Source organism: Gavia stellata, chromosome 2, assembly GCF_030936135.1.
Source record: "Gavia stellata isolate bGavSte3 chromosome 2, bGavSte3.hap2, whole genome shotgun sequence".
NCBI classification, from domain to species: domain Eukaryota; kingdom Metazoa; phylum Chordata; class Aves; order Gaviiformes; family Gaviidae; genus Gavia; species Gavia stellata.
The window spans coordinates 23,520,094-23,808,451 of record NC_082595.1 but is presented as its reverse complement, the minus strand read 5'-3'; the positions used below and the strand labels follow the sequence as shown (position 1 = coordinate 23,808,451).

The 288,358-nt window shown below is 39.7% G+C and overlaps 7 protein-coding genes and 1 long non-coding RNA gene across 15 annotated transcripts; 5 read left to right on the top strand and 3 right to left on the bottom strand.

Moving 5' to 3' along the window:
• Positions 1-3,054: 3,054 nt before the first annotated feature.
• On the top strand, positions 3,055-39,074 carry SPAST (spastin). Of its 4 annotated transcripts, none has more exons than XM_059832630.1 (17): positions 3,055-3,460; positions 7,581-7,664; positions 8,939-9,022; positions 14,653-14,748; positions 21,932-22,119; positions 23,130-23,263; positions 23,570-23,663; positions 26,369-26,443; positions 27,665-27,736; positions 28,282-28,357; positions 28,886-28,977; positions 30,764-30,843; positions 31,668-31,710; positions 32,357-32,436; positions 34,190-34,260; positions 36,193-36,233; positions 37,912-39,074. In XM_059832630.1, the coding sequence occupies exons 1-17, from the start codon at positions 3,055-3,057 to the stop codon at positions 38,032-38,034; spliced, it is 1,839 nt and encodes a 612-aa protein (XP_059688613.1). In that variant the 3' UTR covers positions 38,035-39,074. The 4 variants fall into 4 exon arrangements, with proteins under 4 accessions (XP_059688613.1, XP_059688605.1, XP_059688628.1 ...); XM_059832622.1 differs by having other exon boundaries at positions 7,578-7,664; XM_059832645.1 differs by lacking the exon at positions 14,653-14,748.
• Positions 39,075-47,185: 8,111 nt separating this feature from the next.
• Positions 47,186-63,211, top strand: SLC30A6 (solute carrier family 30 member 6). The gene is made up of 14 exons (XM_059832606.1): positions 47,186-47,210; positions 49,838-49,924; positions 50,468-50,552; positions 51,525-51,567; positions 54,141-54,206; positions 54,631-54,711; positions 55,973-56,008; positions 56,831-56,925; positions 57,654-57,702; positions 59,617-59,736; positions 60,032-60,134; positions 60,471-60,518; positions 61,126-61,194; positions 62,693-63,211. Exons 1-14 carry the CDS (start codon positions 47,208-47,210, stop codon positions 63,188-63,190), a joined length of 1,383 nt encoding a protein of 460 aa, XP_059688589.1. The 5' UTR covers positions 47,186-47,207; the 3' UTR covers positions 63,191-63,211.
• A 5,593-nt stretch (positions 63,212-68,804) lies between these two features.
• Positions 68,805-82,901, bottom strand: QPCT (glutaminyl-peptide cyclotransferase). Its single transcript, XM_059827777.1, has 7 exons — positions 82,779-82,901; positions 78,448-78,594; positions 75,792-76,073; positions 73,042-73,218; positions 72,105-72,204; positions 71,511-71,627; positions 68,805-69,448 (listed from the first exon to the last, which is right to left on the bottom strand). Exons 1-7 carry the CDS (start codon positions 82,899-82,901, stop codon positions 69,303-69,305), a joined length of 1,092 nt encoding a protein of 363 aa, XP_059683760.1. The 3' UTR covers positions 68,805-69,302.
• A 9,623-nt stretch (positions 82,902-92,524) lies between these two features.
• On the top strand, positions 92,525-136,816 carry PRKD3 (protein kinase D3). Of its 2 annotated transcripts, none has more exons than XM_059830787.1 (18): positions 92,525-93,380; positions 105,304-105,442; positions 107,161-107,292; positions 108,019-108,176; positions 109,859-110,048; positions 112,790-112,867; positions 114,831-115,014; positions 116,560-116,683; positions 119,521-119,598; positions 121,213-121,489; positions 124,384-124,436; positions 124,765-124,837; positions 128,533-128,639; positions 129,235-129,396; positions 129,858-129,956; positions 131,475-131,742; positions 132,657-132,742; positions 133,627-136,816. In XM_059830787.1, the coding sequence occupies exons 1-18, from the start codon at positions 93,090-93,092 to the stop codon at positions 133,798-133,800; spliced, it is 2,673 nt and encodes an 890-aa protein (XP_059686770.1). In that variant the 5' UTR covers positions 92,525-93,089; the 3' UTR covers positions 133,801-136,816. The 2 variants fall into 2 exon arrangements, with proteins under 2 accessions (XP_059686770.1, XP_009812221.2); XM_009813919.2 differs by having other exon boundaries at positions 108,019-108,185.
• A 564-nt stretch (positions 136,817-137,380) lies between these two features.
• Positions 137,381-143,651, bottom strand: NDUFAF7 (NADH:ubiquinone oxidoreductase complex assembly factor 7). Of its 2 annotated transcripts, XM_059835247.1 has the most exons (10): positions 143,570-143,651; positions 143,325-143,488; positions 143,068-143,148; positions 142,300-142,410; positions 141,063-141,273; positions 140,526-140,584; positions 139,675-139,788; positions 138,711-138,854; positions 138,200-138,373; positions 137,381-137,817 (listed from the first exon to the last, which is right to left on the bottom strand). In XM_059835247.1, the coding sequence occupies exons 1-10, from the start codon at positions 143,649-143,651 to the stop codon at positions 137,605-137,607; spliced, it is 1,353 nt and encodes a 450-aa protein (XP_059691230.1). In that variant the 3' UTR covers positions 137,381-137,604. The 2 variants fall into 2 exon arrangements, with proteins under 2 accessions (XP_059691230.1, XP_059691231.1); XM_059835248.1 differs by lacking the exon at positions 143,570-143,651 and having other exon boundaries at positions 143,080-143,148; positions 143,325-143,384.
• Positions 143,652-143,949: 298 nt separating this feature from the next.
• On the top strand, positions 143,950-161,342 carry CEBPZ (CCAAT enhancer binding protein zeta). Of its 2 annotated transcripts, none has more exons than XM_059830866.1 (16): positions 143,950-144,093; positions 144,252-145,768; positions 146,810-147,041; positions 147,603-147,774; positions 148,416-148,504; positions 149,587-149,640; positions 150,337-150,439; positions 151,604-151,672; positions 154,082-154,148; positions 155,604-155,704; positions 157,127-157,187; positions 158,294-158,502; positions 159,552-159,632; positions 160,095-160,180; positions 160,267-160,348; positions 161,133-161,342. In XM_059830866.1, exons 1-16 carry the CDS (start codon positions 143,950-143,952, stop codon positions 161,270-161,272), a joined length of 3,207 nt encoding a protein of 1,068 aa, XP_059686849.1. In that variant the 3' UTR covers positions 161,273-161,342. The 2 variants fall into 2 exon arrangements, with proteins under 2 accessions (XP_059686849.1, XP_059686855.1); XM_059830872.1 differs by having other exon boundaries at positions 159,552-159,635; positions 160,119-160,180.
• LOC132319633 (uncharacterized) lies at positions 161,195-163,488 on the bottom strand. 2 transcript variants are annotated; one of them, XR_009484521.1, is made up of 4 exons: positions 163,387-163,488; positions 161,699-161,743; positions 161,350-161,433; positions 161,195-161,233 (listed from the first exon to the last, which is right to left on the bottom strand). It is a non-coding gene; the product is annotated as an uncharacterized LOC132319633 (long non-coding RNA). The 2 variants fall into 2 exon arrangements; XR_009484520.1 differs by lacking the exon at positions 163,387-163,488 and having other exon boundaries at positions 161,699-161,860.
• A 1,234-nt stretch (positions 163,489-164,722) lies between these two features.
• SULT6B1 (sulfotransferase family 6B member 1) lies at positions 164,723-171,287 on the top strand. The gene is made up of 7 exons (XM_009821780.2): positions 164,723-164,930; positions 167,574-167,686; positions 167,935-168,024; positions 168,927-169,053; positions 169,713-169,807; positions 170,097-170,253; positions 171,157-171,287. Exons 1-7 carry the CDS (start codon positions 164,729-164,731, stop codon positions 171,285-171,287), a joined length of 915 nt encoding a protein of 304 aa, XP_009820082.1. The 5' UTR covers positions 164,723-164,728.
• The last annotated feature ends 117,071 nt before the right edge of the window (positions 171,288-288,358 follow it).

Here is a 288,358-nt window from a genome sequence, read left to right as displayed (position 1 = left end):
GAATTTTCGTCATGTTCTAGCAATGACACTTTAGAGAATTACATTTAGAATACCTGAATTTGTTGTAGCAATGGCTACCAAGGAAAAAAAAAAATTCTTTTACCCCTAGACCCCTTTACACATTCTCTAATATTCAGGTTTTGCAATGATGTTGTGTTGGGAGTGATAAAAGGTTTCCTAACTGGACCTTTTGTGCAACGGTAAGTTGTACCATCAGGGTAGTTGCACCTTTCTAATTCCTATGATTGCGGTGCTTGTCTGCTCTGATTCCAAAACCTTTCACTGAGATACCACATTCTACCTCCTGTATTTTACGAATCCTCAATCTTCAGGACAAAGTCAAGTCTGGTGGATGAGCTGATCTAACAGTTGCCCACTCCACAAAACATGAGGTTCCCCCACTCTTTTCTGGTGTTCATCAGAACCCTTGCTGAGCCGGGACATCTCACTAAGACAGCAGAAAGCCATCCATTGCTCTGATTTGGTTTTTTAAGGCTTTTTTTAAAACTACATTAATTTTATGCCAGATTATTCATTAGAATAGTTCACAGACAGGTCCCAATGAATGCTAGAGCCAGCTTAATATAGGAGAGTAGGGTGATTCAACTTGCAGATCACTAAGATATTTAATAGCCACAATACTGAACTAATTCTGTAGGTTGTCACTAAAAGCATTATCATTTGCTCACAATTTCTGACTGATGCCTACTTCTGAAGCTGTGTTTTGGCTTAACTAGTTGTTATTCCCCTAGCAGGTGCATTGTTTACCACTGCATCAGTCTATATTTTATTGCCATGATATAGTCACATGACTGACAAAGGTGTTATTCTAATTTGTTCTTTTTAAAGTAAAAATAACTGAATGGATTGAGTAATCGGGTTTGTTTGAGGTGCATTGTCTTTCTCTTGTCATTCAATCTGTCCTTTAATTTATTAATAACTTATTCCTTCACCAGCTTTTCTACTGTTTTGCTCAGGAATGGAATGATACTTGAGATAGCAGGTGGATAATAGAGACAGTAGATCAGGAATCTGTTGTCATGTGGCTTATTTCACTTGACATATTTGAATGCTACATAGTATTAACACTGCTTGAAGTTTCTGGAATTTCTTTGGTATTCCAAAATGTGTTAATTTTTTATATAGGGAAATGAGATTTTTTTTTTTTAAGGACAGTTAGGTATATTGGGGAAAAAAAAAATTAGGTACTGAACTTTTTCCAGTCATGAGTGGACTGGAAAATACTTCATGACATTTTCACAGTAGAAGTACATTATCCTTCTTACAAAATACAGAAGAAAAATACTTAATGAACGTTGCTGCATTTTTTTGCACTGATAGGTTTACTGTCTCTGTTTAATAATGGTTCTAGGTCATGAATAGCTATTTCATGTTATATGTTTGTATATTATTTTGTATGTTAGTAAAATTCTGTATTTTATACAGTGAGAAAACTAATACTCAGTTCTGCTGTTAAAAGAAAAACACTCTCCTCAGTAATTTAAGAAAAACAATACACATTATCAGGGGGAACTTTCTGTACTAGAACTAACTATATGTGGCATATGTAAACAAGAAAAAAAACTTGCAGTTTTATAGTAATTTAGGAAAAGACAATAAAACATCGGTGACAGTAGTGATTTCACTTTGGCATATCCTTTCAATTAACACACCCCACTACCCCCAATTTCTTGCTGGGGGAACTGGGGAAGCTGGCTGGTGCACTGACTTAATTCATAGTCTCTTTCTGTACTTTTGGGACAGTCTAGGCTACTGTATGCAGTTCTGGGGTGTAGGAGAGAGATGATCTGTCATAATGTTACAACAATAGCTCTCGGTATTTTATTGGTAGAACAGTGAGTGTGTGAGAAAGCCAAACAAACAAACAAACAAAACAACCAAAAATAAAAGGGGGGGAAGATTGAAGCACAGAGGAAGGGGGTTGCTATAGCGTTGAATACAGCAGTAGCAAAACCAGGATCGGAATGTGGGAATGGTGATGTGTGGATGCCTCCCCTTGTTTGGTGGATCAAGTGTACCAAAGCATTTTAAGGTTTGAAATAAGCACAGGAGTAGGGAGCTGGAAGATCTGTTTCATCAGGGAAGACTTAAATAAATATTTTAGTTGGGCAAATAACTGAGAACAGTGGCTGGGACAACTGGGTGTTCATATTTGTAATGAGGCTGGAAAAAGGGTTAAGACTTTTTTCCAAAATGATGTTATCTATAATGTATATTCGATTATGTTAGTTTCCTCCATGTGAGGAGACAGTCTGTCACTTCAATTACAGGAATGTGGAGCAGAGAAAGCACTAGAGAATATTCTCTTGGGGGCAATTCTACAGTGGCGGGAGGGAGGCCACAATAAATCACTGGCTGTTACACATCTCTGAGTGAGAGGCTTTGGAAAAGAGGAAAGTCCCCTGAGCCCTCCTCATCTGCCTCTAGAAATGACTGCACGCCGGGAACGATGCGAGGTACCTGCACTGCGTTTTGCCCGCAGGGCGGTTCACAACTCCAGTCAGAATAATTCTTTTTGTTAAATTATTCATCGTCTTGCCACTCGGTGTGTCTCACCGGGTTCTAACGGTCTCGGTCAGGGCCGGAGCAGGCTGATGCTTTCCGGGCACAGCGCTGACAGGACGCGGAGCTCCCCGCTGGCCGCCCGCGGCGCCCTCCCTCCTGCCGGGGTCCCCGCCGGAGACCAGGCCGCGGGCCCCAGCGGCCGGGCGGTGGGGCCGCCGCGCACCGCCCCGGGACTACGCTTCCCAGCGTGCGCCCCTCGGGCCGCGCGAAACGCGGCGCTGCCGCCGCCGCCCCGGGGCACGCCGGGAGCTGTAGGCGCCCCGCGGCGCCATCCCCGCCTCCCATTGTCGCTGTCGCTGCGGCGCGCCGACAATAGCGGCGCTGGGGGCGGCAGCGGCGCCGCCCCGCATTCGGCGAGGGCCGCTGCGCACTCCTCCCCCTGGGGCCGCGCGAAAGGGGCGTCGCCGCCGCCGCCGCCATGGCCGGTTGTTGTCAGTCCGTGGCAGCGGGTTATGGCGACGGCGGTGAATGAATTCTCCGGGCGGCAGAGGGAAAAAGAAGGGCTCAGCCGGCTCCAGCTCCGCGCCCCCGGCCGCCGGGGCCTCACCCTCCTCGCCGCCCGGGCCGGCCCCCCCCGTGCCGCCGGCGGGGGCGGCGGCAGCGGCGTCCCCCCACAAGCGGAACCTGTACTACTTCTCGTACCCGCTCTTCGCCGCCTTCGCCCTGCTCCGCTTCGTCGCCTTCCAGCTCGGGCTGCTCTTCGCCTGGCTCTGCGAGCGCCTCTCCCGCGGCGCCCTTATGGCCGCCAAGGGCAGCAGGGCCGGGGCCGGCGACGCGCCCGAGCCCGGCGGGGCGCCCGAGACGGTGCGGGCTTGTCACAAGCGGGCCTTCGAGTGCATCTCCATGGCGCTGCGCATCGACGAGGACGAGCGAGGTAGGGGAGCGCCGGCGGCCGCCCCGGGCTGCGGGGGGAGGCTGGGCAGGCCGGCGTCGGGAGGGCCGGCAGGGCCTCTCGGCCGCGCGCCGGCGGACCGGGGCTGCCGCTTTGAGTTTAAAAAAAAAAACCACCAAACCAAAATCCGCTTATGCCAGAAATAGGGGTTGCGCAGGATCTGTGCGGGAGGGTGACCTGCGCGCCGGTGTCTGCATGCGGTTACGGGGCTTCGCTCCCCCGCCGCCGCCAGCCGGGCCCGGCCCGGCCCGGCCCTGGCCGCAGGCGCGGGTTGGATAAAAAAGCTGCGGCTCCGACTTACTTCCCACGCAAAGCAAGTCTCTGCAATTCGCTGTAATAACTTTAAATTAAAGTTTTTGGTGCGTAGGTCTGGGTGAGGCGATTAAAAATCGGGGGGTGTGACTGTAACTAGCTCTCCGTTTAACCAGGCCACCCCGACAACAAAAGCACCAGGGACAATAATAGGGGTGCATCCTTTAATGTACTGCCTGACAAATGATGGAAGTGCTGAAGTGAGTCTTCAGGAAACTTGGCCCCCAAACTGCCCATTTGGAGTCGTTGGGCTTTTAAGGAAAGATACACTTATTCGTATTTTGGCAGTTGCTTTTTAAAAATGCTTTTCTTAAACTGTTTGGCATGCTTACTCTTAAAAAAAAACCAAAACAACTTACCACTGTGACTAGCAGGTCTTAAGGAGGATTAAATAAAACACAGGAGCGAGGAATTACTTTTTGTGTCTAGAGGATAAAAAAAAAGAAGCAATTGCTAGTGCATTTGATTTAGCCATTTAGTCTAAATGCAGCAGCACACTCTGTCAGCATCCAAAAGGTAGTCCTTAGGGGCATGCAGGGCTGGGTTTTAAAATTCTCTGGAAACATCAGAACGCCTTATTATGCCCTTTCAGTTGAGCTTTAGTGAAACTGCTATCCTAGAGGAGGAGGTTGAAAATATTGGAATAGGCCTTCAATAGAAGCTACATGCTAAGAGCACCATAAAAGAGAGGGATGGGTCTTGCTTTGCATTGACAATTTGGGAGTCGCAGTGGTAAACTCCGGGAGAAAAAAACCCACCATGTGTAGCAGGGTTAGTTCAGAACAAATGTACAGTACAAGAGTACTGAGGGTCATAGGAGCAAAGCATGAAAGAAGGTGAGGAAGCTTAAAACTTCAGTGTTGTTGATGATTGCTCTGTGAAAAGTAGCTAAGTAAATTATCAGGTGCCTGTTCCACTGTTGTGGCTTACAGCTGTTGGAGGTTTCAAAGGTAAGCCTTCAAATACCAATTTTAATCATGGACTTGCTTTATAGATATTTTTAGAGTTGTCATATATGAATTAGCTGCACAGGTCGTACATTTAGTAAGAAAAAAATCTTTGCTGCTAACACAAGCAGTTGCAAAGCTGTTACAACCCTGCAAATGCAGTATTAATTTCACTGAGAAAGAACTCACTTTGCTTTAATGCATAGCTTTGTTACTTGCTTATCTGTTTTTACTAGAATACATGCATACCTCTGAATTTATTTGCTATGTAAACAAGTTTTTTTTATAACTTCCAACAGAAAACAATTTGTTAGGCGTAGTATGTGAAATGGTTGGGATTTTTGGATTGTCTAATAACCTGTTAATTATGTGGCTTTTTTGCTGTTCTGGAAGCAATGCGCACTTCAGTAATTATGATAGCACTTCTGGTAATTATTATGCTTCTGAATTATTGGGGAAATTAATATTCTTGGTTTGGTATTTTCAAAATCAAGCTCAACGTCTTTTCCTGGGACTGAGAAGGCACTTGTGGTGGGTTGATCCCAGTCAGCAGCTAAGCACCCACAGCACTGTTTGTTTACTCCCCTCAGGGGGACAGGGGAGAGAATAGGAAGACCAAAAAGTGAGAAAACTTATGGTTCAGCATAAAGACATGTTATAAGTGAAGGAAAATATAGTAAGTGAAGGAAAGAAGTGGGGGGAAGACAAGTGATGCAAAGGCAACTGCTTACCAATGACCAAACAGTTTCTGAGCAATGGCTGCCTTGGAAGACAGTCCCCACCCTGTTCTTCCTCTACCCAAGTTGTTATCACTGAGCATGATATTATATTATATGGAATATCCCTTTGGCCAACTTAGGTCAGTCATCCTGCTGGTGTCCCCTCCCAACTTCTTGTGCACCATCAGCCTACTCGCTGGGGATCTGGAGTGGGAAAAAGAAAACCTTGAGGCTGTGCAAGCTGTTCAGCGATAGCCAAAACATAGGTGTGTTATCAACACTGTTTTAGTCACGAATCCAAAACACAACATCATAGGTGCTGCTGTGAAGAAAATTAACTCTGTCCCAGCCAGACCCAGTACAGCAAATCAGTGACTTCTAAGGAATGTGATTTTTTTAATTGTGCTTTTAATGTCTTAATCACTGAGAACTAGTAAACCATTCTATGTGGATTCAGAGCACTACCTTTGCAAACAGCTCAGTTTGGTATAGTGCTTTTAAAACTTCTCCAGTTAAAAGATGGAAGTGAGATTTTAATGATGACCTTGTCATGTTCTTAGCTGTTCTTCTGAATAAAGCAATTCAGGCAATAGCAGAGGTGGCTGGAATCACCTCAAATTTGATTTCTCATAGCCATAATCAGCATTACATTTACACTGCAGTTGAAACTATTTCTGTAGATGATGGGGAGAAGCTCAAAGGAAAAAAGGCTACAGTGAGGATCGAAATCACTGAGTTTCGATGATTTAATTGATCTAGCTTTGTCCTTAACAGTCAGGATATATGAGACTGGTGGAGAAAGGTCAATAATAAAATGATTCCCAAGGTGTGTGATGTACATGACTGTAGGAATGTGCTGCTCCTGTGGTTTGTGTCGGTAAGAGCAAAGTGTGGAATTACCCGCACAGGGTAACTTGCTAAATGTTACTAAAAGAATTTGCATCTGGAGAGGAGCAAGAAAAAACACTAACAGGATTCTAGTAGTGTATTGAAATATTTTTACTGGCACTAAAATTTGCTAGAAAATAGGTTTGGGACTGAAGTTATCAAAAGATTTGAGTGCAGAAGCAACGCCATCACTGGTAACTGGCACTTAGGAATAGTTTTGTGAAACGTTATCTCTTCTGAAACTAGGGTGATGATATCTGAAGGTTTCATTCTAGGTGGTTTTGCTTTTTTCTAGCACTAGCAGCTTGCTAATGCTAATCAGGTTTAAATTGTAATACCTAATGTGCTGTATTCCTGTGTGGAAAGGCATGCTTAGTGTGACATAGCTAACTTGCAAAAGTATGTTTCCATATGCAGGCAAGAAAATCTTTTTAATGCAGACTATTTGTAGAAGGGGAGCAATATAAAGTAGATACTTGTATTTTTTTAATGGGTTATTTGCTGTCATGGTGTCAGATAGTACAGGTTAGGCATAGGCACATTCATGTTTGTATTTGCTGTAATATCCATTTACGACGTTGTTGGTACAGAGGTGTACTGTAATTCTACATATATTGTACTTCATGTGAAAGTTGACATACACCTGCAATTCAGCAGTTTCATGGTAGGATGAACAAAGAAATACCCCCATGACAAATGATCTGCTCTGTACAAAAGTTAACCAGAAGAAAAGTGTCTCTTGTCTCACTTGTGCAGTATCTTTGACTTGTTGCTTTTCTTCTTGGGTTTCTGTGCTTCTACTGTTGCTTTGGTATTGGCTATCGCTGGAAGATTAGGAGGCATGTCTCGATTTAATGTTCCAGAAAGAAAAACTGTTAATTTCACCATTTCTGTTGTGAATGAGTATGTGTAGGCTAGCTTTTTTATCTTTTGGGTTTTGTGGGTGTTTTGTTTTTTTTTTTAGGGCACTGATCTCTTTAAGGCAGATGGAGAAGTATTCCTAAAACAGGCAAAAGTGATTTGAGGCTGGTGTAGTACCTGTTTTTAATAGAAAAGGTTATCTGAAACGAGGTAGATACAAAGTTGACAGTGTCCCTTTAAGTGTTTCTTTAAATCATAGAATTTTGTTCAAATATCTCTTCCTTCCTGTTACTTGTTTTATGCAGCATTATATAGAACCATTCCTAAGCTTTAATTAATTACAGAAAATAATGGGTTCACTTCCTTTTTAAGCAGGACAAAAGGAACAAGCTGTTGAATGGTATAAGAAAGGAATTGAAGAACTGGAAAAAGGAATAGCTGTCTTAGTAATTGGTCAAGGTAAGCCAGTTTTGAGTTTTGTGGAAAAGATTTTGGTTTATGGCTTCTTCAAAGTGAGGAATCAATATGGCTAAATATGGTAGGTCCTAGGAATGGCCTGCTGTATGAATTGATTCATAGGTGTGTTTCTTATTCCTTTTTTTGCTGTAGGTAAGCACTGGTCCATTTCGCTGTTCTACCTTAATGTTCTGGTCTGTAACACATGCAGATCTTGCTCCAAATATTTTCAGACTATCCAAAATCATAAAAACCCATGAAAATTCTAAAGTAAACCACTGGATTTATTATATAATGGGAATGCCAAAATACTGAGTTCTGATTTGATTTGCCGAAGTTGACATTTCATGTTCTCACTTATGCAGAATTTTATATTCCCTTCAGTATAATTAAAAAAGAAACACCCCAATTTGGAATGGTCTAGCATTGTGTTTCTGAATAGCTTACGCCAAAATGGGTGAACATTTCCAACAAAGGAGGAAAGCCATCTGTGTATATGGAAACATTTTAAGCTGTAGTGTAGAATCAGGTATTTACCATAGAGAAATAGTTGTAGTGAAGGACTTACTAAGAATTTCTGTCCTTAAAATAATATAATAATAATAACCCGACCCCCCCAAAAAAACCGCAAACCTGTAACTCCTTTTGCAGACTGCTGTTTTGTTCCTCAGCTATGTTTAGAAATGTTTGTGAACAGTATATAGTGACATGTTACTTACACAGCAACACCAGTAGCATTTGATACAACCCATCTAAATTGCAGGTTGGGGAAAAAAAAAAAGAGCTTGAGCAGACATTATTTTTTAGGAAGTGGTGATATTAATGTCTGTAATTCTGTGTGTTTTGAAATGCAAAGGGACACAGTCAACTGAATTTAAATCTCTTAATTTTGCCAAAGTTAGTTATTTCAAGTTGTACTTGCCTCTCAGTCACTTTTCAAGCTTTTAAAAAAATCTTTATTTGACTTCGGTTTAGAAAATGCAGTGACAAAGAACATATGTTAGGTCAGCTTGAGATGTTAGAGAATATGCAAAGCAATGCTTGGGTTCCCACTGCTCTACGAGCAATATTGTAAAGCAGATACTGTCAACTAACTTTAAATTCTTCATTAAATAGAAAGCTTTAGGATTTTTTCATTAGTTTTGCAACAATGTTCCTTAGTGGAGGGGGTAAATAAGGGGTGGGAGGAAGAGGAGGGAAGGGTGGGTGTCAGTATTTTAGTACTTTAAAAAGTTAATTTGCCGAATTGTGTTTTAACATTCATTTTTCTTTGTAAGGTGATCAGTGTGAACGGGCTCGACGTCTGCAATCTAAAATGATGACAAATTTGGCAATGGCCAAGGATCGCTTGCAGCTTTTAGGTACCAGTTCCAATTCATGACGTTGGAAAGTTTGTCATTATTTGCACAACTTAATATAATGCATTCTTCTAAAATATTACTTTGGTTTTTAAAGTGAAGGATTCATTATCTGTGTAGGGTCTCTTAAGTTTGGTTTTTAGTTGAGAGTAAGTAATATTTGTTCAATGCTGTTGGTGGATTTTGAAATTGGAATCTCATGACCCACTTTGCTATGCCTTAAGAAATAGGTGTAAAAGTAACTGAGACTACTTTTTACTATAGCATGCTTGACTCATAAACTGAGGAAGTCTTGACTAACTCTTGTTGGAATTAGTTTAGGATTTCTGTGTTAGAACTGTAGTAAAACTTATGATACATTGCTGATAATGAGTGCTAAGTGTGCCTTCTCTAAGTGTAACTGCTTCATATTCTGTTAATTCTGCTGTCGCTTATGTAACAATTTTCCTGATCATTGGTATGTATTGTAATAATAATTCTTTAGCAGTATGTAGACTATAAGGTTGTGAAATCCTAATTCTCTTAATTTTTATCTAGTAGTGTTCTATTTTAAGACAGGCAGGTAAGATCAGTTCTTTTTGGAAGCATAGTGTTGTATAGTTTTAGCTTCATCAAAGTTAAGTGTTCTATATAAGCTCTTAGTGGACAGAGTAAAACAGGCAGAACTGGAAATAGCATCTTACTGTGCATGATAAACAGATAAAGATCCCCTCCATCAAGCAACAAACCCACAGCTTTGTGTAGTGCATCCTTTAAATTGAGAACTTCAGAAATGCTTTCAGTTCAGGCAGTAAAATGAAAATAAAGATTATTTTTTTTAAATTCCTTTTTACGGGAGAACTAACAAATGTACTTGAGTTTAACTTTCGTATCTGCAGCTTTGATCTTGCACTGTGTTGTTTTGAGTTCTACTAACTCCCCCTCCTAGGAGCATATAGAGCAGACAGGAAAACACATGTTCTTTTCTCCTCTTACACTTTGTGATTCTGTGGTCCTCACTGGTGATTGACAGGGAAGTTTTGACAACCACAAGAAAGTGAATCCCTTTTGTTTCCCTTGAGTTCCTGGTATCCTTAGTTCTTTTTGAAAAAAAAGCGAAGGGAACATGGGGTGAAAGAGGCTTCCTGGCTTCTGTGCTTTATTATGGGTGTTTGTCGGTAGAACCTTAGCATATGCAGAGAAGATATTTTCTACTCATTGGAATTAAAGGCTGACTCCTAGAGGTAATATAAACTAGGGAACAAAAGAGTGAAAGTGATTACATGCCAACAATCTTTGATAAGGTATGGCTTGTTGCTGACATCCTAATTAATTTCTTTAAAACATTTGCTGTTCTTTGAACCCTGGAGTAGCAATGTCTGTATTTTGTTGGTAGTGCTTCATCCTTGCTTGTGTTATTGTAGTAGCACTTGCAGTGTTGATAAGTGGCTTGCTTGCTGTGGTCTGATTTAAAAGATAAAAAGGGTAAACGTTGCAAAAAACCTAAAGTTGAAGTCAGGCTGGTACATTCATCTTGAATACCAGAATGGGTGATCCCATGCTATTTGTATTCTTCATTCAGAGTGCAGATTGAAAGGCAAACAGATAGAATAGTGTTTATTGCATAAGTTGATATCAAATACAATTTTATTTCATTTTAACTTTGAAATTATCAGAAGTTTAGTACTTTGTTCTACTTAGGTTCTTGTTCAGTTTGCACTAAGGATCTGCCTCAAACAATGTACCTGAGCAAAATTTGGATAGAAGGGAGCAAGTGAAGTCATCTGCCCTTTAGGAAAAAAAATATGTTGTTTGGAGAGATATTCCAATGGATTTAAATCCCTGCAAGCTTGATCATTATGGATCTATTTGAGTAATATTTGTTATACCATCTAACTAATTTTCAAGTATTGACAGCATCTGTTTTCATTACTTTGTATGTCATTTTACATGGGTTTTGTGGAAATTTAAGATAATCTAGAGTTGAATTGCATGTGCAATTCTAAACATAGCTTTTAGCTTGTTACTTAAAAACTTCCAAATATCTGTTTCTATAAGTGGTGTAGAGATGCTTTTGTAGTTGAACTAAACCTGAGGCTCTTGAAGCTCTTAAGGTTCAATAAAGTGATTTTTCCTATGAATCCAACTCTTAAGATCAAAGAGTAAGTGTTTTCCTCTAGCCCTGTGGAATTTCTCTATTTCTTAAGGGAGAATAGGCAAGTCCTTTATTGCATTAGCTGGCAGGATAAAACAGACTTTAAGTAGACAATGATATCAAATATTTCATCATGCTTGCTAGACAGAGATACCATTGCAGACTGCCTAGCTGAAATGCCATTCAGTCAAGCAAGTTACATTGGTAATACATAGAAGGTGAAAATTAAATCGTATGGATTATAACTGTCTCTTTAAAAGTTCTCAGTGCTTTGATATTTTTTTTTTTGAAGTGTGTTGGATCATCAACATTAAGCTGCCTGACACCACTGATGGGAATGTGATGTCTGATCACACTCATGTGTTATGACCATGTGTCATCACACCACTGATGCCTTTTAATGTTAGACCAAGAGGATGTAGATACTTACCTTGGATGATGGCTTTACTATTTTTACATCCTGTTTTCATCTTGAGTCTGAATTACTGTATCATGTTTTGTTTAAAGCTGTACTATGACACAGCCTGAAAGCTGAAGTTACTCCAGGTATGTTTCAGAGCACCTCAAGGTGACTCGATCACTTCGGCAGTCCAGTGACAATATAGAGTTGTGCTAGCTGTCAGGGGACTTTCAAGTTCTACCATTTGAATTGGTGGCGGCCCCTGTTTTTGACACAGTTTAGGGTGTGGTAGCTGTGCCATTATTTAGATGAATGGATAAATTTTGCTCTGATGGTCTTCATAGACCTGATCTCTCCTGGATGACTGATCACCCATATTAGAATCATTATATTTGCTATATTTAGAATCGCAGGAGGATACATAACACTCAGCAGTTTGCTGTTCCTAAAGATAGATAACCACCGTGTCCAGTGCAACACTAGTAAATTCTGACGCTATACATGTGTTGCACCAACCTATGTTCTTCCATTTCAGAGAGACTTTCTGTAGGGGGACAGATTTCTATCAGCACAAGTTGCTTTCTATGTACTATGTGTAGCTTCAGTATTTTGGTTGAAGGATGCACATGGCACATAATTCACGTATCTTTCATCAGTATTCTCTTTGGTAATAATTCTGCCCATGTAGAGATATGGGCTTCAATGGACACCTTTTCAGATTCTTCCACAGTCTTGGAGGTGATGGTGGTTTTGCTTCATGCTTGTGTTATAGGGTAATGGGGTTTTTATTAAAAATCAGTTACTTTGAACTCAAGGTCTAGTGTTGCCTAAGACAATGGCTGCAGTGGTGTTTATTTGGTAGATTTATGTCAACGTTGTATCATCAAGGAGAAATAATGAATGAGATTTACAGAAACGTTTTTTTCCCAATGTCTGGAGACATAGGGAGAAAGCATTTAAATGGAAGGTGATAGGGTGTCTTGTTAATTCCCTGGAGTAATATTTAATAGCTCTATTTTCATTACTCCAGAGGGCTCTACAGCTACACTGTCTCAAGAAAAGTGATATATTTGCTTTATGTAATTTTATATGCAATATTAAAATTATATGTTAATATGTAATGTGATGGGAAGACAGTGTGTGAATTGAAACTGGACAACAGTTGGATTATGTTTTTTTGTTGCAATTTTGGAGTTCCTGAATATGTGGAACTTGCCAAGCCATTGATAATTGTGGTAAAACCCCAGTCTCAAACTGTAGTGTTGAAGCAAATAGCATTTCCTGAATTCTTGCCCAAGCCAATTTATTTGATTATGGTCAGTCACTAGAAAGATTTTTTGTAAAGTTCAGAAATGTTCTCCAAAATGTAACTGATTTTCCAATATCTTACCAAGTCTATTAATGCTAATTTTGTTTCCTAAGCTTCTCTATGTACTTCCCATTCAGATTGCATTCACTGGGCAGGGAGTAGACCATTTTGCTCTCTCCTTCAGTAGTGCTACGCCCGCTAAAATAGTACACTGTGTTTGTGGTCAGTCATACTAAAAGGACTTTTCTTGGACTTCTTTAGAGGGAGGTTTCTTAGGGTAACTTCTTGCAAGTTACAAAGCTTGTGGTTGTTTGTAGGCTGTTCTTGTGTGACTAACATTTTTTTGGTTTACTGTATCTGACTCTTCAATGCTTTCAATTTAAAGCAAAGTAAACCCTGGGTGCACATACTAATCTTAGACATTAGCTTTTCATATTTGCCTATGGCTGCTAAGTTTTCACTCTAAACCGCATCTTGTTCAGTCTGGATATTATTATTAAACCATCACTTAAACTATTGGGTGTAAAGGTACTTTTCAGGGAAGCTAAGCAGTGACTGGTCAGGAGCAGGCAGACTAAGAGAGGAATGAAGCAGAAAGACTGGAAAAATATCTGCAATAGACAAAGAAGCAGAAGCAAGGAAGTGTTTATGCTTGTTGGTTGTACGATCTGCAAGCTCTGAATGGCAGTTCTTCCTCCAGTCAGGGTATTTATGATCTTTGCTGTGCACATTTTCAGTAGACTTCAGCTTCTTTTGCAGTATATGCTTTCATGTTGCCAGAGGACATTGCTCCTCTACTTGGCCATCTGTTTTCCTGCAGCTTCTTGGTACTGTTATCGCTTGGGGGAGACCAAAAAAAAGGGGGGGAGCGAGAGTGTGACAATGTATGCCTTGCATCCTTACAAACTGTGTTTTGTTTATACAAAAAAGGGGTGTGTATGTGAAATAAAGGTGAGAGAGGCTGTAAAGTGCCCCAAAAGTAAGGCGTAGAGGTTTAACTGCAGTGGAAAAAGCAGGAATGGCAGGTGAGCTGTGGAGAACAAATAGTCCTAAGACTTAATTATTGTTTTGTGTCATTTGCAGCCTTACACCTTTTTGAAATATGCTTTGGCTAGTTTATCATGACTTCTTAGAGTTAATTTCTTTCTCCTTAATCTTTAACTTTATAAAACTTGTATTCGGATGTTTCTGAAGTTAATCCTCTTAAAGAACGCAGCTTGCATGACAATTTTATTGACTTAATTTCAAGGCAATTATATTTCTAAATAGAGATCTAGAAAGACATCATCGTGATGTATATATGGTGTTTTGCTTGAACAGTTGAGGTTTCTGTAAAGTGTTGATTGGCTATTACTACTTGAGTGAAACATTTAATATGCAGGAAAGTGATGACTCCTTGCAGTTGGTCAAAAGTAACACCTTGGGGAGGACTTTCAGAAATGGGTTATCAACACAAATACTTTAGTAAATGAAGTTGAATGAATCCTGACCATTGCTTTTGGGAAGTAACTATAATCACTAGACTGGAAAGATTGTGGTAATTAACTTGGCCCTAAATGGCTAGTTTTAAAGCTGTTTTCAGTCATGCTCATACTGACAGAATTTTCTTACAAATTTGCTAAACATGTAGAATAGATAGAAATACTCCTTTTATCTTTGAAACCCTGTATTAAGTATAACAAAGCCAAACTTGACATTTGTGTGTTCAACATACATAAATTTTCTTGGTTCATTTTTATTTTTTGTTTATTTTGTCCTTTTTCCTCCCTCCCGCTCTGTCTACTATGTAGAGAAGCTGCAGGCAGTTTTGCAAATTTCCAAGCCGCAAATGGAGGTCTATAATGACAGTACTAACCTGGCATGCCGCAATGGACATCTCCAGTCAGGTGGGTTTGGTTTTACCAGCGCCTATTGAGGGGATGTCTCTCAGTTTCTGGTGTATTACAGGGAAAAGTATGCAATACTATGTTATGGCCCCACCAACTTTTAAAAAAATTGTTTTATATTTCTGTTTTTAAAGGCTTTCTATAAAATACATTTCATCCTTTCTATGGCTTTGACAACACTGTTTTATTTTGTAGTATTCAGTTCTCTCTTACAATGACTGTCCTAGAATCCAAAACTATTTACTAAGACAACGTTTTAGAAAATATTTCTCATGTTATATTCTTAAAGGAATTAATTTAAACCTGGTTTAGTGTCAAAGTCAATGTAGGATATGTAGGTTATATATTGTGCCTACATAAGCAGTTCTTCCTTTATGATACTGTGAGAGTGAATGTGCATTTGCATTAAGCTGTTTTAAATTTCAGGGTTTTTTACTCTGAGAAAGTGATACCAGATTAAAACAAGGGGGGGAAAAAACCCAGCTCTTGCTTTTTGTCAAAGAAGGTTGTTTTTATCCTTTCCCAGAAGACCGCACTAGGGATACTAAAATACCAGAAGTAAACTTGTTTGTCCATACACAAAGAGTAGTTACTGTGAGGTTTGTGAATTTTGTCTTAGGGGAATGTTTTAAGTCAGTAGTAAGCTGCTGTCCCAACTGTGATCTCAGCTGATAGTTTGTCCGGTAGACAATAATGAGGTTGAATAAAACAGAGAGCTAACATGCAATGGAATTCATAAAGCTTGTCTACTGAGTCAAGAGCACAATTCAGTTTTTCAGGTAACTAAACTTGAAACTTGGTGTAAACCACATGCTTTTGGGTTTTTGTTTGGGTTTTTTTTTTTGTTTAGCTCCATTTCTAGTCTGAAGTCATCTTACTGTTTGGTTTTATTTTTTCTAATGTATGAGAAGTTAAAGTAGTGGAACTATGTCATATTAGGCACCTTTAGATTACTGTATGTGTGGTATTTTTAACTGCATTTGTCAAAAAGATGTAGGTAAAATGTCTCTTCAGTATAAGTTCCTATGTAGATTGAGCTTGAGAACTCTTTACCTTAAATGATCCATTACACTCTTGACTTTTTACCTGGTTGGCTAGAGATTGAATGAACAAATATGTACATATACACACAAAAGTTGATAACATGCTCCATCTGATTCGATAGGAACAGCTTTTTCTTTAAACTCTTTATATGTTTTTGTACCTTTTTCTCAACATATCTCAGAATTGGATGCTGCAGGAGAAGGTTAGACTGAACTTTAACTCTTAAAACTGTTCATTTAGTTACTTAAATCTGTTGGTAACAAAGTATAGAATATCCATTGGCATCTACTGGAAATGAAGAAACATTTTGCCGGTTCTGTGGTAGGTGTTTTTATTTACAGAAATTCCTGTAGCAGAAGGTGGTCACTGTTGGTAAACTTGTGGAAATCGGTGTTGGTCAATTTACCCATTTGCAGTCATATTCCTGGTGATTTACAGAAGATGGATGACTGAACCACTTCTGCAGAACTGTGGAGGAAAGGGTAGCGAAAGAGCTGCAAAGGGCGGTGGTCTTCTGGGGATGCTTTTTTCTGAGAAAGTGCCTTCTGACTTTCTGAAAAGGAATGTGGGCTTTCATTTACCAGGCTCAGTGGGATCTGAGAAGAGACAGGAGGACTAAAGAGCAGGTCATAAAAAAAGAGTTAGGTACCAGGCATCTACTGATTACTTTGAACAAGACTTCAAGAGGCTTGTTCCATTTCCGTTTGCATTTACATTGCTGAAGGTAAACTTTAGATTAATTTACATTGTCGAAGGTAAACTTTAGATTCATGACTTCTGGAAGTTAGAGGTTTACCCAATGTACTGAACTTCTCCTGCAGCTGTAGGGTCCCTGATAGTACCAGGGAAGTCAGCCTATTAATTGATGTCTGAATTTCTTAATTGGCTGGTGCCTATGCTTGCATGCTCGCTCTTTCTCACACTCTGTCTCTGCTTTGGGGGTGTGGGGGGAGGGAGTCTTGTTTGTAAGAACATGTCGGTGCTACACTTCTTTCTTAAAAGTTCTTCCTTTATACATGTTGGAATAAAGATGGTATTTTCACATGGACAACTGCAGTCATTTAAAAACACAAAGTAGATGACAAATTCTTAGAAAACTGTACAAAATCAGCTTGCAGGCTACTTGAGGTAAGAGGACTGCTGTTACTGAGAAAGTAGAGGTACTGAGCCACAGGGCTCTGGCATAAGCTTCCTTTTTCTATGTACATAAAATATTACCTGTGCTGTTGCCTAATCAGGCTGGTCTTTTTAAAAGTCTAGGATTTTATGAAGTGCGAAACATGGTCATTCATAGTTTTAACACTAAGAAAGTGCCTTTTTGTTTGTTCTTTGGTCAAAAAGTGCTTTGCTTTCTTTCATTTGCCTTTAAAGGTCAAAGTCTTTAAAGATATTTTTGCTTCTTAATTGTCTGATATTCTATTCTCACAGCTATACTGCACATTTTTGTATTTCCAAAATGTTACTGATCTGAGATTCTTCCTTCTTTCAAGATACTATGTGTCAGCCTTTCAGACCAATTTACTTGATTCTAGCAGAAATGGCTACCTATCCCTGTCTTCCTCATTCATAGATCCCTAACTTACCTGAATAGCTAGAGATTTTTCTTGAAAATTTGTGATAGATTTTATGATGAGGTTTTAGAAGACAGCATTACTCACCTGCCCTTCAGTTGCAGAAGGCTACGCAGTAACTTGTCTTAAGAGTAATAACAAGTAGCCTTGACCCAAAACTTTATTTTGAAATACATATTTATGGTTTAATATCAATCACTCTTGTTCTCATAGCAGTCTTAAATTGGATGTAAAACAATGTAGCTGTATTTTTTTTTTCTCAGACATGCGTGTTTTCCTTTGCATTGTGGGTTGTTGTTTTTTGTTTTTGAACTAGCTTGGGAAGGAGATGATGCCAGTCTTGCCAAAGGCAGTGTTTGAGTTTTATGAACTTATTTACTGAGCATACAATACGGATAGTATTACAGTAATTCCAGTGTACCATTTTACATTTAACGTGTAAATCTCAGCATGATGCACGATCAGAGAAAGCATTAAATTTCTCTTTCTTACCACAACATTAGCACTGTGCAGGTAGCTAGTATTTTATCTCAGTTTTCACTTGGATGGATTTGCTGTGGCATGCCTTTAATATTAGGCATATATTGGCAATGTTTTTCAAGTTGCAAAAATTCTGCTCTTGTTACTAAGTTTTTTAAGGCATCTCCTAAGTAGAACAAGTAGCAATAAGATCATTTTTAACACCATAATTTGGCAACAGTAGATCTTTGACTGACAAGGCTCTGTCAATTCAGAAAGGAGAACAAACTGTGTCCCTGATCTGTGTAGCTGTGCTACCTACCATTCGAAACATGGAACAGGTCCTTGTTAGTTGCTGAAGTTTTCAATTAGGTAGTTTTTATTACTTGAATGTACCTACTTGAAAAATGTGAATATAATTTTTGAAGGAATTACTATTTTGGGGGCTATTGTGAATGCTGATCCTGAATAACTATCAGTCTTGCAATTGCTGCGTGCATTTTGCTATGCAATATATGCAGAAAATGTATAGCTAAGCAGTTTTTTGTTTTGGTTTGTTTTTTTAATAAAACTACATACATAAAGTTACAGACAATTCTAGACTGGTGAATTTTTTTTCCAGCCTGGGGTCCACAGACCACATATAATAACTTCTCTTAATCACTTTATATCAGTTATCCATAGGTATACATAAGGAATTTCTGAGGAATGTTCTCTGATTTTTAAGGTTTCACAACTAAAGGCTGGAAACTGTTCTGCAATACTGGAACTGCTGCTGCTAATTTTAGTTTAAACTTCTTTTTTTGGTTGCTTAAGAAGTTATGAAACAGCAGAAACTTGTTTATTAAGATGTGCCTTAATCTGGTTTAGATGTACAAAAGAAAATATAATTGGTTTGCTTTTTAGAAATACAAAGCACGCTGTTATCTTTATTAAATAAATAAGCTAGAGCTGCATGTTTCCCAGATTGTTTCTGTTTCCAGGTGTGTAGTATAATCAAGCTTCTCTTAAAGTTGTTCAAACATATCCTTACTTCACTTTACCTTTAAAAACAGTTAAACATAATAAATGCATTTTAACATTTATTTCTGTAAGGGAGTCTGAAATTGGGCACCTGTGTCTGCAGCTTATCACAATTTCACCAATAGAAAACCTCAGACAAAATTTTGCTCCTTGCTTGTTCATAATTTGTTTGCTGTGTATATATTTGGATGACGGATTAAAATTGCAGGGATGCTTTCAGGACCAGATAGTTATTATTTTTGTATGATCTAGTGGCATTAGCTTGGAGCTTTGAAGTAAATTATTCTGTCCAGTCAAGAATTAGAGAGTAAAATCAAAATGATCAAGCCCCTATTACTATCCTAGAAGTATAGATGAAGTAGACAATCAAATTGTTCAGTGTTTCAAATACAGCTGAAAAAACACCATGGTTCTGTCTTTGTGATTAGAACATATTTTGGGCACTTCCTTACTGTTTTATAGAGAACAGTGAAACATTTGGCAAAAGGCTGCTGGAGATACTACAAAGGTTTTAAGGTCACTTGCAGCATATTTTCCATCTTTCAGCAGATGACAAATACAAATGGGTAAGAAATGTGTTTCGGCATTTTGCATTTGTTACAGCAAAGTACGTATTTTACATAATGAAATAATAGGGGCTGTCAGTCTGACAAGAGACATACATGTGCTCTTTATCCTTCAGAAATAGGTAGATTTTAGATAAACTGTAATTCTGAAAAATTTGATCACATTTTTATTTGCCTCTTCAATGAAAACTTGTATATAAAACTAAGTTTCCCTCTGGAGTTGACAGTGAACAACTGTGTTCAAGACTAGTTCATCAGTGCTTCTTTCTGTGCTACTCATCAGGACTGACCATAGAACATATGTAAACTTAGTGGTCTTGATTCCTGGAAGTACAGCTAGAGTAAATCATAATTTGTATGTAAACCTCTTTTCCCTTCCCTGCCCCCATATTTCCAGCTTCCTGAAATACTCCTTACCTGTGTAATTTTATGATACTCAAAATTGCAGTGTGTGTGCATTGTTCTCAATAGATGGGAGTAGTTCTGGGAAAATGTGATGATTGAGCACCATGTTAGGGTGAAGGAGGTGGAGAAAAACTGCTTGAGCTTTTTGAAGCCTTCTCATGTTGACTTCAAGCCAGCTGTGCAAATGAGGCTGAAGGAAAAAAAACAACAAACAACCAAACTATGTGCCACCTTTTGATTAAGTTGGACCAGTCAAAGTGTTGAGTAGCTAGGTTTTTTAATAGATTCATATACTGCTTTTTGAACTTGAAAGTTACTAAGTATGCCTAATTTTGAAGAGTTTTTAACTTAGAAATTCCTGTGCAGGAATGACTAAGCTCTGGATCTGTATGTGATTTAATCAGTGGCCAGTTTTGTTTTAGTTTGGGGTTTTTTTTGTTGTTGTTTTTCGGTTTTGTTTTTTTAATAGAAATATCTTACAGTTAAATGTAGTTAATTATATTCTTCAAGTTCCCTTGTTTTTTGCATGTTGATACATCTGCATTGTTTATGATGGCTCGTGCAGAGTTTCTGTAACTCTTAAACTTAAACTTAAAATTTGTGACTGAAGAAAGGCTTTAGAAGCTTCTTAGCCAAGTAGCTCAACACATGGATAACTGCAGGCTGTGTAAAGATTTGCTCCTGGTAGCATGCAAGACTTTTGTGTCTAAAGAGGTTGAGAACACGGTAGTAATTAATTGATCCTTCCATGACACTGTTTCACTGAAGTGTTCTTATCTGAATTCTTTAAGCACAACATTCAAAATTGTGAGGCTTTCTACTTAAAGTATTTTTCACTGAACTGCAATACTGTAAATTAAAAATTCTTCATAGAGTCATTAACTACCAAAAAAATCAGTTTCTTGGCCTATTGCTTAAGACTAATGAGTCAAACTGAGTTGCAGATTTCTAAAATGTTAGATTTCAGCTGCGAGTTTCTTCACTGTCTTGAGCTTCTTTACCTCTGACGCCATATTTCTCTTATCTAATCAAAAGGCTCCTTAATTCTTTTAAAAGGATACAAAATAAGGCAGTATTTACAGTTTCCATCACAGACAACAGTACTGTACTAGACAGCTCCCAGTACTGTATTCCCACCACAACCCCCCCCGCATCTGATGCTGTGCTCTAATCATTAACCAGCCTGACCAACCTGCATGCTTGCTGTAGCACGTTCTTACCTCTTAGTCTCTGTATTGATGTTTTACACTTGCCGTTTCTGTGCCAAGGAACCTTATTTTATTGTGTATCCCATACAGAGAATGTAGAAATCAAGTGCTATTTCACTTACTCTGGACCAAAATGGTCTTCTGTAGTTTAACCACCTGTGGCCAAGATGTTAAGTTTTATCTGTCCCCTAATTTGAGATCTTCCTGCTCTGTCATGGAGGTGAGTTAGAGTAAGTGTGAACGGAATCTGTGGTGGTGTTTGAATTCAGTGGTATAGTATTTTAAGACTTAATTTTAAACGTAGGAAGGTAAGCTGCTTCAGAGATGTCCATTCAGAATTTACTTAGACACCTTGAGATTCCTGAAGTGAAACAAAGTTGTAAGAAAAAGCTTGCAGGTATAACTGTTTTGGTTTTCCCAAATTAAAGTGCCTTGGTGAAGCTTCTGTGTGGAAGGTGCTAGATAGTGTTAGCTAGCATTCAAAGTAACTAGCTTGCTAACATCACTTAAGGAATGTATGCTCTGAATCTAATGGCTTGAAATTTGGGGATTATTATAATGATTATTTTTAGGAGTTCTTGGGGAGGAAAATCTTCTGGCTGGTGTTCTGTCTTCTTCTGTCTTAAGGAATAGATGGTGTTCTTCCCTTGTTACAGGATTTAGCAATCTCCAGCTTTTCTAAGATGGCTAACTAGTGTTGGTTTTGAGAGCTCCTAAAAATTAAAAACTTAACTTTAGGAGAAAGCTACAGTTAATATCCCCTTAAAAGTACTAAACCTCTTTAAAGCCTTGTATTATTCTGCTGTAATACTGTATTATGTATGTCAACAATACTATCTTCAAGTTAGAATTGATGGTAAAAGTATGACTGCTGAAAATGTTCTCATGGCATTGGTTTTCTTTATAGAAAGTGGAGCAGTTCCAAAAAAGAAGGATCCCTTAACACACACGAGTAATTCCCTTCCTCGTTCAAAAACTGTTGCAAAAAGTGGATCCACAGGCCTCTCAGGTCACCATAGAACACCTAGCTACAGTGGGATATCAACTTCTTCTGTGTCTAGACCAGGACCTAATCCTGCAGCTTCAACTCATAAGGTATGGTAAGGATAAATATAGCAGTATACACTTGGAAAGTCAGTGTAAATTCCAGAACAAACTTTGGATTTACTGCTTTTATTGCAGTGTGGTAGTAGCAGAAAGTTTTTGGGGAAAAAACCCTAAACCCCTAAATTTTTTGGGCAAGCCTCTTGAGCTAGGCTGCAGAGTGGATTTTAGAAATCGGGAGGCATTGGGCAAATGGATTTTAATTATGATTGCAGTAATAAATGATAATACTTTTTTGAAAATTGCATGGGAAACTGAGGGAAGCTTACCTAGGAGAAAAAGAAATGCTACTCCCAGTATGTAAAAGATGGAGGAAAAAACCCCTGTTACTTCAGAACTCCAGATTTTTCCCCCCACATGTTCCTTCTCTTCCAAAGCATGCATGCACAGGTTGTATTGCAATCACATTGTAAAGCAAATTATGATTAGATTGTGACTGAAATACAAAAGTAAGTCCTATACTAATAAGACACAATAATGCTGCATTTCTTTTGACTCATCTCTTTCCCTTCCATCTTTATCTTCCCCCTGCAACTCTCACAGTAAAGTAGAATAAAGAGCAGAATGGACAGAACATAAATGTAGCTAAGCATTATTGCTGCTATAATAAAAAAGCTTTTAAGTGGCCTGTTAGCGAAGTATGACAGCAGTAGAAATTCTTGCCTATAGGTATTGAGAATCTGAAGCAGTTTGTGATGCTCTGCTTCTAGACTATGCTGGTGGAAAATACTGTAGTTAAATATAATGAATGATCTTAAAAAAAAAAAAAAAAATCCCCAAACCAAAGTCAAACCAAAAAAACCCTCCACTGGAGCCTAATATGTTCTACCTGTGACTGAATATGATAGTATGATTTGTAGCAAAATACAGCATCAGAATATCTGGTTTGTGTTAAAGTATCAGGTTTTACTGGAGCATATGAAGTGTAAAAGTAATTTTGTTCATAGTATGCTTTAAAAGTACCAAGTTGGGGTTTTTTTTTGTTCCCCTCATCCCTCCAGGCTGCTCCTAAAAATAGCAGAACAAATAAGCCTTCTACTCCTACCACTGCTCCTCGAAAAAAGAAGGACTTGAAGATATTTAGAAATGTGGACAGTAATCTTGCTAATCTTATCCTGAATGAAATTGTTGATAGGTAAGTCTGAAGAAAAGTAGGCTTTTCAATGCAGAAACCAGGTTTTTGTTCAGTACGGTCTTGGTCCACTTTGAATGAAAATTAGTGCTTTTTGTTTGTTTTGGGTTTTTTTTGTTTTGTTGTTACTTTGGCAAAAGGATGAAAAGTCAAATCAGAAATGCTTATCTTTTTAAATGCTTAGCAGTATAAGTTATAGATTTCCTCAAAAGGGTTCTGTATAAATAGTCAAATGCATTAAATTAGTCAGCTGCAGCTGAAAAAGAGTATCTCATTGTTAGACTAATTAGTATTCCATTTCTCTGTTAGTGGGCCAGCTGTCAAATTTGATGATATCGCAGGGCAGGAACTGGCTAAACAAGCTTTGCAAGAAATTGTTATCCTTCCTTCTCTTAGACCTGAGGTAAGCAACTGGGTTTTGTTATCACCCTGTCACAGAACCAAAGAAATGTATTGTGCTTCACACATGAAGTGGTGATTCTTGAATCCTGTCTTTACTGATTATGATTGCTATCGATAGCTGTGTGGTGATAGCTGTCTTGGAAAAGGAGAATGAAGAATTTGTGTTAAAATACTACCATGAAGTTCCTCGTCTTCTGGTTAGCCAATGTTGGAGAAAGTGACTGAGGCAGTAGCTTAGAAAAGGCCCCCAAAACAAAACCAAAAAAAACCCCCAGAAAACCACAAACCCCTAAAAAACCAAAACAAAAAACCCCCCCAAAAATCCTGAAAATTAATGAGGCTGTCTGTTCCAGATAGCTATAGCTGTGTGTCCAGCCCTATATAGACATGTAAAGGACAAAGCCCATAACTGGAAGAGTGAAACAAATGAAGTTTGTATAGGTAAATTAAGTCATGACACTATCTGATTTGAAAAATGTTAAATTGGTATTGTGGTCATATTCTCTGTGTGGATGTTGGTTAGACATGCTGAATAGTCTATGCACAGCAGGAGAGGGTGCAAAGAAGTAGTAGTAGTGAGCAAGCAAGTACACTGAGTTGTGTGACATTTGAGGGCAGATTTCCTCTTTACTTGGCTGGAAATTGGTCATTTAGGCTTTTATTTTATTTATCATAGGTGGTACCTCAAGTACTGTGACTGCTTAGATTCAGGTCTGGGCTATATACTACTGGAATTTTCTGAGCCACTTTTTAAAAAAATTAAATTGGTCATTTTCTAAAGCTGGACTTGCTAAAAGTTGCTGGATTCTTGCAGAAGTTGCATGCAATGATTTACTACAGTGCTGATTATTCAAGCAAAATTGCTCTTTGTGTTTGCTTGTGAGTCTCTTGTCACATTGATGGGTGACCGGAGTTGCTCTGTGGTCTTCCTCTGTCCTTTAATGCAGTTTCTGGTTTTGAAGTGTCACGGGGAAGAAACCCTAAACCTGGCATAGCATCATAGGAATACTAGCCCTGAGGAGAACAAAGCTTTGTCATCAAATTTGCATGCTCTGGTGTTCTTATGCAGAAGGAAAATGTCATTGTACTGTCTCTGTTATTACAGTGCTTTAGTATGTCAAGTTTGTTGTTCAGTAGCACTAATACAATGAGCTGAGTGGGAAGGACTTTGAGATGTGAGACTTGAAATAGTTATGACTCTTTTCCAATAACAGGTGATATTTTCAATAAGGTTGTCTTTGTATTGCTGTATCTAGCAATGGGCCTGACCTTGGTGTAGGTTGAGATATAACAAGGACAGAGAATCCTGTGAATTTTTAAATGTCCCTTGGAAGAAAAGAGGTTGGTTTTATTTCTTGTAAATTAACATGGTAGCTGTGGCAACTATAGGGTAATATTCAGTAAATTAAATACTACTTCAGTTTTAACCCTAATGAGTTTTGAACTCAAATTCATATTTAAACAAGCCAATTAATGGTATTTTTGTAGGAGAGCAAGAGTTGAGGTGAATAAACAGAAAACACTGCCTGCAACCATTTTAGCAGTAAGGTGCTAATAAAATGGTAGCAATTCGTTCAGACCATGTTTAGTATGATTAGCCTGTTAACAAAAACTTTAAAAGCTTAGTGTGTCTCAGTGCTAAAAGGAAGTTGCAGCTGAACTGTGTAGGTGATGATCAAGGTGAGGGAGAGTTGTAGATTTGGTCTGGACTATCTGAAAATGGTGGAACTCCCAAAGAATGATTCCAAACAGAAGTCAGGCAAGAGATGCACATAGTGGTGTGCAGCATGGAAAGCAGAAACACTCAAGGAATGTAATTATCCAGGTTAAAACGCTGCAATAAGTTTGTAACATAGGTACTATGGATACTGTGGAAAGGAGTGCCTGCCAACAGTGGTGTTTAGACGTGGTGTGTGTATATATAAGAGACTCCCTACTATCCCTTTTGGTTGTTTGTTGGAATTATTGGAAGCTGGAATGGAGGCGTGAGTGTGAAACCAAAAAAAGGCACTCTTTAAACTCTTGAGGAAAGTGGTAAAGACAGTGCTGGGGAAAACAGGCTACAGGAATAACAAAAAGAGATGTACTTTATGAGAATTTGTAGATTTGCTTGCTGTGATGCTGCATATGATGGGTGCAATTTTATAGTGTAGGAAAGATTAATCCAATGCAAAGGGAGAGAGAGGAGATTATTATCAGTAGCATTTAGAGAGAGTAGGTGGTTGTTGAATAATGTTTTAAATAGTTTCGGTCAAAGCTTGTCTTCTCAAGTTTTGTTTAATTAAAAAAAAAAAAGAGAAAGATGAAGGGGTTCTTCCACATGGAGTTAGTAGGAACATTGCTTTAACTTTCCTACTACCCACCTACATTCTGCCCTTTTTAAATGGAATTAATGCTTTAAACTTGTTAGGCTGGTCTGCCTGGAGGAAAGCGTTACTGCCTTTTATACTGCTTTCACAGTGTGTCTATGCAGAGAACGATCATAATGTAACTTAACTGTTGTGTGGGAAACAATAGTGACATGCATTAGGTCAAGTTACTAATGGAATGTAGTTCTCTTAAAAACCTGTACTGTTGTAGCACTGCTGCTATTGGTACCACTGCTAGCCAGTGAGCCATTCCTCAATCTTAAACCATTTTCTTGTGGAGGTAGATCAACATTTTCTTTGAGTCTTTGAAGGTAACTTACGATGATGTACTTCTCAGTTATTTACAGGACTTAGAGCTCCTGCACGTGGATTATTGCTGTTCGGCCCACCAGGAAATGGGAAGACAATGTTGGTGAGAAAATTACTTCATGCATGAATTAGTGGGCTTAAAATGTAACCATGAGGGGTGGCTTTCAGTTTGGGTGTTGTAGTAATAAACTGTATATTCTTCCTGGATATAATTTAATACAAAAATGCTAAATTGTTCTTAACTATGGATTTTGTGGCGGAGGGAGTTGCTAAACTGTTCTCTATTTAATTCTCTTCAATATCACAAGTAATATTGTAAAACTTAAACTAGCAAGTCCAAGTTTCATTTTCAAAGAGATTAAAGGTAACATGGTTAATTGTATACAGCAGTGATTAATCACAAATGGTCTGCTCTCCACTAAAATACACTAGAAGTGCATTTTGGAAATGGGGAAGGAGCACAGTAGCAAGGAAAGGGTTTGTCTGACTTCCACGCTGTTATGCAAGGAGCATAAGTGCTGTGGAACTATCTGGCTGCTGCTTGTTTTCTCAGCCTGGTGTGCTGGGTTCAGGGAACTGGAGGGAAATGGCTGTGCATCAGGGAGCGTTGCATGTCCTCGTGCAGCTGAGCCAGCCACATAGTCCTGCATCACATGGCATGGCTGCAGTTGCACACACCCTTTGATACTGAAGCTGGATCAGCTCTGAAGTGCAGGAGTGTGAATGCTGAGCAGCTCACTTTGCCTTACTGTTATGTTTTACATACAGGAACATAATTACTAATCACTAAAATTAAACTGTATAACCAGGGAATCATCATTTCTTGAATATGATGAAACTGTTAAAGAAGAGGGTACTCTGTGTGAGCATTCTGGCTGAACTAATTCTTTTTCCTAGCTTTCCTCTGAAAACAGTTTTTGTATAGATAGGATATGGAGGAAAAAAACAACATAATTTTTAATGTGATTTGGTGCAACTGCTACCCTATGTTACCACCCTAAATTAGTTAAAACTGTTTCAGATGTCTACTCAGGATACATTGAAAGGAGCTGGAGACTTGTATTCTTCAGCAAGCAAGTTGTAGTTGGCTATGGAGATGATATGATTAGAGAAGTCTAAGGGAGTCTGGAAATGTCTCTAGTTGTTCAACCACTTATCCGGTCCTATTTGTAAGTGGCCTGTACAGAAGTTTTCTGTATAAGGTGTTCCCTTTGAAGGAATAGGGGTTTTCAAAATCATCAATCAGTACATGAATGCTAGCTACAGAAGCAGAGAGGTATCTTCAATGTGATGTTTTAAAAAGAACTTTTTTCCCCTCTCCTAGGCCAAAGCAGTTGCTGCAGAATCAAATGCTACTTTCTTCAATATAAGTGCAGCAAGCCTAACTTCAAAATACGTAAGTAGCAGCTGTAAATGATATTGATCTGAAAACACACATGCTGTAATTGGGGCTTAAGAAGTCCAGAGACTTCTGATGAGTCCTTGCTGAACTGTTAGCCTATAGTGAACATAAAGTTGTAAAAAAGTGACTAGTGAAATAAAAAAATCTGGTTTTGTGTTTGTGATAACTCAATGTCAAAGGCTTTTGCAGTTCAGGATGACCCTGGCTGTCATATAGATCACAGAATCACTACATTTGGATGAGTGGTTGTGGGTTTATTCTTTAAAAAGTAAATGAAGTGGGTCCCATCTCCCTTGCACTTCAATAATGTAGGCACCAAAATCTCTTGACAACTCAACTGTGATCATAAGTGAAGTTGTAATCTTTCTTTTAAGACATAAACAATACTGTCATATGTAATAATGAACTAGTGATAATCTGTGTATGAATGGACTGAGCGTGGTTGGTTATCGGCAAGATTTTCTGTATGTCCTTATTTGAGCTCTCTTGTAATAAACACTTTCTAAGCCCCCTCCAAAAACAGTTTGTTGTTGTTTTAGGTGGGTGAAGGGGAGAAACTGGTGCGTGCTCTATTTGCAGTAGCCAGAGAACTTCAGCCTTCTATAATTTTTATTGGTAAGACCTTAAATGTTGTTGACTTTTGTGTATTTTCTTAAATATTTTGACTTATTAAATTGGAGTCATTGGGTAAACTTCATTGGGTAGTTCTGCAGTGTAGAGCAAGTGTCTCAGATATGACCTGCTTGGCTAATCAGTAGTTCCATACAGAGGTTGTTAGATTACTGCTATGTTATTTAATTGGTGTTAATAGTGGGAAGAAATGCCCTCAAAAATAAAAATGCTGTACTACCTTTACAGAGTATGACCATTTATGTATTAAACTTCAAACATGAAAATGGGTTTTGCTTGTCCTGAGTTGCAGTTTATTATCAGCAGGATTTTTTCTCTCATCTGTGGTTGATGTTACATATTCAAAGGATAACACGTTATACAAGCTTTTAAACTTTACTAAGATCTGCCTGTTTCCTAAGGAGTAAAGATCTGATCTTTCTTGTTGGACCCCTATATTAGCACAAGAGCTTAGGCAAATATGAAGACTTCAATGTTGTATGCTTAATTAAGATGTATTTCTTTGCTTTTTAGATGAAGTTGATAGCCTTTTGTGTGAAAGACGAGAAGGTGAACATGATGCTAGTAGGCGTCTAAAAACAGAATTTTTAATAGAATTTGATGGTGTAAGTATTTAGTCTTGGGTATTGTTTGATTTAGCTGAATTGGCGAATGTAGTGGGTGCCAGTACAAGCTACAGATGAAGCACAAATAGGATTTGGCTGCTGGGGCTTAGCCCTGTCCCCCTCCCCCCCAACCTTGGTCGACAAACAGCTTTTTTCTATTGCTGTTAATTTTTCACTTGCTTACTGTAGTATTCTGTAAAATTCAGTCTGGGGTGAAAGGTAGTAATCTGGAGATGAGCTGAAATAATGGGTTGAAAGACTATGGACAGAAGAAAGGGTAACATGGCAATAATAAAGAGGCTGTGAGAACAAATGTTCTTACAGGGCAAGAGGGACACTTGAGGGTTAGGCAGAGTTGAATCCTTGTTTGCAATTCCATGTTTTGGTGAAGCACATCTCTTCATTCTGGCAAAGTAAAAGAAGATTAAATGGCTTTTAAGTAGTGTCTCTTTGGTTTTTAAGGGATATGCGTCACAAAAGCATGCACTCACTGTCAAGGGGTAAGGTGAGACTTGAGGGATGAGGATTTCAAACAGGCCAGTTCAGATCATGGGTATACACAGCTCTGACACATGAGAAGGATTAATTTCTGTTAGTACACTTTTTATTGAGCTATAAATTTTTTCTTGGCATCATGACTTAGAGGTGGCAGGATACAGTAAGAATAAATTTAATAGCATGTATGTACCCAGGAAAAGGTACTGGGTTTCATAGTTTAGGGGGGAACCAAATGAATATCAGAACGTTTTTTTTGTCATACAGCACTGTTTTTTGTATTGAACAATCTTAGTTTATATTCCACTAGCACAGTGGAATATTGCTACAGTAGTGAAGCAATAGTAATGAGGTACTGGAGGAGAAGATAACTGTACAGAGAGACAGCGATATCAGGAAGAACTTCTCCAAAGCGAGATGAATCAGGACAAATAATGCAATGTGACACCAATATGCAGAAATTATTACACACAGAGTTTTCTTTTAAAATGAAAAGGGGAAAATTAAACATAATTAGTAAGTTAGCAAATTTCAGATCAAGATGTAACTATATCATACAATATTCTTGTGGAACTTTTTGGACTCAGGCAGTAGTGAACTTAAGTATATGAAGGATTGGACACTAGGTGAGTAATAACATGTCTCTGATACTCAAATGTTTTCTCTGAGTCTGGAAACTCTAAGTCTCCCTATTCTTGGGTGAAAAATCAAGTCTTGCAATTGAGTTGGAGGGAAAATTACTGTGTCTGTGTACAATTGAACAGCTTCTCGTTTTGATTACTGGCGTCTTGTGAGACCCGTATTAGATGAATCTCTGATCTTATTTAGTGGTTCTGGCTGTATCTTAGTCTAAAGTTTTGATTCTGTCTTTCTCTGTAGGCTTCAGAACAATGTTTGGTGTTAAAACCCACAACAGCAGAAAGTCTCTAGCTTTTTAAACATAATTATCTCTAGATGACTAAACTTCTGAGTGCTTTTGTAGTCTCAGTTGTCTCCAGCATTGTAACATGCAATTCCACAGCAAAGTTTGTGCTCTTGCAAGACTCTTTTCAAGCAACATAACTTTGGGCATAGTGTCCTGTGTTTACATTCCTTCTTTTCCTTTTTACTTTTTCGTAGTTTGACTTCACATTTATCTAAAGAATGTTTTAAAGCTAACTGCATGGGGAAAAAAAAGCATATACAGTAAGATCCCATCAGTGTGCTGAATGCACGGCAAGTCTCTAACTGGTTTAGTTGTACTACTACTTGAGATAAACTGAAAGCTGTCTTGTCTTCCTACATTATATAGGTGCAGTCTTCTGGAGAGGACAGAATACTTGTGATGGGAGCAACAAACAGGCCACAGGAGCTTGATGATGCTGTTCTCAGGTATCAAAATGTCTCTTCCTTTGTTTGAATACAATAATATGATGTTCATTAGGAAGAGCAGGTTTTGCTACTTAGTGTCTTGGCTGTTTTAAGTTTTGGAATAAGTAGCAAAAGCTGTTTGGCAAGGTTAAATTATTTAACCTCTCAAAGAGGTGCCTATCTCTTCTCTTTTGGGATACATCTGCACAAGCATGATGGCCTTGGAATTGTCTAAAACAGCAATACCTGTTGAGACCAAGTCAGCATTTTATAACCCTCTTGCATCTTATATACTGCTTTTTTATTATTTGGATCTTAACGGGAGAACAAAGGAAGAAATTTGAACAGTGAAATCCAGTATTTCTTCTCCCTGAATATTGGACTTCTCATGTCCCATGCAATTACAGATCTTGCTGTAGATTTGCCTTAGGACTCTCTTGCTACAAGTTCTCGTACTTGCTTCTCTTTTTGTTCTTGACTGAGAAAAATAGGCATGTCAGCACTGTGAACAAATAAAATACATTTTTAATGATTCCAAAGACTTCTTGTGCACAGTGAATAGATGCTTCATTTTGTTGCTGGTAGTCAATGATATTTATACCTTTTGAGTATTTATTCTCTGGGGGGAGCTTCGTAACTTCAGTAAGAGTAAGGTGACACCAGTGGCTCATGCATGTTGTTTGTTTTTTGCCTTTTTAAATCTGTAGTTCTACTCCCTAGAATTTGATGAAGTAAGTGAAATTTTGACCTTTATCAAACCAAATGTTAGATCTGTATGTGTACGTGCTAAAAAGTTACAAAAATGTGTGTGTATATGTATACATGTTTTGGGGTTTTTTTTCTAGACGATTCACCAAACGGGTATATGTGTCTTTACCAAATGAGGAAGTAAGTATTGGTTTCCATGCATTTTCTTCATTTTAAGATCAATTTTATTAAAACAGAGAATAAAAAAATATTTCATAGATTACTCTTAACTTGCCCTGGTGGATAATTACAATTCTGTGAATTAACTTCTGGCCCAGCTTGGACATATACACTGCGCTTTAATTCTGGCAACTATCTTAAATTGTTGCATTTTTCTTTTTATGTGCTAGTAGCAAATCTGGTGCTAGCTACTCAGTATTTCTTGGCTAGTGAGGTGTTGCTTACATATTGGCAGGCATGGACAAGTCTGAAGTAGGGCTTGCAGGAGCACATTTTGGTTGGCTGGAGAAGAGTGTTTATTGCAAAAAATGAAAGTAGCTTTCTTAAAGTAATGTTTTTCTGCTCAACAGCAGATGGGGGTTTTGATGAGGATTCTACTGTGTTATTCTTGACTCAGTTTGACCCTTGATCTCATTATTACCAAAGCCCTATCTCTTCCCCTGAAGAGATTATAGTGTAGAGTCTCATCACAAAAGTACTATAGGCAAGTTTAAACTAGTGGAGCACAAAAGCTAACCTGACAAACATGTCATTTTGTTGTTGCAACAGAATTTTAAGTGTACTGTGAAAAAGAGTTTTACATCTGATAAATATATATTCTTTTCAGACAAGATTGATTTTGCTAAAAAATCTTCTAAGCAAGCAAGGAAGTCCATTGACCCAAAAAGAGTTGGCACAACTAGCTAGGTAAGTATTTTGTAACTATACTAAATAAATATACTCATCTACTGCATTCATTCAGATGTAACTAATGTAAATCATCAGCTAGTGACAGCACTTGCTAAGAATGAATTGCATGCATTTTGGGAAAATGGTCTCCTGTCAGGCTGTATGAAGGTAGAGATATCTATATCTGTGCTTGTTTTTTCCCTACACCACCTAGCTGGGTTTCTGTTGTTGAAACATGCTCATCAGCGCTTTTCTTTCTGAGGAGGAGGGAGGGGGATGCTTCTCTCCACCTGTCCCCCAGGGAGTCCAGCCCTCCTCTCTGATGCAAAAAGGCAGTACCTTTCACACTTGGCATGCATTTCAAATCAAAAGCAATTTTTCTTTGCTTGTCCATTGCTAGGTTTGTTGAAGGTATTACCAACATAGCAGAGCAAGCACTGGATAATTTTAGATTCTTATCAATTTCATATTTGATTTGGAACATGTGGGTTAAGTGCCATTCCTGTTATGAAGTTGTTTCATGTTTTTCATCATGAAGATTGACACAGTACTGCTGTTTGTCACCCTCAGAAATCAAATGTAATAGGTGTGAAGGAAGTTAGACTCAAAAATAGGTAAAGCACCTAGGGCGGGAAGGAGTGAAAACTGAGTGCGAGATATCAAAAATACACAAGTGGATATAAATACTTCAATCTCTGTTTCTGTTTGTGGTAGTACACAGGAGCTGAGTACACTCCTGGATGTAGCATTTTTCAGCATTTTAGCATTAGTAACATTACAGAAATTGTGATGTATAATCCAACTGAATAAATTCTCTCTGCACTTTCAGGATGCTTGCTCAGGCCATATTTAGGCTGCAGTAATAGCTAACTGGAGGAAAAAGATAGTGTCTTGGATTCTAACTGCAAATTTATGAACCAAATTACAAATGCATCTTAAGTACACTTTTTTAAAATGGTTTAGCCAAAATATAAAAGCTGAGGGTCCTGTTGGCTTCATCTGCCATCTTTCTTTGTTTTGAAAGAGATATAGGTATTTAACCTCCTTCATGATTTTGTGTTCCTTTGCTCCTCTGCAACTTTTTCTATAAACTATAACAAAATTCATTATCTCCAAAAGACTGAGCTGTGAAGCTCTTGTTACAGCCAGCCACTGCTCTACAAGCTGGGTGGATTTTTTTCTTTTGTTTTAAGTTTTTTCACTAGGCAGCCCTTACTACTTCTTTTCACTTATGTTTGGAATATGTATTGGTGGCTTCCTGGTTCAGTGGAGGCCTTTAATCTGCAAAGTATTTAATTGGTTAACTTGGAAGTCTAATTCTGGAAAAGCTCCCATAGAGATTGGGTCCTTGGGTTTGATTCCCACCCCTCCTTGTGCTTCTAAGGATTTGGATGACAGTTGAGGTTTTGGTTTTATATTTATCTATGACAAATGATGACAAACTAGTGGTAGGGCATTCCTGTAAGAGAAATAGTAAACGTGCTTGAGATTAGTTTTCATCTACAAATCCTAGTTGGTTGGTATCTTTGCTTTTTGTCGCATGTTATTTGGGACTTGAACATCTGTACTTATTCTGGAAAAAACTTATGTTGATCATTTATGTTGAGTGCACTTCTGATTTATTAAACTTGCAAAACAACATCAAAATAGTACTTCTGATTAAGAAACACTTTAATGTGCAATTAAAATCAGATGGTTTGAAGCAAGTTTTGGTTTTTTGTTTTTTGTTTTTTTTTTCTTCCTTCTTCCCCCACTTTTTCCTTCGATAAAGAATGACAGATGGATACTCTGGAAGTGATTTAACTGCATTAGCAAAGGATGCAGCGCTGGGCCCTATTCGAGGTAAGATGCATAGCTTTTTATTTCGGTTTTGAAAAAACTCAGTGCCCTTGATATTAGAGATATTATTATGTTTTGCTACATCTTTATAACTCTTAAACCTCTGAAATTAAACTTTTTAGATTGGATTTTGGTCTTTTCCTCATAATAGCATCTTTGTAAGATTTATCTTAGAAAAAACCCTTCAATAGCTCACCATGTGAAACAGACAATTTTTGTGTCTTAAGAGGAAAGTGGGGTGAAGTGTTTTTCACAGATTTGTGGCATTTTTAACTAGTGTATCTTTCCTAGGCTGGTATCAGTTCTGTTGCATTTAAATTACTACTTGAATAGCAGTCTCTGACTGCATTACTTGTCTTACAAAGTGGGCAGATCTCTTTCAAGTCTAAAGGAAGGCAATGCCGAAACAGAAGCAATTTTGTGTTTTGAGTGTATTTTTAGATACGATTTAAATGGCATAGCTTTTTTAATTTTTAAATCTTCTTAATGTTGAATTGTGATCCAGATTACAATTGTGACTCAAGTAGAGTTTTACCTGTATTTGCTCTTCCTCTGACATTTCCAACTTTGAAAAAATACATTTTTAATGCAAAGTGAATACTTTTTCAAAAAAAAAAAACAAACCAAAAAACCCAACCCTAACACCCCCCCCACCTTTGTTCTGTTTTACTAGCTAGCTATTATGTGTTCAGTAGCCATATCTGCAGGGGATGATCTTGTTTAGTGGAGATCAGTAGTGGGAATTTGGGAAGAAAAGATTGTGAAGATTTGATGTTGGTTTTCTGTTTGCCAATATATCATCCTACCTGACAGAAAGGTACTAAACACAGCCAGAGCGGAAGTGTTCTGTAATATCAGCCTATTATGTGTAAATAAAAGTTGTTGCAACTCTCTTAAATGATTTATAGGGAGGAGAGGTCTGTGCATTTTTTGTGGGTGTGTTTGTTTTATTAATTTTTCTAATTGAGTCACAAATCCTATAGCATGTAGTTTTGCTAGTGCACTATCTCTCTGAAAGCAGCTGCTGGAAAGTAATGGCTTTTCACCCACTTACTTTCAGCTGTTGAGATTGTAAGTCACATCTTCCAAAATCTTGCGTAGTAACTGGGAAAACAGCACTGCATTAAATAGCTCTCGCAAGAGACATCATGTTTCTTAAGACTTTGAGTATATTTATTTAAAGTGGTTGAATTAATAATGTATGCAGGCTTTACTTTGCTGATAAATCATTTCACATGCAAGTCCGTTTTGAGAAGACACCATGAAATGTTGTGCAACCTATTGCTTCCACCTGCTCCTGGTTTCCATATAAAACAATTTCTTTTTCAATTTTTTTTTTAATGTCAGCCCTGTCAATTCTGCCTAGATTCTTTTTCTTGCACCCTCAGAGCAAAAAGTTTGATGTAGTATGTTGATATCATAACAGTATTGCAAGTAATAAAAAAGTAAAATGGCGAAGGATACAGGAGTGATTAGATCCCACCAGTACTGCAAGGGCAAGAAGCACTCCTGTGTGCCCTGCCTGATTCTTATTCTGTATTCTTGGCTGAGGGTACTTTTCTGTTTACTGAAAATTGTGCATGTTTGAGGGGTAGGGGGGTTGTAGGTACCAGGAATAATATCGGGGAAGGCAGCTCTGTTACGCTTGTATACTGTTCCCCGTACTTTAGAAAGAAGGAAGTAGTTCTGCTACCACTTTGTACTGTATCTGCAGTGATTGAGTGTGGGAGCAGCCTGGCTGAGGAGCTGATAAATGGGGAATAAGGAGGTGAAAACACCATGCGCTTTTCTGTACAGGAGATTACATTGAGGCAGAGAGGTATCATTTTCAGCTGTGAGGTTTTTTCAGAATAAAAGTGCTTTTAACATGCTTTAGTTATCATAAGTGATTAAAGTTTTCTTATGAAACTCACTGATCTTCTTTTATTTTTACAGAATTAAAACCGGAACAGGTGAAGAACATGTCTGCCAGTGAGGTATGCTGTTCCAGCACTTGTATTTTCCCCTTTGAAGAGAATGCATGCTCACCGGAAACTTTTAAGGTCCCTTTATTTACACAAAGTATCATACAAAATACCTAGCATAATTTAGGGGGGATATTACCCTTATTGATTACTTCTTCACTGAAGAAAAGTCTTTACAAATAGTGATCGAGAAGAAAATCTGTCCTCAGATGTCTGAGGTTCTTTGTGTAGTTTGTTGGTTATCAGGCTTAAAAGCACCTCTTTTTCCAATAGTAAGTTTCTGCTGTTCTTAGTTTCAGCTGACTGTCCTATCTTTTCCTTCGCACTGAACTGCAACTTGATCTGTTACCTATCAGATGATGTCAGAGGCCTGGCTTTTATTTTCTCACAGTGTTACTCGCCCAAAACGTTCCCAGAAGTATTATATCAAATGATTTATTTTATTTCCATGGCCCCCCCCCGCCAATCTTTACGTAAAGGAAGTCATCTTAGGGAGAACCTCTGAGGGATTTTAAAACAGATTTGTTTGTATATATGTGTAATACTTACATTCATTCACATGGACCATCATAAAGGAAAAAAAAAAATTAGATTAAGTAAGTTCCTCACCGCAAACTGCATCTGTAAACATCAAAAGAAAAGGAATAGGTTGGTCCTGCGTGTAAAAGTTTCTGTTCAAATGTGTGTGCATGTCACCATTATGTAGGGGAAAATGAAGCAAAACTTAATTCCCCTGTTGCTTTCTGTGTTTAGCCTGAGATCATGGCTAAGGCTATGGTAAGCTGAAAGCATTTGTTGTAGGAAGATGAGAACATCTGTGATAATTTGCTGTGAATGCAAGTGTACCTCCAGTAGTCTATAAACACTAGTCCCAAAGAAACATGGAGAATCTTCTCCAGTTGTAATGTTAACTTCTCCTTTAATAATGAGACTGCTTATTCCACACACTTTGGTTATCTCCCATCATGTCTGGGCATTTCTCTATATGGGAAATGTCTCCTTATAATCATGTCCTCAGCAAACAACTGAAAGGCATGTGTTGTATCAGAGAGGTTAGTTAATTGGGATTACTTGGCTGACAGCATACTATGCTCTGAATACAGCTGTGGTAAGGGTGGGAACTTTCAGTGCCTTACTCTCCTGGTATGCAGAGGTATGCCGTTAATGTGTTAACAAATCCCATGTCTTACTCTTTACTCAATTCTGTGCCCTCTTACGCACCAGCTTGCACCACCTAGTGAAATAGCCCATGAGATTGTTATTACTTCCTATTAAATAACAAGGCAGACATTATGATTACCAAATGTTAGTTTATTAAAAATTGTAAATACTGACAGTCTTAAATTACAAGACTCTTGCATCAGGTCATAGAATCATAGAACAGCCCAGGTTGGAAGGGACCTTGAAAGATCATCTGGCCCAACCTTTTGTGGGAAAGGGAGCCTAAATGAGATGATCTAGCACCCTGCCCAGTCGCATCTTGAAAACCTCCAGCGATGGGGACTCTACCACGTCCCTGGGGAGGTTGGTCCAGTGACTGACTGTTCTCACTTTAAAAAATTTCTTTCTTATATCAAGATGAAGCACTCGCAGAATATGTTTCGTTAAAAGTGAATACTGAAGTACTTCTTGAATAAACTGAAGTACATAAACCACTTTGTGATCCTGATGTCTTTCACTTTTTGTTTAGATGAGAAATATCAAACTCTCAGATTTCACTGAGTCTTTGAAGAAGATAAAGCGCAGTTTGAGCCCTCAGACCCTGGAAGCGTATATTCGCTGGAACAAGGACTTTGGAGATACCACAGTGTGAAACACTACTCGAAGTGAAGTGGTGCTTAAGGAACAATTGGTACAGACTACTGGAAAGCAGCCAGAGTTTACAGGACTTTACAGATAACTTTAAGTATCTGCATTAAAACTTGAGATTAAGAAAAAATTATACAATGTGAAATGTGTTCATCAAAGCCTCCTTGCCATTTAGTGAGGATTTACACACTGTAAGTAAGAGCACAATAGGACTTCAGATAAGATTCCTAGCAATCCAATTATGGTTTGAACAATAATAGATGTATTTTGTTTCAGCTAGAAGGCTCTGATGATATTGATCATTGGAAAACCTTTTCCCTATGTTGTTTGTGTGGTTTTTTGTTTGTAATTTTGCCATGGCATTGATGTCTGGCTTTCTTCCTTGTAACTACTAACTTATAATTGGAGGTTTGTAAACTTTGATTCAGTTTTTGACTTTTTTATCCTTAATGTGCCAAAAAAACCCAATTTCCCTATGCAGAGAGGAAGTACAGCATTGGGGAATTATGATTATCAAAATGTAAAAAACAGCTGGTCTGTTATTATTTGTCTTTTTGTTTAGTTGTAATGTGACTTTTTCACAGAACAGTTTTAAAAAGACCTTTGATAGCAGAACAGCAAAAAAACCCAACCCTATAAAACCAATTCAAACTGTCTTTTAAAAAAAAAATACAAATTACTAAATAAAAAATAGACTAAGACATTCATTTACTGGCAGTATTTTCTCTTAACGCATTTTGTAACGCTTCCATTGGTAGAATGTGAGCTTACGCTTATGATGTACAACTTGAAGCCCAGCTGATGTTTGAGAGAGTAAGTGATGCTAATTGTCAAGTTTCATAAATGACCTGTTTCTACTCCGTATTTTGGTCTGTTTATGATAATTGAAAGTAAAATTTCCATTGTGATAATTTTTTTAATCTACACATGTAAGCATTAAAATACGAGGCTACATGTTTAATACATGGCACACATTAATGTTTTTATAGCTTTCATATGTTTTGGTTTATACATTAAAGTATGAAACAGTCAACTGATCTGCTTTTTTAAAAAGAAACTGCATCTTTGTACAAATACTTTTTTTATTATATAAATTACAAGCTATTAAAAAAACACTTAAGTGATAGCCTTTAAATACTGTAATAAAGGAAAACATCTTTGCCTTTACTTCTAAAGGCCTGACATCTTGTTTCCAAATTCTACATGGATTAAACACAGATGTTTGGAAGGCAGAACACTAGTTCCTTGTTAGAGCAGGTTTTGGGGGGGGGGGGTGGGTGGGTGGTTTTTTGTTGTTGTTTGGGTTTTTTTGTTTTTTTTAAAAGACAACTCTCCCAACTTAGCAATATTACAAAAATGCATATTGTTTACAGTTGTTTAAACGAAATTGAGTTATAAGCTTTGTTTGCTTTTGGTCTTAACAGAAAATTTTGTTCTTAATTTTTCATTTAACTTATTTTTTATTGGTAGGAGTAAGTCAAATACTTCTGTGACTACTCACTTGAAAGTTGACTATAAGTAATATATTTTATATATATGTATATATATATGAAAAAAAAACCCTAGCTGGTAGATGCAGTGTAAGTATAGCAATCCCCAGAGAGGACTCTGTGCTCACTGTGTAGTATTGGGTACTAAATAGCAAAAACTGTGTCAAACTTTTGAGACGCACAGATGCAATATGTTCGGGATTCTGGTTTTTTTGAACCAGAGATGATTTTAATTGATCTTAAGATTAAAAACATTTAAATAAGAAAAGATTGTTACACTAGTATGCCTTTTGAGATAGTTTAACCAAACCACTTCTAGCCTTCTAAGGGTATGACTCTCTCAAATGTATGTCTGATGTAAATGAAACATGTGACTCCTGTTCCCCTGATTCACTTTCCTGGAGAAGTGAGAAATGCTAAAGATTTCAGTTTCTTAAATCTCATGTATTGCTTGCTTTGCCTTAGTTCTGCCTTCAGTAGACCATCTCTGTTGTTGGAGATTCCTGGCTGACTTGATCCATATTTGCCGTAGACTTCATAGTGCTAAGCATGACTATTACTGTTTTATTAGCATCTGCCAGATAGCTAAACAGCTAAGAAAGGCCCTTGGTCTTTCTATTCATAAAGCTTGTAAACTTCCCTTGAGATCCTTTGGAAGTGAGAACTTTGACGGTAACACTTCTGGTTTTGAGTGTTCCTAAATATTTGTTATAAAAATCTTTTTCCTCCACTTAATTTTGAGGGATATACTGGTATTTATTTCAAATACATACCTGTTGGCATGTGATAGGTACCTGAAATGTAGAGGCAGAAGTTCCCATCTGCTAAAACACCACCAGTATGCATCACAAAGGGTCAGAAATCTGAGCTGCTGCTTCAGAAAGAAAAGGGACTAATCCTTTCACTTGTTTGTACAGCCTGTTCAGGTCAAGAGAATCTGTGTGACTGGTACCAGTGCTTTTTGGTTATCTATTCTGCCCTAACTGTTTTCTGCTGTTTTCTACAGCTCTATAAATTACTTCTAGAACACAGTAATAAGAACTTAATTTTGTTCTGCAACATCAGTTTGCCCCACAGCTGCTGGGTTTTTAGCCCATGACCAAGCACCATTTGGTTCATAAATCGCCTTTAAATGACTTTCTCTCATGCTATTTTCTGAATAGTGTCTTTTAAGAATAATTCTGTTCCCCTTAAGGCATTGTCTTGCATCTTCTGGTTTCTTGTTTTACATGTACTAGGTAAGTCCCAGCTCAGTGATTTTCATCTATGTGTTGGATTAACGGTGTATAAAAGCAGATCTGGGGGAAAAAAAAACCCCAAAACCAAAAAAATAACACACACCCCACCACCAGCCCCCCCAAAAAACCCCAACAGGTATTTCACAAATCTGTGGTATTTTATATAGACCTTTGCAACTGTATTTACCATAAAATCAGATTATGTTCTAATACAGTATCTTGAATTAGGATAGGATAAACAGGACAGCAGCTTGGATGCTTTTAACCTTTGCAAAGATTGGCATTACATTAGCTCTGTAAACTGCCTTTTTTTTTCTGAATCTGCCCACTGCTAATGAATGACTGACTAGACACACTTTTTTGAGATGATTAGGAAGCAGCTTGTCTGGCCCTCTGCAAGTGTGTTTTATGGACTTGAAGTGTAGCAGTTACTGGAGGGAGGGGAAAAAAAAGAACAAACATGCCCCCTGTGCTTTTAACAACCTTCTTCATACATCTTTGCTTCTTTTTATTACGTAGGAAACGCACCTTTTGTCTTTCTACGTGTTGAAAGAACAATGTCTCCTCAAGCAGTGGGTTGCTGCTTTTTTGGTGACATAACAGGAGGGAAAAACTAAAGCACTCTGTGCTGCTTTTCCTCCTTAAAATGAGAATTTGTCTTGTGTTACAATGTTCCATTTACTATTGTTGACTTTTCTGTTGAGTACACCAAACCTGTACAGGTTGTCTCCTTGTGGCTAAGACAAAACCAACACTGAATATTAACGATAAGCCTTAAACTAGGATATTTATGCACATGTAAGTCTCTCTGTTCTGTTAGTTTCTTAGGCTTTACAGAGTTCAGTGTATTAGAAATAGGCGTTCTGCCCCTGAGACGTCTTAACTGACTCTACTTCAGAAAGTCAGTTGCTAGAACAGTTTTGTTCAATATGGCCCCGCAACTTACTTTATGTAGATAATAAATGTGATAGTAACACTTTAAAATGGAGAAGAATGGGATCTCTGAACTGAGAAGGAATTTGTTGTCACTGCATGAATTAGAGGCCATTGCTGATTTCACTGTTAGAATCTCGCAAATGTTTTCAATGTCAGGTTTTATATGTATAACTTACTCAGACAATTAACCTTACCTTCTGGTGTAGAATACATAGTATTTTTTTTATTCTAAACAAGCAGCTTTTAGCACTGATTGGCACTGCTGCCAAGTCCGTCTTGTGAAATTTAAGTACTTTCTACTGGGAATACTGAAGTCAGATATGCTGGCAAATTTAACTGACATGTCTGTTCTGTAACCAGTATCGAAAGCAGCATTCTACTTAGGGCTTCCTTAACCACCTATGGTGAAACTTTGTGCCCTAGATTCTTATAGTGCTTTCCTACCCAAGACATGGATAATGCACAGTTGTGCCCAAGACATGGTTACCTAGCTGCTCCAGTGCTTCAGTGATGCTTCTGCATGTGGCAGCTTTGGGAGGTGGCAAGTGCTATTGTAGGTTACAGATCTTCATTCATTGTCTGTGGTGGTCTCAAGCTGGTTGTGATGTATTTAGTATTGGGGACTTCTACCAGATACCAAAAATGGAATGAAAAGTAGCAAGCAGGTAGTGAAAGCAACTAGTTATCTTGGTCATTGTGCTAATTAGAGACAGTTGCTGATTTCATTGTTAGGTTCTCCTGAGCTGCTATATTGTTGAAGGACGCTGTTTTACTTACCTACATGAATTTTCATGCTTAGGATCATCTGCTGGTCATCCTAAGAGATGACCAATGGATCAGTTATTTTCTTCTAGAATTTTTTCATTAAATACCCTTTTCGATATTTTTTTCTTTTAAATGTTGTACTTCCACAGGATGAGGAAGTTAAACTGTCACTTCCTGCAAATACAAAATCATCTTCTGAAGTATGGGGAAATGTGTATTGTGTTTTTCCTGCTTCTCATGTAAATCGTTAACTGTCTTAGAGTGGAAACTGTTTACTTTGTCAATAACTACCTCCTCAGTTTGGCAATAATTGGCAAGGTATACACACTCCTCCAGTGGATTAAATATATTGGCTAAAAACTATGGGTTCTTCAGAGTTTGATCTTTTGATTTGCAAATTTTTGACATGGTGTCTGGAACCTATGGTGATCGACCTTGTTTTGCTGTAACTTTCCTTGCTTTCATAAGATGCACTTCTTAAAATCCTGTTTCAGAGAAGTGGCTTTGAGGAAAAAGGTCAACGTTCTCTGTAGTTGGTTAATATAGGTGTATTCTTCTAAGATGCTGGGGGTGTAGCCTCTCTGTTCTGTGGGGTTTTTTTACCATTAGAAGTGGGGAAGAAAGTACTTTATCTAATACTCACACATCTAGCAAAGGGACTGGACCTATAGAAACTGTTTTTGTCACATGATTCAAATTTTTATTCATGTGAAGGGCTAGTCAGTATTTTTCAGAAATCTGGATTAAAGAGACAAAAACCAAAGGTGGAGACAAAACAGTGTACCCCACCCCCATTAAATATATTGGATTACTCTGGTCTGGGATGGGGTTAATTCTTGTATTTGGTTGTTTTGAAGCATTTTGTTTTGTTGTTCTTTTAAGAATGTTTTCTGAAATTGTTTAACACCGTTTTATTAATAAGCAATGTAGAAAAGCATGATGAGCAGTCACATAGCTTTAGCTTCACAATAAAATGTTGCATTTGTCCTGTTCTTACTGTTTTCTTGTCTGTTTATCAGATAAAATGTCCAAAACCAAGAGCCTTTATATTAAACCTGAAGCTGTTTTCATTGCTGCTGGTTTTAAAAAAAAAAAAAATAAAAAATAAAAAAAAAAAATCAGGTGTTGTATACCAGATAATGGAACAATAAATATGTAAATATCTCAGTTTTTAAAGGACATAACTCAAGTTCTTAAAACTAATGTAAACAGAAGTGCTACTTCCTAAATAAATGTGCTGAAACTGAAAGTGTGTGCCTATCCTCCTATCCTGGTCTTGCTGGATCACAGTGAAAACCAGGAGGTTTCACATAACTAACTCTGGTAGTCATGGTGAAGTCCTGAAAATAGCTATTTGGAGCCAATTTACTTGGTATCAAAATGGCACCTTTTCTTTTGGGGAGGGGGGAGAGTGCTGCTATTATTTTTGAAGTAATAATCTAAATCCTTCACTTATCCCCATCTCCTTACTGTTTATAATTCTTTCTAGCCATTGTCTTGAGGCTGCATCTGGACTGCTAACGCCTGCTGGAGCTTTCTGTTCTTACAGTTACATCCTGAATATAAGATTTAAAAAAAAAAAAAAAAAAAAAGTTGGATTAGAGTAATTGTAATATTACATATCTGGCAGCATTAGGAGTGTCTCAAAAAGCAGCCATGACCACTGCCTTCAACACATTATCCTATCAATCACTTTTAATGCAAGCAAACTAAATAAAAATCAGTACAGCAATCAGGAAAAAAACCCCAATGTTTTGGACTGAAGCATAAGAGCTGTTACTGCTTCTGTCAGGCATTAATTCCTTGGGATAGAAAGACACCATTGTTCTATATCCGAGATAATTATGCAGTATCTCTCTTTGGCTGAAATGCTACTGCTTGGAGGTAGATTCTGAACCACTGAAATTATTTCAATTAGCAATTTGGTGTATAGGTTACAGATATTCAAATAGACTTTTATTCTTGTAGAGGAGATGCTCAGATAAATTTAAGGAAGAAGTAAGAGCCTGAAAACAATATCCCAGCACTTCGTATACTGAAATATACAGAGATTATGGACTTGGCAGCATAGCCTGCTCTGAAGTACGTTAGCCTCATTAAAAGATAAAATCTTTTCCTATTTCAGCCGAGATGGTGTGAGACAAGGCTGCATGCCTAGTGTCAGATACAGGCATATTTCAGATGAAATATGTTTATTTCTCTATTTTAATGTTTTAAGTTTGCCAGAAAAAGTGAGAAAAATTAGTTTAAAGTTTTTTGGGTTGTTTTTTCACTCAAACCATCTCTGCAAATTTCCAAATACTTTGCGAACTTGTGAAATCCAGCTTGTTTCCTACAAGGGTGCATGTGGCTCTGGAACAGACAAAGAGTCATTTTTTATTCTGCGTGTAATGATAATACAGAAAATACTATGTAGTGGTGAAGGCAGAAAGATATAATTTAACTAAAATCCATCTCTCAACACGTGAGTGATTTATTCCAGGTGCTGTGGTATAGCTAGGAAAAAAAAAAAAAGGTGGGAATTTCAGAAGCCTACAAAAAACCTAATGAGCAAAGTGTGCTGTTTTTACCAAATGCTTTTGAAGATTCCGTTTTTTTTGCAAATATATATTGTAAGCACAGTATGTTCTTTCTAATATTGTAACTTCTATTATTTTCAAATATTTTAGTAACTTCTAAAAGACCTCAAACTTGCCTCAGTTGTAAGACATCCTTGAAGACTGTTAGTTTTGTTATATGCAGAATGCTAGTATCAGCTGTGCTATTACTTCAGTATTTATCTTCTGTGAATTGTAGAAGTGCAGTTTCTTAAAACTGACTGCTTCTTCTGGGAAGAAATATCCTAAGACATTAAATAATCAAAAAGCCTGATAATGTGTCGATAATGAAGTAACCAGACAACTTTGTATTTGTGGAGCGTTTCACACAGATAAAATGTTCCCCCTGTGGTTCACCTCACTTCTGATTTCCTGGTTAAATTTGAGTGGAGGCAGCAGCTGCAGTTTGAATTCCCTTACCTGTCATGCAAATTTTACAGAGTGCAAATGGATTTTTTTAAATTGTTCCCAAAACTACTTCTGTTCACTGGAAAAAATTTCTTCATTACAGTCAACAGCTTAGAATCAGGTCTAAAACATTACATAGGTGTCTCATGGAATACAATTACCTGTCCAGTCTGTTAGTTCTTAATTAATCATACTGTGTCCTATAATGAACAGATACACTCAAAATCTGGAAAATAAAACAGATTTTTTTTGTCAATAATGAAATCGCATGCTCTGCAAATGCACAGGAACTGGAGACAGTACACACCTACAATTTATCCAGAGTGGCTGGGAAGCAGATTAATTTTGAAGTCCGTGGCTTGTTTATGCTTTCAATTGAGGTACAGGCCTCTCTCCCAACCACAGTCAGGTAAGTCTTCTGGTATGTTTCACAGGACAGATTAGATGCAAATAACGTTTAATCACTTTAACTATGGTCACTGGACAACTGAATAGACCATTAAAAGACCAAAGACAGGACAGTGTTATAGAAAGTTGTTTCAAGTATCTTCCTAGGCACAATAATCTGTCTTAATATCTAGCTTCAATTTTTATTCCTACCTCTTTTCCACTTATTTCCCAAACGCAGTAATAAAATTATTGCAAAAATAAATCTTTTTATACATTAAATCCCATGCATGTGTTTTGTAACGTAACTTTCTTTAATAGAGCTATCCTAACTTCCACGACGACTTCAGTTCTGTATTTCATTCCTAATAAGCACTGGTTCCATGTAAAGTGATCTTACCGTCCATGTTCCTTCTGACAGAAACTATGGGCAGAGTTTAGTGGTCTGCTAGCCAGGCCACACAAGAGGATTGTTGTCACCTTGCAGCCCTCATGTCCCCATGTTACAAAGCCACAGTAGCAGTAGTCACAGCAGTATTTTAAATACGGCTTTGTGTTTTTCCTACCTCAGTCTGCTTTGCACAACAGACTTTGGGATAGGGTTAGACTGACTGTAGATCACTCCTCTGAACTGTAATGCTTCTAACGTTTTAACATATTCAGAGCAATGGGAACGGTTCTCAGAACTTCAGCACACAACAGCGTTCCTGTAGTTTGGATAGCTACCGTCCTTTCGGGGTTCTGCTGGGAAAAAAATTACTCTGAAAGATGTGTGCTTACTGCCATTAATGCAGAATAGAGCAGCAGAGAGAGGGCCGGCTATAGTGAAGCTAACATGATTTTAGGCGTATTTCTATATGGAGGATTAACAATACTAGCAGGGGGTGAAGCAAAACCGTCCTTGAGGAGTTGTCACAGTAGAGTACCATGACGACCACGACGGAGTCCTTTCCTTGAATTCTCAGAGGTAACGGGCAGATGAAAGGCAGGGGGGCTCGTACAAAATCCAAGTGTCACAAGGGAGGGCTGTCGGGCTAAGGTAGCTGAGGTGGGCAGGGCCTCCGCCGCCACCTCGCTGCCTGCCTTCGCCTCGCAGCGCTGGCTGAGGGGATGATGCTGGCTGAGAACGAACCGAGGCCGCGCTTCGGCGCGCTGCCCCCGGGGAAGGAGGGGCGAGCTCCTCTGCCGGGTGAAGGCGCCTCCACGCCGGTGGCCCAGGGCGGGCGCCGTTTCCGTTACCGGTCACATCCGCTCCCGCGCGTGGCCTTACGGGACCGTTCGTTGCCGTAGCGACGGAAGCCTTCTCCGCCTCTTCCGGCTTCGCATGGCGCCGTCTCTTCCGGTGCGGGGGATAATATGGTGAGTGGCCCCCGCTGAGGGGAGGAGGCGGGAGGGAAGTCGTGTGTGGGAGCGGGGCGAGGAGGCGATCGGGCTGCCGCTCCCGGGCGGGGGGCCCTGCTGCTGCGGCGGTGGGGCTGGTCAGGGCAGAGCGCCCCGGGCCCGGTGCCGGCCCGGCCTGCAGCGCGCCGCGCCGCCGTCCCCCGCCCCGCTCCTGGCGTGAGCCCCGCCGGGCCGGCGGTGACGTGGCTGCGCGCGGGGGCCTGCCCCGCCCGGCCAGGCCTCTGCCGCGTTCCGCCGCAGGCGGTGTAACCCGGGGCCGTTAGCCAAGCGCCGCCGCTAGCCGGCCGCCGGCGGGGCGGCGAGCTGGGGGAAGTGCCCCTTCGCCAAGGCGGCGGCACCCCGGGGCACCTGCGGCGGGGCGCGCGGGGCGGCCGGGCCTGGCGCGGCCGTTAACGGCTCCGGGGCCCGGGAGGAGCGCGCGGTGTGGCTTTCCGTGTAGTACTTCCGCTTCGTATTCCTTCCTCCCTCCCCCCGTTCGAGGATTCCCCGGTCACCGGCGGCTCTCCAGGGCCGCGGTGGGCGCGGAGCCCCTGGCCGCCGGGCAGCGGCCGGGGGGTACCGCGGGCAGGTGCGGAGCTGCCGGGGGTGGGGTGGGGTGGGTGCTGGGTGTCGCGGAGGGCTGCTCCGCTGGAGGTGTGTCTGGAGCGAGTGATAGGTGCTCAGCCTTGTAGCTGGGCTGTGGTTTGGGTCTCGGTCTCAGCCTCAAAGTTTTCATTCAACGCCAAATCAGTCAGGGAACTGAAATTTGCATCAGGACAAACGGGCGGTATCTCTCCTGCTCCTACGTGTCAGTGGAAGCACAGGACTGTACTCCTGGTATGTACGGCTCGCTTCCCAAAGAAGAAAAGTCATTCTTCTGGGGATGACCACTGTGCATGGTTGTTCAGCTGGGTGTCTAAACTTCCCCTTTCTATGCTGAGCGCAAATGAATTTACATCAGTATCAGTAACAGGTGCTGTCACCCGTTGACATTGTTGGAGCAGATGCTCACACTCCTCGAAATACTTCTTGTATAGGTGCCCTGGCACCACATGGGGACCTTCAGTGGCTGAGGTATGGGGTAGCTGCTCTCCTGCTCAGCACAGCAGTGTTTCTCTCCATTGCGTTGCCAGAAGTTTAGGAGCTGGGGTACCTTCAATGCCAAAGCGCAACATCTGCTGAATTAGAGCTTGCTTCCAGGGCTGAGCTATGGCTAGCGTGGGTTTGCATGAGGTTTTCCTCTGTGGTACAGAAAACACAGCTTTAATGCATGGTGTCCTCCAGTAAGCAGGGAGGTGTGGCACAGTGCAGTTTGGCAATGGACATAGTGCTAATAGCATGGGAAAGCAATGGCTGCTAAGGCGGCAGAGCAGCCTTCGTAAGCAGGCAGTCCACTGCCTGTTAGAAACGCTTTCTGAAGTGTTCTGGCATCCTGTATATCTCTGTTGAGAAAAAAAGTCATCATGTAATGATTTGCTAATAAAGAAAATAGTAAGTGCTAGCCTTTTGCCCCAGGTGAGCTAAACCTGGGATCTGTAGCACTGCTTTTGTAATTAATTGCACCAAGGCATATGTGTATTTCTACAGGTAATATGCAATACAGCTGTGTTGACAAACGTGTCTGTAAGTTAATTGAGTCTGTTTCGGTGACCAGCCTGTTAGTATGTTTTGTTGTCTTCTGCTGGCAGTTACAGATGTGATAGCTTACAATCAAACCTTATTTCCTCCAGCCCAAAATTAATGCATATGGTAGACCATCCATTACAAGTCCACAAATTTCTACTGCAAATCAGAAGGGCTTTTCACGTGAAAAGCTTCTTTATGGCGAGAGTAGAATGGAGGACAATGAACTAGAAGCTTGGGACTTCTGAGGAAGGGGAGCAAGTGGCATCGTTGATGAATTTTTCTGGTAGTCTGCTTCCTGTCAGACTTTCAGGAGAGCCACGTAGCACCCCCTCACTCCCATCTCCTACATGCACATGTGTCCTCTCCACCCCAGGAAAACCCTTATCTGCATGTAACTAGGAGTTAGGAGAGGGAGCACCTACAGTAACCACATCTACTGTGCGCATTTAGGTTAAGCCATGACTGAGATTGTATGTCTCATCATGCTGCTGGCCTTGTGTCCACCATGTTACAGATGATACCAGCACTGTTTTTATTTCTCTGATGGGTTCTCATTTATAGATGTATAAACAATATTTTCCTGTGTAATAAACCAGTTGGCTTTGGGTGGGAAGTGTGCTTTGATAAAGAAAAATATTTGTGTTTTCAGAACATCTGTAGTAGTTTTACTTAAATAAAAGTTAAAAACCACTCTTTAAATGGTGTTTTGGTAAGCTTTCCAGTAAACTTGAATTCTGGATTATATCTAAATGAAGCTTAATTCTAAGTAAATAGTTATTTTTCTAATATAATAACCATGTAAAATGGTTATGAAAAAATTTTTCTGAATTTAATGTTTACGGGCTATCTATAGTTAGCAAAAAAATATTTCTGATTCTTTGATATAATTATAAAAATAGTTAATAAATGAAGATTTCCTTTTTGCTAATTTAAATTATGGTTTAAGTAAAATTTTAATTAAGCTTTTAATTTTTTTTAAGGGGACAATACACCTGTTCCGCAAATCACAGAGATCATTGGTTGGAAAGTTAACACATGAATTTAGGCTGGTTGCAGCAGATAGGAGGGTAAGTGTTTCTTTTAAAAAATGAATAATAATAAAAAAGACATTAGCTGTGATAAGTTAAAATACATTATTAACTTGAGAATATTTTGAGAATATTTCTTTGAAATTTTCTAGCTATGCTTAAAAAGAAAAATCCAGCTGTGAAGCTGGATTCCTTCCTGTGCATTGTCCCTGTCAATTAGTGTTCTTCATCTAAGTTCCAGCACAGAGAAAGGAACCCACTAATATAAAATTGTATAAGTCTGTCTTCAAAAGTCAGATGGTGTGTGCTGTATTATACAGGGGTGATTTTTTTAGACCAAAAAAGTATTTCAATCATGGTGCACAAACGCTGTTTATAATTAAGTTTTGAGACAATCTGTAAAGTTAAAAATAGAATATGGGCTGCTTGTTCTGAAATGAGTTGTAAGTTTTTGTGAGGGAGGAGAAGCCAGTGCTCCTTGCATGGTGAAGCACTGCAATATTGTTTTTTAAAACCAGGTAGATGTATTTTTGTCTTGTAAATTTTGGAAGATGTAAAATACGTATTCATTCTCATCAACAGTCCTGGAAGATCTTGCTGTTTGGTGCTATAAATTTAATATGTATTGGCTTCCTGCTAATGTGGTGCAGCTCTACAAACAGTATAGGTAGGTGGCTCCTTTGTATTGAAACTACAACCAAGTACCATGTGTTTCTTAGCTTGTGAAGTTCCAATATACTAAAAAAAAAATAAAATCTAAGTTAGCACGTAATGGAGTTAGGTGGCTGAACAGCCAGGTTTGGAAAGTGCTTCCTTTTGATTTGCCACAGTCAGTTTAGAGCCATCTCCCACAAGCACGTGTGGATGGGTGAAAGTCCTTCAAAGTTTGCAAGGTTTTCCAGACCTGCTGGTCATTTTCTTCCTGCAGTACCCTCTTTATCTTTAAGATTGCAAAAAAGTAGACTTTTAAGCTAGTCCTCAAACCTGTTCCTTATATAAATAGTACCAGTGACATATAGAGACCCTCACTTGCAGTTGAATGAAGATGTTTGTAGTGTGGCAAAAGGCTTCTCTGATTCCAGGAATGCCCCTTTTCAATATTTTGTATATCTTCTACTTTTGTATAGGGGCTTCAAGATGCTTCCTGTCATCTGTATTGAAAGTAGAATACCTTACATTTTTAATTTGTGACAGGTTTTCTTGCATTTTCAAAATGGGTCGGAGACGCAAAACAAGTAAAAAGTTCTGTTGAATCTACTTTGCACTGCAATAATGCACGTAAAAGACCTCTTGCTTTGGCGGATGATGTGTTACTAGAAGATGTCCTGACTTTTCCGTATTTATATTCTTGGTTACAACTTAGTCACAAGCTTAATACCTTTTGTATCTGGGCATTATCATGTGCTTTATTAGAATTAGGATTGCCATAATCAACCTGTTTATGAAGTTAAATATATTGGTGTGTTTAGGACATTCATGTTATATACACATACAAAAGACAGAGAGACTTTTTCTATCAGCAGAGACAATTTATGTAGATAGAAGATGGAAGAGAACTGCACAAGAGGGACTTAGAAGAGTACAAGTGATTTCTGCATTGAAAAATTATGTTAAGTTTTATTATTTGCTTCTTTTACAGCTTTAACTGCTTACACGTATTTGACAATCTTTGACCTTTTCAGGTGAGTTTTTTCCCATTTAGTCTTACTGTTTATTTGTGCCTGTCTTTGTATATTTCTATACATATAAAATTTATTTACAGATACAAACACAGGTTATTTAGAGTCATCAGTCAGTATAGAAACACTAACTGGTTTAAATATAGCTTAAATGAGTATAAAATTGTATATCACAATAAATAGATGATGAGAAACACCATAGCTGTATTGAGAATGACTAGTAACAAATCAGTTCAGTCATGGATTTCTCTGTCCAGATGTGTAACAACAAAAACCAGAATCTAGCATCCAACTGTTATCTGGTGGTACACACGGAACATTTCCCTAATGCCACAGTCATTGGTTCTGAAGTATCCCTCAGTTTTAGCATCAGGAAACAAGGAGTATGTAATCATATTTCAAAATATTTCAAGAGCTAGATCCCAGGCACTCTTCCAATAAGATCATTAGATATTTTTAGTATTTTTCCTGTTTTCTAACAAAATGATATTAAAACTACTTTAAGTATTAAAGTTCTGAACACTTTTGATAATATTGATAATACAGACATGAAATATATTAAATTCTTACCTGAGATGCAGAATGGTAGCAGTGGTTGGGAAATAAACTGCATAAAATGCATGTATTTTTTTTAATTATTAACCTTCATTATCTTCCTTGCTAGCTTACTAGCTTATAAAAAGTATGGATCAGCTATCTGCAGTCAGTTTTGCCCACTAGATACTATAGCTTATCTGACTGATAGTAAAACATTTATAAATAACAGCAGCAAACATGCAGAAAGGAAAATGAATGGTTGATATAGGCACAAAAAATACTTAACTTGATCTGTGACTGCATTAGAATTGTGATATAACTTCAATGAATCTCATATTTCCCTTAGAATTTTGTATCTGCTGAGTTTTGTTATCTTGACTCAAAATGCCTTTTTCACTTTGGAGAAAGTTTTGACAGTGTATTTCGTATTTGTATAGAATTTTTTTTTTTTTTTTTTTTTTTTAGTTTTAGGAGAAGATGGAATATTCCTGGCACTGGCATGTCAGGTTAATTAGGGAACGGACTAGAAGATTATTCTAACTTGCAGTGATCTCTTTCAAGAGTTTTGATTTGCTGTAAGAGAGAACAATGCTCAGTAATCCTGCTGCAAAAATCAATTTCTGGTTCTTTTGTTTTTGTCATCTTCCTGGTCATTTATAATAGTCTTACTGAGTATATGAATTGACTATTTTGTATATGAGCAGTATTACTTCCTCTGCTTTTGCTTTTACTCCACACAGCTGTGGATCAGGTTGTGAGGAAGTTATTGTTCAGCAGCTGTGGAGATGAGTTCTTTATCCAGTCTAATGTAACATTGTCATTAATTAAGAAAGGGCTGCATAAAGGTGCAGATGGCACTGAATCTGGGTGGGTTCCAATAAAAAAAATTGTCCAAAGGGGTCAATAGAGGGAAAAATAGGCAGAGGAAATGAGACTCATCCTAGAAAAATTGAGGCTAGTACCATGGGGATAAAATAATTGGAATTTCAGATGTTCAATACCAGAGGAAAAACTTGGAAAGAAAATAGCGAGAGAGACCTGTGGCTGTCAGTGAATGGCCAGTTAGATTAGAGCTTGTGTAGATGAATGAAGCCAAAAAAATTAAATCTGTTTTGGCCATATATGTAGACAAATTACACTGTGGAAAAGAAAGGCAATACTTGGCATAGCCTGAGACTTATTCTAGTGTGCTAAATCTAATTCATGGTATACCGCTAAAAGAAGAGTTTAATGGAGAGCTTTCTTCACTTTTTCACTGGGATACAAAGGAAGTGACACCAATGTGACAGTCCTGTTGTCTTGCTTATCATGTTCCTTCTCATTTAAATGGCATTTCTCAGGTTACAGTATTTCTACGCAAGTTCATAAAGCACATGCAAGAAGAGCATTTACTGGGTGTCTAGTTTGATATTTTCATAGGCTTTTGCTTTGTACTTTTCGTTACTATGTGGGACATTACTGTGTGTGATACCAGACAGTATTAAAAGGGTTTTCTCAAACCACCTTTGCCTGTTGGTCAGATTCTGGGGTACCTGGTCTCACATGCTCCAGGTCCCTTTCAGAAAAATTTATGGAGTGCATGCAGATTAAACGCTGGTTATTCTGTTTTGTGTCAGGACCTCAGTGTAAAAATGCATTGCATTTGGAGTTATGGTAAACTTGATTTAGGCTGAGTGATGCTCTATATTGAAGAAGGTTGGTGGTAGCCTTTGTAAGCACAGCATGCCATAAGTACAGCATTAGGCTGTCTCCTGGTGTAAGGAATTAGGTTGACTACCATTCTGCTAAAATTATTTGCTGCCCTTTTTATGGGAACAGCTGAGACATCATTGTGCAATCTCAGTTTTATTCCCAAACACAACCTTTTCTGGATTCACTGGAACCCTCATTGTGACAGTGATGGAGGTGTTGAGTTTTCATGGTAAGACATGGTTATATTCATTTGTTCAGTTCTGATGGCTCAAGTGTGTATTTGTAGATTATCCAGTTTGTAAAGGCTGCAGTTATTTATCATAGTCTAATTCTCTTCCTTTTTTCAGTTTGGTAACATGTCTAATAAGCTACTGGGTAATGATGAAGAAACCCAGCCCAGTCTATTCATTTGGGTAAGTACTAATAACAAGATCTAGTGTTTGATAATACAACATTTGATACGTTGCTGACTATCATTGCCTGTATCCCCTAACAGCCATGACTAACAATCTGTGTGTAAAAGAGCCTAAAAATAAGGAGACCCAAGACTGATGCTGTAAAGAACAGTTACAGAATAGGGGAGGAGAGGAAAGGGGAGGGATAGGAAAAAGAATTAAGAAGTGCTTAATTTTAAGCTGGTTTGTGGTAAATGGAGTGTTGGCTTAAAAGAAATTGAAAATAATGCCTCTTTCATAAAACTTCCAGTTTCTTCCCATCTGTCTGCTCTTGAAAGAATTGGAAATAGTAGGTTTATCCTGCTGGTTCTTGCACAGACCAGAATACATTTGATGCATTGTTCAGTGCTAGGTGTTTCTAAATTTAATTCTCAAATTTCAGGTTTGAAAGGTTTGAAGTTCTAGCCGTATTTGCATCTACAGTTCTGGCACAGCTTGGCGCACTTTTTATACTAAAAGAAAGGTAGGGATATGTACCATTTTCTTCCATTTTTTGTTACATACAAAGATATTCCAGATTCAGCAAAAGCATATGCATTCTACAAATGCTATCTGTAGGGAGCTACTGTAGAAAAAAATTCTGACTTTTTTTTTTTTTAAAATATTGCTAAAGTTTACAGCTCACTTATATTGATTACACTACATGTAGGCTTTAGATGAAATGACAGGAATTGATAAATGTAATTAAACAGCTTTCAAGGAAAAGACTCAGTATTCTTAAGAATCATATTTTCCAAAAAGTTAGGTATTTCATTTAATGCATTTCCCTATGCATCTTGACTTTTTAAGTTCATTAATAAATAAAACTTTTTTTTTTACTTCAGTTACTTCATGAAGTAAAGCAACTTCATAATATATTAAGGATCTGAATGTTTAAACTATCAATTTTATCAGTCCCTCAAAATTTTCTGAAGTATTGATTTGACATACCATCTACGCTTGGAAGCATTTGTATTTCAGGAGGTTAGCCTAAAAAAATTAATTTAGTCTTTAAAAATTAAGAGGCTTTTGTTAACATCTGGAATTTAAAACTGGGGCAGCATACCTTCCATTTTTCAATTCAAGGGCTCTATTTTCTCTATAAAGGGCTATGTTAACAATTTATCAATTTTATACTATAGGTTGATCTGTTGTACTGACAATATACTGGAATGAATTCTAAAAATGATGCACTGTCAAATCCTCCAAGTTTTCAAACATCAATTTTATGAAATCCCCAAAACTTAGCATAGGTTTTTCTGTTACAGCTGAAGCTCATTTCTTATTTTATGTGTGGGTAAAAAAAGATTTGTATCTCCACCACAGTATCCAACATCTACTTTATTTGGCTTTGCTTAGTAAGAGGCTGTTAAGTCAGGGATTTCAGACTTAGTTTATTGTGGTTACCAACACTGGTGGTGGCAGTAGCAGTATTTTTTGGCGTGTTCATTTACAACCATCTTTTTATTGCGTAGGCAGCATTCATGGTACTTAGCACCTATGTGTCACAGTTTGGAAATAGTTGGAAAACTGAAATTACACCCTGCTGCTTCTCAGTGTTAAATGCTTTCATCGCTTGTAAAAATCGCTGCGCTTCTTTAAGCAATTCATTTTTTTTCAGTACTGTATTTGTCAGTTTTTGTTTATGAATGGCAGCTAATTCTTCAGAACTTCAGAAAAAATATGCTTCAGGCGTCAAGGATTTATTGTATGAATATAACTTAAATTTTCAATTATTCTTGTAGTGCAGAGCGGTTTCTGGAACAACCTGAGATACACACGTAAGAAATTATTTTGACATGTAAAATTATAGGTTTTTTCAGTGTCCCTTTGTGTTTCTAATTCTTAATCTAGCATGTATTAATTACGCAAGTACATTCAACACCAAATTGGTTTTGGTACCTTGGCATTTGTTTCAAACTACATGTAAGCTATATTGCAAACAGTTTTTTTCAAGGTACAATTGAAATGTAATGCACATGCTCTCTTAATGATTTTACTATATATTGCTGGTTTTGCTAGTTTAGCTACTCTCATTTGTCATGGAGGCCTCTTGGGGGTGCGGTATGTGGGGGGGAAGGATGCTGTGATCATTAGGGAACTAGAGGTGTTGCAAAATGATGAAGACTGTAAAGAACATGGGGAAACGAAAAGGTGTTATGGGGCAAAAGACTGGGACGTGGGATGTATGGTGAAGTTTTAGTTCTCCTAGGAAAGGGTAGGGGCATAGGGCATAATTCCACAGGAAACTAAGCTTTTTTAGCTCTGCTGCTGAGGGGACAATGTGTTTATATTCTCAAAGGACAAACGTATATGTGTGTGCACATATGCAATTAGTTAAGAACTGTTACTCAACATAATGAACATTATGTACAGACTAATGTTATAACACTAACGTACGAAGTTCAGTGATCTCATATGACCCTTAAAATGATAATACACTGCCAGTTATTAAGCATTACACTAGTTTATCTTATTCTTGTTTTCAGTCTCAGTGAAAGATACCAAGCAAGGTATTTTGATACTGTTACTAGTAATCGCAGCTTGATTTCATGTTTTGTGATGATGTGAAATGAAAAATACTTTTTTTTTCCCCTCCCTAGGGGGCGACTGCTGGTTGGTACTTTCGTGGCTCTCTTTTTCAACTTATTTACAATGCTTTCCATTAGGAATAAGCCTTTTGCTTATGTGTCTGAAGGTATGTGATAAATTAAGCTATAACAAGAATTGGGAAAATATTTTAATGTTCCTATTTTTATCAAGGTATAACTTGTCTGGTAACTTTATTAACTAGCGGGTATATATTACTATGACCTCCATTAATATAATTCCATGCAGTTTAAAATTGCCATCTGAATTTCAATTCTAGTTTGCTTATAGGGCTCTCTGAGTAGTATACAGTCATTAATATGATAAACTGAGCATCATTTTAATGCTCAAGTACCCTTTATTTTCAATTTTTTGGATTCGACCAGTGAAGATCGTCTGACAGGTATCAGAACTTTGAAGACATTTTATGGATATATTAATGGATTAAAAATAAATTAATGTCATAATTCTTCTTAATAGCTTTTTTACCTGGGACTTTTTCACTGTGAAGTAGACTTGCAATCATTCCCACTAACTGTAAAATGTTTCTAGTTATAATTATATATTATACTTTGTATTATATCAAATAAAATTATGATGGTTATAATCTGCAATTATATTTCTATTTAATCAGTTCAGATTATTATGAGACACGGGCATTTTACTTACTGCCTGGAAAAGTCAGACTTCGTTTTTTTTCCAAGTGACAGTGAATCTGTTGAGATACATTCGTTCACTCACAGTGTATTGCGTTCTTCCCTTAAAATAAAACTTTAAGTGTACTTTAAAATGGATACCTTCACTCATAGTAATTTTATTACCTTCTTTCTTTTGCAGCTGCCAGCACAAGTTGGCTTCAGGAGCATGTTGCAGATCTTAGTAGAAGGTAAAGTTTTTTATAATGTTTTTCAAAATTGTTAGCTTCTGGAAGGCAGTGTTGGTTTTTTGTGTATAATAACAATTTGGATGGATATGGAAGCATAAACTGTTGTGTATTAGAGCTTTTAAAATAGCTTTACCTACTGTAGGTGTAGTGTATGAACTCTAGAGCAAACATTGTTCTCATATTTCCCAGATGCATCAATCTAATAGAAATACATCTTTCTGCTTAACTTTCCCTTTGAATGTGTTCAGTACCTTGTATGTAATTCTCCTTGGATGAGGTGAGGTAAACTAGCTTTGTCCTCTAGAGACTTGAACTACATTTCTCAACAATCGTTACCTGAGCGATATATTTTGTAGTAATTCGTGTTTATTTACTCTATGGGGTGGGCAAGTGACTACGATGGTTGCAGTTTAAATGTGATAGATGAAACAGGTTACTCACTGAAACATAGCTATGGAAACTCCTCATTTGTCCAGCAGGAAACTGGAAAGTCTGTGTCTTCCAGGGGCTGAAGCAGTGTTGCTCATTCATCTTGTCTGCTAACTCTATTGCTTGCATTGGATATCTGAATGCAAGATAACATTGTTTGCAAATAATTTTGTCAGATGTCAGAAATGTTTATTTTGAGCCATATGTGTTCTTCCAAGTACTTATGCTGTCACCATCAAAATAAGAATGTTAAACCATGTTGTATGACATGTTAAGTATGCTGCAAAGCCCATCTGTTTCTGCATGTTGTGATTTTTTTTGTGTACAGTTGAGGAAAGCAGAGAATGCTGGCTTGTTAAACAGAAGAATTTATTTTGTATGGGTATAAGATATTATATCATCAGACCCAAATTCAGCAAAACAGTTTTGGAAGACTAACAATAGGGTTGCCCAAGTACCTAGAGTTTCAGTGTAATTAAGAACATGATGTGGTAACATAGGGAAGGACACAGGCGCATAACTTGAAGGGCTCCCACATCAAGAGTCTAGAATTACTACTGGGTTTTGAGATAAAATTGTTGGCATAATTGTCTACAGGTTTTTAAAGTTATTAAATTTGGTTAGTATGTATACAGCTATTTCAGATGTGTTTTGTGAAGCAGTGCTGATTATGAAATATTTGCACCTGTATATAATTATGTTGATTAAAATTTTTATGGAGTGGACCAGCACACGATGTCTAATCGTAGGTTGGTTCTACATAGAGCAACAAAACATTTTATGTTGTCTTTTCCAGTACCTGACATGCACTTACATTCACTGGGAAGTACAGAAACCTTTTTCTCTCTTCAGGCTCCCATTGATAGGAGATAACTTTTCCCAGTGTTCCCTCATGGGTTTTCTGGTCTCCTCTTATTCAGCTAGCTGGGCTCCTCCCTCTTTTCAGACTCCATGAATTAGTTAGCTTTGGCTTTAGAACACTTTTGCACAGCAAGGTGGCAGATGGATTGAAGACCAGAGATATGCAAACCTTCCCAAGGCTTACATATATGTAATAGCAATATCTGACCCTGTAAAGTACTTGTGTTGTGTACAACAGACACAGCTAGCTATGTTAACAGCAAATAGAAAGTAGCACAAGATATGTATTTTAACATGTAGAAAAACTGTATAAAGATTAGTGTAGTATAATGTTTTGTAGATAGGAAGATAGACTTAAAGCAAATTTAAGATGCAAGAAGTATTAGTTTCAGATATGAGAGATAATGTGACATGGATCTAAACTTGATTAATTTTTGTTGACATCAGACTATTATGGAAATTTGAACAGAAATAGACGGGCATTTTTCAGTCCTCAGAGACATCATTTGTTGTGACTGCAATGTGTATTTGAAGTCAAATGCTGAAATAGCGGGTGTAATTCTTCTGCGTTTTGAAGTAATGATGAACAGCTAGCTGACAACTGCTTTTTCTGTTTTGTTACAGTATTTGTGGAATCATCCCAGGATTGAGTAGCATCTTTCTGCCACGAATGAACCCTTTTGTCTTGATTGATATTGCTGGAGCTCTAGCTCTTTGCATTACCTACATGCTCATTGAAATCAAGTACGTACAGTTGTTGTTTAAAAAAAGTAACTCTCTTTGTATCCAGTCTATGGGAAATTGCATTTTTTACATGAAAGGAATGATCTCATCAAAGCTGTATTTTGTATGAATGGGATTGCAGCTCCATGAATATATTTGTCTTTTTTCAAAGATATATAGTTCAGATGAGATTAGTATGTGTAATATTCTGTAAGTGTATATAATTTAAAAAAATGAAAAAGAATAAAAAGAAAATTCCTATGCCTTTCAAAAATATAGATATCTGTTTTTCTTCAAAATTGCTCTTTTTTTCTAGCAATTATTTCGCTGTAGACACAGCCTCTGCTATAGCAATTGCTTTGATGACATTCGGTACCATGTATCCCATGAGTGTCTACAGTGGGAAAGTACTACTCCAGGTAAGGCAATGTCACAAAACAAGGGTTTTTTTGTGGTTTCGGTGTTGTTAAATGTCCATATTTTTAAAAAAAAAAAACACAAACAAAAAAACAACACTAAAACAGAAAATCTGTTTTAAGCATTTGAATAGGAAATGTTCCAAGCAGAATTTGTGATGTGCTAGAAGAATTTTAAGGGCAGTAGAAATATGCATCATGAAGTCGTAAGAATTTATTGTGTAATGCCATTGGTCTCTTGTGTATTTAGACCAGACTTAAAGGCTCTTTGCTTAAACAGGGCCAGTTAATTTTTATTGTAACTTTTTCCTTCTTCTTTTTTCTTTTTTCTTCTTAAAGACAACCCCACCTCATGTGATTGGCCAGTTAGATAAACTTCTCAGAGAGGTAAGCCAGTGCATAATACATGACACAGTGTGCACAGCTAACATTAAATAAGCATTCAGAAACATGAAGAGGTTTTGTGAGTACTCCAAGACAACTGCTAAAGAATTAATTTTTTAATATTATTTTTTAGCTGCATGTAGGAAATAAGGATCTTGTGATCTAAGATGAATAGTGTCATTCAGGTATCTGGAACAAATCTGTTCAAGTAGTGCAGGCTGTTGTTTTTATTAACTAAATTCGAGCTACCGTTGAAGAGGTTTACAAATGTGGGGGGGGGGGGGGGGGGAATGGGAAGGGGTACAGGCGGCTGTTGACTTACAGCGTATCAAGTTGAGAAAATACTGCAATTTGGCAGCAAGAGTTACTTGAAATGAGTTATTTAACTCCAGTTTTTTGACGGATTTGGATGTTTAAGGGTAGTAAAAGTACAGTAGATAAGCATTAGTGGCATCATTAACCAACATCGTCCATTCTGTAGTATGGAAGCTTTTATTTCGCTACTGAAAATGCTGTATTATTCAGCTATATGTAAAAGTACATTTCTAAAAGGATTTGAAACATTATTTCTAATTTATTTTCATATTTCTGGATGTTTGTGTAAAATTAGGTTTCAACGTTGGATGGTGTCTTGGAAGTTCGAAATGAGCATTTCTGGACATTAGGTTTTGGCACTTTGGTAAGTTATGTCTTTTTTTTAAAGGCTAAAAAGACAACAGAGTTGTCAGTTACTACTTTAAATTTTTTATTTAAATAAAGTAAGATCTTTCTTCTGAAATCTTAAATACAGAAAAATTTGATGGAGTCAGTACTCAGTCCTTGTGATTCATTGCAAAACTTCTCTTCCCCTGTCCTTTATATTTTTTAAAGCTTTTTTATTGGTTAATATTATTTATGTATATTGCAGCTCTGGATTAAAGTATGCATTTTGCAACTGTAGAATTTCTTTTGTATTTTGGCAGTGAAGAAAACCCCAAACAATAGTAAAGACGTTTTTCAAATGGTATGTTATTGTAAATTGTCTCAGAGGGGAGAAAAAGAAAACTGTAAACCTTCAGGTACCAAAGGTCTACAGTAGAATTGTATGTTTTCAGCATTTCTGGGGGAGGGGGGTGGAAAAAACTACAGTTGTGTACTCATATTCTGTAAGCTGAAAGAAATGAAGGGGTTTTTTGTGATACAGGATGATCATGCAGAACTCTTATTCCTAAATTAATGCAGGTGTGTTGTGACAGCTGATAAATTAAGACTCTTAAAATTTTTCTCTACTTCTGAATTCTTCCAGTATGCTACCCTTCTTAAAAAAAAGGCAGCAGCTGTGACTTGCTGATGTGAAAATAACTTTCAGTTTACTATTCTGCCACCCAAAATACTGGGTCCCAGCATTGTTGGATTGATCACAGATATTTACAAAACCTTTGTTTCCACGTTTACCCATTGGCATCTTCCAGATTGTAGTAGAAACTTCCTGAGACTGTATATGTTTTCAGCTGCACCATCTGATGTAGAAATGGCTTATATAGGACAAACTGTGAACCACGTTCTTTATTAAATATGAACTTAAAAAGCATGTGAGGGGTTCTGTTTTGTGTCTTGTTCTCTTCTGCAGCAGTAGTTCAAGGTAAATAATATAGTATTACTGAGAGGTAGGCAGGGGCAGCTTGCAGTTACATGCACATCTGGGAGAAACCCTTATTCGGAGTTCCGCAAGGTGCATTGCCTCTGTTCTTGCTAATGTACCGATTTGAGCGTGTCTACCATATGTGTTGTCTTCTTGTCTGCTCCAAGAGCACAGTGATGACACTTTTTCCTAAATTTGGAATATGGAGTTTTTCTGCACTTTGTTCTTCTTTTGGGCCACTTTTTTTCCCCTGGCTGTTGCCTTGGCTTTCCTGCCATCACATGTTGTATTTTTATAGTTTGGTTTTAAGACTCACTTTTCCTGAATTATGATCTTGATGTGTTTGTAAGAGATCAACACATTAGGGAAGATCAAAATGTATCCTAATTATGGAATTATTAATATTATTAATAAGTTTCTCAATTTAATCCGTAGTCTCCACTGTGAAAAGTCTTTGCATAATTCTCTGCAGGATAAATTACCTCTTCTTGAATGCATATGGAGAATCTTTATTGAAGTAACAGTTAACAGCCAACTTATTTTTATCACTTTCTAGGCTGGATCAGTACATGTCCGAATTCGGAGAGATGCAAATGAACAAATGGTACTTGCCCATGTCACTAACAGATTATACACATTGGTCTCTACCTTGACTGTTCAGATTTTCAAAGATGACTGGATCAGACCTACCTTATCATCTGTGCCTATTGCAAACAATATTCTGAACCTTTCGGATCATCATATTATTCCAATGCCATCTTTGAAAGCTGCTGATAATTTGAACCCTGTTACATCCACTCCAGCTAAGCCCAGCAGCCCACCGCCAGAATTTTCCTTTAATACACCAGGCAAAAATGTGAGTCCAGTCATCCTTTTAAACACTCAGACAAGGCCCTATGGATTGGGCTTTAACCATGGATCTGCACCCTACAGCAGTGTACTCAATCAAGGATTTGGAATACCGGGAATGGGAGCAGCTCAAGGATTCAGAACTGGTTTTACAAATGTCCCAAGCAGATATGGAACAAACACTCGTGGGCAACCCCGAACATAATAAACACCATTATTTATTGTACTTAAGGGTATTGACTTAATTCTTTTATTACCCAATTTTTATAAACGTTTGGAATGTCAGATCATTCTAAATGGCTGGGAACAAGTGCATTGTTCATCTTCGTGAAATGATTAAATTGCAATTTTTTTATTTGCATCAGCAGTAGCCTGTGTATTGCCACAAATATTTTCAAGACTTACAATACTTTACAGGTAGTTTTTTATAGAGTGTCTATTTCTATTCAGCTTTTTATTCACTTTTCTTTATTTTCCCAAGAATGTATTGAGATATAGCACAACTCCATAAGAGAGTAAAATTGTGACCAGGTAGCATTTTTTTTTCCTAATAAGAATTGCTTACTGAATGCTGAGTAGCTGAGAGAATAAGAAATTGCAGAAATACAAGTCCCAGTTTTTAGAGATGTTTTGATTGCGGTATTAAACCATCTTTTGGCAAAGTCACAATTAGTTTTTGGTTGCAAAAATCTATCAATATTCATATTGTGGCCATTGTGAAGACAATCTGGCATTTCAGATTCTAACTAATTTTGTGTTTTTACATTTTTATTCATGCTTTTATAGAAATTCAGATGGTTCAGCAACCATTTTCTAGTTGTAAGTATTCCATATTCATCTCTGGTATTTCTTCCTTTTTGGTTTAACTGCAAAATTATTTAGCATTATACTGGGAAATAAAATATCTCAAACTTAAGATTTTACAAGCACCTCTTTTTTATGATTAACCCTATTTAAGACACAGAGCAGATGGCTATATTGTTTCTGAAGCCAGTATTTCATTTTTGACTATGGAAAGTGTTCTGATTCGATTGTGACTTTGTATTTTTCCTCTTTGTATTTTTTCTATAGTTTCAGAGGAAAAAATATCTATATACCTGGTTTATATCCAGAGTACAGGTCAGTGATCACTGACAGTTCTTAAAGTCATTGCTAGAGTGCTTAACCTCTAGGGCACACTTGAAACAAGACTGCCTAACTTGTCTCTGCTTTTGCATTATCGTTCTACTGTACATCTAGAAGGCTGTATTTCTTTAGAGCCTTTCTCAGACAGCTCTTCCCTCTGATTGCTGTCGTCTTCTTCATTGCTCTGATAACAGGGAAAGGCCTTTTAGAAATACTTCAATATTTTTCTGTTCTCCTGTGCAGTATGTATCTCTTAATTCCATAGCCAATACCTCCTCTGCACTTTCTTCTGCATCTCTTGGCTGTTGAGGAATGGGTTGCCCATTCCTATTGTTTCACTTGCAACTCAGGGTGCTATATATTGGCTTCCACCTTGTTAATCTGTATACTAAGTAAGCCTCTCCATTTCTCCAAGGTGGTTGTATGGAGCTATAGTATCTCAGGGACTCCGAAGATATTAATGTTACCTGCAGATAATGGGTACGATAGAGAAATCTTTCTCTTGTAGAACTGAGTTGAGAAAAAAAAACAGCCTTTATTTGAATTTTCAAGATTTGCGGCCTCTTCACACTGGCTGAGGATTTCGTTTTCTGCATAAGGACACTGCTTTCCTCTTTTTTTCTCTCCACTACCTGTGTTTCTTGCTCTGATGTGTGGAGGAGGGCATCACTTTTGCAAACGAAGCAAGGTGACATTCTGCATGATGGTATCTTGCTGGGATGTTTTAGGCTGAGGGTAGTGTCCAGACTGCCACTGGTATACAGTCCATGTAAGCTACAAGTAGGGAATCTAGTTCTGTACTTCATTTGCAGCAAGAGTAACGGTTTCATTGCTGTGTTAGAAAATGTCATGACATGGAGAACTTGCATTTAAAGATTACAGTGAACTTGTAACGATGGGCTACGTTTCTGTGAGGTCAGCATTAGCTCAGTAATCACCCTTGTTTCATTACTCTGTCTTTATGTGTAGTCTATTACATGTGCCATTGCTGCATGGAAATTCACTGAAGTACAGAACACCCGAACAGATTCTCTGTACCTCTTGGGTGCTGAACTAGACTGCACTCTCTACAGCATCTGCAACACCTTAGAGCCAGCAGAATGTTTACAATACACTACTCTTGTGTGGCCTATTTGAAAATTGTTCCTTACTCCAGTTTCATAACCAAACACTTGCCCTTTTTCTGACATTTTAAATACATTGTATTATATTGATTGCATGCCTACTTGTTTTTAGTAGAAAATTAAAGCTCCATTTTATTAAAGAATGAAGCTGATCTTTGATTGAAAATGAGGAGGGAGAATGAGAATCCCAGAATTCTGAGTGCAATATAATCACTTTAACAAAATTATTTTTTGGAGTGATTGTTTACAATATATATCATATATGCAGATGATAAAGATTCTTTTAGATATTAAAACAGCTTTTTAGCTGCTTTATTGTTATGAATATATTATTTGTTAAATCAGCACAAAGTAAAATGTCTCCTTTTATACGAGGAAAATAAAATCAGTGTCATCCTTAAATGACAAGGAAAAAGTGGTAATTTGTGTGCAAGAATTTATAGTTATCTTTTTTATATATATTGATTGTTTAAGCGATGCTCTTGGGTGATACTTCAATCTCAGTGAGCAGATGTGTGGAACTTTGGAACTGTTTTGCTGGGTCTGCTACAAATGTAGACTGGATCTTTGTAATAATTCTACAGAAAGCATTTTTACTGCATTTTGTCTTTTCTAATTGTATTTTACTGTTAGGTGGTCACAGTCTAAATGTGTATTTGAAATGTGGTGAATAAGAATTGCTAATTTATACAGTCTTCATTCCTGGTGATAGGAATGCTGCCCCAGCTAGAGGAAAAAGAGGATGGGTACTTGCTGTCATTTCTGTCTGCCAGAGGATTTGGCATTGTTACTCCCTTAACCTGTTCCAACTGTGATTGCATAGGATCATTTCACTTGTATGTAAATGCATCAAGCTTTAGAGAATTTGAGGGGCATGTACCATTACTTAAGCTTAAGATTCTTGTGAAAAACTGCATTGTCCTGATATAAAAGGAGCTAGAGCACCTATTACAATACAAATAACAAATGTAATATGGGGGTTTTTTTGCAGCTTTACCTATGGAGTAATGGCTCTTGAGTTCATTCTGTTCTGTGTTCCCTTCACCCAGGTAATAACCGCAGACACCTTTGGGAGGACTCTGACAAGCCAGTGACAGCCTCTTGGGGTGGTAGATTGATTTTTATTCCCCCCGCCCCCCTTGACTGAGATGTGACAAATCCTATTCAAGGAGAGAATCTGTGCAGCAATTCTGCTGACTTGTGCAATTACCAAATTAGTTGAAGTCCCTCAGTTGTTTTCTGTCCCCTGTTGCCACCATCGAACAGGGACAGAGAAACTATCCAGGGACAGGTTCTTCAACATAATCATTTCAGAATTCAGAGACAGGCTTTATCTGTACTGTGCATATCCAGATCCGGCAGATCGGGATACTTAGTGATATTCAACGTTGAAACTGAGAGTGGCAGAGATACCAGTCCTGGCGTTTTCACTTGTATTTTTTGTTTTCTAGGTATTTTATCAAGTGGCTAGACTTTCTCCTACCTGCTTGTTCTCCTCTGCCTTACTAGCAGTGAAAACCCCCCTCGCACCATGTCTTTGCTTTACTGACTACTTCAGGTTCTTGTGCTTTTGGGAGCTTAGATTCTTGGATTTATGTGGTTACTGGGCTGATGTAAGTTTTCCTTCCAGCAGTTATTTTTTAAATAAATGATGGATCATATAAATTGCTAAGATGATGACCCTCTCTTCTTTAAGTAAACCCTTTCCAGGGCTCACATCCAGTTAAGAGATAGCCCTCTTTTCTTGTACCAAAGAAACCCCAAACCCACCCACAAAAAAACCAAGGGAGAAAAATAAAGGAAAGCCTCTTCATGTTTTCTTCATATTTTGAGAGCCATTGAATCATACTACACCAACCTGTATCTCATTTCTTTGAACTGAGTAAACATAAGTCCAGAGAACTGCATGCTCAGGCAGTGAGAAGTTGGTGACAAAATTGACATGCCAGAGATTGGGTGTAAACTACATGGTTAAATTATGGTTTCTACAAACCCTAACAGAGATCTAAAAAAAATTAGGCTTTTCCCAGTTATAACAACCCTCTGATCCCACACTTCATAATGAAGCCTATTCTAATTTACTCTCAAATTCTTGAAGAAGCAGAGTGGCACACTGCAAATGCATAAAGCATTTTTCAGAGGCCCTGCAAAGTATGAAGTACCGTAAGAGTTCACCTGTAAAAAAAATGATATTAGCCATACAAACTCATGTTTAATATTTCTGTATATAGCCATTTTGTAACCTTTTTTCACCACTTAGGAGGGTGGAGTACATGCCTTATACTGCTCAGAGTATTCAAACTTCAGAAGATTTAATTTAGTAGTTGAGAATGTTTTCTCATGGGCTGAAGTAGAGGAAAATATGGTAGCGAAGAGTTCAAATAGCTTTGATGTAGTTACACAGATGTACAGCAATATCTGAAAACCAACAAAAATTTTTAGAATTTTCATTGTATTCTATTTCAGAAGTGGCATGCAAAATAGAAACATTTCTCACAAATGCTAAAGTGATGGGAAAACATAAAATGCTTCTCTTTCATCTTGAGCAACAAAACTAGACCGAATTTCATCTTCAGGCTATCCTGTAATAGTAAAATTTTACAAATTTTCATTGCTGTAAATACCTATTTCTATTGCAGCTTTAAAATATGTATGTAAATATTGTCTTAGGTTCAGAAATGTTTGCTTTAGGAAAATGGTAAAATACAGGCCAAATCTGACATGCCTACAGCTCCATAGCTTACTTCCTTTTTAAATCTCTTTCCCCAGGATAGAACTTTCTAATGGAAGAAGTTTGGAGCAGTAAAATACTGACTTGTTTTTTCTCAGTTCGTCCTCTGCCAGCTTGATTTTATTTTTTTTCTTCAAATGCTGTCATCTTTTTCTCACCAGTGGAAACCATAATTCTGTAGGTGGCTTTTGAATACTGTTCTTCTGGCTTCTCCTATTGATTTCATTCCAGGCTAGATTTTTGCTAGAGTGTTATATTAAATTTATTGAGTAATTCCAGTAAGGAATGTAAAAGCACAAGGTTCTTAAACTGGTGAGTGTCTTTTTCTGATATAGGCTATGGCTTGTCCTTACTTTTTCGTGCTTAAAGTGTCTTCTTGCTTCTGACTCTCATTTTACTTTTGATAGATAGTACTTTGCCTTTTAAAATTATGTTTATATAAACCTATGTTTTCTAAAGTGATCACTTTCCTAGGATGATTACTTCTGATGTAATCTGTATTAAAAACAGGAGGCTTTTTTTTTTATTTTGGGTCAAATTGTGACTGATTCTCACATGAATTAATGGTGTGTGCTGGGGTGTTGCTCCCACACACCACCAGCTCTTCTGTTTCTCTCTCCTGCGTTGCATTCAAAACATGATGGAACCCCCCACATACCTTCCTCTTAGCATCACACCCCACCATCTTTCTCCATCAAAAAGTATCCAACAAATGACAGGGAGAAAATTGAATTTGGGTTATTTCTCTGTTTCCTGGTGGCCTTCTGTCTGAGGAAAAGAACCCTTGCAGCTCTCCTTGTAGGGGAAGGAGGAGAGGAAGCAGAGAGGGTTAAAAATCCCTTCTGTGTGTCAGGAGTTCTAGCAACTCATTTCAGGATGAGGTGCTTTAGTTCAACCCATAGCAGAAGTTTGATTCAGTGTGATTTTTGTCTTTTCTGATAATGTGGTCTAAATTTCCATTGCTGAACGCTGCACAAGTTGGTCACAGCTTGTCAAAACTGTAGGTAACGCTGAAGTCAGGAGGCGTTCCCTCCTGGGATCTTAATATGTGACATAAAACAGTGGTAACAATGTGGCAAAATTCTGGGGGGTTTTATTCAGAGGTAAGATATGGAAAGATCAAATTCTCTCCAGGCCAAAAACTAATTCTTATTTAATACTATCTTATTTGGCTACATGGAATGTTGGGCCAGGAACAGCTGAATCAATAATCTGTCTAGCAAGAGCTATCATTGTATTTTGCTTTGCTGTAGTGCTCTCTAATCCAATTAAATAACAAGTGTGAAGGTGGGCAAACAGTATTTAGAATGGAGTACAATTTGTTGCCATTTTGTCTATCACAGGTTTAGATATTCCAGTACAAACACTTGCAGGATTTTGCTGAGATTGTCGACAGTGGTTTTGTCAAGGTTTTCCTCTGTGTCCTCCATGGTATGCCATACTGCAGGAAAGGGGGATGGAATCAGATGTAGGACTGGAACCCCTATAAGGAGGAAAGTGAAATTTGGAGAAGAAATATTGGAGAAGTTCTGTTAAGCCAATTGATACGTCACCATTTAGCAACAGTCAGGTGTACTACTCAATAAGCTTACTTTCTAGAGGAGCGTGTGTCACTGCAGCTTCCTTTTATAGTCTCTTTTTTGAAGCCTGTGACCACAGCCCATCCATTTAATTGTGTGTTTCCTAAAATGGGCACCTTCCTTTCCTTTGAGTACTTTCACCCTTTTTCTTGGTTTATTTTTTTTAAGGCATCTGTAGCTAGTAGTTTTACTGTGATACTTGCTTTTTTTTAAGATTCTTTGCATTGTAGTTGTTGATACCATGTTTAGGAGTTACAGAAGGGCAGAGAAACCACCGAAGCTCCTCAAACTGAAAAGTGATTACCGTGTTCTTGTGACAGTGTTAAGATTGAGCACTTTTTGAAGCATTTTTTTAGTCCTCTCCGTAAATGGTAAAATAGGGTGTCTGTATTTTTACTCTGTAAAATAGAACCACTGTTATCCTCAGCTAAAAGAATTTCCACTTGAAAGGATCGCTTTTATTGCATATATATATATCAAACCACCTATACATACTGCAACATTTAGGTAAAAGAGGGGTTAAATCAGTTTTCTGCTTCCTGATCACTTTTTTGGGGGGAGCATTGTTTCTCTCCAGCCTCTTTCCTGTTTTACTGCTTTTCCTCTCTCATTTTTCAGCTCCATACCACTAAGGAATCTGTTTTCTTCACTAGATGTTAATCGTGTTACTAGAAAAGGTTTTGAGGTGTAGTCGTTGTTATCCCCTATCAGCTTCTCCCATGTAGGATTTTTGATATCCCTGGACATGCATATGATGGCTGTGTTGGTTTCGTTGGACCTGGGCCCTGCCTTGGTGTGAAAAATGAAAGATTCATGGAGTTGAAAAGCCACTGAGCAGCAGACAGTAACCATAGCTCAGTGAAGAGAGCACTTGCTTAGAAGTGGAGAGGTGTAGCCGCTCTTGTGCCTGCATTCAGAGCTGTGTGTGCATTTTACATTACTTAGTAGTTAACAAAGCATAAGCAATGGTAAAATTAGGAGCTGGGTATGAAGATACCTCTTCCCTTTCCTAGGTAGATACCCTCTTCATTGAACTAGTGTTACATTCCTTTTGGTTAACCCTTCTCTAGCAATATGGCTCTTGAAGTTTTTCACTGTACAGCAAGAAGTACTATCAGAATAGTTTACTATATCTACTACTCTTCTTTGTCCCACCTTAGTTTTGAAGATGCTCTGCTGACTGCTTGAACTGAGAAGGACATCAAATCCACATCTGGAACTTGGACAAGTGCTTTAATCACTGACCTGTAGCTTGACAAGGTGGCAGCAGTAGTACAACTGCCTTCCCTTTCTTTGATTGCATCCCAAAGGCAAAGAATGAATGCAGAGTCAGAGGTGTCTGCCAGGAGAAATGCTTAGGTAGGGATTCCCAGTTTCAGGTATGTGCCTAATGCCAGGAGGGATTTCAGGCATATTGTGTCTTTTGCTATTTCTGCTGGCTACTCTATGCACCTTTCCCACCCCTCAAGCTGACAGCTGTGAAATTTCCATTCTTTCTAGGGAATGAGCATGTCTAATTTGAATATGTGAGTTTTTGCAGGAATCAGTGCCTTCAAATTTAAACAGGTAATAGTGAGCATTACTGTAACTTTGACAACAGATCTTTAGAGATTTTTGTAGTCTTTGAAGATATGACCTCTGAGTGTTTCACTGCTCCTAGAAATAGTAACTGGCTGGCTAGCGTGGTATGTAGTGATATCCCACTGGATCAGAGTTGCTTATCTTTGTAGGACATTACTGGTGACAGAAATTTCCATTATCTCTGTGCCATCGGAGCTGTGCTTATGCAAAATGATGATGGGTATGTTTTTCGAAGCTGTGACTCTTGGCCTGCGTAAAGTTGGATTTGGAAGCCTCAAGCTGGGGCAAATAAGCTTGAAAAACAGGATCATATGCACTTGCTCATTCACTAAATGTTGCATTTGTTACCGAACTTATACCTTAAAATATAAGAGCTTCTGGTACCTCTTAATAAAAATGGAACGTGGTCATCTTCAACCAAGCCTCGATGTGAAGTAGTCTGGAAATACTGCCTTTCAACAAGGTGATTCTTCAACAGATTCATGTTGTGTAGCTCTTGCTCTGTAATTCACAATGAAAGTCATTATTACAACTTTTGGTCAGTATAAGGCATGTTAGCACATTTGAATTATTTTTCCTCTCACATGGAAGCTTTTTCCATGTGAAAGAAGAAAAAGGAGTTGGTGACTGTCTTTTGCATTTGTTTAGTATTTAGAAGGCCTCAAGATTGGTGCTCTTACCATCATTTTACAGTAGTGAGAACTAAAACACAGAAGTGAAGCAGTTCCCAAGAGTCGCAGAGTGACAATCAGTAATAGTCTGTTTCATGGCTTCCAAGTGTCTGGGAATCCTCCTCAATTATTTTATTAATTAAATATTAAAATCTTCATATAGGTTTAAGATGCACCAAATTTAACATTTACATTATTAAATATTATAACTGTAAAACAAAAGTAATCTAAAAATCTGATTTACAGCACTTAATACATTCAGAAACTAAATTCCAACTTCATCAACAGCCCATACCCTTCTCCTTACCAATTGCCTGAAGCCTCTGAAACCATCGAACAGTGTTTGGAAAATAATTGGGAAAGACTGGGTTTGGTGCACCAATTAAATCCAGTAGCACAAGCAGGTCCTACAGAAGAAAGAATCTTTAATACAGAATTCTTTACATTACTACAACACCATTAACAGCAGCAATGAAACCTCTTGGTTCCTGTATAGGTCATGACTAGGTCTTTGATAGCTCTGGCCAGAGATCTGGTTTTTCTACCATGGTGCTCAAGAAGAACTCATTAGCAGAACCCAATTCCAATCTGATGCATTTTGCTGTCTCTCTGAGAAGGAAAAAGGTAGGTTTCTCTGTTCCTCGAGCTGAAGACGACTGCATCACTTTTTTTACAGTTTGTGTGTTTTATCCCTTTAAAAGAAAAACTGTGGTAGGTGGGGAGAAAGAAGAGGAAATTGCATCTTCCCTGGAGAGCAACAAAGTCTGTCAAGGGAAAGACATTTTATGAGTCACAAGATACAGTGACAGAAGAAAAGTGTCTCAACAGTGAGTAGGGAAACTAGATGGCAGCAGGGAGAAGGAGAGCAAACAACCAGAATGTTAGCAGGAATCAAAGGGAAACAGAGAGCCTGCTGTAGCTTAGTGCTGAGCTAGGGGAGATTTGTTCATAGACCAATACTATGTCTGTGCTCTTTCCTAATCACTTTGAATTACCTCTCTTGAAGGTGGGTATCCCAGTTTATATTCTAATAAATTTGTGTATTTTGATTTTTCTGTGACTCCTCCTCATACTTGCATGGAGAAGGTCTAAGCAGATTCACCTGAAAAGCTCTTGCCACCTCTATTTTATCACACCTCATAAAACTTCCACAAGCCTGCTTCTTCATGTAACTTTGGTGGGCTTCATGGTTTCTTGGGAATTTGGCCAATTACTGCAATTTACTATTACTCAAAGCCACTTACTATGCCCTGCAGCTGATTTGTGGTTGTTGAACCAGGTGGATGTGGAGTAGATACCATTTTTTGAGCTAAGTGTTGAGATCCATAGAGGGAATCAGAAGGGGACCACTGGACAAAGGCTTCTTCACCATCAAAAAAAATGAGCTGAAGTGAGAGGTCTGGTCTTGACGTTGAGCTGGTCTGTTGGAGGAAGTTAAAAGTAACATAAGTGATTCTGGACAGAACATTAAATGAAGGACAAATACTGTAGTCATATAAGTAACATCAGTAGGTGTATATTTTCAAGGTACCCTATGCAAACCTTCCTATGGCTGTTAAACACACGTTACGGTATAATAGTGGTAGTGATCAGTCATTATTATTTGTCTAGCACAGTGACACATTCTCCAGTCTGGTATAATTTTGGTTCTGGTTAAAAGTATAATTTCTGACTTTAGTGGACGTGAGCAGAGTATGCAAAACCAGGTAGCAGAAACATCATCTCAAATAATGATAAGACACGTCAGCAACAACACCTGATGTGAGTGCTAACATAGTTACTTGGTAGTGCCACAAAGAAGTAATACCTCTGCTACAGTTGTGCATCAGTGGAGGTGAATTATGTCTTTGTAAAGTTGATGGTTCTTTGAGGGACAAAGAACAGTCAGTCATAAGAAGAATGACCATTTCTTTTCCTTCAGGGGGACTCACAACCACCCAGGCGACTTTACCCTAAAACTAAAGCACAGAGAGTAGAGTAGATACGCCCTACCCTTTCAACAACCAAAAATATCACAGCAGTAAAAACTGAGAATGTATATGATTAATGTATTTAAGGTCACAAAGGAGACATCTGTGTGAAATTTCTTCCCCATGTAGAAGGAGCCTTTTTCCTCTCTCTGTTTACTAACTGAAGCCCTGTTTGCACTGGCAGTGTTTTCTAATAACCTATCACATGGCTAAACCCAGTTTGGTTCTGCTATATGAACAGTTTTGGGACCTTGGCAGTTGCCATAAATATTTTAAGCCCTCTATGAATTAATGTTACTTCAAGTGAAATTGCATGATGTGGTTAAAAAGGTGGAGTCACTGGCAACAGTCATGTCCTGTATGGGCTACAACTCCCAACTAGCTGGAGCTGATCCAATATAAACAGTAGTGGAAAACTTCTATAAAATGTTGCTCACATAGGCAAGATGATATTGATTATGCTCACAGTGATATATGGATTTCTCTAATGGCAATGCTTTGCTGCCCTTTGTCCTTTGTCCAGGACAGAGTTCTTTTGATAGCAGTCATTTTGCATTACATTCTGGAGGAAACTGTATTAATGCCATTTGAATTTTAGAAAGTAGTATTTGTAATTATTATTACTGATTAACACATTCCCAGGTCTGAATAATGTAGAAAGACATCTTTGCCCTTTAATTTTAAACTTACTCTATATAACTGGAGAAACATCAAGATAAAAATCACAGCTTCAAGTCAAAGTATAAATAGATTTGGCTGAAAACATAATGAAGTCTGTTATGCTACTACGAGCAGAACAAAAAGGTCATAGCTAATGTATTAAGCAGATGGATCCCCAAGTATATTTTGTTAACGGACTGTACAAGTGATAGCCTGTGCAAAGTAATTAGATTGCCTTTTTTGTCAAATGCTGTCATCTTAAATGATAAAACAATTTAATCAAAAAATGATGTATTGCGAAAAATTCCAGTCTTTAAGTTGGTGTGCAGGTTGTTCCATAAATAACCATCAGGCAAATTTATTCTAAATTAAGCTTCTAAATAAAACCATATGTATTACAGGAGTGCTTTTTTTTGTGATTAAAAACATTGGCATATGCTCATTCTTCTAATTCTTAAATATTCTAATGTCAGAAGGCACCAAATCAGTTTCTGGAAAAAACTGCCGACAAGTAATCTTAACTCCTGAGCTGAGTGTATTCCTGACGTATTGTAAAGGATTTGAGAGACCTCTTCCTGTGATAACACTGTTAGTGTATGAGAAGTATTCTTCTGTAAATAGTAAATACTGAACCAGCAGATGGCACTCGTGAATCTGTAATCCTACAGGTTTGTAATCCTACAAGCGCTTGTAGGATCAACAGATGTTTCCAGCAATGGCAGCACTTTGAAGCGGATTTTCATAGCATAGGTAACACAGCCTGATAATATTATACTATTACTTGACTGTTTTGCTGTACTCAGCCATCACTCATTTCATAAATAAACTATTCAAATTGATAAAGGAAAACAAAAAGAAAAGCTTGAAATCGTTATGGGATGGAGGGACATGAGTGTAACTCTCCTGCACAGCAATTAGTTCATCCATCTCCCAAAACAGAATACAACTGAGAGATTTTAAAAATGCAGGATTCAGAAAGCAACAAAACTTTACCAATGACTCTAGATGTTACTGGATACGATAGGAGCATCTAAGTAAGGTTCTCTGCCTTTTAGATAGAAAGTAGGATTGTATCTCAGAGAGTCTATGAAACATGTATTATTCATGTATAAATTGTTAATATTATATACTATACATTTATTAGATAATTTTTAGATAGCCACCCTTTGCATAAGCAGTTTTAATGTGATAATGTACTCTAAAGTAGTAGATACAAATCTCTGTTCGTCTTGAAGTCAATGGGAGTTTTACTACAAGGCACAGCAATCGGAGAATGAGGCACGCAGGCTAAGGGAGAGAACATGGAAGTGCGCTAAGGCCTATTGCTATTGCAAAAACAAATGAAAATGAAACCAGCAAACTACCTTGATTAATTGAAGCTTGTTATCCAGGGCACGTGCCAACTCCAGTATCATAGCACAAGGCACGGCTGAATCAGTTGCTCCTACAAACACCCTCTCCTGCCATTGTTGTCCAAAGAATTTTGAGTCATAGTGGCAAGCAAGTATTAGATGGCGTTTTGCAGAGGGGTCGAGAGTGCTGATAATATTTGAAAATGTTTGATACCCATATGGTGTGTATCTCTGAAATGTGTCTTCTTCAATTTCCCAACCAGCCTGTAATCTTTGAAGACGGTGCTTGATATGCTGCAATTAAAAAAAAAAAAAAAAAAAAATCAGATTAATATTCTTTGCTTCAGAAAGATGTTGCAGGCAAATTGTCATTAGCTAATTAATAGTGGCACTTAAGCTTATTTCTGTAAATTCATGGTATTTTTAAAACATAAATTTTATAGCAAAATTGTAACGTCACTATGTAAAATAAGCAAAACTTTGCTACCTTAGCCTTTGACTGGCTCACTTGCTTTTCATTTCTCCCTTTTGCCTCTTGTCTTTGGAGTCTGAAGGTGCTTTGAATGATTGCCCATTAATATGACACATTAAGATCTTGATCTCTGAAGTTTCCAGGCCAGTGTTTTTTCAGGTGTAACCAGGACAGATTTAATGTTTACCTCGTCAAATCTAAACTCAGTTGTGCCCTTAAATTAAATGTCAGAACTGGCTGCAGAGTACTTGGTGTGGCTATTTTGACATTACCACACATAGATGCCACAGTGGTATTAAAAAAAATGCTGGGTTTTTTTTTGTTTGTTATGTTGTTTTGGGGTGGGTTTTTTTGTTTTTTAGCTTCTATAAGAAACCTGCCTTTCAAGTGACTTAACTTGTTTACAAGGCTATTAAGAGACAGTCTGATTTCTGTAAATTAAAGAATTAAACATTTCAGAACAATGTTTTAAAAATTATATCCTGTAAGTGTAGCCCATGTAAAGATAAAAATTAAGACAGTGAATCTATAAAGGAGATCATTCATTTTAGGTATCTTCCTACCTAAAGAGAATACCTCTAACAATCCCAGTTATACTTAGTACAAAGTTCTGGCTAACTCTTATTAGAGGGCCATCTCTGTTAAGCAACATATTTTCATGTGTCCCTCGAGTGCTTCTTCAAGGCAGATTCCTCTCTCTTTAAATAAACATTAGGAAAAGCCTCTAAGGGGAAAAAACAGACTTGTCCTGCTCTTAGTGAAGTCAGTGGGAATATTGCCATAAATTTTAGTGCTAGAACAAACTTCCATTTTGTTTGTGGTCACCCTCTGAAAGCTTTTATGGTGTTGTATGCTCTATCCGCTATCTGTAGGCAGAGCAAAGGATGGCTGTTATGGATTAAGGGGAATATATAAGCCTGGATGGAGTTCCCTGTGTGCAGTAGCTATGACTGGCACTAGCCTTCTCCCTTCAAGGAGTCTAATGCTTTTTCTGTGTCTTAACAAAGAAACTTCATCCATTTCAAACTCCATTGTGCTTTCACAATGGAGGACTCTTCTTTTTTTTTCCTTTGGTGGGGGTCTACTTTAGTACATGCTATAACCTTGAGACAGGATGATCCTATTTTGAACATGATTTGTGGCTTTCTAGCCTAGGCTCAGCTGTTTTTTTTTGTTTTTCTTGCTTTTTCCCCTTTCGTTTGGCTGCCTTCCAGGATATCACTAAAGGAACCACAAAACTAAATCTATAGAGACATGGGCACGCAGACACACACACAAATGATAAAAAAGCTGCATTTTTCCAGTCTGCCAATTGCAGAATGGCAAATAAACTTACTGTAGTTAGGGCTATCTTGGAGCTGTTGAGTCACTGCCTAAAGGATAGACGAAGGCTAGTGAGGTCTTGTGAATGTCTCCTAGTAAACTCAGCTGTACCACTGTTTTAATCTCCAGCTTGGCTAACGTAATCTAGAGCCGGCATGGCACACAGTTCTGAAGATGCCCACGCCGTGAGTGCAGAGGAGAGGGCAGCAACCCAGTCATGTGGTAACTCCTTGTGGCTCAGATACAATCTGCTGGAGCTTATACTGGCTCGGGGCCAGGTGCAATCTGGATATGTTAGCCCAGCATTAACACACTGTTGTGCTTGGGCCAGCGAAACTAGCGTGGTACTTGGACCAGTGCTGCACTTCATCATGTTGACCATTTCATCTGCCTGCCTGTTTGGGCCCCTCTGATCCCTTTTCACGTTGATACATCCATCTGAGGGAACACTACAGGGGAGTGTAACAGCACAGGACCTCTCCGGAAAAAGGGCAGGGGGGTGTCATTTATTTCATCCTTGCGTAGGGGTCCCAGGGGGGTTTGAACCAGTGACCAAAAGGGAAAGGGCAATTGTTGTGTTGTACTTTGGGTACCAAACCTGAGGTGAGCTTTTTAATTTAAAACACAAATTTAAAAATAATTCTTTTTAACTTCAATTTTTTTTTTTTTCATCGTGCTATGCAGCCCTGGGAAATAGTGTCAGCTAAAGTGCAAGCTGTGTCATGTAGGGTCTATGCAATCTAGACTTGAACAATGATAGAGTTCATCCTACAGAATTAAAGGAATGTGTCCGTCCCTTTAGTGGTCACTAAAGGCACTACCAGAATTTATATAATAGATGTTCTTAGAGGTTTTCAGGAAAGTTTGTCTTACCTGTCGTACAATATAATTTCCTCGTGATCCTGAGTATCTTTCTATCAGAATAGGGCGCAAATCATTCTCCCACATTTCAGAAACATCTGTGTTTGCTGCAACTTTTTGAATAGCATCAGAATGTAAAATTCTTGGTTGGTGAGAATACTGTAGAAAGAAGAAAAAGGGAAAGATTACCATAGCTGTTAGTATTACTAGACCTTTTTAACCATAGTTTTCTTCAGAATTACGGTAAATGTGATATATTGTGCTATTTTGATTTACTGACAACAAAAATAATCTTAAGAAAAGCTTTTTCTCTCAAAAATTATTGACATTTTTAAGTTCTGTGGCTTCTGTATCTTTGATTTCCATGCAAAATATACTAGTATTAAAAACATGGGAGAAATTTTTACCTACCAGCTGTAAAAACTCAACCCATGATTGGGTTCTCTCTTTTCTAATATCTTAATTCTACATACAAACAGTCATGTTTGCAACTATACCACCTTCAGATGAGGTTTCCATTGAGACAAATGCCAGAAGCTTTGGTTTTGGTAGTAATAATATTTAGCTTTATGCTGTGTCTACATTATGAGGTGCAGTACTGCAAAGAAATGCATAAGCTGGCTCAGTCCCAGAAAGAGTGAAGCCGTGTCATTGTGGCCTCTGCCCACAGTGGTGGTATTGGTGTGACTACACAGCATAGTGCAGCTCATTTGGGGCTAGGTGGGGTATACATCAGCGTTGTGACACATGAGTTAACCTCAGAATTGGCAGCTTGTCTCCTGTGACAACAGCTAGTAGTGCTAGCTACTTCCCAAGTGGCTTTTCAGTTGCCTAAGCACAGACCTTTAGAGCTATTTCAGGTAACCTAGAATACTTGAGACATCCTTATGGGGATGGCAAATGCATGCCAAAGATGTGCAAGAGCCTTGTGCTATTCTGGAGTGGTAGCTGAATGCTGGGTGGGATCCCCAAGGACATCTCAAATGCCCCATTGGGCACCTGATTTGAACCTACCCAGTTTTTAGCAACTGTATTCTCAGAACTTTCTGAGCCACTCCTGTTTTTAGAGATCCCTATTTTAGGCATTATCATAGGATGCTCCTATCATATCCATTCCTTACTTCTATCATAGAGGCTTCCCTCTACTCCTCTTTTTCTCCCACTGAAAAATCCTGGTCTGTTTATTTGTTCTTTGATCAGAACTGCCTTACATGATTGATCAGACTTGCTGTCCTTCAGTGTATCCTATCTACCTCATTCTTTTTGAGATGAGGAAAGGGAGGGAAACTGGAACATGACTGCACCATAGCTTATGGTGTGGAATAATGGTATTTTCTATTTTATTCTTTTGCTTTCTTAAAACTGTTTAACAACTGACTTTAGGGCTGCATCAAACTGACATTCACAGATGTATTTACTCTAACTCCATCACTGTATATGTTAACAAAAAATAATCATTCTCCCTCCTTTCCCACTCACTCATGTGTGTCATTTCACATTTGTCTGAAAGGACTGCTGAAACTCATTACCTGGCCAGAAAGTGTAGTGACCTTGAGATCTTCTGCAGTCCTGTATAATGACTTGTTATCTTAACTATCCTGACTGACAAATACTGTTAAAAAATGTTTTTGGCTCACTATTTGTCGTCTTTTCTACTTCATTTATGTGCATGTTGAGCGAAGCAGGCACAAGCACAAATATTTTTTAGAGTTCACTGTAAGCATTTAACTCTACCCTTCTCTCTTGTCCTAGCTGTTTATCTATGTGTGGACCTTTCCTCTAATTCCACTTCAGTTTACTTAGTGAAATTAAGTAGAGGGGAGACACAAAGACACTGACTGCTATGATGCCAATTTTAATATAGTGTTTAAGTTTAAAGCTGAATTTTAAGACTATAAGAACACCAAATTTTAGGATGTGCAGTTAACATTTCTAATGCTAGCAAATTTAGACATGGGTTAAAGAAAAATTGCATTTCATCTGATACAAAGAAGAACTTTTACAAATTTGGAAATTGTATTATAGAAGATGCATAAACTATCTTTTGAAAGACTAAACATTTAATAGGGTGGAATTTATACCAATGTAAAAAAGGCACAGACAAAAGAAAACATTGTCAGGGAGCTGTTCTGTTTAGGAGGAATAGGCTGTAAGAGGAGAAAGTCCAAAGGTAAGCACTTCAGAAGAGTGTAGGAAGACAATTTAATGAAGGAAGTTCAGAAAATATGTCTTCAGTTGAACAAGTGAAGGGCTCAATTAAAACATGGAATTGTCTCACTTCTAACGTAGAGCATGCCTGGTAATTGTAGTCATTGAATCATTTTGCAAAGAAACATTATTATTATTACTGAAGTACAAAGTATGAATACACTTCAGAAGAGAGGAATAAATTCCCATTTCTAATAATAGAGATATCTTCAAATTTGGGAAGTGAAAGGAATTACATAAGTGGTCATGAAATAAGAGAAGCAGAACAAGATCTGTAGGTGGCTCGTTTCTTACAGTGTTGGTCAATCTGTTTCCTCCATGGCCACAGCAGGGAGGCAGAGCAATGTAGTAATAACAGGACTACCACTAAACCGTTTTGTACTAAGCTGCATAAAACTGCAAGACTTCAACTTCTACAAGTAGCCCTCGCTTACCTTGCTGATTTTGGATTATTTCAGCTTGGTGCCAATGGAAGTTAGTGTCTAAGAACTCTTAAGTTTAGGACCCGATTCCTCCTCCTCAATGAGAGAAGGAGAGGAAGGTCTGTACGCTGTAAGACTTTCAACTTCTGGCTCACACATCACTTTAGGGAGAAGGAATAAAAGTTGTTACGGGAGAAGAATTTGATGAGAAAGAGGAAGTCGTTCTTGGTTAGTGTCTGCAGGGGCAGAGGAGTTCAGATGCTACAGTTCTGTGGTTACATGATACTGCTTACATCACTAGCAAGTAGATTGACTAGCTGGAATGGAATGAGGTAAAGAGCATATTGGTGTGGCTCAAGGGGGCTGAAAAAAGGAGCACTGGGGCTACATACTTGTATGTTGACCAGTATTACTAAAGATTTAGCCTCACATATTCTTATATATGTATTATATATGTACATCTACATGTATTACAGACATTATAGTTGTATTATGTTACAGATATGTCATCTAACCATGAGATAGATGTCATGTATGTAGTAAGATACAATTAATAGAACAGAATGACAAAGTTTCTCTTTTTTTTTTTTTGAAAAAAACAAACCAACACTTATTTGAATGGGGAGTGAATAAAATCAAGGAGAAAGGGAATGACTAAAGGGAATTGAGTGGAAACATATGAGGGCAGCTTCATTTTGCCAGTTTGTCCTGGACTATCTATTGGTGAAGAGAATGGTGCACTGCATTAGTGGAGTTCAGTCAGTTCTGGCTGAACTTTTTGAGTTCAGCTCTTCTACAAACACCTGGGGATGGGCCCTAAAAGTGTATTTTCTGTTTGGAAATTCCCGAACCCTTTAATTGAAATAAATTTGCAGTTGTGTGCTCTCCCATGTTCCATGTGGTTTGGTTCTTCACGAAGAAACTATGTTAGTGTTTCATAATTGGCAACTGAGAGTTGTTACACAGAGAAATCAGGGGCTTACTGCTTATTACCGTTTCATTAAACATTATCTTGAGACTGCTTTTTTCCCTAGTTCACACATTTTGATTTAAAACCAATATATTATGGCTCTATGACTTAGTAAATATGACATTCTTTTAAAACAATTTTGCAGTAGCTATCAATGCCATCCCTACTTGTTTTTCCTAGATAAATGTGCATCGCTGCTGGAAGAGCTATTTGTTTTCTCGAACTAAGGCGCTGTCCTCTGAATCACCGTAATCATGTTGAAAACTGGGGTATAACACAACGTTACATGGAATGTAATTTCGGATTTTGATGCCTCTCGTCCTGGGTGGGTTTCCTCTCAAATTCACTAACTGCCCCTGACACAGCTCACTGCGCTGCCTGCCCGTTCCCAGGCGCTGAGAACGGCACGGCTAACGTGACAGACGGGTGAAGAAGGCTTGTTCTCTGCAGCCGTTAGCTCTGGGTGAGCGGGAAGCCATGTTACCCTCCCTCACCTGCGCTCCCCGCAGCTCCCGCGCTGAGCGGGGGCCGGTGACCCACGCCCGAAATTCGTACTCCGCCCAAGGCAGGACCACATCAGGATGGACGCGCGAGGTTTCCCGGCGGGCGGGCGGGGACCGGCACGCTGCGCGGGTCCGTGGGGTCCGCCCGGCTGCTGATCCCATCCTCCCGGGAAGTGCTCCCCGCCCCCCGCAACCAAGTGGAGCGGCAAGAAGAGCCTGAGAAACGCAGACGTGACCCACCTTCTCCAGGGTCCAGTCGGCTCCGCTTTCCCTCCCGCGCACCAGCTGAAGGCAGGCGACGGCGGAGAGGCACAGCGCCCCAAGCAGGCGGGAAGCGGCCGCCGCCCCCTCGCCCCCTGCCATCCCTCTCCTCTCCCCTCAGGGCCGGGCGGCTCTCCCCGCGGGCCCCTTCCCTCCGCCTTTCCGAGGCCCCGGGGGTGGAAAGCGGAGAGCCAGGGCCAGTGCCGGCGGCGGAGGAGGCGGAGAAGGGGCAGCGCGGGAGGGAGGGAGGGATGGAGGGAGGCTGTCGCAGAAGCGGGCGCTGGCTGTTGGAGCCGCAGCTCTGCCAGCCTCTCCCGGCTCGGCTCCTCTCCGAAACGAGCCTCGTCCCTGGCACCACGTCAGCAGTGCCCGGAGGGCCGCCTGCGGCCAGCCCCGGGCCCGCCGCCCCCTCCCTCCGCTCCTCCTCCCCCTGGGACCGCCGTGTTGCACGCGGAGGCTCGCAGGGGCGCGTGATTTCCACCGTGAGAAAAGCAGTAGCCTGCGGTTTCCCCTGAACACCCGTTTTGTGTTTCTAGGGACGGCTCTGAAACGAGCCGAGGCTCGCTGGGATCGCAGTGCGGTTGAACATACGCGGGTGGCTCCAGGCGCTTGAGTGAGGGCTCTGTAGGGCGGCTTTAGGCTCCTGCTGGGAACGGGCCTCGATCATCGCTCATTACTGACGACCGGTTTGAAAGGCGTATTCGTGAAGGGTCTTGAAAGGCAAAGACCTATAGAACTGCGAAGTGGTTTGATTTATTTTTCATAAGCTCTTCTTACGATCTTTTTTAGGCCTAAAGCGACAGTACTTGCTGAAATGACAATCCTGTCTTCAGGCATTTTAAATCCTGTAATTACACTATTAACTACCAATGAAGCAAAATTTGTGGTGGGGCGATATTTTACAGTGGACCAACTAAAATGATGAAACCAAAGATAAAAGCTTCTGAGCACGCAAGCCCTTCTTTAGGTCATTTGACATCATCATCCTTGCTCTGCGGTCTTGTAGAAAACATCTGACTATTCTGCATCACAGATATTCCATTTAAAGTCTCCAATTTTTACATCATTCTTAAAGTTCAGACTTAATGCTAAAACAAACTGAAATTAAAAAAGTGAAAAAGAAAAAGAAAGGAAAGGGAAGGGAAAGGAAAGGGGAAGGAAAGGGGAAGGAAAGGGAAAGGAGAGGGAAAGGAAAGGAATAAAGGAGAGAGGGAGGGAGGGAGCAGGAGTAATCATCTTGCTGCTCTTCAGCCTTGTACTGGAAAGCCGCATCCTGGAAACTACAGCTTTGCAACTATTCAACGTGTCTGCAAGGGTAATATTAGAGAAATGGAGCAATTTGTTGATTTGCAGATTCTTGACCCAGATTCCACAGATTTCCTAGAAAAGCTGGTGGATCTGCTGCCCAGCACACAGATGGCATCTCTGGTGGTGACAGTTTTACTGCAGATTCAGCAGCCTTCTAGCTGATACCCAGAATGTGGCTGTATCCAAATTTTTCATATATGGGGAAACAAAGAGTTAATTTAAATCAATGCCTTTTTTTTTCCCCCTCACAAAAGTCCACACATTGCTTTGTTAGGAAATTGTTCCAAATGCAAAGCCAAGTCACTTGTGAATAAGGAGAAATGGACAATCATTTGATTACCAAGAAAAATCAGCATGATTTGCAGATTCTTAGGCAAAAGCCCCGGCATGTCAGCAGAGATCAAGTCACAGGAAATTAGTCTACCACCTACCAATATGACAGTGATCCCACAGGACTACACAACAGAACAAAAATCTGTTGCCCCTCCATCAGATTTCCTGTGGTTGGCTGTATGATCCAGATGCTGGACAAAATTTCTGGCTGATGTGCCAGGTTTCTTATACAATTTAGTAGAAAAAAATACAATAGCTACAGGACAAATTTGCCAAGAATCTAAGCTTGATTCAGGACTGGCTAACACTATTTTCCCCTAATGTGGTCCCACTGAGGGCTACAATTCTTTGATAGATTACGAATTTGGCAAGTCTGAAGTCAGCTTAATACAGTGTTGATCTCACCTACATGCGAAACATATAAAAATGTAAGTGCTAGACCAGATGCACAGAGAGATTGAACAGGATTTTTGGAAGGTGTTACTTTCAAAATTTGGATGTGAGACCTTCCTCCCCTCCTCCTTATAACCACCCCAGAAAGTTCCTTGTCTAATGATATAAAGAAGACTGAGAAGAGAAAAAAAAAGAATCTATGGAAATGTAACAGAAATCAGAGCAGTTCACAGCTGAAAAGAGAATTACGTACCTATTGTTAAAAATAATACACAAAGTTAAAAAAAAACCCAAAGGTGATGAAAATTTTGTTTTTCCAGGGATCTATAAAGGAAAAACATGTTATTTATTCCTACTCTGTACTACCAAATTGAAAAGGTGTCAACAAATTGCTCAGTTGTCAGCTGTTCTATTTTACACTTTTTAAATAGTTGGTTTATTACCCTGAAAAATGAAATAGATGTAACCAGGTATCATCTAGAGAAAAAAAAGGTAGCTTATTTGAAGAAAAGCATACATTATCTGTCAAAATGTAATTTGTACGTTGTTCCTTTCCTGTAACCCAGTTGATGTGACAGTGCCATCTACTGAAGTCCCGAAGGATAGACGTTGGAAGCAGCACTGTCAAAAGCTTTTCCTTGTGCCGGCACTACAGCATGTAAGCATTTCAGCCCAAACTGCCTCTCGGAAGCTGAGGGTGTGTGCTCTGTCATTACCTTGGTTGTTAACTCTGGAGAAGTGCACTGTCAAATGCTGCGGATTTAATGCACGCCTGTTTCCTGCACCTTCCACTGTTTCAAATGCAGTTTTGATGCTCAGCTCCTTCAACTGGCAGGCCCATGGTAGGGAGGGGAGAGTAAGTGTGGTTTGTTGTGCTTTGAATCCACCTAATATAAGGCAATTTTGTGCCTGAGCTATGGCTGATTTGCCAACAGTGGTAAGCCGGCAGCTAGAATACACAGGCTGAGTTTTCAAGTCTTTGGCAGCCTGGGCTGATGCATACTCAGAAATCCGTTAGTCAGCTCTTACAGCCCAGAGGGAAAGGGTGGTGGGGCTGATGTTCACAAAGCAGCACATAGGCCTGCAGGTGCCCGGTGCTCACCTGCATTCTGTTATTCATCCCAGGCAACTCATCTACCGCTGATCTCTGTGGGGTTTGGATCTGAGCCTTTATCAGGCTGTGGAAGTACTGCGCTTGGTGATTCAGGTTTAAGAGATTCTGTTTCCATGGGCAGATGTACTCACAGACCCAAGTTTTAGTAAGTGAAATGTGCAGGTTAGCCCTAAACACTTATTTAGGGAAATAACTTTATGTTTATTTCAGAATCAATACAGCAGGATTTTATGATGTGAATGAGGCTGCCCACCTGGCAGGCGCAAGGATCTGTGAGATCCCTCTTTAAACTAGTGGGAAGTAAGTGAATTCCAAAAGGTCAATTACATATAATTAATAATATAAAAATATTTTGTTTTCAGTGGATTTATACCAAGGTAAATTTTGATTCCATGTTTCTTAAGCGTATACTAAACTTTTCATTGTTTTGTTGGAGGTGGATTTCAGGACAAAGTTCAGCTAAGGGCTCAAACCGAGACGATGAGGTAATTCAGAGACACTTCCACATTTCAGGAGTTTATCCAAACCAGACCTGAACTCCTAGCTCTTTTACAGTTCTCTTACAGGGGGAAGAAAGGAGACCATGAACAGCAAAAAAAAAAAAAGGGGGGGGGGAAGAAAATAATTTTGAAATTTTGTCCATAGAGATATTAGTTCCTCTTTTGCAAGCATTTCTTGCAGATCTTGCAAATCCTGAATGCGGGCATTTGCTATGCAAGATCAGTGTCAAAACCAGTGAAAAATAATCATGGCAGCACATGCTTATGGAATTTCTCAGACAAATGCACCAGTCAAGTCTCTCAGGACATTGCATTCTTTGTAACCCAGTTAAAGGATATGAAAATATTCCAAACATCAGATTGGTGAATAGAAATGAATATATTATGTTTTCATTTTCAGATACAAAATATGCAAATACTATTGGCATTAATTTCAAACTGGAAATCCTTGACGTATTTTTAGAGTTATAAAACAGTTGTTCCAAATGCAGTTTGTCTATATAGACCTAGTGGTCCATATAGAATGAAAAACAGTTTTTTAAAAAACCAAACAAATACAATAAAAGTTACCCCTATTTCCTGGTATCCTGTAGCTGTAAGAGAGAGCAATTTGTAAAGTGCAGCTGGCTTCAGTAGGGAAAGCTCTGAGCTGTGAAAACAAGCTAACCGTCTGAAGGAATGATATGGGCTCAGAAACAAGATGAAGAACTTTGATGAAATCCACAGGAAATCACTAATTATGGTAGTCACAAAAATAACAAACCAGAATGCTCGCCCTGTCAATTGGTGCAGAGAGGGCTAATGCCATCATGATGCTGTGCTATATAGTCACACGAAGATAGTTGTGCATATACACAGATGTATGTGCTGCTCTATACATAGATGATGATATGCAGAGCTGCTTTCAGATGCGATTTACTCAGAGGTCTTTGCAAACAGAACAGGTTTTGGATGCTTCAGGAGTATTTGTTTAGTAGAAAGTACTGCCGCACAAATACTTACAGCAGTTTGCTTTGTTTTGGCTGATGCTTTCCTGTGTTCTGTAATAAATTGATTTTAACTAATCCATCTTCTGTTCTAATTTATGAAAAAGCAGCTATTATGGCTTAGGGCAGCAAATTAAATGGCACCAACCCTATTGGATAGCATAAAGCTGAGCTTTACAGAGAAGTATAATCGTTGCCCAGTGACTGTGGTAATACCTAATACCCATCTGGTATCGTCCATAAACAGCTATTTTTAGGGCTGTTACTCAGAATGCGAGAGGCTCACTGCAATTTAAATACTCTAGAGTATGACTCCTTGCTGTGCTAAACATCAAAAATCATGTTTATGGAGGCAAGCTCTATGTTTACAGTGGTGGCGTGTGGGAGTCCCACTTTAGAGGAAAAAGGAAACGAAGATTGCTCAGTTATCTGGTGCAGAGATTTGGCAAGAACATCCTCTATTCATGAAATAGCCTTCATATTAAAAAGTCCCAGGGTGTTTTTTAGCATTCAAAACCAGTTAAAAGCAGAATCAACCCTTAACTGCTACAGTTTTAGTTTAAAGTAGTTCCAGATTTCGACAAGAAGCTGCAGGCTAATTATTTATCAAATAAACTGGCTCCAGTCAGAACATGGACCTGGTTACACTCTGTATCAGCTGCACTGTGTAAAGGTTTGATGCAAAATAGGGTGAAGTAAGCGGAAAGACTCCACTCAGCTTCAGTGAGTTTTAGGCCAGGTCTCAGCAGTATAAGATGAAGGAAATGAGAAACGTACGTTACAAACAGCACTGTAAATGACAAAGCACTAATCTGCTTCTCCATCTGTCTTGCTGAGAATTAGAAGCCTTTGAATTTCTGTTGACAGTTTGCCTTTTCCAAGCGTTTTCAGTCTGATATATAATTTAAACTTAAGTAACTGCTTATGGTAGTGGATATTATTTTAAGACTCATACACAGAAATTGAATCCAAATTCAAGAAGGAAGACTACGGGTTGTCTTTTAACATGGAGCTTTTGGGCTGGAGGGAGGTTACAAATGCAGTTTTGCTTTTGTGACCAGTTTTATTTAGTACTTTTGCTAAATATCTTGCGTGCAGAGATTTGCTGATGATGCAAGAGTGGCATCATTAATGCAGAGCAGAAAGACAGGGTTTGGGTGAATCCAAGTATTGGAAGGGGGGGCTGAAGCGTAGTAGCAGACAGGGATAGCCATGTCCGAAAGGGCCCGGAGAACTTCTGCGCTAAGCTACAAGCTCATCAGTGGGGGTTACCAAGAGGAGCATGGCGATCGGCAGGCACGCTGTTTGCACAAAGCCCTTTCGAGCTACCAGGTCAGAGCAGCCACGAAAAAACCAACGTGATCCTGTGACACACTAGGTCAAGCATTTCCTGTGCAGAGACGAGGGCCTTGTCCGAGGCCCTGGGGAAGATCTCCGTGGGGCTGCGCTGCGCCACCCACGCCCCGGAAAGGTGACCTGTAAGTGGCGCAGATGGAGAGGAGGGCTGCAGCAGCCCCGGCTGGGCCCGGGAGCAGGAAGGCCCAGGGCGCTCCGTGAGGTACGGCGGGGAGGGCGGAGGAGCTGTGGAAACTCGAGGACGGCGCTGGCACAACAGCGAGCGGGTGCGAGCTGGCGCGGACCCAAGTTTTGGCACGACTGAAGGCGGCGGGGGCTGGAGAGGCGAAGCAAGGGCGGCGGCGGGGCGCCAGCTGCAAGATGGAGCGCAAGCAACCGCTGAAGGCGCCGCCCCGCCGCGCCCCGCCGTCCCGTTAGCGGTTCAGGGCAACAACCGCCACAGGCAAGAAAACTAACGGAAACTCTTTCGGGGAGACCTGCGCATGCGCCGCCTCCCTCGCAGAGCCCCGCTCCCGCGGTGCACGCCGGGGCTTGTAGTTCGCCTGGGCGCGGCGCCGCGGGCCAGAGCGGGGCTGCTGGACTACAGCTCCCAGCAGCCCCCGCGCCGCAGCCCGTCCCGGGCGGCTCTGGTGTGTGCGGGGAGCCGCGGGGCTGTGCGGAGGGTGAGATGCGCGCGAGGCAGCTTCGGCCCGGGGGCAGCCGGCGTCTGGCGGGGTCGCAGGTGAGGGCGGCGGGACTGGGGGGTGCGCGCCGCCGCCGCTGGGGTCGGGAGCCGGCGGGCGGGGGCCCGGGGGCCGAGCCCGCCGCGCCGGGGAAGGGCGGGGGCGGACTCGGAAAGTTCCTGCCGCGGCGGCAGCGGCGACGTCGCTGCCGCCGACCCCGGCAAGGGCCCTGCCCCGGGGCCTGTGGAGAGCCCCCGCCTCCCCGCTGCGAGGGGAAGCGCCGTCGCGGCGGCAGCTCCGCCCTGGCGCGGGGGTGTCCCGGGGTGGGGGTGACGGGCCGAGGCCACATCAGCTCCGGAGAGCGGCGCCGCGGGGAGCTGTGCCGGCTGGGGCGGGTCGCCCGGCGGGGATTTAAACCTGGGAGGGACGGGACGGGACGGGACGGGGCGGGCGGCTGCCAGCGCCAGTCCGGACGGGGCTGCGTGACCCGCGGCAGGCGGGACGTATCCCGCCGGCGGCTCCTCCGCCGGTGGCTCCTCCGCCGGTCCGTCCCGCCCGCCCCAGCCCGGCCCGTGGCGGCGGGGAGGCCGCTCGCCCGCCCGCCATCCCGGCCCCGGCACCTGCGGGCGGCCCCGAGGTTCGGCGGCGGGAGCCCGGCTACTGTGCGGAAGGGGCTTCAGTCCCTCCCGGCGGGACCCGGGAAAGCGCCCAGCTCCCGCGGCGGTAAGACGAAGGAGAGGAGCTGTTTGGAGCGGGGCTCGAAGTCCGTGTCGTGTCTAGCAGGAGGAAGGGAGGGTGAATTAAGTGCCAGATGTTGGAGAATCTGCCTGAGAGCTGCTTGGTTTGGGAGCAGCCCCAAAAGGAAGGGGAGGGTCAGCGCTTCTGTGGCGACAGCAGAGGCTGGAGGGTAAGTAGGCTGCGAGCTGTGCAGCAGGGGCAGATGGGCTCCCTTCATAGCCCTTGTGCTTCTCTGCTTTTGGAGGTTTAGGGGTTTTTTTCATATATATATATCTCTCAATATAGACTCGTAGAATTGGATGTAAATTTCAATATGCACTTATTTTATTTGATGTTAAGAATCAGTTTATCCTGACTACAAAGTGAGCAGTTTCTATGGTTTTCCTTTCTAAGAAAAAGATCAATTCTTTCCTACCAAGTAGCAAAAATAAACTTTATTAAAGGCTTGTATGCAAATACATTTGGTATGAAAAAGCTTTGTAAATGCAAATGCATCATGCTTTTGGTAAATATCATTAACATTCTAATTAGGCAGCTGTAGGTGTTTTCACTGTCTAAATTAAACTTGCTTTGTAGACCTATTAATTCTTTCACATCATGTGGCTTTTCCATTTTCTGTTATGTTGGTTAGGCGTTATTGGTTTTTAGTTCAGATCCACCCCTAAGGCTTGGTATTTACTGTCTCTGTGAGAAGTGAGGGAGAGAAAAGCAATGTGTAGAACACAAAAATAAGTCATCTTCAAGCAAAGTTGAAGGCACTGTTAAGCTGCTTTCTTGAGAAAGATGCTTTAATGTTACTGTTGCTGTCCTTATTCTTTCTTCCTATTTATGACCTTCCCCTCTATTGTGTTTAGTGTGTTCTTTAAGGTAGAAGTTGTCTTTTCAGGTGTTGCTGGTAAATGTCCAGCAACTCTTGGGTAGCTGAAGACAACAGTTGGTAGATAACTGTGCTGAAAATCCGGAAGGTATCAATTTATTCTCTCTTCTGGAGCCCCTGTTAGGAATTTTTCTCACAGAACCAAGAGCTTATTTTCCCTCCAGTACTGCAATTCATGTATTTCTCTTTTCTTATCTACCTTTTAGAATGCAGTCGCAGTGGGGTTTTGAGTTATTACGCTGGTAGATACCAGGAGTGTACAATCTATTAAATGGACTGTTTTACCAGTTATCAGCCTTATTTTTAGTAAGGACATTTTATATTGTGTGTGATAAACTGTGGCATTTCTTTTCTAAAATTTAATTCCATTTAATCTCAGTAATACTGTTTCTGAAATTTTTTTGTACGTAAGGGAAGGAAAAAAACATGTGAGCTTACTGATTTTGGTGTCCTGTATGGATCTATTCTCTTTTAAAAACTCTTAGCAATATGTATTATGTATGTACTTGAACCACTTTTGCATTCACGGATAACATTTTCTGTGGCAGAAGTTGCACGGGGAATCTAAAAATGATTCTTTTCGAGCATTTCAGTTGCTCATGAAATGCTTGAAATAGTGAATCAGGTAGCACAGCATCTTGTAACAAGTATTTTGAGCCTGTGCTCGTGAAATGATTTATTTTAAACGGTTGTAGCATACTTGCTTTTTTAATCAGACATCTGAGCATTAAATGATTATTTTTTTCAAAGGAACCAATGTTCAATTGTATGCTATGCATATCTTCCTACAGTTAGAGTTTGTGCAAGATGTTCTTCAGTTGTCTTGAATAAAAGTATTAAAATGGTATCCTGAGTGCATGCTACATAGAGGTTTTTTGAGTTTTGACATTATGGTTTTTTTTGACATTTCAATGCATTTATTAAATTTCCTTCCCTACCCACCAACTTCTCAGTATACACCTACAGAACAGAGCTGTGGTCTACTCCCACTTTTCTCCCCGCCCCCCCCCCCCCCTTAATTGTTAAGTGCTTTGCTCTGCTAAATTACTGTTAATTAAAAGGTGTGGTAACGTATTGGGCAGTGTTAGGTCTGATTTGTCTTTTGTATCGTACATTGGGAAAACAGCTAAGTTCAAGTTATAAGTACAAAATGTTATTAACATAACATATTTGAGTACAAGGAATTGGTGATCCTGCTGCTTCAAAGTAGAGTGGTTATGACATTGCTATGCAACTTTATGCATTTCATGTGAAATAACAACTTTATCTTTTCCCTTACAGGCAGAGTACAACGCTTCAAAATGCTGGAGATTATCTGGGTGAAGCTAGAGATTACATTTAATGTGATTGCGTCTTCAGCCATTCTGCTCCTGTATTTCATGAGCTAAAATATTTTATAAAAATGAAATCAGGTACTTTCACTGATCTCCAAGTTAACAGTGTCCTGTGAATTCAGAGACTTTCTGAAGGAGGAATAGATTCATCACATATGTGGACTTCTGTTGTTGCTCGAGGATACAGTTTGGTTTTTTTTTCATTCTAAAAGGCTATCTACATGAAGATGAGTCTTCATTTAAGATATCATCTATGGAATTAGGTGAACGAGGATACTTTTAATGAGTTACCAACACTTATTTCCATCTGTGTTTCCAGCTTTTTTTTTTATACATACAAATGAAGGACAGGTATAAAGTAGCAGAGCTGATGTATTTCTGTGAGGCCTTTATGTAAGCCTCTGTTGTCCGGACGTGGTGCTAAAGGACAGACAATCTGCTTTTGATCAGCTGATTGTAACTGTGGAAAGAGAACCTTTAATTTAAAGTAACTTACAGCTGAAATTATTTTACTCTTTGGCTTGCACAGAATGAAAGGGAAAAATAAGTTTTACTGGTCAGGGGCGTTTTACTGAACTAAGAAAGGGAAAGTTACATTGTCCTAGTTTTCATCTCAAACCAAGAACTGACAACATATTTTTCTTAGAATTTGACTACTAGGGAGATCTCGACAGAGTAAAGCAAGTCAGATGTCAGCAAACGACTCTTCTCCCCCATCCTTACAGAAGTTTTCCCCACCTACGTGTCATGCTGCTGCACCACAAACCCCAACTTTGTCTTCGAGTCCCCAGTCGGCGCTCTCCAGTCGACTCTCCAATGGCAGTTTCAGCACCCAGAGCCTCACCAACTCCCGGGGCTCTATGCATGGGGTCTCCTTCCTTCTGCAGATTGGTCTCACTCGAGAGACTGTCACCATTGAAGCTCAGGACCTGTCCCTCTCTGCTGTTAAAGACCTTGTGTGCTCTATAGTTTACCAGAAGGTACGGTATAATGCTACCATATCCTGCTGATGGCAACAGTTGTTTTGTAACAGACCGCTTAGTAATAACAAGGCGTGACTGGAATATGCCAAGAAGTTTGGTACAGTGACAAAGATCCATGTCAGATACTCGCAGTTACGCACAAAGAAATTTTGCTAACTCCCAAGATAGAAGCTTTTAATTTAAAAGGAGTAAACCCTCCTGTTACTTTCTTGCTTGTGAAATCTAGTAAAAGAAGATGTAGTAATAAATTTTCTGCAAGAATTAGTTTTCACAATATGGAGAATATGTTTTTTCCTTCCAGTGATTGTCACTGATATCTTAGTTTTTTATTAGTTTATGCTTACTACTGTTAAGGAATATTCTTGGAACCGTATAGCCAGCCGTAATGAAAGGACCAGTTGTGGCTACTGAAATGCACTCAGGCCTGCAGACTTGCCTGGTACTAGCTTCTCATTTTGTTTCTAGTTAATAATTAAAAACCTCACCAAACAGCTAATACTGTCCTAGTATTGTTTTTCCATGCAAGGAATACATATGTTTCTCTTTTATGAGAGGACTATTATCAGCATAATTTCTATTAAGAGAGGATTCACCAAGAAATAAAAAAATCTTAGCATACTTCTCGAATGTGTCTTGGTTAAGCTGTTGCAAGTTCTGACTGTCTAGGAAGGAGATAACATTGATCTTGCTGGTTTTGCATCCAAGTTTTATCTTTATTTAGATTAGGTAGGTTAGATCCTACTAAGCAACCTGAAAAGTAGTTAACATTGTTTCATAAAATAATTAAGAAATAATTGCTCTTTTCCCTCAAGGCCGGGGGTGGGTGAGAGGGAGGGAGTTGGAAGGTAGATTATTTTGTAGAGAACTGTTTTCTCCATGTCTTTCTTTCATTGTTGTGATTGGTATTTATGGTTGATTAGTTTTATTAGATGATTCTTTTTCACTTAATAACTTGAAAGAATGTAAATGCAAACATTATATGAACTTCCGTTTGCATATGCTTGTGTATCTTTTTTTCCCTATCTCATAATTTACTGCATCTTCCATATTTTTACAAACTAGTTGGCAAGTAAGCTGATTTCATAATAACTTCATGGGCTACCAAAATGTAGTTCAGCATGTTAGTTCCTTTCTGAAGAGACAAGTTATTTGGGTCACCTTTTTTTTTTTTTTGTACCATGCATGTTAGGTGCACTTTTTCGCAGCCATTTTAGGGTCTGCTTTTTCTTTCTGTGTCAACTCCTTCTCTTTGCATCTGCATATTTCCTGTCTTCTGTCTTAAAGATGAAAACAAATACATTCACACTTACTTTTCTTTTTCCTTTCTGTTCTTTTGGCAGGCTCAGCTAAAAGTTTAGCTTAAGTTCTTGTTATAGCTTAAAAAGCTTCTTATATGCTGAGCCTAATCTACAGCAAAACTGATGAGGATTTCATGATCAGTTTTCTTCTTTTGTCTGGGTTTGATTCAGTTTATGCGCTCCTGCAGCTGATGCTACCAGTAAATGACTGCTCAATGAGAGCATGTTTGCAGGCAGCAAACTCATCAGGAAACAACCTTATGTGTGGTGGATTCATTTTTCATAAGTAGTTTTGCAGCCAGTGCACAAGTGGCAATATCCTCCCTCCACCCTCTATTTGGCAGCAATACGTCCTTGACTTTTTTCCCTCTTGGATCTGGTGAATGTTGCAAGCATATTAAATATTCTAGTAGTAATATATAGATAATTTTGTATTTATGTAAAAATTGTAAACTGTGTTCTTGTCTGTACTGTTATGTGTATGGTTGCCTGTTTTTTCCAGTTGAAAGCTTTGACCTATGGGGTATGCTGTTGAGATTCAACAGTGTTAAAGCTTCCCTTTCCACTGGTATTCCACAGCATGCTTAAACTGTCTTTTCTTGATTGGTTGCTGGCTCTCAACTTCAGGGTATTGTATAGTTTGTTCTTGTGATATTTCTGTAGTTAGCAGTATCTATTTACTGTTGCACTTTTTTAATGAAAAAGGAGAAATACCTTTTTTTTACTTGGAATAATTTATAGCTTTTCTTCTTATTTGAGTGTTATCTTTACTAGAATTAAATGGAAGTTTCCTTACTTAATAGTGTTTTTAAATCACATTTCGGACTTGTATTTCTCTACATACCTGGAACAAAAAACGTTTCAGGTGTCCTTCCTCATTTGCTTGGGAGCTTGAACTGCCTGCCTAACTCTATCTGAGACTACAATTATAGTATCAAAAATGTTGATTAGGACTTACAGCAGATCTCTGAGGAGGCTGGATTTTAACATTTGTAAAAGTAATTATAGCATCCTCAGAAGTTTTCAGAAAAATGACTTTATGCATTACCTTTATTTCTTTCAGGGGAAATTAATCAACTTTGGGGAAAACAGTCCTGCAAAAGCCTGTGTTGGAGAGCAGTTTAGTTAGGAAATAAGTTCTGTGTTTACCTAATGCGTTTTCTATATTGCCATTCTTGCTGTATTGTTGATGGTTGACTGTGCTTCCTGCTTCAGACGCTGCTGTTCAGTGTAGCTTGTTCAGGTTTTGCAGAAGGGTAATTAAAAGTAGCATCAGCAGAACTGAAACTAAAGAGGCATATGTCTGCAAGGAGAGCGAGATGAGTAATGCAAATATTTGATGTGTCTCTTAGCTCTTAAAAATGCTCCCCACCTGATGTTTAGAACAAAAACTTTTTTCAAGTTTAAAGTTAAATTCGGGGAGCACTATGTTAGGGGTATTGTATATTGGAATGTTTAATAGAAGTCCTCAGAAAAACCAAACTTTAGACTTTATAGGGATGCTTCAAAAGTACCAGACATACAGCTCTCGGGGGGAGTCTGAAGAGGAACTAAAGCATGAACAGATATGACTGCTGGAATAAAGAGAGTGTGTTTAGAAGCAGAAAAGTGTGTAGCATAAGTTGCAGATGGACAGTGTGTGTTCTTGCACAATGATCAGATAGTACAGAGGCAAGTTCTTAATCCTGTTTTGTGTTTAAATACTGTTTCTTCATTCCTCACATGAGAGAACATGAAGTAGAACATAGGGCTTACTAGCTTAAAACTAGAAACTTGCATGTGGTGATGCTCTACTGCCTCCAAACTGAGAATTATGTGGGACAGCGTGCTATAAATGCTTTATTCCAGCTTATTTATTTTGTTCTAGTTAAACTAATAGCTTTAAATGAAAAACATTTGATTGTTCTGTGCTATTGCTTGTACAGTAACAGTACCTGCGAAATTTATCGTCACTTTTTTCTTAAACTTCAGAATCTTTACTTTCATTATTCTGAAACTTCCCTTATCTACCTTTTTCATCTACAAACCTGTCCTTCATCCTTTTCATTATCAGTCATGCTCACCATTCTCCTTCTTTACTTACTTTCCCTCCAATGGTTTTGCTACATTTTGCTCGGAAATAGGCCAATTGCCCTCCTACCTTATGATGTTTGCCTGAAATTCTTGTGATCCTTCCTAACAGTTGCTTTCTCTTTGACTTTAAGAAACAGATTGTATCAGTACTCATCTTCCAAACTAGTTTTTCTACTTCACTGAACCCACCCAAACAGTAACCACTTATGAAATACCCCTCTGACTTTTCTATGTCTTACTGATCAATAAACCTCTCTCAGATTTTTTTTTTGTATTTTCATAACATGGTGCTCTCATATGTCTTAAATTTAAAAAAGAAAAAAAGAAAGCCAAGCCACACTTATTTTCTCACTGTCCTCCTCTTCTTTTCTGCTCTTAAATATTTCTAGTGTTTCATTCATGTTTGCTGCACTTGTTTCCTGTCTATTTATCTTTTTCTTATCAAACTTGATCCAGCCTAGTATTTTTTGGTCTATCTTGTGTCTTATTTAGTTCACCTCCAAAAGTAATTTTTCCTTCCATGGCCTGCCTGTTTCAGGTTTGCTCTTAAACCTTCTTCAGCAATAATGTTTATAAATCTGCTATTGCTGAACTGTTCTATATGTAATATGTTGTTTTTTCATTTCTTTCTTCAAAGTAGTCTCAAAATTGTCTTGCTTATGTATAGGCTTTAAACCCTTATTTAGCACCCGTTGCTTTCATCTTCATTCCTGTAACTCTTGAGTGTTTGGTGTCTTTGCTTTTGCTAGCAATAGTATTTTTCTTGTCTTCATTTTTCTTCATCCTAACATGATCAACTGTCTTTCAACTGCATGTGTAATTGTCTGTCTCTCAACACCACATTCATGATTGTGTGTAATCTCATTTCTACTTGATTACTGGCTTTCTTTATGCTTCTTAGTTCTTTCATCTTATTTTTTGGCTATTTTTTCCATGTTGGGTTTTTTGGTCATCTTTCTCTCTATAGGCAGAGTCCTTAAGGTGTCATTGTTTACCTTAAAGGTTGTCTCTTCTCCCAACAGTACTTACGCTTTCTTACTAGTGTTAATTCCCTGATGGTTTCCTGCAACATTATGCTGTTTTGACTTGCCTGAATTCGGGCCTTAATCTGTCAATAGCCACTTACACAGGTATTTAACATGTATACACTCATATTTATTTCTTCAAGACTCTGAACTGTGTAAGGTGTTGAGAACACAATCACTGGAAGTATAGCTGTGTTTAAAAGGAGTTAAATTTTGCATATTACACCTGCTTGTGAGTTTTTCTACTGTTTCTGTAGTTTCATACTTACATTGTTTTTATAAATGTTGTAGTCCTGGTACGTTGTATTCCCTGCTCAATAATTTGAATGATCTGAAGTGAATGTGATCCTATCAGTGTGTGTGCACTTTTTCGGTAGTCCTGCCTATTATTTTAATTTGACTAGGTGGGTTTTAATTTTCGATGTTTGGAATATGACTGAAGTCCTTGGATTGTTTGGAAAACTAGCCAGTTTCCTTTGAAGATTAAATAGACTGGGGGGTGGGAGAGAGGGAGGTGAGGAGATGTGTTCAAACATTTTGCTTTGATAACCAGGGGAAGAAAAGCCTGACATGAAGAACACACAAATGTATCTGTAGAATTTTCTAACCAAGTGACAATTAACTGTATACCTGTATTACTGGTATACCTAAGAACTCGAGTTTTAATGGGCCTGCATTAAAGTAGTTTGGATAGCTAGCTCTTCAGTGAGGGCTGCTGAATGGGGAAAAAGTGTTTGTTTTAAAATACTTTAAATTGTCATGTTGTGAAAAGGCCAAAACACGTGGAATGAATATGAGCTGTCTTTCAAAGGATTGGACACTGTCATGGTAATGAGGAACTATCTAACCAAATCGTGGCAGAGGTGTTGGCTTGAACCTTAATATGATTTCTAAAGTGTTAACAGATGTTTTACTAATAAAATATTGAGAAGTAAAAGAACCATATTACAAGATCACATTACAATCCATCCATATTACAAGTGGGTCTCTACAACTCTTGCAGTAACAACTTAATTTGTTGTAATTAATAGGTAACAGTGCTGCAACTATCCTTCTGTTTTCTTCTCCAGGTTAAGCTTGTAATAATTCATGGTGCTTATTTTTGAATGGCTCTAAAATCAATGCAAATCATGTTTTGTATTCACCAGCTGTGCTCAAATCTTTTTTCCCCTCTGTTGGTCTGCCTTCTTGACTTGTCATCTGCTGTCTTCATATGAGCTAAATAAGGCAGTAGAGTAATAGAGAGTTGAGGCATGAGAAGCAAACATGTCTGTGAGAAGATGGGAGCTGGGGAGTACTGGGGCCATGGAGCTGGTATATGTGGGGCAGATTAGCATTTCCAGCATGGTAATAGGTTTGTATGCTGGAAAACCTAGCCAAGCAGTAGTCCAAGTATGTCGGTGCTGAGGCATCTGGTGAGGGAAAGATCTCGTGCAATATGTTTGAAGCTAATTGTCTGTGTGATAATGTGATTTGGCACACAATTCTAAAGAGTGGGAGTGAATAGCTGGGTAGGGATGCAGGATAATAGATTGGAGTGATTTCAGTGAACGAGGAGACTTTCCAAGGTAATGGGTGTTTTGCACCATTAGACTTTGGAATTAACTTTTAGTGGTTTGAAGCATTTGTTTTGAGTTATGATGGGTTATGAGATATTGAACCTTGAAACAATATCCGCCTACACTTCTCTCCCTAGTGTGAACTTTTGGTGACTGGTCCAGAACTTTGTAAAGTAAATCCTGGAACTTCAAGTAGAGGGATTTTTCAGTTACTGCCAAGATAGAAAGAAGCCTCAGTTCTGTTTCGCTCCAGCAATACTGGCTGCTGTATATTGAGTTCTTCTCGGTAAAAAGAATGGAGTAATGTACTATTAATTAAAACTAGACATGCTGTAATACTTACAGTATAAGCATGCTAGATAACACCGATTGTTTTTCTCAGTGTTACCACACTAACGCATTAGTAGTGTTGCTTGTGCTAGTACCACCCAAGTACAGAGGATTGCATACGTTCTTTACATAAGTTGATGATATTGGTGTACCAGAGATGAATTTTGGCACAGTCTGTTGCATACGTAGACTTTCCGCAAGTGATTTCCTGTAGTTAGATGCTCTTTTGGAACTGTTAACACTGGGAACAGTCTCCTTTTCACTTTTAGGAAACATAATAATACTGGGATTAGCAGTTCATATGTTCTGAGTCACTATGCAGATACTTTGGGCTTTTATGCAGGAAAGTAAGAGCTGTATAATCCTGTAAGATAAAACAGGCTTTAAAAAATTCTGCTCTGAGTTTTGTTTTCAAGTTTACATTATGAGCTCTTAACACTTCAAAGGAACTGGATAGTGTTCTTCCTTAACAGCTTCATGTAATTGAGCATAAGGAAGGCTATAAAAGCTGTACTTTGTTGCAGTACAAGAGAAAAATTTGGTAGTGTACAACTTGAACATAGTTTAAGCTTTGTGTAAAAATTCTGTTAAAAAATACCACTTGAAATAAAAACCTTATTAATCGATGAGGTTATTCTTGGCCAGCAGTCCGCACATAGCCTTCTGGCTAAGGTGCTAGCAAGGAATGCTATATTCCCGAATGTACTGGGGAGCGGAAGAGAGCAGGGCGCTGCACGTCTGTAAGGAGCCAAGCTGCTTGCACAGCTCCCCTCATCGAAGCCTGGCTAAGTGCCTTAGACATGGTCTTTGACGGGCCACCTGCAGCTCATCAGGGCTGGCCATGCAGAGGGCAGCCAGCCAGTGCTTCCATTGCTTGGGCGCACAGGACTGTAGTGGGGGCAGAGGAGAGTAATCTGAGCTGAAGTTGTGGAAAGGAGCAGTCAGAGAGGCATCTTTGTGTTAGGGTCTGTTTTTTATAACAGGGGGATCTTGGTGGGAGGGTGTGCAAGGAAAGGGCGGGACTTGTTCATCAAACTTGAGAAGTTTTACTAGAGACAATTGAATCTGACAGCCTCCTGGCAGAGGCGAGGCTGCTGTAGCTCCATGCCCCAGGTCCAACCAGTAGCAAGACTGACCACATATTCCCAGGAGGCACAGGCACTTGGATACGTGTGTACAACACATACATGTATACACACAGATTGACACAGGCAGGCACACAGAGCACTCGCATGAACACAAACAGCACCAATGGTTTCATGCTGCACCCTTCTCTGGTGGTTCAGGATGAAGGTCTGTTAGTGGGAACGTGCACACACACACACGTATGAACAAAAAACCAATTAAAAAACCCCGTGGATGTCTCCAGCAACTGGGCTCAGGCCCTCTCTTCCCAGTAGCAGCCACTGGATCTTGGTCTTTCCAGTTGCTGGCACCTGGATATTCAAGCTCTTGATTTCATTCACTCTGGTCTCTCCACTTGGTGGCACCACAGACATGTGGGTCCTCTGACCTGTGGTGTGGCTCCAGTTGCTGGCACTCAGATGCCCCATAGACACATGTGCTCAGAATGAGAACTCATCATCCAGGAAGACAGTTAGAAATGGAATTTAATGAAAAGATAGGGCAGGTGGTGCTGATGAGGCACAGGGCATGACCAGACAATTGTTCTGGCCAGCCCCTGTTTACAGGTGACCAGCCTTTTTTTATCTTCTTATCCCTCTATTTTTTTCCTCACATTTACTTCTTCTTGAATCACCTCTTTCCTTGCCTCTGGTTCCTTCCATAAACATCCCAATAAGTCTTGTACAATCCTAATTCCCTGGCAGCTTATAATGTGTCCCATACTATTGGACAGCAACCCCTCTCAGTCCAAAAGGTGCTCTAGTGTTGACTTACCTTGATTGGGTTTATGGCTGGTAACTGGGGCTGAGGCTCCCCTGTGACAGCCCTGGGAGAGGCCTGGACAGGGTATCCTTTCCTTGGAGTCCTTAATTTGGGTTCCCCACCTGCCCTTGTGCCTCTGGCATGTAGAGATGGGCCTTTGGTGGGCTGATGGCTCCTGTGATGGGCCTGGGAGGAGCCAGGCAGGGTGTTGTATGGGTCTGCCTCACCTGCATTGTTCCTCTGTGCTCCTTTGTGGACATGCAGACAAGCACCTTACCTAACAGGCAGGATAGGTAAGGGAGCTATTACAAGGTTCCTCAGCTATGCCTGTCCTGTTGTGGATTCAGGAAAACCTTGTAGCAACTGCAACTCTGTAGTACCAATGAACAGGTTATCTCTGTTCTAATGCTTTTAGGCTTTGGAATTATTGTTTCAGAAATGGAGATTAGGCATGCACAATGCATAGAAAAATGTGTCCTAGGTGAAGTCTGTCACATGTATCTGCAGAAACTGTATACAGAGTCTGTGTTTAATGATGGACTTCTTGCAATAAATACTAGCGTAGATTATGTTAGTCTTGTTAGGCCTGGGCTTGTGATTCTGCATCTTAGTCTAGAAGCCTACTGATCAAGCTGAAGCTTGTAAATAGAGGAATTATCTTTTAGGAGGTTAAATATTATAATTATGAAAACAGACAACCTTTCACAGTCATTTCGTCCATGTGTATGTATACTTGTTTTGAGAGAAGAGGGCAGTAAAACATGTCAGTACAGTATCATAAGCATTCACGATACACAGCTTAAAAGGTCAGTTTAATTAACGTAGAACCAAATGAGGGTGTTGATGCTAACAGTTCTAACAATCTATAATAGATGATTTTGCTTTTTTAACAATACTTTTATTCCATAGAAATTAATTTAGCCTTTGTCTGGAATTTATTTGAAAACCAAATCTTAATTATAGGCATTATACTGTTATTTACAAACTTTGGAATGAATGTTGATGTTGCTTTCTAAGGAATGTAGTGTCTCATATTTTTAATGATTACACTTGCTGTTGCAAAGAGGATTTGAGTATATATCTGTAACTTTTGTTTATTGTGTCAGCTAATGCTTTTTAGTCACCAAAATTAATGTAGAATGTTTAAAACATTTTAATAAATCCAAGATTTGTACATGAGAATAGGTAAATGGTGCACATGCAGAATACATATGGTCATAGCATTTAAAAGTGCTTCTCGGTATGTGATTGTGATCTCTGGTTACTGGGGTGGGGCATTATGTGTAGGGATGTTCTGGCAGCTGCATGATAGGTTTGTGGTCTCAAAGAATGAGAAAAAGAGAAACAAAGACATATCTTTATCAAAAGAAGGAGACTTAAACCTGTGAAATATCTTAGAGGTTCCTTAAAATCTGTGGTTTGTAGGTGGCTCTGTGAACTTAATACAAAGAGGCAATAGTTCACACTGATTCTCTGAAACATCAGTTGTCCCTCCTGACAGCTGAAATTAATATCAGTGTTAATAAAAAGTGTCATGTTTATCTGCAGGCTGATACATACCATATTCATATTGATTTTTCTCTCCCTTTTGTTGGAATTAAGTTTTTCAGCAGTGTGATGCAATTGATGTACTATAAATAGAAGTTATCTTGAGGATACAATTGATTGCAGCATGGATGTGATAGCTTCCTCTTGATAGTAGCATTAAGATGTGATATCTGGCTTAACAGTGTATATAGTATCAAGGAATAAAACCTCACAGCACTTATTAAAAAAATGTAAACATAATTAGTTTTCTTGTTAATTGAGGCACAGTGGAATTTTGAGTTAGAACTTAAAGCAGGTTTATGCATTGTTTCAGGTATGAAGAACTGTCAGTTCCCTTGGAAGAATTACTAGTGTGCTGTATCTATGCATGTTCTGAATATAAAGTCAAGTCCTGTGCATACTTGCAGAGACACTGAGACATGTATTTGGGCAGCACAGCTAATTCTCAAGCTCTTTATTTGCTTTCCTAATACAAGTAATCTTTGGGACATTGGAAAAATGTAATTTTCAGAATATTCATGGGTATTTGCTATTTATCAAGATGAATCAGTGGATGAGTGTACTGGAATATAGTATGGTAAGAGAGGAGTTCTTACAGGTAATTCCAGATGACCTAAGGGATTTTAAGCAATAGCATTTTCTTGTATAAAGGTTGAAAAAGCATCTGGTTTAGGGGAATATAATGCTCCTGTCATATCTGTACTGTCATGGCTACTGTACAGAGTACAAGAGAGTATCAAGTTTATGTAGGGAATCTAAGAGTGAGTTGGGAGACAGAGGAAGCAGACTGCTGCTTTGGCATCAGCCGAGTGAATCAGTTTCTTGGTGCTGCAGACTAAATATCTACTCGTGTCAGTGTAATTTTGTCAGGTCCATTTTTTGCTTTTGCATGGGTTAAATGGCACAAATTCTGCCTCTCTCTGTGACGTCCAAGTAGATAGTATACTTTCCAGAGCATGGGGATTCTTGAGTATTATGTGTAATGTAAATGTATAGGGTATGCGCACCAAAACAGAGAAAGCCAACTTAATATTTTGGACAAAATTGCTACTGGAAAGAGGAAGTTATTTTCCCTCTGAATGGGAAGGGAGTGTGAAAACAACAGGCATGACAGATACTTTCATTATGTCTTTGATTTGGTAGAAACAAGCCTTTGACTACTTTAGCTAAGGACAATTAATATACCGCAAGCTTCATGCAGTTTAGACCCTGTTACGTATTGACTGTGCAAGATCTAAATTACCAAACTGTAGTTGTGTTACCTAATTAATTGAAAGTTTGTTGTGTGTTTTTTCTGTATTTTTTTTCCCACATTCTTCTTGTCTTCTTCTGTGGAGCACTTCTGTGTGTGTGTTCCCGCCTCAAGTTTGATTTCTGGTTTAAACAAAAAGGCCAAAGGAGCTGGTTGATTGGTACTCATTCCTCTCCAGGGTCTATTCCTGCTCTTTTTCTCTGTGAACTGTCTGTTTACTTTTAAGCTTTTCATTTTAAGAACTTTTACTCACACTTGACAGTATTTTGAAGAGTGGGGAAAATACAGAATAAGAAAGCTATTTTCAGTGAAGTGTCATGGAAAAATGGTGTGTTACTTAGTGTATCTATTCCCTATATGGATTTGCAATATTACCTTTTGTTCTTGTGGGGAATCGAGTTCTGCTTTATTACGTCTGCAAATCTAAACTGTTGTAGAACAATGATATGGAGCCTCCCTTGGCTTGCCCCTCAAGAAAAGTGTAGCAGGTGCTGCTGGAGTGTCTCCAGCTGAATACCTGTCTGACCAGAATGACTGTGAAACAAGGGTTACAGGTGGTGGTATCCGAGTTAGAAAGATCTGTATTGGCTTTCAGGTGCCAGACTGATTATGCAGGTCTGAGAGATTAAAAACCCAAAGAAACAAAAATGCTAACTTTTTTTTGGGGTTTGAAAAAAAGTGTCACGGTAGGGGGGAACAGGGAAGAAGTTGGTATTGATGAGTTTTATTTGTACTGTTTTGGTGGGTCTTGGTGGTTTTGTATTTTTTTTTAACCTTTTTATGCTACTTTTCAGTTCAGAAAATGCTTCAGTTCCTCAAAAACAAGCATATCAATTTTGTTTTCATGGAACACTTAAAATACTCAAGTTCTGTAACTGTTGTTAAAAGCATCTGTGGATAGGATTATCAAAGAACATGTGTTAATTTAGAGTTTGCTTTCTATTGCAGTTTCCAGAGTGTGGTTTCTTTGGCATGTATGATAAAATTCTGCTCTTCCGTCATGACCTGAACTCAGATAATATTTTGCAACGTATTACGTCAGCAGAAGAGATACATGAAGGAGATCTTGTTGAGGTTGTGCTCTCTGGTAGGTATTGTTGTAACAGTGGAACAGCGCTTTATTCAGTAGATTAAAAGAAAATAGGACTTTATGGAACATTATATGCTTGCCTTGACCTCTTTGACTTAAAAGTCTCACACTGGGTCACTGTTTTGGGGTAGAGATTTCAAGAAAATCCAAGTGGTACTGATGCTTCAGTACTGAGTTTTGTTATTTCATTGTCATGCTTTAATCTTTTCCAAGTTTATTATTATAAATAAATCTGAATTATAAGAATATGAATTTATACTTACAATAATACAAGTTTATTATTATAATTATTGAAGCTGAAATGCAGGTAGGATTCAGGATTTGCTCTTCCAACCCTGTCATTGGCTTTCTTTTGCTTAGATCTGTCTTTTTGTTCTGTAGTTTTTGCCATTGATGGTTTATACTGCTAAAAGGCTTCATATAAACGTAGTTGCTGAATCATACATACAAGGACAGAGTCTTAAGGGTTATTGTAGTGTTTGAAAACTTTATTGTTTAAAAGAAACTGTTCTTAAAGTGGTGGTTATTAACCTGTAGTACTCATCAATAACGAGGACAAAAAAATCCCCAAACCCTAACTGATTTGAATTGTATGTGTTTCATCAACACCCTGTCAAATTCAACCAAAAGCCAGCTGTAGTTAAACTACAAATAAAGGCTGGACTAGTATCGAACAGTTCTTTCAGACTTTGAGGACTAAGTGCTCAACTGAGGTTACGTTCTAGAAAGATAGATCTCTTGGCTCTCATGGGATTAGATTTATAAATTGGGTTGATAAAGTATGGTTTCCAGAGTCATAAGGCTGAGTTCCTTGGCTGCATTTCAGGACCTACTGTTCTAGGCATGACTAGGATGTTCAGTAGCTGATCATCTTGGTTTGAGCTTTTCATTGCTTCTGATGAATGGCGTATTTGGAAAATTGGTCCTGTGTGCCTCTTCTTGACAATTTCTGACAGTTTCCTTATAAAGAGACGGACCACCAGAAACTGAGGCATTTTGAAGACATGTAAATCTCTTTCAGTAGGGTTTTAAAACTGAGATGTGAGAATCCGAATAGGAAGTATTAGTACATACTTGATCAAAGAATAGTAGCCATCAGGGCAAGGTAATGTTGGTGTAAAATACCACTTTTTTTTTTACATTCCAAAGAAACAGGACAAAAAATTCATTTAAACATATATATGCTTGTTTAAGAAAAAGAACATCACTGGTGAAGTTTCCAGTGTTCCATGGATACTCTATCCACAGTTCTGTTTTAATACACATAGAATTCAATCTAAGTTTTCACTGGAAAAAGTCCTTTAGAAGATAAAAATCTAACCTGTAGAACTGTCCTTTGTTTGAAAATTTTGTACATTACGAAACAGCTTGAAAATTGAGTTGCTCTTTCAAATGTTTACTGTTAAGTTGATTTTAGCAAAGCTTGTTGTATTTGCCTTCTCAACTTAGTGAGGTTTTCAACATTGTGACTCATACTGTTGATTAGTTGTGGCCATTAGCCTACAGAATCCAACGGATTTTTTCCTCAATAAAAAAGCTTACTGAAAACTATGTAATCTTCTAAATGCATGTTTAAATGGTATACAGTAAAATGCTGATGTCTAAACAGCTCATTAGTGTTCTTTGAATCTGCCATTTTTAAAACAACATATTCTTTCCATAAATCCTTGTTGATGCTGTGGCAAGAACCGTAACTTACTGCAGTTTTTTAAAAGCTTTGGCTACAGTTGAAGATTTCCAGATTCGTCCTCATGCACTTTATGTGCATTCCTACAAGGCTCCTACTTTTTGTGACTACTGCGGAGAGATGCTTTGGGGTTTGGTACGACAAGGATTAAAATGTGAAGGTAAGTCTGTGATTTTTTTTTTTAGTGTATTTTTGTTTGTGTATATCTATATAAGATGAGGAAGAAGAAATTGTATCTTGTTTGATATGTTAGCACGTGATAAATGTAGTATTTCATAGAGTTGGAAGGGATTGTAAATCAGGAAACCCAAGTTCTGATCCCGGCTTTAACTCAAACTGTGTGTGACCTTGGGCAAATGACTTAAGAAGTGTTCTTGTTTCCCAGTTTGAAAAAAATAGCAGGCTTACAAGGGTGTGTTCCTTGCACAAGGAGTACATACTATGGAGAGACTCCCGAAGGGGAATCCCTTTCCTTATGGCCTTCATCCAGCTGGCTGCTTAGCACTCTGCAGCCTGCTGTCAGGTACTGATGCTGCCTGCTCACTGGCTTTTCCTTGGCTCTTGTGCTCCAAAGTGAGGGAGTGATGAAAGCCTCCTGGTGGGGGGAGAAGTGAGGAGGGCAACCAGCTGCTTCAGAGCCTTAGACCTTGTTTCTAGAGCTGGGCTTACTGGAGACCAGTATTATAGCAAGTAGTGAAAAAAAGAAAGCTGTTTCTGTGGATCTCACCAAGAACACTAAAAGAAGAGAATTTTAATAGAACAATCTATTTCTGTCTTTACCATTTTCCTGGATCATCTTTTTAATTAATTTATCAAAATATTAGTACTGTTTTTGTTACTTGGAATGTTGGGAGTTTTTTGTCTAAAAAAACCCCTTTTCTTTCAGGTTGTGGGTTAAACTACCATAAGCGATGTGCCTTCAAGATTCCAAATAACTGCAGTGGTGTAAGAAAGAGGCGTCTGTCTAATGTGTCTCTGCCAGGAGCAGGGCTTTCGGTTCCAAGACCAGCACAAGCTGAATACTCATCATCTGCCTCTGAAGAAGTATGTAATGTGAAAGGGGAAACAATTTCTGGTTTTAAATCCTTTAACCTCTGGGGAACTAGCTAGTGTTTCAGTTGGCTCATAATGAGTACGAGGGAGTTGAGCTTAACCATTATGATTTGGTTTTAGTTCATTTTAAAATCTGGTGAGTCTTAGACTGTGACACTTACTGATAACTATTATTGCTGTGAGAAATGAAATGGGAAGTAAATTATAACTTTTATATAAAATTTTGTTATTAGCCTGTCACTCGTGGTTATATGAACTCCGAGAACTTTGATTCCAGGAATGATAAAACACCTTGCCTTCTTTGTAATACAGATTAATTCTGTAATTACGGTATCAGTATAGAATAGTTACTTGACTAGAGCAATACAAATTGTAAGCTATTATGCTGGTAGAGGAGAGAGTGTTCCTGATATGCTGTTAAGCTTTTCACAGAGTTAATCTAAAAAAATCCAAGCCCTGTCAAGGAGGGTGTAGGGGATGAAAGGCTTACGGTAAAATCAGTCATCCGTAGTAGTTCTTTGTTGTAATGGTTATGATGATTGCTGAGAGGTTATCAATTATATTGCACATATATTGGGGTCTTAAGACAACGCAGGCAGTGATTAGATCCACTTATTTCATTGCTGCTTTTACTGTGGGATAAAAGCAGTGCTTTTGAGACTTAGTCTTTCCTACTTACCTAATTCTATTACTTTACAGTATAACAATTCTTACATTATTACTATATTTTAAAATATAAATTGTATAGCTTTTCTAGTTCAAGAACATAATTTTTCCAGCTAGAAGCTACAAAGCCTAGTCTTGAGTCATGAAGAATATATTTATTCTGATGTTTATAACTATTGGTAAGATTTATTCGATGAACATAGAATTGCGTTTCTCCTTTTATGGAATTTAACTTTGATTTCTACATGTGTGTTTAGTACCTCTTTGACACCTCTTCTTTGCTATCCAATTTCGAATACTTGCCTTAGATGATCAGTAATGTATTATCATATTTGCAGTTCATCTTTCAGCAGTCTTAAAATGCTTAAGGTCAGATGTACAGGGCCATGTTGCTTTACATTTTTCTGTAGATGTAAGTAACTTATCCTGCTGAATGTTCGGTGTGATACTCAATGCCTTTTTTGTTTTAATTGCTGAAGTTGTTTTTTTTTCGAACTTAATTTCAAAGATTTCTTAGGGGGGTTAATTTCCAAAATAATTTTTTAATTTTCTAAATATTTTTGCTTAACTTAGTAAGCTATCCAGGCGTGCCTTACTTTGCTTTTTAAAACTAATAGCTTGAGGTAGTGATTGGATTTTGGTTTGCCTACCTCCAGTGTTTTCTATTTTATCCCCTACTTAGGGGTCTGTACATGCTGTCTGTGAACGTTGCCAGGTTGCTTAGAAAAAAAAAAAGTAATAAAAGTGAATTTTTTAACATTTTAGCTTCTGTGGAAATAAAGATTCATACATACTTTCCTGCTCTCTGCAAGGCTTTTCCGTCTGGTGTTTCCTTGGTTTTGTGTTATGATATCAGAATGTCCTTTTACAGCTTCTTGGTCAGGTTGCTTACTTATCCAGTTACTTTCTGAGCCAACACCTCCCTTCCAGCCCCACTGACTTTTTCTTTTTTTTTTCCTCAAGTAGAACTATTTTGGTGCAAATCATGTATACCTTCTTTATTCCAGCGCTGCTGTCCAGAACCTAGTAAGAGGATTCCCTCTTGGAGTGGCCGTCCCATCTGGATGGAAAAGATGGTGCTTTGCAGAGTGAAGGTTCCGCACACCTTTGCTGTTCACTCTTACACTCGTCCGACCATATGCCAGTATTGCAAACGGCTGCTCAAGGGCCTTTTTCGCCAAGGAATGCAGTGTAAAGGTAAACATTCAATTTTCTGCTGCAGCAATAAATTTCATTAAAGGTCTTGTATTAAAACTGATTTCAACTTATGTTTTGATTGCCAGAAGGCTGTATACTGCAAAATGGGGCAGTATAATTTTTGAAAAATTGCATATTTTTGAGAGAATTACAGCAGCCCTCATTTTCATTTTAGAGACTGTGCATGTAGATTGGGAACACCTTAATTCTGGAAGGATAATTCTAAATTAATAAAAATGGGAAATACTTCCCTTTGTCCTCTAGACTCATTACTAAAGAATTTGTAAGTTTTCATTATATTATTCTAGTACATAATACTGGTTATTATCTTTTGGAAAAAATTTGTACAGGTAGGTGCCTTTCCTGCACTAGCTTAGGCTTCATCAGCTGCATGGTTTTTTTATTTAGCATATGTTAAGATGCATGACTTCAGTTCTCGGACTCTTTTATGCAGTTCCCAGGGCATAACTATGACATTGTGATCTTCTTCCGGCTCTTTATTGCTGGATGGTGCAGATCTGCCAGCTTTGTTGCAGGGAAGAAAACTGTAGTGATGAATCCTAAACATTAATATGGAAAGGACTTTCCATTGGTCTCATGGGAGTTTGTAAAACGTGAGTAGCAAAGGTCAACATTTTGAAAGAGGTCACTTAACACATTTTCAATTTCCTTTAGTAGAAGAGAGCAAAAACTGTAAGCTTATAGCTGTGTTATTTCTTTTGACTAAAAATACTGCTGTCTCATGTAAGTAAGGAAGTAGTTTTATCTTTAATTTTTGTTTTTATCAATTTGCAGTCTTTGTAGTCTGTTTGAAGTCTGCATCCTGAAGTGTTTTTGATTTATTTTTTTTTCAGTCCGTGTGTCTCTTGGATACATGTAATACATAAATAATGAAGCCTGTAAAAGATGCTTTGCAGTTTTAACATATAGATGCTACTGGCCATATACAGTTGTGACTGTATATCCAGCTGAACAAATGGGGCTCCCGCATCAGTTTCAGGAAAGTGAATGACATTCGATAAAAATAGCATTTATGTATGAAAACAAGCCTAGAGAAATGTTATGTATGCACACAGGACAGAAATAAGTATATTGATAGGCCTCCATTTATGCAGTATGATCCTATATGTATTTTTAATATAACAGGAATTGATATCAAACAATCAAAATATTTTCATACTGCTTTTTCCTACAGATTCTTAAGGTTTCCCACCGACTTCCTTGTGCACATTCCCAAAGCTTGGGGTCTTTCAGCAGTCCCATGTTCCTGAGTACCCGTAAGAGCCCTGGATTTCTTGAATTCATCCAGGCTTCTACTTGGACTCTGAGGATGATCTTTGGGATGCTAAGGCTGTATTTGTGGTAATAAATTAAATATGCCCAGGAACATTCCTGGACACTGAGGCCACTGAGACAAAATGACCTGTGCTCATGAACAAGTTATCTTAGCCTCCCAGCCTGGCTGGCTGTATGCAGACTGCCTGTTGGGAACAATTCCATGGGATGCTCTGATTTATGAACTAGACCTGGGAACTGTTTTGGGATTGTGCTAATGCTGTGGGCCAAAAGCATGCTAGGAGATGTTTCTAACTGTTCGCTGGACTAGAGAGTTGTATGGCAGTACCTAAGAATGTTTCTGGATGTAGTTTAATTTATTAGGATTGGCTCGCTCGTAGTTTTTCTAGTTCCCTGGTAGGATTTGAAATGTCTCTGTTTCTTCCAGCCCGCTTCAAACTAGTGAAGTAACCATATTCCATAATATGGGCTGAAAATGCTGCTATAGAAAGGGCAGTTCATTGGTCTCTGAGGATGCTTCCTTGTAGGCACTCAGAAGCCGAATAGGATTGTATTTTGCTCCAGGGTTTGGCTTCTCTGCTACTAAAAATGAGGAGATACTGATTTTTCTCTTGTTTGGGCTTGAAAGGAAAGCACAATGAGCTTTCTTTGGATAGCAGAAAGGAGCTAAATTATCAGTTTGAAAACAGTTGTGGGGGCAGTGGGGAGTTTTGAAATTAACGATGTTAATACAGAGTTGAAAATTACAGTGATGGTGCTAATAAAGGAAATTCCTGTTAATACCACCAATGTTGTATGCTGGACTTTGTTCAGTAGGCTGCATCTGATACCTGAGATGCAGAAATGGCACACATCCAGGTTAGATTGCATCTCCACGTCAAGCCAGATCTGGGCATAATGTTATGCTGTCTGCCCTGTGTCAGCAGGCAGAAATGGAGCTTCAGTGTTCAGCCAAATCTGTTAGCTGAATGATAGGGGAACTGGACTTTGGGATTTACTGCAGAGCGTATTTACTCTGTGATATAGGTGTGTGATACTAGAGGCTCTGATGGCTGCAAGTCTTAGGCAGCAGGTGGGGAAAAATGGTAGAGATGAGACATTTAAATAATATAGCAATGGAAAAAAGGGTGTGGAACAGATGAGAGGATGGGAAAAATTACATCATAATGGAAAAAATAACTGAAGAGAAAGCTAGAGAAGTAGAAAACTGTTTTGTACTGGGGAAGTGCTGACATAATAAATAGTGGTGGGGCAAATCAACATGTGACATCAGGACAAGATTGTTAATTTCCTTCTGGAGCTGACCTCATTGGTGCTGTCTTCAGTTACATGCAAATATATGAATCCGAACTGAAGCTTGTGATGGAAGTAGTGAATGATAGAATGTTAGTGTCTGAGTAGGAGTAAGATTCTGGTATCATGGGCTTATTTCACTTCTATTTTAGATTGCAGATTCAACTGTCACAAACGCTGTGCATCTAAAGTACCTAGAGACTGTCTTGGAGAGGTGATTTTCAATGGAGGTAAGATGAGAAACATACTTTCAAATACCGACAGATCTTTGGAGGCTTAACAAGATGCATTAGCTTTTGGTTCCCTCATCTTTGACTATTTTATGTCTTTTTGTTTTATCTTCCCAGTTTTTTCACCTGAGATCACTGACAATTAAAAAGATTCACTGTAAAACTTATAGTCTGACTTTTTAATTTTACTTAATCAGTCTTGGCAGGTACAGTATCCTTTGCTTGAGATTACTCAAGGAAAATAAAAAATCAAGAAATCTTCTCAATGTACAAAAATTAAACACATGTTGTGATCAGTCTGCTCAATGTTCACCATGAAATACCTATTTTCAAATGTTAATAATTGAAGAGAAGTACCATTTTTTGTGACTTTCTCATATCCATGATTTTTAGTGGTTGGAGCTAGCCCAGCAGTTTGTGAGGTAAAAGAGAAAGGAAAAAAACAAGCCAAAAAAACCCAAAAAACCCTACTCTAATTTTTTGAAACCTCAGTTTAAGTAGGACTATTTTCTGACTAGCCCTTACAGAATTGAAAGGGGAAGGTGAGGAACGGTATGTGGCAGTAAGTTTAGAGTCTTATTCTTAGAAGTTTTAGACCAGTGTTAAGCTGATGAAATATGGGGTGGATGAGCAGACAGTGAGGTGGGTTGAAAGCTGGTTGAATGGATGGGCCTAGAGGTTGGTGATCAGTGGCATGAAGTCTAGTTGGAGGCTGGTAACCAGTGGTGTGCCCCAGGGGCCAATACTGTGTCCAGTCCTGTTCAACATCTTCATTAATGATTTGGATGATGGAGCAGAGTGTACCGTCAGCAAGTTTGCTGATGACTGGGAGGACTGGCTGATATGCCAGAGGGCTGTGTTGCTATCCAGAGGGACTCCCGACAGGCTGGAGAAATGGGCTTACAGGGGTTGTTGGACCAGATGACCTCCAGAGGTCCCCTCCAACTTAGACTGTTCTGTCATTGTGTTGCCCAAAATCTTGACCCTTGGCATGGATATTTTTGAGGGGAATGAAACTGATGACATGCAGCAGATCACACCAAACAGTACAAACTGATTCAGAGGCCTGGGCAGCATCCCTCTTAGCCAGTGGGTTCATTACTATTGCATAATGTATCCCATCCGTTCATGCCTGCCTTCTCCAGCTCCAAGGCTCTTGCCTGGGTCTTGAGATTGGTGATCATGGACAATAATGTGCAGCGTGTTGTTGCTGGGGTCTGCTTTCACCACCCTTGTGATGCCAAGGTGCTAGAGTGCATAGTTTGGGAACTACAGTTTCAGACAATTCTTTCATGGACATAAGGAGTCGTTTATTTTTTTGTTCTTTCTCCCACCCTTAACTTGAACTTCCCTCAGACCAAAAAAAAAAAAAGGCTATAAGTGAAAGTATTTGTATGTCTTAATTATTAGTTTTCCACAGTGCAAGTTGTACAGCTTCTGGAAATCTTAAACTTCTGCCGGCAGAGAGTTAGATGTGAATAAGATCTGTTCTGCTTTTCTCTTTCCTGCAATACCACAGTCCCTTTTTTCTCTCGTTTTGCTATTAAGGGCTACAAGGGCAGCCAGAACAGAGTTGGGTTTCTGTTGATGGAGAATTTAATTTGCACAGGAATAATTCTCTGGGTCATCTCTAGCTATCAAAAGGTTATTTTGTACTTAGAACTTGTGGAACAGAATTACTTAATCAGATTTAGGTTTAGATCTTAAGCTTTTCACTCTGTTTCTTTCAATATGATTCTTGTTCTGGTTGGGTCTCTCTTGCCTTGGCATTTAGCAAAAACCAATTGATAATGCTCATTAGCACACTCTGCATCATTTGGCAAAAATTTGAGGATTTTGTATATTCTGATTGTACTTTTATGTTTACTTGCGTAAAAGTGAACTGAAGAAATTTTGTGGAGTTTTTGGTGGGTTTTTTTAATTACATACTTGAAATAGTATCTGAATCCTGTGGTGTTTCCAGAACCTGCTAGCCCAGGCCAGGACTTGGACATGCCAATGGAAGTTGATAGCAGTGAAATGAACAGTGATGGTAGTCGGGGTCTAGATGATGCTGAAGAGCCCTCTCCTCCAGAGGACAAAATCTTCTTCATGGATCCATCTGACCTTGACACAGACAAAGATGAGGAAGCTGTCAAAACCATCAGGTAAGTTATAAGGTGGATTTCTTTGCTCTGGATGTACTTTACTCAATATTTTGAAGTATAGCTTTGAGTAAAACACTTCTGATTAGCCCAGTTTTACTGCTTAAAGTGTCATTTTTTTTCATTATTTTTAACTTGAAACTGCTTTGTAAAGTTATCCTGTCCCACAAAAATCTGAAACATAAGTAAATTAAAATAATAGTCTCTTCTAATTGGAAAAAGTGCTGTGCAATGACTGTTGTCAAAGAAATAAAGCCAGATTATCAAAACATAGTAAAATTTATGGCTTCACTTAACATGCTAAGACATGACTAAGATCTTTGTGACTTTTGCCTAATTTAGTTACTGTTATACATGTGTTGATTTAAAAGGAATGGCTCAAGATATTTTAATGTTCGTGTTACAGTTTGTGTGCATTTTAGAAGTTTGATTTCTATAACTTGAATGTGATTTTTGTGAAGTCTTTGATCTGATAACTGTTACATAGTTCCTTTAATCAAGTTTGGTCTTTTTAGTTTCTGTATTATTCTGAATAGTATCATCCTGATTTTCTTAAGTAATTCTTAATAATGTAAGATCAGTTGTATTAGGTCAAACTAAAGGTCATTTTAGCTCAGTGCTTAATACCAAATATTTGGGGAAGAGCATATAGTGATATCTTCTCAACTTTCAGTGATTTATAGCTCAAGGACTTCCTGAGTTGGAAGTAGCATATTTTTTGTGTTCCACCTCTAGGTAGGATTTTTCCATTTATTTCTAATTGCATTTGAAGCAATTAAAGGTTTGTTGGCATGTACAGCATCCTGTGGCAGCCAATCCTACAGTGTAACTATGTGATGTGTTAAAGCATCCTTACATTTTTGGTTTTGAATCTGCCATGTGATTTTGTGTGTTTACAAACATTTCTGTTAGTGCCACATGTAGGAGCTCTAGTGTTAAACAGGCAACTTAGTGGTTCACTCCATCTTCAGGGCTATTAAAACCTGTACGTTTAGCTAATGGCTCTGTCAGAATGTTAGAGATTGTCAAATCTGTGTCTGCAGGACCATTAATATCCCCAAGCATTGATGAGATTTCCTAGTGCAGCTGTGATTTGAATTAACACACCCCTGTTGATATTTTAATAAATTGAAAGTATGCTTAGATAGGGACCTTTATTAGTGTAATAATAATATGAAGAAGTAGCATAGTCAGCTTAGACAGACAAGAGAAAGTAATAGCAATGCCGATGTTAATTATGTCTTCATGCTGGATTAAGAACAGCAGTATCACTGATTGTTTTGAGAGGATAATTTCTGTAGGTGTCCTCATTCCAGTGTGTTTTTTCTGTGTTCCACAGAGTCATTTAAGTACTGCAATACTTGCAGTAGGAGAGGTAGAGAGAGCTCAGATACCTTATCAATTTCATCTATCAATGAAATAATTTGTATGGGAAGAAAAGGTACCTGTTCTGAAAATTATGGGCTAAATGTGTAGTACCAGTATAATTGCAGTAGTGTTGTATTTTAACTTGTTAAATATTAACTGTTCTATCTTTTTTTTTTTTAGTCCTTCAACAAGCAATAATATTCCTCTCATGAGAGTTGTACAGTCGATCAAGCACACAAAGAGGAAGAGCAGTACAATGGTGAAGGAAGGATGGATGGTCCACTATACTAGTAGAGACAATCTGGTCAGTGACTTTAGTTTCTTCCTACATTAAGTTAAACTGTTTCTCTAAACCAGTGTATTTTATTTCTCTTATTCTGATATTCTGATTTACAGTATAATTTGAAAGAAGTTAGCCATGATGCTCATTATAAAGAAATCTGGTGCAAAGGAGAAACTGTATTTTATTCAAAATTCTTCATGCGGTTATTGAACAGTACTTTTCGCTTTTAAGGAGGAGAAGCATCTCTAAATTGTCTCAAATGAATTGCATGTTTAAGATTTCAGCTTTCCTGAGATAATAATTTGGAATAATTAGCTTATGTTGTCTTTCTGTTTAGCAGTTGAACTAAATATTTGTATCAGTGTTTTTATTCAGCTACATGAAAAGGTGGAAATCATTATAAAGTGATGAGTACTGAAATGGTTGACACTATTATTCTAATGATCTAGGCATTTTTAAATATTTATGTGTAGATATGGGAGCCCTTCATTCCTCTAGCAATTCACTCTATGTAAAAGTAAACATTATTGAACACCATTCCCCCCTCCGCCAAGTCACTATTCCCTTTGATGTCAGTGGAGTCAAGAGTTGTGACTTGACTGGTATGTCCTTGGGTATGCAAGAAGCATCCTCCAAAAAGACTACGTTGTTTGTTTCCAGTGTTACCAATAATGATCTCCTAATTGAATGTTCTTAGGTAAGCTCCTTGGTTTTGTGTACTGAGGAGGAAGATAAGGAAGAATAACTGGGTTCCTTAGAGTTGTCTGATGGGAGGGAGTGAATCCTCTTGTCTTTTGGTAGATGAATGAAAAGCATGAAGTCAAGAAGTTCCCAGATCTTGTGAAGCACAGTGTGTCGTATTAAGACTGTTCATGAAAGGCAGCATAAATGCTTTTGCATTCTTTGTCTCTACGCGGGAGTCTGATGGAAGGGGATTTCAGGAATTCAGAGAAGCAAAGTTATTTAAGTTCTGTTGAAATCAAGCTGAGGGGTGATACTAGTCAGCTCAGGTTACTGTAGTGTTTTTACTTTTTGTGATTGTCAGCTATATAGATCACTGTAAGTGGAGTGTCAGAAACTGCCTTAAAAAACCATTTCTTTAAAGTACAGTTTTCTAGTATCTAGATGTATTTATCACAAAATAAAGTAAGTATCTAGTATGTTTCAGGTGAGATTCTAGCCAAGGCTGCTTAACAGACACAATTATTATCAACTGTGGAAAAACTAAGGCCAGGTAGTAGACGAAGATGAATAGCTCCAGCAGTGTTCAGGGCAGACCTGGTATTTGGCTCTGATTTAACCTTTCAGTACAGCCAGTACATTTTTCCATGGACTTTTATGTACCTCCTCATAGAACAGTGATCAGATCGTACACCTTAGCTTAGTTTGATTTTTTTTTCATCTGTCAGTCTGGCTGCTACCTAGATGACATCTACCAAAAAAGGGCATTCAAGTAAAGTGGAGTATTCTGCCCCAAAGCATGATACCTTGATCCAAACAAGATCTCATAGAGCTTCCTAGTGGCAGGAGACCATCAGCTATTTCCCTTGACCACTCCTGCTGTCAGCAATGTCAGACTATTTCCTATTCCTGAAACAACTTGAGCTTTCTGTCAGTTCCAACGAGGTTCATTTTAACGGCAGTATCTGTATACCTCTTGCTGACCCTGGATAACAAGATATTTCACCCTTTATAATGAGTAGTTTCTGTATCATCGTTTGTATTCTTTTCCTCACTCGGAGCCCATCCTTTCTCAGAATACACTATGGGCGGATTTTTGAATCCCTGAGCGAGTTACCAACCTGTTCCTTAATCCCCCCCCACCGAAGTCTTTCCTGAGTCATGATTTACTAAAGAGCATATACGTCCAAAGGGCAGGTTCACCCTTATGCTTTCATGCCATCTCCATTCAGTCCTGGCTGGAAATTCCATTTAGTTAAATCCATTCATGTCCTAGCTTTCTTTGTCTAACTCCTACAGGTAGTCTTAACTTCCCCATGATCGAAGTGATTTAAGCTCTGCTGTATTATGTTTCAAACTAGTGTCATCCTAGGCCAGAGTTAAGGGTCTTGGATTTTTGCCACAAAAAAATGAAAATGGGTTTCTAACTATATAAGCATAGTGCAAGCAAAGCAAGTTAGGTTCATACAGCCATATTAGCTTTCTAAAAGCTTCTTTGTTTTGAGGGATGTTCCTCTACTTAAAATTACAAGACTGTTACGTGCAACAGCTTATTCATATTACTTCATGGTGGAGATGATATTTCTCATTGGTGGAGACTTCCAGAAAATGGCTATTTAGTCTGTCTTGATTTTTATTTCTTTTTTTCCCCAAGATATTTTGTCCACTTGTATCTCATAATCTCTCTTGCCACTGTGTGCTTTTGACCTTCTAGAATTCTGTATTGACAAAAGAATTAAGGAATTGTTAGGCTTGCTCAGTCCTTGAACTCTTGCAATGTTGGTGTGAGGGCACAGAGGGAGAAAGCATGACTCCCACAATTGTTACTAAATTAAAATAATTCAGGTTTTTTGAGCACGTGCACCTGGAGTGAAACCTGTGTAGGTGAGTGTTTTTCCTGTATGCGATAACTGCTGTTGTCACTGCTATTACTGTAAGGTAAGTGATTTTTTTTTTTTTTCTGGTTTGTGGAAATTATTTTGAGCTGCCTCTTGAGTTTCAAAAAAAAAATCTTTATTCCCAAAGTGTATGTTTTCATCTACCTAGTCTAAGATGCAACTGTAGATTAACCTTAGTTGATTATCTTAGTCATTTAAAGCATTTCTCATTTAAATAAACTTATAACAAAAGCCATACCATTGATTTATTCCTTATGTTATTGTACTGTGCATTTTTAGAGAAAAAGACATTATTGGAGACTGGACAGCAAATGCCTCACACTATTTCAAAATGAATCTGGAACAAAATATTACAAGGTAATTAATGATGAGTAATTATGTTGCACTTGATTTACTCAGTGCTTTATAGATCTGAAATCTACTTGTGAACAGTATAAGTATTATGTCTATTTCCCAATCTTTTTTAATCAAAACTGTGACAGGTTAATTGTTGGCCAAAGCTTGTAAGTGAGAAGAACCAAGACTAACTCTGAGAAGTTGCTTGCAGCTCCTGTTCTAATCCCCTTGAGTATGTCTCTCCTTACATTTTACATGTACAGTTCTCCTGAATTGTGTAGCATATTAAGCTTTCTTCACAATTACCAGAGAATTTGTTTAGCCACCAGCCTAATGAAGGCTAGGATTTTTGCATTCTAAAAGTAGTGACTGAAAGTTTGCATGTTTATGTATTTTATTTTGAGGTTCCCAAAATCAAATTATTCCCAACTGTACAACTGAAAGTTGCAAGCAAGATTTAGAGGAAAATATACTGTGCAGCCTGGTGTTATATAAGTGAAACTTAGCAATAAGTTTAGTATATTGTTAATATAGTAATGTGTTCAATGGTGGAATATTCAGAAAATGTGTTCGAATGTATAAACAGGATTTTTCCCTTTCTTGTCTTACACTTTTAGGTGGGGGTCCAAATCTTGCAGCTTCTTCCTTTATAACATCTCTAAGATCAAGCCTTTTCTCTGTACACCCAGCTAAACTTGCCCAGATCCTTTTCATCCCTATCTTGACCAATGCAGTGTCTTCTTCTCAGACCTCCCTGATACTTGTCTTGCCCTGTGCATTCAAAACACAGCTGGTAAAATATGTTCCTTGCTTGTTGCTCCGTTATGTACTGTTTTTAGTCCTGCTTTGACTTGCCCCTTTGCCCCCCTTTTTTTAACTGCTTAAATCTCAGTTTATTTGTCTTTGCTGTTAGAATCATTTGCAGTTGTTGCCTTTACATTTATTTGCTCTTCATCTTAATCAGCTACTGTCTCTTATCCCCCTAATGTCAGCCTGGTGTTCACCTGCTTGTTCACTACTCTTGCAAGTGATGTGCACCTGTACACCTTCCCATATATGTGGAATGTCCTCCTCCAGCTAGTGTGAACTTCCAGCCATTTCTTCCTTCAGATCTGTTCTCTAGTACTGCTTGTACCATGATCTTAAACTGACAAGGTAGAGGCGTCAGTAGAAAGGGTTAATATCTGTATGAAAGAGAATCTTTACCCAAAACATTCAGATATGTAAAGCAGTACCTACTGACTAGCTTATATAACCACATCCTCTTCTTAATGTTGTCTTGTTTCACTTTTTTTGCCTGTCATGTTCTTCTCTAGCTGAGCTGTATAAACTACAGGGGGAAAATGGTCATTCTATAGTTGTGCATCATTTGTATGCGGTAGGCGCATGTCTCATGCTGAATATAAGAGAGCTGTGGTGGGGCTGGAAGTCTATCTAGGCTTGTATAGAGGAAATCAGAAAACTGGGTGGGCAATGGTCATGCCCAATTTGACATTAGTTATGAAGCTTGGCATTTTGGTTTTAGTATTTTGATATATTTGCTTTGATTTCTTTGCAAACCCTTTAAGTTTTGAATATCAGTATATTAAATGTTATGTGCCTTTTCATTTTTTAATTTTTAATATTTTTCTTCAGGAGATTCCACTTTCAGAAATTCTCCAGGTGGCTCAGCCTCGAGATTTTTCAAGCGTGGTGCAGGGCAGCAACCCATACTGTTTTGAGATCATCACTGACACGATGGTGTACTTTGTGGGCGAAAACAATGGCAGCAGTCATCACAGTCCTGTTCTTGCTGCCACCGGAGTTGGACTTGACGTAGCTCAGGGCTGGGAGAAAGCCATTCGTCAGGCTTTGATGCCAGTGACTCCTCAAGCTAGCGTTTGCACTGCTGCAGGACAAGGAAAAGATCACAGTAAGCAGGCAGACAAGGCACTATTACTCATATTCTGAAGCTGTTAATGGTAGAGATTACTTTCAGAAAAGTGCTTATTTAGAGTGAAGTATTGTCTGTCTATTCTCTGCTGAACTTGGTCCATAATTTTCCACAAGTCTTTAAAAACTGACACTCAGGTTTGTGGAGGGTGGGCAAATCCTTCAATCTGTTGTAGCAGGAAGGTAGTAGTTAAGAATCAGATTTACAATATGAATGCATACTGCAGAGCTTTATTGTAGGAGCATTAAGAACTCACACATAGTTGCTGGATGTAAAAAGGGACCATCATTTAGATATTTCTAATATACTTAAAAAAAAAAATATTCAGATTATATACATATACTCTGAAAGAACTAAATTTGGATGCTTTTGATGTTATCCCCATATTTTATTTTTTTGTTTTAAATCTGTGAGATGGCAGTAGCTAAGGAGAAGAAAAGGAGTTAATGATGCAATGTAAATACTTCCAGTGATGGAAAGAACTTTTGCTGAGCTGTGGGTAGTAATAAAAAGTACTCTATTCTTCTTTTTACGCACCTGTCCACCCTTTCTTTCTCTGGCACAGGATCATATTCATTACCAAGGCTCCACTAAACTATATATTGTGTTCTTTCTCTTCAGACATCTTCTTGTTCCTTGCAACAGCATTCATTCAGATTCTGTACTGAGATTTAGGCTTTCATTCTTCAGCTTCCTTTCATCTTCCAGCTACTCCTTAATATTTTAGTGAAATTTTCTTCTGCAGGAGATTCTGATTAGTTTCTCTGTCTTTGATTTCTGGCTACTCTGGAAATACTAGTCTGAGGTAAAGGCACTTTCTGAAAATGGAACCATGGTCTGAAACGGTAAACTATGAAATGCCAGTACTGGTATATGTATTTAATTACAGTGAAGAAACATACCTGCAAGATGGTACCTCATAACTGGCCTTATACATACATAAAATGCCACTTTTGATATGAAATTCTTAGTTCCAAATTATTTATGTACCAAAACTCTAAAAAGCTCACAGAACGTCCGTTCATCCCTCTCCTTCCTACACACTGTGAGCCATGAAATGTGTCCCGAGAGCCTTTAAGAAAATCAGACTTTTAGTTAAAAACCAAAAGCCTCAAATATGTTCTTTTAATTTAAAAGACCAAAAGAGGAGGGAGACATTGCTAGTGCTTGAAATATTTGCAGCAGCAGGGAATTTGTAGTGTCAAAATGTCCACAAGACACTAGCTAGTCAGTTTATATGGCATTCTAGGCAGAAAGTAGCTGAAAATGAGGATGCTTTTCCAGTCTGACCTATGGGAAAGAGTCCTTTCTGACCTTGTACCTAGTGGTTGGGTGGGAAGTTTCTTTGTAGGATGTTTCTGAGCTGAAATTAGAAAGATAAGATTAAGTAAGCTGTTACCAGGTATAGATGACATGTTGAATCCTGGCATTACTGACATCTTCAGAAGTGACAGTTTTTTAGCCCTTATTCTCATGCCTTTCAGACACTAGAAAGAATGTGTTTATTTGCAAATAGCAACTCAATCTCTTATCTACCAGATATTTTGTATTCTGTGGCCATCTGTGGAGAAGGGTTCCCTGTGTTCTCTTTAAACAGTTTCAAAAACTGTATCTTTACTTTCTAGCTACTTTGTTTCAACCTTGCTGCAGTTTGTGTTGACCTTAGTAACTTTTTGTCTGCCTTCTTTCTTGTTTTTCCTTGTGTTCTGTACTGTATTCCAGTACAGACTTGACTATAGTCAATAATCATAGACATATGCAAGGCTGTAATTCCAGTTCATATTTCAGATGCAGTATTCAGAGTGTCTTTGAGAACTAATATTTGTTGCTATCTTAAGTCTGTAAATTCCTTCTTTGAGATAAAGTAAAGGTGGCAAAAATCAGATATAGGCATTTTCTTTGTTCTCTGAAATCTCAACGCTCTTCTTACGGTGGTAAAGGCTCTTCTCAAAGTGCTAGTAAATCTATAGTGTATCTTCTATCCACCTTGTAGGTGAATTTGTTCTACTCTTTTTTTTCCTTTTTTTTTTTTTTGAATTAACATAACAAACGATAGGTGTCCATTTGTCTGAGACGCTTCACCTTTTTCTTGGAAGTCAAAGGAAAAGGGTGCTTTCTGCCTTCCTTGATGTACCTCTTCTTGTCCGTGCATCATAATGTTATTCCTGCAATGAAAACTTTGTGTCAACATCTGCTGCAGGCTGAAAAATTCTGTAGTTTTATCTGGTGCTTTTACTTGCAAATCGGACTTCCTAGGTGTGCTCCTGTATTCCACAGATTGATATGCTTCTGTAGTTTGTCCATGAAACAAAGATTGTTTATATTATGGGTTTTATTGCTTTTTTTAATTATCAGGTCTTCTGTTACTTGCTTTGCTTGATTTGTTTCCTTTTCTTATGCACTAATTCTGTATATCTTGATGCAACAGTAAATTAGTAACCACATTAATTTGACTATATGGGACCTACCTGGTCCTCTTCACTGTATTTTTCTATATTACTACCAGAAATTCTTAGTACCTTAATGAACTCTGATACAATTGCCATGTTACTATTGCTTTTGGTTTTCCAGCTCTCTATTGTGTACACACTCGTACTGTTCTACTGTTTTTGTAATCAGTGATATGACAAAAATAGACAAATAATCCCAGCAAAACTCCCATAATTTATCATAATTTACCATAAATTTATCTAATAAATCTGTGAAATTTGGGTTCCAGGGTATGATGTTTCTGCTTAACATCAATAAAAATTGTTTCACCATGACTGGGTTAGAAGTCAGTAAAGTTTTTCTTGTTTGTTTGTTTTCCCCTTTTTACTAGAAAAAGCCTGCCCTTCCTATTTACTTACTGAGTTATATCTTTTTTATTGCAGAAGAGTTATCTCTAAGCATCTCTGTTTCAAATTGCCAGGTGCAGGAGAATGTGGTGAGTCATACGCATTGTATAATAATGGTGTTTATTTACCTGGGTATTACAAAGTAATTGGTAGCAACAGTGTCTGGATGAGAAAGCAACACCAGGGTATTGTAGGTAAAGAAGTCTGTGTTATAGACAGGAAGTTCCTGCTGCAGCACAGCTAAGTGGATCCATTTCAGGAAAGGCTTGTTGTGTTTTTCCACTCCATTCAGGGTAATGATGGCACCCTTCAAAGTTTGATTAACATAAAATGTAAATACAGCTTAGCTGGTACTAATAAGCTCATGAACATTTTGATTACTCCTGATATTTGTGATTTCTTTTTTTCATGCATTAGGATATCAGCTCTGTGTACCAAATATTTGCTGATGAAGTGCTGGGTTCTGGTCAGTTTGGTATTGTATATGGAGGTAAATTACATTAGATTCCATTATGCATTTATTAAGATAGAATGTCTGTCTGCTTGATATAATTAGCCTTTTCATACTTGCTTATCTGTATCTAGAATGTCGAGGTGAAGTTTATCTTGTTAAAAGTTTTGTTTGGATTATTTTACTGTGTGTCTCTGCAGTTTTATGTACGGTATTTCTTACAATTAATTTTCTGCATTTAGAGTTTCACATTGGTGTCAAAACTGGTTTAGAATATGCATTGCATTTTGACCACAGTTAAATACAAAGCAACCTCTAGTCTGAATTTGGCCTTGCTTAATGGGTTTTTTTAATTGCAAATTCTAACTCTGTCTGTATTACACAGTAATAGAAGTCATGTATTTAAGGAGGCTGTCAGTTATACCTGCTTTTAATGTTATCTGAGATATGTGGCCAAAAGCAATTAAAAAAAATATGTATTTTCATTTGTGCTTTGACAGTATTTATGCAAATATATTATTGACATATTTAATGCAAACAGTTTCATTACAAATTTCTGTGTGCAGGATAAAGTAGAGGGAGGAATTCTTTGTCAAGAGGTCTCTGTTTTAGGTTTCAAATGTAGTTTATCACTCAGTTTTTAAAAACTACTATTGCAACATATAACTTGTTTATAGTATGTAATCACAAAAAGAAGACATACTAGAAATGCATCATATGAACTTGTTTTTTTGGTTTTTTTTTTCTTTTTTTATAATACCATGTGTTGCATCTCAAGTGTTGAGAAAACCACAGACGATAAATCTGGAAAGAAAGAAAAAGTGATAACTAATTTAAAAGTGGTAACCTGTCTGCTTCTGTCATGTTGTCTTTCTAGTCAGGAAGTATTGTGGCTGTGATTTCTCTGTGTGCCAATTGTGTAGTTAAATACTTTTCTCTATTAATTCTGAACTGCTTGATGGAAATGCAGTTTGTGATTTTTATATCACTCTTGAGAGAGGTCTGGTTTTTTTTGCCCTGTATGTCTTAAAGCATAGTTAGAATCGAAATATGCTCCCTCTCTCATGAATAGAACATGCAGAAATGCAGGCAGTAGTTTAATGTTTTGATTTTATTTCTATATATACTCTCCTAAATTGCCTTTTAGATAAATCTTAGCTTGGTATTTTTCATGATTCAGTGCTTATAAATTCTTATAATAAATGCTTATAAAAGGCTTTTATTGTCTTAAATCTTTTCAGTTAAAGGTGCCTTAAAATATATAGGGTATACATACTCACTTCCTTAAGATAAAATCACAAGCTGAAAGAGCAAGAAAAGAGAATATAAAAGAACATTCTTTTGCTGGCTCTGCACACTGCTTAATTGTTGCTGGTGTTTGGTGAGGCTAGATCTGGTAACTTGGCTTGGGGAGACTAGATCCAGTAATGTTGGCTTCTCCCCACCTGTGTAGCTGTACTGAAATAATGGTAACAAAACCTTTTACTTAAACAAATAAAGGTAAAATTAAGTTGCTTACATTGTTGTGGCATTTGCTTTTTTGGTTTTTTGTTGTTTGTTTTGGTCTTCTGTTCTGAATAAACATTTACAAATTGTAAATCAAGAGGTTATAGGATATTGATATGCAACTCCTGTTTCTTTCAGTGAGAACAATTTCCCTCCTCTTTTCCTATTCTGGTTGGTTTTGAAGGGTCTGAAAAATGGAGACAGAAAAAAAAAAATTCTTCGGTTTTTACTGATGTAAAACTTGCCCTGAAACCTGGTTGGTTGTGTTTTACTTAGGAAAAGGAATTTTCAAGCTGTTTTTCTGTTAATCTTTCTTCATGTTCAATTTTTAGCTGTAGTCTAGCTTCTGTAGTTAAGTGTTTTGTTAGTTTGATGGTTTTGCTTTACGTTCTCTTGCAACCTAGCATTTGTCTTCTGGCTTTTGCATCTAGTTTGTAATTGACGGTATTTCTGCTACATTTTAATATACTTTGATGTCTATTGGAGCCAGAGTCACTGTCCCTGAATCTAGGGTTTTACTTAAATTATAGCTGGGTGCTGTGATTTCTAGTATTTTGCCTAAGAATTGCCAAGTTGTTACAGACAAAATGACAAAACTCACCGGATCTCTCTCTTTCAAGACTTCTGGCTTTATGCTGTTGTCTGGTGCAGTCCATTATACAGTGTATGCTTTCCTTAGGACTAATGTTATCTTTTTAAAATTTATTTTTTGCTCTCCAATTGTTAGTTCTATTTGGTAACCTTGTAAACCTTTTTGGACCTTGAGTGATGTCTCCATTGACTGCCTTACTTCATCCGGTGGAAATAAGCCTGGTTTTGACCCTTTATTCATGGTGATGTTTAAGGCAGGTGCATTAGCTGCTTGGCACAGCAGTTGTTGGAGCAATTCCTATGCCTTGCCTAAGCCCTGGCCACCAGTACTTGACTGCAGAGCAGCCGGTGAGGCCTGGCTGGGTGGTTAGCGAGGCGTAGCTGGGCTCCCCATAGCAGTGCAAGTAGAGTCCTCTGTGCCGCTTGCACTGTAGTGGTGTGTGTCATCCGTTTTCCTAAAATGGCTTCCAAATCCTTCACTGAGCAGGTAATGACCTTTTTCCTTTGGTGCAGATTTACTGTTCTATATTAGTTTAGTATTAAATGTCTTAGATTATCAAGGTTTTGCAGTGTGTCATCCCATTAACCTCTCTGATATGAATGTAATAGAAGTCAGTTCAGCAGTTGTGGAGAAGCTGGGTAAGCATTTACAGCTACTCACTTAGCCCTTGAAACTTCCTATCTGTATGCTGCAGAATGGCCTCTAGTTGCGCCAGGGGAGGTTCAGGCTGGATATTAGGAAAAAGTTCTTTACTGAGAGAGTAGTGAAACATTGGAATAGGCTGCCCAGGGAGGTGGTAGAGTCACCCTCCCTGGAGGTGTTCAAGGAGCGTGTGGATGTGGCATTGTGGGATGTGGCTTGATGGGCATGGAGCTGTGTGGTGTTCGGTGGGTTGGTTTTTGGTGTGTTGTGGTTTGTTGTTGTTGTGTGGTGTGTTGTGGGGTTTTTTTGGGTTTTTTTTTTGGTTTTTTTTGGTTGGACTTGATGATCTTACAGGTCTTTTCCAACCTTAGTGATTCTGTGATTCTGATTCTGAGAATGCTTCTCATTTAGCTGATGCAGGTTGCAGCAAGGAATAGTATTTGGTGCTATCAGCACATTTTTATTTTTTTTCTTACCACAACAGGCTGCCTCCTGGGTGTTAAATGTGTTGCTCTTCATGGCACATAATTACCCATATATTCCCGTAGAGTATTAGGTATAACTTCCTGTGCATGTGGAGCCCATAAAAGTAGGAAACCACTGGAGAAGACTTGTAAATCTTTCTTCACATTTTTCTTGAATAGTTTTGTTGTTTGTTTTTTTTACAGGAGAGGCAATGTTCTGTGGGAGTAGGTATTACTTGCTCATGTGCAAGTCCCTTGCACAAACAAAAACTTTGCCTAATACATCTAATGTCACTGTGCATACCTGACAGGAGAGTAGTAACTACTTTAAAATTTATCTACAACCCTCCTGTTGAGGCTGATCACTTGTTGTTACTTATATACCAGTTGCAATTTTAAATATAAATATAGTAATATTGTACGTTTGTGCAAAATACTCTTGTTTCCCCACAAAAGGAATTTCTGCTTTAATGTTTTATAGCTATGAATAATTTCTGCCTCTTCATGGCTGACATTGACTTTCTATTTAGGAAAACATAGGAAGACTGGAAGAGATGTGGCTATCAAAGTCATTGACAAGATGAGGTTTCCAACTAAACAGGAAAGTCAGCTTCGTAATGAAGTAGCCATTCTCCAGGTACAAAAGTATTTTTGGATCACATTGGAATTTGTCTCAAGCGATTAATAAGATTTTATAATGTGTGTAAGTGCTCTGAATTGATTTCTAAATCTATGTATGTGATTTCTGAGTCTTTTTGTAAGAGGGAATCTTAGAAGAGCGGGAATTCCTGAGTATTTGGTAGAATTGATAACTTGGCAATGGTGTCTACCCACTATAGGGGATCCACTGAAGACAGGTACTCTGTCTCCATGTTGTCTCCTGCAGGTAGCAGGAAACTCTGTATTATTTTTAGCTGTCTTCCACTACTGGCTCCTCAGTCTATGAGTGTTATTCTTGCGTGTTCTGTACTCGAGTTACTGAGTGTATCAAGTGTAAAATTAATCATTACGGATAATTTGTGTTAAAACAAGCGAGTCTTAGTAGTGATAATTGACATGTTTCATGGGTTGACGTTTATGTTTCAAGCTAGTTTCTTGCCACAGACTTTCTGTTTTTTCATCTCTAACTCTCCACTTAACAGCTTTCTGATTTGAAGTACAATGTTTTTGTGTAATTCGGGATATTGTATACTGGTTTATTTTAGTGATGTACCTATACTACTTTATTTTAGAATTTGCACCACCCTGGGATTGTGAACCTGGAATGTATGTTTGAAACCCCAGAACGGGTCTTTGTTGTGATGGAAAAGCTGCATGGGGATATGCTAGAGATGATTCTTTCCAGTGAGAAAAGTCGACTTCCAGAACGAATAACTAAGTTCATGGTCACTCAGGTTGGCATTCAGTCTCTCATCTTTGAGAGGAAAGGCTAGATTTGTCATTTGTAATTAAGTGAGAAGGGGTTTCCTGTACTGTTATGTAAAAGAGACAGCACAGTGGGCTGCATATCTAATGAAAGTTGAATAAACATGAAAATAATTTTGAATGTTAATTATGTTAATTTTTTTGCCCTTCTTTCCCAAGACATAACATTATGGACATCCAAAGATGCATGTCAAAACAGTAAGCATTCAAAAAGACAGAGAGGGAGGAGGGGAAAAAAAGAAAAAAAGGAAAATCAAACCCATCAGTTTCAAGTATTGATAGGCTGGAAAAAAAATAGTACTCGCACAGTATAGATGTGTTAATTCCTGAAGGCTGTGTTGATACAAATTACTGTATTGCTTAGTGTGTGTGGCTTTTGATACTTTTGATCCACTTGAATAGTTCTGAAAATGTTCTTTCCTTTTTGTAGATACTTGTTGCTTTGAGGAATTTACACTTCAAGAATATTGTGCACTGTGATTTAAAACCGGAAAATGTACTGCTAGCATCAGCAGAGCCATTCCCTCAAGTGAGTGAAGATTAAAAAATAATTCTTTCATCACTTTTCATTGTTCTTTTTTTTAAGAAATACAGGCATTGCAGCTTAAATGTGACCTCCTATTGGATTGTTCAACTGGCTTAGTCTAGAAGTACTTGAACATGTATTATAGTTGTCTTTATTTTGCTTCCAACTCTTAGCCTAGCTTTATGCTCAATGATCTGTTTCAGTTTCTTTCCCCTCAGACATGGATCATGTCTCACAACAATGCTGTGCACCAGCATTCTTCATTCCAAGGAGCCTGAGAAGCACAACTACTGCCAACACTTAGCAAAAGTCTGTGTAGACGGCATCTATTTTTATGCTTGTGAAGAGTGCATGGAAATTGGTTTTCTGGATTAGTGAGAATAGTCCAGTGGAAAAGGCATGAGACTAGAAGCTTCAAGACCAGTCCTCATTTCTGTTCCAGTGCTGTTTGACCCTGGGAAACAAATTCTTCCTTGTTGTACATCTCCCTCTCCTCCTTGCTCTTGTCTGCCTTGCTTATAAGATGTGAAAAGGGACTGGCTCATTTGTCACTGGTCTTGCTCGGGGATCTTCATCATCAGTGTGTGTGATACTGCATTGTAATATAAATTAAATAGTGAATTTTTGTAAGAGAAATGCTGTTCAGTGATACTAGTATTTATGTACTGTTAACACTTACCCCAGTCAGCTATTACCTTAGATTACCTTGGATAGTATGGATTTTGTTGAGGATATACAGAAATTAAAATCTGCTAGGGCAGCATCAGGGAATTGCTTCCGGTCCTGTGACATTAATGCAAAGTGGAGTGGACTTCTGGAGAGTTACTTGTATGCCTTTAGTGCACTGCTCTTTCTTATACCCTGAGGAGGGCTTATTAACTTGGGGTTAGTGTTGGACTTGATCTGGATGCTTTTTTCTGTACAAGTGTCTGCTGTGTTCAAGTTAAGGAACCATCCCAGAACCATGAAGATCTGAGCATCAGTGCAGGCAGCAGCTGTTGCTGCTTTTTACCTGGCTGATTATTGGACTGTTCTGTCCAGAGCTGGCTGGGTCTGAGTTATAGCTAAAATTCATTGTTTGATTTCTGTGTAGCTGAAGCCTCCAGCTTCGGGAATATGATTAAGAGGAATGTGGTCTGGCTGGGATTCATGTGCTTTTTAAATTTTGGTTATGTGCCTTGTGAGGGTGTGGATTTGCCTCTGAAAATGAGCTGAGTTTGGGATCAAGTTTTTTGTCCTTACTTGCACACTTGTGGCAATGTACTACACAGACTGCCTCAGACCTGAATCTGTGCAAGGCCAGTTCAGGGCTCAGTCTGAAGCATGGTTGATCCACAGTCTGCAAAACCAATAACCTAAAACGTTAACTGACTGGCTTAGGTAATGTTTTGTTTCCATTTTAATGCATACAATGTTTAAATGATGTTGAAAACAGTATCAAGTACCACTCTGGTCTTGGACAGTAGCATGCTTTGGAGATCAAGCAGAGATTTCTCAGTTTAAAATATATTCCTTTTGCAGGTGAAGCTGTGTGATTTTGGCTTTGCACGTATCATCGGTGAAAAATCTTTCAGGCGCTCTGTGGTGGGGACACCTGCTTATCTTGCCCCTGAAGTGCTCAGGAGTAAAGGTTACAACCGCTCTCTAGACATGTGGTCAGTAGGAGTTATTGTCTATGTGAGCCTTAGTGGTACATTCCCATTTAATGAAGATGAGGATATAAATGATCAAATTCAAAATGCAGCGTTTATGTACCCACCAAATCCTTGGAAGGAAATTTCTAGTGAAGGTAAAGAAATTAGTTTTCTCTATTAATTTTCTCTATTAGAATGCCTTTATATGTAGAGAACACATTCAAATGCTTAGACCTCAAGGTTCATTCAGATAGGAGTGTGAGAATTGTTGATAGTTTGAGTTTAGTAGATGATGCCAAAATGAATAAATATGAGCTGGCATATATTTGTGACAGACAAATTGTCAAATATAATGTTTTAGATAATTTTCAGGGCAGGAGGAGCCAATAGATTTAGCAAGAAAAATTAATTGCATGCATGAGGAGTGGGATGAATAACCTGAAACTTCCCAAAATTCCCAATGAAAAGTTAAATCATGTGTGAGTATTTGATGAATGCCGATCTCAAAACATACTTTATCTAAACTGTAATTACAGAAATGGTTCAAAGTTGAATCTGGAATTCTAGTTTTGTGAAAAAAACCCCTGGATCTAAATGTCAGGTCTGAACAATGTAGAAGTTTACGAGGTTGGTCTAGAGCTCTCCGGTGCCAGCTTTTTTATTAGTAACGTATGTATGATTAACACACAGGTAGATATGGAAGGACGTATACAGAAGTATACAATAGTGGAAGTACCTACATAATTTTGGAACACAGGATTATGCTCAAGTTATTTAGACACTTCTGAAAATCACTAAAATCAGTAGCGAAAAAGATTAAAGAGTAATATAGTAAACCTTTCAGTGTTTCCATTAAAGGTGAGGGGGAGGCTTACTCCATACCTATTTTGTAGCCTCACTTAACGTAAGCAAATCTAAATATAAAATTCCAGAGCTTGATTAAATTTAAGAGTTCAGTGGGATATACACACACATATAAAAAAATGCACTTACACTGCCACGTTATGAATTATGATAGAGGTGATTAGTATTTAAACAATATCATTTTTGTTCTGGTCTTCTTTGTCAGCCATTGATTTAATAAACAATTTGCTTCAAGTGAAGATGAGAAAACGTTTCAGTGTTGACAAATCCCTTAGTCATCCGTGGTTACAGGTAAACTCATCTGCCTTTTTCACTATGTTTATAATGGGTGAATAATGATATTTTTTGGATTAAATCCTTCAGAGGCTTGTTAAAAGTGCTACTATCGAAGTCTGTTAACAAGCATTCATGGAGGCTTGAATATTTCTGGTTTTAGCTTTACTTTTTATGCGCTCCAGGATTCTACCCATCTGTTAATGGCTTCTTTCCTCAAGGAAAATTTTGTCTTGCTGTCTCTCCCGCCCCTTACATTCTGTCTGACACCAACACAGAGTTTTACTCTTCTGGCAGCTCTCCTGAGTGTGGGCAGTGATGAGTGTATGGAGCCCCACTGTAATCAGTATTGAGACAAACTTTGTTCAGTGCTGAAGTGGACACACAAGCTGGTGTGTGCTGTAACTTGTAGTTGTTTTAGAAGAGAATTGTTTGAAATGGAATTTATCCACTTGTTTGATGTGGGTTCCTTTCACAATGGTTTCACAGTACTGTCTGCACATATCCATGCATACACATAACTTAAAAGACTTTAAGGGGAAAATCCAATTAATTTTGAGTACAAACAATATTGGAATTAGTATAAGTTCATGTATATATACAATTAATTTTGTAATAAAGCTAACGTAGCTGTCCTGTTACAAAAAGTTTTCATAATTTGCAGTATTACAACCTTAGATACTAGCCTATTTAATTTTGAACTATTCTTTGTGGACACACTGTTGGTATATTTTGGGGTGTGTGTGTTTTGTTTTGATGTTGATGATTTTTTTTTTAACAGATCTTGTTGATAATATCATGGCTATTTATACTAAAAGTAGAGACAAACTGCAGAATTTATCTGTGGGAATGTAATGCTGCCGTTTCTTAAACTGCTTCCTTAAATCTCTTTTACTCCTTAGGATTATCAGACTTGGCTTGACCTCAGAGAATTTGAAACACGCATTGGAGAGCGTTACATTACCCATGAGAGTGATGATGCACGCTGGAAAGAACATGCTTATGAACACAACCTTGAGTACCCCCAGCATTTTATTATGGCTCCTAATCCAGATGACATGGAAGAAGACCCTTGATTTATTCATTATGCTAAATTGCAGCAAAGAAGGACACTCCAGACAGAAACTGAAGATAAGTTTTGGAACAGCTGTTGCTCTTTCTGAATGCTGTACACATAGTTCAGTGTACAAAGCCCCAGAGGATCCTGCATTGACATGGGAATAGACTGTCGTCTGACAAGCTTTTCTCCATCTCTGACTTTAACTATGAGTAGTTACTGGACAGTGGGATAAGCCCCGCTGGGTAACATTTCACCAAGCTGTGTGGCTACAAAGCCATTACTGAGGTGTAGTGTGTACAGGTTGAATAGTTAGTGTGTTTTTCAAGGTTGGGTTTGTTGGGGTTTTTTTTCATAGCCTACACAATAAGAATTTTGTAATGGTTTTCTAATCCCTATTTACTAGGCCATAGAGGACTGTTTTCTGTTACTTAGATCCATCTCCCGTTTCCTAAACTGTGCATGGTGAAAAGAGACTATAAAGAGAAACCAGTGCAGAATACCTTGGCTAATAGCAAAACGTGGTGGTTTAGGTTAAATACAGCTTCATAGATGAAGGAATAATTTGCTGCTGTTAAGACAGTTAATTATGTGTGTCTTTGCCCTAACTGAACTTTTTTCAGAATCCCAGAAAAAAGAAAACCCCATAACTTCTTACATTCCTCTTGAAATGCTGGCTGACAATCTAAAGAGATGACAATCAAAGCTGTGCTAGTCCTTTATTTTGTCTGTTAAGACAGAGCAATAAGCCACAACAGTATGTTGCTATGCAAGGCTGGCACATGTCATTGATACACACCAAAGGCATTTTACCTTAAAACTACACAAGTAATGCACAGAGAGCACACAAGACTTGATGTAGCATATCCTTTCACTCTGGAAAAACAGCTTCTAGCAGAAGGATGTGGAAGAATAGGGAAAAATACATGCAGCTTTCTTCTGTTGTTTTGAGTAATTAGACTTTTAAATTTTTCTGAAGTTTTTCTAATTTTTTTACGGTTACCTGGACTTACATCAGGAGTAGTTTGTAGCCTGCTAGCTTGTATCTTAACTCTGCTCAAAACCTAGGAGTAACAGTGGATATCAAACCACCTGTTGCTTCTGCCAGGGCAGCTGGATTGTAGGAGAAAGGGCTTTGCCTTCTGACCTTAACCTGCAGCCCCTCCTGTCCTCTTTACTGTGCTCATCATTGTTGTTTGAGCTGAATGAAGAGACCAAAACCAACTCCTAATTCAGTTTTTTATGCAGATGCCTCCGTTGATGGATTCCCAACCACTTACCAGATTTGTGGCACAGTAGAGAGGAAGCGACAATGTTCTTTGGAAGTGATTTCCCCCAGAGGACAGTGTAACTGTTAAAGTTCATGGTATTTCAAAGACGTTTGAGGCCATGAATGCTAAATGCAAATGGAAGAGGGGTTTTTGGTCCTATTTTAAAAAATGGAAAAGGTTAAATCTTTCCTTTTGTGTGGGATAACAGCATTGTGCTGGTGGAAGGTGCTGAATAGCTGTACATATCCCTGATGTGCCAAGCTGTTTAACTGGAGCTTGGTTTGAAATACTTCTTAAAATACTGATACAGGCTTGAACTGCAAAGTCAGTGAGAGGCTTTGGGGTATCTCCTCTCTATTCTACAAAGATTTTTTTGTGTGTGTAGATAAGTATTTTTTTTTTTCTACTGTTGTTATTCAGGTAAGGAAGCAGGTGAGCAGACTTTTTCTAAGTTGTTACATATACATAAAATTTTACAAGGTTATTTCAGGGCTGGCAGCTGCTTGCAATGACAGTGACCTGGCAGTAAAGTCAGTGGCAGTTGCAGAAGTATGTACCCACCAGTAGGTTTGGGTCTTTAACCCACCTTTTCTTTTCCCATTGCCTTTAATTTAACTGCCACTGAATTTTGTAGGTGTCTTAAGTTGGTAAAGGCTGAACTCTGGCTTCCCTGTTAGGATATACCAAACGTTGTACAAAATGCTGGTGCAATCTGTACGGTAGTTTCCTACAGCCAGCAGTGGGCAGAGCATTTCAGCCCTTCTGACCACCATGCGTCCTCTCTCCTAGCACGTGTTTTTCTCAGGTTTGTGCAGGGGACTTGCCTGATGGCAGTCCCTGCCCCTCCTACACCGGGGGTCATCCTCCCCCTTCTATGCTGTCAAGGCAGTGCAAAGGAATTCAGAAGGGGCAGAATTTGTCCCTTAACCTTGCTATCCTGTTAAGGTAGAGTTTCAGGACTGATTCTTCAGAGAGGCACTATTTTTCATCTGCGAAGTTGGTAGTCTAGTATTTGCCCAGGCTTGGCAAGGGAAGCAGTGCGCTTTTTTTTTCCAACTTCCATTGCTCAAGTGACCAAATTTCAGTGAAGCCATTGCTATCTTCCATCCTAACTGTAATAATGTAGATACAGTCTGGTTTTAAACTTCAGATTTTATACTTGAGCTGTCACTTCAGCTTTTCCTGTGGGTTTGGTTTTTTTTGTTTGTTTTGTTTTAAGGGAGGAAAAAAGCCAGCTCGGTCACTTGAAAAAGCACGACAGAAATAGAGGAAGGAGGGGACAACAATGAAGTAGAAGGCCTGGCTGATGTCTCTCCCCATGAAGTCTGCTCTGCTCTAAAATATTATGTGAGCTATTTATTCTTCAAGTTGTATTAAAAAAAAATAATGCTACTGGCCTTTGGAGGAGATTGCCTGACAATATATGCAGACTTACGGGGCCAGACAATAGAAGCCACAAGCAGCTAATAGTTGAGGAACCAAAAAATCAGACATACATTAGGAGTAAACTTTCTTCAGAGTAGTAAAAATAGCTGAGGTTTTTTTATTCCCTTTTTTCTACCTTTACTGCAAACTTTGACAGCAGTAGGTTACAGTGTTTCATATCCTTACCTCTAGATGAATTGTTGCATTCATTCAAGTAGTGCTATGATGATGCTAGAAAAGAGCTCATGTAAAATTTATAGCCTCAAAAGGACACTGTCAAGTACTTTTATATTTTTATACATCCCATTGTTTGTAAATATCCTCTGATAAGCTTGAAAATAAAATTTATTTCCCTATCAGACTTGTTCTTTCTATTTATATGAATTATCTCTCCTATGACATGTTCTTAGAAGTAAACGTTTCTTTAACAACAGATCCACAACCAAGGATACATAGATACACCCTGCTAGCAGGTGCTTTGGAACTAGTAACTCTTTTTGCATCGTTCCTGTAACCATTCTCTTTATAAAAATATCTTCAAAAATGTCAAGGCATCTTGTGTTTTAAGCAACTATCAAAGCTGAGTACCCTGAAAGTCTCCTTAGCACATTGGTTTGTTACTGGCAAGTTTTAACTTGATTCCCTTAGTGTTTTACACTCAGCTCTCTTGTAAGAAAGACCGCTGAAACATAGTTCACTCCAGGTTGGACTCGATGATCTTACAGGTCTTTTCCAACCGTACTGATTCTGTGATTCTGTGATTCTCTGCTCTGTGTACGCTGGTTTCTGTATGTGCAGTGTTTTATTTCTACACATACTGCGTAAGTCAGTCAATAGGTTTGGTGTGCTGCACTAGATTTACTCTGAAATAGCACTCCCTACCAAAATGTGGCTAGGCTCTGAAGCGTAGATTGGTGTGAGAAAATTGCCTGGAGAAGTAATGTCACATTTCATGTGCTTTCAGTTCAAAGATTAATATTTAGTTCTTACCTTACTGCATATGTAGCTATATGCTGATTACATTATTGCAAAACATGCGGGACTCTATTCCTTTTACTTTGATTTTTTTATTTAATAAGTTGCAATCAAAAGCTAGTATTATCAGACACTTTGCTATAGATTTGAAATCACTTCAGTAAGAGGTCATCAAATCCAGCAACGGGTGGTAAGGGAGACTTTGATTCCAGCTTATGTTTCTTGTCAGGACATACAAGTCTGTGGTGAGGCAGCAGGGCAAAAAAATTAAAACAGTCCCCCATCTTCTTGGGATTCATCAGCATATCATAGCTGTGAAGTAACTGCTCCTGAGTTGCTGTGTCACGTGAATTCTGCAAGAGCACCTAAAAAAAATAATGTAGGTTTATAGCCCTTCCTGCTTTCCTATACATTCCCTCATACCTGCAGTCTCTTGTTGCATCCTTGTCACTTACACTAATGTAACAGTGCCATGATGTTCAGTAGAACTGGTGAGATTCCTGGTTGGAGCTCATACACTGATGTATGTAGCAAAGTTTTGCATTAAATACTCCTAAATATAATATCAGTTTACTTTGAGGGATCCAGAGTAACTTAGATCTGGGAGAAGCAACTCTCTGATCTCACATCTACATGTTCTTTTGAACAGCTTTCTTTTAAAATCAGATTTTTATAAAAGCTGTCTTGCTGCTTAAGAGAACTGATAGTGGATTAGGAGAGTTTATGTACCTGTAAACACTATCATACCTGCAATCGGAGGTCAATGCCCATGTTTTTTAAAAACTCCCGCTGTTTTATGGGGCCTAATGTGGCTGTTCTTCCCTCTGTCATCTTTCGAAGATAGCTGAAATCAACATCTGCTGTCAGGTCTGCTGTACCTGGAGCTCTCAGCACATCGTGATGTTTGTGATTCCGGAAACCCTGAAAAATTAGATTGGAAGATTGTACTCAGCTGTACTCCTAGCTACCATAGCTGGGGCTAGCAAAGACTAAGTTGTGCATGTGAGTGGTGAGAATAGCAAATTATACTCTGAAAATTTGAGATAAATGTAGCAAGGGCTCAGATTATCCTTTCCATCTGACAGAAACCTGTATGGCTACTGATTAAATAAGAACTCAATTAGTCAGTTTTATGATTGCAGCATAATGCAGTTTTTGCTATTGTGTCCACCCAAGACTTTTCTCTTATAAGAACTTAATGATCCAAGTGGCAAATATAAGAGTATTTTGGCTTCTTATTTCAGGGTAAATGACTTACCCGGAAAGTGTCAGTTTTGGTTCCATCGTGACCATAATCAGCAACCAGTGCAGCCCCACCATCCTTTTCTATACGACAGGCAAGCCTCTGAATGGTGACACCAGCCTCAGGACACACTTCCACATGATCTCTCATTTCTTCAGGCTAGTGCAGAGTTCAAAGAACAAAACACCTGTATTAGCAAATAAGTACAGGGCAAGAGTTCTTCACACTTGACGTCTTGGGATTGTCATCACTTCATTGGGGCACAGAAGGCCAGGCTACATAGAGTTTGAGCTCGTTCTTGCTAACCATCATTTTCAATTAGTGTTTTCTAAGTGCTGGATTTCAGTCATGTCTTCTATAATCTACAGTCAACCGAAAGGAACATTTTTGTAACGAGTAAGAATACTTGCATCAGGTTAAACTGCATTATTGTGGTACTGAAAGAATGAAAATGGCTCTTCAGCTATGCACACCCTTCAAAAAGGCCCTTCTGTGTGAAAATTTGTAGTTGGTTTTAATCTCAACTACTTCATTTTGTAACTTTAAGAATCCAGTAAACTTTAGAAAAATAAAAATCCTAAAGGTCAGTATAGCACAGAAATACCCAGCTGCACTGAGTACATACACAGCAGGTTGAGAGCCTGGCTTAGGCAGGGCCACTGTCGAGATAGTGATGTGACACATACAACACAGAACTCTCCCTTGTCACTTGCTGCCTCACTTTGTTCTCTGAAGTATTTTGTCTGTTTAAGCTCTGATTTTGCAAGGTTTGATGTACGTGTTAATTTTTATGCTATATTTTCACAGCATACAAAATTAAATGCTTGTGGAAGTTTTGCAGAATGAAAAGGGTAAGCTGTATTTACTCATTTATAGATTAAGAGCCCTCCTCTTGCTGTCAAAGTAACTGAGAAGCAGTAAATGTACTTGAAAGAGTCAGTAAATATGCACATACAAACTCTAGTAGGCATAACCTTACCTGAATAAAGTTCTCTGTTGCGGGGGTACTGGATGGTGACAGGACAAACCGCAGCTGGTCAGGAACTTCTGGATCTATATCAACCAGCACTTCACGCCAGCCTTTCTCTGTTCTCTGTTGAATGAACCCAGAGTACTCATTTTATGCTCTAGCGGGTACAGACAGTATCTTGGCTTTTGAATTGAACTGATGTGTCAAGCATTTTCACAAAAGTTTTAGGAACATTATATGCTATTAACAACAATTATTCATTCCTATTTAATTCCAATAACTGCCCTGGAAAAAGTCTGTGGCAGAGACTGGTCTGCAGGGTCAACAAATACAGGTCTAATTATACTTGAAAGGAATGAAGGATGCTGTTGAGAAAAATGTTGCCTCTTCTATTGCAGTGCAATGTTTAACTTATCAAAATAAAATAATTTATTCTACCAGTGATTTTCATAAACTAATTGTCAAATTGAAGTTGAAAGTTTCTTCTGAATCCTAACTAGACTTTATTTTGCTATTCTCATTATCATTCAAATGAAAGCCTTTTAAAGCATTGTCTTTGTTAGTAGTGGTACATAAAATAACATTGAAATTAAAAACTTATTAATGTAGCATAAGAAGATAAAACTTGAGACTTATCTAAGCAAAAAGAAACCTTCAGCTTTCTACAGGTTTTTCCATTCAAGAGCAATTATTAATTTTACAGTTACCAGTTGAATTATGTCGTATTTGTCCAAGTTCAGTTAGAACCATTTTATCACCATAAACAATGCATGTGTCTGGTTTGGCACCATAATTCTATTCTTCAGGGAGAAAAGTCCCTTAAGCAGATGGTCACAATTAAAATAATCTTCTTGCTATACCTGAAACTTATGTATTGGCAGGGCATCAAAAAACTCATGTGCTAAGTAAAAGCTGTAACCTGTGGGAAGGTAAAAAAGAATGCATTAAATTATTAATGCTTCCATAGCAGCTTCCAGTTGAAAACAAAAATGTTTTTATGAATTAAACTAGTTAATGTGGTCATGAAATAGCTATCACTACTTCCAGCTTGGATACATCAGAGATAACATTTCTACAGCTAGCTATAGCTTCCATTCTATGAATTTTAGATTGGTATCTCATGAAAGGAGATTCAGGCAAAGCCAGTAAATGGTTTCCCATGAAAAGAAAAAGTCAAAATATATGAAATTGGATAGCTATCCCAAAATGAAGGTAGTCCGAGTAAGTACCAGTTATGAGAATGAGTCAAGATCCTGCCTCAAACTCATGCAAGAAGTAGGAGCTAATATGTATACTAACTGCTTTTCTACCCATTATGAAGGCTAGCAGAGAGGTCCTCTGTTAACAAAAGCAGCAAATGGAGGAAAAACCTGTAACAGGACCTTAAAGCTCCTTACCTGGTGGCACATCTTGAATGTCTCTGTACCAGAAAATGGGAATTCCAGTCTTGCTAATGCCTTTCATGTAAGCAGACTTGTCCTGGGGGTTTGACTGCACCTTCCCGCCTGTCAGCATCAGTGCTTGTATCTCGCTGAGTTTGGGACTCACTTCAACCAGATGAACAGAGACATCACATTTACAAAGTAAAGAGGCAAGCTGGTTGAAGACCTATAAAGGCAGATGAATTCTATTAGGCACAGTCATGTGCTGTATACATTAAAGGTTTAAGAATTAACCTTTAATCTCATTATTTATATTCCAGATAAAAGATTTAATTGGCTTTCATTTAACAAAATAGTCTCAATGAAAGAGACTGCATTTTGCTCCTCCAGAAGGAAGTGGGAATTTTTCCATCAGTTTTAATAAAAGCTGCTATGCTTCTAATAAAGTTGGCAAAATACAGCACACATTATATATTGCAAGGACAACATGAAATGCTAATTTAGAATAGTAATAGCCTGAGAGTGAGTAGCTCCTCTAATACCTACAGAGGGTTTAGCATTAAGAGAAAAATGGTTCAATTTTCCCAGACACCATAAACAAAAAGTGCTCAATATCCTACAATCTCAGTGTGGTTATTAGAGTTCTTTTTCATTAACATATTAACAGAATAAAAGTTGTTCTGAGGTACTAAATCCCATTAATGATTTATTTCTGAATCAGTAGTATTTTAATTAATAGCCATGCAAGCATGATAGAACAGAAGGGGTTAACTCAGAAGAAGTAAGTCCCTGAAATCCCCAAAGGAACCAACACAACTTCACCCCTGTATTATTGTCCTCCCCTCTTCCTCCTATTGCTTGCACTGAGGCCTCCGTCCACAGCAGCACCATCCTAAATGGATTTCAGTTTGGTTAATGCTTTCCTATACAGAAATAATTTATAATGGAATATTCCTGCCCTCCCCTTCTATCAAGTAGTGTTTGAAAGATTCCAGGCACGTCTGCACGGTGTGCACGCACTGGCCCATGTTCTGCTTTCAACTGAGAGACCTGGCCTCAGAAACGTGCATATATTTTAATATATATATTTTAATATATTTTAATTAGAGTCTAAGCTGCTAATCCTGAGTGAAATGATTTGGTTACTAGGGAAGGTTAAACCCTGATAGCAAAACATCATTCCTTCAGATTTCAGAGTAGCCATGGAATAAAGCCAGAAATAAAGAATATTAATATTAGTTTTCACACCTACCCGTAATATATCATCAGTAAGAGTGCCCCTCCCTGGGCCCAGTTCCACCAGCTGGAACGCTTTAGGTTTGCCCGTGGCTATCCATTCACTAATACACCATATTCCAATTAGCTGGCAGTGAGAAACAACACAAAGGAAGAGTTACAGTGTAACTTGAGATCTTGTGGAAAGTGGTATCTGCCTTTCGTCTGATAATAACTAAGATATTATGCAATATTCTCTCTCCATATCTTAAAGTTGTTGAAAATCATTACAATACGTAACTTCGCCCTCTTCTCTTTAAGTATTAAAATTGCAATTGTTTGCTGTCAGTCCAGCAGAAGCAACTCTCCACCAGTAAATGTGTGGGGCTTTTCTCTGGCTGGAGCAAGAACAGTGATTTAAGGCTTAAATGCTGGTCACTGCCCAACTGCCTCTGAACAGCTGTTCGTCACGACAATGCATTTACCAAAGCGTCACTGAGAACAGTGTTTAGGCAGTCTTCACCACTGGAAATGATAGGCAACACAGAGTGAACCAGACCAAAATCGGAAAATTATTTTTGAGTAGAGTTTTCAAACTAGTAAACTACCATGACTGTTTTTTCTTATAAACAAATTCTATAGGAAAATAAGTGTTAATAAGCACAGATAGCGTCCCAGACTGCAACACATGAAAGGACTCCCCGGTCTTCCAGAAAAACGAAACACCCCTTCCTCCCCCAAAACAACTTAACGGTAACTTAAGAATGAAGAGCAGTTCTCTAAGACGTACGGAACTGTGCGTTACCTCTCCAAATACCTGACTTATTTCAGGTGAGGTGACGAAATCCCCGCCTTCGCCGATGCCGCCGCGGCGCGTGTAGTAACCCTGCAGGGGAGAGGGGGGACGGCCGGGCCCGGTGAACGGCACGGCGGGGCCGCTTCCCGGCCGGCTGCCACACTACGGGCTCCGGGCGCTCAGGCACAGCACCCTCGGCCCGCGGTTCCACCGGCCCGGCAGCACGCCCCGGCGGCGAGGAGCCCCCGGCCCGGCCCCGCCCGCACCTGGCCGGGGTTGGTGAGCGCCTCCCGCATGTACTCGGCCACCGTCACCGGGCCGGTGGCCCGCAGCTTGAGAAGCAGGTGCCGCAGCATGGCAGTGGCGCGGCTGCCTCCCTCGGCCTCCGGCTGGCCCCCCGCGCCCGAGGAGGGCCGCGCCGCTGCCGGAGCTGCGGGGAGAGCAGAGAAGGGGTCGGGGTTCAGCGGGGCGGCTGGCGGCTCCGGGGAGGGGGGAAGGAGGCGGCGGTTACCATGGTGACGGGGGAGCCGGCGGCGGCCGGCGGGGCCCAGGGCGGCGGCGAGGAGGGCACGGCGCGCGAGCAGCGGGACCATGGCAGCGGCGCCGGCTGCCGCGGCCCGCTCCTCCTCCACCGCCTCCTTCTCCTCCCGGGGTCCTGGCCGCTTGGTAGCCGCGCCGAGTCCCGTCGCCTGCGTGAGGACGAGCTACCGACTAAAGGCCGCTGGGGGTGGGCGGAAGGCTCTGAGCTCTGCCTGAGACCTCCCCTGCCCGCTCTCCCCCGCTCCGGCGAAGCCCACGCGCACTTCCTCGCGCCCCGCCTTGCAGGACCTGCGAGCCCGCGGGGCCGGAAGCGCGCGGTGCGCATGCGCGCGGAGCTTCCGGCGGTCGGCGATGGCGGCGTTGTGGGACTTCGGTGTGAGGGACCCGAAGGAGGCGGGCGGCGACAGTGCCGAGGAGGAGGACGATGACGAAGAAGAAGAAGAAGATGCCGAAGGCTTCACGCTGGACGAGGTGCTGCGCCTCGGCGGCACCAAGGTAAGGGCGGGGCGGGAGGGAGCGGGAGCACGTGGCGGCTGGGCCCGCCGGGACGGGCCCTTGTGGGGTGCGGGTGGGGGGGTTGGCGGGGGGAGCCATTGGGAGCGCGGGGCCTGGCGCCGTGTCCGCCTCTAACGGCCGTGCGCTCCCGCCCGCAGCAAGACTACCTGATGCTGTGCGCCGTGGACGAGGCGGAGGAGGTGGTGGACGGCGGCAAGAAGGACGCGATCGACGACCTGAAGGAAGGGGAGCTGGAGGCCTTTGTCAGCTCCCTGGGGCTCGGCAAGTATGCGAATAGTTGCCTCGTGGTGGAGGAGGGGGAGGAGGACGGCGGAGGCAGGGAAGAGAAAGAGAAGCCTCCAAAGAAAGAGAAGAGCAAGAAGGAAACTAATCCTCCTTCGTTAGAAGGGAAAAAAGAAAAAAAAGTCAAGGAAAAGGCAAGTGGTGTGAAAGAAAGTAAGAAGAAACAAGCTGGTGGTGATCAGGAGCAGCACCTTTCAGCAAAGGAGAGGCTGGAAGAAGATTATGAATTTCATGCTAGGCAAGTGATACTGATCAAACCAGGGGGCAAATGGTATGATCTAGAATACACCAACGAATTCTCTTCAGAGCTACAAAATCAGACGCTTCTGTCCAAGTACAAGGCCTTGGCCCAAAAGCTGTACCAACATGAGACAGACCTGTATAAGAACAAGACAGATTATCAGAAGGGGGCCTCTTCAGCGTGGATGAAAACTGTTGTGTCGTCAGGTACCTTGGCTGACAGGATGGCAGCGATGACTCTTCTCATACAGGACAGTGCTGTCCACAGTCTCGAATTTGTTGAGAACTTGGTAAACCTCATAAAGAAAAAGGGCAGCAGGCATCAGAGCCTTATGGCTTTGGATACTTTCAAGGAGCTTCTCCTTTCAGATCTCTTACCAGACAATCGAAAATTATGGTCTTTCTCACAGCGACCATTTAACAACATAGCGAAGATGTCAAGTGGCAACAGGGATTCAAGAGACAGACGGTTGATACTGTGGTACTTTGAGCATCACCTGAAACTGCAGGTGGCAGAGTTTGTGCAAGCGTTAGAAACGCTGAGTCATGATTCTCTGACAGCAACGAAATCCCGAGCTCTGGCAGTTGCCCACGAGCTTCTCTGTAACAAGCCTGAGCAGGAGAAAGTTCTACTTGTTCAGCTGGTAAATAAACTGGGAGACCCTCAGAACAAAATTGCCACCAAAGCCTCTTATCTTTTAGAGACGTTACTTCACAGGCATCCAAATATGAAGGGAGTAGTGTGCAGTGAGGTGGAGAGGCTTTTGTACCGGTCAAACATTAATGTGAAAACTCAATATTATGCCATTTGCTTTCTAAATCAGATAGTCCTCAGTCATGAAGAAAGTGCATTGGCTAACAAGCTGATAACTTTGTACTTTTGCTTTTTTCGGAACTGCATTAAGAAAAAAGACATTGAATCCAAAATGCTCAGTGCTCTTCTTTGCGGGGTAAACAGAGCTTACCCTTATGCTGAGACTGGTGATGAGAAAGTGAAAGAACAAATGGACACATTGTTTAAAGTTCTGCATCTTGTGAACTTTGGTACCAGTGTCCAGGCCCTGATGTTACTGTTTCAAGTGATGGACTCTCAGCAAACTGTATCAGATAGGTACTACGCAGCACTATACAGGTGAGTGACAAGTTTGCAATTTTTATATAAATTTCATTTTATGAGGTAGTCACCATTAATTTAAAGTTGTAAAAACACTTATTTTGCTTTAAAGATCTTTCAAGTTTTGCATCTCATTGGCTAAAAAATCTCACGTTTTGTATGAGCTAGAAGAAAAAGGATGTGATTTCTTTGACTTAATGTGGGGATAAAACAAATGGTAGTGGTAGGTCTTGAGAACACAAAATATGCATTTCATCTTTGCACTGTTATCCAGTGGCATGTTTTAATTCCACATATTATTTGAAACTAAGAGATAACTACTTCTTCTGAAATCACTTTTATAGGTACTGTGGTTTAGTTGCATAATAGCCTAAAATCTTGTTTCCTTTTTTCGTGGGGGTGTGGGAGAATATTATGTTAATATTTTAGATGATTTAATTTGTGTAGTTGGAAAGCCTCGTATTATAAAAGTATTTCTTTTTTGTCCCAGCTGATCGTTTAGACTCTTTGTAGGGTCCTTACAGGCATCTGTTTAGTAGACCAAAGGGAAGTTGCTGATTTTCTTAAAAAGGGAACTCAAGTTCCCCCAGAAAGTGTGATGTATTTAGGGGCCTTCCTGTGCCTGGCAGCCTGGAAAAAAAGTGGAGTAGAAAATGAACTTGCCAAAACATATGTCTGGTCTGATTGTGAAGCATGCTGATTGCTAACCATTTTCTTTCTATTTTTTTGAACATCTGAATAAATCGGATTAGTTTCTCGCATTGAATATCTCAAATTTTGAAACCGTTTTCAGCTGAACTCGGTTTCTTTATATTTTCTTACAATTTTTTTTTTTGTTTACTGATACAGTTGTTTGGTTTTTTTAAACCTTCAGTGTCTCATGTATATCTAGAAATAGTACACAGCTGCTGAGAGTTCAGGGTTGATTGTAATGGTTTTGAGTATTGGCGAACAAGCTGTCACTGGTCTCTGAAAAATGTAGATGACTGTTGTTAATAGCAATTATTCTCCTGCATGCATTATTACAATCAGCAATATTTTCTCCTGTGTTTTCTACAGGAAACTTCTAGATCCTGCTTTAGCAACCTGCTCAAAACCATCCATGTTTCTTAACCTTGTCTATAAATCTCTGAAGGCAGATGTAGTGTTACGGCGCGTGAAGGCCTTTGTGAAGAGGTTACTTCAAGTCACTTGTGGACAAATGCCACCCTTCATTTGTGGAACCTTGTACCTTCTGTCTGAGCTTCTGAAAGTAAAACCAGAGTTAAGGGTCCAGTTACAGGATCATGTGGTATAAGATGATTTCTTTATCTCATTGTTTTTTCAGTAAGAGCTAGTTTCATAAGCACCTTTCCCTAACCTGTTTTATAGCAACCTGAGGGTTTGCCAATATGTTATGGGAGAAAACACTTGAACAATTGTAACTACATAAAAAATCTGCATAGATGAGAGTGTTTTAAGCATTCTAGCAGGTCCTATGGGCTTTATTCACGGAGAGAGGATTATTTTGCTAAATGCTGTATAAGTAAGCAGGTAAACATTCTTCACCCAAAAGCTTTGTGAAAACACAGCCTGTTTCTTCTGTCTGCAGTCTCTGAAGTATAGCTAGGCAGGACTGGATTTGTTTTTTCTTTCTTCAGACAGGGAGGGACCATTAGACTTTTGTGACGTAAGCTGTAAAGTTCGATTTTAAGTCCTGTATCAAGGCCAGAAATATGTATTGCTTAAACATCGGCCATAATTGGTTTATATTTTTGTAAGTAGCTTCTTAAGAACTACATGTGCATTTTTCTAATAAATCAGAATAAAACTGGAAAGGAAAAGCTGTTTGGTAACATTTTTTGTTGTTTAGGAGTCGGAAGATGAAGAGTGCTTTAAGGATCAAGAAGATGCTGAAGCGGGTGAGGAAGAATTTGTGGATGCAGACAAAGTAGAAGGTGAAAAGAGGAGCACGACAGAAAATTCTGTTAAAACAAACGATTCAAATTCAACAGCCTCGTGGGTGCATCATCTGAATATGGGAGGTAAATTAGCAAGAAAATGTAATTCATTTAACTTCTAACATTCCATAACAGTGACGTGTTGATCAAGACTTGTTGTAAAATCAAGTGATTAAAACGTTATTTTAGTTTTTCAAACTGAAGTTTAATTCAAAGCAATCAGTCAGAATAATTTTTCATTATCTGTTAGCTCAGTAGTGATGAAGAGACTGGATGAATCTGGTAGCATATTTTGCTTTATGCATTTTATTGCATTTGTGCCTAAGCAATAAACAGGCTTGGGATCTTTTGCTTCCGTGTTCAAATGCCTTCAGAGCAATGTAGCCAAGGTTAGGATGTGTGACTGCTCATTTGCTTATGAAGCTTGCTTAGAACAATTCGTCTAGCTTTGAACCTGCTTCTAGTTTCACTCTTTCCTGAGGACCTTTTGGAATGGAGCAGGGGTTTTCAGGAGCTTCCCTGGAAGCATGTAGGAACTCACCTGTGCACCTGGTCATACACTGGGGAAGGGCAGCTGAATATAACCCTTACTTGCTACTGAATGAATCTGTGGCATGTCCAGCTAAGAATGATGGGCAGCATTACTGTCGTGGTGAAATGAAAATAATACTCTCATAAAGTGGCCTGAGAAAATTTAAGATGTTTTCATCTCCTCCGCCCCTCAGGCAGGAAGAGTGGAGCTTCGTATGATCCTATGCACCGAAGTCCTTTATACTGTGGTGCTGAAAGTACAAGCCTTTGGGAACTGAAGAAGGTAAGGCATTCTTATGTTGTGGATCACTGTGTTTCTTAATGTGGCCCTTGTATTGAGAGAAGAAAATTAACTTCGTTGTTCTTGGAGTAGCTACCTGGATAACATAACTGAAAGGTTAAACGTTATATTGTTCAGCTTTAAGCTTGTGTATGTTACATACAACGCTGATATTCTGGAGTAGGGAATAGGAATTTTTAAGTGGAGATTTGGACAATAATCTGTTTTGACTTCTGGATCTTAGCTTTCTATCACTAAAGCTTTCAAGTGTTGAATTAAATAAAATTTTAAGTGAGAATGTATTTAGTTAATGCAAACAAAAGATTAGAACTTGAAGTTCTTCAGTTCAAGGGCAGAGCACGTCAGCCTTGCACTACTACCTGCGTCTGTGTGTTATTTGGTGTGCTGGTTTTGGCTGGGACAGAGTTAACTTTCTTCATAGCAGCTAGTATGGGGCTGTGTTTTGGATTTGTGCTGGAAACAATGTTGATAAAGCAGGGATGTTTTAGTTACTGCTGAGCAGGGCTGGCACAGAGTCAAGGCCTTTTCTGCTCCTCACACCACCCCACCAGTGAGTGGGCTGGGGGTGCACAGGAAGTCGGGAGGGGACACAGCCGGGACAGCTGACCCCAACTGACCAAAGGGATATTCCATACCGTATGACGTCATGCTCCGCATATAAAGCTGGGGGAGGAGTAATGGCGTTTGTCTTCCCAAGCAACCATTACATGTGATGGAGCCCTGCTTTCCTGCAGATAGCTGAACACCTGCCTGCCCATGGGAAGTAGTGAATGAATTCCTTGTTTTGCTTTGCTTCCTTGCGTGGCTTTTGCTCTACCTATTAAACTGTCCTTATCTCAACCCACGAGTTTTCTCACTTCTGCTCTTCCGATTTTCTCCCCCATCCCACCTGGGGGGAGTGAGCGAGCGGCTGTGTGGTGCTTAGTTGCTGGCTGGGACTAAACCACGACAGTTACAGAGAGGACTTATGACATAGTGGTGTTGTCAGGAGTCTGATACGTCAACATGAGTAATGACTGTGTTTATTTTAAAGTAGAAACAAATAAGTGATTCATGTTTTTCAGCTTTCTGAACATTTTCATCCATCTGTGGCCCTATTCGCAAAAACAATTCTAGAAGTAAGTGCTTTTCCTAGTCTGTAGCTTTGAAGTTTGATTTTTGTTAGCTGTCATTTGCCATTTGAAAAAATACATTATAAAGCCTCCTTGCACTCTGCAGGTAACCAGCAGCTCTGCAGCACTGTAACATACATTCAAATGCAAATCTTTTCATGGAGTTAGTGTTTTATCTAAAGGATGCTGCTCACAGAAGTAATTAACTTGGTAGAAATGTGGGTATTACATGATTCTTAAAGCTCTTTTAGAGTTTTGGTCTAGCTTTTTATTTAGCGTGGGGTTTTTTATGTGGGGAACTCTGCTGTTGGAACAAATTATTTTTTAATACTGTTGTGGTATTGTGCCAAAAATACTCAAACCTACACAAATACATATTTTAAATATTTATTTTTATTTGAATATATGGTATCCAAATAGTGCTGAGTATTAATGGCTGTTAGAAGAGTACATTGCAAGGCAGTTCATCACTGAAACAAAGTGAAGAACGTGTTTTTTAGTTAAGAAAATATGAAATTCCAAAAATCAGAATCTGTACAGGAGTGTATTAACTGGTCAGGCTAATGTGATGAAGTATCCCCAAGTCTTTGTCTTTTTAAGGTGTGGTCTAATGTTGTTCTTGGACTGTTTGAATCCTCTGTGTTTAGTTGCTGACTTTCTAAAATGAAGACCTTAATGATTTTGGCTTTTTTCTTCTTTCAGGGCAATCACATTCAGTACTCTGGTGACCCTTTGCAGGATTTCACGTTAATGAGATTCTTGGATCGCTTTGTGTACAGAAATCCCAAACTCCGTAAAGGCAAAGGTACGAACTTCTCTGTACATATTAGCATATGATCTTGATTACTGATGGTGACCAAACCCTTTTTCTCACAGATTGCCAATTACCCTTTGTGCTTGTCAGGTATTTGGGGTGCATGTGGTGCAACAAAGGAGTGGGATCAGTCTTCAGGGCTGCAAGAGAGATGTCTGCAACTCAGAACCAGCTGACAGTCACATACTGCTGCCTCTCACATCTGCAGTGCAGAAATTGCTAACCTAGCAGGAATAAGCAAAGTTATAGGGGAATGTAAACACTACAGAATGGTTGAGGTTGGAAGGGATGTCTGGAGGTCATCTGCTCGAGCAGGGCCACCTAGCGCAGGCTGCCCAGGCTCTCCAGATGGCTTTTGAATGTCTCCAAGAATGGAGTCTCCACAGCCTTTCTGGGCAACCTGTGCCAGTGCACAATCGCCCTCGCAGTAAGAAAGTGTTTCCTGATGTTCAGACAGAGCCCTCTGTGTTTCAGGTTATGCCCATCACCTCCTGCCCTGTCATAGGCACCACTGAAAAGTGCCTGACTCTGTCTTCTTTACCCCCTCCCTTCAGGTATTTATATACATTGATGAGATGCCCCTGAGCCTCCTCTACTTCAAGCTGAACAATCATAGCTCTCTCAACATTCCCTCACAGGAGAGATGCTCCAGTCCCTTCATCATCTTAGTGGCCTTTCTCCGGACTCTCTCCAGTATGCCAATGTCTGCCTTGTCTGGGAAGCCCAGACCTGGACACAGCACTCCAGGTGTGGTCTCACAAGTGCTGAGTAGAGGGGAAGGATCACCTCCCTCCACTTGCTGGCCACACTCCAGCTGATGCAGCCCAGGATACGGCCAGCCTTTTTTTCTGCAGGGGCACATTGCTGGCTCACAATCAACTTGGTGTCCACCAGAATGCCCAGGGTCTTTTCCGCCAAGCTGCTTTCCAGCTGGGCAGCCCCCAGCATATACTGGTTCATGGGATTCTTCCTCCCCAGGTGCAGGACACTGCACTTCCGCTTGTTGAACTGCATGACAATTCCTTTCAGCTCATTTCTTCTGCCTCTTGAGGTCCTTACGGATGGCAGCAAAACCCTCTGGTGTTTCAGCCACTCCTCACAGTTTTCTATCAATAATAATAAAGTAGTTTTTTTCTGATTTATGTTCTGCTACAGAAAACACCAGCAGCGTGGTAATGCAGCCGAAGAAGAAGCAGTTTATGAAAGATATGCAGAATCATGCAGGTAAGCCAGCCCCTTTTCAGTTAAGATTATGATGGCTAAAAAATTCTTGGCTGGTTGTTGTAGACATGTGTCACCTGCGCTGTCTATGCTATTTCTGTTAGCACTAAAAGAAAGTCCTGTCCATCAGGAGTGCAGTGGTGGTGCCTGATGTTCAAGATCAGGTCTAATCTTCTTGTAAGGGTGCATGGAATCTCCACAGCTGAAACTTTGGATCCATTGAATCATTTTAAGAACAAATGATATAGAGAAAGTCAGTTACCTCAACTGTTAGCCTCTTGAGTAGGAAAACATTTTGTCTTCTACTGTAGCACTTGGCTACACACCAACTTTTTTTTAAGACCTTTCTTTTCTCTCTGTTTTTCCCCCCCTAATTGTCGATTACTTTCTATTGTAGTGATTACTTTTTCTTAGGCAATGCATGATGAAGATCATACCTTCTGTTTAGCCATCCTATTAAGAAATGTGTTAACAGCAAAGGACAGAGCTACTGAAAACTGTGTGCCTTGTTGTCTGTGCTATTTTTGCTATGACCTGCATATGCTTCCTAAACCTTCTCTTAGGCTAAGTTGTCTTTTTCCTGCATCCCCCTAAAAGGAAATACACCCCCTGGGTAAAGAGTAGGTTTGCAGTCTTGTATAAAAAGTTCAGAACATTGTTACAAATTTGCTTGTAGCTGGCAGTGTGACCCCTTAGGGGGAAAAACAGCTAAAAAAAAGCCTTAGAATTTATTCCAACTAATCATACTTCTAGTTAGAAGAGCAATCTGTTAGGGTACTAGCTTCAGAGGGTCATGAACTTATAAAACAATAACTGAATTTTCTGCTCACAAACATGCCATTCTGAAGTCTGGCATCCTAGTTTTACAAATAATGTTTTTTGAAGTTCTTAAAAAGTAGTTAATATAGTAGTGTTGTGTAGTTCATGTTTTTAGTTGTTTCCAAGTTATCATATAATTACTTTTATGTTGCTTATTGTGATTGAAAAAGGACTTAAAATCTCAGAAAATGGATTTATATAATGATTTAAATCACATTAAGCTCTTTCATTAAATGATATGGATTAGTCCATGCAATGCCACAGCTGCAGCTATTGTTGGGATTAGTGTAAGGTATCTTTGGCACTGTTACTTTGCTAAGAGTTATTCTTGCCTCCAGAAATAGGCTGCCTTTTGTCTTGTCCCACTGTTTCCAATTATTCAGGGCAGGATATGGTGGTAAGAACTAGCAGTTAAGAAAGGGTAAAGGGTAAACCATCACTAAAACATGCTGCTTGAGGGCAGAAGAGGTACCATCTTCTGTGGCAGAATCTCTGTAAGGTTCCCAGGGATGTGCTTTCCTCTAACTTTGGGTCTGTTTTGGGTCTGTTGTGTTGCACAGAGGTTTTAGTTATACAGATCAGCTGAGGTACCTTTACTGATGCATGGGTTTATGGCTGTTATAGCTTAAAGTAGGAATTTCTACCTGGAATGCATTTGAAGCTACAATTTGTTTATCGCATTCTTTAGTTTATTCTGAGTTGAAGGACTGCACTGAGCATTTAGAACTGGATTTGAGGAATTTAAGTGTTCTACAAATGAAACATCTGATACAAAAATATGGATATATTAATATGGACACAAAAATCTGCACTTGTTGTGTGTAGCTGGTCTCTGCTGAGGCTTAGAGAACTGAGATTGCAAATCCTCTGGTACCTTCTGCTGTTCATTTGCAGACTCCTTCTGTGAGTATGCTGATCTGGTTCCAGAAACTTGGACCCTTGTCACTTAGAAAATGTAATAATCTGTGCCCACTGAGATAATCAGTAGCTCTTTCTCTTTTGTTTTACTTATGAGGTGGAGGAGGGAAGGGGAATGTATGAGTGTAAAAAGCTTCTCCGCAAGGAACCTGATCAATACCCTAGTCAATCTGCTGTTGCAGCGTCATATTTTGCCTCTGTTCCTCAGAAATGGAGGCAGGGTGAGACTTGATCCCTTCTTCAACATGCTCAGCTGGTGTATGGTCCTGCCTTGCAGCAGCTGACAAACATTTCTACTGCCAGGAGTACTGGGCAGAAGTATTTCCAGTGTTTTAGTGCATGACAGCGAATATATCTTATTTCCTACTTTTTTTTTTCTTTTTTTTAAATGCATTTCTGCTGTAGGTGATTGCAAAACCTCCCTTGCTGATACATAAATTAGAATCTGGTTAGGGCTTTGCCTCTTGAGTTTTTCCATAGGGTCTGCTCACATCTAAGTATCAGTATGTACACTGAGAACTGTTAGTTTGAAGACATTTTGAGATGAGCTCCACTTTATTTAATGGATGACACCGGGTGTCTGCATACTTCTGTCTGTGCATGCTGTTTAACCTTTTAAAAGAATAACAATCATTTCAACTTGAGGTAAAATCAGTTCTTTTTTTGTTTTTGCAGTCAACAGTAAGGAATTCCGTGCCAAAGATGAAAGCAAAATCCCAGTGGATGAAGTGTTTTTTCACAGGTAATGAAATACTTGTGAACATTAGTTTTAAGTGTTGTTTTTTAATGCAATGCCTTCAAAACCCATTACATTTCATCAGTATTCTCTGGTATTCCAAGTGTTTGCAAAATTTGATTAATTTGAGTGACTTGTGATGATAGTACTTTCCTTAGAACGTAATTACAACATTTGTCAAAAGTGCTTAGTAAAGAATATCACTTACAAACAAAGGCAATCAGTGCTTGTAGTCTAAAATTAATTAAGTAAGTTGACATTGTAATAAAGAAGCCTTAAACAATGGGTAATGATGAATGTCTTGTGGGTTGTAATTCTTGTGCATTAGAAGTATATTTAAAAAAAAACTTGTTTATGTTATTAGCATCAAAGCTCATTAGAACAATGCAAAAAAGTCAGAGGAGCTAGTTTTCTGTGTATTTATTTTTTTATTATTCATAGTTCTTTCCATTTAGTTGGCTTCCCTTTAGATTGTGGCTTAGAATGTGGCTGTAACACTAAAATTGAAGTGATACACATTTGGCAAAGATTTGTTCTTATTAGATCAAAATACTGGTTATCTGTGAGTGTCTCCTTAGGAAATCAGTATTTGAATTAACTTCATTTATTTTGTTTAATTAACTTTGTTGTTGTTTAATATATTCATTGCTGTAGGGGCTTTTAAGAATTTTTGAAGTATCATGTTAATGGAACTTTACTAATTTTAATTGATTAATATTATAGTATTGAAGCTTATATTATTAATAAATAAATAAAACAGTGGTATTAATTTTGAGATTAAAGAAAAGCAGCTTAAAAACATGCCCCTGTCTAAAAAGTTAACAGCATTGTTACACTGAAGATGACTGAAACTGAGATTACACATTTAAAGTCTTCCATATGAAGTGTTGTACTCTTTTGCTTTTGTATATGAAAAATTCTTTTCCAACCTTAGTGAATCTGTGAAAATTGCCTTCTGTGTTCGATGGTTCTTTAATATGAAATGAAGGAGAGAAAGTGGTTTAAAATGGCTGACGGAAGGTAAAACTAAGCACACAAACGAATAGGGCTATGGGGGAAAATTTAACAGAACTTAATGGGCAAAACTCTTTTATATATTTGCTCCCCTACTCCCCCCCAATTAGATTCAAGTTGAACTTGATCCTTTCTTCCTTATCAGTATGAGGCAGATTTTCACATCTTTCTTGTGCCCCGTTATAAACTCACTATGTTCAAAATAAATTCCGGCACCTTTGGCTGTGAAATTTCTTTGTTTTGAATCTTATAGTAGTGGCTTACTCTTTGAAAAACAAAGAAAATACAAATCTCTGATTTGAGATGCGTTTGAAACCATTACTTACAATTTTCAACTGGCAACATACACGTGAAACAATCTGCAGGTGTTTTTTTTTTTTTTTTTAAAAACTTGTCATAAAAATAATCACCTGTAATTTTGTGTCTGAGAGCAATGTATTATTTCAGATTTTATTCAAAGTTTGATAAGAGGAGAGAGAAACAAAAGCGTCAGGATGATGAAGAAAGTGTGGAAGATGTAGATGATGATGAATTTGAGAGAGCATTGGGTAAGGTTGTGTTTTTCCTTGCAGTAACTATCCCAGTATTTCCTGCTTTTGCAAATTATTAATTTATGCTTTTTGTAGTTTATATTGTATAAAAGAGCCAGATACAGGAATATGGAAGTGGAAGAAAACTGGCTTTCCAATTCCCATTCAATGCTACTACAGCCAGCAGTTCATACTATCTGTCACATAAGCCAGCTGGATGGCCATCCTGAAGAGGTGTACTTCAGTGGCGTTCAGCTTGTTTGAATGGTTGGAAATTGTCCGATTTTGAACATAAGCTCATGAGTGGCCATTCATGCCTTTTTGTTCTTTTCCTAACGTAGTCTGAGCGTTAAATAACTTTTCCTAACAGCATGTAACATTTGCTTCTATTCTTTCTTTACTGCTTGGCCTTTTTCAATCTTCCTTACAGTTTCTCTCATTGTTCCTAACATCTTTCATGAGGTTATTTGTTCAGTTAGGTCCTTGGCAAACTTCTGCAGTAGTATTAGCTCTTCCTGTTGCATGTACTTTTGTTTGCTTTGGAATTAGTGTATGAGTTGTTCCAGAATCTAAATTTATTAGTGCACCATAAAATGTCCATTATTTTATGATTTCATATTTTACTTACAGAGTAATATTTGTATTTGAAAAAAAAATATGTGGTTACCTCTCCATAACTGTTTTGTACAAGATTTTTAGAGAATTCTGAACTCCCATAGCAGGAGTCTTCCTTAGTGATGCAATTGGTATGGTCTTAGTTATGACAAGAATCTGTTACTAATTGTGTTTGTCATTTTATTGTTAGTATCTCTAATAAGTTGACTGTCTCTGAGAATTTGCTTCATAAATTCAGAGGCTTAAATTAAGGACCCTCTAATGGTAGTGTTTACTCTTTGAAACAGAACAGTTGTAATTTTTCAGATTTTGTTTTTACCTGCTATTTTATATAGCAATTTGTTCCTAAGTGAATCTGATAATAGGAGCTTTCATCCTCTTGTCTGCTTGCTTTTCTGTCAAAAATTACAGTGAATACTTCTAATCTGAAAATTAACATACAGATTAGCTGGCAGGACACTTGCTTGGGGTATCTGAATTGAGTCTTTGTTCTACCTGACTTGGAGTAAGCGTTTGAGACTTGTGATATCCCACCTGCCAACTAAGTTTGAATCACTGGGCAATTGTGTGTCCGTTTGTGTCTGTCTGCTTCCCACATCATCGTAGTTCTGCCCAGAAATTACATCCTCGGTAAAAGAGAACTTTAGGTAACTGTTTTGTGGAGTATTTTTCTATACAACCCTTTGGTATCAGGGCCCTTTGTTACTGATGCAGATCATATAAACTGTTCAGGAAAATGATACCCAAAAATAATATATTTTGCAGTGACTTCATATTTCTTTGTTTGACTTTGTTTTGTAGTAATAAGCAATTTTTTCCCCCTAGATACATTTGAAGCTGCTGATAATGCCATTGATGTTGGCCAGGATGACCTTGATTTTGCTGGGTAAGGCTTTAAATTGGTTCTTTCATCTCTTGTTTTAATACCTACATAGAGTTTTACTCTACAAAATTGGCTAGACCTTTTTCAAAAAGTCTCAGAATATCACCTTGCAAAGAAGGCAATAGCAGTTGAACGCTGGGTAATGCTGCTTTTCTGCACGTCCCATAATGCAGCACCATGATCTGTGGTGCTTACAGTCTGCTGGCTTGACGCATGAGACCTGTAGTATTTTATTTATACAATGCAGTGACCCACTAAGCAGGGTAAAATCTTACTTGTTTTTCATTGTCTCAGGTTTCTGTTTGAGAATTACGAAGTACAAAAGTAAGCAGAATGAGGCATAATGGTACTGCTGCTGTAAGGATTGGTTGTAACTGGACCTAATGCAGTAAATAAACTTGGTGGAATCCAGAATCGCAGAGCTCAGTTCTCAGGAAGTCAGCAGTTTTATTAATCAAAGAATTATTTAAGTTGGAAAAGACCTTTAAGATCATTGAGTCCAACCGTGAATGATTAAGTAGCCTCCTTTTTACTTAAAGTATCTGCAATACAGCTTTCGAATCAGCACAGAAACTTTTCTTCTTGAGGTGAAAGGAGAATTAAAGCTTAAACTTCTAGTGAAACCTGAACATTTTTGTGATCCAGACTGGTGTGAGTAAAAAAAAGCAAAGAGGAAACAAAAAAACAAGTAACCATCTAGTATGTGAAGAACCATGTTTCCTTTCTGAAGAAAAAGGAGTCTTTATTTCTTCATTTAGTAGAGTTGCTAGGGATACCAGCAGTTTGTGTGTTTTACAGAAAAGACTTTCTGAAAAGGAGCAAAGGCATGTAGGAAATAGAATACTGAAGCTGACATTTCTGTTAATTTCATAATAGGATTTTCTCCAGAACTTCTTAAAAGGGTTGACTTTTATAACACAGTTCCATATGCTGATGTTGAAAACATACCTGAGTGCATAATACATGTTTCTTAGGTCTCAGCCTAATTTACAGTAGTTTGCAATGATGTTGAACTTTTCTAACATAGTGTTTGGCGGTAGATAGATGTTATCTGGATGCAAATAGTATTTTGCCAGATGAAGTGCTAAGCTTGTTACGTATTTTTTTAGTAATATAAAAAAGAAAACCAAAGGTGGTAAGAAAGGTCAAAGAAGCGAGGAATCCAGTGCTGACTGGGAGGATTCTGATGATGAAGATGAATTCAGTGATCTGGATGATGAGGAAGTCTCCTTAGGAAGTATGGAGGAAGACTTTGGAGAGGATATGGATGAAGACGGAGGTGTATTTATGGATGTGTCTGATGATGATAACAGCCTAGGTAAAGTACTACTTATTATCAAAAAACAAGAAGAAAAAGCTTTAAAAATAGGTTATCTAATATGTAATTACATATATAAATTCAGATATAGTTACCTAGGTGGGAGGTTTGGCTTTTAAGTAAAGAAGTGACAACAAGTACTTCTCTGGACAATGAAGTCTTAAGAGAAATGTTTGTTGGCACAGTCTCCTAGGTGAGAGTGGGAATTACGCATCTGGCTACAAAAACTTGCAAACAAGACATGTTTCTTTCATTTCAAAAACAGTGGCAGTAACAAAAGTAGCATTATACACAAATAACTGGCTACAGTAGGCAGAAGTATTAAAAGATCTCAAAAATTAAAAAAAAAATCTGGTACTTAGTATTTTTTTTTATTTCTTTAGACCTAGTTAATGTTGATTTTTAATTTTTTTTTTTAGATGAGGCAACTTTTATCTAAATTGCTGTGTCATAAGTAACAGCTTACTCTTCTAATACAGCTACACATCCAAATTTTTATTACCACTGTAATAATAACTGATCATTGCACCTGCATGGTTTTATTATCTTTGCATCTGAAAAGCACAGTTTACACAGTATACTCTTTATGTGGCTGGAAAAGCACAGATTAATGGAGTATTTCAACTAAAAACTTATGATCACAGGAAGATGATTGAGGGTAGAGGAGGTAAACTATTCATACAGCTGTTAACACATTAGTCTTTCATGAGATTATTATTTCACTAAACTTACCAAGCAGACATTCAAGGTTTACATAACTCCTGCTTTTAGCCTTCATATTTTACGTATCTTAGTATCATATTTCATTCCTTTTTGGTGCTGTGGAAAAAAAGCATAAAGAATAGCACACCACAATTTTTAATTGTCTGGGTTGAAGAAATCCCAGATTTGGTTGTGTGCGCTGTGTTTTAAACTTTTTTGAAAGTAAAGACTCAGACCATTATGACAAATATGCCTAAAAAGAAATTTTAGTCTCTGCTGTGCTTTAAGTACATGTACATGGTGTGAGAATGAGGGATTGAGGTATCTTTTTTTTTTTCTCCTGTCAGACCCGAACAATGACAAACAATTGAAGTCTGTCAGTAAAAAGGGCAAGAGAAAGAAAGATACGAATTTTGTGGGATCACCTGAAGGTAAGGAAACACTGCCATGATTTACATTTGAGAAGGCTTAATAAAAATACAGTCTGTATTTGGAATCAGAGGGGTTTAGTACAGTGGGTTATCTACACTTTTGGGTCTGGGTTCAGATTGGAATAAACCATTAATGAAAAGGAGGTTGTCCTCCAAGCAGTGTGGCCTAATTCAGAGTGACAATCTGCTGTTGAAGGACTGAGAATTGGAGAAGGAACTTCTGAAGGAAGGGTGGAGTTGTACTGGTGGTTTGTGCATCTATTACTAACACCTGATGCACAGATTTATGCTATCTGGTTCTTGGTTGGAAACTTTTTTCCTTTTTTTTTAGGGGAGGTAAAGAATAAAGGTTTCTAACACAGCTGTTTTAGATGGTCTCATTAAATAAATAGAAAAAAAAATAAAAACATGGTAACACTTTGTTTTAGTGTCTTTGTGAACTTGAAATTCTGTCTTGTAAGAGTAAATACTTTTTGTTTGAAGGATCCAACCGAGGAAGGAAGAGAAAACTCAAAGATGCCAGTATACTGGCATCTGCAGAAGAGGTGAGTTTGATCAGTGCTTAGCAAAAAGTGATCAAGCATTTTACGTGTTTCTTTGTAATAAAATACTAAAATTTCTCTCTTTAAAGTTTGGCTATCTGCTGGATGAAAATGCTGGGTCCAAGTTTGACAATATTGGAGTGAACGCCATGGCCAACAGGGATAATGCAAGTAAGTACATGCTACAAATAGCAGATAGTTGTAATGCTGTTTTACTTCTTTCTCTTCAAATTCTGTAGTTAAAAAGATGTACCTTCTTTAACTGAAATACACACGTGGTCAGAAATCACACAGTAGGGACAGTAGCTCAATGTCAGTAAGACATGACTTAGTTTTCTTCAGTTACGAGAAATGCCCAGGGCTTCAGAAAAGAGGAAGAGGCTATCATGTGGCCCTTTCACACTGTAAATAAGGACAGGCAGTATGCTGTTTGTGAAGCATTCGTGTGAATTTTGCTCTGATAAAGAGTGTCCAGGATTCTTGTGAAGGGAAGGCATAAGGCATGGCTGTCTTCATCTACTTACTGGAGTATTACCTTGCTATATTGGTGAAGCTAAAGTAGTTTCCCAGAAATAATTCTAATGAATTAAATGTGTATATACTGATTGAATAATCAGTCCTTTGTAGAGCTTTTACAAGTCTTGCTGGTGTCACCTGAAAAATGTTAACAACACTCAAACACTGTGTACTTCTAACACAAGCATTTCTAGCATTAGTAAAATACAAAGCAATGGCAAGAGCGGTCTTAAATTCTGAGGTTCTGAGATGGTAGGGTATGTTTTGTGAAATGAAAAAACCAAAACTTTCTCTGGTGTCAAAAAAAATTGGCAGCTTGCACTTTATTAACATTTATAAATACAGTAGCCAAGTTTTAACTTTTACGTGATTCATCTGTATTCCACATCACGGTCAGAGGTATCCATCGGCCCCTTATTTCTCACCTTTCCTCTTACAGATGTCAAACAGATCCAGTGGGAAATAGAGCGTGACAGGTGGCTTCACAATAGGGATGTGAAAAGCATCATCAAAAGGAAGAAACAGTTCAGGCACAGAGGGCTGAAAAACAAGTACAAAGGCAAGAAATCAAAAAGATGAACTGGACGTTTTAATGTGGACATTTTTACAATAGTTATTCTAAAATAATTTTTTAACTAATCACGCATCTTTCTTACTTCAGTTCTTGCTGCTTAACCATGTCATTTGGTCATTCTCCCTTATGCCGTGAATTCCAGACCACTCATTGGATTTGTAATACACTGAAAAATAGGAAATTCCATGTCAGCTGTAAATTAGGCATGCCTGAAGGTGAGCCACTTTGTGGCTAGTTTTGTTGAATGTATAGTACTCCAGTTCTGAGGACTCTGTCCAACAGTCTGACACTCCAGCCACACCTATGCATAACAACAAAAACTTCTGCAGTGTCTCCTGGGGTAAGTTTTAAGCAATAATAAAATTGTTTTTATACATAAGATGCAACAGAAGCTTCAGACATCCTTCTGAAGCCAGCAACTACAGACCTACCTTCCAGAATTGATGGAAACCTCTTCTGCATTGTATATCTGAAATCTGACAAGAAAATCACAGTTACTTTACCCAACATATTTTAAGACAAATAATTAAATGCACCCTTTTTCTCACTAGATTAGTTTTACCTGTGTTTGTCTGAACTCCTTAGTTACAGCCACCATTAAATAATGTGATCTGAATTTACTTTTTTTTTTTTATTGTCTCACAGACTTTATTCAGGTTACTCATATGTGCAGCCCTATCATCACAGTGTTTTCTGAGCTTCCTCACAATTGCGATAACCACATACAAGCTACAGATTCCCAGGAAGCTGAGTACCTCCCATAGACTGACATGCAAATGAAAACTGGGAAAAGGACTGTTTACTTACACAGCTTTAGGTGTTCACTGCATCCTTCAGTGGGCCACTCTGGTAACCCAGTGGAAAAATCATGTAATGACAGCTTTATGCTATTTTAATGATTTACAGCAGCTCATAGAAGGATTTTATCAATGCTAGTACTAGCACAAAGAAAGTGGTAAAAGCCTCATTCTAGCTGTTAGATGAGCTCACTGCACCTTACAGAACTACAAGAACTACAGCTGAAGAAAATCTTCTGCAAAGGCATATAAGAGCCTAGAAGGACCTAGAACTGGAAAGGGACAAATGAGAAACCATGAATGCCCAGCACCAAGTTACCAAGATAGGCTGATACATCTATTTTCCACATTTTAGTTATATAGTTTTTAATAAAAATGCAAAGAAAGTTAGCTTAAGTGTAACAGCCTGCTGGCAGCTGAATCTGGGATAAATGCAAACTGATGTAGTGTAGGTGAAGTTCAGCTTGAACTTGGTTTAAGACTACGCAACTGCTGAAATGGATGGGCTTGCACCCTCCCAGCCACAGCAGCAGCTGCCTTTCAGCTTGCACTGACCCTGAAGGTAGCAGGACTGACTGCCTTTTCCTGCAGGGGCGCAGGTCTGTCAAACTAGTGCTGCACCCTGCAGAGCCCTGAATGCAAAATAAGGCCACCGCTGTGCAGAGCAACCTCCTTGCAATAATTAAGCTGGTGCCTGGCTTATTTTTCTGACCTAAGCACTGAGGCAGAAGTCCAAGAGACTTAAGGGACTGAAGCTAAATCACCTGAAAGATGATGCTGGCTGCCTCATGCCAACCAGGTCTGTTGTCTATCTGGGAAATGTCAAATCATGGAGCCTGCAAGACCTAGATGCAAGCCAGGGCACCCCTTCAAGGGCTGAACACCAGATGCCTGAAACGGGACTGATCAATTCCTGCCTCATTTGCAGACAGCCTCTACTTTTCCAAGTCCCTGTTTGAGCCGATGCTGTCACTATTAAAACGCACAAGATCCAGCTTTGTTCCTGGTGGTCACGTGCTGCCTTTCAACAGTTTCCCCACGGTTTTGGTTTTATAACACTAAAAGAGCAGGTTGTCCTTGAGGACCCGTGTGACTAGTGACTACTGTGTACCTACACCAATACAAGCCGAGATACTGACCCCGACGCGGCCGGTTTTCTTAAAAACCCCGCGCGCGCAAGCACGCAGCGCATGCGCCGTGGCGGTGTGAGGCGCTCCGCGCGCCTCAGGTGGCCGCCGCGCAGCGGAGCTGCCCCTGTCACGCCGGCACTGGCAGCCGCCCCCTCCCCCGGCGGGCTGTGACCCCCGGCCGCCCCGCCGCACCTTGGCTGCGGTCCATGGCGCGGTAGAGCAGGAGGGCGCCGAGCAGCCCTGCCGCCTCCAGCAGAAGCACCCCCGTCACGACGCGCCGCGCCATCGCCTCCAGCGGGGCACGGCGCCCTTCCGTTACCGCCGGTAATGGCTGCACATGCGCAGTACGCCCGCGCCTTTTCCGCAGAGGCGGGCCGCGCATGCGCATTCTTTCCTTTCTCGTCTGCCCGGTCCCGTAAGGCGGACGGAGGCGCGTCTCGGCAGCCTGCGGCTCTCCCCGCTCCCCTGCGGGCTGGGCAGGCCCCGGCGGGGCGGTTGCTCAGTACAGTGATGGCGTTGGGTGCAGGTGGCAGGCTTTGGCTGCCGCCGCTTGCCCTCGGTTGCCCCCTTTGGCTGCTTCAGCAGGTCTGGCTTGCCGCCACCTTTCCCTGCTGCCCCAGGGGACCCGCTGTCCTCGCCTCGCTCTTCCAGCAGTGAGCTGGCCACCTGTGTGCCAGCCACAGCTGAGAGGCTGGGCCCGGCCTTGCTGCCCCATGTTGAGGCTCTTGAGCAGGTACCCCCTGTTAGGCAAGGGAGCAAGCCTGCGCTTCAGTGCTGCTCTCCTGCAGCTTCAGCTGGTGGAGGAGCTCCTCTGCTCCTCCTGGGGGCCGCGCTGGTCTGTCTGTCTTTCTGCTGTGGGAAACCAGCTAGATACATAAGGCTTATGGCTGTTAAAAAGGGATCCTAGCTCTATCGTGAGGGTGTTGAAAAAACCTGCACCATGCAAGATTTCAGTATTTAATTGTCTTTTTTAACCTGAAAAAGGGCATTAGTGCAGACTAGCTCCCACAGTGGGTATTTGGAACCTGAAATGGTGGCATCCGTTCCCCCTCAGTATTGTTCTTTCATGGTTTTGATTTTATTGTTTTCTATTACTCACTATCTATTTCTCTTAGCTCATAGTATGGGGCTGACCGTGTTGCCGAAATAAAACCTCTTGGGAGTTTTATTAGGGACCTTCCTGCCTTTGTGAGATGCTTTTTTTTCTATTAGTATTATGTAAGATTAGATACATTCTGCTGCTCATTCTTATAGGGTGATTGATTTTCCAGTTCTCTTTTACCCAGTGGTGGAGCTTGCAAGTATTACTTGCTCTCAGTGGGATTTCTTACTAAAGTAATTCCTCCTCTGTAGGTTATAAGTGGACAGGATCAACCCAGCTTCCATTTTCAGGAAGGGAGGAGAGAAAGAAGCGTATCAAATTCAGGGAAGGGCAGAAGTAATGTCAAGGATTTCTATTCCACCACTTAAAAATGTCTGCGTAAAGGTACTTAGTGCATTAGACTAACAGTTTCACACCCCAAAGGTGGTAAACATGGCTGAGGATAAAAAAGCCTTTGTTGATGAGATAAATGAAGTGTTGGCCAAGTCTGAAGGGTTTACGTTGAAGGATCTGCTGTTCTCCTACCGGGGGACCCCGTATCCTGTCACAGTATGCAGTGAGGAAACTTCCCAAGCCCCGGAGAACCTGGAAGCCAGAAGAGATGATATGGTGCTGGTGTCCTACCCCAAATGCGGTGAATACATTATAAATTGCTTGCTGTAGTCTACAATACTGTAACTAGCTGACACAATAAGAAGGAAAACCAACTGATTGTGGTTGTATGTTGTGTGAGGATATTGGGCATTTCTACTACAACCAGAGGCAGCAGGTTTTTGTCCTACTTTATCTTAATTAAGCAGTCTGTTGCACTGCTTTTTGATATGGTTTATGTTTCTGAAAGGAAAAGAAGTTTTGGTGTCCAAAGATGTTTTTGGCTGAAGAAGTGAGAATGAAGTACGCAGTTGTTTATATATCAGTCGGATAAGACAACTCTGCTGGTATGATAAACTATTCTGAAAAGCATGTTAGTAATGTAGTGTAGTGTACAAAAGCAATAAAATTATGCATTAGATGTTAAGGTGTAGAAAGTGACATGGCACAGCATCTTTACTTGCAAAATTACTTTCTTCGCATTATTCACTATCAGCGTTGTTTTTTGTTTTGTTACTGCAAAATGGTATTGACTAAGACATACTGGAAGTCTAAATCTTTTAGTCGGAGGTTTGCAGGAAGGAGAAAAGGTGCAACAGGAGCAGTGAAAAAACCCCAAACAACAAACTAGTTGATTTTGATCAGTTTTATTAAATGTCAATTGTGATATGGTTGCTTACAAGGAAGGGATGGGTTTTGCTAATCTAGGAAATCCTGTCTAAGCGTATGTTCCTTCTTTGAGACCCAAGCAGCAGCAGCATAGAGTTGTCGGAGAAACTGTGCGTCCAGGGAAGGATTTCATTGCACTAGCATGGTAGTAGGTGCGGTCAAGTTTGGCTCTAACCAGAGAGTCCTAGGTCAAGGTCTCATTCAGCACATAGAATTGCCATTGGTTGACGAGTTCTGATCTGGAAAGAAACTGTGGTGTATTTAGGGGCTTAAGAAGTATGCCTGTAGTGTTTAGGGTGAATTTATAGCAGGACAGGACACCGAACCAAGAGAAAGAGATGGTGAATACAAGAAGAGGGAGCTGGCAGGAAATGTGAAATGTGCATCCTTATTTTAAGGAGCCTGTAATTCCGTTGGGTTTGGGTCCAGAGTTCTGCTGGACCCTATGAAGACCTAAAAGGTCATTGTCGTAACTTGGCACTGGCTTTGATTTCTCAGAGTTCAGAAGAGTTCAGACATGGAGTTATGATGCAGATTGCTTCTGAGGTTTAGTAACTCAGTAAACCTCGCCTGCTCAGGGAGAGGGATCAGTAGATAAAGAAAGAAATCTCACACTGTTAATATCGGGCAGTTTGCGGTAGGTCAGTAGGGGGAAATTTTACCAAAGACCGCTGCCAGTTGTTCAGTAGGAGAGAGAGTACACAGCTCCCTGTGGTTTGCCAGGGAATGCAGCACCTTGTTACCTGGCAAGCACTGCTGGAAAGACATGTACGGCAGGTTGCACAGAAGAAATGGGAAAGCAGGAGGGAAAGAAAATGCTGCGTTTGTGCAGTGCAGTTACAATCTGCAGGTAAATCTTTTGGAATTTTCTCCCATTTGGATGTTTGCTCTTATACTCTTAAACAGTGCTAAATAGATATCTTGTCCTAATTTCCTATAGCTTGCAAAGTGGGGGGGGGAAAGGCAAGAGAGGAGGATAAAGAATGAAAAGGAAAGATTATCTGCCCCAGTTTGAAAACAGAAGGCACTTCATATAACATAGTGTGGAAGTTATTCCTTTCTGGGAATAACTTTCCACTTAAAGCATGAGGTTAAAGCTATTTGCATTGGGTGTTCCCTGTTAGTGCCTCTGGCAGCTGTGTTCACAGGGGACTCGCAGCATGCAGGAGGCGGCCGCAGCTCCATCTCCCTGGGCCCAGTGGGAAGCCTTCCAAGAGACTCCCCACAAGGACGTGAGGAGTGTGCTGCGGGCTAAGGTGAACACGCTGTTCCCTTGCTCTGTCCTGCCGGCAATAGCCAGAGCATCAGTGGAGCAAATGTGATTCCTGGAAACCTTGGGGAAGCAGGCACCACGGCATAGCTCCAGGAGCTGGCCACAGGCTCATGCTAGAATGGGATGTGGTATGAGAAAGGCTTTGCTGCAAGATCCCTTCCAAAGGGTGAGGAGTGGGGAGGGATGCAGGTGTCCAGTGTGTAACCACTCTTCTAGCACTTGTTCTGGCATGCACTTTATGGAGACAGCAACAGGCATAACTAGGGGCAAGCACTGGCAGTGACATTGAATAGAGGACTCCATTTTGTCCTTGACCCAGGGCAGTAGAGAGAGGCAGACATTTTCCTCGGCAGAATGAGCGAAGCTCCTTGCTCATTCTTCCCTTCTCCTATCCAGACCCTTCCCAGATGTTTATCTGCAAATGACAGGAAAGCTCCCATTATAGTTTGTCACTGACTGTTTTATGAATATATTAAAAAGATGTTAAGTGCATCGTTGAGTCAGTTCTGCCCCCAGTGCTTTCCACATACCAGTTATAAGTGAGCCAAGAAGTGAGCCAGGTAAAAGCTGTTGAGGATCTCATTAATGGAAAACATTTTGTTTATAATCATTTGAGAGCTTTAATATTATTTGTCATTTGATGACTGTCTATTATGCTGAATTAAGCCATGTAATGAGAAGGCTCTGAGATCTTATATAAACCTCTGATATGTTTTATTTTGTTCTCTGGGTTTCTTGGTGCAGGTGTGAACTGGCTTATCCAGATTTTAAGTGATTTGATATTTACAGCTATCCAGAGTAAACCTGTAAGCACAGAACTGTCATTTATTGAATGTGGAGATCCAGATAAATATCAGGTTAGTAAAAAGAAACTATTGACCAGTTAAAGTCTGTTGTTTACTCTCTCTTGCACCCCCGCACACAAGTTATTAAAATGAAGTCATGCAGCCAGTAAAGATATTTCTCCTGAGAGAGGAAAAAAAGATAATCTTGGGTGACTAATGCCTTTTGATTAGGGGCTGTTTCACATAAGGGACTCTCACAGATCATTGCTGCACCCATGTAATAAACCTGTTCTCACTTATGGTTCTGTTTATTTCTAAAGAGGATGAAGCAGATTCCATCTCCAAGGATTTTGGCAACACATCTGAATTATGATTGCCTCTCCAAGTCTATTTTCAAGAACAAAGCCAAGGTGGGCTTTTTTCTTTTTCCAAGAACAAGCCTCATCTCTCTGACAGCACCGGCATGCAAGAGTAATTTTGGGGCCACATCCTTTTCTTGCGCCCAAGCAGGTGGCAGTGGAGGAAATCAACTGTTGCAGTGCTCAGAAATGGCTGGAGTGTCACGCTTTCATTTTTTATGCTGCTCTTTTCTGTGCACAACTGTGGTGGGAATGAATGTGGCAGCAGTATTTCTGGGACATTGGCCATCTCCTTGCGAAGAGTCGCACTATTAAAACTTTAATACTTCTGGTACTTAGTCACTGAACAGTGAGTGGCAGATACATAGCACTTAAGAGATGTACCACAGATGAAGGAAATAATTGGTTAAGGGATGGGGATTTTTTCCATGTTTCGTTGGTATCTTTTTCTGTATGAGACAGGAAAAAATGTAATGCGTATAACAAACAAATTTAATGTGTATAACGTGTTTTCAGAAGTGTTTACACTTCTCTGAGGATTACAGTCTCTTAGGATTTCAAGAACATTATTGCCATGCTTTGAAAAATGGGAGGTGATTGTAACAGCTGCAGTTTCCTGAAGGAGAATCAAACAGAGCTTTTCCTAGCAGGTGGCTGGCAAATGATTCCTTAACATTTCCCAGGTCTTAGGGAGTTATGGGATAGTATTTGATGACAGTATTACAGTTTTGCTAGTTGCCTCTTTCTACAATTGCTTCATGACATAAGCAAATCTTAGAAGTGGTAACAAGTTCTTTATTATGATCACATTATAAATTTGTTCTCCGTGCCTTAACTAATAAAATATTTTGTAGCCCCCAGTATGTTATTGGTTGCAGAATGTTTGGTTATACTCTCATGTTGGTTGCCAGGAGAAATAAGTGATCTAAAATTGTTGACCTCTTCCACTCCAGATACTAGTGCTGTTTCGAAACCCTAAAGATACAGCTGTGTCATTTTTCCAGTTCCACAACAATGTGCCAAGCATCCCCAGTTACAGTTCCTGGGATGAGTTCTTCTCAGAGTTCATGAACGGGAAAGGTATTGCTATAGTCACTGAATGTAGCTGAAGAAGCAACAGAAAAAAAATGTTTAAAAGCAACTAAATGGGGCCAGTGGGAAAACAGCTGTGTCGTAATTAGTTTACTGATGGCCGTACGTCATGATAAAGGAGGCAGCTGAATGCCAGAATGGGGAGAATGTCCAAAAGATGCTTTGCTTCTGGGTATTTTGCTCTTCCAGGCAAGGGTGAAGGAGTTGCCTGGCAGCTTAACAATGGCATTGAGTCAAAATTCTGCCACTTAGTGGTGGAGGAAATGCTACAGATCTGAAGTGGCAATGAAATGACAGTTTGTTGTATTTACTGTTTCTGCACAAACACCTCATTAGGAACCTAAATTTTAGATTTAGACTGATGTCTGGCTTTGGCTTTTAAGAGATGTTTAAATGGCTATATAGTAACAGAGGGGAAGCACATAGTGAAATTCATATTTCTGTGTGGAAGCCGTTTACCTACAAAAGTCCAGAGGAAGCCTCTGTCATTCTGTTGTACAGTACAGTACCACAAAAAGGACAGGCTGTTCCATTTTGTTTGCATTAATGTAACCAAGAGGCAACAGAAGGCAATTCTTCAGTTGGAGAGAAATAAGTACCCAGTAAGAAAAGAAGGTCACCCTGATGCTTTTTTCTCTTCCTTACAGTTGGCTGGGGATCCTACTTTGATCATGCAGTCACCTGGAACAAACACATTGAGGATGAGAATACTATGATCATAATATATGAAGACCTGAAAGAGGTAAAGCAGATGCTGTGTACTGACAGGCAAAACACATCTGAGCCCATTCCTTGAAATCTGCTGAAATTAACAGCAAAAGGCACAGGTTTCTAAAAGAGCAAAATCAAGTTGATTTTAGCAACAAGTTGAGTCTGACTATACATGAGCTGAGCTCCAGTGTAATGCAGAAAACATACTGTGAAGGAAAATATGTATTGTTAATAGATGATGGCAATGCACGTCCCAAGTGGGTAGCTCCTTTTTCAGTGGAAGCATATTGTATGTCTCCCTTTGACTCTATTGCTTGCAGAACCTGACTGCCAGCATAAAGCAGATAGCTGAATTCTTCGGATTCTCCCCAACAGCAGAGCAGATCCAGTCCATTGCAGACAGGGCCACTTTCCAGGCAGTGAAGGATAAGGCACAGGAGACTCATGGTGCTGTTGGCTCAATTCTTTTCCGCAAAGGTAAATCTGTTTGTATTTTGCCAGGGTGGTGAGTGATAGCACTGCATCTTGGGCAGACAGGAATTTGGATCAGTAGATGGTTAATCTTTCTGTATAATTTTCAAGGTTTGGAGTTGTTTAAGAAACACTGATTTAGGATGCTGCCCCTTGATTTCATCACAAGGGCCAGTACCATTCGGTAAAGCCCTGTATAATGCGATTAGCATAAGTGCCCTACAAGTAGCGCACCCTTCAGTTGTGGTATGCAGTAAGCACCAATTAAAACAAAGAAGAGTTTTATTTTGGCTTTTGTGAGTACTGGGAATAGCCTGGCACTCAGTCTACTGAGTGCCTCCACAGATTTTTCTTCTTGGGTTTTCTAAACAACTCTTGTGATTGCCTGAGAACCTCCATCAACATGTAGAATCCAGACACTCCACAGACTGAGCTGTGTCTTTTAGCCATGGATCAAGCTAGAGCTTTAGACTCGGACAACCTCAGACTGAGGGCTCTCCAAAATCTAGATTAAGGGTAGACTGCAGCTTAGGGCAGCGTCTGGTTGCAGTGCACAAAGCTCTTGCAGTTAAAAGCCACGTCTTTGAACTTTCTGGGTTGGTTTCACAACTGCTTGTCATCTTTTCTGGTCTTCTGCAGCTGTACAAGGCACTTGTCAAAGCTATGAAGGCAGACCAGTAGCTTCCTGTGTTTGCTTTATGCTCACATTCTATTGAGGATACCAAATATAAGGCAAAGATAAGAGCATATTCTTGGGTCAGAGATTCTTTTCTTGGAGAAAAAAAAAAAAAGAAAACAAGGATTGTCCTGAAATATGATAATAGGAGAGAAAAGGTAGTTTTTTGTTTTAAATCATACTCCTTGGTCCTTACTGTCAAGGGTAATATTTTACTTTTCTCTGTATTCCAGGTGTTGTTGGAGACTGGAAGAATCTTTTCACTGGAGCTCAGAACCAGGAAATGGATGCCAAATTCAAAGTGTGCTTAGAAGGAACTAAGCTGGGAGCAAAGTTAAAATATGATGTGTACTGCAAGGCCTGAACCTCCTTCAGGTCACTAAAGCTATCTCAAACAAACCTGAGGTTCCCTGTAAGCTTTACATAGACACTGGAAAAAGCAGCAATGTTTCTTGGATATTCGCCTCAGCTGTACCTGCTGCAGCAGTAGGTGAAGATCATTGCCAAGCAATTAATAAAAGGAAGTTCAAAAGGCTTTGCTTGAGGATAATGTTGAAACAGGAGCACTACTACCTATTAAGGTAGGTTGCCTTGAATTACTGATAGATCAGTAATAGCCAGCCTGTCCACTTAAACCGCCATATTTCTCAGTTTAAGGTGACAATGAAGTATTCCAAGGCAGTTCAAGAGGAAATCCTATCTCAAGATGCTAAATAGGCTACTTTTAAGTTTTTACACCTTTTGACCAGCAAGGTTATTTAAGCTGACATTGTTTTGCTATCCGAGGGAATTTTTTGTAGGTGACATTCTTAAATTCCTTCAATCTGATCTGCACATTCTTCTCGGCGCATATTCATATACTCAGTAATTGCCAGCTAATGACTCGTGGGTGTGAGGGAGGACTGATTTTTTTTTGCAGCTTTTTGTGTGTTGTAGGTTCAATGATGTGGTGACGTAACAGAGAAGAAAGCTAGACATAATGTCACCAGAGAAAGGGAGAATTTGTACCTTCCTCAAGCACTTAAGCGTATTCAGAATGGAAAAGCACCATGAAGTGCTTTGAGATGGTGGCATTGAAGGTCAAATCCAGTAGCCTGCAATGATTGCAGCTATCGACAGCAGCTAAACTAAACAAAAGATTCAAACCCAAAAGAAAAATTAAACTCCTCATGGTGGAAAATCACCAGTCATATATTCTTTCAACCATACGTATAGGGAGCAATTTTGGATATATTTTCCATTTGTATATTTTATACTTTATATATGTTTTCCCTTTTATACTTTTTATTACAGAACTCAGTAAAACTTGAAATGGTATTTTTGACACACAACATTTAAGGAATATGTTGGACCATTCACCTTCTAAAGAAGAGGTTTTTTCTCTCCCTGACCACAGTTTTGATTTAATTTTTTCTGTATTTGTGACCTGCTTCACACTTACCATTTTCCAGCAGTTGTAGGTATTTATGATGTGTACGTTTATGGTAACTAGTAAATGCTACTCTATTAGTACTTTTGTCACCTCCATTTCCCTTATGAGGTGTTCAATAACAATCATAAGGCAGGAAAGTATATTAAAATGATATTGAAAAAGAGAAATTGGAGGTCTTTTCAGAAAAGAGAAGCATGTGAGGTGAGGCTGCACCTCAAATCCTGTGTTCAGTTTTGTGCCCCTCACTACAAGAAGGACATTGAGGCGCTGGAGCGTGTCCAGAGAAGGGCGACGAAACTGGTGAGGGGTCTGGAGCACAAGTCTTATGAGGAGCGGCTGAGGGAACTGGGGTTGTTCAGTCTGGAGAAGAGGAGGCTGAGGGGAGACCTCATCGTTCTCTACAATTGCCTGAAAGGGGGTTGCAGAGAGGTGGGTGTTGGTCTCTTCTCCCAAGTGACTAGCAACAGGACAAGAGGCAATGGCCTCAAGTTGCGCCAGGGGAGGTTTAGGCTGGATGTTAGGAAAAATTTCTTTACTGAGAGAGTGGTGAGACACTGGAATAAACTGCCCAGGGAAGTGGTAGAGTCACCATCCCTGGAGGTGTTCAAGGAATGTGTGGATGAGGCATTGTGGGACATGGTTTAATGGGCATGGTGGTGTTAGCTGATGGTTGGACTTCATGGTCTTACAGGTCTTTTCCAACCTTAATGATTCTGTGATTCTGTGAAATGTATCTTTTGTATGCAAGAGATGGCTCCCTTGTTTGTGTTCAGGGTGTCCATAACCCAGCCAAAAAGGAGAAGAATTCTAGTACTGAATTATAATACAAGTAAAATGGGATCAAAGCAGACAGAACTGAGCTCAATTTTCTCATTTACAAAATGTGAGCATTTCATATTGCAGCATTATGCAATACATTAATTGGAAAGATAATGAATGTTGAATTACAATAGAAGTGCTGTAAAAGTACAGGGCAGATATGACATCCACAGGAACATCAAGTAATTTTTTTCTGAGAGTAGGCTGGCTATTAGAAAGGATGCCAAATGGATTTATAATGAAGGGGGACATGAAATACAGTCATAGCAATCTTGTTATGGCAGCAAATGCCTGCACTTGTATTCTATGGTTTTTTTTTTATTAAAGTCCTAACACTTTGTTCTGAATTTTGGCTCAACGATCACCTTTGGTGGGGGTTAGCACCTTCTGTTTTACTCTTAACACACTGCAGAGCTTGGCAATGTACACTGGAAGTGTTGAAATGAGACTGTTCAGTGATTGCTACGGATGTTAATATTGTCAGGATTGATGCAAAGGAGAGAAGTAGAGAACAACAACATTATGAATGAGAGCATACGGTATCAGTGCTGTGTCTGAGTGCATTGCTAGAGTACTCTGGTAAAATGTTATTTACGTTCAGATGCTTATGGTCATGGATACAACTGTGCTGTATTGCTATTGTGCTTTGTAATACTTGTAGATGGGATAATATGAAGTATTAGCCGATAAAATATTCAGTTTTCATCTGAATGGAAAGTTTTTTGTATGATCATTTGGCTTCTGCAAAAATTTCAGAGGCTTGAGGAAGATAGAAAATTAGTCTTTGACTTTGCTTAAAACGTGAGGCAGTCAGCAGCAGTCAGAAAATGAAAGGAGCTGGGAAACTGCTGTCTTGGGAGGCTTGTGCACTTGTGAATAATATAAGCTTATTGACATATGCTTGTTGGGTCTCCAGCGAGTTCCCTGCTGTTTTGCATTTTACAAGCCAGTGAAGCTGTTTTCATTACTACAACACTCATTAGCATTCCTGCAGCAGGTAAACAACTCATAGTTTCACTATTGTGTATTTCTGACATATCCGTAGGCAATGAATTTATATTCAGAAGAAAAAATGAAATAAAAGATAGTCTTAGGCATTAGCCACATGTCCCCCGAAATGTTAAAAAAAAACCCAACAAACAACCAAAAATAGAGTGCTTATATTCTTCCCTCTTATTCATTTCTTTTCTGCAGGCACAGAGAGTTTTCTGAGTAATGTCTGCATATGACCGGGCCAGGCTCTTCTTTCATTCTTTGGGTGAGTATTTATGCCAACTACAATTCTTCTTTTTTTTTCCGGTCTCCCAGCACAATCTACCCTGTTTTTTCCTGATGCCATGGAATCTTTTTTTTTCCTGACTGTTATTTATTTAGAAAACTGTTTATTTTTCTTCCTTTTGTTTATTTCTCTTTTTTTTTTTTTCCTGGCAAGCTGTTCTGTTTGTCTTCACTTGCAATGTGTAAGCTTCTGGACACCCACCGTCATGCTGCTGTGGTACCAGAGGCATAGTTAGCCATTTGTGCATCACCAGAGAAAAGTTACCTTAATATTGTGGTGCTGAGGGAATATAAATAGAAGCTTTATGCACTGAGGCTGTAAGGTGGTGAGACCTTATGCCAGCGGGCAAGGGGGGGCCCTGGGGGGCCTGTCTGCCCCTGCCCAGGGGAGCTGAGGCATGGCCTGGGGGAGGCTGCCTCCATCAAGGCACCATGAAGTAGTGTCCCTGTTAAACAGGGCAGCATTACCTCAAGAGGACGGGGCATTAACTAGAGTAGGACAAGGAGCAGCGGTGGAGGCTGGGCTTCCCCGAACCTCAGTCCCTTCGAAATCGGGTGGGGATGCCTGGCAGTGTCTTGTCAGATGTGAGCCCAGGGCCCTCACAGCTCTGAGGGGAGGTTGCGGAGGGAAAACCCCTCTCGTCTCACCTCGCCTCGTCTCAGGGGCAGTTGGAAAGCAGGGTCTTCCATGGCTGCCGCAGCCCACTGGCCTGGGGCTCTCCTGCTACAGGAGTTTTCTCTCTTGGGCTGTCCAACGCTACACAGCCTACTTTTAAAGGTGAGCAGAGTTGTTCTCCCGTGTCTGAAAAATATGGTTCAGCTCTCGGACCGGGCTGGGGCAAATACATGGGGGAGTCAGTTCCCCGCCTGGTGACCGATGTCTGTTCTACAGACTTCTTGTGCTGGCCTGCATGGTGTGAGCAGTCGCAGGGCGGTGGTAAATGCAATCCCTCATGCTTTCTAAAGGATTTTCTAGCGTTAAAGCCTGGCTGCAGTCTTACCAGAGAGAAAAACATGGCATGGGAGGCTGTGGGGGAATGGGAGCACAAAGCAAGCGAGTGTGGAAAGGAGAGTGGCTCTGAAGTCTGTATGTGTTTGATGTGTGTGTTCCCTATACAGCCAGAGACTGTAATTTGGAGCAGAGAGCCTTGCAAAGGCCACCTGTACGGTGATGCCTGTGGGAAATGTGTGTGCACTACAGACCCTCAGCAGAGCAACAAACGTGTCCGAGCACTGGGGTTTGCTCAGGACTCCTGTTGTCATACTGTGGAGCACAATATTCATGGTGGAGGAGTAAACAGGGCAATAAACAAGCTTCTGTGGTTATCAAATGTGAATGTCTCCGTGGCACTTAATTGCTTTTGCAGGCCATTTTATGCCTCTCCGGCCCCTGTGCCCTGACTATTGCCATTTTAAATGAGCAATATCTGAAGCACAAGAGACAGAATGTGTATTTTATACATGGGTGATTTCAAAGTTTCTGTGCAGTGGAGGACGGGCCCTCTAGGGCTCTCTTGGGTTGCATTTTTCACTGCCAGTGTTTTGAGTGATTTATGATATAGGACCATACAAGTGCTTTGTTCACAAATGAATTGTGTGCTGAAAGCCCAAGTGCTCCAAAAGAGATGAAAAATGTATTAATATAGAACGACAACTATGTCATGTAGTAGAATAAATATAATTATTAACTCCTGTAAATACAAAGCTGTTTGCTGGCATGACAGACCCTCCAGAATAACAATAACAGAAGTAGCCTGAGTTTGCTTCAGAGAGAAAACTGCTCGAAGTCCAGAATTAAGTCAAAATCACTGAGGGTAAAAGGAAGAGACAAGACAGTGTTAGCTCAGGTACAGCAATGCTGCAGCCTTTCAGTGGCACAGAAGCGAAGGTGGATGCTGACACCCCAAGGAAAGTGTATCAAAGGAGTCAATATGACAAATCACAGTCACCGAGTAAGGAGCAGTCCCACAGGATGGATGCAACAGGCTTGAGTAATCCAGCTTGCCAACCTTGAGCCAAATTGTGGCCCAGCGGCCAAATGCAATGTCAGTGTATCCTGAGGTGAACATGGGGTGGTGCCATGGCGCTCCACCGTGGGGCTGCTCATGGGCTGGGCTGCAATATCAGTGCACTGGAAGAGTAAAGTGGTGAATGACTTTGTTTTGGAGATGGTCTAGAAAATGGTGGCTGTTATTTGCATATTTAAATATTGACACATGCACTCACTAATCTTTTTAATGGTAAAACTTAGTGTAATTTGATTGTGCTCTGGGGTGTTTATACATAGATCACTTCCTTTTAGAAATGGTTGTTTAGAATTACATGAAATATGGTATTGCTGGGGTTCGCAGACTTTTGCTGACTTCTATGAACGTAATAGTTGGCATTTAATTATGTGTGTAACTAATCCAAAGCAATACAAGGTTTTATAAGGATAATTGGTAAGTTGTCATGTAGGTGGTTTCTGTAAATGGCTTCATAGCATTTAGAAGGACAAAAGAAATTGCACATAAATAATACGTTATTAGAAATAAATGGGTATGCATTTATTCATAGCATCAGAAATGGACAATTCAGCTCAATGGAATTCTTCAGAACACTACAGCTACAGTATTTGCATAAAATAACATCTGAAATTTGTAGTTGGCTTTGTTTCCTGTTTAGAATGCCTTATGTAATTGCTACAGCAGTCCCCTTTTGAAGAAATCCATTATAATTTGAATTATGTTAATTCTGATGCTGTGAATAATTGGCCATATATTCAGTAAAATGAATTTGGGTTTTTGGCCCCTTAAACATGAGTGAACAATCTTATGGGGTCACGTGCTTAACATCTTTGTAGCCATCTTTTTCTGGTTTATCCTATGAAGTTTTTGCATAAGAATGTCTTACAATTAATTCTCTAATTAGGAGCTAATTCTCTAATTAGGAGCTAATTAGGAGCTTTTTGGGACATGGTTTAGTGGGCATAGTGGTGTTGGGATGATGGTTGGACTTGATGATCTTAAAGGTTTTTTCCAACCTTAATGATTCTGTGATTCTGTAATTCTGTAAATGGGGATGGGGAGAAAGTTTAGACCTATATTTACCTTCGGAGAGCATAGCTGGATGGTGGGGATTGTTACAGCAAAAAAACCTTTTTTTTTTCCTTCTTTGGACCATAAATGTTATCTGAAATTAAATATAAGAGAAGAGCAATGCCACATTCAGCTCTTGGATAAATGCTCTCCGTAGAAACAGCTGCTGTTGTGACATTGGCATCGGTTTATTGGGGATGAATTTGACTTTTTAAGTGCTCTCCCATGTGTATTGGAAAATGCTCCAAGTCCCTTTCTATTGAGGGGAACAGGGGGGAATTCATATTGTGCTCTTGTTTCGTGCCATGGGAACATAGTTAAGTTGCTGAAGGGCTGGCACTGGTTTAGTCAGTATTAGTTTTGTTCTATCATCTGTTTCATTACCAGGTTCAGTCAAAAGTAATATATGAAAAGACCTATCAAAATGCTCTTCAGCAAAACATGGCATAATCCTGCCCTATAAATGTCAGATTACTGTTTGTATTGTGACAACCTATTTCTCTGTGCAGTATGAAAACAAAAAGCCCGATATATTTTTGCACCATTACAGGAGAGAGATGCTGAATTACAGGGAAAATCCTGAGGGACAGTAAAGTCTCTTTAGTTGTATGTAATTTCGTCACTTCTCCTCTCAAGACTATAGTCCTGGGAATGAAGCCATCAGCATCTAGGTACTGTCAGTGGTTACAGGATATGAGGAATGTACTGGACTTCTCATTTGTTCTTTACACTGCTTTCCCTAAAATAGCAGATTGGGTTCCTTCAAGTAGATCCCCAGGGGATTTCGATGTCTTGGTGCCCTGAGGTCAGACATTGATTCCTCCCCTTCCCTGTTTCCCCCTACCCCGCAAAACAAAAAAGCATCAGGGACTGGCCCTCTCTGCTTTTTTAACTTGAGTGGTGATGCCAGTGTCCCCTTCTTGTCTTTATGGGACAACCTTATGGTGAGATCATACTCCTAAGTTTAATTCCTTCTGCAACGGGAGGGATCAAACCCGTGTCACCCAAGGCAGAACGGAAGCGCCAAGTTGTAGGCTCCTGTGATACAAGGGGACTTCAGCCACTCTCCTGTTGTAGCTGTTGCACTTAGCTTTAAAAAATCAAAATTAATTGGGCAAGACAGAGGGAGCATAACATCGACTGGACCAACGTACATGCTGTTGAGAGATGGGAGGTGAGGCGCTGAAACTTGAGAAGGGAGGGAAATTACTAGTCTCTTGTATTCTGCAATAGTGTATTAATCGCTGAACTCTGCATTGTGCTGTATTTCTCGAATGGAAATGGCTGCTGCTGCTGTGCCTGGTGTGGAGAGCAATCGTGTGGGTGTGCGAGGCAGGCACGTGAGGTCAGAGGTCCTCAGGGAGGCTGGGCAATGTTGATCTGCTGCTTCTGGCAGGGTTAGACATGGGACAATGAAAATATATGGACATATGGGCATGAAAACAATATGATCCCCAGGTCAAATGGAATTTTCTGCTCTCAGAGTAACACTTATCTGGGCAAACTCTTCTACCTGTCTGTCCTACACTCGCTGGATATGAGAGCAGTATCCTATCTCCATCACCTCCATGTCTCTCAGGACAAGCAACAGAAATGCTGGGAAAGAAATGGCAAAGAAGGGAGGCTGGAGCAGTTTGAAAAAGAGAAGTTTGGTATATAACCAATTTATTCACACCACAGAAAACTTCCTCTCACCCTAAGCTACATGTCGTTCCAAGACTGTGTGTGTGTATTCAAGGCATATCTGTGTACTAGTGTAGTTACTGCCATTTTTACACAAAAGTACATTAAGAAACAGTTTGTGTGGGATTATTACTCTTGTAAACTTCTCATTATCAATCCTATTAATCCCCAAACAAAAGCTGAAACTGCTGTAGTTACTATTTATTGACCAGCTAAATAACAGTCTATACCCAGCACTGAGTTTACTGATTTTTTTGATTTTACTGCTAATGAAATTTGACATTTTAGTTGTAGGGGGGGTTTAGGATTTGTACTGATGTTGAAAGATTGATGCTAAGAATTAGCTAATTACATTACACAACTTTCCACTACAAATTCTAATTCTGCTTGTGTAGAAGGATGTACTCTGAACCTAGTTTGCACACAGTGTTCATTTTGAACCAAAAGTAAATTATTTTTACCTTTTCCTGATGATAAATACTTCTTTTGATTTCTCTACTACTTAAGGCCCTACTTTAAGACAAAGCACTTGTTTAAATCAATCCCTATTAAGAAACACATGTGAGAATAGGTTTAGTTTAAGGTCCTCCATAGACCACATGGGGGTTCTCCCTGTGTTATAGGAATGTTTGTATTATAAGACTGTATCAGGTTAAGTCCATTAGTCATGGTCTCACTCACCCTTCATCCACTACTCTCCTTGATCTCAATTGATGATAAAAGATTCCCTCCAAATTAGTGAGTGGTTCTAAGGTGGGTTAACGTCAAAGTCCTCCAGGAGACTGTCACAGAGACTGCCCTCTTTAAAGCTGAGACTGCCTTTTCTTCTCAACTTTGCTCTGGGCTTCTCTGTCCCAGAGGGCCACAGCTGTTCTGGCGGGTTCAGGATGGAAGTGGTCACTGCTGCTCCTGGTCCAATGATGGCCTTCCACAGCAGGATGAAGGCCACAGGTTTGCTGCCAAGGAGTGCCTCTTGTTCCTCACGATATCCCATTAAAATATTGTATGTTCTGCATACAAGGCATTGCTGAGCTATCAAAACAAAGTCGAACCATTAGTTTTCAAAAGCATAATCTGCCTGTGATTTCATGTTATCTGCATTATAATGCCCTGGATCCCTAATTAGGAAAAGAGTCCAAATGTTAAATTCCTTAAAATGTGCGTATATTTGTATCTGGGATTGGTCTGTCTTGTTTTAGATAATGTGACCACCTAAGAAATGTAGATCCACGGTTTTAACCATGCTCATTCTTAAAAAGCGTGTTTGTAGTTAGGATTCAGGTTGGGGACCCCGTTCATCAAGAGCCACTCTGCCAGTGCAAGGTATTGCTAGGCTGATAATTTCTCTTACCTGATAAACATGGAGACGTTTGGTAAAATAGTAGGTATTTTTCTATAAGTGTCTTTCACATGGAGCATCACAGAACATTAATGAGAGTGAATGGAGGGGAAAAAACCCAATTTCACAGGCTGAGACGCATCTGCAACAGCGGAGTGCTTGGCACAGCAGCTATCAGCTCTCTTCTCAGACCTTTAGGTGAGACTACAATGTAACTAAAAAGGAGCAATGAGTTCATTCTTTCCTCCTTCTTCAGTTGGATTACTCTAAAATATTTTCCTCCAGTCTGCTGTACAAAATGCCCCGATCCACCTTCTGTGAGGTTTTTCATACTTATGTACGTGCCACAGTGGGAAGCAAAAATTTATGCCCTACATTTTGTCATCCCTGCATTAGCTACTCATAAAGTAAGTTTGATTTCTACTGCTTTTTTTTTTTTTTTTTTACTGAAGACCCTACGTAGCAGACACAAAGTACAATATATTTCAGGCTGAAATTTAGGACCAAACTATTGCCTGACTGCAGATCTAATCAAGAAATTGGCTTATTCTGTTGCTTGAGATCTAATACTGTATGAGATTCATGGCGACAGAAACTTCTATTTCACAGAATCACAGGGGTTGGAAGGGACCTCTGGAGATCATCTAGTCCATCCCCCCCGCCAGAGCAAGTTCACCTAGAGCAGATTGCACAGGAATGCATCCAGGTGAGTTTTGAGTATCTCCAGAGAAGGAGACTCCACAGCCTCTCTGGGCAGCTTGTTCCAGTGCTCTACCACCCTCAAAGTAAAGAAGTTCCTCCTCATGTTTAGATGGAACTTCCTATGACCAAGTTTGTTCCCATTAGCTCTCGTCCTGTCACTGGGCACCACAGAAAAAAGACTGGCCCCATCCTCCTGGCACCCACCCCTTCAGTATTTATAAGCATTAATAAGATCCCCCCCTCAGTCTTCTCTTCTCCAGACTAAGAAGACCCCAGTCCCTCAGTCTTTCCTCACAAGAAAGATGTTCCAGTCCCCCAATCATCTTCGTAGCCCTTTGCTGTACCATCTCCAGCAGCTCCCTGTCCTTATTGAACTTTTGTTCATCTAACCCACACTTCCTAAGCTTGACTATGAGGATGATGGGGGAGACAGTGTCGAAAGCCCTGCTGAAGTCAAGGTAGACAACATCTACGGCCCTCCCCTCATCTCTCCATCCAGTCACGCCATCGTAGAAGGCTATCAGATTGGTCAGACATGACTTCCCCTTGGTGAATCCATGCTGACTACTTCTGATAGCCTTCTATTCCTCCAGATGCTTTGAGATGACGCCCAGAACGAGCTGTTCCGTCATCTTTCCAGGGATGGAGGTGAGGCTGACTGGCCTGTAGTTTCCTGTGCCTTCCTTCTTGCCCTTTTTGAAGACTGGAGTGACATTGGCTTTCCTCCAGTCCTCAGGCACCTCGCCTGTTCTCCAGGGCCTTTCAGAGATGATGGAGAGTGGCCCACCAGTGACTTCTGCCAACTTCCTCAGCGCTCACAGGTGCATCCCATCAGGACCCATGGACTTGTGCATGTCCAGTTTACTTAGTTGGTCTCTAACTTGATCCTCCTCAACCAAGGGAAAGTCTTCCTTCCCCCAGACTTTCTCTGTTACCTCCAAAGTCTGGAACTCCTGAGGGCTGGCCGGAGCAGTAAAGACTGAAGCAAAGAAGGCATTCAATAACTCCGCCTCTTCCACATCATCTGTCACCATGGCACCTGTCTCATTCAACAGCAGGCCTGCATTTTCTCTAGTTTTCCTTTTGCCTCCGATGAAGAAACCCTTCCTGTTGACCTGGACATTTCTTGCCAGGTTTAATTCCAAGGAGGCCTTGGAATTATTGGAAATATTTCTGTTGTTTATCTTCAGAAGATTTTTTTTTTTTCTCTCCTTCAGAAATATAGGTATTGCTGCTACAGGGTTACACCTGGGATCAGGTTACTCTAGATTTTGGGGAATTTACAAGACCTGCAGGAGAGCATTCATCCTGATAAAAGTTTCAGTCTAACCCCTGACAGTTTAGTGAGCTAAAGATCAGACACATGGTACTGAAACAATTCAGATATAGTTACATTTGTTTCTATAGTTTATAGAATTCTAATTGTCCTGCCTTAAGTCAAGTACAGGTGGTTCTTCACTTCAAATTGCTTATGCAATTGCTTTCTAAGTTTGTAAAAGTATTTGCTGTTCCTGTGCCTTAAAGGGTCAGCTATTGCTTGGGGCTCAAATGTAGTTTTGACATAGCCTTCACATGTACTGCCAAAAGTCAAGGATTGCAAAAACCTTGTTTTATCACATGCATACAATGATGTATATTTTTTTCCGGACAAGATAAAGATCCCAAGAACAGTTCATTTGCTGGAGCACTGTAAAAGCCTTGATGACCTTTGAAATTAAGTGTAACTGAACTTCAGTATTTATTGAACTGCACAAAAAGCTTCTTAATACCTCAAAGTGCTTTGTGAAGTACTCCTGTCTTCTGGCATCATGTGAAATATTGAACACTAGAAAGTATTTTGTTTGTGCATTTAAAAATACCTGTGACAGAATGGGGAATGTATGAATATATATTTCTATGGATTCTGTGGGATATAATGAACTCTCTGAGAGTGCTGATGCCAGGCTGCAAACTTCATTTTGATTGCAGGGTCAGTCCTTGCCTTCCTCGCCTCTGTTTACCTCCAGTGGACTGTAATTTGAAGACACAGCAGTACAGGGCTGCCAGCAGAAGGTTGTCAAATTCAAAGTTATTTACCTGAATGTACTATGCTGAGCAAAATGAAGTGGCTAGTGTGTCTTCTACATCAGTGCATTACATGACTGAACCCTCAGAGATGTCTGACCCTAAAAAAAAATGAGTGACATCTTTATATGTGGCACAGTGCAAAGGTGTAGGAGGTTGAATTTGGAATATTTTTCTTCTTAAATGCTCAGAGTTATTAAAGGATTAGGGTTTCATATTAAAGTCCAGTATTTCTTGACAGTTCGCAATGGCCTATAAAAGTAAAAGGAGGTTTTTCATTTTTTTAAAGATACCCTGACATGAAGAGCCCCAGAACCACCAGTGAGCCCTTGTTATTGGCCCACTGTTGTTGGCCTCATGACTTTGTCAAGCTGTGTTCCTGATCCAAGTAGGTTGTAAAACTTTTTCTGTATGTTTTCTTGAACATATCTTGAGGACATGTTCACTCTTTGCCAGCATTTTGTGGAAAAGCCACCATATTGCATGCTGCCAGAGGTCTTAAAAGCAACGATTGCCCTTCTCAGCTGCGCTGCTGATTTATGGACTCTCCTTACAGCTCTGCCATGTGGCTTCTCTGAACAAGAGTGGATCACTGCTTATGAGCCCACAGCAGAGGAAGTAGGCAGTGTGTTACATGCTAATACAAAATAGTTTTGGGTAGCACTGAAGAGATGCACACTCAGGCAACCTCTGTGCATTTCTCTGTGTGTAGTTCTTCACTGTTGTGCTGTGTTCGCAGTACTCCTCAAAGGCTTTGTGTGGTATGCAAGAACGGCACATATGCTATATGAACAGTTGTAAGTTAGGCCTAGTCCATTCTTGAAGGAGTTTTCTTTGTATTTGTGTCACTGCAGTTTTATTGTGACTTTGATGTTGGCTGTCATGGAATGGGATCACTATCTTAAATGGTTATGGAAACCTTCAAATGGGTTTGAACTTCAGTAGTAACATTGTAAGATGCCCACACCAGAAAAGGCACTACAGACCTTCTCTCCTTTTCCCCTCATCTAGTTTTTTTTTTCATAGCTACATGATTGTATTTAGAAACGTTAACTAATGCTGGTATTGGAAACACTTTCAGTTTAGATCACAACAAGCTTTTGGTGATAGTTATTCACCTGACTGTCCTGCACTGGAACTTCAGCAGGCCGCTGGGGTGAAGCTCAGCAGATACAGGGCCAGTTCCATAACCCCACACCACGCAACTTTGGAGGCAAAACAGTAGAAGGCAATCTCAGACTTGCATAGAGATCCTAATTGATTTATTTTGTAAATAAAAATGATACACCTGTGTTGCAGCCATCTTAGAATGGAATAGAATATTTCAGTTGGAAGGGACCTACAATGATCATCTAGTTTAACTGCCTGACCAATTCAGGGCTGAACAAAAGTTAAAGCATGTTATTAAGGGCATTGTCCAATTGCCTGTTAAACACTGACAGGCTTGGGGCATCGACCACATCTCTAGGAAGCCTGTTCCAGTGTTTGACCACCCTCTTGGTAAAGAAATGCTTCCTGATGTCCAGTCTAAACCTCCCCTGGGGCAGCTTTGAACAATTCCCACGCGTCCTATCACTGGATACCAGGGCAAAGAGATCAGCACCTCCCTCTGTACTTCCCCTCCTCAGGAAGCTGTAGAGAGCAATGAGGTGGCTCCTCAGCCTCCTTTTCTCCAAACTAGACAAGCTCAAAGTCCTTAGCCATTCCTCATAGGACATTCCTTCCAGCCCTTTCACCAGCTTTGTTGCCCTCCTCTGGATGCATTCAAGGACCTCCACGTTATTCTTAAATTGTGAAGCCCAGAACTGCACGCAGTATTCAAGGTGAGGCTGCATTAATACTGAATACAACGGGATAATCACCTCATTTTGACGGGCTGGTTATGCTGTGTTTGACACACCTCAAGATGTGGTTTGCCCTCTTGGCTGCCAGGGCATGCTGCTGACTCATACTGAGCCTTCTGTCAACCAGCAGCCCCAGATCCCTTTCTGCAGGGCTGCTTGCCAGCCACTCCTCTCACAATTTATGCTTGTGCCCAGCGTTACTCCATCCTAGGTGCATAATCCAGCATTTGGACTTGTTAAATTTTATCCCATTAATCATTGCCCAATGCTCCAATCTATCTAGATCCCTCCGCAAGGCATCTTGTCCCTCAAGAGAGTCAACAACACCTCCTAGTTTGGTATCATCAGCAAACTTGCTTAATGGTGCATTCAACTCCTGCATCCAGATCGTTGATAAATATATTGAACAGAACTGGCCCTACAGTTGAACCCTGAGGAACACTGCTGGTGACTGGTTGCCAGCCAGATGTAGCCCCATTCACTACAGCCCTTTGAGCCCTACTGTTCACCCAGTTCTTCACCCAGTACACCATGAACCTGCTCATCCCACAGTTGGACAACTTGTCCAGAAGAATGCGGTGAAGGACAGTATCAAAAGCCTTCCTAAAATCCAGAAAAACTACATCCACGGCCTTCCCTTCATCTGCTAGGCGGGTGACCTTAGCATAGAAGGATATCAGATTAGTTAAACAGGACTTTCCCTTTGTGAACCCATGTTGACTGTGCCTGGTGATTGCATTATTCTTTAAATACCTTTCAGTAGTAGCCAGTGTAATCTTCTCCATAATTTTTCCAGGTACTGAGGTTAAACTAACAGGTCTGTAGTTCTGTGGGTCTTTCTTCATGCCCTTCATGTAAATTGGAGTAACGTTGGCTAGCTTCCAGTCAGCAGAGACCTCCCCAGACTCCCAAGACCTTTGGTAGATGATTGAGAGGGGTTCTGCCATAACATCTGCTAGCTCCTTCAGAACTCTGGGATGACACCCATCAGGCCCCATGAATTTGTGAACTTTCAGCTGGTCCTTTACGATGTCAGTGCTCACAAATGGAAAGTCACGGTTCCCACACTCGTGGTCCTCTGACTCAGGGGACCAGGCAGCCCAAGATCTATCTTAACTTTCCAAATTCTGTGCTGAGTATCTTTTAATAAAAAAATAGGTAAATTGAGGAAATGTAGTATCACTACCTAAAGCTACTGCATAAAGAAGAGCTAAAAGCTACTACAGACTTGAAATGTGGAATCTGTCTTTAATGAGATTTGTTTCCCTGCTTGTTTGAACTAATAGGAAAATACGAAATAGACTCTGAAAACTGGCTTTTAACAGTATTTTCTTTCTTGTATATGTCAAAATCTGTCTAAAATACTAGGATCCAAGTCTCATTTTACTCGACTTTATTCCTTTGGTTACTATAAGTCATATTTGCTTTGTCCTTAGCTGCCATGTGATTCTCAAAGTCACCTTTCTTTAGTATTTCTTTGCTTTGAGGTTTTGAGATGCCTGCTAGCTGTTATGGCTGCTTTGTCCATGGAGAGATTTATGACTAAGGTGAGTAGAGACAGCTCCTAGGAAAAATTGTATACACTCTGAACCAATGTTCATTCCCTTTTGGAGATGTATATTGTATGTAATTATTTTCCATGTGTAACTTCTTTTAGTAGACGTAGTATAAGGCGGAGACAGTATCCTTTTAAACCTTTTGTATAAGAACCTTAATATGGGCCATTACTTTTCTGAATTCCCTGGCAGATGTTCAGGTTGATGAATGCCTCAGAAGGGTTGTTTTGGGTTTTTTTTTTTAATTACTGTCATGGCAGCATTTGTTCCATGATTGAGAAAATCAGTGGATGCTTATCTGACCAACGTGAGCAGGTTTCATCCTTGTAGATCAGAATGGATAAACCATAAATGCCATGTGCTTGATTTCCACAGGTGTTTTTTCTTGGACAGTCAAGCAATCCAACTAATAGCACAGAAATACCCTTTGAGATATGAGCAGCCCTGTCCTTTGAGGGCTTTTTGATTTGCACATGGGTAACCTTTCTCCATAGATCTATCTGCTCAGGAGAGCTATCAGGATAACCTTTTCTTCCTTGCAAAGAGTGAGTTTGATGTGTGTTTATCTCAGGAAGACCTGCTTTTCCCTGCACTAGTAGTGTTAGCCAGAGAGGCTGGGTGAAGCGTAAAATGTTCCAATGCAGCACGCAGAGCTCAGGGTTAGGAGATGAGCCACAAGAACTGGATTCAGATGACATGTATAGTAATTCTGATTCTCCTATGTGACCTTAAGCAAATTGTTTCTTCTTTTGCACTTTAATTTTCTTTGAGCTGCAGGCAGACTGTTTCTTGTTCAGAGGCACTTAGCACCACAGGTCCAGCTTTATTCATGCTCTCATCCTTTAGGCAAAGCCTCTACACGGGCCTTGGGAAGTTCATATAACTCATTGGGTAAGCTAATCTGCAGCTCCTGAGCTGTTTCTTTCAAGCCAGGGCAGCTCTATCTGGTTAAACACTGTATGCCTACAGGGTTTCAGGTTTGATCCAAACCCCCGTGGGTCTCTTTTCACTAATTCCACTGAGCTTTGGATCAGGAATTTAATGCTTTGTGGGACGTTTTCAGTGTGGGAAGCATGCACTCATTCCTGGTGTTTCAGTACGGTTTTAAACTTCTGACTAATTCCTATTTACAGGTTTTGCATTCTAATGATTTATAAATTTGTAAAATGAAAGTATAATTATTTAGGTTTCCTGGGGAATGCAATCCTAGACACACCTGGTCTAATTAGAGGTTTAATTTCTCTCCTGAGTTAAAGTCTAAATCCTTTTAACTCTCTGGAAAGGCAGAGAACAAAAATGGCTGTGAAGTATTGAGCAGAGCCAATTACAGAAAGAAAAGGGTATTGTTGGATGGCCATAAAATCTGCAAAGCACTACCACAGATACAGAATAAGATGACTCAGGGGTTCTCTATCAATCTATCTCCATAGCAGGCTTGTTAGAGCAAGAGAAGCAATTTTGAGGCATGCAGTTTTGCAGACTTGGCTGTAGATTAATACCTTTTGCATGTGAATAGTTTTGTTTTCCTGTTGCTGCAAGGTTGTTCTAGTTTCATCTCCCTCTTAACTATGGTTACTGCGTTAGTGGTCCCACTGAGTTTAGGAACCTCCCTTACAGCTCAAGGCTTATTGTACAGAGAGATGGTAGGGACAAGGCCAAGTGCAAGCTGAAATTTATGTGCTTGAGATTGTATTTAGAATAAGTTCAGGTCCTTGAATCCTAAATTATGACCCAAAGAGCTTTGTATAGCTGCTGTTTAAACCTTGGAGGTTTCTAACTTACACAGGGGCATCTTTGCTTGACTGGAGTTCCCCAAGTGTCTGCACTGTCCCTCTGTACATGTTAGGGATTATCCTTGTCTTGACAAGTGAAGCAGCCTAGGTACTAAATGATGTCTGAACCCTCTGCAGGCATAGAAATGAAATTGTTCTTCTGCCTCTAGCTTGTGGGCTGCTTGATTCTGCAAGTGCTCATGGAGTTGGTCTATGGTAGGAGACTCCCTACAAAATAGTTTTGTGTGACTGATTTCTTTTTAATCACACTTAGAGAAGGGGCAATGTTGCTGCCTAACATGGTATGTTAGCTTTGAATTTCTGTCCCAAGGGTGTGTGTTTGTGGTTTAGTGGTTAAGATACGTAGCTGGGAGGAGGCAGAGTTGAGTTCCGGTCTTTATTTTCTGGTTGCATTTTAGTCAGCGCTGAATCCAAAATAAGGACTTGGTTTGTCTGAAAAATCAGCTTAAAAGAAAGAGCCCACTCAGCTATAAGAATTAAAAAGGAAGTAAATAATGATTGAAGTGCAGTTGAAAAACAGTTCTACTGTGTTCTGTGCTCAGAAACAGTAAGCCATAAGAAACAATACAGTCAATCTTTGTTGTATATTTTGGATTAGGCCCTCAGCCAATAGCGCTAGCTAGTTTTCTGAATCTTTCCTTACAGCACCAAAATGCATCAAAAAGTTGAACTCAAAATGCTAGCAACAGAGGAGTATTCAGATGAGCAGAAAAAAGTATGAAGGGCGGATAACTCATTATGTCATCCCCTCTCCTGAGGGGACCAGAAGGCCCGATATGCAGACTGGACCCACTTCTTAGGGAAGTCTGCTGCTTCCCTGAGGCCTATGTTAAAGATGTGACAAGAAAACTTCCTACCCTGATCCGGGCCTCAGATTATTATCCATTATTGATTCTTCAAGTAGGCAGCGATGAAGTTACAACAAAAAGTCTGAGGGCCATCAAGAGAGACTTCAGGGCCTTGGGACAACTGGTTGGGGGATTAGGAGCACAAGTGGTGTTCTCCTCCATCCTTCTATTGTCAGGGAACGACGAGGGAAGAAACAGGAAGAGCCAGCTGATCAATGTTTTGTTTTTATTGAAAGAAAGTGCTATGTGCCAGCAATCCAGGGTTTGGCAGGGGGCAGTACATAAGTCAGTGATTCCTTCTGTTTTCTCCCTGTGAAGATATTTAGACCTGCTGTTTGCCCAGGCACAGCAGAGTTTTAGATTAGCAGTAAATTTTTTGAGTGGCCTAGCTGGAGTCTCCCAAACTCCAGTGATCTCCATTGGCCACCATCTGAGTCAGACATAGGAAGACCAGAGGGTAAAAATCATCATTATCATCTATGTCTCAAAATATCCTGCAATGCAGGTACACAGCCAGTACCACACAAATATTGCCTCTCAGACTGCCCAGTGCTGGCAATGCCAGATACTTCAAAGCTCTCCACGTTGAGTGGATGCTGGTGTGCTTTCATCCTTAAAGGGTTTTCCCTGGTTGTTTTTCTCCACTTGGTGATTTTTTTATTGTTGCCCACTGTTTTTCCCCTCCCCTTTTTAATGTCTTGGGTATCTGTATTATTCCTGTTGTGGAAAACTGCTCTTTAGTCAAGGTTGATCATAGTGAATGATTATCATCTGCTGACTTTTCAAATCTGAATATGGAATAAGTGTTCGTTGAGAATTTTCTGTTTTCCAGTTGTTACCTCTCACTGTTGACTTGCAAGCATAGTTTTCTATTATCCCTCTCTTTATAGATCACCATTAACTTAGAGCCTTAATTAGGGTAAAAAAAATCTGTTCTGGCTGGACTTGATGATCTTACAGGTCTTTTCCAACTGTAGTAATTCTGTGAATAGATTAGGAGCCAACATTTGGTCTGTATCAATTTGCCCTGAAGATATATATATGCAGCATATACAGAAAAGATGTCTCTCCAACACTGTTAGAAATCGGTTTGACTGAGTTTTGTCAGCCAGGATGGAATTGCAGGTGTGAGGTTCCCTGGTGATTCAGGATAAGGCTAGGAAATTTAAACACAACCTGGTGGGTCCTCTCGTGCGTAACATCTGGAGATGATCACTAGATGGCAACGTTACATAGCTGAAAGGGATGAACTCGTCTTCCTGTGGTAAGCTTTTTATTTATTTGTTACAATCAGCAGATGAAATGGTCTTTTTCACTCAGGTTATTTAGCCAGGGTGGAAGATTTCCATGAGCCTGTAAGATGAAGAAATAAGTTATTACTGCAGATTACACAGCCATCTCAGAAATTAAGTAACTATTTAGAGAGCTCTTGTTAATCATTCTCAGCTAGTCTAAGGACAGGCCCTTCTGCACCAACAAAGAGCTGCTATACTTACTGTTCCTTAGGGTAATGGCTTGAATTTTGGACAAAGTTCCTTTAAAAAAAAAAAAAAAAAAAGGACTGTTACTGCTTTTTTTTCTTAATGAAAATATGCTTTTGAAATTGTAATGATCTCTGACAGCCCAAAGCTTAATTTGAGATAGTGACTTTGTGCGCTGATACAGTTTTGCCCATTCTGTGTTTGATGTATGACTTTTCACATGACTTTTTTAGTGCAAAGCGCTGTCTAGGTTCTGTACAAGTAAACAAAATAAACATGAACAGCATGCATTTCAGACTGATACTCAAACTCTGACATGATAATGTGATATATTGTATATGCCAGAAAGAGTAAACGTTATCTTACAGCACAGGCCTTTTGCTGAAAGCAGGCAATGTGGATTTCCTGAAAAGTGTGAGCTGGAGGGATGAGAGGCCAGGCGTGCACTGAGATCTCTTTGTCGTGGAGTTCTAGGCACTTTTGGTCAGAGGTTCTGGTGAACATCACAGGTTGTACCAAAAGAGAGCTTGCTGGGGCCAAAAGTCTGTCTCTGAGGTTTTTTCAGCTCCTACCAAGGCAGTTTCTAGAGATGAGGATGCACAAACTCTTTGGAATGCATAAATATACTATTAGAGCGGTAGATTTCATAAATCACTAGTGAAGTCAGGGAATATTGAGATTGATCATTTGTGGTTGAAAGAAATATATTCCTTTAAATATGGTATGAACATTGAAGGCTAACCGGAATAACAAACCTCACCTATGGCGGAAGAGAAACAACCTTCTGTTGATACAGTAGTAGGTGAACATTATAAAATGGTGATTTCAATAACTTTCATGAGGACAGTGACTCCAGAGACATGAAGCTGTTTGTTCCCGATTCACCATATTGCACAAGAATTTCTTTTGCAAATTGGAAATTGCAGACTGTGGAAAGACCACATGTGTACATCAGTATATATTTAGCCATGACATCCTGCTATCAAAAGTAAGTGTAGGATGTTTCTGATAAGATATTCCCACTGAAGACAGGGAAGAATTAATGCTCTGGAGAAGTTAATCTCTGATCCCGATATAGGTATCTCTGATAATTCTGGTCACCCCATGTTCAAGGAAGATAAACTCAGACTAGAACAGGTGTTAGCACAGCCCCAGGTCTATTGAGTCATAAAGTACAAGAAGAGACTACAACAACTTTTCTTGTTTAACCAGCAAAATGAAGGCTGGGAGACCAAGCGTTTAGCAGTGACAATGACAGGGGGAAAAAGGAGGGAGAACCATGGTAGCAAAAGAGCAAGTGGACATACATTAGGCATACATTCTGGCTGGAAACTATGTCTTGCCATCAGAACAAGGAGTGAATGAATGAATTGAATGAATTATATGGCTTGGTTGACTGTGGGAGGACTGATCTTTTCAGCTCTTTTCATTCCTCAAACACATATACAACCAAAGTGTTTGATGCTCCAGTGAATAATCATGCAATGGTGGACTATACCATGGCTCTAAACCAGACTACTTTGGGAAGGGTTGTGTGCTGGATAGCTCAAAGAGATGTGCTTGAGACTCCCGTTGTTTTCACGATTGCTCTGGGAATATGTACCAGCAGCAGTAGTCTGGGTCTTGACATGGGGATTTCAAAAGCTGAACTGCACATCTACTGATACTAGCATGGACTTAATCTTTCCTCTTATCTCTGCCAAGCTGAAGAGCTTCTGTCAGCAGTAGAAGCCTTCTTTTTTTGGACATTAAGATGAAAAGGGTAAGATTTTAAATCTCCATGCACTTTCACGCTGCTTCATCGCTGCTCCCGTGGTCTGGGGCAGATAGAAACTGGTCTGAAATGCGTAGGATGGAATGTAGAGCACCAAGACATTCTATCTCTCTCAGATCTTCAGGTATGTGTCTCCACGAGTTTTCTCACCTGTACACCTGAAAAGGCAATGTCTGGTCTTGTCCACTTCACAGTCTACATAGCACAGGATCATAATACCAAACGGCTGCTGCAGCATTACATTTCCAATGCTCTGATCCTGAACAACACAGTAAGGAAAAATTCCACAGAGATCAGCCAGCTGATCTGTCCCGCCTTGTCCCATCAGGGAGAAGGGCAGGAGAAGAAGGAGAGGCATGCTAATATGTTCACATACTTTTAATGTAACTAACATAGGTAGTGGAAATTCTAGGCATGTTGATGCATGACTTCAGTTTCTTTCGTCTTTTCATGGGAATACGTGCAAAGCGCGCAATTTTGCAAAGACATCCACAAGGAGGAGCCCCGCACTTGCCGAAGAAGGGTCTAGCTCTGTCCTGTTTTTCGCTGCATCCGCCGAGGGTAACCTTCTCTTGAAGCGTAATTAGTTCTGAGGAAGAATTTTATCAGCCTAGTCTTTGGGGAGTCGTAGCATGTAAACACTTATTAAAATGTTATTTTGGGGTCATAGTTCTGTCATGAGTCAAACTTGACAGATGCAGATAGAAGAAGGGGTTATCTCTCCATGGGGACCATTTGTGTTTCCTTCTGAAGTTTTACATCAAACGGTGTATTTCCCCTCAGTCTGTGGGATCGTACGAGGATAGAGAACATTCGTACGACGATAGAGAACATTTCCATATTTTGAGTAAGAAAATGCATAGCCTTTTACACTGAGAAGGATGTAGACAACGTAGATTCTTATAAGCAAGAAAGAAAAGTAACCGGCATTCATTGACACAGACATCAGGTCTGAATATTTGTTTTCTTTTTTATTTTTTCCCCTTCCTGAAAACTGCCACTCAGCTGCTTTTAAGTTAAGGTGTTAGAAGAGACAAAAGAAATGTGTTTTCAGCTCCATGATCTTCCATAGGCTTGCTGTGTGACTGGATGGGTTGCTTCATCTCTGTGTCTCAGTTTCCTTTTGGTAGAAGAAGGACCATGGTTCTCCTTGCTTTCTGTTCTGAAGGTGACCCCTTTCTGTGGGAGGGTCTCTTACATACTGTCTCACATGAGAGGGCATGGTTACATAGGGACTGTCTGGGAGAATATCCCAGGATGCATTAACCTTTTTTGAATTTTCTTGTTGGGGAGTGATTCCATTTAGACTATAGCCATGAACCTACTAGTGAAGGCAGATCAGTGATGGCTTTGGGGCTACCAGCCAATGACTCTGATGGATGCAGCCCCCGTCCTAGTGAAGGGGATGCTGTGCCATGCTGTCCTGTTGAGTGTTGCAGACCATGTGCTTCCTTGGGCAGTGTTGAACGGGAAAGGTGGCAGGATTACAGACATCTAACTTCCTGCCTTCCCCTCTCCAGTTAATTGTTCTTGTGACATGATTGGCAAAATTTCCCCGGACATCAACGGGACTAGGATCAAGCCTTTTGAGCCTGTTAAAATTTTTAAAGATTTTTTTCAGAATGAATTGCATTTGGAACGTGAGTAGGAATTAAAGTGCAACCTTCTAAAATCATCTGCCATTACCTTTGCCAGCTGAATGCACAAATACACTTCAAAAGCAGGAAACCAACATGTTCTTAAAGTCTTACTTTTATCTTGCTATTGCACATTGCTGAATCAAATGCCCCAAGGCAGTTGACTTCACTTAGAAGCCTAATTCTCATCTTACCTCACAGAACTTTTATTCTCGGGCAGCCCTAGTACCCGCATTTGGATCTTGGCTATGTGGTTTTTACAACAGTGTACCTGCCCTGGCAACAGTGGTGCTTCTCCTGATTTGGAGGAACGGCTGAACTGGCTCCAGGAAATAATAACATTCAGAGGACCTGCTGATACTTCTGTTGTCATTCCTGGACACAAGTGCCTGCCTCTGAGGGAAGGATATGCAACTGTTCTTCACTGTTAAGTGAACACAAACAGTGCCTAACACTTTTATTTGTACCTACTGAAAACTGTGTTCTGTTCCTCAGTGCTCATTAGCAGTGAAATTGATAACATCATCTGATTGTCCTAGCGTGAACCGGGCTTCTGTGATTGATTAAATGCATAGGCAAATTTGCGACATTAAATTAGTTGCAGAAGTGGTTTCTTGCAAGTGGATCATGGAAAGTAGTACTGATTACTGTTGCACAGTAAGCCACGGGGGTCTTTGTCCTTTACCTCTATAGAGGCTTAAATGTGTTGTGGCATTTTGTTTCCTCCATGGCTCTGTAATGAAGAGGGATTAGGTTGTGGTCATGGAAGGGAGCAGTGTGTGGGTAGGTGTCAAGAGATTTGTGTTGTGTCTTTGCTGTTTCAGTCAGACTCCCTGCTCATGTTGAGGTAAGCATCTTTGCCTCTGCTGTCTGTCTATAAAATGAAGCTAATGTGACTCTGCAGTTGCCTGGGGACATCAAGAGACTCAATGTTAAAAGCTGATAATGACCACCAGCAAGTGAGCCTCTGGAGAGGGATTATACCAAACAGTTTTTTCAGCTCAGTAGAAAAAAAAATCCTTTTATGTTCTCAAGACAGGTAGGAGTTGTGGAGCTAGTGCCTCAGGGTTATGGAGACTTTTGAGTGTCTAAGAAATGCAGGGCCAGGTTTGAAGGCTCTCCCCCTTTGCACATCTAGAAGTGAAGAGTGGTTGGAAGCCCAGAAGCTAGAGACAGCACAGACATTTCTGTAAGGTCTTGAGAGGAAGTAAGATGACTGATTTTTGGGTCAAGAGTTTACAGAAATGGCTGGCCTGGGATTTCTGTGAGTGAGGGCGCAGCCTACTGTGCTTTTCTATTGAATTTAGGGGAAGGACTTTGCATTCCCGTTTCTTCTTAGTATAGCCTTGCTCACTTACAAAATCTAGTTCTCTCTGAAATTGCTTGCCCTGCTGGAACAGGTCTCCAAACCCCGGCCACTTGCAACCTTTCCTGCCACAAAGGCAATGTTAGTATTTGTTAAGTGCCTCTTGGCTTCTCATTCTGGCAGTGCCGTATAAAACCAGAGACTGTTTCTGTGTAGAGGCTGAGGGAGTGGCTCACATCCATAATTGAAGCATTTAAAATTAACCATGAAGATTAAACGTTGTGTTAGTGATTCAAGGATCCCTGTCTAGTAACTAAGCGGAACAGAAAAGGAATGACCTGGAAACTACTCCAGCTCTTTTAAGGATAAATAAAGGACTTCAGTTGTGGTGTTTTTCATTGGTGTCAGTTTTTGATGGGGGGTTGTCAGCTTGTTAGGGCTAGGATCCGCCCAGCCCCATCTATGCGGTGCAAACAGCTGAGCAGTTATGTTAAGCATAGTATTTGGGCCGTGCTTTAATACCAGGAAGCCTGTTGAGGCAATGAGTTTAACTTCCCTCTTTCCTTCCCCCTCACTGATCTCTTGCTTTCAGCAGTGCTGGTATTTCTTTCAAGGCCTGATTCTGCTTTGCCGTGGCATCTGCAGCGTCTGTCGGCTGTGCTGCGCAGAGAGTGTGGGACCAGGTCCTTTGGCTTTGAAGATTTTTGCACAAATTGAAGTGCTTGTGCTCTTTGCAAGTACAATTCATTTTGTTTCCTCCTGGAAAAACTCAACGGGGTAAGATAGTGTCTCGTAGCGTTCTCGTCATGTTTCCTTAGTGACGTCCCTGCCATCTTGTCCAGATGAATAACAAAGCCAGGTCTGCAGTTTTGTCTTGAAATGTAATAAAAATGAACTCCAGCTGCCTTTGTTATGCTGTATATAAATTGTTAGCTATACTGTATGCTCCAGAACCAGAATTTGTTTTCTCTTTTCTGGCTATTGGTGGTGCTGATGTATGGGAGAAATGCTGTAGCCTGCATTTTGCGAGCAATGTTGATAGTATGGAACAGAGACTAATACAAATATGGCTATTTAAGTATATAATAAATTAGGCAATGCTGACATGGATGTGATAAGATACAAATAGGTAACATCGAGTTGTGCTTACTAGGGCAGTTTCTGTGGAAGCATAATCAAGTAGCTGATTCTCATGCTCTTCCACTCTTCTTTCCCTCCCTCCTACATATTTTTCTGTCTTCTCTCCAGCTTAATTTTTGTGCATGCTTCCTCCTGCCTTGAAATCTAAAGACCAGCCTTTTGAGGGGGGATTATTTCTTTAAAAAGAAGGAATAACAGTAGGAATTGGACATACCCTATTGTTTTGTGAGGCAAATGGCACAGACCCAAAGGAGCCATACTGACTTATATATGCCAAGGACCTACTGCTGAAAGTCCCATCTCCAGTTTTTGAGTGTACCCATGGTACTTCTGCAGACATTTTTCCCGTGGGAGGTGTTTGACGTGAACCATGTTAGTGGGATGGAAGATTGTGGCAATTAAAGGACACTTGGGAGAGGTTTGTTTGAAGCCTGTGTTTATTTTGAAGGACCTTTTGAAATGTGTGCTTTTTTTCCAGCTGGGGCAGGGAGATGGGACAGAGGGCTGAGGCTCAGTCTGTCCTACAGCCAGCTCACCCCTGCCAGCCTGCAGCTGCCTCATGCTCAGGAGGAAGCATGGGCATAAATTGTCCTCTGCTTCTGAGCAGGGTTTTGTACAGGGAAGGCTCACCATGCATCTGAGCCCTTCTTGAGCTTGTTGTGCCATTGCGGGAGAACAAGGAAGCACAACTGAGAGTGTAATACCAGATTTGCGAGGAATCCACTGAGGCCCTTGAGGCTACGAGAAAAACAGTGTTGTGCTTCAGTTTCATTATTGTTTCCTGATTACATAAGGCTCCTATCATTTATGGCTTGGTGTGAGTGTTAGGTTTTTAGCACAGTGTAGGTCACCCATCTGTGACTTTGGCTTTGCTGCCTAATTATAAATGACACCCCCCTTCCCCCTGGCTTGCTTTAAAAATAAAAAAATAAAGTTACAATTTGGAGCCTGAGAATTTTTTTCATTAAGAGAAGAGTCATGTCTTCCCTCTAAGGAAACACCTGGAAAATTAACATTTTATGGTGTTTCAAATTAGTTCCTTTGAAACTGCAAGGTGAGAAAGGTTGTTAAGTCAGAGGCTCACAGATTTCTTCAGCTCAGTGAAATACCTGTGTGGCGAGCAACAACCCATTCCCTTTACAGGTAGCTCTGAAGACAAGATCAGCATTCTGCTTGTGTTGATCACTTCTCCCCACCCACAAGACTTATTCTGGACTCAATTAAAACCCTGAATACCAGCAATAAAATAAAGCTTTGGAAGGTTTGAATGAACTACTAGTGGAAGAAAGATTCAGCACTGTATGTGGAGACTCTGGGCCAAATTTAGCCTTGGTATTACTCTTCTGGAATTTTGTTCCCAAACATGTAGGATGATCATGTGTGCATCTGCATATCTGTGTATTTTTTGTTTGCATGTATTCTTTTCTAAGTAAGATATGTACTCACTAAATGTGTTTACACCAGCTCAGCTGTAAGGAAGATTTGGGACTGGGAAATAATTTAAAACCCTGGATCTTTCAAGATGGTGAAATCCATCCAGGAGATCAGCAGCCCATCTGTTTGATACGCATGGCTCTTACCCAGGAACCATGAGCAGAAAATAAATAAAAAAGAGGTAACTTTTTCAGTTGTCTTGTGTCAACCTCCCAGAACATTGTCTTGACTAATTACAATTGATATTTAACTAAAACACAAGCTACTCCTGTGAGCTTTTGTATTCTAAGGCAGGAGATGGGAGAGAAGCTGGAGCAAGAGGCCAAAAAGTTATCTACAGAGCTACACCGTCACCTCAGTCACTCTTTGCCTGATTTATGATTTAAATAAACAAAATAGAACATTCTTGACAAGAAATATAGTTTATATTAAACAGATCATTAGGCAAGGCAGCTGCCTAGTACTGAAGTTCAATTAATGACTTTCTATGAGGTTTTGCCACACTTTGGTCTTCCAGTGCTATTATAATTTTGCATATTTTAAAAGGCAAGATGCTGTGCTGATTATGTTCGTTCTGCTTCATTTTTTACCCATTAAGAAGAACCTTGCATGCTGAGTAAGAAAATGCATTGTTGAATAAGTATGCTATCTTCCAGTGCCCTTTTGATACTTCAGTGAGGAATTGGAGCTGCTAAATGCTTGGCTGTGATGGAGCCCATCAGCTTCTACGTTGCCTGATTTGGGAGATTTACATTCAGTCATTTGAAATCCCACAGTGATGAAACTTAGTATCCAGGTTGTCAGGCTAAATGCGCCATCTTTTTTCAATATAAAATGATTGTGATCTGTTAAGCTGGTTCTGTAGTTATAAAGTGACAGAGGACTGCTAATTTTTTAAACTTTAAGTTCTTTCAATGCTGAGCCTAAGCCTGGAATCAGCTTAATGCTACAAAGTTAACACATACAAGTGGTTATTTCAGTTTCTAAAAATATTGTGTAAAATGGTTTGGCCAGATAAGGCTCCTAGCCCCGTAATAAAGCCATTGAATAAAGCAACCTGACTTCTGACACCTGTGGAGTATCACAGACTTGAGCAGAAGCTGGGTGGGTCTCTTGAGCAGCACGAGCCTAGTGCGGTGGTGAGGGAGCAATGGTGGGGGGCACAGAGCTGCAGAAAGGCTGCAAGCAAAGCCCAGACCCGCTTGGGTAGGGAACAGTCCTGGCTACCTTGCCGTGCAGCAGCAGTTCCAACTTTGTATTCCCGCATCCAGCAGTGGGCACTGCAAGGGAGAAAGCAGCCTCCCTGGGGAGGTGTTTGGACATGTATCTGGTTTAGGAAAGGATTTAACTGGTGTGTTTTAAGTGTCAGCTAAGGCATGTGTTACGGTGCTGCTAGGGAAGAGTGTCTCTCTCGGACCTCTCCCTCCAAATTGAGCCTGGTACTGATGAAACATTTGCCTGTGCTGTGACCAAGCATGGTGCTTGTTTTCTGGAATTAGTCTCTGCTCCCTCAGAGATACTGGAGAAAGGCCATGGGGTTTTTCACTGTTTAGGGTAGTAACCTGGTTTTCTCAGAGTCCTGGAATTTCCCTGGTGTGGTACCACTGTAACAAGTGATATTTCTTATGGAGAAAACAGCGCTGAAGTTCACAGGGACTTCACCGAATGGCTCGTCGTCACTTTAGTCTCTCAGCCGCTTAATAGGATCCTCAGCCCTGAGTTCTAAACCTGGTCTTCCCATGCAATACAGGGAGCCTGTAGGGGTTAAACTGCAAAGGAACATGTGCATTGCTCACACATTTTTTCATTAAAGGCAATTTACTAATCTAAAATTGCCATGGGGAGAAAAAAAGTTCTATATTAATTTTTCAGAATTTCATGGGATTCCTCTTATTTTTATTGTAGGGGGAGGGGAAAGCCCTGTAGCATTTGCAATGTGACATAAATGTCAGCTTTCTTCTAATGAAGAGTCCTGCAAGGTGATTGCTTTCTGCTTTTGAAACCATGGCAGAAATAAGCCTGAGGAAAAAGAATAGCGTGCCTTGTCACTATCCTATACTGTCTCACAGCCACCCACAGAGAAACTGGTAGGAAGTGTCTCTTAATCATGGAAGATGGATGAGCCCATGGCAAGAGCTAAGCTACCAGATTTCAAATTTAGTATCAATTTTTGCCTCTGGGTTTGAGCTGTTTACAACAGCTTTTAGCTTGAAGAGCAAAATTACAGTTGTAGGGAAATATGGCATTTTTGCTACTGAAAAGAAATATGTAAGGAGGTGTGTGAAATAGATGTGCTCTTCTCATTGCCTAAGCAGGTTGACTGAAAGATCCAGTTGCTGTGTATTCAAACGTCAGGAAATTTAGCACAGTCTGAATGCCAAAATATTTTCAGGGGAAGTTGTGTTCTGTGGTATTTTAACTTCAGCAGAAGATTAGATGCAAGTCTTGCTACTCTACCCTGAGTATTTTTGTTCAAACTGAAGAAGCTAATCTATTTTAATGTCATTACCTCCCTCTCAGCCCTGCTAACTAATTCAAGTAGTTTGTATGCATCTTCTAAAGGTGAAAAGCTATACTTGGTGGAAGGAAAATTTTTTGCGTTTCTAGATATTCTCGTTTTTGATAGCCATTGGATCACTAGCTGCTTATCTTGCTTTGTTGCCATAGAAAATACCTACAGCACCTGAAATCTGTGCAAAGTGCTTTAGTATATCACCAATAACCTGAAAATTTTATTTTTAAGGCTAAATCTTGTTCCTAGCTCCATGATGATGTTGTCCTAGTGTTTGACAGGGTTCTACTCTCTGGATTCTGAAAGTTATTGTAGGACTGATACAGCTGTCAGAAATGTGGTCTGTGTTCTTGTTCTTTTAAAATACAGTTGCACAAGACAAAGTCACAACAGAAATAAGTCTGCTCTGCAGCCTGCAAAGAGGCCGGTACTCCGATCAGGCTGAAAATTGTATGAGATGTGGCCTTATTACATTAGGACTGGACTCTTGGTTCTGCTCTTGTGATACTTCACCTCCATCTACAAGGAATAAAGGAGTCCTCCTCAAGATCAGCCTAGTGGTTCATCCTGTGAAATCCTGCTTCTGCTACTGATCCGTACTTTATGATCCAGGGAAAGAGGCAAGCAACTTAGAGTGATGACTGGTGTGATGGGAAGGACAGTGCTTTTCACTTCCTCTGTGGTTAGTGGTTAATTCATGCTCTGGTTTGCGAGTGACTTCAATAAGAAGGGATGTAAGTAGGGATGTTGGCATTTAAAATCTTCTTATGAATAGGTAACTTAATGCAGTGTTTCTGGAAATTAATATTCTACAGGAGCAAAGAGATGACGGGAAAGTGATCGTCTGTATGGAGGCAGATTCCATCCAGAAACCTGTGGCATCTGTGAAGGCAAAAGTTTAGAGGAAGCAGCTAAGACAGCTGCTTTGTAATGTGCTTCCTTTCCTGCATTTTCTATCTTTCAGTTTTAACAGATCATGTCACAGTTGTGTGCTTTAGTCCCTACTATAAGCACTCCGTAAGTTTTTCTGAGTGCCCAAGTCTTGTGTGAATGACCAAGCAGCACATTCTGTCTCCACGAGGCGTATTTTTAGTGTGGTGTTTGAGGAAAGAAGGTGCAATTAGAACTAACCCATTAACTGTAATAGCTCTTTATGTACCACACTGACTGCAGACCCCTGTGGGGGTCAAGGCATTGCCAATTAGCCTACATCTGTCCAGCAACAAGGTTCTTTTTGATCTCTTAAGTCTAATCTAATTTTATTTGTAAGTAAAGTTGTAAATTGCAGTCTGAAAGAGATAAATGAAAATGTTGCAAAAAGGTCCTGAATTTGGTATCGTAGTTGTTGGAGGATATGTTTTTGTTTATACTGCATTTTCTGCAGTAAAGTGACTTACGCCTTGTCAGCCAAGCTGGCATGACTCAAGAGCTGTTGGGTGCTAACAATTCTTTCAGGTAATAAAAGAAACGTGTTCTGAAAGAGTGCATCTGCTGTGACTTGGGGACAGGCATTTTATATGGTAATATTACAGTCTTTTATTCATGGCCAGTCTAGTAAGGATGTTGATGGAATAAAATGAAGGCTGCTTCAGACTGAGCTGGAAAAACTGCCATGGATTCTGGTGAAGGTAGTAGGGAAACTCAGCATGCCTTAGTCTTGGTCACTTGGCAATCAGGTATATTTTGTCTATAAGTTAACTCCTCTTCTAGAGGCAGTTTTGCATTATCAAAACCATAAGGCATCTAAATAATATTATTTAAAGATTACCTACAATGATAGTTTTCCTTTCCTTCAGTTTTTCCCTGAGCATAAGGCAATCTGAAGCTAATGTAGCATGTCTGTCGGGGATGTTATACTTCGTGGACACATGGAGGGTGAACTGTTCAGCAGGGCTCAAAAAGCAGTAAAACAAAGCAAATACTCCAAAACTTGTCATCGCTAGGGACTTATATAAAAGTAAATACACTTTTTCTCCAGCTCTCATGCAAGAGACTATTAAGGAAGAACTATTGTTCAGTGATTGCCACACCAAGAAATAGGTCAAAAATAATTTTAAAAAATCTTTACAGAGTAAGGGAAAGCCTGCATGGTCACATTATATTACAACCTTACTAAATTCGTTTCTGCTGATGAAAACTCTACCTCTCTAATCAAACAGGATTTTGAAGAACATCATAAAGAACTGGTTGACATAGTTCACTTTTAAGGCAGCCGAAGCATAAGGTGTTCTTTATCCCATACTTGCCTACTGTGAGGCTTCTACAACATTCCCCTGCAGAATTTGGTGCTGACAGGATACAGCATGGTTGAACCAGAGGTCTCATCTGATACGTTCATTCCTATGTTCCTTGCTAAATGCAGATTTGCCCACTTTAAAGTAACCCTTGCTTTCAAGGTACAAAAAGAAGTACTGGTATGCAGCACCTTCCAGCACACCAGGAAGAAGAAAGTTAACTTTGTTTCATTGTATAATTGAATATAATAACTTCCTATTTTTCAGTGGTGTTGCTAAGAAGTACATATATGAGGGACAATCATGCTCCCACTGACTTGAAGCTGGATTTTGTTCCAGTTGAATAGTGAAGCTGCACTACCACTGCTGTAGCAGAACAGGCAGCAGGTTCAAACAGCATGGCACCACACAAACCAGAAATTATATGCCAATTACACAGTGCATGAAACAGTCTTACAGTATCTTCTTTACATATTCCTGACAGGTATATTTTTCATGGAATGGTAATAGTCCTAATGGAGTCCACACTAAAGCCCTGGTCCAGCAAAAAAAGCTGAGAATGTCTTAACAGAGGAGGGGAGCAACCCTGCTGAGCTAAACTCAAGCTTGCTGCTGTCCTATTGCATCAGAGCTTGTCAGGGTGTATGGGTGTGGGGTTTTTTCCTATCAACAAGCCTCTGTGGGGTGTTTTTGTTGTTGTTGTTCTGTACAACAAAATAGACGGTAGGGAGTGGTTTCTCTCTGATCTTTATTGGGAACTATGTATGTGAATACGTGTTTTTTTCTGGCTAATGTTATTATGGTCCTTCCACTGACTGGAACTGTGAGCACAGTGAGACTATATGAAGCACTACGGTAATAGGACGAATATAGTCCTGGATTAGTTTCACCCACTTTCTTCTTTTTCCCTGTCCTCTTTACTCGTTTTGTCCACTTTGGCTGGTATTATAGTCATGTCTTCCACTCCAAAGCCTTCATTTCAGTTAACAGCCTCTCCACTGTTACCATAGAGTCCTGTTACCTTTGTCTCTATTTACAGTGTGAATAGATGTCCATCATTACATTGTCAATCATGACATGCATCAATAAATTGTCTGGGGAACTAGTCAGCTTCTAAGAAGAAATGTGCTGTGGCTGCTAATGCCTCCAAGGAAAAGGAATTTCATGTGGGGTGAAAACTCTAGAGAAGGATGCAACAGCCAGCACAGTGCATTTGGAAAACAGAAAGCCTGTGAAGGACAAGAAAACCGACAGTAATGGGAGACTTTGGTTTCCCTCTTGCTGATTGGGTGAAGGTAACAAGATGTAACGTAGAAACCAAGTGTTGAGGTCCTCATCAACAGCTGGTTCATGGAGCAATTTATTAGCAAGATTGCAAGGGGTGCGGGTAAGCTTGGCTTTGTGCCAAGTGATGTCTAGGTCCTGAATCCTACAAACTCTGTAATGAGGACTATAATGTACTTTGTTAGAGCAAGGGAGGCCAAAAAATCCATCACAGCTGTCCTCAATGTGGAGAAGGGTAATTGTATAAAAATGAGGGAGCATGTTACCACCAAGCTGGCATGAAGACTACTTAAGGACATTCCACCTGTTAGAAGAGATTGAAGGAAGTCATGACGATTTCTTTTGCCCCAAACAGAGATTATCAGAAGTAAGCAGAATCTGTCAAGAAGCTGCAGTTATGTTTGAAGAAAGAAAGAAAAAAAACCTACTCTGGCTGGTTATATATAAAGGTTAGTAAGGTAATCAAATTTTTGGTTTTGTCCTATCATCTACCATGAGAGATCCAAACTTTTAGAATAATTAACAGGTGTTTCTTCAAATGCATCAGGAGCATGAAGCCTGCCAGAATATATGTAGGAGAATAGATGATTGAGGTATAAGAGGAATACTCGTTAAGGCCAATGCATTGAGATTTCATTAATTCTTTGCATTTTTGTTCTCTGTGGAATAACCTGGGGAGATTTCCCATGCCAGAACCTATGGGGTACCCTAGAGAAAGTGTTTCTGAAAATGAAGTGGGATAACAAAAAATGTTTTTACAAATACATTAACAACAAAAAGAGAGACAAGGAGAATCTCCATCCTTTTCTGGATGCTGGGGAGAACATCGTCACGAAGGATGAGGAAAAGGCAGAGGTACTTAATGCCTTCTTTGCCTCAGTCTTTAATATCCAGACCAGGTATCCTCAGGGTATCCAGCTCCCTGAGCTGGAAGACAGGGATGGAGAGCAAAATAAACTCCCCATGATCCAGGAGGGAGCATTTAACAACCTGCTATGCCACCTGGACAATCACAAGTCTATGGGGCCTGATGGCATCCACCCAAGGGTACTGAGGGAGCTGATGGAGGAGCTTGCCAAGCTACTCTCCATGATTTATCAACAGTCCTGGTTAACAGGGGAGGTCCCGGACGACTGGAGGCTTGCCAACATGATGCCCATCTACAAGAAGGGCCGGAAGGAGGATCCGGGGAACTACAGACCTGTCAGCCTGACCTCGATGCCGGGGAAGATTATGGAGAGGTTCATCTTGAGGGCGCTCACAGGGCACGTGCAGGACCACCAAGGGATCAGGCCCAGCCAGCACGGGTTCATGAAAGGCAGGTCCTGCTTGACCAACCTGATTTCCTTCTATGACCAGGTGACCCGCCTAGTGGGTGAGGGAAAGGCTGTGGATGTTGTCTACCTGGACTTTAGTAAAGCCTTTGACACTGTCTCCCACAGTATTCTCCTGGAGAAGCTGGCGACTCGTGGCTTAGACAGGTGCACTCTTTCCTGGGTAAAAAACTGGCTGGATGGCCGAGCCCAGGGAGTTGTGGTGAATGGGGTGAAATCCAGTTGGCGGCCGGACACAAGCGGAGTCCCCCAGGGCTCAGTTTTGGGGCTGGTCTTGTTTAATGTCTTTATTGATGATCTGGATGAGGGGATTGAGTGCTCCCTCAGCAAGTTTGCAGATGACACCAAGTTGGGTGGGAGTGTTGATCTGCTTGAGGGTAGGAAGGCTCTGCAGAGGGATCTGGACAGGCTGGATCGATGGGCCCAGGCCAATTGTATGAGGTTCAATAACGCCAAGTGCCAGGTTCTACAGTTTGGCCACAACAACCCCAGGCAACGCTACAGGCTTGGGGACGAGTGGCTGGAAAGCTCCCCCGCAGAAAAGGACCTGGGGGTGTTGATTGACAGCTGGCTGAATATGAGCCAGCAGTGTGCCCAGGTGGCCAAGAAGGCCAACGGCATCCTGGCCTGTATCAGAAATGGTGTGGCCAGCAGGACCAGGGAGGTGATCGTGCCCCTGTACTCGGCACTGGTGAGGCCGCACCTCGAATACTGTGTTCAGTTTTGTGCCCCTCACTACAAGAAGGACATTGAGGTGCTGGAGCGTGTCCAGAGAAGGGCAACGAAGCTGGTGAGGGGTCTGGAGCACAAGTCTTATGAGGAGCGGCTGAGGGAGCTGGGGTTGTTTAGCCTGGAGAAGAGGAGGCTGAGGGGAGACCTCATCGCTCTCTACAACTACCTGAAAGGGGGTTGCAGAGAGGTGGGTGTTGGTCTCTTCTCCCAAGTGACTAGCGACAGGACAAGAGGAATTGGCCTCAATTTGTGCCAGGGGAGGTTCAGGCTGGATATTAGGAAAAACTTCTTCACTGAAAGGGTTTTCAGACATTGGAATAGGCTGCCCAGGGAGGTGGTGGAGTCACCATCCCTGGAGGTGTTCAAGGAACGTGTGGACGTGGCATTGTGGGACATGGTTTAGTGGGCATGGTGGTGTTGGGTTGATGATTGGACTTGATGATCTTACAGGTCTTTTCCAACCTTAGTGATTCTGTGATTCTGACTATAGAAGGTTATAGAACAAATTGTCAAAATGAACAGCAACAAATCACCAAGACTAGATTGTGCTCATCCAAAAACTCCAGAGGAACTCAAGCTTACAACACTATGTGGCTTCTGGCTTAGAGCTGCCTTTTTACCTGAGAAGTGGGAGGTGGTAAATGTGATGCCCAACCTCAAGAGGTTTCCAGGGTGGTTTGGGGAATTCTAGGCCTGTCAGTCTGATATAAGTACTTGGTACAGTGTAGAAACTATAATAAAAAGTAGAATTAGAGGATGTCTGGACAAGTATTGTGTATTTGGGATGAATTAGAATGCACGTCTGCCTTGAAAATGTATTTCTGTTCTCTGTAGGGTCAAAAAGCTTGTAGATAAAGATAGTCTGTGTGGTATAATCTACGTTGTCAGAAGCCTTTGTGAAAACCAGCTTCCTCATCAGAAGATTTTACAGAAGCTAAGCAGCTGTGACACCAGAAGGACAGTTCTGGGATGGATAGATAATTTGGCTAAAAGTTGGAAAACAAGGTCAATGGTCAGTTCTTGCAGTGGCAGGATATCACACAGGAATGTGGGTTGAGGCTTGTGTGCTCTTAGCTCTGTTCACAAATGACTTGGAGAGAAGCTGCTGGTGATACTAAGTTATCATAGTAGGGGCAGCAAGGGTGAAGGCTGTCTGGAGAACTGTAGAAGGACCTCATACGACTGAATGACTGATTAATAAAATGTCAGATGAAACTCAGGGTAGGTAATGATAAAGTGATCCATGTGGGGAACAAACAATCCAGTTCTCATAAAAGATGAGTAGTGAGCTGAGCTCATACCAGGAAGTGAGATCTTTGGAGTGAGAGCCTGGGGCTTTAGTGGATAATTTTGTGAAAAGGTCAATTTACTCGCTAGTGGTCAAAAAAGCAAATCAAATGCTGGGGCTTATAAGGAAAGGAATACAGAACAAAACATGACATTACATGTAAATATGTTGTTCGCCTGCATCTTGAATAATGTGTTACACTCTGATCTCTGTATTTAAAAAAGAATGTAGTAGAGCTGGAAAGGTTTGGAGAAGAACAGCAAGGATGATCAAGGGCACAAAAATCTTTTGTGGGATGCTCTGACAAAGTGAGCTGGGACTCCAGTTTGGAAAGTGACAGCTGAGGAGTTTCTGATACAAGTCTATCAGAAGTGGCATGTGGAGGGTTGAACATTCACTTTGTTGAATATTTTCTGTGTGTTCCAATTCAGGAACTGGTGGACATCAAATTAAATGAATAGAAGAAACGCTTAAAGACAAAAAAAAGTTGATCTCTCATGCAAAGGGTAGCAGACACGTGGAACTTTTTGTTAAAGGATGTTGTGAACACGTTTACGTTAGTTTGAGGGAAACTGGACAAGTTCAGGAAAGAGAAAGTTGGGGTCGGGGGTTACTAACTATACAGAAATCACAGCAGCTCACATCCCTGAGCTGAAACAACTGGAGGTTGGGACAATGTTAAGGATGCATGCTTATTTGGTACTTGATCTTCTCTAATAATGGCTCCTGCTGAATTCAGGTTATGGCAGGGGGAGCTGGACTTCTAGTCTGATCTAGTACAGCTAGTACCAGTACTTCTCTGATGGAGCACACCAGGGCCTCAGCTTCGAGCAGGACCATGACCTGGCCCCCAGACCAGGGAGCTGCAGTGGCTCTGGTGGCCACTGTACAAAGTGCAGAAAGATGACCACATTCTGTAGTGCCTAGCCCATTTGCTGGCCTTTCACCCCAGTGCAGGATGGATACCAATTGTTAGCAGTTAGTTCTCCAGTGTTTTGCAAGTGCTTCTCACAGATGTTCAGGGTGACATGTAGCACAACTACTGAAAAAGCAGCTTATGTGGATTTGGCTGGTGGGTTTTTGAGACTGTTGCTCTATACTGGGTATATTGCGACCTGGGGGTTGCCCTGCAACTTACTCTGCAGTCTCCAATTAGAGTAACAATATTAAGTGTGCTGCATAATGCTTTTGCAAGGTTTCTTTTTCTTTCAGTGTTACTGAGACTAGATTTTTTTTTTTCCGTGCCATTTATTTTTATACACATCTTCCAGAGACTCGTCCAATCTCCCTGAATTCAGGGAGAATCTTTCCCTTGAACTCCCCAGCTTTGGAGTCAGCCCAGGAGTGTGTTCCTTGCTGTGCTGTACTCTGCTTTCTGTTAACTGTAGGAAGGCAGTCCCGGAGAACCAATTTACCACAGCCTGCACCTGAAAGTTTTGATAGCTGAATGTGGTGGACACACAGGAAGCTGCGCAGAGGGAAAATGTGGGTTTATATTTTTCCTGTAAATCATTGGAACTGGTGTGTATTTCCATTTCTGATTTCTGGGCATGGATCCAGGAAAAGAACAGAGTAAAGTGTGTGTTCATCTATTTTTTCCCCCTTGTACAAAGAAAAACAAATACAGAGCTTGTACCTATTGGAAATGAAATAGCAGCATGTTCCTTTTAACCACTTTCTATTAGAAAGGTGTGTGGGGAATGTTCAGCCTGCAGCTGAATCTGCGCTGTGGTGTCACGGACTGGCAGTGTCACAGAGTTTTGTGTCCAGTTTCTATCTTGGACAAAATGGCATCCTGAAGGAGGACATCAAGACAAGGTCCTGTGTTTTAGCATCACTCTGACCATCTTGGGTAACATCCGATGACTGTACTTCATGACTTGTTCACGTCAGACTGCTGCTGGGTAGGTGTGAGCTATTGCATTAATCTGGCTAAAGCGTGTAGCCGGTCTGTCTTACTGTGTTCGCTCTATTTTGTGCTGGCCCATGCTTGTCCAGCAGCAGCTGCAGCGTGAGTGAGTGGGGCTGTTCAGATGCTCAGCAGTGATGACTGACTGCCCTGTCTTTGTGGACGGCATGGATCTGCCAGCCTCACGGCTCTTTCTGCTGAGGTCCTCTAAGCTTAGGATGCTGAGTTAAGACTGCAGTGTGAGTAATATGGAGGGATTTTTGTGAGCCACCTGGCCCCAAGAACACACATACTTTTCTGTCTTTTAGTTGGACATTTTTTTTTTATATAATTGTCTGACCTGCTTTCATTGTCCCTTGAATACTGGTGCTCTGACACCCAGCAGAACTACTACGGTTAGTCTGCTTGATCGTTGCTGTCATCTGCGCTTTCTACAAGAGGCCACTGAAACCCAGCTGCCGTGAGAGGCTCCTCAGAGCCATGTTTATTCCTGTATCTTCCGTTATCAGCCACATAGTCAGTCCCTCATCCTGGAAAGCTGCGGCTGGATCTGTGAAATGCAGTTACCGGGGTCTTGCCTGTGTATCATTCATTCAAAAGCAGATGCTGGCAGCCCTTGGTAACAAATCCGCATCTGTATTCCTGGTCTTGAGTAGAGCTGCAGGTGTGACTGACTGCAGGGAAACTGAGAGGAAGCTACCTAGTGGAAAAGAAGATGCTTGCCAATGAAAATGAGAAAAACCTAGGAAAGCATTCCATGTCACCAGCACAGAAATAGAGGGCAGAAGTGAGGGGACCCCAAAAAATGGGTAAAATGGCAAATAAAACAATTATAGCAGGAAGAGGGAAGGTAATAAGGTTTGGCAGGAAAACCAGATGTGTGGATGAAGTTACGTGCAAAGGTGGATTTTAAAGCCTGGCAGCAGGGACCCCTTTTTGAAAGTCTTGTCTTTGGACTTCATCTCTTCTTCAGACTTCTCTTGTGGCTATATGTTTTCCATGGTTTTAGCTGAAAAATGGATTTTTTGATCTGCCAGCTAGCGTACCTTCCTGTCTGGACTGCTCTATCTAGAATCTGCAGACAGTTTTCCTGCCCACATGGGAGGCTCTGGGTAATGAGAGGGCTGCGTGCAGCCCTCTGTTCATTCTTTCAGGGTGGACTGAAATGTTAATTAGACAGCACTTTGCAGTGGAAAGCAAGCACAACTTGTCTGCCTCTGATATTAGCCAGCTTGCTTTTTACTGGTACATCCTGCTGCCGAATATGGCCCTGACTGGTGTTTGCCAATTCACGTCCTTATGAATGAATATTCCTTTCATACACTGAGCTGAAATAGCGTGCTTCAACATGACAGAGCCCATTTAGTTGAACCGCTTAGCAGGAACTAAATGTTACCAGATTCCTGTGTTAATGAACAGCTTCTAAGTCTTAGTACTAGCAATAAAGAGAATAAAATTAATAAGGACCTTTCCTGTTGAGTTAAACAGGCTCTGCACTAGGCTCAGTGGCCCTTCCTACACCGTATTTTAATGTGACCTTCCTTGGGACATAAGGCTAGATTCACTGACTAACTCAACTGTTGACCTGTTGGAAAATGTACAGACTGGTTTTATGGCAGCTGGGCTAGTATTTTACAGATGAAAAGCCTATGTCTGTCTGTGTATTGAAGGGCACTCAAATGCACACTTGCTGTTCACATTAATGCTTTATTGCTCTGCCTGGCTCACAGATGACTACAAGAGTAGAGGATATCTCACTGCTCCCTCTCTCTACAACGGTCCTGAGATTGTGTACTTGCGGGGAGATGGGGCTTTTAGGAAGTTTTTGTGCCTGGCTTCAGTGCAGACACTGCCCGTGTCTGACTTACTGAAGCCCCAGGTAGTCTCCAGGAGCTGGGTGTGAAGGAAGGCTGCATGCCAAGGCAGGGGCTTACAGGTATTTTCTTCCTTCCATGCTTTCCCAGGACACTGGAGAAGTAAAACCAGCGTATGCTTGCTCTCTCTTTCCCTGCAGGGTGCAAGGCATGGTCTGAGAAAAGACAGGTATAGGATAATTCTTTAACTTCTTGTTTTCTGCCAGTGTATGAGCCAGCATGATTGATGCTTACTGGACTTGAGCAGTGGTTATTTACTGCTAGCTTACATCTATGCTTACAGTAAATAACCACCAGCCTGCAGTGCAATTACCTCCTGTGGTGTCTCTGGAGCACCTCAGAACTGTACTACCTTTTGTTAAGGATGCAACATAGTCCTAAAACAAGTAAACATAAATTGTTTTGGTCAGCTTTTCTATGGCTTTGTACAGTAAATGGGAATGTGTGTGTGCTGTACAGGTGTCTGTGGAGTCAGTTAAAGGAAGGTTTTGGAAAAAACAGACTTACAAAAGCTCAGAAACAGTACCAGCTGATAACTAAGCAGGATTAAATATTTCTTATGTGATATAACATAGGAAATATGTCTAAGAAATATTTTGGAAAGTGTTTTAAAGTATTCATTATGTTTTCCAAGGTCAACTGAGAAGAAATAGAATTATTTTTGATGAAACAAATTGATCTCTCATCACTAGACATTTTCTTTCTCTAGAAACTGATGAATTTAGCGTCATGTTAGCTTTTGCAAATGTCATATGAAATAGATGAGGAGAACAACTTGGGAGAAAAGCTGCAATCAATCACAAGATGCCACAGTTCTCTCTTCTCTGTTGATCATCTTCCCAGAAAGTAATTTGAGGAGGGAAAGATTACAAGTATAAAGAAAATAAAAACAAGTCTCCCTCCCCTTCGTGAAGGTGGATTAAGTGGGTCAACAACCATCTTTTTCCTGGAAAAGAAAACCCAGAGGCTGCAGGGTGGTCTAGACTTTACTAAAAACTTCTTACTTACTTGAATAAATGGAAACAATAATGGAGTGTAAATGGTCCATTCTGTGAGCTGGGAGTTGAACTTCTAAAGTGGGAAAGAAGTCATTAGGAAATGAGCAAAATGGGAGGGTGCTGTGAAAAGAAACCAGAATTTAAGATGACACCTTGAGGTCAGACCATATGATCATAATAGTCAATGAAAATCTTTTATAGCACCAAACTGTGTTCACACTTCTTCCAGGAATGGCTCCATTGACTCTCAGGATTTGTACATTAGTTATGTGTAACTCTTCAGGTTTTTTATTGTCTGGTCATTTCTATTAAACGGTTGCTGCCTTTTCATATCGTTCATGTAGGTGGTCCCCGTCTCTCCCCCGCTCACAGCTGCCTGCTGAAGGCTGGAGCTTTCAAGGTGCTTGCACAAATATGGGAACCACAGGTGTGCCACATATATACCCTTTTGCAGGCTCTGTGCTCTGCTCCAAGGGCACACTGGAGGAGAAACAATGCTGCTGTGCTATGGATGGCCTTATTTTAGATATAGCCTATGGTGAGCTTTTCAGCTTGACATTTCAAGAATGAAACAACAAACTTCTGCTTAAAGATTTGTGAAGGTATTATACATGGACTTGCACTCTGTAGTGGTTGATGTGACTACAGCAACTTGCCTTCACTTGCTTGGGTGTGAAGTGGGTCAATACTAGTGAAAGTCGAGTAGCTCCTTTGCTAATAGGTATCCTGGGGTCACTGACTTCCAGTGAGGCAGTTTACCTTCTCCTACAAGAAAAACATTTTGGGCAGGCACTATACAAAACTGCTTAGCATGGAGAATTCAGTGACACATGAATTTTGCAGTCAGAAATCGTGCCAACTGTCTTGAAAATGAAGGGAATATGCTTAAAAAGTTGCCCTTAAGAGAAAGAAGAAAGATTTCTTATCCTTTTAGTTGCTAAAATTTCAAACTTTTAGGTGGCAAGTTTCAGAGACTCTCTTTAAAAAAAGAAGACAAAGTCATGCACATGTGAGCCTGTGAATGTCAGAGCTGGGGGTTTTAAAGAAAGAAACAAACAGCTTGAGGTTCATTGTGCTTGCTGCTGTGTACCCTTAGCAGGTAAATTTGCTGCCACTCAGCTGACCTGCAGAGCATGCTGGCGGCATGCCTGTGGGAGTGCTACTTTTGAGCTGGCTCCAGAATGGCCATTTTCCTCTTTACGGTGTGGTTGTTCTTGCAGCTGGCCTCAGAGCCTCGAGCCTATTTCTATGGGAGGGCTGCAATGTGCACGTTTTTCTGTTTCCCATCTTTTCTTTGACTGCAGACCCCTGAGCCTACACAAGCCTCCTCCTGGATGAAGGGATTGGAAAAGTGCTGCTGTTAAGATAGGTGGCATCTACATCTGTATGCAGACTGAATTGTTGACCTGATCATCAATGTGGTTCCTTGGATTATCTTTTCCTTGTGTTTCTGCATCAAGCGCTAGGGCTGATGTAATACGTCTCTGACTGCTTTAAACATACAACATTGTTGGGTCAATAAAAAAGTCAGAAATCATCGTTAAGTAAGGAAAATTCCAGTGAATGTTATTTTCTTAACTCTGGCTGCTGAGAGTGTTGTTGGGGGCTCACTCTGTGTTCTGTTGTCACTTGCAATATGCTCAGATGTGTAAGGATCTTCATGTTCTGTAATGATCCAAGACCTTCTGTATCACTCTCCACTGGTCCGAAAAATAAGCAATTTCAGAGGAGTTGTCATCAAAGCTAGAAAAAGCCTCTGAACAGTGGAGTTTCTTTTTTTAAAAAATCCTACATAACCCCTATGTCTGAAGCACTGGGAATGTGTGAGTTCAGTAGGCAGCTTCAAACAATATCACACCACAACTTTGAGCTCTTCTACAATGACCTTTCTTTTGAAAAAAGTTTTTCTTTTATTTTCTGGTTCAGATCACAATGTGGACATATGGAAGTGTGAAGGATAATGACCAGCAAGGTTTCTAAATTTTAGATACATAGTCAGAGAGATTTGGAGTGAAGGAATTTTGCTGAAGCTGGAAGACAGGAAATGAAATGGAGATGTGGCTAAACTATTTTCAGTAGAAACTATGAAACAATCTCAGTTTGCATGACGAGTCTTCAAATTACCTTATAAAGCCTGCTGACAAAGATGACCAGAAAATGCATACCAGAGATTACACATTTGATTTTTGTCCTCACATGTTCTTCAGTAAATACAAGAAACAAACAACATCAGGGAGAACCTAAAACTTCTTTTATGCTTGATTTCAAAATAACATTTCGTCTGTAGGCTTTCTATGTGGATCAGCATTGCTCTGGGAAAATATCCTGGGTCATTATGGTCCCAGAAACATCAGGTGTGTCATATAATGTGTATCTGTGTAAAGGTAGACAAGTTCTGACTGCAAGTTAAAACAACAAAGGATATTTTGCAGGCATAAGCAGCAGTGGCTACCGTTCACATGCAAATACACTGCATGTGTGTAATAGCCAGATGTGTGGCACTGCCTGTGTATAACTGGTTAGCACTTGTTGTGAATCTGATGCACTGGACTTGCTGCACACTGATTCTTCTAGCTGGCAGCGCAGGGTACAGCATGCCCTCTACAGATGTCTCTGCATGGAGGTTAGTGGAAAGATTGTTGAGGCAAGGCTGCTGCAGCTCCATCTTCCCAGTTCTGGACAGTAGCAAGGCTGAGTGTGCCTTCCCACATGTATGTATATACATGTGTGCATGACTAGCTACACAGATCAACACATACAGAAAACACAGCATGAATGTAAATAGCACCAATGGCCTCATCTTGTTCCTCTGGCTGATCAAGATGAAAGTCTGTTAGTGGAAAATCTATGTATGTATATACACATGTATACACTATGGATCCTTCCTAGCCCAGTAGCTACCATCTGGCTTCCAGGTCTCCCCAGTTGCTGGCACCTGCACATGCCAGCCCTGGTCCCACTCCAGTCGCTGGTACCCAGACCCCCTTTCACACACAAGCATGTGTACAGGCACACACTATGGATGGCCTTGGACACTCACTCTATTGAGTAGCTGGCCCTTGGATCCTTTAGTCTTCAGTTGCCTCATGCATGGACATGCATGTGTGAGTGGGTCTCAGCTGACCCCAGACCTCATGGTCTCTCCAGTAGTTTGCTTGGACTTGTTTGGTCCCTCCAGTAGCCAGCGCTCAGACTGTCCTGTCTTTCCCGTTTGCAGCCCAGACTTGTGGCTGTTTTGATACGTGGGTCCCAAGCCTTTTATCCTACTCACTGGCTGATTCAGCTTGATACTTACTAGCAGTTTCATAATGACATCCATACCACAGAATACATGTGCTCTCCATCCATTCTCTTCAGTTGCTGGTACTATGGATACATGGATGTCTGTGGCTTGTGGTCTCCACTCCAGCTGCTGGCACTTAGACCATTCATGCACTCCAGTCTCTCCAGTAGCTGGTACTGCAGGTACACTTGGACTTCCATACACACACATGCACACAAAGTAGAGCCTCCTCAGCCAGGAAAATAGAAAAGGAGTTTCATAAGGACAGGCTGCAGTTTTCAGATGCAGGGCATGGCCAGATAAGCATACTGACCAGCAACCTGTTTACATGTGATCAGCCCCTTTTATCCCTGTATCTCTCTGCTCTCCTATGCTTGTTCCTCCCCAGATTACTTGATCCATCCCTTTCACTACCTTTGGTTTCTCCCCTAAACTTCCTATAATAAATCTTGTGCAATCCCAAGATGCTCTTCCCCTGCATCCCATAACGAATCCCATGCTCCTTTAGGCAGTAACTGCCACCCCCTGAGTCTGTAAGGTAATTTGAGGAGCTGCTGCTGTTGGCTCATATTGATGGGTTTCACACCTGGACAGTGGTTTGTCCTGCATTGAGAAGGAGGGTAAGGATGAGGAGGCAGGAGAAGGGTAACAGATCAATACTATACTGAGACTGCAGTGAATATGACACATCATGCATAGTGAGAAACCAGACCGGGCAGATTGAGATATTTTCCTTTTGATGTATGTGCCTGTGTGGGTACTGTCATGAAGTGTCAGTGTAACCACCATTTCTCTGTTGGAATGTCTTCACTCTCTGGTTCAGCTGCTAGGTAGCAGGATACACCTGCCTAGCACTCCTGAGATGCTCCTCCTACTAATTTTTGCTCTGAAGGATAGCACGGGTTGAGGGTCGTCCCTGAAAGTGAGGAGCAATATTCTCCTAAATATAAATTATTTATATGAGCTTGACCTCAGGACTGAAGACATGTTGGCATGGAAAAGCTGTCATCATGTCTTTGGGACATTTTACCTTCAGTAACTTTCTGGTGGTGCTATGGGAAATTATAGCAATCTCACTGTAGTAACTCATTAAAACCCAGCTGAAATGATACATAAGAATAACACAGAAGCATGGCTAGGGGTTACTTAGTCAGTGACGTGGAATATGAACATAAAGTATCTCAGAGAAAAAAATCCCCAAACTTCTATTTCTATAAATAGGAGTCACAAATATGTAGCAGGAGCAACAGTATTTTCAGCCAGACTCCAGACAGGATACAGGGAAAGGAACGAGCTTCAGAGATGGTTGCTCCACCCTGCCACTGGAGAACACAAACCATTGATAAGGATTAGGTATAGGGCTACCTAGTACCCAGACAAACAATATTAGGGGTAAATAAAATAATATATAGTTTTTATGAGGTTTGAAAGCAATAAATACCTTTTAAAACTCAGAAGTCTGGGCTGATAGAGCAGATGCTGAGAAAAGCAGAATCATGACTTGACTTCTCTCAGACACAGAAACAATTAACAAGCTATACCATAAACCATTTTCTGGTTGGCATAGCTTCCTCCTAGCCTGTATTCCTGTTTGGAGTAACTTGTGCACTTACAGATGAGATTTTCTTTCAACACTTTAGAAATATGATATTTCTCTACAGAGTAATTTATCTGTATAAATATTCTTCCTGACTGATGTCTAGAGGAACATTCATGTGCTCCCACTCACCTACTGAGTTTAGTCACTGCATGTTTCTTGACCCTTTTCCTCCTCGTTATCTGGTTTTCTTTTCTGTGTGTTCCAGTATTCATTTACCTCTTTGAGGAGTGCGAGACATGAACAGCACTTTTTCTTAGGAAGCTTATTTCCAGGATCCCTTTTATTCATATCTGTGCCTCTCCTCTTCTTTTGATTAAGTTCTATCATATCCAAATGTCTCAGCATCGCCAAATCTCTGTTACCCATATTCCCTTCTGGTAAGTAATAGCTTACTTCTTCAAAAAAGGCCCTTTAGCTATGACTTTTCCTGCCACTATCATACTACTCTAATTACTTTCTCTACAGACTTCTTTCTTTCATCTGGAAAGTCTCCCTCTCTTGTTTTCTGTGTCATTGCAATCTGCTTACCTGCTGGACCATTCTCCGATTGCACTAGGAAGGTAGTGTTACGTACTCAGAAATACGTTACATAGTCATATATACATACATGTGTAGCATTACATATGCAGAACTGCTTCCTATGTGCTGTTCATCTTTAAGCATCTGCTATGCATCTGTTTCCTCTGAAGTCCCTCAAGTTCCTTTGCAGCTTCTCTGATTTTGATTTTTCCCCTCCTTTCCTTTAAAAAAGCTTCCAATATTCCTGCTTTTCCCTTTCAAATCTTCATTCTAAATTCTTGGGTGTCTCAACTCTCATGTTCTTATCTCTTGCTGTCCAATCCAGGGTCTGGAGATCCTGTTATTTTTCCAATTCCTACCTAGTGCTCTACATATTTTTTTATTGATGATACTCTTTTACTGTACTCATGACTTCAGCTGCAAAGACTTTGATGGTTATGTTTGCCTGCTTTCTTTTTGTTGCACACACTGCCAATAAAATTACTCTGGATCTCTCTGCTCTTTAACACACTGATTGTTATTATCAAATAAGCTCAGCAGTGCAGCAATGAGAATCTGTCTCTCATTTGGAGTTTCAGCTATTGGGTGCTGCCTTTCCATAACTCTAGCTCATGTATGCCTCATCTCGATTATCTTTTCCTTCTCACCTCCTTTCTTCCTGTCTTAGCCTATGATCATATCTTAGCTTATGATCTCATCTCTCTGACTAGCTTTTAATCTTTTAAATCCATTTGAGACAAAAAATGTTAGATTGTATTTAAAACTCTCTTCAAATACATTGCTATATAAAATCTATAATGTCTTTATTCCTGCAAAACAGCAAAGCACAGCATACAGACATGCAGTCATTCCAGGCATACCTTAAGTGCAGTCACCTCTAGAGTGAAATACTATGACTATTAAACAGCCCACAAATACGCTGCACAAAATAACAGTATACATGAACGCAATGTCTAATACCCACTTGACACTGGAGAGGGAATTTTAGTGCAAAGTATGTATCTACACACAGTGGAGCTGTTAAATTCCCCAAAAGTGCCAAGAGGTACAATAGTGACCCTGTCCATGCCTATTATCTGCTTTGTAGAGATAGTATTTCCTCTTATGAGTACCGGAGGGGGGTGGGGGGGGGTGGGGAGGGGGGATAAAACCTTTGGAATCTAAAATGAGAAAAATTGATCTGATGAAAAGTTAAACATAGGTTTCTAAGACACTTCTTGGATTAAATTAGATGCAGAACATAAAGCTAGACTTTAATGATGCTTCTTCATGTGCTAATCGGTCCCGCACTGGTCATCTGATGATACTGATGAGAACTGAAAAACAGAGGAATTAAACAATAATTTGGAAGAATAAAAGCATTAAAGGGGGAAACCATGTATTATTGAACGTTTAGGCCCTGGTCCTGCAAAGTGTTACTCATTTATACAGCTGCAGACAGCAAGTTACTTCAGTAACACTGAAGCTACTCATAGTGCTAAAAATTAAGCATATGTGAAAACTTTTGCAGGTCCAGGGCTGATTGAAATAGGATGTGAAGATCTAGTTTTAGGATAGAAAAAAGAGAAAGTAAAGGGTGGTCAGACATCCTGAAATATATTTCATACATATACATGCTACACTTCTGTCCTCATCATAAAACATGGGGCTTTCAATCTCATTAACAAATATTGGAAGTATTTCTACAAACACAAAGTGCAGCTGGGTTCTGCTCTGATGATTTTTACTTTTTAAATAAACACAATGGATGGAAAGTGGATGATAGAGCATGGTGAATTAACTAAACTTAAAACCTCAGGACCCTGCAGAGTATTTACGTCTAAAACGAAGACATGCTGCTGGTTCTGTAATGCTCAGCAGGGACTTCACCTCTCCTCTTGTGGAAGGCACTTGGATACCATGGCAGGATAAACTTTAAAGAGGAGTAAGAAGCAGAGGCAAGGAGACTTAAACAGATCAATACCAAAGCCAGGACACAGGTCCCGATACTCTCGTTATTAAGCCATGTTTGCTCTCTGTATGTATAGGCAAAAAATTATGGAGGAATGCAGTAATTTTTGGACTTTGAAAACTGTGGGACTGTCTCACACCTACACTATTGATGCAACTTTGATGCAAGCTTGCTCCCTCAGGGCAGCTGGCCTTCAGTATTCTTCTGGTATTTCTGTTTTACAGAAGGAAGGACTTCCCATTCAGAAAGGTCCAGCATGTGCTTTGCACTTGTTTCAAGCAGCTGCTAGTGTACTCTGCCTTAATTAATGGTAAAGTGAACATTTCTTCTTAGAAACAAGCTATTGAGAGTCCAAGGAAATTTTTATATAATCAAAATTTGTGTATTTGGAGAACAAGACACTTGAAAATTTGTGCAAAGAGCACAGCTAAATAGACAACAGCACAGAGTTGCAAAAAATTCACCAAAAGGGATCTGAGCTGTAAGCAACTGATAAGCAATGAATGAAGTGGGACACAATAAATAGAAACAGCACCTGGCGATCTGCATGCTTAAGGAATCACAAAAAGGAAACCAGTGTAGGTGATGAATTTTAACACAGCATTCTCAGATTACTGGCTTTTTTTTTTTTTAATAACTACCTTTTTGATCATGATGCTTTCATATTGCAAATTATAGCTGAGCTGAGAATACTCAGATTTCGTAGGATTACCTTCCCCCAGGTATGCATTTAGGATTTCACTGATAAGGATCTTTTTTAAAGCAATAATGATCTGAAATTCTGAGCTGTTAAACAGGCTCATTTCTTATTGAAGCTAGTAGAAATTGCAAGTTTTCAGAACCTGTTTGTGCAGCAAATCCTAAGTTTATATTTGTCTTCCTTTGGTCTTAACATGGGAAAATCCCCAGAGAAATTGACTGTATGAGAATGGATGGCTGCAACAGGCTGTTATGGAAGAAATGCAGAAGGCAAAACACAAAACATGCAGATGTGTAAGGGCTTGGATGGAAAAGAGAAATGAGGATTGGTGGAGAAGGAATAGAAATTATTCCAAACATGATAAGAGCATGAATTAAAAGAGGTTATGAGAACAGAAAGGCATGTAGGAACAGAGGCCATAGTTCAGCCGAGATACTTGTCCTTAGAATTTACAGAGTTAGAAAAAACAAATAACCCATGCTACACAAGAAGAGAGAGAGGAAAGGAATTTTAATGAAAACAAATCTGTTTGAATGTGAATAAACTGAGTTTGTTGAAAGTGGAGAAAACATGATTGGCATAATCATTTACAGGAATGACCTAAGCCGTTTCAATTCAAGATCGTGAGCACTTCACAGTGCTCAGCTTTTCGTGGGCTGTGGCTACTGGCTGCTTCTTGTAGGACAACTAATTGTCTGCTCAGGGGCACATTTTCACCCTCTTAACTATCTGCTTTCTTTATCCAGTGCTCTGCTGTCCTGATTGCTCAGAGGTCACAATCTGACTCGGGTTTTAGGTATGTTTTAGAAATGCATGTGTTTCTACAATGTATTGATTTTTATAGGTTAGTCAAGGGAGCAAGCAAACAGACTGTCTTTCATTGGTAGACTTGGATTTAAAAGCCCTGAAATTGCTGAAAGTGAAGGAAGTCTGCAGAAAACTCTGGCCAATAGGCTTATCTTTTTTGTCTAGATAAACAGTCTGATGGAGATGTTTTCATGCTATGCATCTAAAGGCTGCTTTAATATTAACAAGGCAGGAAATAATCTTCTTGCCCACAATGTGACACTCGTACCTGCTGGAGCACAGGCTTGACTGATAAAACAAGCAAATACCTTCTCAAAATAAAAAAGAAGATTGGGTTTGTAACTAATTGCCTTATTTACATTTAAAGGATAGTTCTGTCTGAAATGTTTTCTATTTCTCATCAGAAAGAACAAAATCCTCATAGTTTTCATTCTGAGACTGACTTCCTATTCACCCTCTCTGGTGGCCTGAGGCAAAATGTTTAGGTTTTGGGCTGCTGGAAACAAAAGTAGTTTTGATTTTTAATAACAAGTTGAACTTCTGCATGGAGCAGTTTACTGGAAATAGTGTTTCCTCCCATATTGTTGTGGAACTTTCAATGCTGAAAAGCATTTTCTGGCCAAAGTTTCTGCCTGTGGAAATGGAGCACATAGTACCTCAGCCTGCACTTCCCTCACTGAAGAGAGAGGTTCGGGTGATGATGATGAGTTCCTGCTTTCCTGCAGTCCTAGAGGTCTTTGGCCCAGTTCTCATCAGGTGTAAACTCTTGTAGATTTAGCCTGGTACATGTCTAACCAAAGCAAACATATTGATGGAAAATCATGCTGCTTTAAGTCACTGCTGCTTTAAAAAAAATCCTATCACATTATAGAATCATAGAATCATAAAATCATTTAGGTTGGAAAAGACCTTTACTGGTTATTTAACCAAAAGCAGCATTTTCACAATTCTAGACTTTTTTGTTTTGTTTTTAACTCCAAGTTTCCTCTTTGTCATGTGTCTGAACTTTCCCCATGGCTCCTCATTATGTTTGCCTGTAGCAGTTCCTACTTGTTAAAGTCTGTGCTTTATCCCTGTGGCAGAGTTATGGAAAGCACTCGCCTTCTGGCTAGGAAACACAAGGAACAGGCTGAGACAGGAATAACTTGCCACCTACGCTGTTCTGTTAACAACTGAAGATTCTCCATATGTGAATGTACAATTGTCATCACAGCTGACCTACAGTGGTCTAAACTCATATGATGGACAACAGTCATGCAAAGTAGTTTATCTTGATGTTTGAACAAGATGGCAATGTAAGTCTGCTAGTGGGATAAAGATCGACCCATTAGGAATTGCCAGGATGACTGTTTAGCAAGGTGCTTTCTCATATACTCCAAAATGGTTTTGTTTAGAACTGACTTTTCCTTTTTCTTTTTGGTTTTCATGCTGCCATCATTTTATCAGTATGGCTGTCTCCCAAGGGCCTAACCTCTCAAGGTTTTGAAATAGCTCTGAGAGTTGAAAATTGTGAGCCCATCTCAGTGTTACTCAACATTTTACAGTATCTCATCATATACTCAACATTTTATGTATTTTCTGGATGCATACAATGGACATCAATGCACCTGCATTTCCCTTTAAGAATGCCAGATTTCAGGAATTTTGAAGAATTACATTAAGAAAATTAAGACCACTGTCAAGAATAAGATTTGGAAATACTGTCTGCTCTTAAAAGCAGACACAAAAATAACACAATTATTTACAGGCATTACAGCTAAGTGTTGTAATTGCTGCAAATGTATTCATCAGATCTACCCTTGACATGCTTGAGAGCATTAGTGGTTAAAATTATTTGGAGAATGTGGGAGAGCATCTGGGAGACAACTGCTAAATTCAGAGCCATTTGTGGTGCCATGGGATTACAAGTGTTTTAAGGGAATACCTCTTGAATGTTTCATGAGTATAATATGTGTGTGTGCGGGGCTGGGACAGGAGGGTTACCCCTTCCCCTTAGTGCACCACTGAATATCCAGTACTCACAGACTCAATACTTAATGAGGGTGAGAAATATAAAAAGTTGAGTTGACTGTGAGGAAAACACTTCATTTAATGGGACCATTGTTCATGGTAATTTTCTTGGCTTCTCTGTTCACAGGAATAGTAATCCCACATAGCTGATAGCATTTCCACAGGTCATTCTGGGAAAAAAACCCTCATACGTTTGAGTGATATATTTTCTACAGGAACCTGGGTAAGATAGAGATTCAGTAGAGCAAACAAAGGGTAAAAGTGACCAAATGTGGATCTGAGAAAGTCCGTCCCCTTCCCTCTCAACTAACTGCTTCGCAAACTTCCAGGGCATGGCTGCTCTTGTTTGATGTTGCATGATAAAAAATTTTTAGCAACAGAAACACAGCAGTCAGTGCAAAAGACTCAGTGACTGACAGGGAACCACTGCTTACCTAGAAAGCTCAGCCTGGCCAAGGCAGTGGAAGTGAGCTCTGTAGGCTGTAGAGTACGTACTTACATTCTGGAGCTGCTTTTATCTGAGAATGTCATTTTTGATAAATAGTCCTCATTGTATATTGGGAAAAATCATGATAGTTGGGGAAATTGAAGGCAGTGAGCATTGGAGAGGAAAAAAAAAATATTGAAAAGAAACTTTAATTATGTTGGATTCAGTTTTTGAGATGGAAAACAGTGGCATTATCCATCAGATAGCTGACCATCCATCATTCCTGTTCATCCACCCTCGCCACTGGAACATTTGAAATGCATGATCAAAGTGTCAAAGAGACACAGCTACAAATATCCTTTGGAACATTTAGGAAATGAAGAAAGTGGGTTATATATCTTTAACTCACTGCTAAGAGCAGCTAAAACAAATGGCTTCTTATTAGATCTGGTTAGTATTGTACTACTACTTTTAACTTGCCCAAACTTTGTGTCTTGAAGTGGAGCTGGACTTCCACTTCATGCAGAGAAATGCTACATAAAAAAGGTTTAGAGCTTTACATGTTTTAGATGTCATTCATTGACCCTGGATTTGAAAACATACCCAGCACCACTCGGTGATTTAGTGTTAATTACAAATTTTTAAATTGCCATGCTTTAGCTTGATATTGGTGGGAGTTAAGACAGTATCCAAATGGTGACTGCAGTCCTAGTATTTTGTGTTTAATTATTTTTGTCCAAAACCAAGATGATTCATAGTCATGAATATATGGGAATGAGATACTTTGCAGAGAATCTCTTTAGCTGGTGGTGAATCCCCTCCCGGAAAGATTTTAGTAGACATTAAGACATAAATTTCATGCACTGTGCTCTGATGAACACAAGAAACATCTGTAGATACTATTGAGTATTATAAACAGAGAATACTGATTATCCTAGGAATATTAAGATTTGAATCACTAATCGGCCCATAGAGGATGTGGGAAGAAAAAGCCTTTTATTTCAAAATGCAGAATATCCTGGATCTATGACTAAAAGGTTTTATCAAACCAGTTCAAATGAAGGAAGCTTGGTAAAGACAGCTGAGTGGTAAGCCCAGTTTAAGCACGGCTCTGGTGAATAATTAAAAACATTGCTCTGAACTGTAGCATTTTTAATAGTCACAATGCTGCTACTGTGGATATGCTGATAATTGCTGTTCTGTAAAACTGTCAGACTGGAGCAGAAGTGAAAAACAAGAGAGAGAGACTGAATGGCACAAACAAACCACTTGGAAATAACCTTGAAAAAGTTGTCAGAAACAAAATCGCGATTCAATTATATTTAATGAATAAAGAATGACTATAGGCATTAATTGTTCTTTGGATATAGAGAATAGAGTGATTTGTTGACTGTGAAAATAAATGAAATAATTCTATGATTAGAACTGATGCTATCCACAGTAAGATCTGAGCAGTGCAAATGTATTAGCATGTCTTACTTTTGTCACCGGAGTGGTGCAAGCAGTACCCTAATGTTTGGATGTTAGTCCTGGGATAGTGACGAGGTGTTGGTATCCCAACTCTCCAGTCCAAAGTTTTGTTTGTCTGGTAAAGGTACTGGCAAATATAGAGCCTTGGAGTTTTACTCCAGATAGACTATTACGTTTCAGATTCCAAATCAGAAAGCAACCAATGTTCATTAAATATCAGATATTAAAGAATTAGGTTTCATTTTTTTGGTAGAGCAGTCTCACAGTTACTGCTACTTCTTAACACCAGTAAGGTTTAGAGCTTCGTTTTGTAAAATAAATCAGATGAGGAGAGATGAAACAGCTCATACAGGTCATATGAAGGCTGGGATTTGAACTCCGGTCGTTACAGGTCACTCTTTGATCTGTCCTGCTTTTGCAGTCTCAGATAAACAAACTTAGTTGTAGCAACAGTATGGGAAATTAGTATTACTGTTTGCTAATTTTCCACGTTACAGTATTGTTCCTTCATCCCTCTGGAAAATATCAGAGGGTCTTTTAGAACAAGCTTAGTCACATAGCCACCATTAAAACATCCACATGAGAATGAGGCTGCTTGCTTTTCCATTGTTATTTTCTCCTAAGTAACTTGCTACCTTGCTTCCTCGTGAGAGTCAGTGCATATTTAGAGGTTTTGATGCTGCTGTTTCAGTTAAATGACCTCTGCACTTCATCACTGCATTTCTCAAAGAGGTCAGGACTAGAGACAAGGTATTTTGTTGTAAGTGCTTTGCAGCAGTAGTGGAAGGGCAAGAAAAAACAAATGGGTTCATTGACAGTATTAGTGCCTCCACTTCAAGTACAAATTGCTTGTAATCCATTTGTGCCTCTAGTGTCAAGGAATTATTTGTTTCAGAAGCAGTAGTTTAAGGGCCTGATATTGGGAAGTACCTGAGCGGAAAGACAGAAGATAAAAATTTAATGGAAATGTAAATGTGACTGAAGTCTTGGTAAACCTTCATTTTTTTTCATTTTCTCCCAGTGGTACTGGAAGAATGGGATAGCTTGACTTTATGGTACAGTTTTTCTGAAATCTGGACTTCTTTTGTTCCCCATTGAAAAGTGGAAAAAAAAAAAAATTATGTTTCATTAAGCAAAAAAGCAAAATCCTGCTCTGTTGCCCCAGTGTAAATATGGAACAAGAACCTCCCCTGATGTGCTAGGTCAGGATCAGTTCCTGTGGAGACCCACCCAAAATGACTGTGATAGTACCAGATCAAGCAATCAGTTCCCATTGGTACAATCTTGAAGTTTGGTGTATAGCAAAATGTCTGAATTAATACCTATAAAAGCCATCCAGTGACATAATGCCACTTAGGAAATGTTCTTGCTTTAATGTTAGCTTAAAATATTTTTTTTCTATGTTTAGATGATAAGTTTGTCTTTACAAATTTACAGGGTTGAGCTTCCCATTTTGTAGCTAACAATGACCTTGTGGTCTTTATGTACTGTCCAGGGATATAATACAGAAAAAGTTATAAGGGGCAGAAAAAAAAAAATCTTACATCCCTTCTTGTTCAAGCAAATCTACCTTCCCTAAGAACCTGTGAGGCTTCCTTTCATAGGAATGAAGCCCTGATCATTTCCAGTTATGTCAATGGGAACTGGACTCAGTTATCTTTTAGCACATATTAACAGATTCGTAGTTTAACATTCACTTCTAAAGTGTTTCTGTTGGATCAGGTTAGACTCATTAGAAGGTAATCAGGTTCATTGCTCTTCTTTTTGAGCACTGGTACCATATTTTTTTCTCCTTTCTTTATGCTCCTTTAGTGCCACATGAATTTTTACCATGTTCTAATTTTTAATGGTTCATCTCAGAGTACTCTGAGGAAAATACTGACCAAACTGTAGGTTCTATAGATAACTTAATGAACATGAACCTGATGATTAAAACCTCATGGCTTCTTACATGAAATGGTAGAGAAGGGCTTGCTCCAGTAATTTTGGAAACTATAGTTAGTGCTCCTGGATCCCTTGAGAACAAGGAAAAGAAGCGATCAAACAGAGAGTTTGAGAGCCCTGTGAGAGTTTTGGTAGAGGACTGAGAACTGGCTGAGGAGGAGAGAAAACTTGAACAGAGAGTAGCTGAGAGTCAGGTCAGGTAGGATGGATAAAAAGCCCGAAGCTGAACAGGGAACAGGCAGTAACCAAAAGTGCCCAGTGAAGGTGTGTTTGGATCCAGCTTGCCACCATGTCCCTTTCCTATCTGAGTGAGAGAGCCGAAAGTCGCAGTGCTGATTTTTCTATTGTAATCACAAAGACTCCTGGTTATGACCTCTTCTTCCTTCCAGCTCTGAGAAAGGCTCCAGCCTCACTAGACATGTGATTATTGATTGAGCATATTGGTTGGAGGACCTGCATTTCTCCTTATTCATCTCATGATGCATAGAGCGATGGGTTGCTGGAAAACAGATCTTTTTTTTCTTGCATGAAATCTTTCTTTTTGATGGGGCATTGGGCAAAAATGAGCAAAAATTGAGATGAGAAGAGTAATGAGCTATTCTGGGTGGACAGAAATTTTCTAGCTTATTTCTCTCAGTAGAGAGAGTAGCCCAGCAGACTACAATACTGGTGGGCCCTTACACCAGCATGGGACCTTGTGTAGATCCTGTTCAGTGGGAGAGAACTTGAATGAAAATGTTCTCCTAGACTCCCTTCATGATATGTGACTGACAGCTGTTTCCAGACTGTACTCCAGATAAATGGCTCTTCACGTGTTCTACTACTTAGTGCATTTAAGGACTGTGTATCCCTGATCTTCTACTTGTGTTGAACAAACCAGTGAGCATCTCATTACCAGTAATACCTGACAGATGTCTGAACTTTGCTAGTGCAATAAAACCAGAAATATGCATAACGGACTTCTGGACTGCCCCCTCTCAATTGCAGCTATGAAAAACTCTATAAAAGGACCAGCTGCCAGTCTGCCAGAGAAGAAAAGCTATAGCTTGGAGCTACCACAACTAATTCCCTTGCTAGCTTATAACTAGATCCCAGATGTACTGCAAGAAAACCAGACTAGAATTGCTACCAGAAGAGTAAGTTATTGGGAGGGAAGCCAGAGTGTGCATAGCCAGGGACAGGAAAGTCTGTTTTCTGTGCTTTACAGCCCTATATACCACAGCATAAAAAAAAGGAAGGAAGACTCATTTGACTGGCTAGCAAAATACAAATCTCCCAGTGGGGAAGCAGACCTGATTTTTTAATGACATAAAGCCCTACCTTAACCAAGTTTTAAAAACCCACAATTTTGTTTTTAAAGTAAGCTTTCAGAATTGCTTTGTACAAAAGCAAAGGAAAGAATGCCAAGGCTCATTTTTTCCCTTTCCAGTTCATCATTAAGATAAAGGCAATTGCTGCAAGCATTGGAATGAAGGGAACACTGACAATATTCAGCAAAGGGGCAGGCTTGAATCAAAACTTAAGTCCTAAAACCTGAAAGCATGGAGGAATTTTACTTCAAAATCTAGTCGTTTAGTTTGGATTAACAGCTGATTAAAGCAATAGTTAAACAAGTCCTTGACATGCTATGCAAGAGAAAGAGGTGATATTAAAGCCACTATAATAAATTGCAAGAACAGATGTCTGACTCTCACAGTATGTAACCTTAACCTTCACAATGTTAGCACAGCTTTTATTGCACAGGCAGACATTTTCATTTTTAAAATGGCCACAGCTGAAAGGTTAAAAGCTGGGGAAAGCTTCTCCCCAACACTAAGAAACAGCTGTCCCCACACGATAGAATTTAGTACATTGCTAAAAGAGATTTGACATTTCTGGCAAACAGTAAGCCAACTCAAGGAGATGAGGGGACAAACAATCATCTGAACAGACTGAAGTTTTGTGCAACTCTCCTCAGTGGTGTGCCCCTGTAGGAAGAGGAGGGGAAAAAACATTTCCTTAGAGCTAAATCACTGTCAGAAGGTACCCTTAGCTGAGACTATTCCTTCTGCCTTGTTATTATTTACATCCCTTACACAGGAATAAGATGACACAATCTTGGATTTAGGGAAGCTGGATTACCACTGAGTATTTTACTTGATTCAAGTAAGGAGCTAATTTGGTCAAGCGTTAGAAAACACTTGGATAAACCAGCAAAGACTCCAAAGAAATACTTGTGATAGAAGTCTGTCCTTGTGAATATGACTGAAGTATTATTTACAGTGGTGACCATCCACTTTGGTATTTGTTCACAGTGCTGTGGCATGTCTTGATGTTTAGAACAGGATTAGTACCTTAGCACTACAGCACTCAAACATGAATGAGGAGTCAAGTCCTAAGAGGCAAACTATGATTTGGGTCAAAATAATGATGACCAAAGCCTAATTTTCCCCCCAGTATTTACACACATGGTTTCTAACCAAAAGAGGTGGGAGCTGAGATCTAGTATGAACTGAACAGGCTACAATTTCTGTTTAATTTCAGCTGAGCCACTGAGGGTAAGGTGGAGTAATCTATGGCTTGAGAGTTGTTATCCTGGAAGGACACAGTAGTTTTTTTTTTCTTTAAACTTGTGTGTTGCGCTCAGACTCTGGATCATTCAAGTCATGTGAGCATCTGCATGCCCCTCTGACCTGGATGAGACAGATGTTTGGCGATTGCTGTAATAGTATACCTGTTCTTCAGTGAAAATGTTTCCTTCGATTTGTGGTGCAGTAAATAGCTTATCAATGCCTGGCACAGAAGTGTTATCTTTATCTCTTTGTAGATGTGTGTCCCCTCTAAGCCCAGTGGATATTTTAAAGCAATGAGTACTAACATAGTCTGACAAAATAAACTGAATATCATAATAAAAAATAATTGCTACTAGCCAGGATATTATAGCATTAGCCACCTTCTACTTTCTGATGTTTTAATGCCACTTTCAATGATAGATAATGAGGAATGGCAGAAAGCAACACATTGCTGCCAACAGAGTTCAGTGGTTATCTGATCCCAGTATTAACAACTATGCTCCAACCATTAATATCAGTATTTTTCCACAGCTCCATGGTGGTAAGGCAACCAAGGCATTGCCCATTCTTTTTTTATAGTGACAAATGCAGCCTAATGCAGCTTCTCCAATCTTCCTGTGGAATATTGACTTGTCAAAGATGACCGCTGTACCTAAAAACTGCACACTGTACTCTACAATAGTTTTCTTCTTTTCAGCACTAACGTGTTATAGGAAACTGAAGCTGGAATTTCTCTGGATTTGCACCTCACAACTGATTATAAGCTCTGTTTAAAGGGTCACATATGAGCTTTCTCATGTGTTGATATGTTGGAGTCTAATTTCAAATATTACCTAATGATTAATTTTTTTCCATCTGGACATTTATCAGTCTGCTGTGTATCTAGTTACCTGTTTTCATAAACTTGCAAGATTTTATTAATCTTTGATATGCCTCTACTGATCTCAAATGTACTTGAAAAGTGTTGTGGGGAAGAGACGAGGCAAAAACCCAACAGATGTCTACAATTCTTGGAAACCAGGCATAAAAGCCTGCATCCTTGTAAGGCCTCCCCCCATGTCTCTCTAGATTCTGTATCTTCTCTTTCACAGAAAATATTGCAAATGTTTATCTAAGTTTGTTTTTTTGGTGTTTTTTTTTTTTTTTTTTTTGAGAAAAAGAGTTATAGGAATTTTGCTGCTCAGTAATCCTTGTTAATTATAACTCAGGATGAATTCCTCCATGTGGTTAAGAGTGTAGCCAAGATAAAGTGTGAATGACAGGCTTCAGGATGTACATTCTGATAAGGTATAGCAGTGGCAGCAGCAAGCCAGAAAGTTTCCTTTCTGGGCTATCTGCAGAGGGAGGACAGCCCACCAAACACATAAGTAGCACCTTCCAAGCACCTAATGTAAGAATACATATGCCCCAATTCTTGAAAGATGTTGCATATTTGTAATGCCAAAGCAATAATAAAACAGTAACTTTATTATGCTACTGTCTCAGAAGTTATATAACTACTTACCAGACAGTTATATACTTAGGGACGAAATAGACAAACAGATTTGGGACAAAATTATTAAAATTAAAGCCTAAATTTTTACATTTATTTACCTAATGGTCTCCAGTGCCTGGAGGTGGTTAATCAGGATTTGGCAGAATGTTGAATAGTCTTTATTTCCTCCTGTGTTGCTTGTTTGGGGACTGTTACGTATCCACTGTTATCAGCAGATAAGCTATGTTTCCTGTGTTAGTCAGGGAGAAGCACTTTGACCTGTCTTATCCGGTAATTTGGAGGTGTAAGAGTTTTTCTTTTTTTCTTTTTGCTTTTCTGGCAGTCTTGAGAAGCAACATGGACTTTGATTCCCCTCCTTAAAAGAATCAAAGTTTTTATATTCTCACAAGTGAGATACCTGCAGATTCTTAGCACCATGATGGTAACTTCTGTCTGTTTTGTAATTTTACTGCGTCTATTGGACTGTTTAATCTTATATCCAGTTGTGCTTCTGTTTCAGAGTAGGTTATCTATAATACAGTAACATTTAGCTTATCACTTCTCTTTCGTATATAGTCATTCAGGAAGCATCTTCTTTGTTACACTTTTGGAAGTACGTGCTGTGTAAGTTTGTAGGAAGCCTTCTGCCCAGCAGTCAATACACCTTTCTTCCAAAGTTTAATTAAAGTGTTTGATTTTCTGTGTATGACGTTTCGCTTCCCCAGAAAAGTTTCAGACTCCACGAGAGTGAATTGTGATCCGTTATTGGATACTAATTCTTCTGAGCTCCACTCTGCGGGAAACTGCGGACAGGAAAGTAATTACAGTAGCAGGTGTGACTTGTGACGTAAATGCTGTTTCTGGCCATTTATTGAAGCAATCTCTCAGGATGATGGCAAAGCAGAAGTCAATGGTGCATGAACAAATAGGTCTTTGATATCAGTAGCAAACCTTCCCCGCGATGAATCACGTAAAGGGACAGGCTGCAATGGTGATGCATAAGTGTCTGCTGCCTTGCCAGGAGACTGACAAAACAGGTTCTGTAGTTGCTTTTTTGCTCTGACAATCCATTGACATGAATCATAATCCAGATGTATAAATTATCGCAGTATATTTGTAAATTCTTTAGAATAATGAATCGCTGACCAACTTGCATCACAGCTTTCTGGTGGGGAAGGGTTACACCGTAGTTAAAACAGTAGGCAGACAGATTTGGACACAGGAGTTTGGAATTAGCAGATCTTGTGGGCAAGATGCCATGTCATTTTTGTTGGACTGGACATATTAATAAGGAATACTTAACAGCTCTTTTGTAGATGCCTAGGAATATTTTTGCTATTTGTGCAACTATGCCTGTATTGCTGGATACACAGTGAAGGAAAAGCACAATAAGCACTGAGTAGACACATTTGTATTTCTTGGTCTGTACTCCATACATAGATATGGTCTTCTGCACTACTGGATGACTTGCATTAGTGCTGATTTGAATCCTTGTTTAGTGTTAGATAAATTACAGCACTAGGCTCTCAATCTGTAACGCTAAGTTAGGTTCTCTGTGGTAGCTACACAGAAGCATATGCTTTTGCTCTAAAATGGAATGCTTTCCTCAGTTTCTTCAAATGGTCTGGCCGCAAATGCAATGGTCTTTTCAGCAGTGTCCTGTAGGTTTTTGCAAGTTCATAACTGAAGGCAGTGGCAGTCACAATAGTATGCAACACAGGGTTGAATAATGTAAATACCTAGCTGTTTGCAAATCAGCATTTTCCTGCTTCAAATCTTTGCAGTTCCACAAAATTTTGCTCCGAACAATTGTGCAGCAGATGCACAGTTAAGGAGAAACCTACCATGTTGTACAAATTAAGCCAGAATATATTTGTGATCATGGTGGCATTGAAACTTTTGTAATCGTATTTGTTTGTTCTGAATTTTTGCTCCTGTTGAAGACATTATGGACCAAAACAAGACAATTCTGCCAGCGTGAAGTGCAAACTGGCAAAGTTTAGTTTCCACCTCGCTCTGCCGATGTGCTGTAATACAACATGAAGGCAAAGCTAAGGCTGTACTGCAGGGTTTGAGAAACCTTTCCCGATAAAATGCCATTATTTTGATATCAGGCTTTAGACTGATTATTGAGAAACATGGCTGTCATTATTTAAAAAGCTTTGGGCATGAAAGAAAGCCTGTAGCATACCCATTTAAAATGGAGAAATCCATCAAGTCAGCTAAATGCTGTGTAGTTCTGGCAGCCCTTGCACAACATTATGTAGCAATACACAGTCTGCCAGGGTAAATGACATCTTCGTGCATTTTGCAAATATGACATCTGATGTTTTATGGAAATACATGAAGAGCAGTTGCTTGGCTTTGCTTGAGTTCCTTGAATACATGCGAAGATGAAAAATTTTTGTCTTTTCACTTTTATTGGTGAGACACGTTCTGAAACTTCAGTTTCATCAATAATGACATTCTGGATTATTTTTAAACGGTTGTGATGCAAATGGTGGGTTGTGATGCAAATGGTGGGTGGTGTCTTTTCTATTGTATGAATAACACAGAAGACTGGATTTTGTTTCTGTGAACAAACCCTTTACATAGCAGTGTTTTTTCAGTACTGTCTGTTATAGTCACTGACATAACAGTCTGCTACAGTACTGTACAGTGCTGCTAAAACATTACAGACAACTGGGTATTTGCATGTTTCCCACAATAAACAGGTGCCTGTGTTGCACATACATATGCTGTATCGTGCATAGGATACCTTTTTGCTCAATATGGAATTCAGCAAATGTACTATCATCTCGGTCAAAAATCATGTTCATGTACAGTAAACCAAGCATAGAAATTGGTTCCCCAGATCACTCACTGCATATAATGGAGGGTCAGCAAGTGACAAACCTCTAAAGCATTGCAAGTAAGTGAATTCAGGTAATAGAGACTGCAGAGACAGTATCTGACATTAATTAATCACCCGTGTCTGTCCTTCTGATGTAGCAGAAATGTTAGTGTTTTACTAATACAACGTACATTGGAATATTTATGTACAAAGTTAAGAGGCATGTCTGGAACAGTAATTTTATTTACCTGTTTTTACAGGAAGCAACACGCCATGCTCTAGCAAAATGTCCCATTTTTCTGGAGTGTTTATACCCAAATTTTTTTACATGATATCCAATGTCATATGCAATGTGTTGTGCAGATCAGAGCAGTAAACTCGTTTTCCTTGTGTGTGTTGCAGTTTGCAGAACCCGTGGTTTGATTTTTGCAGTGCAGGAATTTTCCATAGACTGTGCTTTACACCCTATCTTCTGTCTGGCTGCCTAGCTTGAATGATGCCTCATATTCCATAATTTATCACTCTTCCTTGTGCTATTGCTGACTAGCAATGATTTTAGTCTTCTGTGACTAAACAGTTTTCAATACAAATTGTAACTTGAAGCTAAATTTTGAAGCGTTTCATCTTCCATTCTTCCAAGCTTGTATGTGGCAGTGATATTGGCAAAGCAACAGTCTTGTTTTGCTAATTTACTCACTTTCTCCTTATGCTGATGTAATTTATAGTACTCAGCTGTAATATTACTCTGCAAATGAAGTGTCCTTAAATGTACATGTATGTATCATGTACATGAATGTACATGTACGTATCATCAGCAAGTGGAAATGTATGCAACATATACCGAGCTTTGGCTTCAAAACAGAGTCTAAGCAGAGCATGTTTGATTCTCTTAGAAAGATGATTGTAATTAAATTTAATTACATAGCTTTGCATGGATTGCATCTCAAACAGTAGAAAGAAATTTCAGGCTCTCTGAATTTGCAGAAATGACCCAGACAAGTGCGCAGGCAGACCAAACCAGGTAATCCTGAGCCTTACACAAAAAGATGGTCTACACAGCTCTTCACCTCTGTCTCCCTTCTCACATCTGAGCAGTGTCACTTATTGCTTCACCAGGTCTGAAGTATCCCAGAATAATTGGAATTGCCTAGAACATAGTTCTGAGATTTCTCTTTCCTGCTTCAAGACAAATACAAACTGAAAGCTCACTGTTGGAAATAAACTGCACTGATCACAGTTTACTCTGATCTCTAAAACCAAAGTTAGTGGGAGAGAAGATGCCAATGCAAAGAAATATGTTCATATTAAAATTAATAGGGACTTCTACTTGATTAATAGGCTTTTAGTTTGGAAAAAGATTGCTGCTTCCTACATTAGTTTATCAAAGACAGTCAACAACCTGCATCTAAAATGCCTCACGAATGCGCTAGTAGATCCATTTCAATTTTGTGAGCAACTTTTCATTGCATGAAGTTGATGGATACCTTCATCTTACAGAGCATATACAAAGAGAGATTCTTATGGATGTCTTGCTTGAACATTGCTTCTTATAATCAATGTTAATTTACTAAGATTGGAAGACAAAAACTGCTATAAACCCATTCTGAAGAAAAATAAACTTGCTAGATGGCAGAACTATATCAATCACAATTCTTTATTCTTTATTCTTTGACTCTGTAGAAAACAAAATATGAAAATTTGATCACCTTCCCTTGTTAAAATATGTTGATGTTGACATTAAGTCCTTTTGAAAGCTTACGACTTACTTACCCTCCCTGCACCCAAAAAATGCTTTTAAAATTTGGGATTGCTGACTTGCATTTTTCAGTAGCACTGTTGAACTTTCTGATTTTTATTTGTGCTGTGAAGCAGGGGTAAAAAGAAGTAAACCTAACTATTTACCCCTCTCATCTGTGGGATTCTGATCTGTTAAAAAATGTGAGAGACATTCACAAAGAGAGTTTTCTGGCAAGTAGTGTAATAACATCCAATTTCTGACACAATAAATCTAACTGATAGGATTCCAATAAAAAAAATCAGGAAATTATCAATTCAAGTAGTGTAATTTCCAAGTGCATTTATAGATTTCTGAGTTTCACAGCAAATTCTCACTTTCAACATGCAACAGTGGTGTTGAAACACAGTATAACTATAGGATTTAAAGCTAAGGTCTATTTTGTGTGAAGAATATAGCATAAAGAATTATGTAGAAAAAATACTACATTCATAAGATATACAGCATCTTGCTGTAAAATTACCACCATTCAATAAAAATTTAGGGGTAGAATCCTGATTCTTTTGAACTCAATAACAAAACTGTCATAGTTCAAACTAAGACAATGACTCCAGGTGTTAAAATGTCAACAAAGCAGAAATAGTTTAGAAAGGGTAGTTAATGGTCTTTTCGTATAAAGTGTATATTATTATTAATGCAAAGTCCAGTTCACACTTAGTTCATCATTGTTTATTTTCAAATTTGGGCTTTATGGCAATAGGGTATGCAAGGGTTGTTGTTCATTGCCTCATAACCTAGGAATGAACCTTCCTGCCTCCTCCTTCTCTCCAGAAGTACTTTGCCTAAGGAATGACTGCATGACTGCTATAAATTCTAATTCTGATGCTGCTGGAAGGATGATGAAATATTTTTAAAACCCATAGAGTCTTTTTCCCATTCCTTTAGAAGCAATAATTAAACAAAGAGATTTGCATATAGGAAAAATCTGTTGCAGCATTGTAAAACTATGGAGACGTAGGACTGGAATTTATCTATTGGAATATCAGTTATTTAATTATTCTGTGATTTCTTCATCCTTGCTAGTCCCATTCCTACTAGTGTGATAATATGCACACATCCCTACACAGCAGTACTGACAAACCACGTGGAAATTCTATTCAGTTCCAAAGTAATTTTGGTTGTAAGTGTTGATTGTTGCCTTGGGCAGGAAGGTGACTTAGGAAGAAAAGGGACTGATCTTGAAAATACTCCCTATGGGGCTGTGTAATGCTAGCTAGCTACTAATCCCTCCCTCGTGCTAGACAGTAATTGAACGTGCTAGCAGAAAAGTGCTGTTGTATGAATATGTCATGTAGAATCGTAGAATCATAGAATAATTTAGGTTGGAAAAGACCTTTAAGTTCAACCGTAAACCTAACACTGCCAAGTCCACCACTAAACCATGTCTCGAAGTGCCATGTCTACAGTGTGCATATTGTACTTACTGTATTTCTAATTATAAAATTACTAAACAAAGAGTGAGAAAACTCACCTGTTTGGTGTTCCAGTAATAGCAAGGAAAGCTCTAGTGTAATGGGTAAACGCTGTCCATTTGGATTTGTCCCTGACTATGCCAGTGATAACTGTATCTGATGGGAAGTGTTTGCAGGACTGAATTCTTAACTGTACCTACCCTGCATTACTGTACTTAAAGTATCATGAAGAAACTGCAACTGAAATGCTGCTGCCTATCTCTTGGGTAGTAGCTACTGGGCCAGGTTTTTACAATAAGAATTAGTGGAAATTTACAGAGATATGGGTATTGCTGGATTAGATGGAAACTGTGATACTTTTGATCAGGTGAAATTTGTTCTCATAATGTTTAAACCCAACACTTCTAAACCCATTGTAAGAGCTATCAAGATGTACTTCCGAAAGTGTAGGGATGGGTCAGCTTTGCTCCAGTGCCTGTGTGTTTGGGGATCCTGACCAGGAGCCAAACAAAACACTAATTAACACTTATTATTGCCAACATCAAAATAAACACCTTGAAAAAGCAAAGCCTATTAGCACTTTTTTATCTTTTGCAAACTGAACCTCTTTTTTCTAGCTGGACAGAATGATCCATGTAGAAGAAACTTAAAAAGCAGCTCCAAAGATCATGCCTTTTTTTTACTTTAAGTAAAATATTTTACATATTCCTATAAACCATATATGGTGGTTTGCTTCATATTGCATTGGGAGCTTTATTCTGTTGATTAAACATTGACTCATTACGTTTATATCACTTCTGCAGTAACAGCTTTATCATGGTTACCTTATTACTACTACAATTTAACTTCAGGTAAAAAAAAATCTCATAACTGTATACATTTTCTACCTAATAAATCTGATGATTATGGCTTCTCTACCTCAGTTAATACAAAGTCAGTTCCTGTTTTCCAGTTAATACAGACTGGGATATGCATTCTGAGTCAAAAGCAAACTACCCCATGGATCCTCCAGCCCATAATTCATTTTTCAACGCCAAGTAACAAAACTCCTAATTAAGTGGGGCACTTAGCATTCAGATTTTTCTGCCTGTGGTATACAGAGCATTAATGAAGTCAACAGTTCCTACCATGAAGGATCTGGCCCTGCTGCAATACCTGAAAAGGGGCAGTTCTTGTTAAGAAATGGATGAGGATCTGGAGACAGAACAGGAGGGTGGAGTGTGCTGAATGACACTGTGTGGACAGGCTGCTTTCCAGTTAATCATGTCATTGTGACCAGTAGTTACTGGCTCTTTTGTTAGGCTCTGGACATTCTCAGTACGTACATCAGGCAAACATCTGGTCTTGGTGAAATCGCATTTCTTTTCATAAATAAGCCCTATCAACTAAGAAAACTCCTGTCCTACAGCAATGCAATGCTTTGGAATACAAGGTCTAAGAAAACTTCAGTCAGAGCTGCTCCTTGAGACCTGCAGAGTTTGTGGTGAAGAACTTGAGCCTCCCTTCTTCATCCTGGCTTTTAAGAAGATTGCTAGTTAACTAGTTAAGTACCTACTCAACAACTTCAAGCCTGAATATCTCACCTTTGGAGGGACCATTCCTACTCCCATTGAAATCTATAAGGCTTTCTGCAGTGGCTTCATTGAAAACAGAATTTGGCTCTCTTTCACTAAATTATCGAATCAACAAGGAAAAGATTTAGTATTCACATGCTAATTGACAGCAATATTTTACCAAAAAGCTGTGAAAAGTAAATGAGTGGGTCATAAAAAAAAAAAAAGCAGCATAACTGCTAGATGTAGCTAATCTGAAAAAGTATCTGAAACAAGTGAAAACAATTACCAAATAATAGTTTCTTTTAGAAGCTCATTAACTAACATTAAATTAATTTAGAACTCCTTAATAAAGCAAGGTAGGTAAGTCATGTAATTAGTAAGGTTTCATTCTGATCTTATTTGCATATTTGAAAATAACAGCGCTTGCTCTACTGAAACCAATCAAATGATAATAGCCAAACCAGGATCATCCCCCTTGCATGTAAAAGCCTCCTCTAACAACCACTGAATGTTAATGGAATTAATTCTGTTGACTGAATGAATGCTGAATTTATCCGGGGGTCAGTGATCTTGGTCAATATGACTATACAGTTACATTTTTTGTTTGTACACAATCTTTTTTTGCAGCACGGCATTCACAAGTATGTAGGGAATCATCAGACTTCTGCTGGTGGAAAGACAATATTGAGTCTAATCCACCTATGAATTCCAAACAGAGGACAATGCTGGGCATGTGCAGCTGGTGAGAGGAAATTTGCCTTACTGAGTATTACAGGATTAGAGACTGGAAAAGAAAATTTGCTAAGCTCCAGCTAATTCCACAGCTAGAAAACAGCAAGGATGCAGCGATTTAATTTGTATAAAGTGCCACAAGAAGATGATGATGGAGTTAACCCTGGCTTATGTCACCTCAGTACCTAGTCCAAAAGATTTATAGTTAATATGATATTGACTGTCACAGAATTGATGAAACATTGGTCATTGAAGGAATACAATTTAGAGTTATCTGACAGGTGATTCTCATGTTAAACCATTTCTGAATGATAGAACTCAGGGACTCAGAGAGGTAAGAAACGTATCCATTTTCTAAGGAGTGAATTTCTCTGAGCCTAACTTACAATATTCTGCCAGCGAGTGTTTTCTCGCTCAGGTCCGCTGCCTCCAAAGTTTCTATCCAAGGCCTGCACTGGCCCTCTGTGACGGCAGACCCCAGAGCACACCTCATTACAGGCTTGCTCTTGCTTAGCATATTTTTGAAGTAGTGGATCCATTAAACGTAAGGATGGAAGCAGTCTGCAGAGCACTTATTGACAGAGGTAATCCAGAAAGATTATATTACTTCCTCTGATGGCTACTTATTTTTCGCTTTTAGTTGACCAAGACAAGGATCTTTGATGAGGGTAGTGTATGGTGTTCAGAGAGACTATCTGTACCTGTTGCTTGACATCAGCTGCAGGGAAGTTGAAGTCTGTGAATTTGTGATGTTCCCCAGTTTTTCTCTCTTTCCAGAGAGATACTGTATCATCACGGGTAGTCTTTCTCTAGTAATTATCCATCTTCTACTCCCCCCCATTCTTACTTCATTTTACTCTGTCCTTGAGCAGAACTAAACCAATAAACAGAGCTGAAATTTATTAATTCACTACTGTATAATTCTCTCTCACACACATATTTGTCCTATCACTCCTTAGCTATGATTTTACAATGCAATCCTGTAAATGGTCTTATACTATTGAGATCTTATTACACTTCAAAATCAACTTTAGAAATCTCTGTAATATAAAATACAAGCAAAAATAGTTAAAGCTGAACTATAGTAAAAGTTAATAAGCAAAATACTTATTCAACAGTCTCTAAATAAAACATAGTGGAGCTCTCTTTTTTGATTTATTGAGTCAACTAACTTCCTTTTTAGGTTGCAAGATCCAGTCTCTTTTCTTCGTTTCTTGTAATTAAACTTGTTCAAACACAGCTATAAACATTGCTCTTTTACGTTCCACTAAAACCAAGCAAGAACTTCTGAGGCGGAAGTTTAACTAGCTACATGTATAATATTATTACACACATGCTGGTACTACTGGAGAAATGAAAAATAATAGTGATAGCTCTCATTAATAATTGATTTATAGGAAGCTATAGTGTTATAACCATGAAGTTGTAATAGGAATGAGAAGCATGTTGGTGGTCTATTAATATTAAAGTTCAAAATTATTCCTTATTCATGTATAATCTCTTCAAGTTTTATGACAAGACATATCATGCATTTGTTCTAATCCAGAAATTGCAACAAACACATACTTTTTTAAAAACTGAGTCTGAGTATGTGACAGGGAAAAATCTGTTTCTGCAGTTTAAAAATGGGTGTCATGGTTTGCATGGAATTGACTTCAGACTTTAATTTTCAGTGTTAATTTCTTATTAAAAAAAAAAAAAAAGGTGAACCTGTTTTGGCATTAGAACAATTCAGTATGACCACAAGAACCTGGTGCAGCTAAAGTGTTATGCACTAGTCTATTACTTCTCACTCAGTGGTGGTGTTATGCAAGGCACTTTTGGTATGTGGTGTGGTGCATCTTCCACAGCAATGCAGTATTTTGTCGTTTAGTGTAGTTTGCACATTCCAAGAAACAATTTTCTAACATCCAGCGCTGCTTGACATTGTCCAGTGAAATTTGTTCCCAGATGCTTAGAAGGATCACTTGATTTCAGGATTGGTATGGACACGCTACAGTATAACATAGTTCTAACTATATCTGCAAAGATTTTGTGTGCTTGCGATGCCTATATTATGATAGAACAAAACCAAAAAAATCCAACAAAGACTTACAGTGAGTTAAATAGCTTTTTCTGAGAAGAGAAACAGAATTAACTTATGTTTAAAAGGCTCAACATGTGAAATAGTGAATTGCAACTATGTTGGTTCACTGAAGCGTTGTTTCCAAGGTCACAGCTTGTTTTTAATGAAACACCTGCAAGAAAGAGATGTTTCATCTTTCTTTTTTTCTCTTCTGTAAAGATAAGAAAGAAGTCTTAATTTTCCAAATTATACATTTCAAAGTATATACAATGCAAGAGAATAATATATTTTGCTTCTTTTTAATCATCTAAAACTAAGACTGACTGATGTACAAGTGTTCGGAAGAAAAATTCCTTGTTTTATGTGGAGTAATATATTACACTAAAATGAGATTATGTTTCTTCCAGTATATTTATAGAACAGAAAAAAGCCCCTAGCTATCTTCCATTTCAGGCTTTTTCAATGTTAATGTAAAAGATATGTATGACATTACTCTTATAATCTTAAAAAGAGGTGTTATTAAAATGAAATTAGAAATGCTGATGAATAGTATTTGGATAAAATGAGAAACTCTTCTAATGGATTTTTGTAAAATTTTAAGGAGTTAAACAGTTTATAAAGAACTAGTTCTTTTATAAAAGTCAAAAGTTGAAATAAGACAGAATTACCTTCATGTGCTTGATTTTAAATACAGAACAATGGAATGCATATATATTGTTTTTGATATATTAAAAGAAATACCATTATCAACGGAGAATGTGATTTCATAAGTCATTAAAAGGCTAAAAGGGAAATTGCCTAAACTTTGATTTTAAACATGTAGATAAAATGATACTGTGATGCTGTGGAGACTCAAATGCATTCCAGAAAAGCAAAGCAATGAATGAATGCCTTCGCCAAGAAATGAATACATGTTACTGGAAAATTAAGAAATGAACTTTAAATATAGATCAACAATTATAAAATGTAATGCAGTTTTATGGACAAAATTGATTAATTTTCTTCAATATTCTATAGCAATTTATAGATTTTTTTACATTAAAAAGACTTTATCAAAGTTTTGATATATTTGCAAATACAATACTTCAGGAATATTACGAACCAAAGAATTGATAGATGCCTCACAGTACTTATTTCAGCAGCCAGATCACTCACAGTCTTAATAGAACGGCAAACTGATCTACCATTATAGCCTCCTAGAAATGTCCAGCTATTAATGGAGGAGGGGACTTGCTACTCAGAATCTCCAGAAAGAAAATCAGCTGCACAGCATCTCCTTATTGCCACAGCTAAAGATCCTGAATAAGAAGTATCTTAAAACTTAGGGTGCTTGAATCACTGAAGAAGTGTTAAGATACTACCTTAACAATGTCTTAGATACAAGGTTGGACAGAACACGAGCGAGAGATGGGTGGCTCATCTTCATCGGTAAATTAGTATCTGTCAGTGAAGGTGGTGAGCAAATTGCTAAGTTCTCCCAGAATGATCTCCAGTTTCATAAAGTTTCCATGAACTTGGGAAGAATACTGATGGTATTGATCCTTAAGAAAGGAATTGTATTGGCCATTTACAGAGAAATGCATAAAAATAAAATTCTGTAGTGAATAAGAAATATACTCTTGGTGTCTGCATGCTTACTTTGATCATCTCAATAGAAAGGGAAGGTTGTTACAAACAGAACTGTGTAGCACTTGGCATACCAAGAACTGTGCAATCATCATGATTTCATTGGGAAGCAAAGGCGTGCAGCATCTCTGCAAGTGAATGCATTTGTAACAAGTACCTGGACAAGGACTAAACTAAATATAAGCAACTTACTGTCTTTACAGATGGACCAGTGTACATGTAACTGGCCATTAATTTTTTCATCACAAGCCTTAATTTCTTAATTTACATTTTATATACATTAAATTGATGATGTGTTGAAAATTTTTTTAGGCTAAATACATCTAAAAATACTTTTCCAGTAGCTGCCACTTAATGATATATTCTGACAGGTACCTCAACATCGTCTCGAGATTCATACTTTTATAAATATAGAGCTAGAAAGCAATACTGACTTACGTTCACACTGTGATGAAAACTAATCATATTATTAGTATTTTTGTTGTGGTTTAAGCCATCATCATCATCACCATCATCATAGGAGATAGCCTGTAGTAATAAGACCTAGTATGACCCATATGTGAGCTGAAGGTAGAGTGAAATGCAATTGAAGATGTATATTGTGTCTGGTACCAGGTGTGCATGTGAAGGAACCTCTTGCACAAAAAAGGCTTAGTAAGGGTTTTGTGGGTGTGTTAGACTGTATCCTGTGCATGTGACTGAAGAGAGGGACATTGCCATTCTTGTCTGCTCAAATACTCTACACTTATTCTTCAGAACTGGAGCACACTAACTAGACACTCACAATTTTGTCTAAAAGATTTGGATGAATACTATATACTCTCTGTACTGAGAAGGTGATTGTCTATCACCCTCCACATACAAATTCTTGTCTTTTGATTTGTCTTTTGTTTTTAGGTGAAATAAACCTCTTCCAGCTCAAAGTCTCCTGCACAAATCACAATCAGTTCCTTTTGAATAAGAAACAGGAGCTCCCCAATATTTTTTTTCTCTCTTGTATGATTGTTCTCTCTCATAAGATTCAGAATATAAACACTCTTCTGAGAAGCGTATTGCTTAAAACAACATCTTCCCCATGAGGGCATTACCACCCTGCCAGTGTGTGCACTAGGGATTCTCTCCAATACTTACTGCATGTGCTATGGGAAAAAGAGGTTTTGTGACTGGCAACAGGAACCTCTTAAGAGCCATGTTTTGTTACCAGCTCATTATTAGTTTCCTGCGTGGTCCCTGTCTGGCTTCCATGTCACTCTGTGCCTCCTAATGAGTGATACAGGATTATACTTCATTTCCGCCACTCTCCTGATTTTTCTGCTTAAATTGTAAGCTCTTTTGTCTCTTACACTATGACTGTCCAGTGTGAGGATACCGAGCTGTTGGAAGACCAGCTTGATAGTATTTTGACTGAGATCATTGGAACTGTACTGTTAAGTACATATTTATTTGCTGTGCTGGTTTGGGACTTCATAACATTTTTCCTTATAAGGGGGCTTCTCTTGTTCCCACTGAATCATTAACTTTACTCTTAGTTTTGAAAGCTAGAAAGGACCATTGGGAAAATCTAATCTGACCTCCTGTACAGTGCAGGGTATGTTGTTTCATCCATTCAATCAACAGCATATTCTGGAAAGGCATCCAACCTTGATATAAGGGATTGAAATGATGGAAAAATCTACAAGGTACCTGAGTTAATGATGTTTTGTTAATAATGTGTTAAAATAATTTGTTACCTCTGCAACCTGCTATGCCTTTTTGTGAAAGATTAAAGCAACCCGTGTTCTTAACAGCTCTGTTCTAAACTCCTCTCCATGTAAATACTGTGTCTCCATGAAAGACTGTGATCTCATCATGTTTTTACATTTCTCAGGGAAAAATGAAACAGTCAAAGCTTCTGTCAGTCGCTCACTTTTCAAATAAGGTTGTACAGTCTTTGAATCATTCTTTTGTGTCTTGCCAGAGTCTGAAACTCTTTCTCAACCTCTACCTTAAAAACTGGACATCCAGACTGGACATAACATCTCAACAGCACGTGCTTGGTTGAACCAGCAAGAAAAATGCTGTAATCAACTTGCTAAATCCTTGGGTTTAAGAATCAAAAATCTTAAAATACTGAACTGTACCTGATTTTCCCAGTGTGGACTTTATGCCATTGTTATCAGTCAATGTTGATAATATCTTTTTTTACTGTATTACATTTTTAATCATTTTTGCTGATCATTTGTAGATGTTATAGTGAGGGCTTTCTAGATCTTGCCAGCATCTGCCTTGCTTGACACATATAGCTACTTGTATACAGTTTAACAGTTAAAAATATCAAATAGCTTAGCAAGTCCACTGGAGAACTGATTTTTAGTGAAAGGGGAGAAGGAAAGAAGGAGTTACCAGGAGGACAAACATATTTGGGAAAAAGGGTGAGGAGATAAGCTGAAGCATGTAAAGAAGAGCTGAATTCTTCTTTTGCTACGACTTTTTCCTCTATCCTCCCTTCATATTTTCCCACCTGTCCAATTTATTCTTCATTTCTCTTCTACCCTGCCACCCTTATTTTTTCCACATTCCCTTATCAGTTGGAATTCTCAATGAAGAAATATTAGATCTTTCTAGTGTTTAAGAGAATTTTTAATACTATTTTAAAACTGTGCAGCTAAATTATCTTGCCCCACACCTCTAGCTACCTGTGCTTCTGCCTTTCTTCATCAGAGGTAATTCCTTTTGGAAAGTATTCAGGAGCAATGACTAACTGGAGGAGGTACTTGCAAATTGCTGATTAACTTAGTAGGAAACAGTGTGAAGAAAGATACTGGAAATAGTATCAGGAGGAATGTTTAAGAAAGGCTAAACCTCAGACATCAGCCTGCAGAGCAGCCGATCACTCCCTCACAAGAATTGTGCACCATTAGGCACTAAGTAGCTAGGTGTGCTGGGGAAGGGGTTTTCACAAGAATTTAATGTTAGATGCTGTTGGAGACAAACAAAAATGTATAGGTCTATTCCAGGGTAACAATTTCTCTTCCCCTCTGAAAGTGTGCTATGAAAAAACATACTTCATTTGTTTCTTCTGTTGGCGGCTGCCTGTTTAAAATCATGCATTAGTTTCAAGCTGTGCCTGAATGCTGAGTAGGACATGAACCCAGACCAGCAGGGCCCTAATCCTGCCTTCCCTACCAGTGCAAGGAAAAACATAAGTTTTACCTGAAACTATGTGGCTGTGTTTGATCCCAAATTTGTGACCATAAGCACAATGTGTACTGACAAGCTATTAAACAAATCCTTTCTGCGCCCTTTAATGATCTGCCTCAGGATTGCAAACCAGATCATTTAACTGGCCATCTGTTAAAAGTGGGCATCATAGTGAAATAGGTAGGTACAGATGAGTAAATGTTGATTGCAGAATATGCTGTCTAAAGACTATGTTCTGATAGCTTTATTTGTGTTAATATAAGAGGTTTTTTTCTCTACTGGGAAGGCCAACAAAACCATCAGGTTTACTCAAGAAGTAAGGCACTATTTGAAGTTAGTGATCCAGGATTGGATATTGTGAACAATTTGGTTTTCTCTGGATGGTTCGTTTTACACTAGCATAACGCTATTATTTCCACCGAGCTACCAGTACAAGTGAGGTGAAAACCAGCTCTGCTACTTCCTGACTACACTTTTAAAATTTATTTCCTTTAATATCTTTACAAATTAAAGGAAAACACTGCAAGTTTTAATTAGATTGTATTCCACTGTTTTGTGGAACATGAATGAATATGCCTGAAATTAGAAGTCAGAAAGAAGAACAGTATTTCACAGTCAACAGCAAAATCTATTTGTGTCCTGAGTGCCTTCCTCAATATAAATCAGAAACAGGAACAGTGAAAGAATACTATCCACCTACTTCTCAGTTTAAAAAAAAAAAAAAAAATTACTACTCTGCATGAATTTTTATTTACTTTTATATATTAGATACTGCTATGCAAGTACTGCTTTGGTAACTGCCTTGCTGTAACAGGGTTTGGAAGATAGAGAACCTTTTCTCAAAGAGGATTTATGGCTGTCTCCACAGAGTTAGTAGATAGATTTTGAATGCTCACCATAAGAAACAATTTAATTTCTTCCCTGAACCAATGCACTAAATTATCACAAAGCACTTGGTTGCATTGATTTTGAACTGATTTTAAAGAAGCACTTAGTTGTACTCTGGCTATTGAGTTTCCGAGAGTAGTACAGCAGTGAGAGGATCCAAAGGATATCTCACGAGCACGTGAAATTAGCTTACTTTGTGATAGCAACTGAAACAGCATACAGCAACCAGGGATGATATAGATAAATAGAGATAAGCAGAAATGACCATCAGGAACTAGCATAAATCATGCAAAAGCTGTCCTTTCTATGAAGTATTTTTCACCCAACAGCCATTATAAAAACAGTCCTCTCAAACTCAGATTTATTCCTTTGTTCTTTATAGATTTCTGCTTCTGATGGTTTCCTGCTTTTTTCCCCACCAGCCCTTCCTACCTGTCTAAAAGCAATTTTTTTTTCCCTTGCTATTTCTTTTTGTACCTCTGCATCAGAGCCAGTTCCTGGGAGGGAAGACCATGTCAGTTGGCAGGAACAGAAGAATCAGCTAAGACAAAGTAAGAAATGGTGCCAGTCAACTCCTCCATCAAAGGTTGAGGATAGCAGTTGACAGGGTTTTCCTGGATACATCTCATCTTCCAGTTAGAAATGTAGCACAAGTGGATTGTGAGGACATTTTATGTTGGTATAGGATTTGAGAATGTCTTCTAGCCTGGCCAAGCCTGGTACTGCTCCTGCATGCTGAACTTACAGAAATGACCAGAGCGTGTGTGTTGTATACTGCAGCCACTCAGTGCTCACACGCTTGTGCACGGATGGGCTGGCGTGCTGCGGTTGTGATGAGGATGTGCAGGAAGCACTGCACTTACTGTGTATGTGCTGCCCAGATGTTCTCACCTTTGCAGTCAATTCATTGCCTCTGTTCACATCCCCTTTCCCTTCTCCCTACACATTGGATTTATTGCACGAATGCAGAACATGTTCTGTATCTGAAATGCCCTGGCAATGTTGGATTTGTTGTGTTCAAAGCCCGCAGCATGTGCATACCTACTTCTGACTAGGAACTATGGACAGAAGTGTGCAAGTCCGGCCCGGGTAATTTCTGGCTGCTGTGGTGCCTTGTTAATCTGGGATTTACTTGCTCACCACAGTGTCTAAAACTGACCCCTTCATCTTTCAAGTTCTCCAGTAAGTTCAGTTCTTTGGTTTTGCTTTTAGCAATTCAGGTTGCTAAGTGATAGCAACGCAGTTGTCTATTGCCCAGTGACTTAGAGAAAGGCTCCAGATAGCTGACACCCTAGTAAATAAGCTCAAAGAAGTTGATATTCCCTGCTTAAAATGTTTAGGAGTAGAAATGATGCCCTGTGATGGAAGTTTCTTTTAATGAACAGTTTTGAGAACAGTTTGATAAAGGCTAGAAATATGTTGGATATTCACAAGTAACAGTTCTTTCTCAGAAATGAGCTTTGATTTCTGAATGCAGGGCAGAGAGAAAAAGCGATAAATGAAAGAGATAATTCTGTTTGCTGCTAATAATTTATCAGCTCTAATCATGGTGAAACCTATCCATTAAAATGTACGCGGAAATGTGATGATAGTATTAGGAGTGCCTCATTATTGTTAATTCATTTAGTACTCAGTGTAATAGCACTAATCATAATTAACTCCTCTGGTATTAATAGGGTTGTCATACAATACGTACAGTATTTGCATGAGAATTCCACTCTAGATTCTCATTAATTAAAACACCATAAAAATGTCAGCACTTTAATTTGCCTTATGTTAAATGCTATGAGGAGGCTTCCAAGTTTTTCCTATTAGAATTTATAAAAATACTGCTGCTACATTAATTTTAGCCAGAAATAATAGTTTGTAACCACCTATTTATCACCTAATTACTTCACTGTTTAAAAGTCTTTCATTTTTCAGGGGATTACTGTTGCTAATGGACAAAGGAGGAACAGTAGCTTAATGTACCAATGTTGGAGTTTTTATTAGGCTGAATACCCCATGTTTCTGGACAGGTTTCTATGCCAATCTTCACAAAACGCTCAGTGTCAGGGTCCTGCAGGGCCGGTGTCTCCCTGGGGTTGGGGTGCCAGGTGCCGGGTGCTATGGGGCTCCGTCAGGGCCTGGGCTGGGCAGCCAGGGCCTCTCCCACCACCCCAGCCAGGAGCAGGGCAGTCAGGGGCAGCCCCCCCGCACACCACCCCCCTGCCGCCCCCGGGGCACTGGGCACCTCTCTGGGGATGGTGCTGGGCTGCGGCCGGGCCTGGATGTGGGCCTGCAGGTGAGGCCAGGCCTGGATGTGGGCCTGCAGGTGGGTGTCCATGTCTGGGCCCATGTCTGGGCCAAGAGTGCCTGCGGCAGGTACAACTGTGGCTGTGGTACAGCAGGAGCTGCGGCACTGGTAGGAGCTGAGGAGTAGAGACTTGGGTTAAAACAGCTCCCTTGGGAAGGGGGTCTCCCCACAGCACTGTCCTGAGCCTCTCCAGAGGCACTGGGAGGAAGGGGCAGCCCAGCTGTGCTGCCTCCAGGTTGGCCTTGAGCACAGGCAGCCAAGCCTCCAGGAGGGGGATGATCTCCGGGCCCTTACCAAGGTGTTTCTCTTTGGAAATAAAGAGCAAAGGCTGCGTGTTCATGGCTGTTGTATCAGTGGCTTTAGTGCTCTAAGCTACCCCTCTGCAGAAAGTTATTCTGAGCTCTCTGACAGACAGCCTGTTTACTGCCTCCTGCTTTCTCCTAAGCCCATCCCTTGCTGTGCTGCTTTAATGAATCCTTTTGGTTGGCTTATGGAAATCTTTCTTCATAGCACAGGCACTGAGAAATTCTTGATTTCCTTGACCTCTAGTAGTAGGCTTCAGCTTTTCACATGTGAAAACTGATGGGTACAAGATGGAAATGCTGCTGTTCACAGGTTGATGTATGCTCTGGATGTGAGCACTAGCAACACAGGGAGGCAGCAGTTGTGTGCATTTTGTGCCTGATCGGTGTACATCAGGCCTCTGACCAGCTTTGGGCAGCCCACATGGATGGCACGAGGTGCTTTTTTAGGAAGTCTGCTGGGTGCAGAATGAAGCCCCAATCCTGGATCCTTGGCCACAGTAGTTTTGCTGTTGAACTGAAGGAAGCAGATACCACCCTTTGGCTATGACAGAATGAGCTGGGACATGTGGGGTGAAGAGGAATAAGAGCTGCAGCAGTTTGGAATCTAAAGAATAAATCCATATTGTGCATTGGCTCACTTGTTACATGCATTGAGCCTTGGCCAACTGGAGGTTTGTCCCATTATAGGAATCACATGACTCATGTGATAAGGGTGGTGTTCACACTGCCCGCTCTCAGGCAGCCCACTAAAGGAGATGATGTGATAAGACACAATGCTAACGTTCCTACAGTTCAAGCTCTTGTATGCTTTTCAATAAATTCATTGATGTTATTAGCATTCAAGGCATTAAAAAAATCATTACTTAGATCCTACTTCCCCAGCCTAAATACAAGTATGTCTTAAAAAATCCCAAGGATTTTCTTTATTGTTTCTTCTTCTGTTCGCCTTTTGGTTCTTCAGAATATGCCGACTCTGCCACCCTAGGATATAAGAGCTGGAGGTCCTCAAGTTATCAGATGAATCGTGGAGCTGAAAGTAAAACACCAAAATAGCCTGCGGCCACACACTAAGCTACTTCATGGCAGGATTATAATACAAGATTCAAGAGTGGGAGATTTAAACCTGATGTGGTAAAGAAGCAGCTGGAGTTGTAGCTTGAGTGATGACTTGAGGGACTGGCATGCAGTACCTGGTTTGAGCTGGTATTATTGATCCAGGAGTTTGCAGCTCTACACAGTACCAGAAGAATTTCTTCTCTATACTTTCCTAATCTACAAATGTCCTGTGGTGGTTTTTTTTATATAATTGATTCTTTATGTTATAGAAGCACGTAAGTTGAATATTAGCTTTAGAAGATCTTTTTTTTCAGACGGAGCGCTTCAGAACCTGCGAACCATCACAGGGTTAATTAAAATTCATATTTTCCTTTTTATTTTCATGCTGCCTCATTTGTATTCAGGGCATGTCCTGAGCAGGTTTGTTTTGATAGATTGTTATCCACAATAAATTGAAATACCTTTCACAGTGCTCTCTGTAAGATAAGAAAAAATTACTCAAGTTATATTCCTAAATCCTAGATGACTATGCCAGCAGATTGATTCGTGCTGTAGGTTTCCACCTTAATTTAAACATCGCTGAAATGAGCCTGAAGCTTAATAATTTTTATCAGCTCTCTAAGAAAATATTGGAAATTATTAATTGATCGTGCATATGAAAATATTTATACAGCAATAAAATAGTCATTCGTATCACTAATACACACTGTGGTTCAAAATCCATCCATCAGTTCAGCCATTTTCTATTCTGTTTTGTTTTCTTCTCTCACAGGGCAGTTTGTGACATGATTGTGTTATGTCTGTGGTATAGTACAATAGAATGAATACACTTCTGATGCCAGCAATATTAAGGGAGCTGTTTATTTGTGTTGACATAGTACCTAAGGGCTGAATAGATGGCAGGTCTCACACCCAGGTCCCAAACTTCATACAATGAAAGGTGAAAAACAGAGTCTATGGACCTTGTCCAAGTAATAATGATTTTTCTGAATATAAAGGAGTGTACAGGAATAAAGGATTCTTGATCTCACTCGATGTGTCCGTAGAAGATCTATGCAATTAGGATTTAATTTGTAGTATTCTTCCTTAAGAAGTTGCAGTTTGCAAAGGTAAACAGCATTAAGGTAAGCAAAGGAGAAAAGATAGCCAAAATTTACATATATGTTTAAAAATACAAAATCTCTCTCTCTTTCACTATATATGTACCTATATATAAGATGTGTTTTTGCATACATCATGGTATTTATTGGTGTGTGTGGGGGGCATTTTCTGATAATGGAAAATATATGGATCAGCCGTGTCTCATTGCCCTTACTCTGTCCTGTGGTTACTTGGTGTTGATGTGGCTGAAGGATAATCTATCACTTGAATCTGAATTCTTCGCTAAAGGTGGTAAAACTTGTCTTCTAGTGATGGGAAAAGCTCTTTAGGAATTGATAGCAATCCAGTCTGATTCAGGTCATCTAAGATATGAACTGTCTTCTGGAAGATCCCTTCTCACTCTGTAGGTTATTGGAGTGCCTAAATAGTTGCCTTAAAATGGAGGTATTTATGTGTCTGAGTAAGGTGAGATAGAACTGAGCCGACATCTACAAAATGTAATGATAACTGTTAAAGACTTGTAAAATTTTTTAAACCTTGTGAGGGATAGGTCATTCTAATGGATGGTGAGCTAGATATGGAGTCAGGTCTGGACCTGGCCCTGTTACTGCCTTGCTGGGTGAACTTCGAACAGATCTTCGTCAGCTGTTCCTCAAGGAAGTGTCTCTTACCATCTTCGTACAACACCTAGCACAGTAGGGTTCTAAGCACAGTGAGAGCTTTTATACACTGTCATAAAAAATACTAATAATTTCAACTTTAGAATTCCCTTTCTTTGCAAAAATGGTGTGTTTTGAAGGTGTTTTGGCAGTGTGCAATCATGTCTGTCTTCTCACTGCAGTAGCAGAGGCAAAGCCATGTACTTTTTATGCAGTCCCTTGTCAAAGGAAGAACTTGTAACACATCAGCTGGAGAAAGCTGAAATGCTCGACCAGTTTGCAAGAATTCTGACAGAAAAATGATATATTTTGATATTCTTTCTTTCTACTGTTTTTCCTGGCAGCCAATTCATGTTCATTTGTGAAGTCTGTTTTCTAACTTGGCATAATGCTATTGATTGGCAGAGATGAAGACAGCTGCATGCTTATAATTTGTGTCAATGTGGAAAAGACCCTTTGATATCCTGTGTTGATCAGGAATTTTCTTATTTTGAGAGAGGGGAATGGGAAACATGAAAGCATGGCTGCATTCAGAAAAGTGACTCTCTGAGTGTGATGCGTTATTGTATTCTGTGCTCTAGTGTGTTTTCTGAGTTCCTATTTGCTTGGAAGAATTTCTGAGAAAACGAAGTTTTGGTGCTGCAGAGCTCATGCTATGGTGGAAAGGCAAAAAACATTGTACTTTGTCTCTTGCAGTATCAGTACAATTGCAGCCAAGCCCAGAGCCTGCAAAGTTAACAAAATTTGTTTTCTATTCTTTTTTCCCTTGTCCCAGTAATGAAATAAACTTGGCTGCCTGGCAGGTCCCTACATTCCTTTTGAATTCCACAGTGACCAGATCTGTTGAGAAACACCCTTACAGGGAATTGCATAACAAACTGCGATGCTGTGTTGGAATTTCCTTTCTGATGCTACTTGCACTTTTGAAGAGGTGCTACCAAGACTGGTAGGCCTGATTGTCTTTATACATTTTTCTCACTTATAAACTTTATGCAGACTTTATATACTTTTTAAATTGTGTTTTCAGACCCAAATAAGGGTTTATGTGCCTGATGGTTTATTCATTTCTGCCTTATCAGCTGGTCTAAAGAAGACGTAACCTCTGCTCATCAACCTTGCTTATTTCCTTATACTGCCATGGATACATGAATAAATCTTGAAAGGGTTTTTTGCTGTTAAAATCTGCTTTGCTTTTGTAGTGTGTCCCATTTATCTACGCACCATTATAAAAACTGTGAGTAAATGACTTTTTTTTCCTTATTAATTAAAACTGTGATGTTGAACTTGGTTTTTGTGCATAATCTAGCAGAGGACTCGTTACTTACAGACTTGATACAGGTTACTGGTTGAGAGTCTATCTATCTCCTGTGTTTTTTGAAATTTCAAGCTAGATGAACATGCTGGTTTGCTCTGACAGTCTTTTCAGACAAAAACATTTTTATGGTATGATCCAAGTCTTATGTGCTGCTCTTATTATCAGATTTAAAAGGTATTTGTGTGTCTATCTGCCTGGACACTACTAAATGCATTTGCTTTGCTGAAAATTTCTATGACCAACTCTTAGTAAAAGTCCAGTGAAGTTGGGAGGTACCACTTGAATCTTTCATAATACAGGTGTCAAAAGAAATGTAATGATACTATTGAGTATCATGAACCTGTTACCTATTTGACTACTTTAGAGAGTTAAAACTCAGGACTGAATTGTCTCTCTTCTCACTACCCTTTCTTTTCTGAGATAAACTGATCTTAATGGGGGGCCCAGGACATGTTTCTGATATACTTCAGCTCATGAGGTGGCTGCAATAGATTTGCACCACTGTGTGAGACACTAGTGAGATTCTCCCATAATGTTGTCTATAGAGTTGGCCACCCACATCCAACTGCATGAACAGAACAAGAGATTTTAAGAGAAGCAGAGGAGTGGAGTACTGCTTTACAAGCAGGGGATCCACAATCTTGGCTTGCCCAGAAAATGCAAGCTGGGAGGTGATGTGGTAACAATCCATTGCTATGTTAGCAGACATTACAGCTCGTCTCTCTCTCCCCCTATTTAATCTCAAAGACACTGTTGCTGCCAACAGAAAGAGAATGTTTCAAACCTTCAAAGCAGCGAGATTCTGGGATATTTTCCTACTGTGTGGGGGAGAAAAAATAGAAAATACTTTAAGATGGATGTTAATAAATTTAGTAGTAGAAGATACACAGTAGCAGGAGACTAGACTCAGTAACTCTGGACGTCCTTTCCAGTGTATATTTCTGTTCAGAGTTTAATCCTCTTCTGTATAAATCATTGCATACTTGCCACCCTAAGAAGTAGGTTACACTGCACTATCTCTTCCTGAGCTCTAAATTTTTTAATCCTCTGCTCAGCCCCATACAGGGAGGGCCATTTGTCTAATACTTCGCTCACTTTTGTGAGCAAATTGGCTGGGAAGAGAAGGGAAAGGAAAGGAGCAGGGGGAATCTGATCTGGCCCCATTTGCTTGCCATTACAACTGTTAAAACTGTTTTGACTTACCATAATGAAATGTTATTTTAAAATCCATCTTTATAGGTGAAATTGATTTTCACTTACATTTTTTAGTTCTTGGTAAAATCTGGAATGATTTTCTTTTTAATACTGCTGTCCCTTTCTCTCCTTCCCTCTCTCCAGACCTGAATACCAAAGTGCAAAAACCCAGAGTGCCCTGACTCGTAAACTGCACATTACTGACACAGGTAAAGGATAACCTGATAACTTGGAGATGTTTTGGGAAGAGAATTTGAGAAAAATAGATGAAGATCTATTTCTTCTCAAAACTTGCAGAACTAAAATCTCATTTCTGAAGAGATATAAAATCTGTTCTTTACTGAGACAGGTTGCATCCTTTAGACAATTACTGGCATTGGCTGCACGTGGAGGTAAATGACACTGTATAGAAAAGGAGGTAATTCACTGTTTATCCAGAGCAAGAAGACAAAAGGAAGGTGTAAGAATTTCGAGCAGTTTATCATGTGGAAATAAGAAGAGTGTCCTCTGCACAGACCTGACTCTGTGGGCTAGGGACCACAGCTTGGAAGCCTTCACCTGCAAATATTCTCTTGGGAAAATTTGAGAACCTAGATGAAATCCTGATCCTGTTGAAATCAGTTTTGGCACTGACATCAGTTTTGGCACTGACATCAATGAGGCTAAAATTTTATCCTTTTTATTTTACAGTTGTTCTGTGTTCATAAAGTGCAAGGTGTGTACTTTTTGCTATGGTGGCACATGAAAGCAGGCCTAGAGAGTTGTATCTATTGAAAAAAGGTATATGGTTTCTCAGTTAATATGACACAGGATTTGTTGATGCGGTATGAGCTAAAGGAATAAATTATTAAGAGACTACTGGCATTGGGATACTGCAAATGGAAAAATACTTTTAGTTAGGACCAGATGTCAAACTGGAATTTCAAAATTAATATTCTGTATGTAGGATGGCTATGGAAGCTGAAAGGCTTAAGCAAAATGCAAACCTTCCAGGGAAGAGGAAAAACTCAGGCCTCACCACTGAAAACTGGAAACTCTTCTTTCAGGGAAGTCTTTCTGCTTGTGAAATGGAGATAACAACATTTCGCTTCTCCTTTCTTTTCTTTGTTAGTCTCTTCCGGCCAGAGACTATTAGTAATAATGTATTCATATGGTCTGTGTTATAATGATCTGTTTGTGTGAACTTATAATAGTACCAACAAGAATTCACTGATATCAATCAAGGCAGAAGTTCTCTTTGATATATTTCCCAAAGAAAAATTAAAGTGACTATTTTTGAAGTGCAGTAAATTGATCAGATATTCCTCAGTATCTTACTGTGTTTCATCCAGTATTTTAACGAAAGAATAGGGTATTTCTCATCACAGTGCCAAAAACGCAGAATTGAGAAAAGTGAATTGCTGTTGTTACAGGAACAAAGGTCCAGCAAACTGCTTCTGTTCAATTGTTTTGAAGGAGAACTGGCTTCTTTCATGGATGTTGCACATATGGGAAACCAGCCTGGCCCCAGGGTGGCCTACTGCCTGCAACACAGGCTTCCCTAATGATGGTGTTTGTGCCTTTGACACACTTCTTGTCATCCGTGCTCTTTCAGTCATTCCTTCTCTAGGCTTTCCTTATTTCCTTTGTTTCTGATTTTGCTTTAATTTCACATCCATTCCTGTCTTTTCTTTCCCTAGTATGGCCTCCAAAATCTGAGATTTGGTTGAAATTAATGCATGTGCTGTATGTGGACAGAACAGTCATCTATCCCTCTCCCTCACGTGCACATGCACACAGGCACAGAATGAGAGGAAGGTGGAACTAAAATCCTGATTCTTTACTTGACAAAATTTATTAAAACTAAAAGACAGCCCTCTTACCTGCTTCTGCTGATGGATCCTTTATCTTTCCCACATTATCAGTTATAGAGGATAACATAAAGCATTTATTAATACACCAATACTAATACATTAATACTTAAAAGTACAAACCCAATGGTGCCCATGGGAAAAAAAAAATCCTTATACAAACTTGTGTGCCAACCATGTCCTAGTGTCAGCGAATTAAATTTTGTTCTGATGATGTAATTCTCATAACTTAATATCTTTGCCTGAGACTGATTTTGACTTAAGAACTAGTTCTCTACCCACACAGAGCACTTCAGCTCCTTAGCTTGATCATGCTCTTGAATTAATCTGTCATATTAGAAGTGCTTGATTTCTGATTATATCAAATTTTGAAAGGTGGTAATGTTGTCTTCTCTGTTCCCCATTCACAGCACCTGAATGAAGTGTCCAGAATGCAAAAATTCTGTAGCACTCAGAAGCTCCCAATGCACAGGCTTTTTTGGAAAGGGAAAGAGGCAGTTTCTCTTTAATTGGGACAGCAACGTTTTTTTCCTCAAATGTCAACACCTAACATTGTGAGGAGACCAAAAAATAATGGGGCTACCATACAGTAAATAACCATGTGTGATATTACAGTTTTACAGAGCAAGAAATACTTTGCTTATGCTTCACTTGGCTTTTGCTTTATGAGACAATAAAGTCCTCTGGCAAATAAATGCCAGGACCTCACCCCAAGGGAGTGGTGATACTTCTCAGAAGACTTTTGCAGGGCTTGTTTATTGCCTCATAAACTCAAAGCCAAATGAAGTTGCTATACTGTTACATTTTGCGTATGAATTACGCCTCCCCGGTCCATCTGCAGTTATGCATACCCGTTATTGCCTGGGTTTCTTTCCCTTCTGTCTGTTGTCCTTTACATTTCTACCTGCAGATGTTGTGCTAGGTGAGACTACTAGCCCAAAATGTATGGGAAACATCACTACTGCTAATCCTAGGTGTTTACAAGTCAGGCACCAAAATCGTAAGATGCAAACAGAAATCAGTGCATGCTGGATAAGTCTTCTGGGATCTGAGCTGATATGTTATACCTGGGACATGTTTTTATGTTTTTCTCTCGAGCTATGTGGACTTAAAAGTATGCTGTGTGGAAAAAGAGAAAATAAAATGGAGATTCTTACTTAACCAAGTACCTTTAGGGGCTCAGGCTTCAAATATACTGTGAGAGTTGGTAACACTGAACATGTCGTCTTCATTTCTGACAAGGAAAAATTTCAGGCATGGATGACTACTGAAATGAACATGTCAGCCTTACTACAAAATTGTCTGTAGGGAAGCTAGAAACCAGGCTGGTGAGCAAATGAAACGGGCCATCCTGTAGCAGATGGGTTCTCCTGTGTCAATCTTGTGAATCCACACAGAGCTCTCTCCCTGTCACTGCCTACAGAATACTTAACAAATGCAAGAAAGAAGAAAGTAGACACAATTATTTCAGGTGGTCCACAAGTGTGACAAGATGTAATGAGATCATAGGATAATTCAGGCTGGACGGTCTCTAGTCCACTCCCCCGCTCAAGGCAGGGTCAGACTAGGGTTCTCAGTTGTGTCTTGAAACCCTCCAAGGATGCAGACTGCATGGCCTTGCTGGGCAGCCTATTACATTGCTTGGCTGTCCTCAGGGTGAAAAACTTTTCCTTATATCTACTCTGAACCTTTCTTCTGTCTATGTATGTCCTTTGTCTGCCATCCTCCTGCCATACATCTCTGGAAGGAATCTTGGCTCCATCTTCTTGATAACTGCCTTATAGATATTGAAAGGCTGCTATTAGGAGGTGAAACTGAGCAAAGGGAAATTTAAGCCCACTTCTGTTATTTTGCTTTTTATCAGTGGGGGCTGTGAAGCTCTGGATCACATTGCCAGATTAATTTAAAACTACTGAGAGTATGCTGTAAGAAATAATTCTGCATTGACGCCAGAGGGGAGGAGACAATTTCTTGTTATGTCCTTGATATCATATGATCCAATTAACGTTTTAGGGAGTGTGACCTGATGGAATTACATCCTGTGAAGATTAGAAGCACTTCTTTATCCACCCATGCCAGATTAATCCTAAACTTCTTCTGGTCAATAGTTTGCAATTATGTTAATGCTATTTATGAAGATTTCATTATGGGGACTCCTATGAATTGTGGTGTATAGACCTTCATATTCTGTTTTGTTAACAAACTCGTTGAGAGGAGGTGAAATGGAAGTGCTTTTATTCCCTCCGCTACTCAGCTGTGGTGCTGGTATGGTAGCAAAGGGGCTCAGTGACCGGTGAGTTGCCCTGCCTTCTACAGGTGTTTGTATCAGCTGAGCCTGATTAAGCATTAGGTAAAACAGGTGTATGTGCACTGCTTGATGAGCAATAATCTGTATACTGTTGCTCCTTGATTCCTTTTGTTGAGATTAAACAAGGCTGCATTTGAAAAAGGGCAGAAGGGAGGCCTACAAGGGCTGGAACCTGAATGGGGGCTTGCTGGGCATGTGTGGTTAGTTGGTCTGTCTACAGGGGCTGTAGGATTGTTCACCTCACAGATCCATGGACTTTGGAGACCTGAAGGCTCAGGCCTTGCTGAGTTATTTTTGGAGAGGTTGAAAGGAGGTTGCAGACTGCTGAACTTAAATGTCTGCATTTTGCCTATGAAAAGAGAGACTTTGCTGCTGTGATGATGGAGAGTGGGGAGCAGGAACCTCCTGCCACTGCAACTAATGGCAAAACTCACACCAACTGCAGAAGTAATTTCTGGTATTATGCTGGGTAAGTGCCTAAAATGTTGTGTGACTGCTGATGAAGCTCAGCAGGATTAATGGCAATTGAAAGTCATAGGCCTGGTCAGCTCTCTAAAAGTGCCAAAATGGAAGGCAATGAAATGGCCACTGGGGATGCAAATTTGATCATACTTATGGGAATCTTAATTTAACTGAAAGGCCTGAGCTCAGTCCTAATAGGGCAATGCAAAAATACTCATTCTAGTGAAGACCAGGGGATCCTAGACTTCATTCACAAACTGTATTTCTAGTAGTGAAAACTTAAAAATTCAGTCTCTAAGTCATTCTGTGCCATCACACCATGAAAAATATCTGAAATTGTGCAGGTTGAAAAGTCTCATGAGTTTTAAAGCTAATCTTGTTCTTTTGTGGGGTCTACTTATGGTTTTGTGAATGCCTGAAATTATCTTTGTTTATACTGTTATTTTGGCATACTTGCATTTACTGTGGATTAATGTTCAGACTCTCATATGTGAACAGCATAAAGTAGTAGCTTCTTTTATTATAAATGTAACTTACGTTATTCTTAATTGACTAGGAATTTAAAACATTCTGTGGCTGTTTTGCAAGACTGCTGTGGTCAATTATATTTCAGATCACATCCTTATCCTACGTCAATTAGTAGTTTAGCAATGAAAAAACTGATTAATTTGCTACCCCTACAGTATGTTACCTTTCTACCACAGAGCCATGTTTATATGTTCCTTGGAGACTGGCCTTGTCAAAGAGCATAATTAAAGAATAAAATTTACAGTATTCTTTCCTGAAAGCAGGCTAACTTATATACCACATAAAGATTGCTCCCTGTGTTTTAAGTATTTTTCTGAGAAATAGTGTAAAAAGATCTGCTTTATCAAATCTGGGGTTTTTGGTTATTTTTTTAGTAATTAGCACTCCCATCCCAGATGGGACTGACCTGTGTTGAAGTCCCAGCTTGGTCTATGGGGATTCAAATGTTTATGTTCTGTAATGGCTTGTTTAGAAGTGTGTGGGGTGGTTGTGTTTTTTTTCCTCTCCACTGAACCCAAAGCAGAGTTTAAGAACAAATGCAGTTCTCCCTCCAGTATTTCAGGGCCTTTGTCTGGGTTGATAGAGAGGGACTGTTATTTCTAAACAATGGGTTTTGGTACAAAATACAGAGATCCACTGGTTACACTTCTCCCATGTGCTTTAACCTTTATCTATTAAAAAAACCACAACCCAACCCCCTCTGTTAGCCATTGTTCTTACCAATTAAACCTTTCAGTTATTGCAGCTAAATGACTGATTGTGATAAAGTGTAATGAGGGGAGGCTGTAGCTGGGCTCAGTGTGTTAGCACAGCTGCTATTTAATATATTTAACTTTTAGATGCAGGGGAGTCAGAAATCCATGGCTGATCCCTTTGTTTTCACCTCAGTGAATCCTAAAGATCAATGTTAGCAGTGAATATTTGTTAATCCATTGCTGCCAGCTGGTAAAGCACCCATGAATAATGGGATATTATAAGCAACTCAGCCTTTTCCCGAGAGCATTTATCTATATTCACTCAGGGGCAGTGCCAGTTAGGGCTGGCACAGTTGTCCTTTGTAATGAAACTCTTGACCTGGGAAAACTATCCAGAGAGCTTTAGAAAGATGATCTCTGATAATATGCAAGTCACTGTAGCTCTCTGCAATTTGTGTGTGACTGCTGCAGCTCTGACTTCCCAATCTTCAATTCATACAAGTGGCTATATGGTAGAAAAGATCATCTGATGTCTGCCTAATGCCCTGTGTACTTAGTGTTTTGTACAGCAGGGCTCTAGGAATCACAACGAATCAACTTCAGAGATTGCTCAGCCTCTGATGTCTGTTTACTTTCCCTCCATCATGTTAACACTGTACTGTAATTAGTCATACTGTATGAACACCTATCCAGCTCATGGGAGACTACCACACTGTCATGGGAGATTAGCAGTTGGTTAAGAGGCTGTTTAGTTAACTAATGCACAAAGAGAAAGAACAACTCTGTTATAAGGAAGGGGAATTTCGGGTCCCTTTCCTTATTAATATGGTAGAATGGTATATTGATTATGACAAAATGTGAGGGCTAATATGCAGGAAATAATAGGAAACAAAACCATTTTTATCACACGAGCAAATATGTGGACTCAACACATGGTAAAAACCTACCAGAGAAAAGGCAGTGCTTAGTTTAACATGAGTTACCTAACCTCCCTAAAGAGCCTGAGAAGGGATTATTATATGTATATATCTTGGTAAGTATAGTGCCGAGTTAGGGCTAGTAGTTAGTCACGGCATCAAAGCTCATCTGAGTAGTAATTTCTGTGCCATAAGTGGTATTTAAAGAAATAAGGAACTGACATACATCCTCAACTTCTTTTACAATTAATTATCTGCAAATATTTCCGTCACTTCTGAACATTCTTTTTGCCTTTATGTGCAGCGAGGATCATAGACTTTGTCTTTAAATACAAGCATAAAGAAGGACCATTAAGAGTAATGACAATATGACTGTAGTGTCTTAAACAGTAGTTTCTAAATATGCATACAGGGTAGGGATTTCATTTAATAGGTATTTGTATTTTTCCTTCAACACCACTAGCCCCCTGCCCCCCCCCGCCCCAAGTTTAATAAAATCCTGGGCTAGAAAGGATATAAGCGCACACACAAAGCAAGGATAAATTATGTGAAACTATTTTTTGTTAAATATTGTGCCATTTTAATGAAGCATAACTGTGCCCTGTGACTTGGCTTGGCTGTTGGTTGGAGAAATGGAAATTTGAGTATTTAGTTGTTAACAAATTACACATTTGGAACAATGTGTTCAAAAAAAGTTGTCACTGTTTTATAAAACAATAAACAAATTCTTTTCTGCTGCAGTTGGTAGGGGTTTACTATTGATTTTAATAGGATTTTCTCCAAAGAGCCCAATCTCAACACTGTAGTCCTGAAATGCAGGCTAAGTAGATGGCTATTCTGACATGAGCTGAATAGCTACAAAAACAATAGTTTGTGCTGAAACATGTGCTCTATAGGAACAATGTAATGAAACATTATCTTCTCATTAACAGGAACACTTTGCATAGAATGACAAATTCTGGAAATCCAGTGGCAGCATTTCCCATTTGGTGGTGGGCTTTGTGGTTCCACTCAGTTTTTTATAAATTAATAGAAAAGTTCTGGGTTTTTTAAAATTTTTTTGGTCAGTTTCTTAATGAAAATCTCAAATTTTGCTTTCAGTTAAGTTATTCTAGTAATCTTTAGCTGTTGCTTTCATTATACCTTCCAACTACCAAAAAAGAAGATGGTAGTGTAATGCAGGTATTCTGGGAAAAGAAAATAGAAGTTAGAGAAGTACAATTTGTATAATTTCCCAGACATTTCCAAAACGACTCAAGCCAAAAGTTTGTTAGTATTTCATGCTGACTTTTTTCATTAGTATTGCTATTCCTGTTCACTTGTCTGCAAAAATTAAGCTTTTTAGAGAAAAATAGTCGTGTGGCTGAAATACTTCGCTGGTGCTTATGACATCTAGTCATACCTTCATTTACTGCAGCAGAGTCTTGTTGACTTAATTACAGTCAGTTTTGGACTATCTACTTCATGATTACACGATTGTAAATGTATATGAATTCTCAGGAAGCTATTAGCAAAATTTTCCCCTTAAATGAGAAATTATTTCAGACATAAGGTTGTTGGTTTCTCTGTTGTCTGACTTTCAGTAAGCAGCATGAAAGGATTCTTTTGTGCAATAGAATATTGTTTGTTGTAGTACTGCAGTAGTCCTGTTTATACTGTTCAGGACATGTGTTGTCATTTGATATACAAATGTACTCATGCTTTGATATATTTGATGTACTTTTTTCTCCTTTATCAAAATGGTTTGACAGAATTTTGATGAGATTGTTTGTTTGACAGGCTAGTGCTGTTCTCTTGATGTATGGTGCTTTACTGAGATTATGGCTGTGTTTGTATTCTGATATATTTATCCTTGAAATAAATTTGAAAGACCTTCTTGAGAGAGAAGGTGCTGATAAGATCACAACAATGAAGCATTTCGGTAAACTGATGGTATTTTTACAACTAAGCTTAATAATCATCAGAGTCCTTTGGACTAAGAACAGGTATAAACTGTAAAGAAGAACATAAAAAGGAAACTGGAAAAGATACAGATCTCAACTGTATTTAAGCACTTATCCAGACCTGAACACATGAATAACTCCAGGAAACCATCTGAGGACTTCATATGACTAACAGGCCTAAGTGTCAGCTAACCAGTAGCAGCTTTAAGTCTATGATATTGTTATAGGTGGGCATGTGCTTTGTATTTCACTGAAGGGTCAGTGTAGTGGATAACTAGGCTATGAAAGCTGTAATGCGACTAAATAAAAACTGATGGCTCTACAGAATAGTCATATTTGTTCCTCATTGGTCACCAGCTGACATTTGTGGAGGGGGTTGAGGAATAAGTACATATATATATTTATGTAAGCAACAGGCTTTTGGGGTGATGGAAGTGCATGGCCAGTTTGTCCTTTGGGAGTAGCTTCTGGAGGTTGAAGTCCTTAACAGTTATTTTTGCCTCAGTGTTCACTTTAGAAAGGAATACAGCAGGAGCTTTGATGAAGCTGACAGAAAAGAAGGGAAAGTCACATATTAGGAAAATGCTTGTTAAAGAATTTCTGGAGAATCTGAGCATATTCAAATCAGCAGACAGATGAAATTTACCATTGTGTGCTCAGTGAACTGGTTAATTGGATCAATTTTCAGTTAATTTGGAGAACTCCTAGAGGACAGGTGAGGTTTCAAAAAGGGCAGATACACTTACTTGCAGGAAAGATAAAAGGGACATGGGAATCACGGCCCAGTGAGTTTAATGACAAGACCTTAGTTGTTCTAGATCTACTAAATAGGGAAGCAAGTTTTGCCTGTATCTGGAGAGAAAATAGTTGTGGAGAGCTGTAAAACTTTAGATTTGAGGCAGAAGTATACCACTTCTTGTGGTATAAATGTTTTTTGGAAGCTTACACTGGCATTTGAATTTTGGACTAAAAATCCTCCTTGTTTCCCTATCCCGAAAGTCATACATGGGGATCTTCAGTCCCCAGGGCCAGATGCTTTTTGTGGTGAATAAATAGCAGTCGTGTCTTACAGTACACCTTTTCAAATTATGGCATCTGCCTTAGTGGCTGAGTATGCAAAGTGAACCGTATTTGTGTGTACTGAGAAATACTTGGATTGCCTGAACCATGGAAAGAAATTAGATCATGGCAGGGTTTTGGGGCCACTTACTCAAATACAGCTACCAAAAGACCAAGAACTAGCAGTTACCACTTGGCACTAATCAAGCAGAAGAGTAATTTAGTCTGCACTGAAGATCATGGAGACAGTTTTTTTGACAACATGACAATTGCTGAGAATCCCAAATAGCACAGGATGAGTCTAGAGGCAGAAAAGAGAAGCATCTGAAACTCAGCAATGTGTATTGTAGATAAGTAAATGTAAATAAGACCAGGCAAGGCAATAACATAGAAAACCACAATAAATGCTATCACATTGTCATAGCAAGGACAAAGGGGATGACGTTCTCAGTGCCGGAGCATTTATATGTTCTCATCTGTTGCTCTGATAAAGATAATGAACAGACTGACAGCCTGAACGCAATTAATCTGGACCCATGTTCATTCCTTTTAATTTGGGCACAAGCCCCTGTGCTAGAAATAGTGATGTCAGCACTAAGGGAAGAGACGCCCTAGGCACTGGAACAGATAGGTAAATGAGCAATGCATTCCCTGCCCCAATACAGCACAAAAGAAAACAATTTCTAAGAAAAGGCTGGGACAGATCTGAGATTGGAGAAGCACTGTTGACCATCTTCAGCAAACGAATATGTCAAATAAACATATGGATAAATAACAAATTGGAAGAGATGCAAGTTGCAATTATAGGAGCAGAAAAAAGTATTTAACCATTATTAGGTTTAAAAAAAAAAGTTGAGCACTTTGCCATGTGAAAAGGAGAAGGGAACTGATGAAGAGTTGGAGCATAAAAGGGTAATGGTGAAGGTTTCAACTGACAGCACTGTGATGAAAGAACCCAACTGTCCCATAATTTATGCCCCTAGGAAAGTTCTTGTGCCTTCAGGCAGATAAAAGGAGGGGCTTGGCTCTGTCTGTGTTGTTATGAAGGCAATGAATTTGACTTTTCATAGTACTAATGTAAAAAGCTTCCTCTGAAAATGAGAAAGCTGACTTGGACAGAAGGTTATGTTTTTTCTTTTGTCCACTTTTGAGCAAGTGCTGGCATTTATGTATTTATGATATTATTGCAGTACTGCTGTTCATTATCATATGTTAGCAATATATACTTCAGAAATTACTACTTTTTTATATACTGTATTTTCCATGAAATGGTCCACTTCTGACATAAAGACCCTCTGGGATCAATGGCCATCTTTCAAAAACTTAGTATTTGCTGATATTCTGGCTATGTACTTCATGGGGTTATTTGGGTGTTATGCTGCTTAATTATTGACTATAAACTTAGCAGTAATTACTTAACTTATTTCCAGTTGTTCCTTCTATCCTACTGGCAGACCATGGACCCTGTGTTGCCTGGGGATGTTGCAAAGTAAGATAGTACTTGTAATGCAGGAGGGTGTTTATCTGCTCGTTCACTGCTCCCCCAATGTAGTTTAGTGATAGCTCAGAGATGTTGGCAGGGGAGCTAATGCTTTACAAAGCAATTTGGGTGCAGAAGCTCCTGAATACCTCATTTGGCATAGCACCTGCTGTAGCACAGTTGAGAGGAAATTCAAAGCTGGAGAGCTCAAATGTAAGTCTTTACTGAAGTCCACACCATTCTTCAATGAATTTCTCAAAACGGTTTCGTTTTGTTTGGAGTCTAAATAAACCTGTGCTCATAGATCTACATATAAGTGTCCCTGTGTGATCAGAAATGAAGATACAAGGTATCACACATCCCTGTAATAGAAGAGATTTCCATTCAGGTCTTTATAGAAGAAGCTAGACAGCATGATGCTGGGAAATATACTACATGAAAAGCAGTACAAATAGTCCCTTTCAGTTATTAAGCTTAGTGATGAGCTATGTTCTTGTAATTTGACAAATAGTTGAAAGAGGTGAATGTTCAGTGCTGCAAGCAAGCATGTGTTCCTATTACAAATAATAGCAGGTACATCCTGAATCTGCTGTGCATAATCTTGAAATTGGTCTTTGAATAACACTGTGAACTGAGTTACATATCCTTATAATATGTGTACAAACAGCAGCACAGCAGGTTGTGTGCCTATGAAGGTTACCATGTGCCCAGGGATGTAAGATAGTACAGTGACACCAACTACAAATCTTAAACATATCAGCACCCTGGTGTTAGTTCACAAGAGCACTTTCTGCTGCCCTGAAGGAATAGTTTCCTTGCCCACAGTGTCCGTGCACAGTCCCTCTCTAAACGCCTGACATCCTGGGAGCTCTGCCCCTCTGAATGACATACGGTGCTTTAGAGCAAGACTTGATTAATTGGGGCTGAAGTGGCATTTCTGGAAGTCCTTCTTCAGGTGTTATTTCATTGCTGAGTAAAATGGCTTGGGATGAAGAGCAGCTAGCAGGCATTTTATGACATGCATACCTCTACTAAATAAGATTAGATTATCTGCTTCCTGTCTCTAATATGCAGTACAATACCTAGAAGCAACCTGGTTGGCATTCAATTGCACTTTTCATTCAGAGGCATTTTTGTGAATAAAATGTGAATGAAATTCTGTAGGCAAGAGGTCTAAATATTCTTAGCCAAAATGTTTGTCTCTAAGGTTCCACACTTTAAGATTTATTCAGGAAACCTTAAACTTTCCATTCTGGAAACACTGAAGTGTGTCTTGAAAGCAAAAGTCTTGGTGTAACCCAGCTTAGAAAAATACATTACCTCACTTAGAACTGGCGAACTCTTGAGGATGGCAGGATCTGTATGAATCTGCATTGTAGATGAGTAAATCTGCAGAGGAGAATATTGCTGAAGGAATTTTGAAAGTACTGCTGTTTAAATAGGATAAAGCATTATCACTTGTTTCTGTATGCTGGAGGGGATAAAAACCCCAAACACTTGAAAGGACTACAAATAATGTCTTTGATTATCTTATCTCATATTCAAATGTACTGTTTGTGCATGTATACTATCAATAAATTGACGATACTGCCATAACAGGCCAGATCTCTCAACAGCTACAGACAATAACAAAGATGTATGCTGAGCTGGTGGTTGCATGCCAGAAAATCTTTTACTACTTTGAACAAGCTATAAAAGCAGACAGAGGTTTGGTTTTAAGTCTGTTTCATAATTTATGACCTTTACTGAGAAGGGAAGAAGAAATCTTTGGTCGGGGGAAAAGCAGAGTTAAAGTACTTTAAAAAGTATGAAAATCGGTGTCTGCAGTTACCTTTAATGATTGCTAAAATTTTCATGGTTTATACCCTCTTTCTTGACAAGCTTTATCTCCCACATACATAAGCTCCTCTTGAGGTTCTACACTCCTGGTTGCTTGTGGAACATAGCACTTGGACACCACCAGGCAGAACAGGTAGCTGTCTATCAGGTAGAGCTATGTTCAAAAGCAAAGGGATGCAGAAGATGAAGCGTAAGTTTGCTATGTTTACAGTAAAAGTTGTAGCCAAGCTCATGGTTTTGAATTTTATAGGAAAATAAGGGAATGGGAACTGCCTCTGGCAAAGTAACCCAAGTCTCTGTGCTGGTTGTGGTGTTGAGTGTAGTCTTGCTAAAAATCAGCCAGCACCTCAGAAATTGTGAGGTTGACAATATATTTGTATAATATTTTTTATATGAATATATTGATAGCCACAACTCCATGTGGGTAATGTAGGCAGCTACAGGTGGGACAACCAGGAGCAAAAAAATTCCTTCTAAATTGTCAGCTGTGACTGATTTCCAAAAGAGCCATTGATGGCTGTCCCTTCCAGTACCCAGAGGCTGGGCCAGGCCTAGGAAGTCAGCTTCAGGTATCTATTGTGTGTGGTTCCAGAAGGTTGTCTGGGACATTTGGATTTGAATGCAAAATCTAACCCCACAGTTGTCCTGAGGGGCTATAAAGGGAAGCTGAGTGTACAGCCTGGTGGTATGTGGTGCTCTGAGCTCTCACTGTGGAAGATCTAGAGGAAGGGCACTGAAAGCTGGGAAGGATTCCTGCTGATAAGTTTAACTTGAGCTTGTGTTTTACATTTATTTACTTGCCTTTTGTTTACTTGCAACTTGCAGCAGCAAGTCTAATTTTTGTCTTTCAGAGTAAGCTTTTTGCTGCTTCACCGTTAAGCATGATTTGTGTTGTATGGACCTAATGAGTCTGTTTGAAATGGAAAATCTGTTTCTGGTGTTCTGTTCCCATGGATGCATTGTGTCAGAAAAAAGCAGATGTGTCTAGTCGGTGTGATGCAGACTGTACAAAGGGACAGTATAGCAACTGTTGGGCAGGTGTCTTTTCTAGATGGGAATTCCCTTTAGCTGTCTCAAATCAGCACTGTCTCTTCAAAAAGTAGATGGTGAAGAGGCATGCCATGGTGTGTGGATACAGCTAGAGGAGTCACAGTGTAACTGAGCTGCTAGGTAGAGAGGATACACAAAAAACTTTCAAGCTGCTTTTTGGTCACAGGAGCTGTGCATGCGAGATGTCAGTCTTATTCCTAAAATGCAAGGAATTGAAAAGTGAGTCTCCTAATAGTACATCTACTTCCATTGAGGAGAATGTTTCCCTTCCCATAGTAACCAGAAATCAGTGTACCAGTGTACATTGCAACAATCACAGAATGATAGGGGTTGGAAGGGACCTCTGGAGATCATCTACTCCAACCCCCCCGCCAGAGCAGGTTCACCTAGAGCAGATTGCACAGAATCACAAAGGTTGGAAAAGACCTGCAAGATCATCAAGTCCAACCATCAACAAACACCACCATGCCCATTAAACCACGTCCCACAATGCCTCATCCACATGTTCCTTGAACACCTCCAGTGATGGTGACTCCACCACTTCCCTGGGCAGTTTATTCCAGTGTCTCACCACTCTCTCAGTAAAGAAATTTTTCCTAATATCCAGCCTGAACCTCTCCTGGCACAACTTGAGGCCATTTCCTCTTGTCCTGTCACTCATCACTTGGGAGAAGAGACCAACACCCACCTCTCTGCAACCCCCTTTCAGGTAGTTGTAGAGAGCGATGAGGTCTCCCCTCAGCCTCCTCTTCTCCAGACTGAACAACCCCAGTCCCCTCAGCCGCTCCTCATAAGACTTGTGCTCCAGACCCCTCACCAGCTTCGTCGCCCTTCTCTGGACACGTTCCAGCGCCTCAATGTCCTTCTTGTAGTGAGGGGCCCAAAACTGAACACAGCATTCGAGGTGCAGCCTCACCAGCGCTGAGTACAGGGGCACGATCGCTTCCCTACTCCTGCTGGCCACACTGTTTCTGATACAAACCAGGATGCCATTGGCCTTCTTGGCCACAGGAATGTGTCCAGGCGAGCTTTGAATATCTCCAGAGGAGATGACTCCACAGCCCCTCTGGACAGCTTGTTCCAGTGCTCTACTACCCTCAAAGGAAAGAAGTTCCTCCTCATGTTTAGATGGAACTTCCTATGACCAAGTTTGTTCCCGTTACCTCTCGTCCTGTCACTGGGCACCACTGAAAAAAGACTGGCCCCATCCTCCTGGCACCCACCCCTTCAGTATTTATAAGCATTAATAAGATCCCCCCCCCCCCAGTCTTCTCTTCTCCAGACTAAGAAGACCCCAGTCCCTCAGTCTTTCCTCACAAGAAAGATGTTCCAGTCCCCTAATCATCTTGGTAGCCCTTTGCTGTACCCTCTCCAGCAGCTCCCTGTCCTTGAACCGGGGAGCCCAGAACCGGACGCAGTACTCCAGGTGCTGCCTCACCAGGGCAGGGTAGAGGGGGAGGATAACCTCCCTTGACCTGCTTGCCACACTCTTCTTGATGCACCCCAGGGTGCCATTGGCCTTCTTGGCCACCAGGGCACATTGCTGGCTCATGGTCATCCTGTTGTCCACCAGTTCTCCCAGGTCCCTTTCCACAGAGCTGCTTTCCAGCAGGTCAGCCCCTAACCTGTACTGATGCATGGGGTTATTCATCCCCAGGTGCACTACCCTACACTTGCCTTTGTTGAGTTTCATAAGGTTCCTCTCTGCCCAACTCTCCAGCCTGTCCAGGTCACTCTCAATGGCAGCGCAGCCTTCCGGTGTGTCCGCCACTCCTCCCAGTTTTGTGTCCTCAGCAAACTTGCTGAGGGCACACTCTATCCCTTCATCCGGGTCATTGATGAATATATTGAACAGGACTGGACCCAGTACTGACCCCTGGAGAAGGCCACTTGTTACAGACCTCCAGCTAGACTCTGTGCCACTAATCACAACCCTCTGAGCTCTATCTATCAGCCAGTTTTCAATCCACCCCACTTCCGTCCGTCTAACCCACACTTCCTAAGCTTGCCTATGAGGATGACGTGGGAGACGGGATAACAATAACTGTTGTTCCCTTGGCTTCTGCTTGTCTTTGTCCCCCATGGTAAAGGCACTTAATCTAACTCTATTATTTGCAACTGTTAGTATAATGCTGCTCTGCACTGGAAGGAGAGAGTTGGGTCAAGCCTGTTGACATGCTGACTTTTTGCAAAAAGGCCCTCAATGCAGGCACTCTCTTCTGCATTCCAGCTTGCTTGGGATGTATTCCTTATGGCCCAATGTGGTGGCACCTACATTCGGAGGAGCATGAGAAATGTGATTCAGACATGTACACAGGATCTTCACTCAAACACCTTGGCTGCTCTGAGAAGGGAGCTGAAGCTTGAGGAACTGTAAGAGAATTTCACATAAATAACTGGCTTGGAAAAACAACTGGAATCCCCTCTGAGCTGTTATGTGCCTATTCAGAAAGGAGGTCCCTTAGTGCCTGCTAATTGGTACAAACCCTGCAAAGTGAGGTGAAATCACATCCTGGCACTCGGACAAGTCAGAGTGAAATAGTCCACTGCTAGTGTTCCCATATTCCCCTCAAGGTAAACATACAAGTTAAATTCTTAGCACAGTAAAATTGTAGGGCATTCCACATCAGGACACAGCTATATGAGTGCTGGCGGGACACCCATAGCAGCTGAATTTCTAAAGGAAAGCCCCCTATGTGATTCCTGGCAGCACAATTGCAGTGTTTGAAATCTCCAGCCGTGAAAAACTGCATAATACAAAGTTATCAAAACATGTAATATTCCCAGCATGAAAAATGTAAAGGGGGCATGGAGGCTTGAATTGTATTAGTAAAACTTTGCTGTAATTGGTCTCTGGCAAGAAAGAAAAAAACCTGTCATTCAGTTCTCTGGCAAGGGCAGAACTTTGTAAGTTGAATTACTGACGATAATAACCTTCCTTAGTAGGATTGAACTGTGGCTTGGAGCATTGCTCATTTAGAAATTTACTTTAAAATATGACAGTTTTTAGTATGTCTAAATTCTATGACAAAAATAAGGGAGTGGGAGTGGAGTATATGGGAAAAGTGGGACAAAAGGCACTTGTATCCATTTTCTAGGGCACTTACTGGGAGATACTGAAGTGGCCTCAGAAATAGCCAGCATGACATTTTGGTTGCATGCAAGGCCCACGTCTGTCAGGATGATGCTTATGGACAGAACTGTTGAAGTGCCCAACTTGGAGCTCAAATAAAAGGCTTGTCTAGCAGATGACTTGACAGATAATCAATTTGATAAAAAGTTTTCTGTGCTGCCTTAAGTGATGTGCCAGCAAAGTTGCAGGAAGACGTTTCCTTGCTGGTGACAAGTATCAGCATTACATAGGTGTGATCCTTGTCCATCCCTGTTTTAGTAACTGTGACAGAACTTGGTGAAGTCTTGTTCTTGTCCATCTTGTCCTCATCTATGCTTGTGGCTCATTTGTGTGCTGTAATTCACTTTCAACACAAACTCAGAGTTTGTAGAGTCATTTTTGCAGTGGTTAGTAGTACCACATCTATAAACACATTAATTTTGTCTGAGTAAAGGGTTGGTGCTGGAAGAAACATATGAGAGGAATTATTTAAAATGTGAACAAGGGGGCAGTGGAGTTAGGCAGGCTTGTATGAGAATGTTGCTTGTGTGCTTAATACCATTTAACCACATGGGACTGCTGCTGTGAGCGAGTACTGTATGTGCAACAGCTTGCTGATGAAGCTGCTTGGTAGTGGCACAGGTTGATTCTGACCAGATGCTTTCCCTGTCACTTGTGCTTCCCTGCCTGCTTGTTGCATCCTGTGACGTGACCGCAGAGCCTTATTTATGTTCAGGATTTGTCAGCACTGGGCCCAGACTTACTGCCCTCAAATGCAGTATAAGTAGGGAGCAATGGGCAAGAACTGTTCCCATTTCACAAAAAAAAATGAATTCCTTATGAGTATGAGAATTGCAGCTAGACATCTTAAACAAATCAACCTGCAGTAAATGAGGATTGTAAGTGCTTTCATCTGGCCTAGAAGCCAGCCTCTTTACTGTTTTTCTGAAGGTAGACAAGTCAGTAGTATGAGCAGAAACATTGTCTGGTGACCTTCTGCCATCAACTCAGGAGCATCAGGTCTTCCAAAACAGATCATCATCTTTCCAGTACACAGTCAAAATAACATGTGTGTAGGTTTGTGTGCAGGCTTTGAGGAGAGAAGGCTAGTTGGTGGAGGAAGTCTGAACTTCTTTTGGTACAAGAGCTACTTACAGCTTAAAGACAGTTAAATTTGTATTGCTGCCTGATGCCCTTAAGGTTCACAGGCAGTAATCCCATTGCCCCATGTGGTGGGTGAATGCATAATGAATGCTGGCATTTTATGACAAGGAATAGAATTGTGTTGCCTTAAAGCAAAATCAAGACTGCTTTGCACCTGCCTCAGGCTCCCTAGGCCAGGAGGGAGGCTGCTGGGTTTTAAAACTCAAGAGATTAGGAAGAAGTGACATTTTCAAAAGCATTGTGAGGCCTGGAGCCATTTAGCAGGTTTGAGTGCAACTTCCACATACTGCTAGATGAAGGAATGAGGGAATCAATCCAGAACTGTCTGCTTTCATAATTTCAGAGTCGCAGCAGCTGCGTGGGATTAAATCCTCATAATCTCTTCACTACGGGGCTGACTTCTTTTGCATCGTGAACCGTGTTACACTGGGGAGTAAGGTTTGCACTGTACGTTAGGGAAAATTTTCTCCTGGAAGATGTTCTTGCTGTGAGTATTTTCACAAGTAGCTAATGGACATTTGGGGCACTTTACTGGGAATATTTTCAAAGAAGCTTAGAATTTTTTTTACCCAAAGGAGTATAAACTAGATGGATAACCATAACTATGAAGGGTAATCATCTCTAGTCCTGCTCCAAGGTGCTGTTGCTACCCAATTTCCAACCCTCTGTGTGTTTCTAGGTAACAAGCAGTTCAGAATTATTTCTGAAGTAAAAGCCAACTCCCATATCTTGCTTTCTCCCAGCAAAGGGTCTGGGTGCCTTTATGCCCTCATGCAGGGAGAGACAGACTTCTCTTCCATCAAATGCCTCCTCCCTCCCTGAATGAAGCCCACACCAGCATTAAAAAGGCAGTACCTGTTCTTAAAAAGGCTGCTTGTGGTTGCCCCACTTTGTAGCCCTCTCCACCCTGCCTGTGAAGCTGCTGGCTCACAGGAGAAAAGCATTTCTCTTGCACTCCCCCATCTCCTCCAGAAGTGGCATTTTTTTATGCTGGAGAAACTTCCTGCTGCAAGTAAAAGACACCAAGGTAGAAGATTCAACAACATAGTATAAACATAGATGCATCTAAAACTTTCAGTGTAGCTTTAATTTGCTGTTTAAGACCAAACCCTTCCAGGACACCTGGAAGATGCAACAAGCAAAAAAAGAGAATGAGAAATTAACTGAGAGGGAAAGAAGAGAAAGGCAAAGAGAAGAATAGGGAAATGGGGTAGAGGAGAGACCTTAATTGTCATCTCCTTATTCCTTTTCCTGTTACCTGTGTAAGTTTAGTGATACTGAGCCATGAAAGTGGTTCCCATCTACTATGTGGTTTTCTTTCCTAGTGCCTGTGGTCAGCTGGCTCACCCTCTGGAGTGATTGTTTTTTAAACTGGGCAAAGTCAGGAGGAGCGTTAGCTATGTCACCAGTTTTCTTGTTGTAGAGCTGAGCTTGTGCTAGAAATAAAATACGCTAGTGGTGATGGAGGGGAGCATCTGATCAGATTCTGTGAACTGCAGTGGTAGTCCAACTGGCCCAGTGAGAGGAACTGAACACACTTTATTTCTGCAACTTGTTTTGTGGACAATTTTTCACAGATCTTGCAGCTTGATACACCACCTAAAGGGACTATGTACTCTGTCATGGAGGCAAATGAGGGAAATGCCCTGAAAAGTAGACAGCCAGAAAACTAACTGAAGAGAAGAGTGTGTATGGTTGGATGGGGAAATATAAACTGGTGGTCTGAAGTGTTGTTAGAAGGAAATCTGGAAGACTTTAGGCTGAGAGACAGAAGCATAGTTTCCATCTTTTAGTGAAGTTTTGGCATCTCTTCAGTCCATCCCACTGCTTCAATCTTAGCCAGCTGCATGGGAATTCCCTGTGGGTGGCAGAGGGCCACCAGCAGTGCTGTGGTACCATGTGCTTGGAGGAGGTGTGGCTCACATTCATCTAAGCTACAGCTGTTCTTGCACTTTGTGTGGGCTCTTTAGGTCTATGTGTGGCTGAAATAAATTGAAATATCTTTTGACCTGCTCTAGTGTGGGCTGGACACTATGCTCTTGTTAATCTCCACATCTAGGAACCATGAAGGTGGCCTAAAGTCTTTCCTCTTCTGATTCGCAACAGTATGAGAAACAGCATCTTGCCACAAGTACAGGGCCAAGATCCTATGCCAAGAAATGAGATTAGATGTCTTGCATCATGCCGATATAAATAGTTAAGGTTGAAATATAGTAAAAGAAATCAAGAAGAACTTTTGGGAAGTCCTTGTTTCAGGGTACATTCAAGAGAGACCCAAATCTCCTCTCTGACCTAAACCACCCTTACTTTTGAAAGACCGTAGCATCCATTTCTAGATGTGAAGCTAGATTTGCAGCTAACTTGGTGGTTTTTTTTAGTTAAAAATCTGGACAAAATCAGGGAACTTAATACTACTGAGCATTGATGTGTTTGGAAGCCATGGGTGGAAGCTAAACCCAGTTGAAACACTGGTTTTGGAGAGGAGATGTGGTATGCATAATGTATTCCAGATCTTAGAAAACTTATTGCATGGGAGATTCCCTCTTCACTGCTGTAGGCAGTTGCCTAGTTGTCAGACTGAGATAAATAAAAAACAAAGTTTAATGAACTGAGTTAATAGAACCACAGAAGCTCTGCCTAAATGAGGGGCACTTACACTTTCTGCATGGTGAACTAATATATTCAGCTGTAATGGTAGCATTGTGCTTCATCGTGTATGGGAGCACTCTCGTGTAGTAGGAGAGATGGCCTAAAACATGGAATGGTGTTCATGTAATGTTGTTGACTAGTGGTGACTGCTTTTCACTTGTGAGTGTCTTTTGAAGTCTTCCTTTGTGTAAGAGAACTGTTTCTTAGTATATTCCAAAGAAAGCTGTGTCTAAGGTGTCAGTGTAATTGTACTGCTTTGTGTTTTGGCTTGAAAGGTCTTACTGAAACCTCGCATTGCTCTGCTTGAGTGCAGGCTTCTGTGCAGATGGTGGCACTGTGCAACTTTTTTTGTGTGTGGTTTTTTTCTGCAGGGGAACCCAGTGTTTTGTAAAAAGCTTCTCTCAGCAGATGATCTCTGGGGAAGGCAATTGTATGTACCATTGCTGAGATGGAGAAAGGCCATGAGGTCAGCTCTCTGTGGTTGTGGCAAAGCAGAACTAATTATTTTTAAGCTCTCCAAGATGAACAAGTGTCCAGTCTGTTGCTCATAACTGTGATTCCAATGTTTTCCTTAGTAGCTTTTCTTATTGTCTGCTTGTTGTGGTTACGAGAAGTTCCTAATACTTAAACTAAACTTTCCCTGATAATTTTAAGAGCTCTGTTTTTCTTTCAAGTCTTGTGATTAATGGCTAGAGTTGCTTTAATCTTCCTTATAACATCATCTGACGTATTTATACAACGTGCTAGTTTCTTGTTTCTGTTTGGTATTAAGATTTTCTTTGGCTAATTATATTTTTTCATCCTGTAATATTTCTCCAGGTTCTCTTAAGTACAATATCCTAAAGTAAAACCAGCACTCCTTTGAGAGCTAGCAAGTCCAGAAAAGAATAATTGTCTTATTACCATAGATGATTTTATTAAACAAATGTCAGCTCAGCTGTTGCCATAAACTTCCCCATTTAACAACCCCAGGAATATAAAGGCCTCTGAGATGCATCCCCTTCTTGAATTCCCCCACCTCCCTCTTCTAAGTAAAGTTGCTTATTTTCTGTGGAAACCCTCTTTTCTCCAAAGGAAGGATACCTAGCAGATTCAGGTCTTGGTCCCCAGTGGGAAGGTAAGATGGGTAAATTGCTACCAGTTCTGGACCAAGCCTTTATGTGACAGAATTTTTGTGCTTGTTCCAGCCTGTTGTAGGAAAATTGAGAATGGCTGAGGACCCAGAAAATTTCCAGTTTCAAATGTGCTTCATCAGTATATATGTGCAGTAACTCTCTGATGTTACAATGGTAACTGGATGCTGGTTGTTGCTTCCTTGTGTACGAATCTCTTCAGAGTAAGTAGCTTGATCTCTTGCATTTTCTGTTATTCTCTGACTTTAATCTTGTTCTTGCATAGCATTCTTAAAGAGCTCATTGCTTCTGCTTCTATGTTCCCATCAAAAATACAGCTTTTTAGTCAGAATTTAAGGATGAAAATGAATAAAGAGTTTCTGCAGTGTATGTAACTCCTGCCTCTGCCAACAGTATCCCCTCCTCACCAAGCTGTCCCTGTTTTGTCACCAGAAATTATTTTCCCAGTGTTCAGTTTTAGTAGGAGACTAGCTGTATGGGGAAGAGACAAGGGTTGTAAAAGGTTTAAGAAACTGCTGATCGATCCCCATTACATTTTTCACTGGTTATGCGGCTGGTTTGAAACATAGGGAACCAGGTTCATCTCTGTCCTGTTGCTGGATTATTATGTGACCTTGGGCAAGTCAGCTCAGCTCTTCATGTTTTGTTCCCTATCTGGGGAAAAAAAAACCCAAATAAAACAAACTCCCACCCCAATAATGGCCCTTACTAGTCTCAGGGGCTGTAAGTGCATAGACTCTGAAGTGTTTACTGTAATAACAGTATCTAAACTAATACTACCTTTTGAAAATCAGCCCTCAAGACAAGTCATACACTTAAAAAAAAAAAGGTACCTCTTATCTACTGTTTTTAAAGAGAGATGAATGTTGCCTCTAAGTGTTTTGACAAATGTTTTCGAAAACCCCGAATTTGAAATGTATGAGCCATGTTGCTATAACAATTACCTAGGCCAAGGGTGTGCATTAGTAGGCTGCTGGTGCTCTTCTTGAATGGATGGAGGCACTCAGCCTTCTGTTTTGGTCCTCAGAATGCCTCCAAAGCATGTGCCAATAGCTTATTGATGCACAGCCTGTTGTGACTTATTGTTATGTTCAATGCACAGAAGATTACAAAGGTAGGTTATTTGTTAGCATGATTTTCCAGACTGCTGCTTGAAGAATTTTAACAGCGTCCACTAAACTCCCTAATGCATAGTTCAGAATGAATAAAAGTCTGCTTGATGATGTTTACAAGAGTCTCTGTGCCCGCTGCTGATGAGTCATGGAAAACAGCATATTCCTTCGACTCCTGACTTATGCGTGATGCGCACAGATTATTAGCTACGGGCGGCTGTGCTTTACAATTAACAGATTGGTTGCTTTTGGTTTAAGATGTATCCTAATTCAGTTGTTTTCATTTTGCAAGAAAATAAACACGCGCTTCTCTCTGCCTCTAGCTGCTCTGTCTTGTAGCTGTAGCACCTGAGAGCTCCTGCCAGCTGAACAAGTTGCCTTCCTGTTTTTCTTGACCTGTTGTTGCCTCTCCTCATTATCTTATGAACTTCTGCAGTGGCTGTTACTACCAAAGCCTCATTAGAATCTTTCTCTTCCTTTGTTTAGTGGATGTTCAATTATTTCTCACTGTATCTACCCTTCAGATGACTGGTTCATTTGCTTTTCACTCTTCTCATAATGGCATGCAGAGCTTTCATGATGGCCGAGTACCTCTGGGGCCTTATTCCAGCCTGAACATTAAGTCATAAAAATGATATTGCTACTTTTGTGTGTGTCTGACAAGGCTATGGTGCGGGTAGCTTTGCTGTGGTATCTAACCTTATCCAGCATAGCTGTTCCATTTAAAACAAACAAAAAACCCAAATGACTTTAAATTATAACACCAGAAACCTTAAGTTAATTGGAGGTTCCTTTATCTTTCTTTTTTTAACATAGACTGAATGTTGATTATCCAAGACATTAGAAATTGGCTTGGACAAGACTTTCGTTTTTGGGTTACTGGTTAGGAATGCAAGAGAGAAAGAGGAGAGAGAGTGTGTGTGTGTGTGTGTGTGTTCGTGTTCAAATTTTTGCTGTCCCATCTCCAGGCATCTGTGGCTGGAATTTAGTTAGAGGGAGCAGACTAAAGGGAAAGGCTGTGGCATTCAAATCACTGAAACCCAAATGCTGTGATTATTTTTTTTTAACCAGCTCTGTTCTAGTCTACCTAAATAAACTGTACTTAGTCTTTATCTGCTGAATCAGCAATTCCTGTTAAGTACCTAGAAGATGATTAATGTATTATTCATAATGTCATGATAGTTGGTTGAAGGGCATCTCCTCCTCATGAATATTAAGCATGGTAATGTGCCAGAATCAAGAACATTAACCTCATAGCAAGCTTTATCAATGTTAACTCACTGAAAACAGGCAATATGTCTGACTTGCTAACTTCCAGTTTTAATTAAGGCAATTAAACAAAACGTGATCTATTCTTTTTCCATTTATTTATAGATTTAATTACTAGTAGTTAATTAGGCTCCAGTTCTATAAATATATACTACTGACCTAGTGCTTCCAAGTGGGAATGATATTTTAGTTTAAGACTCATTCTTAGTAAATAAAGTAATAGTTCTGTGTGGCTCCATAGCTTGTGCTTCACAATACAATGGAACCAAACTCTTAATCTTCCTCAACATGTCCTCAATGTTAGTGAATATGGTTATATTTACTTAGGCATTTATAATTCCTCAGTCAGCATAATAACTAAGCCACTATAGACTTTACTTATATATTTATGTGAAATAGGTAAATGGTTTTAAACATATCAAGGTAGTTCCTTGCTTGCTTCTTAAAGTCATTTGAAAAGCTTGAGTCAGCTTCTGAACTCTCTCCCTTTAATTGCAAGACTATTTTCCTTTCTTCCTTTTTATAATACTGCATACAGTTCACTTCTGTGTGTTCTTTAACTTCTTCATCTCATTTAGCTGTTGGCAATACTAGCTAATAATGAATGACGCTCTTAAATAGAGAAATGGTTCTGATTCCAGACAGAGGAAAATCCTGGTACATGGTAGGGCCGGCTAGTCGTGGCTGCAGCAGGAAGTCTTTGAGCCATATCATGGAGAACTAAATGAGGAGACCCCCAGGTAAATCCACACCTACATGTCCTGTGTGATGGATCTTGCTGAGTGACTGTGTTTACACAATGTTTGTGCTGTTGCTTCATGGATGCTGGTTGAGGCTTGTCCATTATTTTAGGATTACTTCTAACACAACCTGATTGTTAGTAGGACCTCTTCCTAACCTCCTTGTGCTAGGCATCAAACATGAAAAGAGGACTAGGTCTTGGACACAGGCCTTTGAAGTCAATTGCAAACTCCTTTGGCTTCAGCAGTTGTAGGATGGAGCTTGCAGGAAGCATATAGATGAGGGAAGCAAATGATATTCACTGATTGTGTATACTGTACTTATCTATGCTGTTACTCATCTGCAGTGTGTATTTCTTGCCTTCTCACCTGCACATCATTGTTAGATGTTTCAGAAGTTATGGTCACAACTTATTCTTTATGTAGAAGCTTCGTGAAATGTGCTAGCTGATGGAGTAAAACAGCTAGGGGAGAGAGAGAGAGAAGGGTGTAAGTAATGTGTAGCCTGTATGAATTACTCTCTTGTGAGAGTAATGCTGGCTTATCAACATTAGAAAGGTTTAATTGTCCTCTTTTGTGGGTGGTGAAGTGTTTTGTTGTGGTGTGTGGGTGTTTTGTTTGCATTTTTTTTTTTTAGCAGAAGTCACACAATGGATTTCAGAATGAATTAGGTTTGCAGTGTCCAGCCTGTGGTATTTGAGCTGTTCAAGTAAAACTCCCATACTGGGGGCCACAATATGGGACTGGCACTGGAGTTATGTGGTGGATGCTGAGTAGATCAAATCCCAACAAACAAGCTAACTTGGGCTGCCAATACAAACACTTACGGGTTTGGAACAAAATGTGTGCCCAGCTTCTCCTCGTGAAAGTGGCCATACTGAACCACATGAAGGTCTCTAGCTCAGTTGCCTGTCTCAAGCAGTGGTCATAACTGGGTACATCAGGAGGGGGAAGAACAGGGCAGAAATATGGTGTTTTTTCTGAATATCAGATACAAAGCATGTAACTTAATCCTCTGCTATGTGAAAGCTTTGGTATGTGTCCACCATACAGTTGCAAACCCTTAAGGGTAGATTCTTTTCAACATGCTTTAAATCTGTCAAACCTGGTATGTTATTAAGTCAGATGAACTGAATAAGGCAGGTACTAAGCTATTGTAAACACATCTGCTTAAAGGATTATACCTATGTACTTTAACATCTTTGCTTAGCAGGAAGAGCAGCACTGCTGAACATGTAACTTGTCAGTGGCTGTGGTAGGTGGAGCAGGTATTCACAGACAAGTTCTTGGTTGTGGATGGGGTATATTGCAGCCTGCCTCCTGTTAAACCCTTTGAGGCTTTCTCCATGAAGACAGAAATTGTGGTGTGACCACATCGTCTCTCCAAGGTCTGCTGTAGTTTACACTCTAGTTGTAACTGCTCCTAAGGTACTTTCTGACAGCCCAAAGTAGTTATACTACTTTGTAGTTTAACTTCAGTTATACTACATATATATCGTATATAGTTTATATAAAGAGTATAATTTAATTGGGGAAAGGGAAAAAACAGGCTTCTAGGGATCCAGGAGATTTAGGGCACTGTGGTGCTTACATTGTAGCTCAGCTCAGAAAGCGCTTTTTTTTTTTTTTTAAAAAAAAAAAAAAAGTGGACAAAAGGATGACATAGTATTCCATACAAAACCTGAAAAACCTTTGCAGAATATGAGGCTTCTGTACAGCTGTGTAGTTCACCATAATGCACCTGACTCTCCCAATGATCTTTTGAAATTCTTCATGTGTACTTAAAGAAGATTTTTAGAAGCACATAGTGTTGTCTTAAGTTTTAGTGGGTAAAAAGAATTCTACTTATTTCCATGGGGCCATGAAAATAAAATCAATGATGAATGTTGTTAAACACCTGTCCTGTAGTAAATTTACTAAAATAATGTTCACTTTCCCTCTGAGCCATAGATGTACTTATTTAGGCTAATATTAATCTTCTAGTAATCTGCTTTGTCTGCTTCCACATAATGAAGATAAGGAGCAATCTATAGCCTTTCTAAACTTCTCTGGGAAACAGTGATTGGAATCTTATGTTATCATTTACATTTTGAATCTTGATTTACAACTAAGTACAACTTCTTGGAAAATACTAGAGTTTGAAAGTGTTTTAGGGGATGATTATTCTTCCTGTTATCAGGAATTTGATTAAATTATTTCTCAGAGTTCTATGGCTCCTAAAACTGGCTATAAAATCTCATTGATCTTAGATTTTATTGCATAAAGACTCAAAAAATGAGACAGAACAGGGAATAGTATTTTCCTTTTCATTTGAACATGGACAGAGCATTCCTTCCGCCCTGTCGAAAGTATTCAGAGGAGGAAAAGCAGGAAAAACATATCTATGAGTAATTACATTGATTTTTGGAGAAAAGCTCGAACCATATTTTTCTGTGAACTGTGCCACATAGAAAAAAGATTATCCCTTACTTGAAAACTCTTCATCCAAGAGATTAGAGAAAGACTAAGACAGTGGGGAAAGGAAGCACAAGGCAACTGGGAGATGGTATTGCTCAAGGTGAAAACCTGTGGTCTGAGAAGGCTAAGCCTAAGCAATGCCAGCTTTAAGAAAGTATTATACAGAAGCAGATGTGTTTTATCTAGCATCATTATAGCTGGTGCTTAGAAATAGGTGGGATAGATAGCTTTAATGGTCGTCTTTTACCTTAATTTTAAAATTGATCACTGAATAATAGCAGGATATTACATTTTTTTTCAACAGAAAACATGAACAGAGGTAAGAGGAGAATTCAAGTATAATCTGGTCTTATGAGGTGTGTAGCTTTTTCTGCTCAACTTCCACTGACTTCAGTGAAAACTGAAGGGAATTCCTACCTTTCAAAACTGTCTTTAATTACCTTCACAAATTATCTAGCGGTTTCCATATTTTTATGATTCTTTTGGAATAAAAAGTTATACATTATTTATATCATTTAGTCTTTCTAAATGACTGAAATTTTTGGTATACATTTCTAAAATCCAATATGTTTTGGTAACTGCACTCAATGACTGAACTACTTTGTTGTCTCAGTAGATGAGACCTGTATATTATAGGATTTTAAAATAATGGGAGAGGGTTATATAATTATTTTAACCTACATACTTTAGTGACATATGACTGTAGGCTTCCCAGGTATGAATGCACCAGGGCAAATAGCCAAGTCCTAAATAAAATAATGGGAGAGGGTTATATAATTATTTTAACCTACATACTTTAGTGACATATGACTGTAGGCTACCTAGGTATGAATGCACCAGGGCAGATAGCCAAGTCCTAAAAAAGCTGAACCTACACACTCAGGCCAAGTAGTTTGCAGTCTGCTCTAATGAGGTATCTCTCTTTTTTTTTTTTTTTTAAGTAGACATTGTGTTGAGGAGCTTTGAAGTAGTGAGTGTGTAGAAGGTTCCTGACTTTGAAGGCAGCTGATGGGCAGCAAAGCCTAAAGGAGGAGAGAAGGCTGACCTAAACAAAAGGCTTTTTTCTGTAAAGTACGAAAAAGGAATGCTGCCCAAGGCAAAATGGAGGGGATCTGAGCAATTGATTCCAGGGAGCCAGTATTAGTCTCATGTTGATACTCTGTAGAAATCTGTATATGAATGATTGCCTGGTGGAGCTCAAGGAACAGGATACCTAAGGATTTCTGCTGTGCAGCTATAGAGAAAGCTGGACTTTGGATGGGGATCTGTAGTTTTGAAGGCAAAGGAAAGAGACAGGCCAAAGCTTTAGCCTAGGCAAATGGAAAATGGATCACACCCTTAAGAAAAGTGTTCTCCTTATGTGGTGCAGGAGTGATGTTTACATTAACTGGAGTGAAATATTGAAAATAATGAAGAGTCTTGTATCTCAGAACTATAAGAGACTATTATAATAATTTAGTATTGCTAAATGTAGATATCTTGAATTTCATTTGGTAATCTAATAAAGTAAGTCTTTGGTGCCTAAATCAGACGTAATGTCTTCTTGTCTTCTTGGAAAGGTGTCCATTTTATTTTTTTTTTTTTGAGTTCAAGTAATTCAGAGTTCATGCTATTTTTTTTTTTTTTTTGTCCTCTTCAGGGAAAACTTATTTCTAGTCTGAATCAGTCTAGCTTCGCTTCCAGATGTGGTGTTTTGCTGTATGATTCTTGTCTGTGGTAAAGGTCTGTCTATCGTCAGAAATCACTTCATGGTGTAGGTACTGACAGATCTTAAGTTGCCTTTTGGTCTCCTTTTTGATACATAATTTGTGTCAAACTTTTTTGGCTGTTTTGCATGATTCTGTTTTTCCCTCCCTTAAACTCTTACTTTTGTCAGCATGCCAAAATGGAGACACCAGAAATGGGCAGACTAGATGCATAAAATACTGTCAGGAGATTTTTTGTAAGGTTCTTGTTTGTGCCATCTACAAAGGCAAATCTACCACCAATATTTAGTATTTCTGTACTTACATTCTGTGAATGGTTTGCCACTAAATTTCCTTGCTGCAGTACTAGTGTCCCTTGTTTCCTCCTGACTGCAGGCTCTGTTTGACCTCTGTGGAAGAAAGCTGAAGTCTGCCTATTAGCTTGATTTACTGTACATGGTGATTTGCATAGTTTTTCCATGATACCTTGTTTCAGCCCATTACATTTGCCCAGACTCAACAGTAAAAGTTTCTGGGCCTGCAGTAATGACATTTGCATAAAATTGAAACTGTAAAGTAGAGGGAAAAGAAATACAATCCCTAAATTATATCCTTATGCAATCTCCTATGCCACATTATGAGACGCAGAGTACAACATTTGAACTGGACATCTCCTCCAAGTGCAGTCTGCAAGGTGTTTTTGAATTGAGGGCTAGTTTTTTCTGGAAAACTCCAATTACTTACAGCTGATTAAATAGCAAGTACTTCAGTGATACTGGTACCTTGTTATATGATGCTAACAGGACGTCCTGCCTTTAAGTAACTGAAATGCGTTAAATGATCACTGGTCAAATCTGAAAGATGCTGTGACACTTTCCATATGTATTGGCAGCCTTGTTCCAAACTGGAACAGTCAGGCATTGATATTTCACAAGCTGTGGCTATTTGCCACCACTTGAACAGCCCACGGGGCTGGCTTGTCTGTGGTCACCCAAGTGCTGACCAACAGATGTATGCTATCGGTCTTCTCGGAGATGAAAACAGATGGGTTGCATGACACCAGTAAGAAGTCTGATTTCTGTGTTTTGTATATTGCCTTCTGGCTAAGCCAGGATATGAAGGCGGCAGCAAGAATATATGTTTCATGTGAGCCCAGGGAGAGTCAAGCCAAGTCTTTAGAGACTGTAGCTGAGCAAAGAACATCAGACCGTTCCCTCTTCTCTTACTGTGAATTTTACTTGCCTGCCCTGAAGACCTGATTACTAGACCTTTAGAGCTAGTAGATGTGGGCTAGAAATCTCTCATATTTAAAAAAAAAAAAAAAATCAGTAAAGAGGGGAAAGTATGTATTCCTCCTGTTCCCAGAAAGTAGGAAGCGTTTATCCATTGCCCTTGTTGAAGGGATGATGTAGTACTGCTTACTACTCTAACAATCTCTTTGCAAAAGGTACAAGAGCTTCTGTAACCTCTGTACAAATAAGTGTGGCCAGAATGTGATCTCTAATAGCAGAATGAAATCTCTAATATCTGCCCAAATAAGCACAGCCAGAATGTGATCTACAGTCACTTATATATTTGAAGCTGGGGGTGATACTCATGTCACACGGCTTCTTCAGGTGTCAGATTCAATAGACACTTGTTCATTGCTTACTCCATTCAAGATATCAGGGCAGTTATCAATCATGCATTTGTCTTCTGTATTTTTTCAATAGGGGAGAGGTAGTTAGGATGCATGGCAAGTGCTGGTTGTTCTTGTAGCACTGCTGGTCACTTGGTGATCTTGTCTCCCTTGCTAAATTGTCAGTTTAATTTCCACTGACCTGGCTGCCCCACACATTTCCACCTTTCAGTCTGTAAGAATATAAAGGCAGTTTCTTTAGCTGAGTTCATCTCAGAGGCTTTGTCAGATGGCCAGTAATTGTTCACACAGGGAGGAATGATCCACGTTTAGCCAATTGGGGGCATAAAAGGGAAAGAACATTTTACTTGAATTGCTGCAAGTGTTCCTTCATCACAGTGGATATTCATATTTCATGCACTGGATATGTGGAGCTGAATTTTCTGCTAGGGGTGCTTAGAAAACTTGTTGCTGCCACAAGCAGCTCGGTGACTAAGCTGCTGTCAGTGAAGACTATTAAACCATATGAAGCCTGGCACTTGGGCTTCCTGGCAATTGAATCAGGAGCCATATCTGTGCAGTGCTGAATTGCAGTCTTTACCTCAGTGACCTCAAAATTGTCCCAAGATATTTTTTGTAAGTATTTAGTAAAGTGTATTTTAAAAGACGTCGTTAATCTCACCTCAGATTACAGAATTTGCTTATGCATCTTCAAGTTAACTGTTCATTACTTCAGTGGTTAGCAATTGCCTGGATCCTTTTCAAGAAAGGGAAACATTTGACTTAGGGTAGAGGGGGAGGACCATGCTGATAACTGTTAAATTCCTGGGAGTGTTTTTTTCTGGGAGATGAGGTGCCACAAAAAGAGTTATATCATTGCAAATCCTACATTCCTAGAGCATTTCTGATTCTAATATATTCACCCCAAATCACACTTTTAGTGAGGCTAGTACATTTGCAAGAAACATAGCTTCAAATTATAATTTTTAGGGCTGAATGAATATTTTCATTGAAAACCTTTTTCATCACAAAAAAACTGACAATGCAGGATTGCTTTATGAATATGCGGTTACTTCTCCAAATTGCTTATTTTTTGGGAGGGAAACACTAAAATAAGAAGTTCTCTAGATTTTGTTACTTTTAATTGAAACATTTAGATATTTTTTCAGTCTTAAGAAGCTTTTAATTTTCATTTGAGCTTTTCATTCCTTGTTGAAAAAATTAAACACATGTAATGTCTGTCTGAGAATTTTAGCTAGATTTTTCTGTCAAAATGTAACATTTTAAACCAAAATGTTTTCACTAACTTTTTCTGTTTTTTAGTGTTAGTAAAACTCATTAATTCTTGCAACATTTGGGAACAGACATTTTTGAATGTTAAAAATGTCTACTGAACAAAAAATTACCATTATATACCTAGGTATGCTGAAATGTCTAACATATGCTATCATTACTTGAAGAAATCAATAGTCACTTCAGGTTCAAATACAAAGAGCTTATAGGTGTCCCATGACTGCTTTGTCTTCTATTCCATCCTCATCTCTACCAAGTTTATTGAGGGCCTGGGGAAAAGCAGCAGCAGCTGGGTGTACAACAGCATCTGGAGCTCAGTGGAAGAAAGACAGGATTACTGACAGTATGAAAAGGAAAACACAAAGTAGCACCAGTAAGTAATATTAACAATAACCAGCTGCATCAGTGGCTGTTGCAAAGCTTTGATTCCTATGAGAAACAGAAATACTTCACAGACTATCAGGAAGATTTCTGAGCAGCTTTTAGCTGGCCATGAAATCCAACACCATCACCTCAGATAATGAACTGATCACAGTGCCCTATCACACTTCAGCAGAATATAACACGCTATCGTAGCTCAGGCAAAGCCACCACAAAACTGTTGAAATGGCACATTACGCATTGCAGTGTCTCGTGGGGAGAAACATTTTGGTTCAAGGATAGGACAGGTTCTACCACTCTGCTTCTTCAAGTAAAGCAAGTCTCCAGAAGGCACTTGGTGGGTCAGGAGCCTGCTGCATTGTAGTTGGCCACACTTCCCCTGATTGCCTCTAGGTCTTAGACAGTTGTACTTGACAGGCAGGATAAGACACATTTTTCTGTTCATGGAGTCAGTACTGCAATGTCTGTCCTGTGCCATGGCAAAAAGGGGTTTGTGTTGCTCTAAATCATATGACTACAGCTTTCATGGTCTGTTTGTCTCAAGTAGCTCACGTGGCAATATAGGATGA

Excerpts from the sequence above, each read along its gene's own strand:
- CEBPZ (XM_059830866.1), top strand. The coding sequence starts at position 143,950 with ATGGCGGCGTTGTGGGACTTCGGTGTGAGGGACCCGAAGGAGGCGGGC. Across the intron at positions 147,775-148,415 it reads GCATCATCTGAATATGGGAG|GCAGGAAGAGTGGAGCTTCG; the intron begins GTAAATTAGCAA and ends TCCGCCCCTCAG. Across the intron at positions 159,633-160,094 it reads GAATTTTGTGGGATCACCTG|AGAGTAAATACTTTTTGTTT; the intron begins AAGGTAAGGAAA and ends TTCTGTCTTGTA.
- SULT6B1 (XM_009821780.2), top strand. The coding sequence starts at position 164,729 with ATGGCTGAGGATAAAAAAGCCTTTGTTGATGAGATAAATGAAGTGTTG. Across the intron at positions 164,931-167,573 it reads GGTGTCCTACCCCAAATGCG|GTGTGAACTGGCTTATCCAG; the intron begins GTGAATACATTA and ends TTCTTGGTGCAG. Across the intron at positions 170,254-171,156 it reads CTCAATTCTTTTCCGCAAAG|GTGTTGTTGGAGACTGGAAG; the intron begins GTAAATCTGTTT and ends TCTGTATTCCAG.
- PRKD3 (XM_009813919.2), top strand. The coding sequence starts at position 93,090 with ATGTCAGCAAACGACTCTTCTCCCCCATCCTTACAGAAGTTTTCCCCA. Across the intron at positions 128,640-129,234 it reads ATGAAGTAGCCATTCTCCAG|AATTTGCACCACCCTGGGAT; the intron begins GTACAAAAGTAT and ends ACTTTATTTTAG. Across the intron at positions 132,743-133,626 it reads TTAGTCATCCGTGGTTACAG|GATTATCAGACTTGGCTTGA; the intron begins GTAAACTCATCT and ends TTTACTCCTTAG.
- QPCT (XM_059827777.1), bottom strand. The coding sequence starts at position 82,901 with ATGGCAGGGGGCGAGGGGGCGGCGGCCGCTTCCCGCCTGCTTGGGGCG. Across the intron at positions 73,219-75,791 it reads ACAAGCTTCAATTAATCAAG|ACCAGCTCAACGTCAAGACC; the intron begins GTAGTTTGCTGG and ends TTCCTCCAACAG. Across the intron at positions 71,628-72,104 it reads TCAGAGGCTTCAGGCAATTG|AGCAAGAGCTACACAACATG; the intron begins GTAAGGAGAAGG and ends TGTGAATTACAG.
- SLC30A6 (XM_059832606.1), top strand. Across the intron at positions 57,703-59,616 it reads GTTGCAGATCTTAGTAGAAG|TATTTGTGGAATCATCCCAG; the intron begins GTAAAGTTTTTT and ends GTTTTGTTACAG. Across the intron at positions 59,737-60,031 it reads TACATGCTCATTGAAATCAA|CAATTATTTCGCTGTAGACA; the intron begins GTACGTACAGTT and ends CTTTTTTTCTAG.
- NDUFAF7 (XM_059835247.1), bottom strand. The coding sequence starts at position 143,651 with ATGGTCCCGCTGCTCGCGCGCCGTGCCCTCCTCGCCGCCGCCCTGGGC. Across the intron at positions 143,489-143,569 it reads CCGGCTCCCCCGTCACCATG|CTCCGGCAGCGGCGCGGCCC; the intron begins GTAACCGCCGCC and ends CTCTCCCCGCAG. Across the intron at positions 143,149-143,324 it reads CGCTCACCAACCCCGGCCAG|GGTTACTACACGCGCCGCGG; the intron begins GTGCGGGCGGGG and ends TCTCCCCTGCAG.
- SPAST (XM_059832622.1), top strand. The coding sequence starts at position 3,055 with ATGAATTCTCCGGGCGGCAGAGGGAAAAAGAAGGGCTCAGCCGGCTCC. Across the intron at positions 7,665-8,938 it reads TGTCTTAGTAATTGGTCAAG|GTGATCAGTGTGAACGGGCT; the intron begins GTAAGCCAGTTT and ends TTTCTTTGTAAG. Across the intron at positions 28,978-30,763 it reads TTTTAATAGAATTTGATGGT|GTGCAGTCTTCTGGAGAGGA; the intron begins GTAAGTATTTAG and ends TACATTATATAG.